The sequence below is a fragment of the Sturnus vulgaris genome, chromosome Z, assembly GCF_052056855.1.
Source record: "Sturnus vulgaris isolate bStuVul1 chromosome Z, bStuVul1.hap1, whole genome shotgun sequence".
Lineage (NCBI taxonomy): Eukaryota > Metazoa > Chordata > Aves > Passeriformes > Sturnidae > Sturnus > Sturnus vulgaris.
In genome coordinates, this window is record NC_142283.1 from 4,069,628 (window position 1) to 4,295,875 (window position 226,248).

The window sequence follows — 226,248 nt, forward strand, 5'->3', positions numbered from 1 at the left end:
CGAGATGGATGCTTGCCAAGAGACTGTTTGCAGGTGTGTTGTGTTCACTGCACTGTGCTGTCATGGTACCAGCTGAAGCCTGCATGTACTGCACGTACGCACCTGTCTCTTGGAGCTCCTCACAATGGTCCATAAATCTTCCCAGCTCTCAGCCAGAAGCCACTCGCTTTGACCCTCTGGAGAAGACCCTTGAGTATTCCCCACGGATGAAGGTCTATTGGCTGAGGATCACGAGGACGTCCATCTGATCTGTTGGTAGCTATTTCCCCATTCTCCTCTTTCTCTCTCTCTCTAGACTCTGTTTCCTATATCTCTCCCCTCTATCACAACTGAGTTGTTAGCATTCCATAAAAACGCATTGCTCTGAATAAACTGATTTGTCCCCCGCTATTTGCCTGCTTGCACCTCTGAGATCAAACGAACAATCATGACCTCCATGCTGTGTTGGCAGATCATGACAGGAACACGGCGATATTTTGGGCTCTCTGCTAAGGTGGGCAGGGATCCCTCATGAGGTGTGCAGCAGGGTTAAACGAGACGTGTTTTTTCAGGCTTCTCAGCACAGCAAAGGGACACTCAGGGTCGAGGTTGTGCAAAGTTTGCTGGAAGCCTCCTGCAAAGCCTTGGGCCCGGCCTGCGGGCCCAGCGGGCGGGCAGAGCCCATCCCTTGGGGCCGGGCGGGGCCTCTGGAGCTGCCGCGCCCTGGTCGGGCCGGGTCCCGCGGCCGGGCCGGGCCGGGTCAGGGCCCCGGCAGGGAAGAGCCGCGGCCCCGGGCTCTGATGGCGCTGCCGAGCAGTGCCGGAGGCACAACAAGGGCCTCGCTATGCCCTGGCCCTGTGCTGCAGCCAAAGACACATTTACAGCCACGGCTGTTCCTGGGCCACAGCAGGCACCTGGGGTTACAACTGAGGCGGTGGCTTCTCACACTGAGGACTTCCCTGCAGTTGCCTCAAGCAGATGGGGAATGCAGCACAGCATGAAAACGGTTCTGATGGGTTCTGGTCTGTGCTCCCGTCTAGATCAAGAGATGGATTGACTGGAAGTCCTGGTTGGTCACAGTGGGAAGATCATAGTGCATGCTAGAGGCAATTTCTGAATGTCCCTTTCCTGACAGAAGAATCCCTGATTGTTAACCCTGCCCAAGAGTAGCCCCAGGAGCAGTGGGCAGAGGCAAAGCAAGGTGGGGAGGAGAAAGAGCAGGGTCTAGATTGCCTTTGAAAGGCAGATGAGCTGTGGGGCCTGCTCGTGGCCAGGGACCCTGCCCAGAGCCATCCCCTGCTGGCCGGGGCCTTGAGGGGCAGCTGTCCAGCTGGGCCAAGGTGTGCCAGCAGCTCCAGCCGTGCTGGGGAGCCTTGCCAGCTCTGGGCCCAGCTGTGCAGGAGGGTCCCTGTCCACCAGCAGCAGCTGGGGCCTCAGACACTCCTCTCTCCACAGGAGCGCCCCTGCAGCTTCACGAGAGCAGCAAACGACTTCAGTCTGGACGAACTGGATCTGTCATCTTGCATCTCCATGCACGTGTCCGTTTTCCCTCCCCCAAATGCATGACCAGGTAATTCCTGTGCATATGCTGCCACCAGGATGCAGAAAAGGACCCTCTGTCCCCAAAGGGACTGTCCTTCCTCTCCAGCCAGGACAAGAGTTGGGGCCCTCTGGCCAAGGCAGAGCCTGAGTCCAGAAAAACCTTTGGGCTTCAACTCTGGTGTCTGGGTGGTGTCACCAGCACTGGCAGAGCTCCTTGTCTGGGCACAGCCAGGGCTGGGCAGGCAGCGGCCAGCTGCTCCTGAGATCAGCAGCTGCTATATTTATTTTTCAGTTGGCTAGATTTAGGAAAAATTTCCACCGAAACAAATCCTCAAATATTTCTTCCCTTTTCCCCTAGTAGTTTAGGATTTTTCAAGTCGTTTTAGAATTCTGAAAAGCTTAGAACATTTTTACACTTGTAGAATAAAAAAGAAAACTTCATTTAGTTGGTACTCTTTACTCTAGCACAAACTAAAACAGCCCAAGACACCCAGCCTGTCAGAGTCGTTCCATCAGCTGCCAGGGCCGGAGGGGGGCGGGTCCCAGACAAAGGCACCAGCACTCCTGCTTCTTGTAACAACACCTAAGCCTCGCCCTGCTCTTTGGGGCTACATCTTCAGAGCTGTATTCTCATTTCTGGCTGTCAGTGAATACATCTGAATGTTACTGGTAGTTCCTTAGCCGCCTGCAGTGCTGCACTTGGGAACTGCACATTGAGAGAGATGTGCAAGGAGTCCCTAAAAGCCCCAAGCCCTGCTTAGAGCCCAGGATGTATCCAGAGAGTACCAAGGCACAGATGACTTCTGAATCCCAGACAGAGCAGCAGAGAGTGTGGGCAGAGCTTTGTGGGTGACAGTAAAGACATCTTTGTTATCAACTGGACAAGGCAGAACATCAATGGTCATGTGTCCTGTAACTGGCCCCCAAGGGAGCAGAGAAATGGGCTGTTGGAATGTCAGTTCCTAATTACTCCAATGTCTAATCACAAGGCATTTTGGCTCAGCTCAGCTGTGTCATTGTATTACTCACTCCATGTGCTCTGTGGTTTTCTGCCACCAGCTTCTGAAGTTACTGATTTTCAATGTCATTTTAGGTGGCCATAAAGAAAAATCTTCAGGGACTGACAAGTAAAGAAATAACCATCAATGAACTCATGGTCATGAAGAAGAATAGGAATCCCAACCTGGTCACCTCCTTAGACAGGTGAGTTGTTGTGCTTTTGTCCCATGACTGTTTGTTTACATACTGCAAGCACGCAAGGTAAAAACCCACTTTGGTCACTGGCATAAAATTGAGCTGTTAATTATTAGTACATTATTATTGTTCTGCTCATCATCAATGGATGGGAAGAGAGTGCATCTTGTCTGCATGAGTCTTCCCTGGCACGTGTAGTTTGCAAATTGTTCAAAACCCTGGATCAACCATATCTTAGTAAATCAATAGCTTGTATGTTCATCTCCTTCATGTTGTTTTGGGGCTTCTTTTATTTCAAGTGTTTTCTTAAATGTTGATAAACTACCAAGGATTTCCCTTGGATTGTGTCCACTCTTTTCCATTGCTGTGCATGCCAGGGGCACTAGGTGCTTTTTTTCCAGAAACACACAGTGTGACAGGTTTTTTATCTGTTACTGAACTACCATTTTCATTTTCTGGCCATCTAACACATCTCTTTTTCACAGATGTGTCATTCTCCTCGAGACAGCACAGACTGCAAACACTGCACAGCCTAGAGGGAATGTCTATTCCTTTCATTGTGTCCTCATCACAAAGAGACCTGGGAACAACAATGACGCTTGTCTTTTCCAAACAGCAACACAGCCATGCACGTTCATATCCACAGCCTTGTTTCCTTCTTTCAGCTACCTTGTGGATAAGCAATTCTGGCTGGTGATGGAGTACATGGATGGAGGCACTCTGAGAGATGCCATCAGCAAGATGTACCTGTCTGAAGATGAGATGGCAGCTGTCAGTCGGGAGGTCAGGGATTCCACTGTGCTTCCAAGGGCTTGGTCAGGATTGTTTGGGAAACTGGGGCTCAGAACTGCAGAGATTTCATGTGCCAAGCTTTGTTTCTGTGTTGCTGGTATGCTATGGGGAAGTAAAAGCATCTCAAGTGAATTATGTGCCAGTGCCCCAGAAATCACTGTCCTCTATTCCTGTACTCTTCTCTCCTGCTCTTGTATTCTCACTCTGTCTCTTGTATTTGTATTTGTTGTTCTCCACCCTGCCTCTCTAAATGTTTACCTCGAGCCCGTCTGCACTGCATTCCTTGTGTGTAAAAACAAAGGTGCTGGTGGCAGGATTTGAAATGAATAGTAAAGAAAAACCAGCGACTCATTTCTCACAGGTCTCAAAAAGGATAGTAGTGCACCCAAAATGCTGTTTGCTTCTGAAATGTGACTGATGTGATGCTTCCAAATTTGTGCTGAGGCCAACAATAATCCTTTGTCATGCAGCTTGCCACCCAAAGTAATCCACTTCACACCAAGGGGAGGGACGTTTTCTTTTTTGGCAAAATTGTTTGTCCCCTGCATGGAGAGCACATCCACTGCAGCAGCAGTCATTCTGGCTGGTTTGCAGGGCACAGTCTACAACAGCAGTTGCTGCTGCTCTTCCAAAAGCTGACATGACTTTCCTTAGAAAGGTCCTGCTCTGCTGGTGTTGGAGCAGCAAGCTCTTCCTCTCGCTGGCACTGTGTTCTGCCATTAGTTCCCATTCCCTGGAAAGGGAATAATTTAGAGTTGTTTCCTTTCTTGTATGATGACCTCACATCACTAATGTTTGCCCTCCTGTTTCTGTTTTCCTTCCCAGTGCCTTCAAGGACTGGATTTTCTTCATGTAAATGACGTGATCCATCAAAATGTGAAGAGCTGCAACATCCTTCTCAGAATTGATGGCTCTGTCAAGCTGGGTCAGTATATTCTTGGTCAGGGGCAGTGTTCTAGGGATGTGGGGTGTGGGGTTGCTTTGAGTGACTGCCAGCTCCCCAAAAATGCTGCTGGTGGGAGTTCAGGGGCCCCTGCTTTAAGCTGAAGGCACAGCTGCAACATGCACAGAGGTATGATAGGGAAGCACAAGCAGTCAAGAGTGGCATTGGTCTGTGTGTGTCACTTCCAGAGGGAGGGAGATACAATGTAAACCTTCAGGGGAATAAAGGCCACTGCTCTGAGCAGCGTTTAAAATTCTGAGTTTTCTTGGAAGTGGCCAATTCCCTACTACCTTGGCTAAAGCCCTAAGGAAACTGAGCATGGGCAGTTCTCCAGGAGATTCATCAACAGCTCATTCTTAGAGTGAGAGTGGGGAATTCTTTGGCTTGGTTTCCTAATTAGAGCTGGCTTTCATGGTGTGTTGTTTTCTCCACAGCTGATTTTGGCCTCTTTGCTCAGCTCACCCCTGAGCAGAGTAGACAGAACTCAGTGGCCGGCGCTTCTGGGTGGATGGCACCTGAAATCATGACAGGTCAACCATATGGCCCCAAAGTGGATATTTGGTCCTTTGGAATTGTGGGAATTGAAATGGTGGAACGAGAAGTTCCTTGCCAGAGCCAAACTCCTGTCTGGGTAAGGTGCAAATACTTATTGATCCCACTGTCTTTCTCACCTGTCCCATGTCCTGGGAGCCACTGGACAAAATCCCATTGCCATCTGCTGGCACCACTTCCACCCAGGTCCTTTTCTAAAAATATCCCTGCAGCTCATCAGTATCTGCTGTACTTTTGGTGGCCTCAGAAGGGAAGTGGCAGGTAACCAGTTCTGCAACGTGCCATTTCTGCCTCCAGCCATGCCTGACATTTCTCATTTGCTTTTTGAACACTGTTGGAGCTCCGTTCCTGAAGGAAACCAAGCTTTTCGTGAAATGGTTAGATATATGATAAATACCCATCAAAATGGAGGTTGAATCTTCTGAGGTTCAGTTTTATAGACAAATTAAGAAAAAAAGAAAAAAAATAGGTAAAAACAAAGCACCAAAGCAGTGCCCAAGCAGTTCTGCTTGCCTTTTCCTTTTTTAACCACAGCACATCAATTTCCCTGCATACTGTAGCATATTTTTCAAATCCTGTGTGTCTTTGAAACTTTCAGGCTTTCAAAAAACCTGTACATTGTTCTGTCATGTCTCTGGATGGCCTGGCTAAGTTCAGGATGTGTTTTTCTCTGGCTGCAGTTAGAATTGCACACCAAACCCTTGGCTGTTTCTTGGTACTTTAACAAGTTGAAGAGCTGCAGTCAGGTGCCTGTGGCTGGGATCCAAGGTGTTTGGTTGTTTGGTTGATGCCGGTGCTGTGTTCCTTTACTGCAGGAGCAGGGCCATCCCTGGTTTGCACAGTTCTAATGACAGTGAGGACATCAGCTCCCCATCATGTCCAGTGGCTGGGCTCAGCTGCAGGGGGACAGGATAAAACCCCTTTTGTCACCTCTGGTGGTATGGGAAAATGAAAGAAAGCTGCCATAATTATTTTTATCAAGGAGAGTGCATTTGCTGTTTTAGGTTTGGAAGTTTTCCTCTGGGTTGAAGAGGATAATAACAAAGTCTCTATGGTCACCATCTATTTCAGTGCCACCAGCACCGAGCTGTTAGTATTGTGCTGGACATTTTTATGGAGACCAGGCCAGGGGCTGGTGTCATGGAGAGCCTGCCAAAACCTCCCATTCTTGCCTGGCACTTTCTGCAATGGCACACCATTAATGCATTGACTAGAGTATCCAAATGAGCAGAGGGTTACCATAGGGATAGCACTTCTCCTTCTTCTGATTTGCCCATGAAAAGGTTTCCTTTTGCCACATAAAGAAGCTGAAACTTGCAGACTGCTGAGAAACAGAGCTGCAGGCGTTTCCTCTTTGTGTGCCCAAACAGGCATTTTCATCCCAATACATTTGTGCATGCATCTTTATGTGTCTGTATTGAATATGAAATTCCAAATGTTTGTTTTCTTACCTGAGGATTACCTTTCCACCTTACCTGGTGGATTTCCTTTCTTCCAATTACCATTGTTTTCTAGAACAGGAGAAAAAGATGGATGAATTTTGGTTTATGGCAGCTGTGCTTAAGGGACTAACAAGCACTGCAGAGGTGCCTTTCATGTAATAATTCTTGGAAACAGAATTAGTTAATGTAGCAAAGTCCCTCTACCAAATAGCCTGTCAAGCTGGTGGAATCCTCAAGGAAGCAAACGTTTTTGCTGATGTAGTTTTCACTACCTAGGTCAGTCAATGAGATCAGCTGCCAAGGTGAGATCCCCTGCATGTTGGAAAAGCTGTGGCTGCTTTGGGCTTTCAGTGTTTTGTTGGTACAGCAAAGTCATCTCAGCCTCTCTGCCAGGGCAGAAACTGCCAGTGCAGAGTGCAGGTTAAACAATGGCATCTGGGAGAGCAGTGATAGATGTGAAAGGAGCAGGCTGAGCCTCGTGTTTCCTTTTTCTCCAGCCTCAACTCCTGATAGCCACAGGAGGGAGACCAAAGCTGGGGCAGCCCAACCTCTTCTCGCCTTTGCTGCGGGACTTCCTGAGCTGCTGCCTGCAGACAGACGAGGCTCGGCGCTGGTCTGCCAAGGAGCTCCTGCAGGTAAAATGCAAAGGGGCTGCAGGTGAAAGAGTGTCCGTGGGATGGGCTCCTCCTCCACTGGAGGCCAAGGCATCAGATCAGCCCCCTCCTCCTCACCTCCAATCTTGTGCTTTTCAAATGAAAATGGTGAGGAATCCTAGACTGGGCTGGGCTGGCAGGGAGATGCAAAGGTCATCTGGTCCAAGTGGCCTGCAATGAGCAGGGACATCTTGAAGGAGATCAGGTTGGTCAGAGCCCCTTCCCATCAGAGCTGGAATGGTTCCTTGGATGGAGCACCTATCAGGTTGTGGGGTAACCTGTACCAGTGTTGCATCATGGTCCTTAGAAATACTCTGACTCAATCCCCTTTTCACTTAAAAATATTACCCCTACCTTTAAAACACCAGGTTTGGGAAGTCATGGTTCATTGCTCTTTTGTTTTTTTCTCCTTTTGTGCAGCATCAATTTGTAACATCAGCCAAGCCTGCATCCAGCCTGGTGCCACTGATCCTGTCACTGAAGCAGTGGAAGGAGGAGGAGAGTGGCAATCCATTCAGGACCATTTTCTGCAATACCAGCCTAGAGCAGGATTATAGAGTAGGATTGTAGAATAGGATTGTAGAGTAGGATTTTACAGGAGGATTGTAGAGTAGGAATATAGAGTAGGATTGAAAAGAAATAAAGTTTCTGAAACCTCAACTCATTTGGAAGATACCCCTTCTTCTGAGCCTGTGAGAAAGTTCAACATTTCTTTCTGAATTATCAGTTGTTTCTTCATGCTGCAAAGTGACATTTCTGGCTTTCTTGGTGTGCTTCAAAACTGGGGAAGGCTCTTCTTTATTCATCCTCTCCGGACCACAGTGCCATTGGAATATGGCCTAATGGCCAGGTTTTGCCCAGCCCTGGTGCTTCTTTTTGAGACAGAAGGGGAAATGGAACTTGCAGGCAAAACCAAAGGAGTGGTGCAGCCAAATCACCCTGTGCAGGTGCAGGCCTTCAGTCGTGAGTGGGCAGAGGCAGGCTGGAAGGAGGCCCTTGGAGCTGCAAGAGGCAGCAGCCCGGCCCTGGGTGCCTCCTCCTGGCACCGGGCGAATCCTCTGCTCTCAGAGCCAAGCTGGCAGCTGGCTGGGCCCCAGGGGAAGCGCAGCCGTGCTGGGCACAGCACAGACTGGTGGCATTGGCCCCCTGGAGTGTGGCCAGCAGGAGAGAAAGGCAAAGAGCAGCCCAGGGCTGGTGCCCTGGCTGAGCATTGCCCCTCTTGGGCCGGCTGCCCTGTAACTCCTGGGCAAGGTCAGCAGTGTGTGCAGCACTCTGGGCACAGGGGCAGGGAGCCGGGCTGCTCCGCAGGCTCCAGCACAGGGCAGCGTCCTTCAGGCACGGCACTTGTGCCAGGGGAACCGAGGCCAGCGGGAGGCAGGGACAGCTTGTCAGGTCACAGCTGCAGGAGACAGTGCCTCACACAGCCCTGCGAGGAAGCGCCTGCAATCCTGGACTTGTGCACGGAGCCACAGCAAAGGTGTGAAATGCAGAGTGCTTTGCAGAAATATTCAGGGGCACCAGGCCAGCCTGCTTTGTGCTCTCTGCAGCACAGCAAGCACTGTGCAATGCAGCTCTGAGCTGCTGGGAGAGAGGGAATATGGGGATGTGCCTGAGGGTTGGGCTTGAATAGTCAACTGATTTGGAAAGGAGCAGAATAATTTCAGTAGTCAATCTGTGTGGACACACACATTTAGAGAGCTAGGGAATTACAGCTTGAAAATTCTTTCCCAGGCTTGGATTTTCCTGCCTCTCAGGTCCATTCCCAGACTGATAAGCTGGTTGTAGCTTCAGTTAGGGAGGAATTCTCCCAGGATGATAATATGTCAAAACAGAATGGAATCTGGTGAAAAACAAAATGGAATTCATTGAAGATTAACACCTGGTGTTTTTCCCGTGGGACACATCCTGAAGTATGGTCTCATGGATGTTTTTCCGAGTTATCCAATGAGCTACTGTCCTGTCTTAGCTCCTCCTAATATGCTTTAAATACGGGCTGTCCGTTCAATAAAGTTGGCTTTTTTTCCCTAAAGAGGTCCATGTGTGTTGCTGTTCTTGCTGTCTCTCTCTCTCTCCAGGGCAGTAACTACAAATCTGTGCTTTCTTTATTCCTTTTTGGAAGACAGATATAATGTAGCTTCATTCAGCAAAAGTCTTTTTTTGGTTTTATTTTAGAACGACTACTCAGGCAAGACCTTCAAAACAGCAACTGAAGCAATTCCCACCCGGTGAACAAAAAAGCCCAAACCCCCTACATCTTTCTACTGTAGATCTTGACTTTTTGGGCTAGTCCTGCAAAGGGCTTAGCTCCCTTTAAGGTGGGAAACACCTTCTTGTCTTGTCAGCCAGGACAAAGGATGCTTGGCCTGTTCTAGAATCAGGCCATGAGCTTGTTTGTTTTGCTTTTTGTTTTGTTGCAGCCCCTCTGTGGCAAATGTTCATAACCTTGCAAGCTGACCAAGCTTTGCTCACTCTGTCCATCCCAGTGCTTCTGGCAGAGGCAACAGATGGAAGCCTCTTCGGCTGGGAAGGGAACCTATTTGGAATGATGTAGTGATCCCAAAGTCCAACAACACTGCACCAAAAGATTAGACCCCTCACTCTTCAGTACATTCTAACTGGTCCTGCCTAAGATGGTTCTAGTGAATCTCTGCCAGGGCTCACACCTTTATTGCAGGGCTGTTCTTCCTCTCAGTAATAATGGCTCAGCTGTGTCTTGATGACAGGCTGCTAACCCAAGGCCAGTCTCATCCATATCCCTTAAAGAAGGACTTTACCTTAGATCCTGAAATGTTGCGTACATGCGTGTAAGAAAGCCAACAGAAACCTTTAGCAAAATCAAGGTGCAAAAGCAGATTCCATTAATCAAACCCAGAGCAACTGCATTAAAATGCAGGTCTATAAGCCTTTCTTCAGAATTGTCTTAATCGTGGCTCCAGAGTAATTTTTGAGAGATAACTAGGCTGCCCCTAACAAGTCTAGATTACTTATCAAGCAGTAATTAGTTATCCAGAAAGCTTTCCAGCTGTTGTGTGGCATTTTATGCAGATAACTGGTCCCTGGACATTGCAACCAGCTTCTGACTTATATCTCTGCATTTCTTTTCCATGTTCTCAGCCCAGAGCATCCTAACACATTCCACAGTGACTCCTCACTCCGATCCCATGTATTCTCCCGTGGAAGATTCCTTGCTCTGTTTTCCTTGCCACCAATGGGGATCTGCAGTCCCTGCCCGGCACTGCTCCTTGTGGGTTCTCCAGCCAGAGGCGATGCTGTGGCGCACCTGGCGCAGGTGAGCCTTGGGCCCGAGGAGGGACCGACGCTCTGAGCTGCCGCGGATACGGCGGCGAACCCGAGCGGTGCCATCGCCTCGTTGGGAACCCGAGCGGTGCCCAGGGCGCTGCCTCCCCGGGCAGGGCTGTGCTCTCACGGCCGCCGGGGCTGCCGAGCAGTCGCTTTCCACGTGTCTCCGGCTCCGGGGCCGCCCCCGCAGCCGCGCTCTCCCAAAGGCGCTGAGCCGCGCCCATTCCCGGCCCGGCTGCACGACTCCCTGTGTCTGTTAATCAGGCTTTTTCTACTGGCCCAGTTTCTGCTTTGTAACCACGACTATTCCAGAGATTTGTTTTGCTCTCAGCAAATCTGCTGACAGACAGCAAATCACACCTGTGTTCACTTGCGATGTTCAAGAGCTCCTGGGAATACCTTACAATGGCAATCTATGTCATTCACAGCACTCTCTGATACTTCAGTGACAAATCAAGTGATACTGGTTCAATACTGCGAGCTGTAGCAATGTGTTTATCTTTTGAATCTGTGGGTTGAGGCGAAAATAATCAGCATTAATTAGTCAGGAACATAAAAAAGTGATGAGTTTCAATCACTAGAAATCTAATCCGTAGAAAACACATTTTAAGTATAACTAAGATGAGCTAGATAAGCTATCGTTATCAAATGATTTTTTCATCTTCAGGATCAGTGTCTCTTAGCTCCATCATTTATGAGATCTTCACGTTAACTGCTATACACAATATCCTACAGATACTTTGTGCAGCCCTTCTGTTAATGATGTCTAATGTTTACTACAGATGATGCATCAATTTTGTTTTTCTTCAGTGATAATTAAAATCATTTTTTGTACAATCCTAAATCAAACTTCATCGAGTTTGTCAATATTCTAGCCAATTAATTTTTGAAAGAACAGTAGCGTTTCTCTTGCTGATTTTACTTAGAAAGAACAAAACATGAGACTAGCAAAAAATGTCGATGAGAACTTGTTTATGTAGATCATTTATTCAGCTGATACTTCATATCTGTACAAATATACATTATTTTTAGATAATAGTGTATTTAAGCAAGGGTTTACAAAGTGATGTAAAATAACTATCAGGTCACTGCTTTAAATGATTTGCTCTCTTCCCTTCGTTTATCCTTTCTGTTCCTGAGAACCATGGGGAGTTGTAAATGACAAAGAAGTTCCAAGGTATCCATTAGTCCAGTGGATTATTGACATTAAAATCAAAATCAAAAGCACACACATGCCATGTTTACTAGGAAAAAGAGAAGAAAAAATAAATCTAGATTTTTACTCCATTTTAATCAGATTTAATGGAAATATTGCACAGAATGAAACAGAATTTAGATTAAATTTTAAACCAGCCCTGCAATTCTCACCCTTAATCGTTTTAGCAAAGTGTCTTTTTACTATAGGTACCTTAGAAAATAATTTAAAATAAAGTTCTATGGAAACATGCTGTTGCAAAACAACCACCCTTTCTTAAATTTACCCTTTCTTCAGGGAGATCAATGGATGTTCTATAAATCTGCTAAAGGAGAGAATGCATGGTTCTAAATGCTGAGCACTACCTTTCGAAACACAGAGGGTACTTAATGCAGAGACAGTCTAAGAGATCTAAAAACCAGTTTTAAGCAATGGGGCAACAAGTTCTGAAGTCTTATAATTGATAATATTGATAATCAGGTCTCCTCTCTGCAGTGGGTTTGAGCTCCAAAAGCCAAGCAGAGGCTGCGGGACAGGGAGCTGAGCTGTAATTGCAGTACAGGAGGGGTCCCGTTGTTGGCTCAGGAACAGCTCCCCTGTCCATCAGCAATGTGCCCGCTCCTCCTGCCTACTGCCAGTGCTTCCCTGCAGTGCCAGCAGGAGCTGCTCCCTGCCGCCGCCCAGCTCCTCTGCCTGCCGTCCCTCCCAGTGCTGGCACTACAGCTCCCTCCTGCCTTGAGCCAAATGCCTGCTGCACCTTGTGCTGGCTGTGCCAGGTCTCTTTCTCCAAGCCTTTGACTGCCGGGCTTCTGCCCCAGCCCAGGGACATTGGTTATTTCCATCACCAGGGAGTTTTACACAATGAACCATTTTGGTTTTACCTAAGAGGTGAATCATTAAGATTGTGGTGCTTTCTTGTACCCAATGTCCTGTTAAGACCAACAACGAGCTCTTCCTACAGCTTAGTTTGAGGCTATTCCTACACCATTTTATTCCACACTGCATGCCTAAAGAAAATATATCCTTTTCCTTACTAAGTTTGGGCTGCAGCTTAGTGCAAATACGTGTGAGAAGAGAATAAATGTCATAATCCCCTGACATTTTTCTCCTCCCCTCTCCAGCCAGGGTGCTGCCTGAGGGGGTTCTAGAGATGGACCACAACTCACAGACAAATAACCTCAGACAGGTTCTATTACCCACAGATGGACAGACTTGGGAGGAATTGGGTGCCACAGGCTGTCATACACTCACCAAAGCTTAAGGATCAGTTAAGAAATAGGGGCAAACATTGATGTGGTCACTCATCATAGAAACAAGAAGTGCTCCAAAGCCAATGTCAGTTTCAAAGGGAAATTTATTACAGATTGCTACAACTGCGATGCTTATATACGATGACCAATTTCAGTTCTGTTGGGCGTTGAATTTTCCCCTTTTCTTTCTGTGAAATTGCGGGCGATGGTGAGGGAAGGCATGCAGACAAGCAATATGATTGATAAAGCAAGCTCCGTTTTATTCTCTGTTACAATGGCTTTTTATACACTTAGCAAGCAACAAATACGGCTGTCACATTTTGATTGGTTGCATACAGATTCCTACCTTGCTGCTTCTTCTTGCCAGGATTCTTCCTTGTTCTCATGACAAACTTCTCTAAAGTTGCATAGAACAGGATGACAAGATTACAGTGCTGTGACAATTGATAAAAGATTCGTGTTAATCACAAAAGCATTAGGGTTTGTATAAACCAGAATATTAAGCTCTAAAGTGAAGCATGGACGCTAGATAAAGGAAATTATATGATTAAATAATTCTTTTTAAAATCACCTTGTTATGTTATATTATGTTGTATTATGTTACATTATAATATGTTATGTTATGTTTTTCAAATAAGTTGTATCGGCTACCAGCTTGGAAAATTGGACTTCCCAAAAAGCCCTTCCTGCCTTTGTCTGATCAATACTGCCTATCCCAAAAACCAGACTCCCAGACTTCTCTGGTGCTTATCTACAAAGACCAGACCTCCAGAACTTCCCTGGTGGTCATCTCCAAGGACCGGATGGCTATCTGTGACTGATTATCACCCAAAGGCTTTGTGAATTTGTGAACAACGAGAACCCACAGTATAAGAAGAGGCTGCAAACCAAAGTTCAGTGGAGCGTGGAATGGGCAGTGACCCCTCACGTTCCCCAGCGCGCTGCTTGCTCTTTCTATATCAAATAAAGCAATCTAAATTTTGCTGAATATCGAGACTTTTGTCTCTCATTTATAACAGTGCCCTTGTCACATTACTACATAATGCAATACTTGTGAAATGATGTACAGCCTGTCTTACTCTGATCAACAAGGGGATTTTTCGAACAATGCTTCCAAAGACCCATGACCCTGAGCAGCAAGCCATTCCTCAACATGAAATTTTTCCCATTGTTATGCCAAGTATTTGGAGCTACACCCAGAAGCTCAGATAGCTCAGTTAACAGTTTCTCTCAAAGGGGGAGGAGAGGGGCAATACTGGAAAAATGAAGAGGTGGGGTAGGGGCCTGCTCTCTGGGGCTCTGGCTCTCTCGCTCGTTTGGCTCGGAGAAGGACGGTTGCTACAAACTCCGCTCTGCCATCCTGACGCCGGGAGCTGCCTCCCTTGGCTCTGGGATCCTGCAACCTCCCTGCTCGGACGCTCTCTCTCTCCTGCATCTCCTGCCTACTTCAGCACATCCTCTTGGAGCATTGGGATCCGTGAGCATCGTCTCCCTTCCGCCCTTCCCATCTGGGACACAGACGCCATTCACCGCAGGGCCCCTCCAGACACGTGGGATCATCGCATCTCCTCCCTGCTCAGCGAGAGCTGGCAGGCAGCGCCAGAACGGAGACTGCACCGCAGAGGAAAGGTGTCCACAACCGAGAGAACTGTTCACTGGGTTTGCTGCTCTGTTGCTCTTGATCTCGCAGTTATTGTTGTTTCTCTTGTTACCTATATATATATATCAGTAAAGAACTGTTATTCTTTCCCCCATATGTTCGCCTGAGAGCCCTTTAATTTATATAAATCCTAGTAGAGTGAAGGGAGGGGGGAGGTTATACTCTCCTTTTAAAAAGGAAAAAAACAAGAGGCCCCTGTCTCTTTTGGCAGATACCTGTATTTCCAACCAAGACAAGTTCAAAGATGGCTACAGAACGGTACAACTCTGCTGACTCCATAGATAAAGATAGAAATATCCATTTCAGTTCCCACAATCAAGTATGTTCCAGGTCACTAAGTACTGCCTACATATATATATATACACACACACACACACACATATATATATATACATATTTAATGTATGTATGTATATGTATGCATGTGTATAAAGAACCAAAGATCAATTGAGTGATCTGAAAATCCACAGAGCAGGAGTTCTACGCTCAGTGGAGTCCCAGAGTTTTTTCAGCAGGCTTTGCAGAGAATTCTTAGCAAACGTGTGGCTCTGCTGCCATCCCAAATCTGAGCTTTCCTCGTCCAACCTGAGTGCATGTGGGGCCTGTGCTGGGCATGGCTGGAGATTTCCATGGCCAAAATCCTCCAGCATCATCACCTGTACATCTGCTCATTGCTTTGGATAGCACAAACCACACAACACCCATCTCAGCTGACAAATGTAATTTCCTGCAGATTGCTACAGCCACACTGCTGATCGACAAATACACGAGACTCGATTTCAGTTGAAAAATGTCATTTATTACAAATTGCTACACCCGCGCTGACAATACAGAACTGTACAAATCTCAGTTAAGGTTCAAAAAAGGAATTTATTACATTAATAAAACAGTGATATGTATATATATACAAATACCACCTTCTGTTAACAAAAACTTGATTTATTGCCAACCTCTACAACAACTCGGTTTACATAAAGATCATTTAGGTGTTTAACAAATTAATTTATTACATATTACTACAAGCGTACAGCCCATATACAAATACAAAAATACATATTCTCTCTCTAAATAGACAGAAGTATACAGCTACACAACTCCATACACGTTTAAATAGAAGTAAAAAAATACATATATACACATATATAAATACATAAAAAACTATAAGGAGATACAGATGTAAATATAGATTAAATATTACATATTATATACAATATAAACAGATCTATAAAACAAACCTATCTATAAATATAAAACTATCACTGTGCCAAGCTAAATATCCATATAACTTCATCAATACAAATACACAGCTATACAATTGGATACATATGTCAATAGAATGACATATAGAAATAGATTAATATATAAGAGAACATATATACCTATGTAAATATGAATATACGTATTTAAAGAGCCATTTATCTATAATTGCATCAATAGAAGAAATAGATAGCAACACAACTGTATACATAGGAACTAGAACTAAAAACAGAACAACATACATGTATACTTAGATACATATATAGATATATATAATTACAAACATATATGTTTGTAATCCATAATTATAACACATCCATAAATATAACAACAGACATATAAAAATATTGATATACAAAACAAAACCCACATATGTAGATATCCATAGAATTATCCCTCTCCATGTGCAAGTCCATTTATCTTGAAAGGGAACGCTGAGCAGAGGGATTCCAGCAGCCCCATCTTCAAAGCCTCTCCCTCGGTCTCTTCCTCCCACGCAGAGCAGCTCTCCTGGACAGCGACAGCAGACGGGACATCTGGGAAGCAAAGGGAACACGGAGTCAGGATCAGGGCCTTTCCCTCGGCAGCACCTGCACTTCCATCAGGGAAGAGAAAATCTCAGCGCCTCCCCAGGAGGGCTGCAAAGGAAAAGCGGCCGAGCGGGCCAGGGTGTGGTGAGCGCAGCCGCGGCGGGACCGTCCCGCAGCCCCCGGCAGCCCGGCACAGCCGGCACAGCTCCCGGGCCCTGCCGGCACAGCTGCCTTGCCCAAGGACAGCCCCTGTGCCGGCCGGGGCAGCTGCGCTGAGCAGCCCCAGCACGGGCAGGGCCCGCTCCTGCCCCGCCGGGCAGTGCCCACGGCCACAGCCCACGGCACCCTCACCCCCAGCCGGCCTCACCCAGGCTCCCTGCTCACTGCTCTTGCTCTGGCCTTCAGCTCCTCCCTGCTGGCTCCTGTCAGTCCTCCTGCTGTCTTCAAGGTCTTCTCTGCAGCTGTGCCAAAACCGGAGGATCAGGAATTGGTTCCAAGGCCTGGCAGAGCTGCAGTCCCGCACCCCTCTGTGCTCCCTGCTGGCTCCCTCCATCCCCTCAGCCCCGCCATGCTCTCGGCAAACCCCGAGTCCCCTTCAGTTTCTTCAGAGTCCCGCAGTCCTCTCATCACCCCCCTCAGTCCCTTCTGACCCATCCCATCCCCTTAGACCCCGCCACCCCCCTCAGCCTGTGCCACTTCCCTGTCCCCTCAGTGCCACCATCGCCCTGTGCTGCCCCACACCCCCAGCCCCACCAGCACCTCAAGGTCACCGTCCCTTCAGTGTCACCACCTCCTCAGCGCCCTCAGTCTCACCGTCCCTCAGCAGCTCCTCAGGGGACAGTGCCTGGGGCCACCGGCAGCTCCCAGCGCTCCAGGGACACCCGGGGCTGGAACTGCTGCTCTGCTCCAGCCGCCAGCTCGGACACAGCACAGGGAGAGGGGACAGAGGGGGAAAACAAGCAGTGAAAAAGGCATCCGAGGGAGAAAAGAGGTTAAAAAAAGGCCTGGATGTATACAGGTATCAATCTATGTAACTAAACTCCCAGATAGAAATACAACTATGCCTAATTATAAACGTAACTATATAGATATATAAATAGAACTGTACATATCTATGAATACGACTTTAGCAGAGGGATTTTACCTGCCTGATGGTCACAGGCCCTCCCTCTGTCTCTCCCTGCCACACAGGGCAGCCCTCTTGGAGAGGTCCATCAGAATGGATCTGGGAAGCAAAGGGAACACTGAGTCAATATTGGCTCTTGTGCGTGTTTCCCTTGGGCACCAATTGCCCTTCTATCAGGGACTGTTCAAGATGGTCTGAAAGGCAGACTCTCACTTGGAATTTGAAGCCTGCTCTTTTGAGAAAAGGGATCCTTCCACATTTTCAAAACTGTGTAAAGCACTGCAGTACCTCGATAAAGTCTCAGCACTCACAGTGCAAATAGCACCCACGAGAGCTTGAAACATAGACAGTCCCAGCTCCCACAAAGAAGCCCAGCCTTGTTCTTTCTCTGTGCTGACAGAGAGACCTCAGTCCCCACTGAAATGGCTGAAGCTGAAGGGTGCTGTGAGCTGAGTTATGAAACCAAATTGGGACACCCGACTTGGTAACACAACTCCCACGAGGTCAGTTTATTCCCTGCTCTCTTGCCACAGCAGAGGACTCCATGTGAGAGCCTCTGGAGGGCAGGGCTCAGGGAGGTTGTGTCTGTGCAGGATTTGAACTAAAGGCATCGGGAAGCACCAACCCTGCAGACAAGAGCTCAACTCTACTCATCTCCCTTCCTGTGAGAGGCAGGCTCAGAGCAGCCGTCTCACACCTCTCTAAACCAATGTGGGCTCTCTCCTTACCAGGCTCCTCAGGCTCTGGGGAACTGTTCCTGCAGCTCTCGGTGCCAGATGAAGCTTCCTCTGCTGCAGCCCTGTTCAGAGCTTCCTTCCCTGAGGACTCAGGGGCAACATTAACATTCCCCTTGAAAGAGAAACAGAAAGAAAGAAACCCAAAGATCACTCACTATTTTCTTGGAATCACATCAGGGATACAGGAACTCTCCTTCTCCACTCCCAGAGGACATGGAGCAAAAGGGGCAACACTGCCCACACGGTTCCCATGACAAGCATTTTAAACTCAGGATTTGGGTGGCCAAGGTGAAACTGAAGCTCTTACAAAATGATCTTTGAGGCAAAACATGAACACAGAAAATGAGAAGACAACAAGCGAGGAGACACGCCCTCACATCCTGACCCTGGCTCATCCCACGAGCTGTAAGAAATCAGCCAGCAGAAAGCCAGGGGCCCTCCTTGTTGACAACACGGCTGGCAGCAAGGGCAGAGCTCGCTCCCAGCACTGCCCAGGGCTGTGTGCTGCAAACACACACCAAAAGCACACATCTCATTTCTGGCTGCGAGTGTCACCGCCCCAACCCAACCACTCAGACAATCCATCACCAGGTGGTGCTTTTTGGAGCCCTTTACTGCTGCCCCATATGGATGACATTTATGGACCAGGGTATTTCCAGGATCAAATTTTCCAGTGGCTAAAATCTGTAAATGTGGAGGGTAAAAAACCAAACCAACCCATCTCTTTTGAAATAGCTCATCCATCAAAATCCTAAAGAGTCTAAAGAGGGTTGAGAGCCTGTAATGTTTCCTGTTAGTATGGAATAAAATGCTTTTGAAAACTGCTATGTGTGAGTTTACAGAAGACAAAACACATCCCACTTGACAATAAAATATTAGTAAATCCAAAATATCCCACTCCCCGCTCTGAGTCTGCCCTTCCTCAATCATACATGTACTGCAGCCAGTGGGGTCAGAACATCAATAGAAAGAGAGGCATTCTTTGGCCAACACAGATAATAACTGCAGAAAGGCCTTGGCAACACTCCAGGCAAGTCTGGGAAGAGTTAAGAGAAATGAAATTCCTAATCCAAAGACTGAATCTGTCAAACAAAAGGACACAAAGCTGCAGCTCCAGCCCATCCCCAAACACAGCTCTAGGAGCACCTACATGCATGGCAGGGCTCACACAGCAGCAGCAGCTGCAGCCCAGCCCTTGCTTTGCCTTGGCCTTCCAACACAAAAGAGGCAGAGCCCACATCTGCTGCTGGAACTGAGGCACCTCTCACATGCCCCTCCCTGTCAGGACACTTTGCCTTCAGTGGCATTTTCCAAACACTCTTCTTTCTCAAACATAGCCTGATAGAACCTACAAAGCATCACCACAAATGTCCCTGCACGAGGCATTCTTCCCAGGAAAAGGAGCAACCAAGCGTGGCCAACACAGGCTCACACCTCTCATCGTCACTAAGGTGGGGAGACTTTTTCATCCTCCTTCTTTTAGAAATCCTACTTTCCCAAGAATAATTAGATAACTATAGAATAATGAAACAAATTAACTTCAAGAAGCCTTTGCTTCTCAGCCACGTAACAAGGTTCCAAAGCTCTCAGTTCAGCCTCTTTTATTCCCATCCAATGGGGTTACCTGAGCAGAGGGTGACCTTTGAGGCAGGGATCTCCTGATCTCCCGAATCATTTTTTCTATTTCAAGGCCTAGATCTGCTGCTGGGGATTCATCTTCCACAGGTGCATTCCGTGCTGAGCTGGAGGCCGTCGATGCTGCACAACCAGCACTACCAGGTGGAGCACTGGGGGCTGAAGTGCCTGGTGTGGCTGCAGGAATCCAAACACATTAGTCAGGCTCCACAATGTGGCTTTGCGAAACAGACCTCTATTGCTGCCTGGGATCAAACATCCCAGGAAGCACAAGGGAAAACCAGGCAAAGGATCTTTTGGCCTTCTAGGTCCCCCTTCCTAATGGCTTGACAATTTCTGTCCCACAATGACAGAGCAGTGCGGAAAAATACTTTAAGAGGTCACTTCTCATGACCTCTTGGAAAAGCAAGGCTGGAATTCTTTTCCTACCTGGCAGGTGGGAGGCTGGGGGCTGCTGCTCCCTGTGGAGCTGCTGGAAGCTGCAGGGCTCTATCCCGAGCACCTCCCGGTCGGCCGGAGGCAGCTGCTCCCCGCAGAGCTCCTGGAAGCGGCTGGGGGGCCCCTCCCGCCCGAGCTGCAGCGGCCGCTCCCCGTGGAGCCCGAGGAAGTGGCAGGGCGGCACCCGGAGCAGCTCCCGCTCGGCGGGCAGCGGCCGCTCCCCGTGGAGCTCCTGGAAGCGGCTCGGCCCCTCCCGCCGGGCCGGCAGCGGCCGCTCCCTGTGCAGCAGGTGGAAGCCGCTGGGCGGCCGCGCCCTGGGCAGCGGCTTGAAGCGACTGCGCCCGTCCGGCCCGTCCGGCCCGTCCGGCAGTGGCCGTGCCCTGGGGAGCTGCTGGGAGCCGCGGGGTGGGAGCCTGCGCCCCTCCCGCCCCGCCGCCAGCCGCTGCCTGTTGGCCGCGCTCCGGCGGCGCTGGATGCGGAGCAGGAGGTCGGGCCGGTCGCGGCGAAAACTGGGATTCGTGTAGTGGAGCCAGGCCCCGGCATCGCCCGGCACAGCTGAACCAAGCCAGCCCGGCACCTTGCGGAAGCCGTAGCGGTAGAGCTGGCGCACGAAGCTGCGGAACTGCGTGGCCCTGAAGGTGTGCGGGGCCGGAGCCTGGGCACTGGCCGGGCTGAGCAGCTCCCGCTCGAAGAGGGAGCGGTCGATGAGCAGCCCCTGGCCCCGGCTGTCCCAGCGCACGGAGCGGACGCGGGGGCTGTCCACCAGGCGCCAGAGCTTGGCGGGGAAGGTGCTGGCGTTGAGGCCGGCGGGCAGCGGCCGCTCCGCCATGGCGCCGATCGCCGAGTGTCGCCACAACGGCCGCGGCTGCGCCGGCGGCGCGCGGCCTGAGGGGGGCGCTGCGCTCGGCCCCGCTCGCGGCCCCGCGCGGGCCGGACTTGGCGGGGCCGAGCGCGGCAGAGCCGGGGCTGCGGGCCCAGCGCGGGCCGGGCGGCTCCCGGGGCCGGCCGGGCACCGCAGGGCACCGAGGCGCCAGCTGCAAACCCTTTCTCTCTGTCTTTCCCTGCCTGCAGCCATCCTTCTGCCTTCGCAAACCGTCAAGACAAGCGCAGGATCTTTCAGAAACGGGTCCGAATTGAGGAATCCCGTGGGAAACTCTTCCTCTTTGTCCAGTGAAAGCAAAATCGCTCTGTGTTCAGCATAGCTGAAGGGAGGAAAAAGATGTTAGATTGAGTGGCTTCACTATTTTGGTTGGGGGGGGGGTTGCAAAGAATTCCCAACTTGAAAGCAGACAAGGTCAAATGGGAGAAGGGGAAATTATTGGGGGTTGAATTGTTCCCTTTTCTTTCTGTGGAATTTTTCCCATTGTTACGGTAAGCATTTGCAGCTACACCTTAGTAGCAATAGTTTTCTCTTGCAGAGGGGTGGGGGATAGGGGGACACCAGAAAAGGAAAGGTGGGACAGGGGTCTGGGGCGGGCTCTGGCTCTCTCGCTTGGCTCGTGGAGTGGGAGGAGGACGCCCTGTGCTCCGATCTGGCATCTTCCCCTCCATCCCAGCACCGAGAGCCACGTTCCCTGCCCTCGAACACCGCTCTACTCCTCTCCCACCTCACCCTACTACCTCCAGGCACTCTGCCGAGCACCACGACCGACACCGTGAGGGGGGAGTCTCTCCCCCACCCCTCTCACCCCTGGGCCGCCGCCATCACTGCAGCCCCTCTTCAACTGCGCGGGACCTGCCCTGCCCCCAGCACCGGGAACTGAGCGCAGGGAGACGGCCTGCGGCCAAAAGGGACTGGAGCTGAGCTACACTGCTCTGTTCTGTTGTCAATTTTTATAGCTGTTGTTTTTTCTGCCTTGTTAGATACCAGTAAAGAACTGTTTTTCCTATCCCCATATCTCCTGCCTGAAGGCCTCTGATTTGAAACTATAATAATTAGAAGGGAGGGGGTTGCACTCTGCATCTCAGGAAAGGGGTTGTCGCCTTTCCTTAGCTAAAATACCTGTCTTTCAAACTGAGACAAAGAATTGGTGTGTAAGTGAGGAAACAAGGTCAAATGTTCACTGAAATAGAAATATAGTTTAAGTCATTACAAATAAATTACATGCCACTACCATTCATTCAGGCATTTGTGGATTAATAGTCAATTGGATTAGAAGCATTTCAGCATGAAAATTAAAATAATTTGCTTAGTCAAAGTTAGGATATGTTAGGATAATCTTCTTAGACGTTCATGTTACTACAACAGCTTTTTTTAATGAACTCTTATTCTCTTTGGACACTCTACAGCCAGCTGAGGAGGGGGAATTAAATGTTGGGGATTCATGTTTAAAGAGCAGTGACAGTGCAGGGTGACATGTGAGGCTGTGTTGGCCATGGGGAGCATGGGGAGGCACAAACCCTTCCTGAAAATGAGGGACGAGCAGGGCTCCTGGTGCTGTGTCACAGCTGAGCCACTCTGCTCTTGAGGCCTTGAGCAAGTGCCAGCCTTTATTCTAAACCTCAGCTCTGGCTCTCAGAGTGGGCAGAGGCTGGCTGAGCACACCCAGCCTGGGTGGCTGCAGCTGGAGGGGACAGCAGGACCCCTGAGGTGCAGTTTGTCCAGCAGCTGACCTCATGTGAAACTGCTCCATTTGGGTTCTTCTTCCAAAATGGGCAGGGTGTTGCTGCTGCTGGGCAAGCAGTGTGTGTTCCCTGAAGTGCCTCTTTCTTTAGGCTGACTCCAGATGGGTCAACATTATTAGCTACTTTATATTCTGTATGGTATTATTAAAGTATTAATTTTCTTTTTCTCACAGTCATCTCTTGGGAAAGATGATTCTTCATTTCAACTCCTTTTCTGGCTTCCCTGTCATACTCCTGTACCACTGGATGGGGTCAGCTGTGTCCTTGAATCTGTGTAGCCACTGGGAAAGGTAATACTTCCCTTTTGGAAGAATAAGTGACATAAATTCCAGTGTAATAATTTTGCTTTGCTTTACTTGGCGTGCTTCAAATTATTGAAGGCTTTTAGCTGAGTTTAAAAACAAGGGAAAAAAATCACTTTACTGCATGGGCAGGTGAGTTAATGGATAAGTAAAGAGATCATTTAACAGTGGGCTGTGTGATGGGTTGACTTAGGAAGAAGAAACTCAGAGAGAAGTTCTATCTAAGGCAATTTCCTCTGTGGGGCTTGGGACACCTGCAACAGCCAATGAGAGAAAGTTAGTTCTCTCTGTGAACACACATTTTGAAGGAGGTAATCTGGAACTGAGTCTCTTTGTCTTTCCTGTAGCTGAGCAGGTGACACCAACCCGAGCTTCCCTCCCCCATGCGGGGGGGAGGCTCAGGGGGCCACTTGGGCCTCGTTTGCCAATGAGGGGGACCCGATGGCCAGGAGGAGAAAAAGTTGTGTGATGAGACCTTCACAGCTTCCTCCTCCACGGGCCTGTGGCTCTGGCATGGGGGGGAGGCGACTCTTGCTGCTGCCGGCCGGGCCGGGCCTGCCCGGGTGGCCATGGGCAGGGTGGGGCTGCAGCCCAGCCCCAGAAAGGCTGAGTGACACCTCAGCCACCCTCACCCAGCACGGCCTGGGCCTGGCCCAACTCTTGGAGTTGTGTTAAACTTTAACTCTTTACTGCTCAGATAAGATTTGCGAAACCTCTGGCCTTCCTTTGAATATGAAAGGGAATAAGAAGATTTCTGAAGTCAGTAACGTAAGAGCTAAGTTTTTTTAGATGGAAGAAGAATGAGAAGATGCTGAAATGGCTGAAAATCTTTTTGTAAATTGTAGGGATGAACTGATGTACTGAATATTCCTATAAACCATGGAGAAAGACATGGGGGGATGGAGATGTTCCATCTGATAGATTATTTGACCAAAAAGTACCTGTGTTAAGAATCTTTTCCCTCGAGGAAAGAAGGGGATCTCGGTTTTCTGAGGATGAAGCATGAACAGAAAGAAAAGAGATAAAGAAAACCTTTGCTATGGAACATTTCATTCTTAAAAGTAATACCCCATGAAATAAACATGGCCCACATCTACAGCTTTGGGAAGGCTGTGGAGTTGGGAGGAGCGTCACGATTGCAGGTCAGGGTGGATGCAAATCATGAAAATGAAACCACGAGAGGACTGTTTTCTTCCTTCTTGTGGAAAAATCCCTACAGCTTTCATCAAAAAGAGGCTTCTCTCTCCGGAAGTGAATTGAAAAAGACTAAATTAGGGACTGACCAAAATCCTTGCTATATGTTTTTTTTGTTGTTATGAAGGTTTGGAAAGGGAAGGAAGCAGTAGTCTGAAGAAAATCTTATTCTAAATTTGGGGTTTTTTTTCCTTCTCTTTGTTTGTGTAGTTAATAAATTTCTTTTTTATACTCTCTTAAGTTTTAGGCCTGCCTTGCTCTTTTGCTCCTGGTTCCATCCCACAACAGAAAAATGAGTTTATTTAGATTAGCAAATCAAAACGAAGACACTGCTTTTTCAGATGAGCAAGACTCTCATCCAGGCAAACAGATTGCACTTAGTAATAAGTAATCATTTGGCAGGAACTCTGTTGATTTCTAGTAACAGCTGGAGGCCTTCATCACCACAGGATGTTTTGGCTTTCCCATACTTTATTGGGTTTTGGCAGCAAATACCATTGCCCTTGCCATCTTATCTAGAAGTACCATGGCTGGGCAAAAACTGTCTAGTGGCCCATATTCCAAAGGCAGTTTGGTCTGGAGTTTGTGAATGAAGGAGACCCTTATCCAATTCCAAACCACATTAAAAAAATCATGAAAGAGAACTTCTCATATTTAACAAACAACTGACAATATGGAAGTGAATGTAGAGCTTATTCACACAGTGAAAAGGAAGGGAATCTTCCAAGGGGGTTGTGGTTAATAGAGTTTTTATTCTGGCTCCCACTCATAGCTGGCACTGGAGAAAGCCATGTCCTGGAAGTGTCAGTATCTTCTGTCTGCCATAAATTATTTTGCTGCAACAATCAGAGGCATCAGGCTACACAGAGGCTCAACTGATGTTAGGAACAGGAGCTGCTCCAAGGAGAAAAGAAGAAATGCACTTTTACTTCCCAAACCCATCTCCCCACAGACTCAAGCAGGATTCCTCTGAAATATGCAGAAATAGGGCTGAGAAGACCATTTACAGAGCTCCAAACTCCAGGGGGTACAAGGCCCCAGTGCTATCTTGGTTCTTCCTGGGGACCAAGGTTGAGAAAATTCTTTGAGGAACCTTTTCCTGGACAAAGCCAGTGCTGAAAGGGGGGACTCCAGAGAAGGAACTTGACCTGGGGGGGAATTGCATAACCACTTGTCCTCCTAACAGGTGCTTTTTATCAATTATGCTAATTTCCTATAACCTATAATATGTACTCATCCCTGGAGGGAGTGGGCTTTAGTGGACATCTTTATGTAACTGCTCATGAAAACTTTCAAATAAAAATCCACTTTTATATTACCTCCTTACTATTAGTATCTCAACTTTGGTTTTCACATTGGGAAAAAGAAACATAGCCATCACAGGCAAACGTGGCCCATAATGCCACTAACCCATTCGTCAAGGTGTCTTCAGTTTGCTGGGACTTCCACTCTGCTAGTTTTGTGGGAATGCTGCTGGCTGTCCAAGAGCTTTGTTCTTTTCAGGAAACTCTAGATACTTGCTTAGGTTCCTCTTTCCTGCAGACACAGCCTATTGTAGCTGTTGAAAAAGATGAGGGGCACAAACCATTCCTCAGGAAACGCCAACAAGTCTAAGAAATGCTGATTCCAGTAGGGCTTTGGCCCTTGTTCTGCCAATTGACAGGGCCCTTGGCAGGAGTGCTTTGCTCAGGGCCCAGCAATCAGTGCACACGCATCTCTCCTTGCCCTTCACCTTCCAGTTACAACAGTGCTGTTGCCTGAGCCTGTGAGGCAGAAACTGGCTCCACCTGCACATCCTCACAGAAGAGAGTGAAGTGTTGGGAAGGATGAATTAGGGAAATCTTATAAATAATGAAGCTGTTGGAGATTGTTTTTTTACACTTCAAGGACAGAAGTCTAGCCTGTTAGGGACTACATGTAGTTATTCTGTGAGCTGTGGCTTTAATGGTTTTGTAAGGATGGAGTCTGTAGTATATGAAAGTAGAACAGATAGATTTAACTCACTCTTCCATAGGAGAATAGGTAGTCCCAGTTTTCATTATAAGACTTGTTTATTAGCATTTCTTCCAGAGGCCCTTTAGTGTTGTCAGTGTGTCACTATTCTGAAGGTACCCTTAGTTTAGGGAATTGAAACACCCGACTGTAGTTGCTTGCATGCTTTTCAGTAATATTTGATTATCTGTATTTGAAAAATTAATAAAAGGTGAAAAATTTCTCAAATTGCCTGAAATGTGTCATTCTTTGTATTTAACCCTCTGCATCTTAGAGGATGTCCTTCCTATACCCCTACCTGAAATAATGACTTCTTGCAAACTAAGATGTTGCATATATTAAGAATACTGTGTCTCAAGCATGCCCATAGAAATGCTTGAAGCTTCATGTGAAAATGCCCTAAAGTGCCTGAAATGTTGCAGCAGAGTACTCCTGAATTTTTTAGGAATCTTTGGAAAAGTTTTCTTTACATAGTCACTTTTATAGGCTCCTGGGGAATAATTCAACAAGATGAAGAGACACATCCCTAACTGCAAGTCATGTGCTTTAATACATAGTTGTTTTTTGGCTCCTCATAACTAAGGTTTTGACACAAAATTGTGATAAGAGAAAGTCATGCTTTCTCTATTCCTGGTTATCTGTCTCCTTCTGGAGAGGCCCTGCTGTTCTAGGAATATTACCTTTTCCACCAGGCCTAATAATATTGTATAGCATTGAGAGCCACTTTGCATGCACAGCTTTGTCCATGGTGAGATGCAGCTAAACAAAATAGAATTTACTTCTTGAAGGACACAGTAGAGATTGGTAGTAGTTTGGAAGTATTTATTCTCTTTGCCTTTGGACCAATACATCTGAGATCAACTGGTCAATTTTATACTCCAATATCTTAGGAACTGCATAAATTGCTGCAGTCATGCTATCAATGCTATTCTTTATCTCAGAAGTTTGGTTGAGAATTTCTAAAATGCTCACACAAATCTTCATGTGCATTCTCCAACATGAAAAAGGACTTGCTCCTACCTAAAGAAAAGTGATGCGGGCTTTGTTCTTTGCTGTATATCAAAATTCTACAGCCTTTAATTTCAGAGTCCTTTAAAAGTGCAATTAGGTGTAACTGTTTGGAAGTGGTTGAGATTTTCCCTTTCCGCTAATTTAGGTGTGGCTTGAAATTAAAAAAACTCTGTAACTAGTTGCAAAGGGAATTCTGAGTCTCCACCAGGTTGCTTCAACATTGATGCATTCTTACACCATGCTGGAGTTGAGTAATGGTCAGCACACATGTGACTTGATGCTAAGAATTCTAACTATGTTTTATACATGCAAATACGTATTATCAGAACAGAAGGACAGTTTTGCTTTTGAAGGCTTTTTGCTGTGGGTCTGCTGCTGGAGGTTTTTAAGGAAGCAGTTACACTGTCGTAAGACAAGTCCACTGAGATACTCTGCTAAATGAACAAAACCTGATCACTTTTCCAGCTTCTACCACTCAGCAGCAAAATATTAACTCAGAAGGGGAGTTAGCTGCATGCTTATTTAATCACCAGGCTGGAAAAAAACTAATTTTAAGGAAAACAGCAAGCAGAGAGATTATAAATCCGAATGCTGACCATGTACTCAGCAAGGACCATCCCTGTAACTAACTTTGTTACTGTGCCTTGTGAGAATGCTGGTTCTGTGTAAGCCGAGCTACAAGGATGCAGTGATTCAAATTGACAGCTTGCTCTAAGCTTGAAAATCACTGGGCAATGTGCTTTTCACAGTAAATTTTTCCAGTGTCATATCCTTGGTGATAGTAAATATGTGTCACTGTGATGGGAAGTTTCAGCGCATAAGATTGGATTGTGTTGTTTTATGGAGTGAGAACAATGATTCAATTGGCTGCAATTTAATCAATCCTCTGTTAATGTTTACTTGTGAAGTTGAATTAGGTCATGTCCCACTTATAATCTTATCAACGGTCATGCTTAGAGTCTTATTTCCAATCTGTTTTCAGCAATAAATGACTGACCAAACCTGATTGTTCACCACTTTGCAGCTTGTGTTATCATCTGCCTCAGTAAGGAGTATGCAGTGTTGTCATTTCAATCTGGAATGCTGTGGTGCATTATTTCATTGTTGTTAGATGGTTTGTTCCATTGTTTGTACTCCCCATTTTTATAGTTCAGTTGCCCTAATTCCTGCCTTTCCCTGATCAGTCAACCCTAGTCCCAACCCACCTTCCAGACTGTTCCCTGTCCTTCTCCCTAATCCCCTCCCAGGCCTATGCCAATCCCTCCTAGCCCCTCCTATCCTTCTAGTATTTTCTATATCAGTCACCCCCTTCTTGGTATATGATTTGATGTTACATATGTCTCCCTGCCTATGTTTCCCCCTCTTGGTTGTATGTAGAATTAGTCCCACCCTAAGTTACACCCATGGTTTATTCGGATTGGCTGCTGTATTGTGCCCTCCCCTGGGGGAGGGCCCCTATTTAAGTTGCTGCAAACCCATTCTCCTTGCCTTTGGGTTCCCTTCCCTTGTGTTTAGTCACCTCCCTGCTCCCTCCCAATAAACCCTGTTCAGGAATCCAGAAACGTGTCCTCCTCATCCTTTCCCTTCTCTCCAACGCAGTGAGCGGCCAAAGGGGGCTGAGTGCCCTAGCTGTACTCTGAGTTCTGGGTATCTCACAGACAGCCCACTCTTGACAATGGCAGCTCGTGACTAGCTTGGAGAGTCTGCTTGTGGAAGAACTGATTTACGTGTTTAGTTTCTTTTCCTCAAAGTAATGACTACCCAGCAAGACTTAACTCTCTCTGGGCTCTATTCTATAAGTTGTTTGTATCTTCATCCAGAATTGTCTCTACAGAGTATTCACTACGCAGAATGTTACAGAATTTTGATTTTACAGCCCTTCAGCTTTTTTTGCAGCTGCCGTGGATTTACATAGCTTGGTTTTATTTCAAGAGAAAATCCATCAGTTACAGAAGTGGTTCTCTGTGAGGACTGCTGGCAGCTTCCTCCAGATCCAATGAAGGTCAGTGAAGAAGTCAAGTCCCAGATGGGAGGAGATTGAGGAGATGCCTTAGCCTTGGGCTGAAATTCTTTTGTAGGCCATTGTGATGGACTATGATACACTGTAATATCCCTGTAAAGCATTGAAAAGCATGAGAGATAGAGTATTCACATTGTAGACATGAGTGAAGGCATCCATGCTGAAGCAAGCAGATGTTGAAGTAGTTGTGACTCCATGAGAATTTTGTACAGATAGCGTGATGAAGACTCTGCCCCCAGCAGAGAAGACCTCTGTTCTCAGACATTAAGATAATCTCCTTCCTCCAGGAGATATCTCCTGTTAATGGGCCATTGAGTCACACTGCATGACTGATAAACTTACATCATCCCATTGGGAGCTGCTCCAGCCAGGGGGAGGAGCCAAAACTTTCCTACCTAGATAAAAACTGAGATCTGGAACACCAAAGCAGCGTTTTTCCACTGGATTCCAGAGCAAAAACCAGACCTTTCCACATCATCACTGGACCTTTGGAGGAAAACTGGTTTTTTTCTTTCTTTTTTTTTTTCCTTTTTTTTCACAGGGTGGGTAGTTTTTCATGGAGAAGAGTTTCTCATGGGGAGTATATTCATTATGCCAACATGACATAGAGTTTACAGCTCAGTCTGGCTTTGTTCTTTGGAAACTGCAGTTGGGACTGTCATATGGGAATTTACCCATACCAATGAGCCTAAGATTCTGAGTTATGGAGTACATGTTTCACAAAGTCTTAAGACATTTTGATTCTCTGAAAGCTGCAATTTTATTTCATACCTTCCCTCAAACACCAATATGATGAATATCTAGTACGTAGAATGAAACAAGAGAAGAAAGCTGGCCTTCTCTTCCTGCATCAAACAGGTGTTTCAAATCTGTATTTTGATCTAAATGCTTTTATCATCTCTTATTCTTTCAAAATAGCAAGGGAGCAATTGCTTTCTTCACAGGCTGATTGAGTGTGTGAGTGTTTTGAGACATGCTGATCAGCTGATGTCCTTCAGTGCTGGTAGGGACACACCCTAACACCCTACTGCTGCTCCATGCACCACTAACAGAGCACTTTGGGGTGTCCAGTACCAGACGCTCCATGATGGAGAAGTGCTGAAGCACATGCACAGCATCTCTATCAATACAGCCTGTGACCTCTCCATGAACAGGTTCTCCCTTTCCCTGATCCCCACTGGCCCCAGTTTGCTGCATTGTTCTGCCCCTGTTACCCTCTTGGTTTCCCCAGTCCTTTATCCTGCCTATGCACCACTTTCCCATTTCCATTGGTCTCTTATCCCATGCACTGCCACTGTTCTCCCATATTTAAACCCCTTCCTTGCTCCTGGTCTTTTGTCCCTGGACCCCTTCCATGTGTGGCTGCTAATAAACCCCATCAGAACTGCACACAGAAGACCCTCATATCCTTTCCTTGGTCGGCCTTCTCGTCATCGTAGCGAGCTTGTATGTATGTGCTTGTGTCCCTGTGTGCCGGTTTGCCTGCTGGATCACCTCTGCTGGGGACGCTTTCAGGAAGGGAGCGGCAACTCAGCATCACTGCACGCTGCTACAGCCCTCGAATTGTCTTGTATTTACAGTTTCCAAGAGTTTGGGACATAGGATACTAATGTTTGTGTCTCTATTCTCATCACAAGTGACTTGATAGTAGACTGACTATTAGTCATAGAATTGAATTTTATTTATTTTAAACAATAAAAATCTGTGTAGGAAAATCTCCTGTGGATGTCTAATTTTTCTGAGCAAAAACTTAAGAGACATTTGAAATCATGTTAACCTACCCAGCTCTGCCCTGGGAGGTTTTAAAATTATCATGATCAGGCTACATTTGTCAAAGTTCAAAAGAAAGTAACAAAGAAATCCTAACAGAACACAAAAAATGTCCTATGAGGAATGTTTGACTTCAGCTTCCTTATCTCCTGTTCTGTTGTGGTTTGTCGTATTTCCTCGTTATGGCCTTGTTTCCCCTTTTGCTAAAATGGTTCATCCCAATGTTGTACCTCCCTGTTTGGTTTGTTCCAGGTTGCCCTTCTTCCCACCAAGACCCCGTCAATCACCCCTAAGTTCCTCTCCTTCTTCCAGACCCTTCCCTGCCCCTCACTTCAAACCCAGCCCTCCAAGTTGCCAACCCCCCTGGCTACACCTGTTATTCTAGAAAGTTCATTGCCAGTTAACTGTAAGTTATATGTTATGTGATTGGACCTTGTATGTTGAACCCCTCCTACCTTCCCCCTCATTGGTTTGCTGTGATTGTAGTCCCTCCCTATGTCACTCCCCTAAGTTTCCTCAATTGGTTTCTGTACTGTACGCTCCCATGGGGGAGGGCCCTTATTTAAGTTCATGTACAGCTGTTCTCCTTGCCTTTCTTGGTATCCCTTTCCCGACTCCGGTTTTCCCCCTACCTGCTCCTCTAATAAACCTTGAAAGGAACCTTGAAAAGACTTTCTCTGACTCTTTGCCTTTCCCCGGACGCTGACAACTGCTAGAAAGGCTCTGAGCCTTACCCTCATTCCGGGCTCTGAGAGACTCTGGAAGAGGGCCACTCTTGGCATCTCCCACACCTCAAGAGCTATCTGCGTGGGTTGAGACTGAGTGGACAGAGGCAGACAGCATCACTGTTCCTAACACCGCTGTCACCTCAGCAGCAGTGGAATCATGGCCATGAGTCTGAGAGGTGGCAGCTCACTGGCCCACACAGTGCTGCAGGCAGAGCTGGCTGCTGCCTACTCAAGGCTCGTGTAGGCACCTGAGCTGCCCTGCTGCACGGCCAAAGCCAGCTCAATGCTGCAGTGCAGCCCAGAGGTGCCGCTCAGCTGCAGGACTTGCCGGAGGGCAGCGCTGTCAGCTGGAAGTGCCGCGACTGCGGCAGAAGCTGCCAAGCCAATGCCACCAACATCTGGACCCACTGGGTGACTTCCTTTGGATCCAAGCAGGAGCCTGTGCAGAGGGTGTCCAGCAGGTACCACTTCTGATCCTGGGGCAGTTGGCCATCAGAGGTGTGGAGGAAGCACGTCTGCCCCAGCAGCTGCTCCCTGGAGCACAGGCACTCCAGTGCCACACGGATGTGCCTGCCTGGCGGCCGCTCTGTGCTGTCCAGGTGGAAGGAGTAGCCAGGGGGTGGCCTCAGGATGACCCGAGGGTGGTAGGCACTGCTGTTCTCCTGGATGCTGCAGCATTCAGAGCTGGTGTCACAGCAGCACCCAGGGGCTGGGTGCAACTCTGGCATGAAGTTCCTATGGGAAAGCACTCGGTAGGCACTGAGGAGCACAGCCACCAACTCCTTCAGCACCTTTACAGGCCCTGCTGTAGAATCACAGAGCAGTTGGGCTTGGCAGTGACCTTGAAAGGTCGTCCAGTGAGAGCAATGAGCAGGGACAGTCTCAACTAGATCAGGTTGCTGACAGCCCGCTCCAGCCTTATCCTAGATGTGCCCATTGGTGATGGCGTGGGCACAGACAAAGTGCTGCCACCCCTGTCCGCATCCTTGAGCTCCTCCTTGAGCTCACCGACCTTCTCCTCACTGCCAGTTTTCTCATTGCTGCTACACTTCCCCTTGCTGCCAACCTTCACTTGGCTTCCCCTGATCTTCCCCTTCTCCTTGCTATGGACCTTCTCATGGCCAAATTTCTCACTGCTCACCTTCTTGCTCCTGACAGCCTTCCTTCTCTTGGCTCCCTCCTGCTCCCTGCACCTGGCAGAGCCACACGTCCTTCTCCTGCCCAGCCAGCAGCCCATAGCAACCAGACCTAGAAGCAGGGCTGCTCCACTGGCCCAAAGCTGTGGAGGCAGAGAGCCCCACGGCAAAAGAGCCTGCCTCTCTCCCCTGCAGGGAAAGCCCTTAAGGCCCTCCTTCATTATGTGAAGCGTCACTTTGCTCCCAGCATGCCTTTCTGTTATTGTTAATTTACTGTTCCCTGTTGGCCCTTCCCCCCTTGTACGCCCCTGAACCCTCAGACCATTTGCTGTTGCTCTACCCTGGCCCTCTGGCTATCCTATATCTACCCTGCTCACTCATACCCTGTGAGCCAGTTTGTCCCTGGACCCTTCAAGGAAGAAGAACAAACCCTTCGCCTTGGAACCCCATACGCAGCTCCTGTCTCTTCCCTTCTCATGCCAGCTGAAGTGGGATTCACTAAAAGAGCTGAAATCACTCCCCGCCCAGGAACGAACCGGAGGATGAGCCTGTGCCTCTGGAACATCCTCTAAGGGCACTTCTCCGGAAGGTCGTGGCACTCCACCATTGCCCTAGAGCTTGCCGTGACACAAAGCAGCCACTGCTGTTGCAGTGCTAAAGAGAGCAGGGCTTCCATGGTGCCACTGCTGCCCTCCATCTCCTTCAGTCATCTCCTGATGCAGATAGTCCTCGTGCTCCTGCATCCTCTGCACTTCATCCTTCTCAACATTTAGATTCACCTTCAGCCCACCATGAGTGGCTAACAGGCCCAGGAATGAGGCCAGTGTTGGAGACATGGCCTGGTGGGAGAAAGGGGGCTCAACATGTCTGGGTCTGTGAGGGGTCATCGCCCACTCCACGCTCCACCGAACCTTGTTTGCAGCCTCTTCTTATACTGTGGCTTCTCATTGTAATCAACAATTGTTGGTTTTTTGTTGTCATAAGCAGTGGTGGTTGAATAAACATCCTTACACAAATTCACAAAGCCTTCGGGTGATAATCAGTCACAGATAGCCATCTGGTCCTTGTAGATAACCACCAGAGAAGTTCTGGAAGTCTGGTCCTTGAGATAAGCAGTATTGCTCAGACAAAGGCAGGAAGGGCTTTTGGGAAATCTGATTTTGCAAGCTGGTAGCCGATACAACTTATTTGGAGAACAGAACATAATATGACATAATATAATGTAACATAATACTACATAATCTAACATAACAAGGTGATTTTACACAGAATGATTTTCTCATCTAATTTTCTTTATCTAGTGTCCATGCTTCACTTCAGAGCTTAGTATTCTAGTTTATACAAACCCCAATGCTTTTGTGATTAACACTAATCTTTTCTCAATTATCACAGCCTGGAGAGGAGCAGAGTCCTACCTGAGGTGGCCAGGGGCTGGATTCTTTTGAGGGGCACACAGGGATATTTTGGGCTCTCTGCTAAGGTGGGCAGGGATCCCTCATGAGGTGTGCAGCAGGGTTAAACGAGACGTGTTTTTTCAGGCTTCTCAGCACAGCAAAGGGACACTCTCGCTCGAGCTTGTGCAAAGTTTGCTGGAAGCCTCCTGCAAAGCCTTGGGCCCGGCCTGCGGGCCCAGCGGGCGGGCAGAGCCCATCCCTTGGGGCCGGGCGGGGCCTCTGGAGCTGCCGCGCCCTGGTCGGGCCGGGTCCCGCGGCCGGGCCGGGCCGGGTCAGGGCCCCGGCAGGGAAGAGCCGCGGCCCCGGGCTCTGATGGCGCTGCCGAGCAGTGCCGGAGGCACAACAAGGGCCTCGCTATGCCCTGGCCCTGTGCTGCAGCCAAAGACACATTTACAGCCACAGCTGTTCCTGGGCCACAGCAGGCACCTGGGGTTACAACTGAGGTGGTGGCTTCTCACACTGAGGACTTCCATGCAGTTGCCTCAAGCAGATGGGGAATGCAGCACAGCATGAAAACGGTTCTGATGGGTTCTGGTCTGTGCTCCCGTCTAGATCAAGAGATGGATTGACTGGAAGTCCTGGCTGGTCACAGTGGGAAGGTCATAGTGCATGCTGGAGGCAATTTCTGAATGTCCCTTTCCTGACAGAAGAATCCCTGATTATTAACCCTGCCCAAGAGTAGCCCCAGGAGCAGTGGGCAGAGGCAAAGCAAGGTGGGGAGGAGAAAGAGCAGGGTCTAGATTGCCTTTGAAAGGCAGATGAGCTGTGGGGCCTGCTCGTGGCCAGGGACCCTGCCCAGAGCCATCCCCTGCTGGCCGGGGCCTTGAGGGGCAGCTGTCCAGCTGGGCCAAGGTGTGCCAGCAGCTCCAGCCGTGCTGGGGAGCCTTGCCAGCTCTGGGCCCAGCTGTGCAGGAGGGTCCCTGTCCACCACCAGCAGCTGGGGCCTCAGACACTCCTCTCTCCACAGGAGCGCCCCTGCAGCTTCACGAGAGCAGCAAACGACTTCAGTCTGGATGAACTGGATCTGTCATCTTGCATCTCCATGCACGTGTCCGTTTTCCCTTCCCCCAAATGCATGACCAGGTAATTCCTGTGCATATGCTGCCACCAGGATGCAGAAAAGGACCCTCTGTCCCCAAAGGGACTGTCCTTCCTCTCCAGCCAGGACAAGAGTTGGGGCCCTCTGGCCAAGGCAGAGCCTGAGTCCAGAAAAACCTTTGGGCTTCAACTCTGGTGTCTGGGTGGTGTCACCAGCACTGGCAGAGCTCCTTGTCTGGGCACAGCCAGGGCTGGGCAGGCAGCGGCCAGCTGCTCCTGAGATCAGCAGCTGCTATGTTTATTTTTCAATTGGCTAGATTTAGGAAAAATTTTCACTGAAACAATTCCCCAAATATTTCTTCCCTTTTCCCCTAGTAGTTTAGGATTTTTCAAGTCGTTTTAGAATTCTGAAAAACGTAGAACATTTTTACACTTCTAGAATAAAAAAGAAAACTTCATTTAGTTGGTACTCTTTACTCTAACACGAACTAAAACAGCCCAAGACACCCAGCCTGTCAGAGTCGTTCCATCAGCTGCCAGGGGCGGAGGGGGGCGGGTCCCAGACAAAGGCACCAGCACTCCTGCTTCTTGTAACAACACCTAAGCCTCGCCCTGCTCTTTGGGGCTGCAGCTTCAGAGCTGTATTCTCATTTCTGGCTGTCAGTGAATACATCAGAATGTTACTGGTAGTTCCTTAGCCACCTGCAGTGCTGCACTTGGAAACTGCACATTGAGAGAGATGTGCAAGGAGTCCCTAAAGGCCCCAAGCCCTGCTTAGAGCCCAAGATGTATCCAGAGAGTACCAAGGCACAGATGACTTCTGAATCCCAGACAGAGCAGTAGAGAGTGTGGGCAGAGCTTTGTTACTTTGTGTGGTCAGAAATCTTTGTTACCAAATGGACAAGGCAAAACAGCAATGGCCATGTGTCCTGTAACTGGCCCCCAAGGGAGCAGAGAAATGGGCTGTTGGAATGTCAGTTCCTAATTATTCCAATGACTAATCACAAGGCACTTTGAATCAGCTCAGCTGTGCCATTGCAAAATCACTCACTCCATGTGCTTTCTGGTCTTATGCCACCAACTTCTCAAGTTACTGATTTTCAATGTCATTTTAGATGGCCATAAAGAAAATAAATCTTCAAGGACTGACAAGTAAAGAAATAACCATCAATGAACTCATGGTCATGAAGAAGATTAGGAATACCAACCTGGTCAACTATTTAGACAGGTGAGTTGTTGTGCTTTTGTCCCATGACTGTTTGTTTACATACTGCAAACACACAAGGTAAAAACCCACTTTGGTCCCTGGCAGAAAATAGAGCTGTTAATTATTAGTACATTATTATTGTTTTGCTCATCCTCAATGGATGGGAAGAGAGTGCATCTTGTCTGCATGAGTCTTCCCTGGCACGTGTTGTTTGAAAAACATTCAATAACCTGGATCAACCATATCTTACTAAATCAATATCCCGTAAGTTCACTGCCTTCATGTTGTTATGGGGCGTCTTTTATTTCAAATGTGTTCTTACACGCATATAAACTACCAAGGATTTCCCTTGGATTGTGTCCCCTCTTTTCCATTGCTGTGCATGCCAGGGGCACTAGGTGCTTTTTTTCCAGAAACACACAGTGTGACAGGTTTTTTATCTGTTACTGAACTACCCTTTTCATTTGCTGGCCATCTAACACATCTCTTTTTCACAGATGTGTCATTCTCCTTGAGTCTGCACAGATTGGAAACACTGCACAGCCTAGAGGGAATGTCCATTCCTTTCATTGTGTCCTCATCACAAAGAGACCCGGGAACAACAGTGACGCTTGTCTTTTCCAAACAGCAACACAGCCATGCACGTTCATATCCACAGCCTTGTTTCCTTCTTTCAGCTACCTTGTGGATAAGCAATTCTGGCTGGTGATGGAGTACATGGATGGAGGCACTCTGAGAGATGCCATCAGCAAGATGTACCTGTCTGAGGATGAGATGGCAGCTGTCAGTCGGGAGGTCAGGGATCCCACCTGTGCTTCCGAGGGCTTGGGCAGGATTGTTTGGGAAACTGGGGCTCAGAACTGCAGAGATTTCATGTGCCAAGCTTTGTTTCTGTGTTGCTGGTATGCTATGGGGAAGTAAAAGCATCTCAAGTGAACTGTGTGCCAGTGCCCCAGAACTCACTGTCCTCTATTCCTGTACTCTGATCTCCTGCTGTTGCATTCTCACTATGCCTCTTGTATTTGTATTGCTGTTAGTCAGCCTGCCTCTCTAAATGTTTACCTCGAGCCTGTCTGCACTGCATTCCTTGTCTGTAAAAACAAAGGTGCTGGTGGCAGGATTTGAAGCAAACAGCAAAGAAAAAAGAGAGACTCATTTCTCACAGTCCTCAGCTGAAGAGGATAGTAGTACACCCAAAATGCTGTTGACTTCTGAGCACATCCACTGCAGCAGCAATCATTCTGGCTGGTTTGCAGGGCACAGTCTACAACAGCAGTTTCTGTTGCTCTTCCAAAAGCTGACATGCCTTTCCTTAGAAAGGTCCTGCTCTGCTGGTGTTGGAGCAGCAAGCTCTTCCTCTCACTGGCACTGTGTTCTGCCGTTAGTCCCCATTCCCCTGGAAAGGGAACCATTTAGAGCTGTTTCCTTTCTTGTATGATGAACTCACATGACTAATTTTTGCCCTCCTATTTCTGTTTTCCTTCCCAGTGTCTGCAAGGACTGGATTTTCTTCATGTAAATGACGTGATCCATCAAAATGTGAAGAGCTGCAACATCCTTCTGAGAACCGATGGCTCTGTCAAGCTGGGTCAGTATATTCTTGGTCAGGGGCAGTGTTCTGGTCATATGTTGTGTGGGGTTGCTTTGCTTTTATTTCTGCCAGCTCCCCAAAAATGGTGCTGGTGGGAGTTCAGGGGCCCCTGCTTTGAGCTGAAGGCACAGTTGCAACATGCACAGAGGTATGATAGGGAAGCACAAGCAGCCAAGGGTGGCATTGGTCTGTGTGTGTCTCTTCCAGAGGGAGGGAGATACAATGTAAACCTTCAGGGGAATCAAGGCCACTGCTGTAAGCAGCATTTAAAATCCTGGGTTTTCTTGGAACTGGCCAATTCCCTACTCCTTGGCTAAAGCCCCAAGGAAAGTGAGCATGGCCTTCTGAGTTCTCCAGAAGATTCATCAACTGCCCATTCTTAGACTGAGAGTGCAGAATTCTTTTGCTTGATTTCCTAATTTGAGCTGGCTTTCATGGTGTGTTGTTTTCTCCACAGCTGATTTTGGCCTCTTTGCTCAGCTCACCCCTGAGCAGAGTAGACAGAACTCAGTGGCCGGCGCTTCTGGGTGGATGGCACCTGAAATCATGACAGGTCAACCATATGGCCCCAAAGTGGATATTTGGTCTTTTGGAATTGTGGGAATTGAAATGGTGGAACAAGAAGTTCCTTGCCAGAGCCCAACTCCTGTCTGGGTAAGGTGCAAATACTTACTGATCCCACTGTCTTTCCCACCTGTCCCATGTTCTCTGTGCCACTGGACGAAATCCCATTGCCATCTGCTGGCACCACTTCCATCAAGGTCCTTTTCTAAAAATGTCCCTGCATCACATCATCATCTCCTATACTTTTGGTTGTCTCAGAAGGGAAGTGGCAGGTAATCAGTTCAGCAACGTGCCATTTTTGCCTCCAGCCATGTCTGACATCTCATTTGCTTTTTGAACAGTGTTGGAGCTGTATTTCTGAAGGAAAGAAATTTTTCAATGAAATGGTTAGATATGTGATAAATATCCTTCAAATTGGAGGTTGACTCTTCCTAGTTTCAAATTTAAGGAAAAAGTAAAAAACTAGAAAAAAAAAAAGAAAGTAGGGGGGAAAAAAGAACAAAAAAAACCCAAAAAACAAAACCAAGAAACAAAAATATCCCCCCGTAAAAAAAAAAAAAAAAAAACAAAAAAGAAACAAACAAAAATTAAGCAAAAAAAAAAAAAAAGAAAAAGAAAAAAGGTAAAAAGGAAAAAGGAAATGGAAAAAGGAAAAAAGAAAAAAGAAAAGGAAGTGGAAAAAGAAAAGGAAAATTAAAAGGAAAAAGGAGACATAAAGAACAATCACCAAAATTATTCTGAAGCAGTTCTGCTTGCTTTTTCCTTTTTTTACCAAGAAGAGGAAAAAAAGCTTGATGAGTTTTGTTTTATGGCAGCTCTGCTTAAGGGACCAACAAGCACTGCAGACATGCCTTTTATGTAATTACCCTTGGAAATTGTGGAGTTAGTTAATATAGCAAACTCCCTCTTCCAAAATGCCTGTTAAGCTCGTGTGAATCCTCAGACAAGCAAACGTACTTTTGGTGATGTAGTTCCCACTAACTAGGTGAGTCAATGAGATCAGCTGCCAAGGTGAGATCCCCTGCATGTTGGAAAAGCTGTGGCTGCTTTGGGCTTTCAGTGTTTTGTTGGTACAGCAAAGTCATCTCAGCCTCTCTGCCAGGGCAGAAACTGCCAGTGCAGAGTGCAGGTTAAACAATGGCATCTGGGAGAGCAGTGACAGATGTGAAAGGAGCAGGCTGAGCCTCGTGTTTCCTTTTTCTCCAGCCTCAACTCCTGATAGCCACAGGAGGGAGACCAAAGCTGCGGCAGCCCAACCTCTTCTCGCCTTTGCTGCGGGACTTCCTGAGCTGCTGCCTGCAGACAGACGAGGCTCGGCGCTGGTCTGCCAAGGAGCTCCTGCAGGTAAAATGCAAAGGGGCTGCAGGTGAAAGAGTGTCCGTGGGATGGGCTCCTCCTCCACTGGAGGCCAAGGCATCAGATCAGCCCCCTCCTCCTCACCTCCAATCTTGTGCTTTTCAAATGAAAATGGTGAGGAATCCTAGACTGGGCTGGGCTGGCAGGGAGCTGTGAAGGTCATCTGGTCCAAGTGGCCTGCAATGAGCAGGGACATCTTGAAGGAGATCAGGTTGCTCAGAGCCCTGTCCCACCTGATCTGGGATGGTTCCAGGCATGGGGCACCTACCAGCTCTCAAGGCAATTTGTGCCCATGTTGCACTATGCTCCCAGTAAACAAATTCTTTCTTAGACATACTCTGACTCGATCTCCTTTTTGTTTAAAAATGTTAGCCCATATCCTACTGTAACTGGACATAATTAAAAAAGATGTCCCTCACTCCCTCAGAAGCCCCACTGAAGTTCTGGCAAGTGTCAATAAAGTCTCCCTGGGGCCTATTCTTCCCCAGGCTGAATAACTCCAGGTCTCTCAGTCTGTCCTCAGAAGAGAAGTGCTCTCTCCTCTGACGGTTTCTGTCGCCCTGTTTTGTAATTTGGTGGTGGTCAGTTTTATCTAATGGCACAAGAGTTGAAGTAGAGCAATGCTGGATCCAGAGGCGTGAAATGTTGATAGAAGAACCCAAGGAAGCCAGTCCTGGCTGAGCACTCAGAGATTTGGCTGGGGGAAGGAGGGGCTGTGGCAGGCTCACTGTGAGCCTCTGAGGGGCCCTGGTTTGTGCCCCCACCCCACTCTTAGAGGTTTCTGCCACGCAAACAGGGACAGCTGAGAGGGACTTGTCCCAGCCCCCTCTGCTGCCTGGCATGGTCAAGCAGACAGGACCTGCCCCAGGGTTACTGCCAGCTTGTGTGGCAGAGAGGGAACTGCAGGACCCAGTGCCACTCGGCTGTCCCTGCTGGCAAGGAAGGAAGGAAGGTGCCATCCAGCACAGGAGGGGCAGGGCATGGAAAGGTAGACACTGCTGTGTCTCCCTGTGGAAATTAGCGTGAGGCCTGTCTTTCAAGGAGAGGCACTCATGTGAGTCTTTGGAGTTTCCTGAAAGGAAGAAACCCCAAGGACAGAAAGCACCATTTCCAGAGCCGTGGCAGGGCAAAAACCCCAGCAAGATGAAGACACCAGAATAAAGAGATGAGTGGGATTCTGGGCCAGGTTTGTCTGTGATGGCAAGGTCCTGCACATGATGGTTCAGGTGAATATTGGTCCTTTTTCTGCATCTTTCTGTGAACTAGAGCAATCTGGATTGAGCTTGTGAAGCACTGAGCTTGAAAAGCCATGCATCATTGTTTCTTGTTGGTTTTTGTGTTTTTCTATTTTCCGGTGGGCAGCATCCATTTGTAGCATCAGCCAATCCTACTTCCTGCCTGGTGCCCCTGATCGTGTTACTGATTGTCAAGAAGAGGAACGTGGAGATACAACTGTCATAATCACATCTGGCCATCTGCTCCACAACGAGTTTAAGATTGCAGAGTAGGACTGCAGAGTAGGATTGTAGAGTAGAATTGCAGATTAAGATTGTGGAATAGGATTGTAGGGAAGATTATAGAGTAGGATTGTAAATAAATACAATTTCTGAAACCTCAACTCATCTGGAAAATGGCTTTCTCTCACACCGTGTGTCAGAGACTGAAATATTACAATTTTTGACTTCAGAATTTTCTTGAAGGACGTTTAGAACTGAATTACAACAGCTGCACAGAATACCACCATATCCTGCATAGGCCTTTGGAGTGGGGCCCTGAACTGTTCCCTGATGAAGATAAGATAAAACTCAGGAACTGGGGACATTCATAAAGCCAAGCTTAGCACCATTGGGGAGGAGACAAGAGCCACAAGGCTGTCAGCTGCCAGGCTGGCACAGAGCCTCTCACCAACGGGTGGGCAGAGAGAAGCTTTGGGTGTGTGTTGGAAAGCCTCTGGTGAGAGGCTCAGTGACCGCCCATTCTCTGATGTGCAGACCAGCCCTGCTCTGGGGTCCTTCACCCGGGGGAAAGCTTATCCACAACAGAGGGGGTGACATAGCCCATGTCACCAGCTGACATGAAGTTGGTGCATCAAGGATCTCCATGGATTGCTTGCTTCTAATTATTCCCCTTTCCAATTTGGGCTTGCTTTGTTTATTGTTTTATTTTGAATTTCACCATTTGAGTAAAATTTGTCTGCAGTGATCTTGTCTTTGTTTTAGGCTGTAGTACATCTGAGTCAGTGTCATCAGAATTGAATTGTTCTTGTGAGCAGTGGTGTAAAAATGCTTAAACTATTGTAGCAGTTTCAGTTCGAACCAGGCAGAAACTCCAATTTCATGCACTGGTTTTAATTTGCCAATTAGAAATTTCCTGGCCAATGTGCCAATTGATGTGGTGGGTCTCGTGTTGCCCAAATCACCAGTGCACCCTCTAGAATTATTTACTAATTTCCTGCTGTGAGATAGGGTTAGGAGGGAAGGCAAAGCAGGCTCAGACCTTAAAGAATATAGAGAAAACTTTATTAACAGAAACTAAAGGAAATAATAAGAAGAATCAGAATAAAACCTTCTGAACGCTTCTCCTCCCCTCTCCCATAGTCTCTTTTCTTTCCCACTGACAATGTACAGAAACAATTTGGTCAGTTTGTCACCTCTAGAATAGTCTTTCTTCAGATCACTTGGAGAGATGAGTCTCTCTTGTCGATCTGTGGAGACTTCTCCATAAGAAAATAGTTTTCTTGTGGCTTCAAGTTCCACAAATAGCAGCCATTCAGGAAATCTGGAATCGTGAAGTCCCATCTTTTCACATCTTCCCCACAGCTGAATTTATGAGCCATGTCAAACTTATGGGGTACTATTTTTAAGGATGAAACTCTTTGAGTAAATGTTCTCTTCATCTAACTGTGCGATTATCTCCATCTCTTGGAACAGAGGCCTTCTTCTTCTTCCCGGGGGCAAAGGGTCTTCATCACCTTTCTCTCTCTATTCAAAATTCTAATGGGTTCAGAGCTACTTCAACATCTGCTTACTTCAGCACGGGTGCTTCTGCTCATGACTGTGCTTAGAATGCTTCATTCCACCAAAATGCATTCCATGAGTTACAGAGGGAAAAGTGTCTGATATATCAATCATATCTTCTCTATTACTTACAAGAGAATTTCAGTCCAAGAGTGAGGCATCTCTTCAATCCCTCCCACCTTGGAAATTCTACTTCACTCACCTTAGTGTCCTCATGTTTTTTCTGTGTGTCGTCACTCTGCCACTTTTCTGTCACTCAAGAGAGAATTAAAGTTCTGCAAGTCTCATCTGTGCACTGAAAGAGTTCATATTTTTCCCGAGGCCTGCAGAGGGCCCTGTGATCCCTGCCAGTCCCGGCCGGAGCTGTTTACGATGGAGGATTCTTGGTGGGCCGCGCTGGGGGCAGGCGAGGATCTCAGCAGCCAGGCCAGCACACTGCGGCAGCATCCGCGGGTCGATGGCTGCCCCTGCCCCTGCCCGGCGGCTTCTGCTGAAACTCAGCAGCAGCAGCAGCAGCAGCAGCAGCAGCAGCAGCAGCAGCAGCAGCATTCCAGCCGAGCCACGGGCCCGGTGTGGCCGTGCTGAGGGGAGGGGGAGCCGGCTCTGGCGGGACGGGGCCCGGCGAGCTTCCCGAGAAGGGGCCCGGCCCCGCGGCAGAGCCCGCCCGGCCTGGCCCGACCCAGGCCCGCAGAGGGGCAGAGCCCGCCCGGCCGGCCTGGGACCTGTGCTCAGGCCCCAAGGGAAAGAGAGCTTCCCGGCCTTTGTTCGTCCTTACATGGTGCTCACAGAGGAGCAGCTGACATTTCCATTGGCGTGACAGTGTGTCAACATTAAAAATCAGCCACTGATTGGGTTTTGTCTGGCCTAAAGGAAGCTGCCAAGGTCCTACCAGGGAATTATTTACATAACAGTTTCATTTCCTACCTTAAAAATAAAAGAAAAAAAATAATACAAACCAGCACCTTAGTTTATGTGGGTCTGTGCAAGAGCAATCTCGTAAAAATCCCAGTACAATAGAGTGCTGGTTTACTGTGTCCTGTGAAAAACAAATTTGAGATGTCTTTCAAGAGATGCTCATCAACAAGAGAATTGTGGTCTGTACAAGATCTGTAGAGTTTTTTGGCAAGTGGTTAAATGGTGTTCTGCTGGTGAATCACAGGCATCCTTTACACACCATCAGTGTGCCATGAGCCTGCTGGATCAACACCTGCCTCAGATGCAATGCTCATTGAGTTGTTGGCATTTTGCAGTAGTTTTCCCTATGTCACATTAAAATATCTCTGCAGAGGCTTGACAGCTGGCCTTTAAGCCAAACTGAGTTAGTAGAAGAAGCAGTAATTGATGAATTCTGAACCTATCTGTAGCAAGGAAGAAGACAAGGCTTTTAGCATGGAAACTGGTTTCAAAAGATACATGAAGGATTTTTTTAGTTAAAAATGTTCATAAGGAAATGTTTATGCATGCCTTATAAAATTTGCAAAACTTGTGCCAAATACATTGACACTAGTTGCTCTGCAGCAATGAATATAATAAGATATTGTGATGTAGTCAATGACTTAAGGTCATGCTTTGTTAAGAGTATATAAACTGTGACAACTGCCCCACCTGGTTTTAACAGATGAATATAAAATACATACTTTTGGCTACATCTTGCATTGCAATGCAAGACTCTCGTTAATTTAAGATCTTTGCTTTTAGTGTTTGAATGTATAGAAATTTGGACAACCCCCTCCCCAAATCCCCTTGTTTTGGAGGGTTACAGAGGAATGCATGTGGGCTGCTCCAAGATGTCAGCTGAAGCACTTCCCAGGACTGCTTGTAGAACTTGATTTCACCTTGTCAATGAGCCAAGGAATATCCAGATCTTGGCAAGTGTTTTGTAAAACACATTTACAAGTGTTGGAGACAAGGTGCTTCAGTGGGTTTGAAAGAGAACTTGGATGAAGGTATCCACATGGAAACCTTGTTTTGTGGTTCTCTCAAAAATACTCTGTCACAACCTTCTAGAGAGACATGGATGTTGATTCCTGCACAGACCTATGGGGACGTTGCAGTCCAGTCCTTTTCCTAAGTTTCCTGTTGTTAATATATTCAGCTGACAGGGTAGAGGTGTGGCCAGCAATGCCATAACCTTCTTCTGGGGAAGGATAGAAAAATGGCTGAGGGAGGACAATATTTGGATAGACTTAAGTGGGGCTTTGAATGCCCCTTTCTTCTTTGGAGAGTGTTTTAGGACTTCCTCAATTGTCTCCATGCCAACATTTTTAAGCCCCTATACCTGAGACATCCTGGAGTGTTTTGTGATTGAACACCTGAGCTGTTGCTGCCCTTCTGTTCTCCTTCAAGTGAAGGCGAAGAAAATGTCACCTCTTAAACCCTGAGACTTGGCTCCTTTGTAGCCTGGCACAGGGGATGCTCCTACAGCTCTGCAGTGCAGCAGCACAAGGAACTCTGCTGTGGGGACCATGGGGTGAATTCTGCTGGGCTGCCTGCCCTTGGCCTGGTGACTGCTGCAGCTTGGCAGAGCGTGCAAGAGTGTTGCTGTTGGGAGTGGGCTGAAACTGAGGATTTTTCATGGTTACCCCTTCATGACTTTTCTTTCCTTTCATGGAAATTCTTCTAACTAATTCTACACAGCATAAAGAAGTCATATTTTCATGCTTTTACAAGTCTAAGCTTCAAATTCTCAGTTGACTCTATTTTTCCCTCTCATATCTTTTGCATTGGGGCTGGCTCCTCTCTGGGGAGTTGGGTCAGTTCTTTTGTCTTTGACTCTAATTTGTCTCAGCTTTGCCGCTGCTGTAAGAACTCCATGGGCTAAGTATGTCCCGTGTAACTGGGAATGTTTTGCATGGATTTTGGACAGTTTCATCTATGAAATGTGAATATCTTTATCTGATGACATTGCAAACGGGATCCCTAACCTGAGTATTATTTCTTATATTATTACTTGAGATACTTCTTTAGCTTTCATGATATGAAACGGAGAAGCTTCTGGCCACACAGAAAATAGGTCTACGAAACCTAATATGAACTTTGTGTTGAGGTAACTCTGAAAAATCTACTTGGCATTAATCTCCTGCATTATTTCCTTTGTTTGTGATCTCGAATGGCAGTCTTTTGTAAAATTCTGCATTGCTCTGTAAGCAGATTTTCCATTTTGCTTGTCCCTGTCAGCCTAACACTAAGTAGCAGCCTTTCCAAATTGTCTACCAAATCTTCAACACCCCAATGAGTTTCTTCATGTTTGTCTTCTATACCTTGTCTCATCATTGCTTGAGGCGCTCTAACTTGATGATTTGCTGTTAGCCACCACCCTTCACAACTAAATCAGACATTAAGGATTTTGCTAATTGAATGTTTTCATCATGGTGTGCTCTTAGTGATTTGGAAAGGTTCACAACTTTGGAAAGAACTGGCAACAAGATGCTTTGTCCTGCCACCTCTCTAGCAGTTTTGGCTGCTACTTGGTTTGTGATGTTGCCAGGTGTTTGTCTGTTCTGGTGAGCTTTGCAGTGCATTATTGCTGCTTTAGCAGGGAACTGGACACTCCCAAAGATGTCCATACTTGCTTGAAGATCCTGATCTCTTGTAGAAGGAAGGAGGAACATAGAGTTCAAGGCAGTAGCTTTATTTAGCACCGAATCTTTCCTTCTAGGAGTACCACCTGTTACTTTAGGATTCTGCTCAGGGATAACCAGTGACCTCCATTTTGCTCTAAACCAGATATAACCATGTGTGGCACAGAAACTGTCATATTTTTTCCCATTCATTGTCAATTCTATTCTATCAATGAGGACCATGCTGGCTCCTGCTCTCAGGTGAATTGGCCATCCCTCGTGTACATAGTTTAGTTGCTTTTTGAGAAAGATACTCTTTTCCACTGGGTTCTTTCCTACATTCCCAGTCTTGGAACTAAATATGGAGCTACTGTGCAAGGGGAAGGCACTCATGGATGAACAGTGGAAAGGGTTCAGTTAAATGTGGTAACTCCAGAGCAGTAGTTGTCATCAATGTCTTTTTAAAATCTTAAAAGCCTGTGTCTTGGTTTGAAAGAGAGATATTTGCTAAAAGAGACAGAGGCCTCTTTCTTTTTGTAAAGGGGAATATAAACCCCCCTCTCTTCACTCGACTATGATTTTGAAATTAAAGGGCTCTCATGAATCATAGTTTTAAAGAGTTAAGATTTTTGCTAAGCATAGAAGTAGTTTCCACGACCAAGATGTAAGTTAGGTAGGTAAATGGTAGGTTAATAATTACTAGATGCTTAGGCTAGTGCTAATTGGTGTAATTATCTGCTATTATGAACTCTCATAGAGAAGAACATAAAACAATAAAACCGTTAATCACGAAGCAAGAGGCCTCGGATCGTGCCAGGGGGTGACCAAGACCTGATGAAGACTCTCCTGACTTCATCCTTCGAGACCACTGACCCAATTCAAGAGAAGACCTGCACACATGTGGAGGACTAATGGGCTCATTTTAATATTGGACGGGAATGGGAGGTGCTGGGGTTATGCATATGTGTTGTATGTAAGAACTTGGGGAATAAACAGATGGCAAAGGACCTTGTTTGGGGCGGTCACGCCTTTCAGAGGTGACTCCTGTGCCACCCGCCGGTGGATAAACATAGCACTTTGTAACTTTAATTAGTTAGAGGTTCATTGTCCGTGATTATACCGGCTTTTAACGATTCGCTCAGACGAAGATATGGAGGAAGGAATAACAGTTTTTACTGATATGTGTATATATATATATATATGTATGTAACAAGGGAAATAAAACACAACAACAATAACTGCGAGATCAAGAGCAACAGAGCAGCAAACCCAGTGAACAGTTCTCTCGGTTGTGGACACCTTTCCTCTGCGGTGCAGTCTCCGTTCTGGCGCTGCCTGCCAGCTCTCGCTGAGCAGGGAGGAGATGCGATGATCCCACGAGTCTGGAGGGGCCCTGCGGTGAATGGCGTCTGTGTCCCAGATGGGAAGGGCGGAAGGGAGACGATGCTCACGGATCCCAATGCTCCAAGAGGATGTGCTGAAGTAGGCAGGAGATGCAGGAGAGAGAGAGCGTCCGAGCAGGGAGGTTGCAGGATCCCACAGCCAAGGGAGGCAGCTGCCGGCGTCAGGATGGCAGAGCGGAGTTTGTAGCAACCGTCCTTCTCCGAGCCAAACGAGCGAGAGAGCCAGAGCCCCAGAGAGCAGGCCCCTACCCCACCTCTCCTTTTCCGAGGTTCCCCCTCTCCCCACCTCCTGCAAGAGAAACTTACTAGCTATCTGAGCTTGGGTATAGCCCAAAATACTTAGCATAACAGTGGGGAAAATTCCACAGAAAGAAAAGGGAAAAATTCACCCCCCAACAGCCTGTTGGACATTCTGTAGTGCAGTGTAATACCTCTTTGGATTCCTTTGATGGTTCATTCAAAGGCTTTTCCAATAGTCCATAATTGGGGATCCATAATCAACACCATCCAGTCATTCCCAAACAACGTCATAGTTCTCTTATAGATCTGGGCTCTAATATTTGACAAATTGTTTCCTTCCTTTCTATTCCAAAAAACTACACTGTCTTGAGTGTGTGGCAGCCAGGAGACCAGACATGGGTAGATATGGACATAATCTTGAAGACAAAGACAAGATTTTGTGACATGGAAAAATGAGCTTTGGATGGACATATCCAACATATTTTCAATGACATGATTTATTCTCTCTCCCTGTAATGACTGAACAAGAGTATTATTGGTGTCAGCTAACTGCAATCAGGAGTATTCTTGGGAATGGAGAAAATGGAAGTAAAACCATCAGAAGTTGACTATAAAATATTTTTCCAGATGTGTCAATAACTTCAGTGGCCACCTGCAGTCAGCACAACTATCAGCCTGTAATTGTTTTCAGGGTCAGCTCTGGCTCTTCCATGTCATCTCCTCCTGCAGAGCCCATGGGGGCCTGGGCATTTTCCTGGCTTGCTTCCTTTTAGTAGACTGGGATGAGGAAAGTTCCGGGTGGCGTTTGTCAAAGAGATGATGTTTGAGTGAGCATGTACGTGCTGGAAGCCTCACAGACTCAGCAGCCCATGGCAGGAAGGAGCAGTGCTGGGAGGGCTGCACCTTGCTGCCCTAGTGAGAGGTGTTAAGCTGCACCTTCACCTCAGAGACAGCCAAGTACAGCACTTTTGTGCAGAAACACTTAATTAACCCTGGTTTGCACAGCTGCAGACACAGGGGTGGCCGGAGTGCCCCTTTCTGCACTTGGAAATGAGCTGAGTCAGTAGTGGGACAGGGCAGGGCTCTCCCACATGTGCCCATTGGGAATTCCCTCTGCCCTGGGTGTGTCCCGTCCAGCTCCTCAGTGACATCCCACCCAGCCTGGAACATGGAACTCCCCGTTTCCAAGGACCCTTGGCCATTGTCACCAGCACAGGGCAGGAGCAGTCAGACCCTTCCGTGGCTGCAGAGAGAGCGGAGGTGTCAGAGCCTTTAGCGAGTGCTGCTCCACATTGGTTGGATCTTGCACTCGTTGCTCCAGAGGCTGATCCACGCACTGAGTGGAGGTAAATATTTACAGTTCTGTGCTGAAAAGGGGAGGCTCAGTGGTCAATTCACAAAGTCAGCACCACAAGCCCCAGAACGTTTTAGTCTTTATACATTTTAGCCAGCAAAGTTATTTGTGTTCATTGACTGCCAGTTACCCTGTTCTCTTCATAATTAGTATTCTGTCTGCTGTTGGGTAATGATCTCGCTTTTCATCTTAATTAGCTTGACTCTTAGTCTTTCTCTTCTTCTTACTTGAGTAGGTGGCCATGGCCTGCCTCTGCTGGAATGACTTTTTACCCAGCCAGAGCTGGTTCAGCACAGTGGCTGCGTTGGCTTTATTAGTTTGTGCCTTGTCTTTAGGGTTCTGCCAAATGTCCACGTGCCCATCAATTCTGCATTCTTTGTGTCCATCGTCCCAGGTGCCTTCATCTTCCCAAGCCTTGCTAACCTTGCCTAGGTCTGAGGTCACTGAAACCTACCAAGCCCTACACATTAATAAAGCAATTCAGCCACAAGTAACCTGCCTTTGCAAGGCCTGGCCATCACTTAGAGCTTGTTGGCTACTGCTTGTTTCATGGAAGAATCTCTGTTTTTGTTGAAGAGCCTTGAAAGCCAGAAAGGCCAAACCACAAGGAAGCCATTTTCCTAACAACTATTGTACGTTTTCCAGATTTTGCTCCAGGATCAGTGTCTGTGTGGAGCAGGAACACCCGAGGCAGAGCGGGATGGCGGAGCTGCGGGGCTGGGCACGATGCACTGTGTTCCGCAGGGCCCCAAACCGCACTGCATCCCGCAGGGCCCCCAAGGCCGCTGCGATGCCCGTCAGGGTGACCCAGAGGCGCCAGGACCAAGAGGTGAGGGGCGGGTGTCGGGCTCTGTGGGTTGACACTGGCTGGGGGCTTGGCCATGGTGTTGGTGTCAGGTGCTGCTGACCCTGCGGGACCAGTTGGGCAGGGCTGGGGCCCCACTGGTGCTCCAGGGGCCCCTTTGAGGCAGCCGCCCCGGGGGAAGCGACTCCCAGGGATGACACTGAGGAGCTGCCAGGGGAAGGCAGAGGTTCCCCAGTCTGTGACATTCAGTCAATTCATGCTCTGGAAATGGCTCTTGGTCAAAATGCCTGGACTTGTCATTGTTCCAAGTTTATATCAAGATTATCAAAACTGTAAGGATAAATGAAACCCTCAAACAGTAATATTTTTTTAGTGTTAGGAATAGGCATTACTTTATTCCTGGCTCTGGTGCATAGTTGAGAACTCCAGCCACATACATGCCGCTTTGAAAGCTCTTCCCCTTACTGATACATTTTTAATAAACCTAGAAATTCCTGTCTCTTAGTTCTAAAAGACATCATTCTCTTCTCTAATTATTTAGTATTCTCTCTTGTATTGGATATTGACGTCTCCCTTCTCATGCTAATTTGTCCACATTTTTCAGTCTGTTTATTATCTTTTCCCCAGACAAGTTGTTTTGAGCTCTGAAGCCGAAATGTCTTTATGAGTTACTTCTTTATCTTCTGGTCACTCCAACATGTTCTTGCAGGGCTATGAAATCTAGATTCCAGGTGTCCAGCCTTTTACACCCTCAGGCTTTGTTCATTGAAGGTTATCAGGATTAGTTGAGCAAAACAAAAAGTTTTGGTGATCTAACAATCCAACTCTGACAGTGCATTGTCAAAAGACACCTAGCTACCTACTTTCTAATCTGGAAAATTACGATGCTTAAGATGAATACACTGTTCATGATTAATATACTGCTTACAATTAATTAAACAATGAATGACAAAGTTAATTAAATTCATTATGAGGAGATAACGTAGGCTAATCAAGGAATGAAAAGCTGCATAAGTAATCCAAGCTGATGGGTTTGGCTCTTTATGTGATTTGTCCCCATTCGTCTATCAAATGCATGGATGCTCTTAGAGCCAAATCATTCATTAAGCTGACATAAAAGGATGTGAAGTTCAGGTGACTCCCTGTTCCCCTTCATGTACAGTCCCTGTCCTAAGCTCTACCAGGACTGATGATTGAAAGAGAAATATTAGTAGAATTGTGTTGAGGCAGCATTTTGTCCAAATGACAGTGACATGGATGAAGGATGAACAGTCTCACAAGCAAAATATTGTGGGATTTCTAAAAGGCTGTTGCATATTGCTTTCGCAAATCTTTGCAAGTGAGTCTCCTCTTTCAAGAAAAGTTCAGGCAAATTTCAGATGAACGGCTTTTAGCTTCAATGTCAGACAATTTTGCCATCAGAATGAAGCAGTTAGGTGGCAGTAGGTTGTTTTTGTTAAAAAACATGCTTATGCTGATAGACATTGTAGTAATTTTCTGAGCTCCAATGGAAAGTGGCTTGTTCAGTACTAAATGATGAATTTAGCCGAGCAACCCAAGTTTTGTTACATGTAAGTAACCTGGGATAAACTGTTTCCATTTCATAAGTATGCAAATAATTGCATGGAGAGCTGAGGAAAAGACAATGGGTTTTGGTGCCTGTTAAAGTCAAAGTTCACATTTGCTGTTGAAATTCTTCTTGGAGCTCACTCCAGCATGTGCTTCCTTAGTACCAAATAAATCCCAGTGTTCGATGCTGACCCGAATTTGTGATCCGTTTGGGAACCACTCTCTCCTGGTTTGTCAGCTGAGCTCTGGCCACTTCAATTGTACTCAGGCACTTGATTTCAAGGGCAGCCCGTGCCTATAAATTCCAGCAATTGGGAAAGGATGACTTGCTCCTTGAACACTTGGCTGCATTGGAGGCTAAGTGATGGTCACTGTCTCAGGGCAGTTTTGTATCTGGCTGCTGTCAGAGGGACAATTGTGTCAGAGTAGGTGTTTTTAGTGATGGGATAGCAAAACTTTTCAAATTGAGGTCTGGTTTAAAATTAAGGGCCTGGTGAATCAGCAGGAATGGAGTGTTGGCTGAAGGTTTTACAGAACATTTCTTTTCTCCTTTTAGCCAAATGCCAGTGAGGCATCACACGTTGGAGGTGTGCAGGTTGCCAAATTGCATAACCCACTTGGAGGTATGGTTGCTTTTCATATTTTGCTCAATGTCTGTAAGATTTTCAGCTAGGTAATTCATTTTTGCAGCACATTCTTGGGACAGGGGTTGTATTCAGAGATTTCAGCTGTAGGTGGTTTGCCCTCAGGTCAGCCTTGCAATCTCTTGTCACTGCACTCAGCCATTGGCCTGTTTTCCTCTGAGGAAACCTGCCTGTCCTTCCTTGTATCCGTAGTGCTTGGCAGGTTTGAATTTTGAGCATTGAGGTCCTGGTTTGGAGCACCCACTGCACCAAAGTTTGCTGCCTTGGTAGCTAATGTGTTGGTTTTGCAACTGGATTTGGAGAACCTAGGCACTGTGCTTATCCTTTAAACTTAATTGGAAAGTGACCAATAATGACTGTGAGGAAGTCCCACACAGAATTTCATAAGGTCAATATGGAAAACATTGCTTGAGTATATTTTTTGTCTTCGTCATTAATAAGTAACTGTTGACACAATTACAGTTTGGGCTCTTTTCAAAGAAACTGAAAGGAAAGTAATGATCTTCCCCATGGATTCCATGATTGTCCACAAAGCACAATGTTCTTAGGTGATGCCATTTGTTATTAACTTGTTCTGAGTACTGTTTCCCCAAGGAGCCTGGCTCCAGGCACACAGGAGGTGGAGATTCCCCTTACAGGCACTCAGTGCTGCTGCCTGCAGCAGTGAGCTGAACTAGGCACAGCCAGCTGCCCTGAGGAAAACGGGCTCTCACCTGGCTGTGGCTGCAGTCACCTGCCTGCAGGGACATCCCTGCCCCTGAAAGTGCAGCTCTTGCTCTGCCTTAGCTTAGTGCAGAGCATGTTGAGGCAGCAGCATCGAGGCTTTTTGGAGAGACAAAACTAAACTCACAAATTTCTCATTGGGGATTATCTGTTTCACATGTGAATGATGATTTGTGTTATTCTTGGTGATAGTTTACATAGATCCTAAGGAAATATTTAACATTCAGTATCTGTGATGAAAGTCTGGCCATAGTGAGACTACTAATGCTGGAACTTGGGACCATTTTGGCTTTGGGCTGGCACTGAGAATCCCAGGTGAGACAGGTCTGGTTGCTGGCAGGGTACAGGGTGCCCTTGCAACATGCTCCATGCAGTACCAGCTGGGGATTGGGCTTTGCCATAGAATCAGAGAATATGCTGAGTTGGAAGGGATTCACAAGCATATGCAAGTTCAGCTCTCTCCCCAAGAATTCCATCATCATTCTCAATCAACTTGCTTGCCTTCTCCCAACCTCCCCTATGATATTTCTTTTTCTGTTTTCCTTTCCTTTGGGAAAACAAGCAGACATCAAAAAGGCCCAACCAAGCTCTTCACATCCTGCACCTGAGAAGAAGAAAAGAACGCCCATGAAGCCTGCAGACAGTGAAGGGAATCCTTGCACTGCTGTTTATGGCCGACCCTACAGGGACAGGGTGATTCATTTACTTGCTCTGAGGACGTACAAGAAGCCAGAGTTACTTGCCCGCTTGCAGAGAGATGGAGTCAGGCAAAAGGACAAGGGTACCCTTGGAAAGATCCTCCAGCAGGTCAGATTGTTCCGTTTGTTCCAGCAATTTTTCCCTTTTTAAATATTCCCTGTTTCTCATGGCTGTTGCTGAATGATGCAAACATTAATATATCACTTCAGAATATTTCCTCTTTAGCTATGAACAATATCCAGGGAAGATAATTCAAATGGATACAGTTTTGGATGCTCAGATTTTTTTATCAAATGGATTCACAGACTTGCTTCCCTTCCAACACAACCTTAGTTCTGCTTTTAAGCATGAATTCCTAATTCTGGGTTACTTTGTTACTTCTACCATGGTTTTTTTAAGCTGTGGGGAGACAGACATCAGCAAAGACCATGCTTTCAAAGAAAGAAAAAGGCCAAATTTTAAGAGATGGTGATGGTGTGTTGATGAGTTATTCAATGTGTTGTAAGGGTCAAATTGATGGAGATTTTTCCTGTGGGCTCTTCTATGGAACTCTGAGCAGGTGTCAGGTGATGAAATTGTAAACCACCACTTTAAATATTGCTGGTTTTGAGGTTTTCCTGCCTCCTTTTAGCTTTTTGAGTAGATTTTGTATTTGACTGGAGGAAGATACAAACCTCATTTATTGTCAAAGGAATAGAGCAAGCCATGTGCACTGCCTTCTCAGGACAGGACTTTGCTGGAATGAACCCTGGCTCTGCCACATGAAGAGGGAGGGACGCTGGCCCTGACCACCTCTCCTTACACATTGTAGTTCTAAATGTTGTTTTCAAAGAAACACTTGGGAGATATGAATAGAGATACTCAGTTCTTTCCAATTGGTGAAACTTTGATATGTCTTATACCTCATGTGATAGAGGAATAATTGATCTCTGTACCAAAGGACATTGTTTAGTTTGAGTTGGGTGCTCACAAAGAGCTCTTTAGCAACAACTGGATTTCTGTAGTTTGCATCTAGCAACCATAATGAAGGTTTATTTTCTTCAATGTCTGCCTGTAGGTAGCCAACCTGAATCTAAAGGATAATTCCTTCAGTCTGAAGGAACATCTCTTTCCAACCCTTCAGACTGATTGGCCTGGCTACAGTGAAATCGATAGGGAGAATTTGAAGTTAATACTTGCTAGGTAAGTTCAGTCTTTAGAGGAAAGAAAAGAGACTTTTCAGGAAAAACACCTTGGGAAATGAAGCCTAGATTGTTAGAATATGCTGAGTAATGGAGTCCAACTCCTGGCCCTGCACAGGACACCACAAGAATCACACCCTGTGCCCAAGGGCATTGTCCAAATGCTTCTTGAAGCCCTGCTGCATTGCCCACTGGCCAGGAGAGCTGTACCTGTGCTCCAGCCCCCTCTGGGGCAAGAACATTTTCCTGATATCCAGTCTATAGCTCTCTGAACTCAGCTTCATGCAGTTTCCTTGAGACTTGACACTAAAGTTCTGTATTGTCTGCAAGGAAAGAGCTATGACAGTTGATATTTAGGTCTTGTAAACTGAAATGTTTGACCATCCTCACAGAAAATTAGCTCCATCTCAGAACTCCATCAGCACCATCCAGATGACATCTCCAGGGCCTTCTGAGAGAGATGCTCCAGCAAGACCTGCTCAGGTATTTGGTGCATTTTTAGCATTCTCTATTGTGTATTAAGGTTCAGCCCTCTGCTGATGGTGTAAAAGCTGTGATGTGAATGTGCAGGACCAGGCCAAAGCAGGCTCTGCCTCAGGCACTGTGACTGCTTTGACAGGAAGGTTGTGATCAGAAGAGAGGCTCCTGCAGGGCTGGAGCAGCACTGTCCTGAGCCAACTTTCTGCTCTGCCTGGACACTTGAGCTCAGTCCCCACTCTCAACTCATTCCCTGCAGAAGGGCTCAAAGGGCTGGCTCTGCATGCATGACAAAACTGTGTCAAAAGACTCCTGGACATAAGAGGCTGCACCAGGGTGGGGCAGATGGGGCCCTCTCTCTCTCTTTTCCCTCTCTCCTGCTTTCATTCTCATTGTTTACTCCAGATCCACACTGTCCATGTGGCAGGACCAGCACAGGATCTACAGAACTGTGATATTCCCTCACTCCCTTCTCTGCCTTGATTTGTCTCCTGCTTTGCTCTGCCTGGGAACAGCATGGCTGTCCTGTTCTACTCCATCCTCAGTCCTGAAGTTTGCTGTGGGCGTGGGGAGCTTGTGGCTGTGTGCTGTGGCTTGTGAGCCAGCACCTTTGAGAAGGTCCTTGGGAGGAGCTGAGCAATGATTGAAGGGCACCGAGGAAAAAGGAAGGGCTCATAAGTCACCACTTGTGAAACTCTCTTGTACAAATTTAAGGTTTTTTTAGCCAGCAGCTTTTGAGTCTGAAGAGTGGAGTGGCTGCTGGAGTGAAGGCAACTGTGCCTAAAAGCACAAGACTTTGCTGACATGTGACTGATGTCTTTGTTCATCCTGAGGTGAATTCACAACCAACCATCACACCCTGTACTCCTGGGTTGTGTCAGTGAAGCACTGATTGTGTCTTTAATGGGTAAAAGCCTCAACCAGCCAAGTGCCTCTTTAGTGAATCATGAAGGTGTGTGACAGCAAGAGCTGAGACTTTCCCTGGTGTGTACAAGCAGGAATTGGGAGCTAGAAAAAACCAACTGGACCTCCTCATTTTGGGCAAGCCTTTGATAGAGCTGCTGAAAGAAATGTCTTTCTCTCAAAGCCTTTTAGCTACAAAGTCTTAAAATGAGAAAATAGGAATCAGATAAAGCATGTATTTACCTGCACTACATCCTTGTTTGAATGATCTTTTTAGTTGAGAAAGATGTGTTTTCAAGCATTGTCACTTTAGAAATGCTGGGTTTTTAGAATAGGAGCAAATCCTGATCCTGATCATAGATTAATGAATGAATGATTTTGTTGTTGTTGCAGAAACGGCCTCTGGCTTCTGACTTTACCAGTCCTGTGATGAGCAAGAAGAGGCGAATTGGTCACCAGCAATTCACCAGCCATGTCCAGCCAGCAGCTGGAGGCCTCTCTTCTTCCTGGGTGCTCCCTTCCACATCCCTTTGGACTTTGAACATGTCTCCAAGTGTCAGCTCCATTTCCCCCTGCACCCCCGAGGTGCACCAGAAAGAAAAGTTCCAGAGTTCTACTGTCCCAGAGCCTGCCATGGTGCAGAAGGAGATCCCCGATTCAAACGGGAAGAAAAATGAATTGGGAAGGCTGAAGCAGTCACATCCTTTGGATTTCGATGAAGGTATGAATATGCTGCTTTTCCTAACTCCTCTCTGGAAAACTATGATGTAAAGATTTAATTATTAAGAGAAGCTTCTGCCCAAATTAAGCTGCAAGTGAGATTCTTTTCAATTGTCCAGACGTCATTAATAGTAAATGCAAACTAGGGAGATAGAAAGGAATAAGAGAATGGATGCTTTCTTTCCCTTTAATTTCCAGTAAACTGACAGTTGAGTGAGGCAACACTTTTTCCATCAGCAGGTTTTCAAATCTGCATGTTGAAGATAGAAACCCAACACATCTTCGTTTCAGGCTTGTTTCCTGAAATATGTAGATCAAATCTCAAGAATTTCATCATTGTTCATTGAACTCAGCCTTTTCATGGGAACTCCAAAAGCTACAAAACCTGGGCTGGGGTTTCCTGGAGTTCTAGTTTGAACTGTGCCATGAGCTCCTCTGCATCTTAGCTGCAGAATTTCTTTCTTCAAAAGCTTTACAAGTAGCTCCCTCTGAAAACAACATTGAAAAGCTAAACAGAAAGGCACCAAGATTTCTGATCACAGGGACATAGCCAGCAGGGCAGAGTTCAGTTGCTTTCTTTGTGTGTTGTCTCTTTTGGAGGTTGAAGTTGCAAATTACTAGCTGGGTTTAGCCTGGAGGCATGTTTAGAGTGTGCAGATGCTTCTTGCAAGTGGGGGTGTGCTTGTAGAGACAGGTGCTTTCAGATGGTCTTTCCACATTTCTTCTGGACATACACACAGTACCAGCAAACCTTGGGATGACGTTGGAAGGATTCCTGCTTGAATCTATAAATATGTGAGCATCATTCTTCAGGAGCCAGTTACAGAATTCTGAGCAGCTGGTGAAGGAAAAATCTGGACTGTGTTTTAAGTTGGAGCTTAGGCTGAAGCTTTTGAGTGGACTGAGCCACGAGAGCAAATGCATTTTAGGGAATGAAATGTTTGCAGCAAAACACTTCTTACAAGTTGTATTGAACATACATGTGACTTTCCTGCTAATAAGAGTGCAGAAACTTTGCATGAAAACTTTGTTTCATCTAAACTTTGGGCCTTTGGAATGGGCAAGGAAATGGTGATAAAAACACGGCATAAGAAGAAGTCCAGCTTTTTTCTCTAGTTCTTGTTAGAATCTCGATGTCAGTGTCTCTCTCTCGCCCTCTGTCTGTCTCAAGCTGTTGTGTTTTGTGAAGCTGCATCTGTTGCTGCAAGACTTGAATGGCTGTGCAGATGCCACCTCATGCCTTCAAAAAAGAAAAGCTGAACTGGGCTTTATAATGTGGCAGTGCAGAACCTGTAGAATAAAGTGGCCATGCCTTCTTTCTAAGGCCCAGAAAAGGCTATTGTAGAGAATGTTGTGTGTACCCCATTATTAATATTTTTTACCTTTTTCCAAGTAATTTACTGTGAGAACAAAGCTCTGAAGGTCATTTTCAAGGCCATCCAGTGAGTATTTTCTGGCTTTTGAAAGATCTCCTGATGAAAGGTGTCAAAACTCTGCTTTTCTGCAGGAGAAAGAAAAGATACTTCCATTGTCTCCACATGCTCTGCAACAACCAACCAAGCAGACTACTTGAGGTGAGTAGAATAGCAATTAAGCCTTGCCATTCACAGTGGGGTGCCATGAGAAACTCTTTCCAGTTCTGAAAGGATGACTCTGAGAAGTTTTGCAGGAGCTCCAAGGCTAATAAGAGCTGAGCTGAGCCCCGAGGTGGGTTGGGCCCAGACGGGCCCTCCCTTCCTGCAGTGCAGTTGCACAGGGGCAGCTGCAGCACTGCTGTTGCATCCCCCCCTCGTCTTTGCAGGGCAGGAGGGGACAGAGAAGTGTGTGTGTGTGTGTGTGTGTGTGTGTGTGTGTGTGTGTGTGGTATCAAAGGCTGGGAATTGGTGCCAGCTCCTGTCAGAGCAGTGATGTTGGCAAGGGCAGTCAGGCCTCCTGCAGCCCTTGGGCTCTGGGGCAGCTGTGGCCTTTGGAGCAGGCGCGGCAGGGCCCTGGCTCACATTGGATACAGCCAGGGATGCTCCGTGGCAAGGCTGAGGGCAAGTCTGGCCCTGCAGGGCAGCAGCTGAGTGAGGCCTGTGCTGGGGCTCTTGCTAGGAAATGCCACTGGGCACAAGCCACTAGTCCAGGCTATTTCTTCTCTGGCACCACCCAGAATGTTGAAAGACATCTGTAGTTTTCTTTTCAGAGCACACCAGCACACCAGTCAGGTACGTCTGGCCTGGGATGCATCCCTGGCACAAGCTGTTGTCTGTCTTGGTACTGAATTTCAACGTGTTGAAAATTTACTGCTTGTAACAATTAATCTCGGGATCCTTTGAAGGATTCATTGCCATGTGGAGGGAGTTTTTGTCATTCAAAAGAACCAGGTGTTCAGGCCTGGAGGAGCAGAAGCATTGGTGTGTCAGTGTTGAGAAGTGGTGTCTATTATTCTCATTGCCACTTCATCTTGGATTTATATCATGTGCTTTATAAACCTCACTCATGTTGATTTGAGGGAGAAGGGAATGAAGAAAATTTTTGTCCCATCAGTGGCTTTAGGCATTAATGAGTTTTGGCTTTAGGCATTGATGAGTTTTGCCCTCCTTAGGAGCTGATGTGGTTTGGGTTATTGTAGTTAGAATTTCAGATTTGTACAGAGATTTTTTGTGGCTATATTACAAATGCCTCAGTTCAAAGCTTCGTTTTGTAACTGCTGCTCACTAGAAGAATCAAAAATTATCATTAGCTGTGTATTGCTGTTAGACAGGAAGACATCAATGTAGCTCAAAAGTCCAACTTTGTGTAACCAACTCCACAAATGCAGTCCCTGGCAAATATGTATTGCAGATGGATTTTCAAAAGTAAATGTAAATTTTAAAGATTTTCCTATCAAGATGGAGAATAGAATTTAGTCATGTTTCTTCTCTTCCTGAGGCTGTGGTCTCTGTCAGTCCTTTGATATTTGAAATGAGTGCCAATATTTTCTAAACGTGCTCCACTTTCTAATGAAGAAAACCTCTACAATGTAAAGTATTAGTAATTAAGTGTCATAGAAAGGTGGCAGACTTCTGGAGTAACCTGACTACATTCTCTTAAAGCACATGAACACATCGGAATGTTCTCTTAGAGTTCATTCATAGAAAAATGATCAAATTCTTTCCATTAGCAAATACATAGCCATAGTCTCCTTGGAGCAACGCCAGCACTACAAGGATGACTTCAATGCAGAGTATGAGGAATACAGGAATTTACATTTGAAGATTGACAAGATCAACAAGAATTTCAGGCAGTTTCTTGAGCAGTGGAAGTCTCTGATTCCAGGCTCTGAAGCCTATCAGGTAAAGAAGGATAAAACTGTGAAAACTGTGCTTCATCCCAGCGGTGCTTTGAATTCCCTGGAGGAGCTCAGTGAGACAAAGGGAAACTGCAGAATTGGCATATATGCTCAGACACTGCTTGGGCTGGGTCTGATTTTTGCAAGACCCTGCCCAAAAGCTCTTGTTTGAGCTGTCTGTGAAGAAAGAGTAAGGTGAGATGTGTCCCAAGCAGAGTCTTAGAGCATGTGCTCCTTCTGTTCCCTATGAGAGGCTTAATTGCAGATCTTGGGTGATGCTGGGAGTTGGGGATTTGTTTTTGCAAACCTCCTAGAAGAGTGTTGGCTCAGAGAGAAGAAAATCTCAAGAGTCAAACAGGGGTATTTTTAGTATTTTACCTAGGTTTGCATTTTCTAGTGATAGTGAAGCATTCTTCATAGTTTTTTTTTTTTTTTTGAAGATGCTGCTTCATCGAATCCTAGCAGATTATCAGCAATTACAACAGGTATGTGTGACACCAGACCTGCAGGGCCAAGATTACTGCTAAGTCTGGCTCAAGGCTTTTTTAAAGCAAAGGAGATCAGATTCTAAACTCTGTAGAAATGTTTGCATGCCCGAATTTTCTTTTGTTTTGTCCCTCACAGGGTAATCCCAGCTACTCTGAAATGAAGAGCAGGTGCCAATACCTCCACAAAAAGCTGTCCCATATTCAGAGGCGAATATCTGAATTTGACAAGCAATAAGTGGAGTCCTGGCACCGCACATCTGCTTCAGCCTTATAAATCAGTGAACTCTGGATTTTTATTTCAAATAGAAGATTAGGCTTTTAGGATTACTTAAGTTAGTATTGAACAGTTAGGTTATGTTTGCACATAGCACTGAGGAGATGATTATTTCTTAAAAATATAGGATTAGTTCAAAGACCTTCATGAGTTGTAGAAGTTGAAAGAAGTAAGTTTTGAACTTTAACAATAAAGATATTTTACTATTAATAACTCTATCTGTCGTTGTTTATATAGCATTTGGAGTGGCGTTCTTCTAGTCAATTCTTTTCTTCAAGCCTTAGGTTTGTCCATAGAAATAAACTTGATCTGTAGATGGTGGAAGCCCAGTACCTCTACTATGAAGTTGTACACAATTTAAGAACGTATTGTGGCAAATGGAAAGTCTTCATGATAAGTATAGGGGTGTTTTTCGAACTTTCTTGTTTAAATTAACAATCCTCTGCCTTATGCTGTCAAAGGCGTAGAGGTTTTGACAACCCCATCCCCAAATCCACTTGTTACAGAGGTTACAGGGTTACAGAGGAATGCACGGGGTCTGCTCCAAGAAATCATCTTCAGCATCTCCCAGGACTGCTGGTAGACCTTGGTTTCACCTTGTCAGTGAGCCAAGGAGAATCCAGATCTTGGCAAGTGTTTTGTAAAACACATTTACAAGTGTTGGAGACAAGGTGCTTCAGTGGGTTTGAAAGAGAACTTGGGTGAATGTATCCATATGGAAACCTTGTTTTGTAGTTCTCTTAAAAATACTCTGTCACAACCTAATAGAGACATGGATGTTGATTCATGCACAGACCTATGGGGACGTTGCAGTCCAGTTTTTTTCCTAAGTTTCCTGTTGTTAATATATTCAGCTGACAGGGTAGAGGTGTGGCCAGCAATGCCATAACCTTCTTCTGGGGAAGGATAGAAAAATTACTGAGGGAGGACAATATTTGGATAGACTTAAGTGGGGCTGTGAATGCCCCTTTTTTCTTTGGAGAGTATTTTAGAACTGGCAACCCCAGAATGAAAGCAGAGATAGATTCCCAAGATCCTCAGTGTTCCTTCCTGTTTCAGCTGACTTTTCCTTATGCCAGCTCTTCTTCCTATCATAATTCTTCAAGATTTCTTTGAAAAGATGGATTTGAGTTGATGTGTGCAGAGCTTCCAAAATGCCTTTGAAAAGAGCCAAAGAGCAATTCACAAGCGCAGAGCTCTTCCCAACACCATCTTGTCATTTGAATGAGGAGCACTAGACTTTGTGAGCTGGTTATTGGAGCCAGTAACCCCTATAGAATGGAACTGGCTTTCCTTCTGACCAGAGTGCAGAAACTCCTCCAAACTTTGGGCCTCTGGATTCAGACTTGATGAGCCCAGTGATGAGCAAGTGGGCTGACTTTATGATGCTTGTATCCCCAATTGTTTGTTCTGTTTGGGTTGGCTATTGAGTTCTGCAGCTTTAAGACTGGTTCCAAGACTGGAGGGGGAGAGAAGAGGTGCAGAGTTTGTTATCAGAGACTGCACTTGCTTCCCCACATTCCTTCATACACACTGTGCTGTCTGCAGTGGACAGCAGGAGAGAGTTCTCCTTTGCTTTTATTTAGCTTTTGACTAGCTGAGGGACAGTAGTTCCATGGACTATGTTTTTTTCCTTTTTTTGGAATTCTTGGAACCTGTTCTGGAATGAAAACCCCGAGGAGCAGTGGGAGCTGGCACCTGTGTCACAGCAGGCCTGGCCTGGGCCGTGGCATTTCCCAGGGATGGAAGGACTGAGAACAGCCTGAGTGAGCCGAGCTGCAACCCACGGAAGGGACTCTTCTGAATTTGTCATCTCGTCAGAGCGGTGAGAGGTTCTGTTGTTTTGTATTGTTCATTTTTGTGCTGGGGAGTGCTTTGCCTGTTAAATAAAAAGTTTTTTTTCCACTTCTCTCTAAGGAAATCTTTTCCCAAAGCAGTTGGGGGAGGGGCTGCTGGAGTCTGTTTCCTAGAGGGACCCCATTCAGAGGTTTCCTCCCAAATTTGCCCTCAACCAGGACAGCAAGAAGCAGAGGATTGACCAGCAGCCCTGTCAAGTCCATCCAGCAGCTGCTTTCTTGCTTCTGCCTTCCAGATGCCGTTTCACTTCCATCCCTGTCTCCATTTCACCCTGCACCCGTGAGGTGCCACAAAAAGACAAATTTTGGAGTTCTGTAATCCCAGCACTTGCCATGGTGCAGTAGAGGACCCAAAAGTCCAAGAGGAAATAAAAAGGACTGGAGAGGCTGAAGCAGTGGCGTCCTTTGGATGCTGATGAAGGTATTATTGTGCTGTGTTTCCTAGGTCCTGAGAGGAATGTCAGATTTGTCTTTACAAGCAAGCTGTGGATCTGCTGGTAGATAAGACTAGCACTGAGAGATAAAAGAAACAATGGGATGGATTCCACTGATTGATGAATGGAAAAAAATAGTTGCCTTTGCAAACAACCTGTAAGTTTGCTGAGAAATGAAATTGGATGTTGAAAGATGAAAGAAGCAATGGGGAAAAACTATGAATTCTATAAAAATTAAAAATTAAAAGGGAGGGTTATACATTAGAGGGGAATCTCAGGGATCAGGTGTTCTGGGAAGTCTGTACCTGTCAAGTACCTCAGCCAATGGGGAAAGAGAGAGGGAAATGCGGGTCGAAAAAGAGGATAAAAAGGAGGCTGTGTATTCCAAAAGCTCGAGAGATCCCAGGGGAATGCCCCATGGCCTCTCCCTTTATCCGAATAATGTAAAAAGGACTCCTCTGTCTCCTTTCTGGACATAAATCTCTGGTGCTTGGAGATTAATTTTCCTGACGGGGTCATAAAAGTTGTACACATCAGTGCAAACAGACTTCTGAACTCTCACCTTTCCTGTGGCTGTCCAATAATCTGATTTTCATCATTCTTCCAAGTGACATGGGATTGTTTGCCACTTGCTGAAAGGATGTGCTGCCAGGTCTGACACATCTCCAGAAGGTTTTGCTTCAGGCAAAGGAAAATAAAGAGTCTTTATTCTTTGGCACTGCAGCTGCACATGGAACAGCCAGCCCCAGGTGCATTCCCCATCACTGCTTTCATGATACACCTTCTCATGATGCAGCCATGCAAACTGCTGGAATAACTTAAAATAGCAGATGAGCTAAGGAACTTGGGCAAGTGCTGAGAGGCTTCTTTGTGAGCTGCACACTTGAGCAATAGCAGTGCTCCAACTGAGAGTTTTGGGCAGTCTTTTTCTACTTCCGTTTGAGTCACTGTGACTAATTCTGCAGCCCTGGGTGTAAGTGACCTAATTATGGAGAGATCATGTATTTTCTGCAAACTTGCTGAAGGTAAACTGCTCCTCCAGCCTGGCTGTTAATGAAGACATTCAAGATTATCTGCCCCAGTATCAGCACCTGGGGGTCAGAGCACTAAGGACTTGCCTCCAGCTCTATTTTGTGCCCCAGATCATTCATGGAGGCAAGGCTGACTGACCTGTACTTGCCTGTCTCCTCCTTCTTACTCTCTTTGAAAACATCACTCTCTTAGAGCAATTCTGGCTATTTCTTGTACTTAATTCCAGCAAAAATAACCAGTAAGAAAAATGAAGGTCTAAATGCAGTCTCTCAAAATCTTCTTTCTGCCACCGTTGTATGTCACAAGAAAGATCTTGCTTTCTTTCCACTACTAGACAACTGATTAAAAAAAAAAAATACAAAATCTCTTTTAATAGAATATAGCTATGCCTGTTTTTCAGCAGACATGCAACTTAGATTTTCTTTCAGGATTAGAGACGAAAGGACTTGAGAGCTTCCAGAATTTGATATTTTTCCTGTCTCCAACTGTTTGGGAAACTGCTAGAACACAGTAATGATGCAATGCTTTTGAAAATCCCCTTCTGAAGTTTTGTAGGCTTCTATTACATACAAAAGTACCTACACGAATTTTAGGAAACCTGTAGCACAGATTCCTCACTTTCAAAATAACGAAATGCCAGAATTAATTTGAACTTTTTTTTTTAATGTTGTGTTTCTGATTCCCACATTTTTTTATATATATATATATATACACACACATATATATGTATATATATGTTTATATGTATATGTATATATTTTAATATCATGGACACATATTTGATCCCAAAATAATTAGTGTTCAGAACTGCCAATGAACAATTAATCAATATTCTTTTTCATCTCTTGTATTTAATAATAAACTCAGACTCCACTGATCTTTCAGGAATCCAGAACAATACTTGTATGCCAAATTTGCAGGGAAGATTGAACTATCAAGCCCTGTGAATTTTCTTTTCTGTCCTTTTCCTTTCCCCTTTTCCCTCATCTCTTGCCTGACCTCAGAGCCCTTTCCCCTCCTCTCAGGTGCTGTTTGTTGCAGTGAAGCTCTCACCTGCGGGTTCCCCAGCGTGTGGCAGCACAAGTATTGAAAGAGCAAACCCAACCCTGGCTAAGAGCACAGACACTCCCTCGAGCAGCTGGGCTTTCAGCTGCCAGGGCAGCATGCACAGAGGGAAGGGGGTGCAAGAGAGGCCTGAGGACACTGCCAGAGCAGCACTTGGGCAATCCAGGGTGAGAGTGGCTTCAGCTGCTGTTGAATCCCACTGTAGGTGACACAGGAGGCTGCTCTGCCATAGATCAGGGCCGTGCCACCAATCCATACAGAAAGGCAGTGGAAGCAGGCTCTTCTGCAGGGGATAGTAGGCTCCATCCACACCTAAACTTTGTCAGTCTTGCTGAAATCTCTCTCTGTCCTTCTGTCTTAACATCGACAGCAGTTTGGGTAACAGAATGGAGAGGACATGAGACAATTTATTATAACCTGTAAACAAATTTCCATGGGTTTTTATTAGCCTTTTTTTTTCAGTTAGTTGTAGTGTTTTATTTTGGTTTGGGGTTTTTTGCATGTATGCGAGGCTGAAATGTGTCCTAAATTTCTTGTGCATTCAGGAGGCTGTACAGTGCCCTCCATGGGGATTTGCTTGGCTAGACACAAGCTCAGAGATGTGGCAACTCCGTCTGAGCAGAAAGGAAGCACAGGATGAGTCTGCAAGGTGCTCTGTGACAATAGGCACTTTTAGCTGTTATCCAGTGTGTAAGAACTACACACCCTCTGCTTCAGATTCTCCTCATAATGCACACTGTTCTTGTTTTGTATGATGCAGCTCTCTTCAATTCTGTTACACTATGTCTGCTCAAGAACTCACATGATGCTTGCTAAAAAATTCTTCTGCAGCTAAAATCACAGGATATGCTATATCCTGAGCAATAGCAGTAGATAAATAGACATACACAGACTTCAGGAGCAGAAGCAGCATTAAATCTGTGACAATATGTAGGTGTGAAAATACAGAAATCCATGAATACTTGCAGAGCCCACACATCTCCACTGGGTTCTGCAGAATGGCATCAAATAATGCACAGGTATGGAGATGATGAACTGGTGCTGTGCTTATTTGTCAGTGGGCAGAGCTGTGGGAGGCAGAAATTAAAGGTGATTTTGCAACATGAAGAAGAAAGGAAAAACAACTTCCAGCTGAAGACAGAATGGCACTGCTCTGCTGACCCAAGCAGAACAGGGAACAAGCTGCAGATTACTAGGAAAAAAGAGTTTTGTAGGAGGAAATCATTCTATCTAGGCATTAGTGTTCTTTCCACAGGACTCAGAGTTTAAAGCATGAATATACATTAGATTTAAATATCCCTGCAAAGTGTTAGAAAAAATCCTTTACCTATGGTTATTTCCACAAATGCACCCATGAATGAATAAAAAACCCTGCACAACTGTATGTATCATTAAGTAGGATACTCTGTAGATTCTCACATTAACGCTTGCATAATTATCTATGATACCTCCAAACATTTAAGGACTTTTTTCTCCATTTGCTTCTTCAAAACTTAAAAAAATGTAATGGAATTCTCTTTTTAAACTGCCAACTGCTGCAGACTTGCCTAAGCAAGCCGTTATTTGCTTGCTCAGCCCATCTTTTCCTCAGTAGAGTTACTGATGCATTAATTGTTGAACCAAACTTGAAAGAGTTGATGAGTCACTCTGAAGATAAAAATTATTGAGCCAATTTCAATGGAATTCATGTCCTCTGCCTCTTAAAGCTGAAAGACTGTATTTATTACATGTCAGAATTAGGTCTTGATAGCTAATAAATGGGAAAAGATGAAATAGACTGACTAGATCACCATCTTTCAAGGGATCATTGCATTTTAGTCTTATTTGACCATATTAGTGATCCAAGAGAGAATTGGTCAATTATAACAGAGGAAGTAGGTGAAAAACATGACTAGGTGTGGTGCAGATGGAGTCAAAAATTAAGTATGTGGGTTTTGAAATTGGGAAGTGCATCTATCATCATTCTGGTGATGATTTTAACACAACATTACTAAATGCACGATCTTCAAACAAACACATTGGCAACAAATATCATGACATAAGAAATGTTGCTTTCCTTATATTGAAGGACAGAAGGGGAGAAGGAAGGCATGGAGTTTTCAGGAGTATCCAAATCAAGCACTTTATTCTGGATCACTATGGAATTTCCTTTAAGCAAAAACACTAAGTGGAAGGCTCTTCATCCATTTAAATTTTTACTAACATTTAGTGAAAGATACTATTTTGGAGTGTAAAAACCTTCATGTTGAAAACAGGAGTGTGCTGAGAGATTTTTAAGTCTGGGCCAAAGACAATCCACTGTTGAAAATCCAAGTCCAAAACTTTTCAAATTAAATGACCCTGGATGAAGTAGGAAACACAAGTCCTTCCCTTGAACCTTGACTTGCTTGTTCTAGCTCAGTCTTGAAAATGGGAGGCAAAGAAGATCCCACAGAAATCAAAGGAGCAGCAGGGTATATCCATAAAAGGCAGCTGTAGATCTGAAATAACCTGGGAATTAGAGAGACATCAGTGAACCCCTTTTGAGTCAAACTGTTAGTGAAGAACGCTGCTCCAGAGAAATGACAGCTTTTCTCAAGGAAGTTGAGCAGCAGGATATTATGGCTCATGTAGCTGGAAGATATCAGGTAGACAAAGTGGGACATTTGTAGAAATTAAGCCTGTGATTCAGTGATCACAGCAGGATGAAGAACTCGTTTTATCAGACCCTGGGTCTTAGTAAGAAATGAAGAGGCCTCTGTTTATTCTATTAGGCCAAGTTGTTCATTGTCAGGTCGTAGCAGCTGCTTAGCAAAAGGCCCTGCTTTAACTTTAGCTCGTCACATCTGGAGGCAGCCCTAGAACACCTCAGCTGGTGCCAGAGCACAGGGACACCCGGACACCCTCTTTTTAGACCTGTGTGTGCCATAAACTAAAGGCATCTCCCCAAACCAAGCTCTCCAGTCCAGCACTTAGCACAGAATATGTCACTGCCAGGGAAGTCTGCATGTAAGAGTACAGAGTAAAATACAATTACGAAACCTACTGGGGATTCGATAGAATACAGGAGAAATTCAAATTTTGGTACTTACTGTCGTGAATGAGAATCTATACTAGCTGTTTTCCCTAAAGTGTAGTTAAATAGTGTGCACTTTCCATAGCAGTAAAATTCTCAACTTCTTACATTCACAGCTAGCAGAGCTCTCACACAACTTGTTTTTTCTCTTTAGTGTAAGGAAGGACTTAGTTCAAATGAATCGTGCTGCTTCCTCTGAAAGATACAAATTTGTGGAAATAATATATGCAAAGTCAGAGGTTCTTTAAGGCAGGCCACTGCTATCTAAAATAAGGATTGTTTACCTTTGACATCATGTGCACATAAAATAACTATCAAACCATTTTCTTATGTTTGGGAAAAATATTTTTTGTGCTCCCAGAAATTGCACAGTCAAATAAAGCTGAACTCAGACACAAATGTGCTCCCGCCATAAAAATGACCAAAGAAAGAATAGCTGCCAGTGATACTTTTCCTACCATCCTGTTGGCCCCAGGGATGGATAAAATCGGCATCTGACCTGCTCAGATCATTCTGGCCTGTTGATCCGAGCCTGTCCCAGAGCATCACGAACAAGGGCATGGAAGTTCAGCAGCCCATGCTCAATGCCGTGTGCTCTGCTCAGGGCTCCTGAGAGCTCCTCCAGGGATGGGATAAACCCCCAGCAGTGGGGACCAGCTCCTGCTGTGTCAGCCAGGCAGCCTCGGGTGGTGTTGGGGCAGCAGCCCATGCAGGGCTCGCTCAGCGCCAGCCCCGGGCACTGTGGGCAGTGATGAATTCTCAGCAAAGCTCTGCTGCAGGCTTTGCAGAAGTGCGGGTGATCTGTTGGATTGATCCCTGCGATCCCCAAATTCAGAGCCCGCAGGAAAGTCCGGCTGGGTGACAGTGATCTTCCCATTTGTCCCGTGGCCTTTTTGGGAACGCTGCCAAGGAGCCTGATGTCTCTTCTCCCCACCTGGAGGCATCCACACGTGGCAGGGAACTGTGGGTGAACCAGGGTTAATCACAGGTCATAGACTACTGCAAACAGGGAGTCAAAACATCCATTTGCTAATTCCTCTGTGCTATTGCCCGTGCCGAATAGGAAGAGTCCAACATCTGTGAAAAGCTCCTGCACATTCCCAGCAGCCTCAGTTACTGTGTTTGTACATGCATGGCAGAAAAGTGTGCTTGTGAATTCTCAGCCAGTCTGAGAAGCATTTCAAGGGTTTCTGCAATCAATCGATATTTTTAAGGTTTAAAGAAAATAAATTAGAGTAAGAATTAGAAACAGTTACATTACGACATCTTACATATATCCCCATGAATTTTTGCATTAGAATTGTTGAGGAGACAGACGCCTGACAAATCAGGACAGCTGTCTTTTCTCTATAGAGAAACACCTTACAAGCAATGTTACAACACAATCCATATTTCATGTTTTCTTTGCAGATTACATGATATTACAAATATACATAACAGGAAATCATTGTAAGCAGAGTTCTTAAGTTACAAACTGCAGGAAAGGCCTGTTGTGCCTGTCTATGTCGCTCTCTTACCTCATGACTCATTCTGCAGGTTGCAATAAACAGCTGAATGCTCTCAGGAACTCCAAGTCGTTCCTCTTACCATCCTGAATGGATGGGGAGAAGTAGCATTGAACAATATAAACAACTCTTCAATTCTATCAAAACTTAACCCTTAAAGTTTTCGTTTTGTGTCTTCTAGGGGAAGCAGATGTACCAAACACACAGGAGAACGTGATTTTAGACGGTTCTGTTTGGTCTGGTATGGTGAAGAACTGCTTTCCTCAGAAACTGATGGATAATCCCTCTCTTAGTCTCAATGTTATAAATTTACTCACTACAATCGGGTACATCAATCAATAAGGCAATTTATTAATTCATTGATAAGGAACGGGCAAGCAGCGCTGGGGCTGCGGGGAGTCTGCGCTCCACCAACACGTCCGTGCTACCCCTGGTCACTGCCCCTTTTATTGGCAGCTTCTGGGGCCGTGTCGTGCTCACTGTGCTGGGGTACAAGCCCGGGCAAGCCCAAACACGTTGGCTACCATTGAAGCAGCAGTAGGTGCCCACCAGGTCTGGACAAGGCTCGAACACGTTGTCAGGTCACACTCCTAGCAAGCAGGTAACAACAGTAACAAGTCTGTTCATGTCCACACAAGCCCAGGTTATCTTGTACAAAAAAGTGGATACAATTCATAATTATAGTGACAAAATAATAAAAAATAGATAAAAACAAAAATTTACAGCAAAGTGATTTAAACAAATACAATGAAATAATTCAATTTTTCTGTGTCTCCTGTCCATGCTTTACTTTGGATTCAGTATTCTTGTTTATATTGATACCATGGTGTATGTTCATAGTGATATGAATTTGCTATGCAACATCTTGTTCTGGGTTACAATGTAAAGATGTGCCCAGAAGTATGTATTCTATCACCATCTCTTAAAAACCAGGTGGGGCAGAGTTCTTTATCTCTTCCACAACCCATCCTTCCTCCAAGAGGATATTGTCTCTTAATGGGCCATTGAGTCCCACTGTATGACTGATAAAATTACAACATCCCATTGTGGGATGCTCCAGCCAGGAGGAGGAGCCAAGCCTTTCCTATCTAGATAAAAACTGAGATTTAGAACATCAGAGCAGCCTTTTTCCACTGGATCCTAGAGGAAAATCGGGCCGTTCCACATTATCACTGGACCTTCAGAGGAAAACTGCACCCTTCTACAGGAGCACTGCTTCAACTGAACCACATCTGTCGTCCAGGACGACTGCAGCCACCATTAATGGGACTGCTACCACCACCCTCACTAGCGGGGTGTCAGGTTGTATTCTGACTCTCTCAGTGATTTTCTTTTGTACTATCACTTCTATTTATTTTTTATCTCTTTTCCTAATAATTTGTGTTTCTGACTTGGAGTTTCCCAATGGTTTTGCTTTCAAACCAGTACATTTTTGGTGCCCAACAAGGGGCAAAAAAGTACTGAAAAAAGTCAGCATTCCAATTTTGTATTGTAGAAGCCACCTATTCACCATGATTCTCAACATGCTTACATGGGTCTTCTATCTAGCTCTCTATATTTTTCCACACATGGGGAACTATCTGCCAGTTGTAAGGCTCCTATATAGACCAGGGTATGGTATAAAAATTGCTTTATTGGTCTATTATGTCTATTGTATGATAACCTCCAAGGCAATGAACATCATTCAGAATATATACTCAACTTTGTTTGCTTGTCCTAGTCTAGGCTGCTACATCTGGGGCCTCAACAATCACACCCAGCCCCTGGGGGGAGAGATAAAGAATGATTTTTTTCCAACCTTTCAGGCCTGACACAGCAGTTTTTGGAAATATTGAGTTCTCTCTGGAAGCCAAGGACAGCATATTGTTGTTGTTAGTTCTGCTTTGTCTCCTCTGCACAGCCTGCAACATGCTTAGAAATAAAACACTACATAGTGTAGTGCAGCATCTTCTTGAGGAAGAAGAAAAAAGAAGCAAATCAGCTGCGTCCATGTCTGCACAGAATGTCACAAAGGAGAAAAGAACCAACCGCAAAGCAACAGTGTCCGTGTCTATGCAGTCTGCCACAGAGGAGAAAGGAACCAAAAGCACCATCAGCATCTCCACACAAACCATCGCTGAACCAGAGCAGCCTAGACCAGTAGCAGTTGCCCCCGTTCAGAAGAAGAAATCAAAGAGCAAATCAGTTCACATAGTGACTGATGAGGACATGGCAGGACCTTCACACCCAAGAGAAGAGACAGAGCCAGAAATCATCACTCGCTCTCGATCCCTGGGTGAGCTGCATGACCTGCGGAGGGAATTCATCTGCCAGATGAATGAGTCCATCCTGACCTGGTTGCTCCACATCTGGGACGCTGCAGCCAATGACACCATTCTGGATAGAAGTGATGCCAGGCAACTGGGATCTCTGTCCCGGGATGTGGTCATCGACCAGGGGATCGGGAGAACCCAAGAAACTCTCAGCCTCTGGCGGCGACTGCTGACAAGTGTGAAGGACAGATACCTTTGTAAAGAAGATCTCCAGGTGCACCAAGGAAAATGGAACACAACAGAACAAGGTATCTGATGCCTGAGGGAACTGGCCGTGCTGGAGATCATTTTCTCAGAAGATGAGAGATTTCCTAAGAGCCCAGACTGTGTCAGGTGCACGTCACAGATGTGGTTGAGATTCGCGCAGCTCGGACCAGGGATGTATTCCCGTTACCTGGGAATGCTGCAGTGGAGGGAAGGTGAGGACATGGTAGGCCTCTTGGCCAATAAACTAACAATTTGCAAGGACACTGTCACCACCCCATTTCTTACCCATATCTTGTCCATGGAAACAAGGCTGATTGAGCAAGTCTGGAGTTTGATTGAAGAGGGCCATCAGAAACTAAAAAAGGAACATAAAGAAGAAAACTACCACATCTTGCCAGAATCAACAAGAGTCTCTGCCATTAGGAGCCGGTGTTCCCCAGCCAGGGAGAGAGGACACACTCCACGAGGTAACCTCTGGTTTTTCCTTCAGGAGCATGGAGAAGACATGAGGAAATGGGATGGAAAACCCACCTCCTCCTTAGCAGCCCGGGTATGTGAGCTAAAAAGAGGGACACCTAACACAAGAAGCTCATCTAGAGTCAAAGCTGCTCCAGTCTCTTGTGCACAGAACTCCAGACAGTATCAGAATGATGATATGACTGATCCTCTTGAAGGGACCACAAGAACCTATTTACTGGCAGAGAGGAACCTGTACCAAGATCAGGAATAGAGGGGTCCTGCCTCTAGCCAGGTAGAGGACTGGGACAATTGAGTCTATTGGACTGTGTGGATCTGATGGCCTGGCACATCCAACTCACAAAAATATACAGCTTTGGTTGACACCAAATGTGCCCAATGTACCCAGATGCCAACAAGATATGTAGGAGCTGAATGTATTTCTATTTCTGGGGCAACAGGAAGATCCTGTTGTGTTGTGTTGTTTAATGTTAATCTTTCTCATATGTTAATAGTTTGTCCCAGTTTCGTTCCCCTAAATTACATATATAATGGTTTAGCCCTTACCCGCCTATCCCCCGTCCTTCAACCCTAAACCACTCCCAGTTTCCAGATTCTTCCCTGTCCTTCACCTTAATCCCTGCCCCTAGCTCTGTCAATCTTCCCCAGACCCTGCCCCAAGTACTAGAAAGTTCTCCCTACTCTGTTAGACAATTGGTGGTTGTACCCCAGTTGACGCCCATGTATCTCCCTACTGGTTTAATGTATCCCTTTCCCCACCTTCGGTACCTCCCCTAGTTCGCTACAATTGGCCAAAGTTATTCACCCTCCCCTTGCACCTCCCCTGTATTTCAGCTTGTGCAGACCCTGTCAAACCGCCTTTTGCGGTTCCCTCTCCCAGACCTCAGACCTTCGTTATGTCCCTCCAATAAACTCCTCTCCTTGGAACCGCTTCTCTTTATCTCTCCCAGACGGATTGCCCCGTTACAGCAGATGCTATACCTCTTCTGTGGCTCCCAGAGTGGTGCCGGGGAGAGGCCACTCCTTGATGCGGGCTTCTTGGAGACAGCCGGTAGCCCAGGTGGAGTGGGCACTTTGGGGAAGATGCGTCAAGATCCCAGCAGTTGACTATATTGGAGGCCAAAGTGAATTTAACTGGGAATGGGTGGCAGAAACACCCCATCATCACTGGCCCAGAGACCCCATGCATCCTCGGCATAGACTATCTCAGAAATGGATATTTCAAAGACCCAAGGGGATATTGTCGGGCTTTCGGGATAGCTGCTGTAGACAAAAGACATCAGAAAGCTGAATACCTCGCCTGCTCTCTCAGACAACCCTTCTGCTGTGGGACCACTGAGAGTTGAAGAACAACAGGTACCAATCACCACAGCAACAGTACATAGTCAGCAATTCCATACCGACAGAAACTAGTTAATTCCCATCAATGAGATGATTTGTAAACTGAAGAGCCAAGGGGTGGTCAGCAAAACCCCTCACCCTTCAACAGCCCCATCTGGCCTGTGCACAGGTCTGATGGAGAATGGAGATTGACAGTGGATTATCGTGCATTGAATGAAGTGACTCCACCACTGAGCGCTGCCGTGCCGGACATGCTGGAACTCCACTACGAGCTGGAGTGCAAGGCAGCAAAGTGGTACACCACCACTGACCTTGCCAGTGCATTCTTCTCCATTCCTCTGGTAGCAGAGTGCAGGCCTCAGTTTGCTTTCACCTGGAGGGGCAGGCAGTACACCTGGAACTGACTGCCCCAGCGGTGGAAACACAGCCCCACCATCTGCCATGGACTGATCCAGGCTGCACTGGAAAAGGGCGAGGCTCTGGAACATCTACAGTATATCAATGACATCATTGCATGGGGGAGCACAGTAGGGGAAGTCTTGGAGAAAGGAGAGATTATCCAGATTCTGCTGAAAGCTGGTTTTGCCATTAAGCGAAGTAAGGTTAAGGGACTGGCTCAGGAAATTCAGTTTCTAGGAGTCAAGTGGCAAAACAGACGTCATCAAATCCCAACAGAAGTAATTAACAAGATCACCGCTGTGTCTCCATCAACCAGGAAGAAGGAAACACAAACTTTCCTAGGGTGCCATAGGTTTTTGGAAGATGCACATTCCTGAGTACAGCCACATTGTGAGCCCTCTCTACCTGGTCACCTGTTATGGCTTTTTCTCTGTTATGGCTTTTTCTCGGCCTATAACAGAGTCTTTCACCTTCCACCGGTCTAGCTCAGGTGTTGGGATGATATTCCTCTGGGCCTTAGCCACAAAGACGTAGATAAGATATCAAAAGAGGCTCTTTCCCCTGATAAAGTTACAGGTTTATTTCTTGTGGGTAGTGAGTGAAAAGGGAAGAGAAAAGAGCGGGGGAAGAGAGAGAAAAGAGGGGGAAGAACAGGGTAAAAGCGTGGGGGGGGAAAAGAGAACGGGGGAAGAGAAAAAAGGGGAAAAAAGAAAGAGCGGGATAAGAGATCTGGGGAAAAAGGAGATGCGGGAAAAGAGTGGGGGGGAAAAATGCGGGAAAGAGAGCGAGGTCAGCGGGTCCTGACCTTTTCTAGGGTCTGGAAAGGGGGGGCGGGGAGAAATTGGATCCCAGCCAGCTCTGTGTGGCCAGGAAGGGAGAGGGACCAAGATACAGGGCACAGCAGGGGTCACGGGATGTACCATTTACAATGTATCTAGGGAACGCAACAGTCACCCACAAGAAGAACAATTTCCACTGGGGCCCTGTAGGCACTAATAACATAACAAGTTGCAAAAGCTACCGAGGAAGAAGGTGGACCAAGTCAAGTCGCAGAGCTTAAAGCCCTTCAGCTGGCTTTGGATATTGCTGAACAAGAGAAGTGGCCGAGGCTCATCTCTACACCGACTCATGGATGGTAGCTAATGCTCTGTGGGGATGGCTGGATCACTGGAAAAAGGCCAACTGGCAGCGCAGAGGGAAACCCATCTGGGCCGCTGAGATTTGGCAGGACATTGCCACCCGAGCAGAGAGACTGACCATGAAGGTTCAACACGTGGATGTGCACGTACCCAAAATTCAAGCTAATAAAAAATATCACAACAACGAGCAGGTAGACAGAGCTGCCAAAGTGAAAGTATCACAGGTAGATCGAGACTGGCAGCACAAGGGAGAATCATTCCTAGCTCGTTGGGCCCATGATGCCTCTGGTCATCAGGGGAGAAATGCAACATAGCCATGGGCCCGTGACCGAGGGGTGGACCTTACCATGGACAGCATCTCACAGGTCATCCACAACTGTGAGACCCATGCTGCAATCAAACAGGCCAAGCAGGTAAAGCCTCTGTGGTACGGTGGATGATGGTTGAAGTACAGGTATGGGGAAGTGTGGTTACTGCACTAAAAAGAGAGAGAAAGGACAGTAACACACATGGGCTTCTTTAGGGAAAAAGGTCAACTTTATTGTATGGACAGCACATATTTAAAGCATGTTACGTGGAGCTAGGACAGGACAGTAGCTCATTGGACAATTGGGAAAAACATTGATGGGATAGTACTTCAGGATGTATCCCACGGGAAAGACACCAGGTGTTAATCTTTATTATGAATTCCACTCTGATTTTTACTGTATTATCACCTTGGGAGACTTCCTCCCTAACTGAAGCTATAGTCAGCTTATTAGCCTGGGAATGGACCTGAGAGTCAGGAGAAATTCAGGCCTGAAAAAGAATTTCCAAGCTGTAATTCCCTAGCTCTCTAATGTGCGTGTCTACAGGGAAGCCTGGCAAATTGATGGCATCACCCTTCCCCAAACCTGCCAAGGCAAGGGCTATGTACCCACCATGGTGAAAGCAACCACAGGATGGTTGGAAACCTACCCTGTGCCTCATGCTACTGCCCAGAACACCATCTTGGGCCTAGAAAAGCAAGTCCTGTTCAGACATGGCACTCCTGAGAGAACTGAGTCGGACAACGGAACCCATTTCAAGAAGGGCCTTATCAATACCTGGGCCAGAGAACATGGCATTGAATGGATATATAATATCCCTTACCACGTGCCAGCTGCTGGGAAAGTTGAATGGTGTTATGGACTCCTTAAGACTACCCTCAAGGTGCTTGGTGGGAGAACCTTCAGAAATTGGAAAATGAATTTAGCAAAAGCCACATGGATGGTCAACACCCAAGGGTCCATCAATCAAGCTGGTCCTGCCCAGTCTGAACCCCTGCACACAATGGATGGAGACAAAGTCCCTGTGGTAGACATGAAATGTATTTTAGGAAAGACTGCTTGGATTAATCCCACTGTAGGCAAAGGCAAACCCATCTGTGGGATTGTTTTTGCTCAAGGGCCTGGTTACACTTGGTGGGTAATGCAGTAAGATGGGGAAACCCATTGTTTACTAAAAGGAGAACTAATTTGAAGTGTGAACTGTGTGTAAGGTTTCATTCTGTATTTATAAATATATATATCTGTAAGAGGGTATTGGTTGGGGTATGATGTAGATGGTAACAGAATAAGGGGTGGATTATGTCCTAGGTAACAGTGTAAAGATGTGCCCAAAAGTATGTATTCTATCAACATCTGTTGAAACCAGGTGGGTAGTGATCCTTATATCTGTGGAAAATATCCTCTGCTAATGGGCCATCTCTTAAGAACCAGGTGGGGCAGTGTCCTTTATCTTTTCCACAACCCATCCTTCCTCCAGGGAGGGATCTTCTGTTAATGAGCCATTGAGTCCCACTGTATGACTGACAAAATTACATCATCCCATTGTGGGATGCTCCAACCAGGGGGAGGAGCCAAGCCTTTCCTACCTAGATAAAAACGGAGGTTTGGAACACCAAGGCAGCCCCTTGGTGTTCCCAAACACCCCTGGTTCCCACTGAAACCCACTGGTTTCCAGAGGACAAGAGCTACCAGAGCTTTCTACAGGATCACTACTTCAACAAGACCACTTCATCTGGACTGCGACCACCATCATAACTAGCGGGGTGTCAGGTTGTATTCTGACTCTGTCACTAGTTTTCTTTTGTACTATTGCATGTATTTTATCTTTTCTCTTTTTTCTTATTCAATTGTATTTCTGACTTGGAGTCTCTTACCGGTTTTGCTTTCAAAGCAGCATAAGACTTATGTCTTGTTTTTTTTTTATTCAGCTGCCTAATACTGGAAAGAAAGCAAGATCTTTCTTGTGACATACAATGGTGGCAGAAAGAAGATTTGAGTGATTGTATTTAGAGCTTCATTTTTCTTACTGGTTATTTTTGCTGGAATTAAGTAGCAAGAAACAGCCAGAATTGCTCTACGAGAGTGATGTCTTCAAAGAGAGTAAGAAGGAGGAGACAGGCAAGTACAGGTCAGTCAGCCTTGCCTCCATGAATGATCTGGGGCACAAAATAGAGCTGGAGGCAAGTCCTTAGTGCTCTGACCCCCAGGTGCTGATACTGGGGCAGATACTCTTGAATGTCTTCATTAACAGCCAGGCTGGAGGAGCAGTTTACCTTCAGCAAGTTTGCAGAAAATACATGATCTCTCCATAATTAGGTCACTTACAACCAGGGCTGCAGAATTAGTCACAGTGACTCAAATGGAAGTAGAAAAAAGACTGCCCAAAACTCTCAGTTGGAGCACTGCTATTGCTCAAGTGTGTAGCTCACAAAGAAGCCCCTCAGCACTTGCCCAAGTTCCTTAGCTCATCTGCTATTTTAAGTTATTCCAGCAGTTTGCATGGCTGCATCATGAGAAGGTGTATCATGAAAGCAGTGATGAGGAATGCACCTGGGGCTGGCTGTTCCATGTGCAGCTGCAGTGCCAAAGAATAAAGACTATTTTCCTTTGCCTGAAGCAAAACCTTCTGGACATGTGTCAGACCTGGCAGCACATCCTTCCAGCAAGTGGCAAACAATCCCATGTCACAGACCCATGTCAACTATGTAAGTATGGGACTTAGAACTGCAAACAATGCAGCTCTTTGTGTCAGGGACTGCCCTTAAGCATTTTCACACCACCATTCACAACGACAATTCAGTCCTGATGGCAGTGACTCAGATCTACTACAGCCTAAAACATAAAGACAAGATCACTGCAGATGGATTTTACTCAAATGTTGAGATTCAACAGCAACAGCACTGCTATCATAAAAATGCAACCCCAAATTGGAAACAGGAATAATTAGAAGCAAGCAATAAACAGAGATCCTTGATGCACCAACTCCAAGACTCAGAAAGTCTTCTTAATAATAGGTGTCTATACACCTACAAAATTTCATTCTTAATGTTTTAGTTACTGAAATAACTGAATATATCTATATCTATATCTAATATCTATATCTATTATCTATAAATGTATAGACAGAAGTGACCGACTACATCCTTAAATACATTTTATCATCACTACAAGAAAAACTCCAGCTTCCATTATTGCATGGAATCTTTTCTACCTTCAAGTACCACCATGGGTATTCTCCTATTCAAAACTCTATGCTAGCTATTCATAAACTATTGGGAAAGAAAAGTCCCAAAACAAAACCAAACCCCAGCGCATAGAATTTATTAACCCAAACAACATTTGGAAAGCCACTACTACCTGGCATCAAAAAAATGTTCGATGTCTCTGTAATAATTCCTTCTAGAACATTACTCAAAATGATTCATGTTCAGCAACTACTCCAGCAGCAAATAAAACCACCAGTCCATCAGAGACGAATCAAAATATGACTGAACCTCCACGGAAAATGTAGCTGTTTTCTAAGAACTGCAGAGAAAAATGTCTCCAAGTTTTCTTTACTTAAAAGCCTGGTGTAAATCCAGGCTCCCACTCATGATATCCAAGAATTTACCGCCAGGGTGAACACGTCAAGCGCTGACATACAGGGACACAGGGACACAGGAACACAGACCCAGACTGCTGGATGCACACACATCCCTCGCACCCACACTTGGAACCATCTTCCTGCTGAGCTGAGGACAAGAAGCGACCGGAACAGCCCGGGCACTCCGCTTCCCTGCAAGGCACCCGACAGCCTTGAAGCTCCAAAGGGAGCCCAGGTCGGAGCTCGTACTGTCCGGAGCGAGCCCGGAGGAGCCCCCCCATCCCTCAGCCCTCCCCAGGCCCAGCTCCTGGCGCAGCCGGGGCCGCTCCTCCTGCGCTGTCGCGGCTCCTCCCGCGGGCGGGGCTGAGGCGGCCCCGCTGCGGCCCCGCTGCGCTCCGAGCTCCGAGCTGCGCTCCGGGCCGGGGCTGGGCCGGGCCGGGAACGGACGGACATGCCGGGAGAGGGGAGAGAGGCCTGGGACAGAGGGGAGATCCTGGAAGAGGGAGGAGTGATCGGGAGAGGGGGAGATGCCGGGAGACGAAGAGAAGCACTGGCTACAGCCCGGGAAAGGGGGGAGCCTGGGACAAGGGGTAGCTTGGGACGGGAGAAACCCGAGAGAGGGGGGAGAGCCCGGGAGACGGGGGAGAACCTGGGAACGGGGAGAGATGCCGAGAGAGCTGGGAGCCGGGTAGAGCGGAGAGAGTCCGGGAAAGGCCTGGGAGAGCAGAGGCCAGCGGCGGGAGGCCGGGAGCGGGGGCTGGTGCAGGCGGAGCGGGAACGGGGGAGCCCGGGAGCAGGGAGTCGTGCAGCCGGTCCGGGAATGGGCGCGGGTCAGCGCCTTTGGGAGAGCGCGGCTGCGGGGGCGGCCCCGGAGCCGGAGACACGTGGAAAGCGACTGCTCGGCAGCCCCGGCGGCCGTGAGAGCACAGCCCTGCCCGGGGAGGCAGCGCCCTGGGCACCGCTCGGGTTCCCAACGAGGCGATGGCACCGCTCGGGTTCGCCGCCGTATCCGCGGCAGCTCAGAGCGTCGGTCTCTCCTCGGGCCCAAGGCTCACCTGCGCCAGGTGCGCCACAGCATCGCCTCTGGCTGGAGAACCCACAAGGAGCAGTGCCGGGCAGGGACTGCAGATCCCCATCGGTGGCAAGGAAAACAGAGCAAGGAATCTTCCACGGGAGAATACATGGGATCGGAGTGAGGAGTCACTGTGGAATGTGTTAGGATGTCCTCACATGGATATTACTGCTCTTGGCTTGGAACGTGGAAAAGAAGTGCAGAGACATAAATTAGAAGCTGTTTGCAGTGACCTGTTATCTGCATAAAATGCTACACAACAGCTGGAAAGCTTTCTGGATGACTAATTACCACTTGCCAGGTAATCTGGACTTGATAGGGGCAGCTTAGTTATTGCTCCAAAATGACTCAGGAGCCACGATTAAGAAAATTCTGAAGCAAGGTGCATAGACTCACATTTTAAAGCAGTTACTGTGTGTTTGATCAATGGAATCTGCTTTTATGCCATGATTCTCCTGAAGGTTTGTATTGTGGATTCTTTTTCATGCAGGCATACATGCAAAATTTGGGGATCTAAGGTAAAGTCCTTTTATAAGGGATATTGGAAGAGACTGGCCTTGGTTAAGCAATATGTCAGCGAGAGACAGTGAAGCCATTATTACTGAGAGGAAGAACAGCCCTGCAATAGAGGTGTGAGCCTTGGCAGATATTCACTAGAACCACCTTCGGCAGAAACAGTTAGAAGGTAGAGTGAAGGGATTAATCACTGGTGCAGTATTCTATGGACTTTGGGATCACTACACTATTCCAAATGGTCTCCCTTCAGTCAGAAGAGGCTTCCATCTCCTCCAAGAATTGCCTACTCATACTCTTCTACTCCCTTCCAAATCAGTTCACCCTCAATCACAAACCTCGGGCACATTCCTATATTCCCTCTGTCCCAGCAGCTCAGAGCTGCATTGCACAGTCTTTGCTGTGCTGCAGAGAGCACAAAGCAGGCTGGCCTGGTGCCCCTGAATATTTCTGCAAAGCACTCTGCATTTCACACCTTTGCTGTGGCTCCGTGCACAAGTCCAGGATTGCAGGCGCTTCCTCGCAGGGCTGTGTGAGGCACTGTCTCCTGCAGCTGTGACCTGACAAGCTGTCCCTGCCTCCCGCTGGCCTCGGTTCCCCTGGCACAAGTGCTGTGCCTGAAGGACGCTGCCCTGTGCTGGAGCCTGTGGAGCAGCCCGGCTCCCTGCCCCTGTGCCCAGAGTGCTGCACACACTGCTGACCTTGCCCAGGAGTTACAGGGCAGCCGGCCCAAGAGGGGCAATGCTCAGCCAGGGCACCAGCCCTGGGCTGCTCTTTGCCTTTCTCTCCTGCTGGCCACACTCCAGGGGGCCAATGCCACCAGTCTGTGCTGTGCCCAGCACGGCTGCGCTTCCCCTGGGGCCCAGCCAGCTGCCAGCTTGGCTCTGAGAGCAGAGGATTCGCCCGGTGCCAGGAGGAGGCACCCAGGGCCGGGCTGCTGCCTCTTGCAGCTCCAAGGGCCTCCTTCCAGCCTGCCTCTGCCCAGGCTCAGGCTGCTCCGGGCTCTGCCAGGGCTCTGCTGGGGCTCCACCCTGGGCAAGGCTGGGCTCACTCTCCCCTCACAGTCACTGACAGCTCTGCACCACATCCTGGAGACCTTTCAGAGCAGCCTCACTGATCTTTCTGCTTTCTCAGTTGAGCCAAACTCTCCTCCAGCCAAAGAGATTGCACTTAGGGATGCAAATCCAAGTGGCAGGAATCCAAATGCTCTTGAGTCACAGCTGAAGGCTGTCACCGTTGAGATTTAAAAGATACGACACTCCGTAGTTCACACAGCAACAGCCAATATTACCGAGTGCAGTTCCTTTTTAGAAGATGTTAAAAACCCTCCGTGGCTGGTCTCCTAATTGGCTGAATTTGGTTACCACCCAGCTCATTGGCCAGTAGCTCCCTGTGTCCATGCTTGCCAGGGATTGCTGGCATTGTTTGAATTTAAATGTCCCAGCTTTCAAATGCCTTCCTCCTAGGGATGTTGACCTCTTTTCCCTAATGGCATAGACTGGTGGAATTCTAATGAGGGTGTCTATGACTGTGAAGCCTCCAGGCCAGATTTTAGCCGTCATAGAAGGTCTGCATCTGCATGGGATGGCTTGGCTGCCCCCTCCTCTGGTTTTGCCTGCAAATGCCATTGCCTTTTCTGCCTCAAATAGAAGCACCGTGGCTGGGCAAAAACAAGCCAGTGGGCCATATTCCAAAGGCAGTGTGATCTGGAGAGGATAAACGAAGAAGAGCCTTCCCTACTCAGAAACCATGCCAAAGAAGCCGTAAGTGTGACTTAGCAGCATTAAAAACAACTGGCAATCCAGAAAGAAATGTTGTATTTTCTGAAAGAATCAGAAGGAGGGGAATCTTACAAATGAGTTGCACTTGAGAAATTTTATTTATTTATTATCTTATTCTGTAATCTTACTGTATGATCCTAATCTACAGTTCTCCTCAACAGTCTTATTCTATGCTGGTTGCACAGGTAATGTTTCAATGTGATATTTAAATTCTTGTCTCCTTCTTCTTCTTCTTCCTCTTCACTGAAATGATGAGTGGTGTCAGGGTTGACACTGGCTTGGCTGATGTTACAAATGGATGCTGTCCACAGGGAAAAAAAAAAAACCAAACCAAACAATGAATCATGACTTTCAAGGCTCAGTGCTTCACAGGCTCAGTCAGGATTGCTCTGGTTCACAGAAAGATGCAGAAAGAGAACCAACAGGGCCATCTGCACCTCAACCTTCCTGTGCAAGACCTTGCCATCACAGGCAAACCTGGCCCAGAATCCCACTCATCTCTTTATTCTGGTGTCTTCATCTTGCTGGGGACTTTGTCCTGCCAGGGCTCTGGAAATGGTGCTTTTCTGTCCTTGGGGTTTTTTCCTTTCAGGAAACTCCAAAGACTCACATGGGTGCCTCTCTTTGAAAGACAGGCATCATGCTAATTTCCACAGGGGGACACAGCAGTGTCTACCTTTCCATGCCCTGCCCCTCCTGTGCTGGATGGCACCTTCCTTCCTTCCTTGCCAGCAGGGACAGCCGAGTGGCACTGGGTCCTGCAGTTCCCTCTCTGCCACACAAGCTGGCAGTAACCCTGGGGCAGGTCCTGTCTGCTTGACCATGCCAGGCAGCAGATGGGGCTGGGACAAGTCCCTCTCAGCTGTCCCTGTTTGTGTGGCAGAAACCTCTAAGAGTGGGGTGGGGGCACAAACCAGGGCCCCTCAGAGGCTCACAGTGAGCCTGCCACAGCCCCTCCTTCCCACAGCCAAACCTCTGAGTGCTCAGCCAGGACTGGCTTCCTCGGGTTCTTCCATCACCATTTCACACCTCTGGATCCAGCATTGCTCTACTTCAATTCTTGTGCCATTACATAAAACTGACCACACCATCAAATTACAAAACAGGGCAAAAGAAACAGTCAGAGGAGAGAGCACCTCTCTTCTGAGGACAGGCTGAGAGACCTGGAGTGATTTAGCTTGGCGAAAAATAGCTCCCAGGGAGACTTTATTGACACTTGCCAAAACTTCAGTGGGGCTTCTGAGGGAGTGTGGGACACCTTTTTAATTATGTCCAGTTGCAATAGGATGTGGGCTAACATTTTTAAACAAAAAGAGGATTGAGTCAGAGTAGATCTAAGAAAGAACTTATTTACTAGGAGCACGGTGCAACGGTGGCACAAGTTGCCCTGAGAGCTGGTAGGTGCCCCTGCCTGGAACCATCCCAGATCAGGTGGGACAGGGCTCTGAGCAACCTGATCTCCTTCAAGATGTCCCTGCTCATTGCAGGCCACAGGACCAGATGACCTTTGCACCTCCCTGCCAGCCCAGCCCAGTCTAGGATTCCTCACCATTTTCATTTGAAAAAGCACAAGATTGGAGGTGAGGAGGAAAGGGGGGCTGATCTGATGCCTTGGCCTCCAGTGGAGGAGGAGCCCATCCCACGGACACTCTTTCACCTGCAGCCCCTTTGCATTTTACCTGCAGGAGCTTCTTGGCAGACCAGCGCTGAGTCTCATCTGTCTGCAAGCAGCAGCTCAGGAAGTCCCGCAGCAAAGGCGAGAAGAGGTTGGGCTGCTGCAGCTTTGGTCTCCCTCCTGTGGCTGTCGGGAGTTGAGGCTGGAGAAAAAGGAAACACGAGGCTCAGCCTGCTCCTTTCACATCTGTCACTGCTCTCCCAGATGCCATTGTTTAACCTGCACTCTGCACTGGCAGTTTCTGCCCTGGCTGAGAGGCTGAGATGACTTTGCTGTACCAACAAATCACCCAAACCCCAAAGCAGCCACAGCTTTTCCAACATGCAGGGGATCTCACCTTGGCAGCTGATCTCATTACTGACCTAGGTAGTGGGAACTACATCAGCAAAACCATGTTTGCTTCCTTGAGGATTCCACCAGCTTGACAGGCTATTTGGAAGAGGGATTTTTCTGTATTAACTAACTCTTTATTTCCAAGAATTATTACATGAAAGGCATCACTGAAGTGCTTGCTGGTCCCTTAAGCACAGCTGCCATAAACCAAAACTCATCAAGCTTTTTGTCCTGTTCTTGAAAAGAATGGTAATTGGAAGAAAAGAAAGGAAATCCACCAGGTATTCCTCAGGTAAGAAAACAAACATTTGGAATGTCATATTCGACACAGACACATAAAGATGCATGCACCAGGTATTGGGATGAAAATGCCTGTTTGGGCACACAAAGAGGAAACGCCTGCAGCTCTGTTTCTCAGCAGTCTGCAAGTTTCAGCTTCTTTATGTGGCAAAAGGAAACCTTTTCATGGGTGTGATGGGTTGACTTGGGAAGAAGAAACTCAGAAGTTCTCTCTGAGGGAGCTTCCTCTGTGGGGGTTAGGACACCTTCAACAGCCCATGGGAGAAAGTTAGTTCACTCCTTGAAAACACATTTCAAAGGAGGTAATCCGGAACTTGGTTTTTTGTCTTTCCTGTAGCTGAGCAGGTGACACCAACCCGAGCTTCCCCCCTGCCCCCCATGCCGGGGGGAGGCTCGGGAGGCCGCTTGGGCCCCGTTTGCAAACGAGGGGAGCCGATGGCCGGGAGGAGGAGAGGCTCCTTGATGAGACCTTCACGGCTTCCTCCTCCACGGGCCCGCGGCTCTGAGGGGGGCCCGGCTCCTGCTGCTGGCTCGGAGCAGTTTCTGAAGGGCCAGGCCTGCCCAGCCCCGCACGGCCTGGGGGAGGCAGCCGGGCCTGTCTGGGAGCAGGGGTGGCCATGGGCAGGGTGGGGCTGCAGCCCAGCCCCAGAAAGGCTGAGTGACACCTCAGCCACCCTCACCCAGCACGGCCTGGGCCTGGCCCGACTCTTGGAGTTGTGTTAAACTTTAACTCTTTACTGCTCAGATAAGATTTGCAAAACCTCCGGCCTTCCTTTGGATATGAAAGGGAATAAGATTTCTGAAGTCAGTGAAGCAAGAGCTAAGGTTTTTTAAATAGAAGGAGAATGAGGAGATGCTGTCAAGATGGCTGAAAATCCTTTTGTAAGATTATAGGGATGAACCGATGTACTGAATATTCCTATAAACCATGGAAAAAGACATGGGGGGATGGAGATGTTCCATTTGATAGATGATTTGACCAAAAAGCACCTGTGTTGAGAATCTTTGCCCTGAGGAAAGAAGGGGATCTCAGTTTTATGAGGATGAAGCCTGAACAGAGAGAAAAGAGATTAAGAGAACCTTTGCTATGGAACATTTCATTCTTAAAAGTAAAACCCCATGAGGAAGACATGGTCCACATCTACAGCTTTGGGAAGGCTGTGGAGTTGGGAGGAGCGTCACGATTGCAGGTCAGGGTGGATGCAAATCGTGAAAATGAAACCACGAGAGGACTGTTTTCTTCCTTCTTGTGGAAAAATCCCTACAGCTTTCATCAAAAAGAGGCTTCTCTCTCCGGAAGTGAATTGAAAAAACTAAATTAGGGACTGACCAAAATATTTGCTATATGTTTGTTTTGTTGTTATGAAGGTTGGGAAAGGGAAGGAAGGAGTAGTCTGAAGAAAATCTTATTCTGAATTTGTTTCCCCCCCCTTTGTTTGTGTAGTTAATAAATTTCTATTTTTTTAATAATCTCCTAAGTTTTAGGCCTGCCTTGCTTTTTTTCTCCTGGTTCTGTCTCACAACAGGAAAATGAGTGTATTTAAATTGGAAAATCAAAACTAAGACAATGGGCAAATCAGAAGGAGAAGTGCTATCCCTATGGCAACCCTCTGCTCATTTGGATACTCTACTCAATGCATCAATGGTGTGCCATTGCAGAAAGTGCCAGGCAAGAATGGGAGGTTTTGGCAGGCTCTCCATGACACCAGCCCCTGGCCTGGTCTCCATAAAAATGTCCAGCACAATACTAACAGCTCGGTGCTGGTGGCACTGAAATAGATGGTGACCAAAGAGACTTTGTTATTATCCTCTTCAACCCAGAGGAAAACTTCCAAACCTAAAACAGCAAATACACTCTCCTTGAGTAAAAATAATGATGGCAGCTTTCTTTCCCACACCACCAGAGGTGACAAAAGGGGTTTTATCCTGTCCCCCTGCAGCTGAGCTCAGCCACTGGACATGATGGGGAGCTGATGTCCTCACTGTCATTAGAACTGTGCAACCCAGGGATGGCCCTGCTCCTGCAGTAAAGGAACACAGCACCGGCATCAACCAAACAACCAAACACCTTGGATCCCAGCCACAGGCACCTGACTGCAGCTCATCAACTTGTTAAAGTACCAAGAAACAGCCAAGGGTTTGGTGTGCAATTCTAACTGCAGCCAGAGAAAAACACATCCTGAACTTAGCCAGGCCATCCAGAGACATGACAGAACAATGTACAGGTTAGTTGAAAGCCTGAAAGTTTCAAAGACACCGGATTTGGAAAATATGCTACAATATGCAGGGAAATTGATGTACTGTGTTTAAAAAGAAAAAAGCAAGCAGAACTGCTTGGGCACTACTTTGGTGGTTGGTTTTTATCTATTTTTCTTTTTCTTTTTTCTTGCTTTTTCTATAAAATTGAACCTCAGAAGATTCAACCTCCATTTTGATGGGTATTTATCACCTATCTAACCATTTCACCAAAAATTTTCTTTCCTTCAGGAACAGAGCTCCAAAAGTGTTCAAAAAGCAAATGAGAAATGTCAGGCATGGCTGGAGGCAAAAATGGCACGTTGCTGAACTGGTTACCTGCCACTTCTCAGGCCACCAAAAGTACAGAAGATGCTGATGTGCTGCAGCAACATGTTTAGAAAAGGACCTTGGTATAAGTAGTGCCAGCAGATGGCAATGGGATTTTGTCCAGTGGCACACAGAACATGGGACAGATGGGAAAGACAGTGGGATCAGTAAGTATTTGCACCTTACCCAGACAGGAGTTTGGCAAGGAACTTCTCGTTCCACCATTTCAATTCCCACAATTCCAAAGGACCAAATATCCACTTTGGGGCCATATGGTTGACCTGTCATGATTTCAGGTGCCATCCACCCAGAAGCGCCGGCCACTGAGCTCCATCTACTCTGCTCAGGGGTGGACTGAGCAAAGAGGCCAAAATCAGCTATGGAGAAAACAACACACCATGAAAGCCAGCTCTAAATAGGAAACCAAGCCAAAGAATTCCCCACTCTCACTCTAAGAATGAGCTGTTGATGAATCTCCTGGAGAACTGGCCATGCTCAGTTTCCTTAGGGCTTTAGCCAAGGTAGTAGGGAATTGGCCACTTCCAAAAAAACCCAGGATTTTAAATGCTGCTCAGAACAGTGGCCTTTATTCTCCTGAAGGTTTACATTGTATCTCCCTCCTTCTGGAAGGGACACACACAGACCAATGCCACTCTTGACTGCTTGTGCTTCCCTATCATACCTCTGTGCATGTTGCAGCTGTGCCTTCAGCTCAAAGCAGGGGCCCCTGCACTCCCACCAGCAGCATTTTTGGGGAGCTGGCAGTCACTCAAAACAGCCCCACACCCCACATCCCTAGAACACTGCCCCTGACCAAGAATATACTGACCCAGCTTGACAGAGCCATCGGTTCTGAAAAGGATGTTGCAGCTCTTCACATTTTGATGGATTATGCCGTTTAGATGAAGAAAATCCAGTCCTTGCAGGCACTGGGAAGGAAAACAAACAGGAGGGCAAAAATTAGTGATGTGAGTTCACAAGAAAGCAAAAAACTCGAAATGGTTCCCTTTCCAGGGGAATGGGGACTAATGGCAGAACACAGTGCCAGTGAGAGGAAGAGCTTGCTGCTCCAACACCAGCAGAGCAGGACCTTTCTAAGGAAAGTCATGTCAGCTTTTGGAAGAGCAGCAGCAACTGCTGTTGTAGACTGTGCCCTGCAAACCAGACAGAATGACTGCTGCTGCAGTGGATGTGCTCTCCATGCAGGGGACAAACGATTTTGCCAAGAAAGAAAACGTCCCTCCCCTTGTTGTGAAGTGGATTACTTTGGGTGGCAAGCTGCATGACAAAGGTTTATTGTTGGCCTCAGCACAGATTTGGAAGCATCACATCAGTCACCTTTTAGAAGCAAACAGCATTTTGGGTGCACTACTTTCCTTTTTGAGACCTGTGAGAAACAAGTCTCTCTTTTTTCTTTGGTATTCATTTCAAATCCTGCCACCAGCACCTTTGTTTTTACAGACAAGGAATGCAGTGCAGACGGGCTCGAGGTAAACATTTAGAGAGGCAGGGTGAATAACAACAAATACAAATACAAGAGACAGAGTGAGAATACAAGAGCAGGAGAGAAGAGTACAGGAATAGAGGACAGTGAGTTCTGGGGCACTGGCACACAATTCACTTGAGATGCTTTTACTTCCCCATAGCATACCAGCAACACAGAAACAAAGCTTGGCACATGAAATCTCTCCAGTTCTGAGCCCCAGTTCCCCAGACAATCCTGCCCAAGCCCTCGTAAGCACAGGTGGGTTCTGATCCCTGACCTCCCGACTGACAGCTGCCATCTCATCTTCTAACAGGTACATCTTGCTGATGACATCTCTCAGAGTGCCTCCATCCATGTACTCCATCACCAGCCAGAATTGCTTATCCACAAGGTAGCTGAAAGAAGGAAACAAGGCTGTGGATATGAACGTGCATGGCTGTGTTGCTGTTTGGAAAAGACAAGCGTCATTGTTGTTCCTGGGTCTCTTTGTGATGAGGACACAATGAAAGGAATAGACATTCCCTCTAGGCTGTGCAGTGTTTCCAATCTGTGCAGACTCAAGGAGAAATGTACTGGTGTAAAAAAGAGATGTGTTAGATGGCCAGCAAGTGAAAAATGCAGTTTAATAACAGATAAAAAACCTGTCACACTGTGTTTCCAGAAAAAAGGCACCTAGTATTTCTGGCATGCATAGCAATGGAAAAGATGGGACACAATCCAAGGGAAATCTGAGTTATTTCATGCACATGTAAGAAGACACTTGGAAAAAATCAAGTCCCAAAACGACAGGGTGGCAGTAAACTCACGGGCTATTGATTTAGTAAGATAGGGTTGATTCAGGGTTTTGAACAATTTTCAAACTACATGTGCCAGGGAAGACTCGTGCAGACAAGATGCACTCTCGTCCCATCCACTGATGATGAGCAGAACAATAATAATTTGCTAATAATTAACAGCTCTATTTTCTGCCAGTGACCAAAGTGGGTTTTTACATTGCGTGTTTGCAGTATGTAAACAAACAGTCATGGGACAAAAGCACAACAACTCACCTGTCTAAATAGTTGATCAGGTTGGGATTCCTATACTTCTTAATGACCATAAGTTCCTTGACCTTTAGTTCCTTCTTCCTCATTCCGTGGAGATTTATTTTCTTTATGGCCACCTAAAATGACATGGAAAATCAGTAACTTGAGAAGTTGGTGGCATAAGACCAGAAAGCACATGGAGTGAGTGATTTTGCAATGACACAGCTGAGCTGAGCCAAAATGCCTTGTGATTAGACATTGGAGTAATTAGGAACTGACATTCCAACAACCCATTTCTCTGCTCCCTTGGGGGCCAGTTACAGAACACATGGCCATTGCTGTTTTGCCTTGTCCACTTGATAACAAAGATGTCTTTACTGTCACCCACAAAGCTCTGCCCACACTCTCTGCTGCTCTGTCTGGGATTCAGAAGTAATCTGTGCCTTGGTACTCTCTGGATACATCCTGGGCTCTAAGCAGGGCTTGGGGCTTTTAGGGACGCCTTGCAGATCTCTCTCAATGTGCAGTTCCCAAGTGCAGCACTGCAGGTGGCTAAGGAACTACCAGTAACATGCAGATGCATTTGCTGGCAGCCAGAAATGAGAATACAGCTCTGAAGCTGTAGCCCCAAAGAGCAGGGAGATGCTCTAAGGCACCACCTTTGTTTTAGCAATTGAGAGCGAGTGAGCACGTCCTTCTCTGAAAGGAACCGCTGCCCTCCTCGCCTTCCTTCTGGCAGCTGAGAAGGACAAAGACTGTCCCAAAGGCAATTTCCAGGCTGGCACCAGTCTGTGCTTCTTGTGCCTTTACTGCACAGCTCTACCCAAAGCTCCAGCCAGAGCTCACACCAGAGGGGAAAGCCCTCAAGGGCTGAGAGTCTGCAGGGGCTGTTGACATTTACCTCTTCTCCTGTGGCCGTGTTGAGTGCCCTACAAACCTCTCCAAAAGTCCTAGAAACAAGACAAAGCAAAGAAAGAGAAGCCATTTAGAGCCTAGAGTGAAAGCCAGGCCAGATAGGAGATCTGTGCTGTCAGTGCCTAAAACCTGGAGGATGCAGGAGGGGTTTGCCAGAAGGCAGCTCTTGCATTTCCCTCTCCAGTGCATGAGCACTGGGCCTGTTCCTGGAGTGTTGGGTTTTACTGCCTCAGCTCAAAAGAGAGATTATTCTTTCATCTCAAGTTTCAGTTTCTAAACGGTGCAGTTCTTATGCTGACCACAGAGTATTTCCTTCAGCAAACTCTTGGAAAGAAATGTTCCTGAGAACTGTTATCTCACAGCTATCATAGGGGGTAAGTTGCTCTTTCAGGCAAGCAGGATCCTTCTGCTTTCATTAGTGTGGCTGTAGGATTTGGAGATATTCAGAAATGCTAATGAAATTAACACAGAGCTGTCCCACACTTGAGAGACAAGGAGATCTTCCAGGTCCTGCTCCTTCCTGCTGGCAAGGCCATGCCAGCATGGAGATGTCTTTGGCATTGCCTTCTGACCACGTTCACAAATTCTGACCAGTAATGAGAGATGGGACAATCTAACCCCAGTGTCTGAATATGTTTGCAGCTTGCTTGATTTCACACTTGATAGACATTCTACCAGCAAATCACCTGGCCCATGTTTATGTAAAAGTAACTGAGGTTGGACTCACCCGCTGCCAATATTTTCCAGTTCAGTGTATTTTGTCACAGGATTTTCCATGGTCACTATTTTCCCTGAGGGAAACAAAATGCAAGATGCTCACTTGAAAGCAGAGATCCCAACTTCCAGAAGATCAAAAAGGCAGCCCCCTGTGTGGGTCTCTGAACCCTTTGTGCTTGGCTGGGTAACAAAAACAACAACCAGACAGACAGCTCTGCAGCACAGATGGCCAGCACAGAGAGTGATTTTTCCACAGCAGTTCCTATAAGGATTCCTAAATGTCCCTGTGACACCAGGCTCAGGAGGAATATTTGGTACAGCTATGCTGACACATGCACACAAGACACTGTCCCTCAAATACACAGGACGTACTCAGTAGCTGCAGGTACTTCTCCTCAGTCTCCTGTTGCTGAGCAGCAGCTGTGTCAGTGCTGGAGATGAACGATGTGCCCAGGCTCCACTTCTCAGGCTGGGGAACAAAGGCTCCTTTAGACAACGCTGCTGCTGCAGCAGGTTCAGTAACAGAGCCTGTGTAGATCTGAGATGAGAAATGAGTTTATGTCAGAAAGGTGACTGGCAGAGATTACTTCGAGATCCCTTTTCAAATGCAAGCCCTCAGGAAGAAGTTTTCAGCCACATGCATGGCTCTTAAAATGGATTATTTGCATGTTCACTTCTCCAACTGGATGGGTCAAAACCAAAGGCTGGTTTTACTCGAGTTCATGGCCAGATTCATGTTCCATTTTCATGAATTTTCTGAAGGATAACTGCCACAAGACCATTCCACTTCCTCCCCAAGGATTCCTTTCCCCCTCCAAGGGCTGCAGATGCCCTTGTTCAAATGTTCTACCTCCTTCCACTGAGATCTCTTTTCCTCCACCATCTTTGGGACGTGCCCAACCTGCAGCATCTCCGGCTGGGACAGCTCCTGTGCCTCACACCGACCACGGGGCTTTTTGTTTCCAGTCCTTTGCTGGAAGTCTTTGCAGGCTGGCAGGTGAGATGTCAACACTTCCACCTCAAGTTAAACAGAACAAAGCAGTCAGAGACTACAGCTTGTCCCTGTCAGCCAAGAGTCATTGACTGTGAGGAAAGGGAGAGAAGAGGGCTACAGACAGCTTGTTTCAATCCTCCATCTGGGTCACCATGTCCCACTGTAAAAATACCTCAAGAACAAGGAACACAGTAACCCTACAGAAGGATTGCACCCAGAGGCATCACCCCACCCCCTGCTACTCTACAGTGGAAAGGCAAGAAGGGCAGAAACCACCAGTTTGGTGACTGCACTGGCTATTGCTGTTTCACTCACTTGATTTTGTACAGCCTGAAGAAGGGGATTATGCTTCTCTTTGATAATTTTTATTTCTTCCTCCAGCGTCTTCTCCTTTGCCTTCATCCTAGCCTCAGTTTCCTGCAGCTCTGCATACATCTGATCCTTGAGGTTCCGTAAAAAACAAGAGAAATAGTTCTTGAATGGAGGGTCTGCCACTCTTGCAGTCTCCGGGTTTTGTTGATCTCCTCTCTGCTGATGGAGATTCATCTCCTCCTGGATGCTTCTCTTGTCCTCCTCGTTCCTCCTCTTCACTGCCATGGTGGCAATCTGAGCTTCGGACAGCTCTCCTTGTGGCTCTGCCTTGATGTCCTGTACACACAAATGCAGAGCAAATCACAGGGTTCAACTTTTTCCTCTTTCAGCCTCAAAATCAAATTCATTCTGCCACTTCTTTCTGTTTTCATACCCACCTCTGCTTCCATTGTAACCCTCCCATCCCTGATCTCTGCAGATTACAAGGCTCTGTGCTTCCAGTGCCTGTGGCACTCCTGGCCTCCTCAGTCCCAAGAGCTCTGTTTTATGTCCCTGTTCCTGCCCTTCACTCTGTCACCTGCTTGAGCCAGGCTTACCTGGACATTCTCCTCTAGCTCTTCCACCTGCTGCCTGAGCTGCTCTTCCTGCTCTCGGGCTGGGCACAGCTCTCCCTGAGTCTGCCCTGGCACCTCTGATAAAGCAATCTGCTCATGCTCTTGCTCCAGAAGGGCCTGCACAGAAAGCAAGAGGAGATGGGTTTCAACTTCCCATACAACATTTGTGGGCCAAGTCTCTGAGACTGATGGGCTCACACGTTCCCAAAGCACTGTGCTGCTGCTCCCCTGGCTCATTCTCTGCCCATGGGGAGGCACAGATTCCAAAGTGACACTGGCAGTACAGTCAGGGTCCATCTGGGACTGAAGCTCCAACAGCCTCTCAGGCAGCTGACAGGGAAGGTGTGGCATTTCTCAAGGCTCTGCTGAGGGCCTCCCTCCACTTCTGCTCTGTCCCCTTTGTCTTTCCATGGTGACTAACACCCAGCCCCGTCCTGATACCGAAATAATGAGAAAAAGGACTAATGTAGATATAGTAGTAGTCATGCTAAGGCTTAGAAAACTGCAGTTCTCGAACAGGCCCTGGGAACCAGCCCTGGGAATGAGCTGGGGACTGTGGAAACAATAATTAAAGATAATTAAAGAATTTAGTGGAGCATATAAGAACATCTAGAAACTTTCAGGATAAGGCTAAAGTATAATAATAAATAAAGGGTTCTGGTGATGGGAAAACATGCAAGGGGGAATTAAAGGGGGGGTAGCCTATAGTTTTGAATAGACAAGCATGCAAAATTTATAACTTTTAGGAATGATATCTACAAGATTTATGTATCTGTATTGTCTTGAAGAATGTGTACCTCTGCACGTGGACTACTTTGTAAAAAGGTATAAAAAACTTGACGAAAAAGGGAACTGTGGGACCCTGACTTTGGACGCTAGTCCGCAGGTTCCCCGGGCCCTGAATAAAGCACCGCATAAACTGACACTCTGTTAGTTTGTGTTCTGTTTGGGGCATCGGGCAGCAGTTTTCTGGCGACCCAGATGGGACTCCGGAGGCGGCAGGGGCGGTTCGCGAGCTGATCCACTCCACGCCGGCACCAGGTGATTTCTGGGGAGGACATCAACCCGTGCCCGACCCCGCGCCTGACGGACGACCAGGAGGTAAGCCCGAAGGTGCTTTATTCCTTTTATCGAGGGAAAGGGGGGCCTGCCGATTAAGTCGGAACGGCGTTTCCGCACGGGGGTCACAGACGTCTTTAAGGTTGTGGAAAAAGCCTAGGCGCTGACCGTCAGACGCAGCAGTGACTGCGCAGGTTCAGCACTTGCCACTCGCAGAGACGAGAAAGGCAAGATTTGTGGAAAGGGTGTGAGTGTAAAGGGTGTGAGTGTTGTGTGTGGTGTGTATTGGAAAGGGTGTGAGTGCTGTGTGTGGTGTGTATTGTGTTAAAAAAAAAAAAAAAAAAAAAAAGAAAAAAAAAAAAGAAAAAAAAGAAAAAAGTGTAATGATGCCTTTAAAAACGTTTAAGACTCTAGCAAGTTCTGGGATGGAAATCCCGGACGATTCACCATTGGGCTGTTTATTACAACACTGGAATGTGGGGAACTTTGGTCAAGAATTAAGTAAAAGGAAATTGATTGATTTCTGTAATCATGTATGGCCTTTATATGAACCCGATGGTATGCAATGGCCTAGGAACGGTACACTGAATCCTGACATTATTACACCTTTGATGCATTTCCTGCAAAGTAATGAAAAATGGGATGAAATACCGTACCTAGACCTCTTTTATTATTTGAAAGATAAACCAGAGTGGCAAAAGGAGTGTGGGATCATGGTTTTGAAAACATTAAACCTGAATTGTGAAGGATGTAAGGGGTGGCAGAAAGAGAAGGAATGCTCAGTTAAGTTTTTGGAACCTGAAGAGGATGTTTCTTTGCTGATAGCCCCTAGTGCTCCTCCGATGGAAGAACGTAGAGAAAGTATGTTAGAGGCAGAAAGGGAGGATAAAGAAACAAAAATAGGAACCACAGATATACCACGAACCCCCTTATGTGAAAGAACTCGGAGAGGGAGGTGGGAGGTAGAAAGGAAGAAAAAGGGAGGAGGTGCTCATTTAATGGTTCCGCTGCGTGAAGCAGTCGGGCCGCAGGGGGAACGGGTCATAGTGAAAGTTCCCTTTTCTCCGAATGATTTGCTAATTTGGAAACAATCAGCGGGGGCGTATCGGGAGGATCCTGAACGAACTGCGCGGGTGGTAAAAATGGTAATTAAGACTCAGAACCCAGATTGGAATGATTTACAAGTTCTGTTAGACACAATAATGGATTCTACTGAAAAGGAAATGGTGTTTAAAGCCATGACAGAGAAAGCACGGGAAATGATTAGGTTGCAGCTTGCGGATGGTACAGTAAATGACTTGGTGCCTAGGGAAGATCCGGAGTGGGATCCCAACTCGACGGGCGGGTCTCGGAGACTTAAAGCTTATCAGGATTTGTTAACAGAAGGAATACGGAATGGAATACCAAAAACTTTGAATTGGTCTAAGTTATATTCGGTCAGACAGGAAAAGAATGAGTCTCCATCAACCTTTTTAGAGCGGCTTAAGGAGACAGCTCGTAGATACACTAATTTAGAAGTTGAGGGAGAATCGGGAAAATTACAGCTAGCATTAATTTTTATGGGGCAGTCCCAGGAAGATATTAGAAAGAAATTACAAAAATTGGAGGGAGAAGATACTCGGAATTTAGATAAACTATTGGAAGTTGCGTGGAAGGTATATAATAACAGGGAAAAAGAAACGGCCAGGAAACAACAGGCTACTATGTTAGCGGTGTTACAGCAAGTGGCTGGAAATAATATGAGAGGAGGGAGTCGTGGACGTGGACGAGGAAGGGGTAGAGGAATAGCAAAGGCGGAAATGCCAATGGGGGCGGGAGGACTCATGGGACAATTGAATATGGGAAGAGGAAGAATGCAGCTGGGGATAGATCAATGTGCTCTATGTAAAAATAGAGGACATTGGAAAAATGAGTGCCCTCTCAACCAAGGAATGGGTTTTGGGGGAGGAATTATAGCCAGTGGGGATGGAAATCAGGGACTGATGAATAATACAGGTGCTTTCCCGGGAAATCCACAAGGTGCCGCCCAGGCCTTTATGATGGGGAATTACCAGAATCAGAGCTGACTAGACCAGGATTTAAAGGTAATAATGGAAGTAGATGGGGAACCGTTAGAATTTAGAGTAGATACTGGGGCATCATTTTCAGCTGTCAACACTAAGATAGGACCTTTGAGTGATTCTACTATTCAAGTAGTGGGAGTTACGGGACAAGTTGAGGAACGAACATTTTTGCGGCCATTAGATATAAAATTTGGGGGGAAGGAATTTGACCATCGATTTTTATATATGCCAAATAGCCCAGAATCACTATTTGGGAGGGATTTATTGTCAATGTTAGAAGCAAAGATAATATTTGAAAAAGGTAGAGTAAGATTGGAATTTCCCGAGGAGAATATTGCTAAGCTGTTTGTAGTGAAAGAAGTAGAAGCAGTAGAAATACCACAAGAAATAGAGCAAGCTGTAGTACCATGGGTATGGGAAACAGGAGTACCTGGAAAATCAAAAGCGGCACAACCGGTTGTAATAGAACTAAAAGAAGGAGCTTCCCCAGTAAGGGTAAAACAATATCCTTTGAAATTGGAAGCACGAATAGGAATAGCACCTATGATTGAACAATTTCTTAGCTTAGGAATTTTACAGGAATGTGAGTCAGAATTCAATACTCCGATATTCCCAGTTAGAAAGCCAAATGGTAAGTATAGATTAGTTCAAGATTTAAGAGCAATTAATAATATCACTAAAGATATACACCCAGTAGTAGCTAATCCGTATACATTGTTGACAGCTGTGTCGAAAAAGTTTAAGTGGTTCACAGTGATTGATTTGAAAGATGCATTTTTCTGTATCCCCTTGGCACTTGAAAGTAGGAAATACTTTGCTTTTGAGTGGGAGAACCCAGACACGGGACGCAAGAAGCAGCTCACCTGGACGCGTCTACCACAAGGATTCAAAAACTCACCAACTATTTTTGGAAATCAATTGGCTCGAGAGTTAGAAGAATGGAAGATGACTCAGGTAAAAGAATCACCTTTTTTATATGTTCTCCTACAATATGTTGATGATATCTTTATAGCCTCCGCAGAAAAGGATGTTTGCCTTAGACTCACCATTGAATTACTTAATATGCTGGGACAAGCTGGATACCGAGTATCGAGAGAAAAAGCTCAGCTGGTAAGAACCCAAGTGATTTACTTAGGCTGCGAAATTTCACAAGGGGTGCGAAAGTTAGGAATCAATCGAGTACAAGCAATTTGCACCATACCCACACCACGAAATCCACAAGAGTTAAGATCCTTTTTGGGCATGATAGGGTGGTGCCGCTTGTGGATTCCGGAATTTGGACTGAAAGCAAAACCCTTGTATGAAGCAGCCAAAAGCCCTGTGTTTCAGTGGGGACAAACACAAGAAAAGGCATTTCAGAGTCTGAAACAAGCTTTAAAGGAAGCCCCAGCACTAGGATTGCCAGATCTCACAAAACCTTTTCAACTATACGTAAATGAAAGACAGAGACTGGCAATAGGGGTTCTCACCCAAAAATTGGGCTCATGGAAACGCCCGGTGGGGTACTTCTCAAAGCAGCTAGACTCTGTAAGTGCCGGATGGCCCAGTTGTCTTAGGGCTGTGGCAGCAACAGTGCTCCTAATTCGAGAAGCCAGAAAATTGACTTTGGGAAAAAGGATGGAAGTATTTGTTCCCCATATGGTCATTGCAGTTTTGGAACAAAAAGGGGGGCATTGGCTCTCGTCGAGTCGCATGTTACAATATCAGGCACTCCTCCGAGAACAGGATGACATTGAATTAAAAATAACCAATCATCTTAATCCAGCAGAATTTCTTAGGAGCAGCAGCCAGGAAGAAGGAGGCGAATTGACACATGATTGCGTAGAAATCATTGAACAGGTATATGCCAGCCGGAAGGACCTGAAAGATGAGCCTTTGGAAAATCCGGAATGGGAACTGTTTACAGATGGATCCAGCTTTGTGGAAAACGGAATCAGGTATGCGGGATACGCAGTAGTGACTTTGACACAAATAATAGAAGCTCGAGCTTTAACCCCGGGAACTTCAGCCCAGAAAGCCGAGATACAAGCTCTGGTAAGAGCCTTAGAATTGAGTCAGGGGAAAAGAGTAAACATTTGGACTGATTCAAAATATGCCTTTGGAGTAATACATGTACATGGAGCACTGTGGAAAGAAAGAGGACTGTTGAATTCTCAAGGATCAGAAATTAAGCACAAAGAACAAATATTAGCACTATTGGAAGCAGTGCATAAACCTCAGGCAGTAGCAGTGATGCATGTAAAAGGACATCAAAAGGAAGAGGGAAAAGCGTTCCAAGGAAACCAGCTGGCTGACAGAGTTGCCAAACAGGTTGCTCGAGAGGTATGGACACAATTAGCTTTATTGCCAGTGCGAATTAACCCTGCCACTTCTTTTCTTGAGCAGAAACCATGGTATACACATGAAGATGAGAAGCTTGCTCAATTTGTTCAGGCCCAGAAGAATGAAAAAGGATGGTATGTCACAGCTGAAGGTCAGGTTGTATTGCCAACAAAAGTAATGAAAACAATTTTAGAAATCGAACATAACAAGTGCCATTGGGGAGCAGACGCATTGGTACAGTTTTTAAAACGTGAGATAATTTCCAATCGGATGTTAACAATGGCAAAACGGATTAACGCCATGTGTCCAGTCTGTATTAAAAATAACCCAGTGACACGAAGGCAGATACAATTAGGAAAGTTACAAGTGGGGCCGCAACCAGGAGACTATTGGCAAATAGATTTCTCAGAGCTACCAAAAGCACAAGGGTACCGTTATTTACTGGTGTATGTGTGTACCTTTTCAGGGTGGCCAGAAGCCTTCCCATGCAGGACTAACCAAGCAAAGGAAGTAATTAAAACTTTACTACGGGAAATCATCCCTAGATTTGGAATCCCATTAGGAATGTCCTCAGATAGAGGACCTCACTTTGTAGCTAGAGTAGTCCAAGAGGTAGCCAGAGTGTTAGGGATAGTTTGGAATCTCCATACGCCCTGGAGACCACAATCTAGTGGCCAAGTGGAACGGATGAATCAGACATTAAAAGGGCAAATTAAGAAAATTTGTCAGGAAGCGAAGATACAGTGGTCTCAGGCACTACCTCTAGCCCTGCTAAGAATCAGGATTAAACCCAGAGAAAGGATAGGAGTAAGTCCATACGAAATTTTGTATGGCAAACCATATCATGCTACAACCTACAAAGGGGACCCTCACTTAGTAGGAGATCAAGTATTGTTGAGTTACATTTTGTCTTTAAATAAAGTCCTTACAGCGCTGCGAGGAGCATTGCAGTGGAACCGGCCTCTGCCCTTGGAGAATCCTGTCCATGACATACAGCCAGGAGATCAAGTATATGTGAAAAACTGGAATACGGAACCCTTGAAAGAAGTATGGGACGGTCCTCACCAGGTGATCATGACTACCTACACGGCAGTGAAAGTCCAAGGGATCGAAAACTGGATTCACTACACTCGAATCAAGAAGGTCCCGTCAAGATGGGAAGTACAGCCTTTGTCAGCAACAAAGCTGGTGTTCAGGGCAAGGCCTTAGTTCTTTTAACATTAGTCTGTATAATGCAGGTGGGAGAAGCGTTTGTTAAAATTACAGTTCCGGAGCCAGATGTAATGGTGCCTGAGGGTGCGGGAGTAAATTTAACCTGTTTGTTTTCTGACAACCAGAGAACTGGATTAAAAGAAGTACATGCAGCCTGGAGACAAATCACCACAGACGAGGTATTTACAGAAGGAATTGTGACACTTTGGGATATGGAACAGCAAAGAGGTAACACCACATTGACAATATCTCATATGCAAGCTGATCAGGTAGGACAATTCTCATGCATTGTGCGGATTAGAGAAAGTTTTGATTATGGGAACATAAATGTAGGTATTCTAAAAGAGAATGGGAGAACATGGCAGGTGACAGAAGCTGGAAAAACACAACAAGAATTGGGACAAGAAAATTTAATAGTGGGATTAGTTAGGGATTTTGGACAAGTACAAAATACTACGTCCATCACTGCATGTTTACCTTTACCTAAAGCGGCGGGAGATCCAATACCATGGGGCATCATTCCCGTTGGGGAAATGCCTCCAGTAACTATAAATGGGACAAAAAGATGTAATAAAGAAGTACGGAATCATACTAAGATGATAGAGGAAACCTATACAGTTCGAGAGAAATGGTCAACACCGGGACAAAAGAGTGAGTGCCTAAAATTACTAAATCCAGTTTTTACAAGAATTGGACGGTTCAAGAATGTAGGATGGTGTACTTATGACATAAGACAAAAAAGACAAAAACCAGTCACAGAATTTTCTTATGAGATAGTATGTCAAGAAGGGAAGGAAGAATGGGAACATTGAAAAACGATTTGGGGTCCTAGTTTGTTAGAACCTTACAGTTACATAGGACCAGTACATTGGTGTGTCGAATGGTCAGGCCAGAGAGAGCAAGGACATCTAGGAGTGTTAGGAACTGAAACAGTAAGACGGGATCGAGTGACCCTCACACCTAGCTGGAATTGTAGCAAAATCATCACCTGTGATACCCCTGAATCCCAAATTGGTTTAGTGCCAGTACGGATACTATTAAAATGGGGCTGTGAATGTCAAAGGTATAATCATACAATAACAGGTGAAATAAAAGGGGCATGGAAAGATTGTCAGACGACTACCATCAGGAGTCCAGGGCATTCAGTGTGGGTAATGGGGCACGGACAGTGGACTACTCATATGCCTATTAATGGCCCGGTCACACAGATTACTTTAGGAGTCCCTACACTTTGCCCTTTTTGGAAACAGTCTAAATTAACGCAGAAAGAGATGCAGTCACGAACAAAGAGAGAAACAAATGAAGTGGCAGAAGAACTAGGATTGGGAAATGAAGATGAATGGCATGAACCCTCATCAGGAGTTAAATTTGGATGGGTATTGGAGTCCTTGTTTGCACCAATTTCTACATATAGAAACCGGGAGATGCTGTACAAATTAGTAGGACAAACTAAGAGGCTAGCCGCAGTTACAAAGAAAGGATTTAGGGATCTAAACTTACAGTTGCAGGCAACGACAAGAATGACAATTCAAAATAGAATGGCATTAGATTTGCTTTTATTAAAAGAACATGGAGTCTGTGGGTACCTCCAAGGAAAGGTTGACCATTGCTGCGTACATATCCCAAATGTCACAGAAGAAGTAGAAAAAGACATAAGTCAATTAGAACAAATTGAAACAAAAGTGCATGAAGTCCAGGAGGAAGCTGAACATAACTGGGTAGGAGCACTGTTTAGCTCCCTAGGAATCCAAGTCTCTGGTTGGATATCATCAATTGTACAATATGTAATAATGATTGTATTGATTATTGTAGTATGCATGATTATGTACAGATGTCTTTTAGGAATGATTGCCAGAGAAGGAACTCATACTCGACGTGTTATGAGAGCACTGACCCGGAAAGAAGTAATCCTGCCAACTCGAAAAGAAGACTCACCATCCTACTTAGAAACCATAACTTGAAGAATTGAGCATCCTTGCAGAAAATCTGAAGAATGCTCAAAAGGGGGGAGTTGATACCGAAATAATGAGAAAAAGGACTAATGTAGATATAGTAGTAGTCATGCTAAGGCTTAGAAAACTGCAGTTCTCGAACAGGCCCTGGGAACCAGCCCTGGGAATGAGCTGGGGACTGTGGAAACAATAATTAAAGATAATTAAAGAATTTAGTGGAGCATATAAGAACATCTAGAAACTTTCAGGATAAGGCTAAAGTATAATAATAAATAAAGGGTTCTGGTGATGGGAAAACATGCAAGGGGGAATTAAAGGGGGGGTAGCCTATAGTTTTGAATAGACAAGCATGCAAAATTTATAACTTTTAGGAATGATATCTACAAGATTTATGTATCTGTATTGTCTTGAAGAATGTGTACCTCTGCACGTGGACTACTTTGTAAAAAGGTATAAAAAACTTGACGAAAAAGGGAACTGTGGGACCCTGACTTTGGACGCTAGTCCGCAGGTTCCCCGGGCCCTGAATAAAGCACCGCATAAACTGACACTCTGTTAGTTTGTGTTCTGTTTGGGGCATCGGGCAGCAGTCCCACAGCTCCATCCTGGCTCTGCAGGTGGTTTCCAGTGTGGGCTCACTCCTTGTGACAGACACTTCTGGAGTTCATGTTCTCTTCAGGCCTGCACCACCAATCCTGCCTTTCTGACATCTACTCTCTTGTTAGAAATCCTGCTCAATCAGGAGAGAAGGATGCATGCACAGATCCTCTGATGGAGGTCAGAGAGCTTCCACAGCCACCTCAGTATATGGAGGAGGATCAAGGTGTTTATTCTTCCTCTCTTGTCAACTGCGAATTCAGACCAGTACTAAAAGAGACCTTCTTAAGGCCCCATCAGCAAATGAACTTAGACACCCTTAGGGATGTCAGTGAAGAAAATCATGTGTCATGTACTGCATGTATGACCAGAGTCACCAAACACCCCCAAAACCATGGAATTTTTCCATGTCACTAGGACAGGGAGAATTTAAAGAATAAACTGGGATTTCAGGGCTGAAGAGGCTGGAGGAGGAAAACTTTGCTGAGGAGAAAAAAACAACCATTTCTGGAGGGGAAACATCTCTGCCTGCTCGGGATCAGTTGACACAACATATCTGTCCTCTTCTCCTGAAGGGATGCCTTTAGGTGAGATTTGCACCTCCAGCTGCCTCTGACCAGAGCCAGGAAGAATCAATTATGGAAATGTTACATAGAGAGATAGATAGAGAGATAGATAGATAGATAGATAGATAGATAGATAGATAGATAGATAGATAGACAGAGAAGATCTCATTTCTATAATTTCTCTTACTATACTTTCTGTTACTGCACCCATCTACAATTGGCAGCCAGAGCTCCAGTCAGCAGCAATCCTGAACTGGCTCTCCTGTTACATCGATAATCTCTAACCTTGCAGAATCTGGAACATGTAGGGACTTAGGGAATGAGATCAGTCCCAGAGCACTGCACTGGGAAGTGCACTGTTTGTGCATCTCTGCGGCGGCAAGTTCTTCTCTTGCTCACAACCACATGGACAGTGCTAAAATGGTTGTAATCAAAAATTAAACCAAACCCCTTCCAGCTCCTCTGATCTCTGAGGACAACCTAGAATGCAAGTGTGTGGAATTCCTTCTAAATTCCTACATACAATCTTCCTATATTTTTGAAAAATTACTGATCCCCAAGGTTGCCAAATGGAAAGGGACGTATTAAAACAGAAGTGAGGTACAAGACCTTAATTCTTGATCTGGCATAACAAAAGACAACTCACCACCAAAAAAAGTGCCCCAAAATACATCTGCCTATGAAGAAAAACCTTGAGCACAAACATAATATATTAATAGAGGAGGAAAATAAATGAGCCTTATTTCCAAAAATCAAATAACCCAAAAAACCAAATAATCAAAGAGTCACCTACTCGAGTCTGAAGCATCTAAATGCAGTAAACGAATTATACAAGTACAAAGGGCCGTTAAGGGGACCACTAACTTCTCTGCAATCATGGAAGTGTAACTGGCAGAACCCACTTAAGCCTCCCTATCTCCTAGCTCCCTACTAGCTGCTGACCACTCTGCCTGAAGAGGCAAAAGAACAAGCTGGCAACAAAGGCACCAAATCTCTGACTGCCACCTGCCACTCCACAATGTGTCTCTGAAATACTGCCACATAAGCAGAGCCAAGAAGCTCGTGGTGACAAAGCACCCCAAAGAGCCTATGAGGTCAGATCAAGCATTTCTCTGCCTTTAGCTCCTTGGCCTCCCTGTGGAGTGGCAACACAGCTCTCTCCAGACCGCCGTGTCCCCTACGTATCCAACGTGGCTGAGCTCAGTGCCTTGGACATGCTCCCTCCTCTGGGGCTGGGGAGCCTTCATGCTTCACGCTGGCCCCTAGCAGAATCCCAGCAAGCTGGGGCCTAAAGACGACACAGCAAAGCCCATTCTCCAGCTCTCACTGCTTTGCAGGGCAATTCCTAACTCCCCACAGGACTGCAGCACTCAGCAACCTGAGCCACCAAAGGCAGGTCCTGGCTGGACAGAAGCTTGCAGCTCTGTCTTGCACTAAAGACAGCAGCAGCCACAACTGGCACTTACCGGCTCGCCATAATCATCTTCTGCAGTGACCACAGTTGCAGGCTTGTGGCCATTCTGCTCCTCTTTGGCCTCGTCTCCAGTGGCTGAGAGAGTCAGAGGAGACTCGGCTCTTGGCTCAGGGATCTGTGCAGAGAGAGAAGCATGAGGGACGCGTCATTGCCAGTCCTTTCTAACCTTCTTTCTATTCAGCTCTACAACCTGCTCTACTAAGGCAAAATCATCAACTGTCAGAGCAATGGCATTCCAACTCCCTCCGACTACATTAACATGAGCAGATCCAACACAACTGCATATGGCTCTGAATCCAAGATTCCACAACGCCTACTATCAGCAAGCAACGCTCTCTCTGAAAACTGACCTCGCACGTGCTTAAAGCTCTGAAAGAGGAAATTAGGAAATAGCCACCTGTTGCTGCTGCATACGTGGAGAGCTAGAACACTCTCACAATATTCTCCAGTGCTGCAATAGGGCAGGAAATCTTGAGCAAAAGCACCTTTGCTTGCTGCATAAACAGAAAATCAGCACGGCTTCTCCTCCTGGCAAACCGACAACCCAACAAACCAAACCATCAAAGGGTGGCCTGCTCCAGTGTCTGAAGCACCCGGATGGATGCACCGAGGGGATTCTTCTCACGGAAACGGCCCTTGTGGGGAGCACTGTCACGTAGGCATTCATGGAAGTGTGCCTAGAAGGTCCCTCATGAGTCTCCCTTTCCCCAGGCTATAGCTCCCTCAGCACCTCCTCATTGGGCTTGTGCTCCCACCCCTCCCCAGCTCCTGTGCCCTTCTGCGCACACGCTCCAGCCCCTCAAGCTCTTTCTGCTTCACAGCTGCCCACATGTGGACACAGCACTCCAGCTGCCGCTGCAGCCCTGCCCAGCACAGGCCACAGCTCACTGCCCTGCTCCTGCTGCCCCTCTATTGCTGACACAGGCTAGCATGGCCTTGGCCTTCTTGGCCACCTGGGCACACGCTGCCTCATCTTCAGCTGCTCTTGACAGGCACTCGTGCCTCCTTTTCTCCACCTTCCACTTTTCACTTGATATACAGCATCCGCAATTTCAAGACACCTCTCCGCTTCTTAGCAACACAGGACAGCAGTCCAAGTCTTTCAGCTATTGCCCCTCTGCAGGCTCCAATGGCATTTTCAAATGCAGTTATCAAGAACAGAATAGACCACACAATAGAAAGTATCAACAGACGCATGTAGCCTCTGGCTTTTGCCCCAGCAATGGGTCCACAGCTATGCAGTTTATGTCTTTTGCCGCACGGGACATGTGCAGGCCCATAAGGATCCATGGACAACACAATCATCTCTTTGCAGCTTCTCTAAACCAAGCCAACTCTCACTGCACTCTGCTACTGACCACTCTGCCTGAAGAGGCAAAAGAACGACCTGGCAACAAAGGCACGAAATCTCTGACTGCCACCTGCCACTCCACAACGTGTCTCTGAAATACTGCCACATAAGCAGAGCCAAGAAGCTCGTGGCGACAAAGCACCCCAAAGAGCCTATGAGGTCAGATCAAGCATTTCTCTGCCTTTAGCTCCTTGGCCTCCCTGTGGAGTGGCAACACAGCTCTCTCCAGACCGCCGTGTCCCCTACGTATCCAACGTGGCTGAGCTCAGTGCCTTGGACATGCTCCCTCCTCTGGGGCTGGGGAGCCTTCATGCTTCACGCCGGCCCCTAGCAGAATCCCAGCAAGCTGGGGCCTAAAGACGACACAGCAAAGCCCATTCTCCAGCTCTCACTGCTTTGCAGGGCAATTCCTAACTCCCCACAGGACTGCAGCACTCAGCAACCTGAGCCACCAAAGGCAGGTCCTGGCTGGACAGAAGCTTGCAGCTCTGTCTTGCACTAAAGACAGCAGCAGCCACAACTGGCACTTACCGGCTCGCCATAATCATCTTCTGCAGTGACCACAGTTGCAGGCTTGTGGCCATTCTGCTCCTCTTTGGCCTCGTCTCCAGTGGCTGAGAGAGTCAGAGGAGACTCGGCTCTTGGCTCAGGGATCTGTGCAGAGAGAGAAGCATGAGGGACGCGTCATTGCCAGTCCTTTCTAACCTTCTTTCTATTCAGCTCTACAACCTGCTCTACTAAGGCAAAATCATCAACTGTCAGAGCAATGGCATTCCAACTCCCTCCGACTACATTAACATGAGCAGATCCAACACAACTGCATATGGCTCTGAATCCAAGATTCCACAACGCCTACTATCAGCAAGCAACGCTCTCTCTGAAAACTGACCTCGCACGTGCTTAAAGCTCTGAAAGAGGAAATTAGGAAATAGCCACCTGTTGCTGCTGCATACGTGGAGAGCTAGAACACTCTCACAATATTCTCCAGTGCTGCAATAGGGCAGGAAATCTTGAGCAAAAGCACCTTTGCTTGCTGCATAAACAGAAAATCAGCACGGCTTCTCCTCCTGGCAAACCAACAACCCAACAAACCAAACCATCAAAGGGTGGCCTGCTCCAGTGTCTGAAGCACCCGGATGGATGCACCGAGGGGATTCTTCTCACGCAAACGGCCCTTGTGGGGAGCACTGTCACGTAGGCATTCATGGAAGTGTGCCTAGAAGGTCCCTCATGAGTCTCCCTTTCCCCAGGCTATAGCTCCCTCAGCACTTCCTCATTGGGCTTGTGCTCCCACCCCTCCCCAGCTCCTGTGCCCTTCTGCGCACACGCTCCAGCCCCTCAAGCTCTTTCTGCTTCACAGCTGCCCACATGTGGACACAGCACTCCAGCTGCCGCTGCAGCCCTGCCCAGCACAGGCCACAGCTCACTGCCCTGCTCCTGCTGCCCCTCTATTGCTGACACAGGCCAGCATGGCCTTGGCCTTCCTGGCCACCTGGGCACACGCTGCCTCATCTTCAGCTGCTCTTGACAGGCACTCGTGCCTCCTTTTCTCCACCTTCCACTTTTCACTTGATATACAGCATCCGCAATTTCAAGACACCTCTCCGCTTCTTAGCAACACAGGACAGCAGTCCAAGTCTTTCAGCTATTGCCCCTCTGCAGGCTCCAATGGCATTTTCAAATGCAGTTATCAAGAACAGAATAGACCACACAATAGAAAGTATCAACAGACGCATGTAGCCTCTGGCTTTTGCCCCAGCAATGGGTCCACAGCTATGCAGTTTATGTCTTTTGCCGCACGGGACATGTGCAGGCCCATAAGGATCCATGGACAACACAATCATCTCTTTGCAGCTTCTCTAAACCAAGCCAACTCTCACTGCACTCTGCTACTGACCACTCTGCCTGAAGAGGCAAAAGAACGACCTGGCAACAAAGGCACCAAATCTCTGACTGCCACCTGCCACTCCACAACGTGTCTCTGAAATACTGCCACATAAGCAGAGCCAAGAAGCTCGTGGCGACAAAGCACCCCAAAGAGCCTATGAGGTCAGATCAAGCATTTCTCTGCCTTTAGCTCCTTGGCCTCCCTGTGGAGTGGCAACACAGCTCTCTCCAGACCGCCGTGTCCCCTACGTATCCAACGTGGCTGAGCTCAGTGCCTTGGACATGCTCCCTCCTCTGGGGCTGGGGAGCCTTCATGCTTCACGCCGGCCCCTAGCAGAATCCCAGCAAGCTGGGGCCTAAAGACGACACAGCAAAGCCCATTCTCCAGCTCTCACTGCTTTGCAGGGCAATTCCTAACTCCCCACAGGACTGCAGCACTCAGCAACCTGAGCCACCAAAGGCAGGTCCTGGCTGGACAGAAGCTTGCAGCTCTGTCTTGCACTAAAGACAGCAGCAGCCACAACTGGCACTTACCGGCTCGCCATAATCATCTTCTGCAGTGACCACAGTTGCAGGCTTGTGGCCATTCTGCTCCTCTTTGGCCTCGTCTCCAGTGGCTGAGAGAGTCAGAGGAGACTCGGCTCTTGGCTCAGGGATCTGTGCAGAGAGAGAAGCATGAGGGACGCGTCATTGCCAGTCCTTTCTAACCTTCTTTCTATTCAGCTCTACAACCTGCTCTACTAAGGCAAAATCATCAACTGTCAGAGCAATGGCATTCCAACTCCCTCCGACTACATTAACATGAGCAGATCCAACACAACTGCATATGGCTCTGAATCCAAGATTCCACAACGCCTACTATCAGCAAGCAACGCTCTCTCTGAAAACTGACCTCGCACGTGCTTAAAGCTCTGAAAGAGGAAATTAGGAAATAGCCACCTGTTGCTGCTGCATACGTGGAGAGCTAGAACACTCTCACAATATTCTCCAGTGCTGCAATAGGGCAGGAAATCTTGAGCAAAAGCACCTTTGCTTGCTGCATAAACAGAAAATCAGCACGGCTTCTCCTCCTGGCAAACCAACAACCCAACAAACCAAACCATCAAAGGGTGGCCTGCTCCAGTGTCTGAAGCACCCGGATGGATGCACCGAGGGGATTCTTCTCACGCAAACGGCCCTTGTGGGGAGCACTGTCACGTAGGCATTCATGGAAGTGTGCCTAGAAGGTCCCTCATGAGTCTCCCTTTCCTCAGGCTATAGCTCCCTCAGCACCTCCTCATTGGGCTTGTGCTCCCACCCCTCCCCAGCTCCTGTGCCCTTCTGCGCACACGCTCCAGCCCCTCAAGCTCTTTCTGCTTCACAGCTGCCCACATGTGGACACAGCACTCCAGCTGCCGCTGCAGCCCTGCCCAGCACAGGCCACAGCTCACTGCCCTGCTCCTGCTGCCCCTCTATTGCTGACACAGGCCAGCATGGCCTTGGCCTTCTTGGCCACCTGGGCACACGCTGCCTCATCTTCAGCTGCTCTTGACAGGCACTCGTGCCTCCTTTTCTCCACCTTCCACTTTTCACTTGATATACAGCATCCGCAATTTCAAGACACCTCTCCGCTTCTTAGCAACACAGGACAGCAGTCCAAGTCTTTCAGCTATTGCCCCTCTGCAGGCTCCAATGGCATTTTCAAATGCAGTTATCAAGAACAGAATAGACCACACAATAGAAAGTATCAACAGACGCATGTAGCCTCTGGCTTTTGCCCCAGCAATGGGTCCACAGCTATGCAGTTTATGTCTTTTGCCGCACGGGACATGTGCAGGCCCATAAGGATCCATGGACAACACAATCATCTCTTTGCAGCTTCTCTAAACCAAGCCAACTCTCACTGCACTCTGCTACTGACCACTCTGCCTGAAGAGGCAAAAGAACGACCTGGCAACAAAGGCACCAAATCTCTGACTGCCACCTGCCACTCCACAACGTGTCTCTGAAATACTGCCACATAAGCAGAGCCAAGAAGCTCGTGGCGACAAAGCACCCCAAAGAGCCTATGAGGTCAGATCAAGCATTTCTCTGCCTTTAGCTCCTTGGCCTCCCTGTGGAGTGGCAACACAGCTCTCTCCAGACCGCCGTGTCCCCTACGTATCCAACGTGGCTGAGCTCAGTGCCTTGGACATGCTCCCTCCTCTGGGGCTGGGGAGCCTTCATGCTTCACGCCGGCCCCTAGCAGAATCCCAGCAAGCTGGGGCCTAAAGACGACACAGCAAAGCCCATTCTCCAGCTCTCACTGCTTTGCAGGGCAATTCCTAACTCCCCACAGGACTGCAGCACTCAGCAACCTGAGCCACCAAAGGCAGGTCCTGGCTGGACAGAAGCTTGCAGCTCTGTCTTGCACTAAAGACAGCAGCAGCCACAACTGGCACTTACCGGCTCGCCATAATCATCTTCTGCAGTGACCACAGTTGCAGGCTTGTGGCCATTCTGCTCCTCTTTGGCCTCGTCTCCAGTGGCTGAGAGAGTCAGAGGAGACTCGGCTCTTGGCTCAGGGATCTGTGCAGAGAGAGAAGCATGAGGGACGCGTCATTGCCAGTCCTTTCTAACCTTCTTTCTATTCAGCTCTACAACCTGCTCTACTAAGGCAAAATCATCAACTGTCAGAGCAATGGCATTCCAACTCCCTCCGACTACATTAACATGAGCAGATCCAACACAACTGCATATGGCTCTGAATCCAAGATTCCACAACGCCTACTATCAGCAAGCAACGCTCTCTCTGAAAACTGACCTCGCACGTGCTTAAAGCTCTGAAAGAGGAAATTAGGAAATAGCCACCTGTTGCTGCTGCATACGTGGAGAGCTAGAACACTCTCACAATATTCTCCAGTGCTGCAATAGGGCAGGAAATCTTGAGCAAAAGCACCTTTGCTTGCTGCATAAACAGAAAATCAGCACGGCTTCTCCTCCTGGCAAACCGACAACCCAACAAACCAAACCATCAAAGGGTGGCCTGCTCCAGTGTCTGAAGCACCCGGATGGATGCACCGAGGGGATTCTTCTCACGCAAACGGCCCTTGTGGGGAGCACTGTCACGTAGGCATTCATGGAAGTGTGCCTAAGAAGGTCCCTCATGAGTCTCCCTTTCCCCAGGCTATAGCTCCCTCAGCACCTCCTCATTGGGCTTGTGCTCCCACCCCTCCCCAGCTCCTGTGCCCTTCTGCGCACACGCTCCAGCCCCTCAAGCTCTTTCTGCTTCACAGCTGCCCACATGTGGACACAGCACTCCAGCTGCCGCTGCAGCCCTGCCCAGCACAGGCCACAGCTCACTGCCCTGCTCCTGCTGCCCCTCTATTGCTGACACAGGCCAGCATGGCCTTGGCCTTCTTGGCCACCTGGGCACACGCTGCCTCATCTTCAGCTGCTCTTGACAGGCACTCGTGCCTCCTTTTCTCCACCTTCCACTTTTCACTTGATATACAGCATCCGCAATTTCAAGACACCTCTCCGCTTCTTAGCAACACAGGACAGCAGTCCAAGTCTTTCAGCTATTGCCCCTCTGCAGGCTCCAATGGCATTTTCAAATGCAGTTATCAAGAACAGAATAGACCACACAATAGAAAGTATCAACAGACGCATGTAGCCTCTGGCTTTTGCCCCAGCAATGGGTCCACAGCTATGCAGTTTATGTCTTTTGCCGCACGGGACATGTGCAGGCCCATAAGGATCCATGGACAACACAATCATCTCTTTGCAGCTTCTCTAAACCAAGCCAACTCTCACTGCACTCTGCTACTGACCACTCTGCCTGAAGAGGCAAAAGAACGACCTGGCAACAAAGGCACCAAATCTCTGACTGCCACCTGCCACTCCACAACGTGTCTCTGAAATACTGCCACATAAGCAGAGCCAAGAAGCTCGTGGCGACAAAGCACCCCAAAGAGCCTATGAGGTCAGATCAAGCATTTCTCTGCCTTTAGCTCCTTGGCCTCCCTGTGGAGTGGCAACACAGCTCTCTCCAGACCGCCGTGTCCCCTACGTATCCAACGTGGCTGAGCTCAGTGCCTTGGACATGCTCCCTCCTCTGGGGCTGGGGAGCCTTCATGCTTCACGCCGGCCCCTAGCAGAATCCCAGCAAGCTGGGGCCTAAAGACGACACAGCAAAGCCCATTCTCCAGCTCTCACTGCTTTGCAGGGCAATTCCTAACTCCCCACAGGACTGCAGCACTCAGCAACCTGAGCCACCAAAGGCAGGTCCTGGCTGGACAGAAGCTTGCAGCTCTGTCTTGCACTAAAGACAGCAGCAGCCACAACTGGCACTTACCGGCTCGCCATAATCATCTTCTGCAGTGACCACAGTTGCAGGCTTGTGGCCATTCTGCTCCTCTTTGGCCTCGTCTCCAGTGGCTGAGAGAGTCAGAGGAGACTCGGCTCTTGGCTCAGGGATCTGTGCAGAGAGAGAAGCATGAGGGACGCGTCATTGCCAGTCCTTTCTAACCTTCTTTCTATTCAGCTCTACAACCTGCTCTACTAAGGCAAAATCATCAACTGTCAGAGCAATGGCATTCCAACTCCCTCCGACTACATTAACATGAGCAGATCCAACACAACTGCATATGGCTCTGAATCCAAGATTCCACAACGCCTACTATCAGCAAGCAACGCTCTCTCTGAAAACTGACCTCGCACGTGCTTAAAGCTCTGAAAGAGGAAATTAGGAAATAGCCACCTGTTGCTGCTGCATACGTGGAGAGCTAGAACACTCTCACAATATTCTCCAGTGCTGCAATAGGGCAGGAAATCTTGAGCAAAAGCACCTTTGCTTGCTGCATAAACAGAAAATCAGCACGGCTTCTCCTCCTGGCAAACCGACAACCCAACAAACCAAACCATCAAAGGGTGGCCTGCTCCAGTGTCTGAAGCACCCGGATGGATGCACCGAGGGGATTCTTCTCACGCAAACGGCCCTTGTGGGGAGCACTGTCACGTAGGCATTCATGGAAGTGTGCCTAAGAAGGTCCCTCATGAGTCTCCCTTTCCCCAGGCTATAGCTCCCTCAGCACCTCCTCATTGGGCTTGTGCTCCCACCCCTCCCCAGCTCCTGTGCCCTTCTGCGCACACGCTCCAGCCCCTCAAGCTCTTTCTGCTTCACAGCTGCCCACATGTGGACACAGCACTCCAGCTGCCGCTGCAGCCCTGCCCAGCACAGGCCACAGCTCACTGCCCTGCTCCTGCTGCCCCTCTATTGCTGACACAGGCCAGCATGGCCTTGGCCTTCTTGGCCACCTGGGCACACGCTGCCTCATCTTCAGCTGCTCTTGACAGGCACTCGTGCCTCCTTTTCTCCACCTTCCACTTTTCACTTGATATACAGCATCCGCAATTTCAAGACACCTCTCCGCTTCTTAGCAACACAGGACAGCAGTCCAAGTCTTTCAGCTATTGCCCCTCTGCAGGCTCCAATGGCATTTTCAAATGCAGTTATCAAGAACAGAATAGACCACACAATAGAAAGTATCAACAGACGCATGTAGCCTCTGGCTTTTGCCCCAGCAATGGGTCCACAGCTATGCAGTTTATGTCTTTTGCCGCACGGGACATGTGCAGGCCCATAAGGATCCATGGACAACACAATCATCTCTTTGCAGCTTCTCTAAACCAAGCCAACTCTCACTGCACTCTGCTACTGACCACTCTGCCTGAAGAGGCAAAAGAACGACCTGGCAACAAAGGCACCAAATCTCTGACTGCCACCTGCCACTCCACAACGTGTCTCTGAAATACTGCCACATAAGCAGAGCCAAGAAGCTCGTGGCGACAAAGCACCCCAAAGAGCCTATGAGGTCAGATCAAGCATTTCTCTGCCTTTAGCTCCTTGGCCTCCCTGTGGAGTGGCAACACAGCTCTCTCCAGACCGCCGTGTCCCCTACGTATCCAACGTGGCTGAGCTCAGTGCCTTGGACATGCTCCCTCCTCTGGGGCTGGGGAGCCTTCATGCTTCACGCCGGCCCCTAGCAGAATCCCAGCAAGCTGGGGCCTAAAGACGACACAGCAAAGCCCATTCTCCAGCTCTCACTGCTTTGCAGGGCAATTCCTAACTCCCCACAGGACTGCAGCACTCAGCAACCTGAGCCACCAAAGGCAGGTCCTGGCTGGACAGAAGCTTGCAGCTCTGTCTTGCACTAAAGACAGCAGCAGCCACAACTGGCACTTACCGGCTCGCCATAATCATCTTCTGCAGTGACCACAGTTGCAGGCTTGTGGCCATTCTGCTCCTCTTTGGCCTCGTCTCCAGTGGCTGAGAGAGTCAGAGGAGACTCGGCTCTTGGCTCAGGGATCTGTGCAGAGAGAGAAGCATGAGGGACGCGTCATTGCCAGTCCTTTCTAACCTTCTTTCTATTCAGCTCTACAACCTGCTCTACTAAGGCAAAATCATCAACTGTCAGAGCAATGGCATTCCAACTCCCTCCGACTACATTAACATGAGCAGATCCAACACAACTGCATATGGCTCTGAATCCAAGATTCCACAAGGCCTACTATCAGCAAGCAACGCTCTCTCTGAAAACTGACCTCGCACGTGCTTAAAGCTCTGAAAGAGGAAATTAGGAAATAGCCACCTGTTGCTGCTGCATACGTGGAGAGCTAGAACACTCTCACAATATTCTCCAGTGCTGCAATAGGGCAGGAAATCTTGAGCAAAAGCACCTTTGCTTGCTGCATAAACAGAAAATCAGCACGGCTTCTCCTCCTGGCAAACCGACAACCCAACAAACCAAACCATCAAAGGGTGGCCTGCTCCAGTGTCTGAAGCACCCGGATGGATGCACCGAGGGGATTCTTCTCACGGAAACGGCCCTTGTGGGGAGCACTGTCACGTAGGCATTCATGGAAGTGTGCCTAAGAAGGTCCCTCATGAGTCTCCCTTTCCCCAGGCTATAGCTCCCTCAGCACCTCCTCATTGGGCTTGTGCTCCCACCCCTCCCCAGCTCCTGTGCCCTTCTGCGCACACGCTCCAGCCCCTCAAGCTCTTTCTGCTTCACAGCTGCCCACATGTGGACACAGCACTCCAGCTGCCGCTGCAGCCCTGCCCAGCACAGGCCACAGCTCACTGCCCTGCTCCTGCTGCCCCTCTATTGCTGACACAGGCCAGCATGGCCTTGGCCTTCTTGGCCACCTGGGCACACGCTGCCTCATCTTCAGCTGCTCTTGACAGGCACTCGTGCCTCCTTTTCTCCACCTTCCACTTTTCACTTGATATACAGCATCCGCAATTTCAAGACACCTCTCCGCTTCTTAGCAACACAGGACAGCAGTCCAAGTCTTTCAGCTATTGCCCCTCTGCAGGCTCCAATGGCATTTTCAAATGCAGTTATCAAGAACAGAATAGACCACACAATAGAAAGTATCAACAGACGCATGTAGCCTCTGGCTTTTGCCCCAGCAATGGGTCCACAGCTATGCAGTTTATGTCTTTTGCCGCACGGGACATGTGCAGGCCCATAAGGATCCATGGACAACACAATCATCTCTTTGCAGCTTCTCTAAACCAAGCCAACTCTCACTGCACTCTGCTACTGACCACTCTGCCTGAAGAGGCAAAAGAACGACCTGGCAACAAAGGCACCAAATCTCTGACTGCCACCTGCCACTCCACAACGTGTCTCTGAAATACTGCCACATAAGCAGAGCCAAGAAGCTCGTGGCGACAAAGCACCCCAAAGAGCCTATGAGGTCAGATCAAGCATTTCTCTGCCTTTAGCTCCTTGGCCTCCCTGTGGAGTGGCAACACAGCTCTCTCCAGACCGCCGTGTCCCCTACGTATCCAACGTGGCTGAGCTCAGTGCCTTGGACATGCTCCCTCCTCTGGGGCTGGGGAGCCTTCATGCTTCACGCCGGCCCCTAGCAGAATCCCAGCAAGCTGGGGCCTAAAGACGACACAGCAAAGCCCATTCTCCAGCTCTCACTGCTTTGCAGGGCAATTCCTAACTCCCCACAGGACTGCAGCACTCAGCAACCTGAGCCACCAAAGGCAGGTCCTGGCTGGACAGAAGCTCGCAGCTCTGTCTTGCACTAAAGACAGCAGCAGCCACAACTGGCACTTACCGGCTCGCCATAATCATCTTCTGCAGTGACCACAGTTGCAGGCTTGTGGCCATTCTGCTCCTCTTTGGCCTCGTCTCCAGTGGCTGAGAGAGTCAGAGGAGACTCGGCTCTTGGCTCAGGGATCTGTGCAGAGAGAGAAGCATGAGGGACGCGTCATTGCCAGTCCTTTCTAACCTTCTTTCTATTCAGCTCTACAACCTGCTCTACTAAGGCAAAATCATCAACTGTCAGAGCAATGGCATTCCAACTCCCTCCGACTACATTAACATGAGCAGATCCAACACAACTGCATATGGCTCTGAATCCAAGATTCCACAACGCCTACTATCAGCAAGCAACGCTCTCTCTGAAAACTGACCTCGCACGTGCTTAAAGCTCTGAAAGAGGAAATTAGGAAATAGCCACCTGTTGCTGCTGCATACGTGGAGAGCTAGAACACTCTCACAATATTCTCCAGTGCTGCAATAGGGCAGGAAATCTTGAGCAAAAGCACCTTTGCTTGCTGCATAAACAGAAAATCAGCACGGCTTCTCCTCCTGGCAAACCGACAACCCAACAAACCAAACCATCAAAGGGTGGCCTGCTCCAGTGTCTGAAGCACCCGGATGGATGCACCGAGGGGATTCTTCTCACGCAAACGGCCCTTGTGGGGAGCACTGTCACGTAGGCATTCATGGAAGTGTGCCTAAGAAGGTCCCTCATGAGTCTCCCTTTCCCCAGGCTATAGCTCCCTCAGCACCTCCTCATTGGGCTTGTGCTCCCACCCCTCCCCAGCTCCTGTGCCCTTCTGCGCACACGCTCCAGCCCCTCAAGCTCTTTCTGCTTCACAGCTGCCCACATGTGGACACAGCACTCCAGCTGCCGCTGCAGCCCTGCCCAGCACAGGCCACAGCTCACTGCCCTGCTCCTGCTGCCCCTCTATTGCTGACACAGGCCAGCATGGCCTTGGCCTTCTTGGCCACCTGGGCACACGCTGCCTCATCTTCAGCTGCTCTTGACAGGCACTCGTGCCTCCTTTTCTCCACCTTCCACTTTTCACTTGATATACAGCATCCGCAATTTCAAGACACCTCTCCGCTTCTTAGCAACACAGGACAGCAGTCCAAGTCTTTCAGCTATTGCCCCTCTGCAGGCTCCAATGGCATTTTCAAATGCAGTTATCAAGAACAGAATAGACCACACAATAGAAAGTATCAACAGACGCATGTAGCCTCTGGCTTTTGCCCCAGCAATGGGTCCACAGCTATGCAGTTTATGTCTTTTGCCGCACGGGACATGTGCAGGCCCATAAGGATCCATGGACAACACAATCATCTCTTTGCAGCTTCTCTAAACCAAGCCAACTCTCACTGCACTCTGCTACTGACCACTCTGCCTGAAGAGGCAAAAGAACGACCTGGCAACAAAGGCACCAAATCTCTGACTGCCACCTGCCACTCCACAACGTGTCTCTGAAATACTGCCACATAAGCAGAGCCAAGAAGCTCGTGGCGACAAAGCACCCCAAAGAGCCTATGAGGTCAGATCAAGCATTTCTCTGCCTTTAGCTCCTTGGCCTCCCTGTGGAGTGGCAACACAGCTCTCTCCAGACCGCCGTGTCCCCTACGTATCCAACGTGGCTGAGCTCAGTGCCTTGGACATGCTCCCTCCTCTGGGGCTGGGGAGCCTTCATGCTTCACGCCGGCCCCTAGCAGAATCCCAGCAAGCTGGGGCCTAAAGACGACACAGCAAAGCCCATTCTCCAGCTCTCACTGCTTTGCAGGGCAATTCCTAACTCCCCACAGGACTGCAGCACTCAGCAACCTGAGCCACCAAAGGCAGGTCCTGGCTGGACAGAAGCTTGCAGCTCTGTCTTGCACTAAAGACAGCAGCAGCCACAACTGGCACTTACCGGCTCGCCATAATCATCTTCTGCAGTGACCACAGTTGCAGGCTTGTGGCCATTCTGCTCCTCTTTGGCCTCGTCTCCAGTGGCTGAGAGAGTCAGAGGAGACTCGGCTCTTGGCTCAGGGATCTGTGCAGAGAGAGAAGCATGAGGGACGCGTCATTGCCAGTCCTTTCTAACCTTCTTTCTATTCAGCTCTACAACCTGCTCTACTAAGGCAAAATCATCAACTGTCAGAGCAATGGCATTCCAACTCCCTCCGACTACATTAACATGAGCAGATCCAACACAACTGCATATGGCTCTGAATCCAAGATTCCACAACGCCTACTATCAGCAAGCAACGCTCTCTCTGAAAACTGACCTCGCACGTGCTTAAAGCTCTGAAAGAGGAAATTAGGAAATAGCCACCTGTTGCTGCTGCATACGTGGAGAGCTAGAACACTCTCACAATATTCTCCAGTGCTGCAATAGGGCAGGAAATCTTGAGCAAAAGCACCTTTGCTTGCTGCATAAACAGAAAATCAGCACGGCTTCTCCTCCTGGCAAACCGACAACCCAACAAACCAAACCATCAAAGGGTGGCCTGCTCCAGTGTCTGAAGCACCCGGATGGATGCACCGAGGGGATTCTTCTCACGCAAACGGCCCTTGTGGGGAGCACTGTCACGTAGGCATTCATGGAAGTGTGCCTAAGAAGGTCCCTCATGAGTCTCCCTTTCCCCAGGCTATAGCTCCCTCAGCACCTCCTCATTGGGCTTGTGCTCCCACCCCTCCCCAGCTCCTGTGCCCTTCTGCGCACACGCTCCAGCCCCTCAAGCTCTTTCTGCTTCACAGCTGCCCACATGTGGACACAGCACTCCAGCTGCCGCTGCAGCCCTGCCCAGCACAGGCCACAGCTCACTGCCCTGCTCCTGCTGCCCCTCTATTGCTGACACAGGCCAGCATGGCCTTGGCCTTCTTGGCCACCTGGGCACACGCTGCCTCATCTTCAGCTGCTCTTGACAGGCACTCGTGCCTCCTTTTCTCCACCTTCCACTTTTCACTTGATATACAGCATCCGCAATTTCAAGACACCTCTCCGCTTCTTAGCAACACAGGACAGCAGTCCAAGTCTTTCAGCTATTGCCCCTCTGCAGGCTCCAATGGCATTTTCAAATGCAGTTATCAAGAACAGAATAGACCACACAATAGAAAGTATCAACAGACGCATGTAGCCTCTGGCTTTTGCCCCAGCAATGGGTCCACAGCTATGCAGTTTATGTCTTTTGCCGCACGGGACATGTGCAGGCCCATAAGGATCCATGGACAACACAATCATCTCTTTGCAGCTTCTCTAAACCAAGCCAACTCTCACTGCACTCTGCTACTGACCACTCTGCCTGAAGAGGCAAAAGAACGACCTGGCAACAAAGGCACCAAATCTCTGACTGCCACCTGCCACTCCACAACGTGTCTCTGAAATACTGCCACATAAGCAGAGCCAAGAAGCTCGTGGCGACAAAGCACCCCAAAGAGCCTATGAGGTCAGATCAAGCATTTCTCTGCCTTTAGCTCCTTGGCCTCCCTGTGGAGTGGCAACACAGCTCTCTCCAGACCGCCGTGTCCCCTACGTATCCAACGTGGCTGAGCTCAGTGCCTTGGACATGCTCCCTCCTCTGGGGCTGGGGAGCCTTCATGCTTCACGCCGGCCCCTAGCAGAATCCCAGCAAGCTGGGGCCTAAAGACGACACAGCAAAGCCCATTCTCCAGCTCTCACTGCTTTGCAGGGCAATTCCTAACTCCCCACAGGACTGCAGCACTCAGCAACCTGAGCCACCAAAGGCAGGTCCTGGCTGGACAGAAGCTTGCAGCTCTGTCTTGCACTAAAGACAGCAGCAGCCACAACTGGCACTTACCGGCTCGCCATAATCATCTTCTGCAGTGACCACAGTTGCAGGCTTGTGGCCATTCTGCTCCTCTTTGGCCTCGTCTCCAGTGGCTGAGAGAGTCAGAGGAGACTCGGCTCTTGGCTCAGGGATCTGTGCAGAGAGAGAAGCATGAGGGACGCGTCATTGCCAGTCCTTTCTAACCTTCTTTCTATTCAGCTCTACAACCTGCTCTACTAAGGCAAAATCATCAACTGTCAGAGCAATGGCATTCCAACTCCCTCCGACTACATTAACATGAGCAGATCCAACACAACTGCATATGGCTCTGAATCCAAGATTCCACAACGCCTACTATCAGCAAGCAACGCTCTCTCTGAAAACTGACCTCGCACGTGCTTAAAGCTCTGAAAGAGGAAATTAGGAAATAGCCACCTGTTGCTGCTGCATACGTGGAGAGCTAGAACACTCTCACAATATTCTCCAGTGCTGCAATAGGGCAGGAAATCTTGAGCAAAAGCACCTTTGCTTGCTGCATAAACAGAAAATCAGCACGGCTTCTCCTCCTGGCAAACCGACAACCCAACAAACCAAACCATCAAAGGGTGGCCTGCTCCAGTGTCTGAAGCACCCGGATGGATGCACCGAGGGGATTCTTCTCACGCAAACGGCCCTTGTGGGGAGCACTGTCACGTAGGCATTCATGGAAGTGTGCCTAAGAAGGTCCCTCATGAGTCTCCCTTTCCCCAGGCTATAGCTCCCTCAGCACCTCCTCATTGGGCTTGTGCTCCCACCCCTCCCCAGCTCCTGTGCCCTTCTGCGCACACGCTCCAGCCCCTCAAGCTCTTTCTGCTTCACAGCTGCCCACATGTGGACACAGCACTCCAGCTGCCGCTGCAGCCCTGCCCAGCACAGGCCACAGCTCACTGCCCTGCTCCTGCTGCCCCTCTATTGCTGACACAGGCCAGCATGGCCTTGGCCTTCTTGGCCACCTGGGCACACGCTGCCTCATCTTCAGCTGCTCTTGACAGGCACTCGTGCCTCCTTTTCTCCACCTTCCACTTTTCACTTGATATACAGCATCCGCAATTTCAAGACACCTCTCCGCTTCTTAGCAACACAGGACAGCAGTCCAAGTCTTTCAGCTATTGCCCCTCTGCAGGCTCCAATGGCATTTTCAAATGCAGTTATCAAGAACAGAATAGACCACACAATAGAAAGTATCAACAGACGCATGTAGCCTCTGGCTTTTGCCCCAGCAATGGGTCCACAGCTATGCAGTTTATGTCTTTTGCCGCACGGGACATGTGCAGGCCCATAAGGATCCATGGACAACACAATCATCTCTTTGCAGCTTCTCTAAACCAAGCCAACTCTCACTGCACTCTGCTACTGACCACTCTGCCTGAAGAGGCAAAAGAACGACCTGGCAACAAAGGCACCAAATCTCTGACTGCCACCTGCCACTCCACAACGTGTCTCTGAAATACTGCCACATAAGCAGAGCCAAGAAGCTCGTGGCGACAAAGCACCCCAAAGAGCCTATGAGGTCAGATCAAGCATTTCTCTGCCTTTAGCTCCTTGGCCTCCCTGTGGAGTGGCAACACAGCTCTCTCCAGACCGCCGTGTCCCCTACGTATCCAACGTGGCTGAGCTCAGTGCCTTGGACATGCTCCCTCCTCTGGGGCTGGGGAGCCTTCATGCTTCACGCCGGCCCCTAGCAGAATCCCAGCAAGCTGGGGCCTAAAGACGACACAGCAAAGCCCATTCTCCAGCTCTCACTGCTTTGCAGGGCAATTCCTAACTCCCCACAGGACTGCAGCACTCAGCAACCTGAGCCACCAAAGGCAGGTCCTGGCTGGACAGAAGCTTGCAGCTCTGTCTTGCACTAAAGACAGCAGCAGCCACAACTGGCACTTACCGGCTCGCCATAATCATCTTCTGCAGTGACCACAGTTGCAGGCTTGTGGCCATTCTGCTCCTCTTTGGCCTCGTCTCCAGTGGCTGAGAGAGTCAGAGGAGACTCGGCTCTTGGCTCAGGGATCTGTGCAGAGAGAGAAGCATGAGGGACGCGTCATTGCCAGTCCTTTCTAACCTTCTTTCTATTCAGCTCTACAACCTGCTCTACTAAGGCAAAATCATCAACTGTCAGAGCAATGGCATTCCAACTCCCTCCGACTACATTAACATGAGCAGATCCAACACAACTGCATATGGCTCTGAATCCAAGATTCCACAACGCCTACTATCAGCAAGCAACGCTCTCTCTGAAAACTGACCTCGCACGTGCTTAAAGCTCTGAAAGAGGAAATTAGGAAATAGCCACCTGTTGCTGCTGCATACGTGGAGAGCTAGAACACTCTCACAATATTCTCCAGTGCTGCAATAGGGCAGGAAATCTTGAGCAAAAGCACCTTTGCTTGCTGCATAAACAGAAAATCAGCACGGCTTCTCCTCCTGGCAAACCGACAACCCAACAAACCAAACCATCAAAGGGTGGCCTGCTCCAGTGTCTGAAGCACCCGGATGGATGCACCGAGGGGATTCTTCTCACGCAAACGGCCCTTGTGGGGAGCACTGTCACGTAGGCATTCATGGAAGTGTGCCTAAGAAGGTCCCTCATGAGTCTCCCTTTCCCCAGGCTATAGCTCCCTCAGCACCTCCTCATTGGGCTTGTGCTCCCACCCCTCCCCAGCTCCTGTGCCCTTCTGCGCACACGCTCCAGCCCCTCAAGCTCTTTCTGCTTCACAGCTGCCCACATGTGGACACAGCACTCCAGCTGCCGCTGCAGCCCTGCCCAGCACAGGCCACAGCTCACTGCCCTGCTCCTGCTGCCCCTCTATTGCTGACACAGGCCAGCATGGCCTTGGCCTTCTTGGCCACCTGGGCACACGCTGCCTCATCTTCAGCTGCTCTTGACAGGCACTCGTGCCTCCTTTTCTCCACCTTCCACTTTTCACTTGATATACAGCATCCGCAATTTCAAGACACCTCTCCGCTTCTTAGCAACACAGGACAGCAGTCCAAGTCTTTCAGCTATTGCCCCTCTGCAGGCTCCAATGGCATTTTCAAATGCAGTTATCAAGAACAGAATAGACCACACAATAGAAAGTATCAACAGACGCATGTAGCCTCTGGCTTTTGCCCCAGCAATGGGTCCACAGCTATGCAGTTTATGTCTTTTGCCGCACGGGACATGTGCAGGCCCATAAGGATCCATGGACAACACAATCATCTCTTTGCAGCTTCTCTAAACCAAGCCAACTCTCACTGCACTCTGCTACTGACCACTCTGCCTGAAGAGGCAAAAGAACGACCTGGCAACAAAGGCACCAAATCTCTGACTGCCACCTGCCACTCCACAACGTGTCTCTGAAATACTGCCACATAAGCAGAGCCAAGAAGCTCGTGGCGACAAAGCACCCCAAAGAGCCTATGAGGTCAGATCAAGCATTTCTCTGCCTTTAGCTCCTTGGCCTCCCTGTGGAGTGGCAACACAGCTCTCTCCAGACCGCCGTGTCCCCTACGTATCCAACGTGGCTGAGCTCAGTGCCTTGGACATGCTCCCTCCTCTGGGGCTGGGGAGCCTTCATGCTTCACGCCGGCCCCTAGCAGAATCCCAGCAAGCTGGGGCCTAAAGACGACACAGCAAAGCCCATTCTCCAGCTCTCACTGCTTTGCAGGGCAATTCCTAACTCCCCACAGGACTGCAGCACTCAGCAACCTGAGCCACCAAAGGCAGGTCCTGGCTGGACAGAAGCTTGCAGCTCTGTCTTGCACTAAAGACAGCAGCAGCCACAACTGGCACTTACCGGCTCGCCATAATCATCTTCTGCAGTGACCACAGTTGCAGGCTTGTGGCCATTCTGCTCCTCTTTGGCCTCGTCTCCAGTGGCTGAGAGAGTCAGAGGAGACTCGGCTCTTGGCTCAGGGATCTGTGCAGAGAGAGAAGCATGAGGGACGCGTCATTGCCAGTCCTTTCTAACCTTCTTTCTATTCAGCTCTACAACCTGCTCTACTAAGGCAAAATCATCAACTGTCAGAGCAATGGCATTCCAACTCCCTCCGACTACATTAACATGAGCAGATCCAACACAACTGCATATGGCTCTGAATCCAAGATTCCACAACGCCTACTATCAGCAAGCAACGCTCTCTCTGAAAACTGACCTCGCACGTGCTTAAAGCTCTGAAAGAGGAAATTAGGAAATAGCCACCTGTTGCTGCTGCATACGTGGAGAGCTAGAACACTCTCACAATATTCTCCAGTGCTGCAATAGGGCAGGAAATCTTGAGCAAAAGCACCTTTGCTTGCTGCATAAACAGAAAATCAGCACGGCTTCTCCTCCTGGCAAACCGACAACCCAACAAACCAAACCATCAAAGGGTGGCCTGCTCCAGTGTCTGAAGCACCCGGATGGATGCACCGAGGGGATTCTTCTCACGCAAACGGCCCTTGTGGGGAGCACTGTCACGTAGGCATTCATGGAAGTGTGCCTAAGAAGGTCCCTCATGAGTCTCCCTTTCCCCAGGCTATAGCTCCCTCAGCACCTCCTCATTGGGCTTGTGCTCCCACCCCTCCCCAGCTCCTGTGCCCTTCTGCGCACACGCTCCAGCCCCTCAAGCTCTTTCTGCTTCACAGCTGCCCACATGTGGACACAGCACTCCAGCTGCCGCTGCAGCCCTGCCCAGCACAGGCCACAGCTCACTGCCCTGCTCCTGCTGCCCCTCTATTGCTGACACAGGCCAGCATGGCCTTGGCCTTCTTGGCCACCTGGGCACACGCTGCCTCATCTTCAGCTGCTCTTGACAGGCACTCGTGCCTCCTTTTCTCCACCTTCCACTTTTCACTTGATATACAGCATCCGCAATTTCAAGACACCTCTCCGCTTCTTAGCAACACAGGACAGCAGTCCAAGTCTTTCAGCTATTGCCCCTCTGCAGGCTCCAATGGCATTTTCAAATGCAGTTATCAAGAACAGAATAGACCACACAATAGAAAGTATCAACAGACGCATGTAGCCTCTGGCTTTTGCCCCAGCAATGGGTCCACAGCTATGCAGTTTATGTCTTTTGCCGCACGGGACATGTGCAGGCCCATAAGGATCCATGGACAACACAATCATCTCTTTGCAGCTTCTCTAAACCAAGCCAACTCTCACTGCACTCTGCTACTGACCACTCTGCCTGAAGAGGCAAAAGAACGACCTGGCAACAAAGGCACCAAATCTCTGACTGCCACCTGCCACTCCACAACGTGTCTCTGAAATACTGCCACATAAGCAGAGCCAAGAAGCTCGTGGCGACAAAGCACCCCAAAGAGCCTATGAGGTCAGATCAAGCATTTCTCTGCCTTTAGCTCCTTGGCCTCCCTGTGGAGTGGCAACACAGCTCTCTCCAGACCGCCGTGTCCCCTACGTATCCAACGTGGCTGAGCTCAGTGCCTTGGACATGCTCCCTCCTCTGGGGCTGGGGAGCCTTCATGCTTCACGCCGGCCCCTAGCAGAATCCCAGCAAGCTGGGGCCTAAAGACGACACAGCAAAGCCCATTCTCCAGCTCTCACTGCTTTGCAGGGCAATTCCTAACTCCCCACAGGACTGCAGCACTCAGCAACCTGAGCCACCAAAGGCAGGTCCTGGCTGGACAGAAGCTTGCAGCTCTGTCTTGCACTAAAGACAGCAGCAGCCACAACTGGCACTTACCGGCTCGCCATAATCATCTTCTGCAGTGACCACAGTTGCAGGCTTGTGGCCATTCTGCTCCTCTTTGGCCTCGTCTCCAGTGGCTGAGAGAGTCAGAGGAGACTCGGCTCTTGGCTCAGGGATCTGTGCAGAGAGAGAAGCATGAGGGACGCGTCATTGCCAGTCCTTTCTAACCTTCTTTCTATTCAGCTCTACAACCTGCTCTACTAAGGCAAAATCATCAACTGTCAGAGCAATGGCATTCCAACTCCCTCCGACTACATTAACATGAGCAGATCCAACACAACTGCATATGGCTCTGAATCCAAGATTCCACAACGCCTACTATCAGCAAGCAACGCTCTCTCTGAAAACTGACCTCGCACGTGCTTAAAGCTCTGAAAGAGGAAATTAGGAAATAGCCACCTGTTGCTGCTGCATACGTGGAGAGCTAGAACACTCTCACAATATTCTCCAGTGCTGCAATAGGGCAGGAAATCTTGAGCAAAAGCACCTTTGCTTGCTGCATAAACAGAAAATCAGCACGGCTTCTCCTCCTGGCAAACCGACAACCCAACAAACCAAACCATCAAAGGGTGGCCTGCTCCAGTGTCTGAAGCACCCGGATGGATGCACCGAGGGGATTCTTCTCACGCAAACGGCCCTTGTGGGGAGCACTGTCACGTAGGCATTCATGGAAGTGTGCCTAAGAAGGTCCCTCATGAGTCTCCCTTTCCCCAGGCTATAGCTCCCTCAGCACCTCCTCATTGGGCTTGTGCTCCCACCCCTCCCCAGCTCCTGTGCCCTTCTGCGCACACGCTCCAGCCCCTCAAGCTCTTTCTGCTTCACAGCTGCCCACATGTGGACACAGCACTCCAGCTGCCGCTGCAGCCCTGCCCAGCACAGGCCACAGCTCACTGCCCTGCTCCTGCTGCCCCTCTATTGCTGACACAGGCCAGCATGGCCTTGGCCTTCTTGGCCACCTGGGCACACGCTGCCTCATCTTCAGCTGCTCTTGACAGGCACTCGTGCCTCCTTTTCTCCACCTTCCACTTTTCACTTGATATACAGCATCCGCAATTTCAAGACACCTCTCCGCTTCTTAGCAACACAGGACAGCAGTCCAAGTCTTTCAGCTATTGCCCCTCTGCAGGCTCCAATGGCATTTTCAAATGCAGTTATCAAGAACAGAATAGACCACACAATAGAAAGTATCAACAGACGCATGTAGCCTCTGGCTTTTGCCCCAGCAATGGGTCCACAGCTATGCAGTTTATGTCTTTTGCCGCACGGGACATGTGCAGGCCCATAAGGATCCATGGACAACACAATCATCTCTTTGCAGCTTCTCTAAACCAAGCCAACTCTCACTGCACTCTGCTACTGACCACTCTGCCTGAAGAGGCAAAAGAACGACCTGGCAACAAAGGCACCAAATCTCTGACTGCCACCTGCCACTCCACAACGTGTCTCTGAAATACTGCCACATAAGCAGAGCCAAGAAGCTCGTGGCGACAAAGCACCCCAAAGAGCCTATGAGGTCAGATCAAGCATTTCTCTGCCTTTAGCTCCTTGGCCTCCCTGTGGAGTGGCAACACAGCTCTCTCCAGACCGCCGTGTCCCCTACGTATCCAACGTGGCTGAGCTCAGTGCCTTGGACATGCTCCCTCCTCTGGGGCTGGGGAGCCTTCATGCTTCACGCCGGCCCCTAGCAGAATCCCAGCAAGCTGGGGCCTAAAGACGACACAGCAAAGCCCATTCTCCAGCTCTCACTGCTTTGCAGGGCAATTCCTAACTCCCCACAGGACTGCAGCACTCAGCAACCTGAGCCACCAAAGGCAGGTCCTGGCTGGACAGAAGCTTGCAGCTCTGTCTTGCACTAAAGACAGCAGCAGCCACAACTGGCACTTACCGGCTCGCCATAATCATCTTCTGCAGTGACCACAGTTGCAGGCTTGTGGCCATTCTGCTCCTCTTTGGCCTCGTCTCCAGTGGCTGAGAGAGTCAGAGGAGACTCGGCTCTTGGCTCAGGGATCTGTGCAGAGAGAGAAGCATGAGGGACGCGTCATTGCCAGTCCTTTCTAACCTTCTTTCTATTCAGCTCTACAACCTGCTCTACTAAGGCAAAATCATCAACTGTCAGAGCAATGGCATTCCAACTCCCTCCGACTACATTAACATGAGCAGATCCAACACAACTGCATATGGCTCTGAATCCAAGATTCCACAACGCCTACTATCAGCAAGCAACGCTCTCTCTGAAAACTGACCTCGCACGTGCTTAAAGCTCTGAAAGAGGAAATTAGGAAATAGCCACCTGTTGCTGCTGCATACGTGGGGAGCTAGAACACTCTCACAATATTCTCCAGTGCTGCAATAGGGCAGGAAATCTTGAGCAAAAGCACCTTTGCTTGCTGCATAAACAGAAAATCAGCACGGCTTCTCCTCCTGGCAAACCGACAACCCAACAAACCAAACCATCAAAGGGTGGCCTGCTCCAGTGTCTGAAGCACCCGGATGGATGCACCGAGGGGATTCTTCTCACGGAAACGGCCCTTGTGGGGAGCACTGTCACGTAGGCATTCATGGAAGTGTGCCTAGAAGGTCCCTCATGAGTCTCCCTTTCCCCAGGCTATAGCTCCCTCAGCACCTCCTCATTGGGCTTGTGCTCCCACCCCTCCCCAGCTCCTGTGCCCTTCTGCGCACACGCTCCAGCCCCTCAAGCTCTTTCTGCTTCACAGCTGCCCACATGTGGACACAGCACTCCAGCTGCCGCTGCAGCCCTGCCCAGCACAGGCCACAGCTCACTGCCCTGCTCCTGCTGCCCCTCTATTGCTGACACAGGCCAGCATGGCCTTGGCCTTCTTGGCCACCTGGGCACACGCTGCCTCATCTTCAGCTGCTCTTGACAGGCACTCGTGCCTCCTTTTCTCCACCTTCCACTTTTCACTTGATATACAGCATCCGCAATTTCAAGACACCTCTCCGCTTCTTAGCAACACAGGACAGCAGTCCAAGTCTTTCAGCTATTGCCCCTCTGCAGGCTCCAATGGCATTTTCAAATGCAGTTATCAAGAACAGAATAGACCACACAATAGAAAGTATCAACAGACGCATGTAGCCTCTGGCTTTTGCCCCAGCAATGGGTCCACAGCTATGCAGTTTATGTCTTTTGCCGCACGGGACATGTGCAGGCCCATAAGGATCCATGGACAACACAATCATCTCTTTGCAGCTTCTCTAAACCAAGCCAACTCTCACTGCACTCTGCTACTGACCACTCTGCCTGAAGAGGCAAAAGAACGACCTGGCAACAAAGGCACCAAATCTCTGACTGCCACCTGCCACTCCACAACGTGTCTCTGAAATACTGCCACATAAGCAGAGCCAAGAAGCTCGTGGCGACAAAGCACCCCAAAGAGCCTATGAGGTCAGATCAAGCATTTCTCTGCCTTTAGCTCCTTGGCCTCCCTGTGGAGTGGCAACACAGCTCTCTCCAGACCGCCGTGTCCCCTACGTATCCAACGTGGCTGAGCTCAGTGCCTTGGACATGCTCCCTCCTCTGGGGCTGGGGAGCCTTCATGCTTCACGCCGGCCCCTAGCAGAATCCCAGCAAGCTGGGGCCTAAAGACGACACAGCAAAGCCCATTCTCCAGCTCTCACTGCTTTGCAGGGCAATTCCTAACTCCCCACAGGACTGCAGCACTCAGCAACCTGAGCCACCAAAGGCAGGTCCTGGCTGGACAGAAGCTTGCAGCTCTGTCTTGCACTAAAGACAGCAGCAGCCACAACTGGCACTTACCGGCTCGCCATAATCATCTTCTGCAGTGACCACAGTTGCAGGCTTGTGGCCATTCTGCTCCTCTTTGGCCTCGTCTCCAGTGGCTGAGAGAGTCAGAGGAGACTCGGCTCTTGGCTCAGGGATCTGTGCAGAGAGAGAAGCATGAGGGACGCGTCATTGCCAGTCCTTTCTAACCTTCTTTCTATTCAGCTCTACAACCTGCTCTACTAAGGCAAAATCATCAACTGTCAGAGCAATGGCATTCCAACTCCCTCCGACTACATTAACATGAGCAGATCCAACACAACTGCATATGGCTCTGAATCCAAGATTCCACAACGCCTACTATCAGCAAGCAACGCTCTCTCTGAAAACTGACCTCGCACGTGCTTAAAGCTCTGAAAGAGGAAATTAGGAAATAGCCACCTGTTGCTGCTGCATACGTGGAGAGCTAGAACACTCTCACAATATTCTCCAGTGCTGCAATAGGGCAGGAAATCTTGAGCAAAAGCACCTTTGCTTGCTGCATAAACAGAAAATCAGCACGGCTTCTCCTCCTGGCAAACCGACAACCCAACAAACCAAACCATCAAAGGGTGGCCTGCTCCAGTGTCTGAAGCACCCGGATGGATGCACCGAGGGGATTCTTCTCACGGAAACGGCCCTTGTGGGGAGCACTGTCACGTAGGCATTCATGGAAGTGTGCCTAAGAAGGTCCCTCATGAGTCTCCCTTTCCCCAGGCTATAGCTCCCTCAGCACCTCCTCATTGGGCTTGTGCTCCCACCCCTCCCCAGCTCCTGTGCCCTTCTGCGCACACGCTCCAGCCCCTCAAGCTCTTTCTGCTTCACAGCTGCCCACATGTGGACACAGCACTCCAGCTGCCGCTGCAGCCCTGCCCAGCACAGGCCACAGCTCACTGCCCTGCTCCTGCTGCCCCTCTATTGCTGACACAGGCCAGCATGGCCTTGGCCTTCTTGGCCACCTGGGCACACGCTGCCTCATCTTCAGCTGCTCTTGACAGGCACTCGTGCCTCCTTTTCTCCACCTTCCACTTTTCACTTGATATACAGCATCCGCAATTTCAAGACACCTCTCCGCTTCTTAGCAACACAGGACAGCAGTCCAAGTCTTTCAGCTATTGCCCCTCTGCAGGCTCCAATGGCATTTTCAAATGCAGTTATCAAGAACAGAATAGACCACACAATAGAAAGTATCAACAGACGCATGTAGCCTCTGGCTTTTGCCCCAGCAATGGGTCCACAGCTATGCAGTTTATGTCTTTTGCCGCACGGGACATGTGCAGGCCCATAAGGATCCATGGACAACACAATCATCTCTTTGCAGCTTCTCTAAACCAAGCCAACTCTCACTGCACTCTGCTACTGACCACTCTGCCTGAAGAGGCAAAAGAACGACCTGGCAACAAAGGCACCAAATCTCTGACTGCCACCTGCCACTCCACAACGTGTCTCTGAAATACTGCCACATAAGCAGAGCCAAGAAGCTCGTGGCGACAAAGCACCCCAAAGAGCCTATGAGGTCAGATCAAGCATTTCTCTGCCTTTAGCTCCTTGGCCTCCCTGTGGAGTGGCAACACAGCTCTCTCCAGACCGCCGTGTCCCCTACGTATCCAACGTGGCTGAGCTCAGTGCCTTGGACATGCTCCCTCCTCTGGGGCTGGGGAGCCTTCATGCTTCACGCCGGCCCCTAGCAGAATCCCAGCAAGCTGGGGCCTAAAGACGACACAGCAAAGCCCATTCTCCAGCTCTCACTGCTTTGCAGGGCAATTCCTAACTCCCCACAGGACTGCAGCACTCAGCAACCTGAGCCACCAAAGGCAGGTCCTGGCTGGACAGAAGCTTGCAGCTCTGTCTTGCACTAAAGACAGCAGCAGCCACAACTGGCACTTACCGGCTCGCCATAATCATCTTCTGCAGTGACCACAGTTGCAGGCTTGTGGCCATTCTGCTCCTCTTTGGCCTCGTCTCCAGTGGCTGAGAGAGTCAGAGGAGACTCGGCTCTTGGCTCAGGGATCTGTGCAGAGAGAGAAGCATGAGGGACGCGTCATTGCCAGTCCTTTCTAACCTTCTTTCTATTCAGCTCTACAACCTGCTCTACTAAGGCAAAATCATCAACTGTCAGAGCAATGGCATTCCAACTCCCTCCGACTACATTAACATGAGCAGATCCAACACAACTGCATTTGGCTCTGAATCCAAGATTCCACAACGCCTACTATCAGCAAGCAACGCTCTCTCTGAAAACTGACCTCGCACGTGCTTAAAGCTCTGAAAGAGGAAATTAGGAAATAGCCACCTGTTGCTGCTGCATACGTGGAGAGCTAGAACACTCTCACAATATTCTCCAGTGCTGCAATAGGGCAGGAAATCTTGAGCAAAAGCACCTTTGCTTGCTGCATAAACAGAAAATCAGCACGGCTTCTCCTCCTGGCAAACCGACAACCCAACAAACCAAACCATCAAAGGGTGGCCTGCTCCAGTGTCTGAAGCACCCGGATGGATGCACCGAGGGGATTCTTCTCACGCAAACGGCCCTTGTGGGGAGCACTGTCACGTAGGCATTCATGGAAGTGTGCCTAAGAAGGTCCCTCATGAGTCTCCCTTTCCCCAGGCTATAGCTCCCTCAGCACCTCCTCATTGGGCTTGTGCTCCCACCCCTCCCCAGCTCCTGTGCCCTTCTGCGCACACGCTCCAGCCCCTCAAGCTCTTTCTGCTTCACAGCTGCCCACATGTGGACACAGCACTCCAGCTGCCGCTGCAGCCCTGCCCAGCACAGGCCACAGCTCACTGCCCTGCTCCTGCTGCCCCTCTATTGCTGACACAGGCCAGCATGGCCTTGGCCTTCTTGGCCACCTGGGCACACGCTGCCTCATCTTCAGCTGCTCTTGACAGGCACTCGTGCCTCCTTTTCTCCACCTTCCACTTTTCACTTGATATACAGCATCCGCAATTTCAAGACACCTCTCCGCTTCTTAGCAACACAGGACAGCAGTCCAAGTCTTTCAGCTATTGCCCCTCTGCAGGCTCCAATGGCATTTTCAAATGCAGTTATCAAGAACAGAATAGACCACACAATAGAAAGTATCAACAGACGCATGTAGCCTCTGGCTTTTGCCCCAGCAATGGGTCCACAGCTATGCAGTTTATGTCTTTTGCCGCACGGGACATGTGCAGGCCCATAAGGATCCATGGACAACACAATCATCTCTTTGCAGCTTCTCTAAACCAAGCCAACTCTCACTGCACTCTGCTACTGACCACTCTGCCTGAAGAGGCAAAAGAACGACCTGGCAACAAAGGCACCAAATCTCTGACTGCCACCTGCCACTCCACAACGTGTCTCTGAAATACTGCCACATAAGCAGAGCCAAGAAGCTCGTGGCGACAAAGCACCCCAAAGAGCCTATGAGGTCAGATCAAGCATTTCTCTGCCTTTAGCTCCTTGGCCTCCCTGTGGAGTGGCAACACAGCTCTCTCCAGACCGCCGTGTCCCCTACGTATCCAACGTGGCTGAGCTCAGTGCCTTGGACATGCTCCCTCCTCTGGGGCTGGGGAGCCTTCATGCTTCACGCCGGCCCCTAGCAGAATCCCAGCAAGCTGGGGCCTAAAGACGACACAGCAAAGCCCATTCTCCAGCTCTCACTGCTTTGCAGGGCAATTCCTAACTCCCCACAGGACTGCAGCACTCAGCAACCTGAGCCACCAAAGGCAGGTCCTGGCTGGACAGAAGCTTGCAGCTCTGTCTTGCACTAAAGACAGCAGCAGCCACAACTGGCACTTACCGGCTCGCCATAATCATCTTCTGCAGTGACCACAGTTGCAGGCTTGTGGCCATTCTGCTCCTCTTTGGCCTCGTCTCCAGTGGCTGAGAGAGTCAGAGGAGACTCGGCTCTTGGCTCAGGGATCTGTGCAGAGAGAGAAGCATGAGGGACGCGTCATTGCCAGTCCTTTCTAACCTTCTTTCTATTCAGCTCTACAACCTGCTCTACTAAGGCAAAATCATCAACTGTCAGAGCAATGGCATTCCAACTCCCTCCGACTACATTAACATGAGCAGATCCAACACAACTGCATATGGCTCTGAATCCAAGATTCCACAACGCCTACTATCAGCAAGCAACGCTCTCTCTGAAAACTGACCTCGCACGTGCTTAAAGCTCTGAAAGAGGAAATTAGGAAATAGCCACCTGTTGCTGCTGCATACGTGGAGAGCTAGAACACTCTCACAATATTCTCCAGTGCTGCAATAGGGCAGGAAATCTTGAGCAAAAGCACCTTTGCTTGCTGCATAAACAGAAAATCAGCACGGCTTCTCCTCCTGGCAAACCGACAACCCAACAAACCAAACCATCAAAGGGTGGCCTGCTCCAGTGTCTGAAGCACCCGGATGGATGCACCGAGGGGATTCTTCTCACGCAAACGGCCCTTGTGGGGAGCACTGTCACGTAGGCATTCATGGAAGTGTGCCTAAGAAGGTCCCTCATGAGTCTCCCTTTCCCCAGGCTATAGCTCCCTCAGCACCTCCTCATTGGGCTTGTGCTCCCACCCCTCCCCAGCTCCTGTGCCCTTCTGCGCACACGCTCCAGCCCCTCAAGCTCTTTCTGCTTCACAGCTGCCCACATGTGGACACAGCACTCCAGCTGCCGCTGCAGCCCTGCCCAGCACAGGCCACAGCTCACTGCCCTGCTCCTGCTGCCCCTCTATTGCTGACACAGGCCAGCATGGCCTTGGCCTTCTTGGCCACCTGGGCACACGCTGCCTCATCTTCAGCTGCTCTTGACAGGCACTCGTGCCTCCTTTTCTCCACCTTCCACTTTTCACTTGATATACAGCATCCGCAATTTCAAGACACCTCTCCGCTTCTTAGCAACACAGGACAGCAGTCCAAGTCTTTCAGCTATTGCCCCTCTGCAGGCTCCAATGGCATTTTCAAATGCAGTTATCAAGAACAGAATAGACCACACAATAGAAAGTATCAACAGACGCATGTAGCCTCTGGCTTTTGCCCCAGCAATGGGTCCACAGCTATGCAGTTTATGTCTTTTGCCGCACGGGACATGTGCAGGCCCATAAGGATCCATGGACAACACAATCATCTCTTTGCAGCTTCTCTAAACCAAGCCAACTCTCACTGCACTCTGCTACTGACCACTCTGCCTGAAGAGGCAAAAGAACGACCTGGCAACAAAGGCACCAAATCTCTGACTGCCACCTGCCACTCCACAACGTGTCTCTGAAATACTGCCACATAAGCAGAGCCAAGAAGCTCGTGGCGACAAAGCACCCCAAAGAGCCTATGAGGTCAGATCAAGCATTTCTCTGCCTTTAGCTCCTTGGCCTCCCTGTGGAGTGGCAACACAGCTCTCTCCAGACCGCCGTGTCCCCTACGTATCCAACGTGGCTGAGCTCAGTGCCTTGGACATGCTCCCTCCTCTGGGGCTGGGGAGCCTTCATGCTTCACGCCGGCCCCTAGCAGAATCCCAGCAAGCTGGGGCCTAAAGACGACACAGCAAAGCCCATTCTCCAGCTCTCACTGCTTTGCAGGGCAATTCCTAACTCCCCACAGGACTGCAGCACTCAGCAACCTGAGCCACCAAAGGCAGGTCCTGGCTGGACAGAAGCTTGCAGCTCTGTCTTGCACTAAAGACAGCAGCAGCCACAACTGGCACTTACCGGCTCGCCATAATCATCTTCTGCAGTGACCACAGTTGCAGGCTTGTGGCCATTCTGCTCCTCTTTGGCCTCGTCTCCAGTGGCTGAGAGAGTCAGAGGAGACTCGGCTCTTGGCTCAGGGATCTGTGCAGAGAGAGAAGCATGAGGGACGCGTCATTGCCAGTCCTTTCTAACCTTCTTTCTATTCAGCTCTACAACCTGCTCTACTAAGGCAAAATCATCAACTGTCAGAGCAATGGCATTCCAACTCCCTCCGACTACATTAACATGAGCAGATCCAACACAACTGCATATGGCTCTGAATCCAAGATTCCACAACGCCTACTATCAGCAAGCAACGCTCTCTCTGAAAACTGACCTCGCACGTGCTTAAAGCTCTGAAAGAGGAAATTAGGAAATAGCCACCTGTTGCTGCTGCATACGTGGAGAGCTAGAACACTCTCACAATATTCTCCAGTGCTGCAATAGGGCAGGAAATCTTGAGCAAAAGCACCTTTGCTTGCTGCATAAACAGAAAATCAGCACGGCTTCTCCTCCTGGCAAACCGACAACCCAACAAACCAAACCATCAAAGGGTGGCCTGCTCCAGTGTCTGAAGCACCCGGATGGATGCACCGAGGGGATTCTTCTCACGCAAACGGCCCTTGTGGGGAGCACTGTCACGTAGGCATTCATGGAAGTGTGCCTAAGAAGGTCCCTCATGAGTCTCCCTTTCCCCAGGCTATAGCTCCCTCAGCACCTCCTCATTGGGCTTGTGCTCCCACCCCTCCCCAGCTCCTGTGCCCTTCTGCGCACACGCTCCAGCCCCTCAAGCTCTTTCTGCTTCACAGCTGCCCACATGTGGACACAGCACTCCAGCTGCCGCTGCAGCCCTGCCCAGCACAGGCCACAGCTCACTGCCCTGCTCCTGCTGCCCCTCTATTGCTGACACAGGCCAGCATGGCCTTGGCCTTCTTGGCCACCTGGGCACACGCTGCCTCATCTTCAGCTGCTCTTGACAGGCACTCGTGCCTCCTTTTCTCCACCTTCCACTTTTCACTTGATATACAGCATCCGCAATTTCAAGACACCTCTCCGCTTCTTAGCAACACAGGACAGCAGTCCAAGTCTTTCAGCTATTGCCCCTCTGCAGGCTCCAATGGCATTTTCAAATGCAGTTATCAAGAACAGAATAGACCACACAATAGAAAGTATCAACAGACGCATGTAGCCTCTGGCTTTTGCCCCAGCAATGGGTCCACAGCTATGCAGTTTATGTCTTTTGCCGCACGGGACATGTGCAGGCCCATAAGGATCCATGGACAACACAATCATCTCTTTGCAGCTTCTCTAAACCAAGCCAACTCTCACTGCACTCTGCTACTGACCACTCTGCCTGAAGAGGCAAAAGAACGACCTGGCAACAAAGGCACCAAATCTCTGACTGCCACCTGCCACTCCACAACGTGTCTCTGAAATACTGCCACATAAGCAGAGCCAAGAAGCTCGTGGCGACAAAGCACCCCAAAGAGCCTATGAGGTCAGATCAAGCATTTCTCTGCCTTTAGCTCCTTGGCCTCCCTGTGGAGTGGCAACACAGCTCTCTCCAGACCGCCGTGTCCCCTACGTATCCAACGTGGCTGAGCTCAGTGCCTTGGACATGCTCCCTCCTCTGGGGCTGGGGAGCCTTCATGCTTCACGCCGGCCCCTAGCAGAATCCCAGCAAGCTGGGGCCTAAAGACGACACAGCAAAGCCCATTCTCCAGCTCTCACTGCTTTGCAGGGCAATTCCTAACTCCCCACAGGACTGCAGCACTCAGCAACCTGAGCCACCAAAGGCAGGTCCTGGCTGGACAGAAGCTTGCAGCTCTGTCTTGCACTAAAGACAGCAGCAGCCACAACTGGCACTTACCGGCTCGCCATAATCATCTTCTGCAGTGACCACAGTTGCAGGCTTGTGGCCATTCTGCTCCTCTTTGGCCTCGTCTCCAGTGGCTGAGAGAGTCAGAGGAGACTCGGCTCTTGGCTCAGGGATCTGTGCAGAGAGAGAAGCATGAGGGACGCGTCATTGCCAGTCCTTTCTAACCTTCTTTCTATTCAGCTCTACAACCTGCTCTACTAAGGCAAAATCATCAACTGTCAGAGCAATGGCATTCCAACTCCCTCCGACTACATTAACATGAGCAGATCCAACACAACTGCATATGGCTCTGAATCCAAGATTCCACAACGCCTACTATCAGCAAGCAACGCTCTCTCTGAAAACTGACCTCGCACGTGCTTAAAGCTCTGAAAGAGGAAATTAGGAAATAGCCACCTGTTGCTGCTGCATACGTGGAGAGCTAGAACACTCTCACAATATTCTCCAGTGCTGCAATAGGGCAGGAAATCTTGAGCAAAAGCACCTTTGCTTGCTGCATAAACAGAAAATCAGCACGGCTTCTCCTCCTGGCAAACCGACAACCCAACAAACCAAACCATCAAAGGGTGGCCTGCTCCAGTGTCTGAAGCACCCGGATGGATGCACCGAGGGGATTCTTCTCACGCAAACGGCCCTTGTGGGGAGCACTGTCACGTAGGCATTCATGGAAGTGTGCCTAAGAAGGTCCCTCATGAGTCTCCCTTTCCCCAGGCTATAGCTCCCTCAGCACCTCCTCATTGGGCTTGTGCTCCCACCCCTCCCCAGCTCCTGTGCCCTTCTGCGCACACGCTCCAGCCCCTCAAGCTCTTTCTGCTTCACAGCTGCCCACATGTGGACACAGCACTCCAGCTGCCGCTGCAGCCCTGCCCAGCACAGGCCACAGCTCACTGCCCTGCTCCTGCTGCCCCTCTATTGCTGACACAGGCCAGCATGGCCTTGGCCTTCTTGGCCACCTGGGCACACGCTGCCTCATCTTCAGCTGCTCTTGACAGGCACTCGTGCCTCCTTTTCTCCACCTTCCACTTTTCACTTGATATACAGCATCCGCAATTTCAAGACACCTCTCCGCTTCTTAGCAACACAGGACAGCAGTCCAAGTCTTTCAGCTATTGCCCCTCTGCAGGCTCCAATGGCATTTTCAAATGCAGTTATCAAGAACAGAATAGACCACACAATAGAAAGTATCAACAGACGCATGTAGCCTCTGGCTTTTGCCCCAGCAATGGGTCCACAGCTATGCAGTTTATGTCTTTTGCCGCACGGGACATGTGCAGGCCCATAAGGATCCATGGACAACACAATCATCTCTTTGCAGCTTCTCTAAACCAAGCCAACTCTCACTGCACTCTGCTACTGACCACTCTGCCTGAAGAGGCAAAAGAACGACCTGGCAACAAAGGCACCAAATCTCTGACTGCCACCTGCCACTCCACAACGTGTCTCTGAAATACTGCCACATAAGCAGAGCCAAGAAGCTCGTGGCGACAAAGCACCCCAAAGAGCCTATGAGGTCAGATCAAGCATTTCTCTGCCTTTAGCTCCTTGGCCTCCCTGTGGAGTGGCAACACAGCTCTCTCCAGACCGCCGTGTCCCCTACGTATCCAACGTGGCTGAGCTCAGTGCCTTGGACATGCTCCCTCCTCTGGGGCTGGGGAGCCTTCATGCTTCACGCCGGCCCCTAGCAGAATCCCAGCAAGCTGGGGCCTAAAGACGACACAGCAAAGCCCATTCTCCAGCTCTCACTGCTTTGCAGGGCAATTCCTAACTCCCCACAGGACTGCAGCACTCAGCAACCTGAGCCACCAAAGGCAGGTCCTGGCTGGACAGAAGCTTGCAGCTCTGTCTTGCACTAAAGACAGCAGCAGCCACAACTGGCACTTACCGGCTCGCCATAATCATCTTCTGCAGTGACCACAGTTGCAGGCTTGTGGCCATTCTGCTCCTCTTTGGCCTCGTCTCCAGTGGCTGAGAGAGTCAGAGGAGACTCGGCTCTTGGCTCAGGGATCTGTGCAGAGAGAGAAGCATGAGGGACGCGTCATTGCCAGTCCTTTCTAACCTTCTTTCTATTCAGCTCTACAACCTGCTCTACTAAGGCAAAATCATCAACTGTCAGAGCAATGGCATTCCAACTCCCTCCGACTACATTAACATGAGCAGATCCAACACAACTGCATATGGCTCTGAATCCAAGATTCCACAACGCCTACTATCAGCAAGCAACGCTCTCTCTGAAAACTGACCTCGCACGTGCTTAAAGCTCTGAAAGAGGAAATTAGGAAATAGCCACCTGTTGCTGCTGCATACGTGGAGAGCTAGAACACTCTCACAATATTCTCCAGTGCTGCAATAGGGCAGGAAATCTTGAGCAAAAGCACCTTTGCTTGCTGCATAAACAGAAAATCAGCACGGCTTCTCCTCCTGGCAAACCGACAACCCAACAAACCAAACCATCAAAGGGTGGCCTGCTCCAGTGTCTGAAGCACCCGGATGGATGCACCGAGGGGATTCTTCTCACGGAAACGGCCCTTGTGGGGAGCACTGTCACGTAGGCATTCATGGAAGTGTGCCTAGAAGGTCCCTCATGAGTCTCCCTTTCCCCAGGCTATAGCTCCCTCAGCACCTCCTCATTGGGCTTGTGCTCCCACCCCTCCCCAGCTCCTGTGCCCTTCTGCACACACGCTCCAGCCCCTCAAGCTCTTTCTGCTTCACAGCTGCCCACATGTGGACACAGCACTCCAGCTGCCGCTGCAGCCCTGCCCAGCACAGGCCACAGCTCACTGCCCTGCTCCTGCTGCCCCTCTATTGCTGACACAGGCTAGCATGGCCTTGGCCTTCTTGGCCACCTGGGCACACGCTGCCTCATCTTCAGCTGCTCTTGACAGGCACTCGTGCCTCCTTTTCTCCACCTTCCACTTTTCACTTGATATACAGCATCCGCAATTTCAAGACACCTCTCCGCTTCTTAGCAACACAGGACAGCAGTCCAAGTCTTTCAGCTATTGCCCCTCTGCAGGCTCCAATGGCATTTTCAAATGCAGTTATCAAGAACAGAATAGACCACACAATAGAAAGTATCAACAGACGCATGTAGCCTCTGGCTTTTGCCCCAGCAATGGGTCCACAGCTATGCAGTTTATGTCTTTTGCCGCACGGGACATGTGCAGGCCCATAAGGATCCATGGACAACACAATCATCTCTTTGCAGCTTCTCTAAACCAAGCCAACTCTCACTGCACTCTGCTACTGACCACTCTGCCTGAAGAGGCAAAAGAACGACCTGGCAACAAAGGCACCAAATCTCTGACTGCCACCTGCCACTCCACAACGTGTCTCTGAAATACTGCCACATAAGCAGAGCCAAGAAGCTCGTGGCGACAAAGCACCCCAAAGAGCCTATGAGGTCAGATCAAGCATTTCTCTGCCTTTAGCTCCTTGGCCTCCCTGTGGAGTGGCAACACAGCTCTCTCCAGACCGCCGTGTCCCCTACGTATCCAACGTGGCTGAGCTCAGTGCCTTGGACATGCTCCCTCCTCTGGGGCTGGGGAGCCTTCATGCTTCACGCCGGCCCCTAGCAGAATCCCAGCAAGCTGGGGCCTAAAGACGACACAGCAAAGCCCATTCTCCAGCTCTCACTGCTTTGCAGGGCAATTCCTAACTCCCCACAGGACTGCAGCACTCAGCAACCTGAGCCACCAAAGGCAGGTCCTGGCTGGACAGAAGCTTGCAGCTCTGTCTTGCACTAAAGACAGCAGCAGCCACAACTGGCACTTACCGGCTCGCCATAATCATCTTCTGCAGTGACCACAGTTGCAGGCTTGTGGCCATTCTGCTCCTCTTTGGCCTCGTCTCCAGTGGCTGAGAGAGTCAGAGGAGACTCGGCTCTTGGCTCAGGGATCTGTGCAGAGAGAGAAGCATGAGGGACGCGTCATTGCCAGTCCTTTCTAACCTTCTTTCTATTCAGCTCTACAACCTGCTCTACTAAGGCAAAATCATCAACTGTCAGAGCAATGGCATTCCAACTCCCTCCGACTACATTAACATGAGCAGATCCAACACAACTGCATATGGCTCTGAATCCAAGATTCCACAACGCCTACTATCAGCAAGCAACGCTCTCTCTGAAAACTGACCTCGCACGTGCTTAAAGCTCTGAAAGAGGAAATTAGGAAATAGCCACCTGTTGCTGCTGCATACGTGGAGAGCTAGAACACTCTCACAATATTCTCCAGTGCTGCAATAGGGCAGGAAATCTTGAGCAAAAGCACCTTTGCTTGCTGCATAAACAGAAAATCAGCACGGCTTCTCCTCCTGGCAAACCGACAACCCAACAAACCAAACCATCAAAGGGTGGCCTGCTCCAGTGTCTGAAGCACCCGGATGGATGCACCGAGGGGATTCTTCTCACGCAAACGGCCCTTGTGGGGAGCACTGTCACGTAGGCATTCATGGAAGTGTGCCTAAGAAGGTCCCTCATGAGTCTCCCTTTCCCCAGGCTATAGCTCCCTCAGCACCTCCTCATTGGGCTTGTGCTCCCACCCCTCCCCAGCTCCTGTGCCCTTCTGCGCACACGCTCCAGCCCCTCAAGCTCTTTCTGCTTCACAGCTGCCCACATGTGGACACAGCACTCCAGCTGCCGCTGCAGCCCTGCCCAGCACAGGCCACAGCTCACTGCCCTGCTCCTGCTGCCCCTCTATTGCTGACACAGGCCAGCATGGCCTTGGCCTTCTTGGCCACCTGGGCACACGCTGCCTCATCTTCAGCTGCTCTTGACAGGCACTCGTGCCTCCTTTTCTCCACCTTCCACTTTTCACTTGATATACAGCATCCGCAATTTCAAGACACCTCTCCGCTTCTTAGCAACACAGGACAGCAGTCCAAGTCTTTCAGCTATTGCCCCTCTGCAGGCTCCAATGGCATTTTCAAATGCAGTTATCAAGAACAGAATAGACCACACAATAGAAAGTATCAACAGACGCATGTAGCCTCTGGCTTTTGCCCCAGCAATGGGTCCACAGCTATGCAGTTTATGTCTTTTGCCGCACGGGACATGTGCAGGCCCATAAGGATCCATGGACAACACAATCATCTCTTTGCAGCTTCTCTAAACCAAGCCAACTCTCACTGCACTCTGCTACTGACCACTCTGCCTGAAGAGGCAAAAGAACGACCTGGCAACAAAGGCACCAAATCTCTGACTGCCACCTGCCACTCCACAACGTGTCTCTGAAATACTGCCACATAAGCAGAGCCAAGAAGCTCGTGGCGACAAAGCACCCCAAAGAGCCTATGAGGTCAGATCAAGCATTTCTCTGCCTTTAGCTCCTTGGCCTCCCTGTGGAGTGGCAACACAGCTCTCTCCAGACCGCCGTGTCCCCTACGTATCCAACGTGGCTGAGCTCAGTGCCTTGGACATGCTCCCTCCTCTGGGGCTGGGGAGCCTTCATGCTTCACGCCGGCCCCTAGCAGAATCCCAGCAAGCTGGGGCCTAAAGACGACACAGCAAAGCCCATTCTCCAGCTCTCACTGCTTTGCAGGGCAATTCCTAACTCCCCACAGGACTGCAGCACTCAGCAACCTGAGCCACCAAAGGCAGGTCCTGGCTGGACAGAAGCTTGCAGCTCTGTCTTGCACTAAAGACAGCAGCAGCCACAACTGGCACTTACCGGCTCGCCATAATCATCTTCTGCAGTGACCACAGTTGCAGGCTTGTGGCCATTCTGCTCCTCTTTGGCCTCGTCTCCAGTGGCTGAGAGAGTCAGAGGAGACTCGGCTCTTGGCTCAGGGATCTGTGCAGAGAGAGAAGCATGAGGGACGCGTCATTGCCAGTCCTTTCTAACCTTCTTTCTATTCAGCTCTACAACCTGCTCTACTAAGGCAAAATCATCAACTGTCAGAGCAATGGCATTCCAACTCCCTCCGACTACATTAACATGAGCAGATCCAACACAACTGCATATGGCTCTGAATCCAAGATTCCACAACGCCTACTATCAGCAAGCAACGCTCTCTCTGAAAACTGACCTCGCACGTGCTTAAAGCTCTGAAAGAGGAAATTAGGAAATAGCCACCTGTTGCTGCTGCATACGTGGAGAGCTAGAACACTCTCACAATATTCTCCAGTGCTGCAATAGGGCAGGAAATCTTGAGCAAAAGCACCTTTGCTTGCTGCATAAACAGAAAATCAGCACGGCTTCTCCTCCTGGCAAACCGACAACCCAACAAACCAAACCATCAAAGGGTGGCCTGCTCCAGTGTCTGAAGCACCCGGATGGATGCACCGAGGGGATTCTTCTCACGGAAACGGCCCTTGTGGGGAGCACTGTCACGTAGGCATTCATGGAAGTGTGCCTAGAAGGTCCCTCATGAGTCTCCCTTTCCCCAGGCTATAGCTCCCTCAGCACCTCCTCATTGGGCTTGTGCTCCCACCCCTCCCCAGCTCCTGTGCCCTTCTGCACACACGCTCCAGCCCCTCAAGCTCTTTCTGCTTCACAGCTGCCCACATGTGGACACAGCACTCCAGCTGCCGCTGCAGCCCTGCCCAGCACAGGCCACAGCTCACTGCCCTGCTCCTGCTGCCCCTCTATTGCTGACACAGGCTAGCATGGCCTTGGCCTTCTTGGCCACCTGGGCACACGCTGCCTCATCTTCAGCTGCTCTTGACAGGCACTCGTGCCTCCTTTTCTCCACCTTCCACTTTTCACTTGATATACAGCATCCGCAATTTCAAGACACCTCTCCGCTTCTTAGCAACACAGGACAGCAGTCCAAGTCTTTCAGCTATTGCCCCTCTGCAGGCTCCAATGGCATTTTCAAATGCAGTTATCAAGAACAGAATAGACCACACAATAGAAAGTATCAACAGACGCATGTAGCCTCTGGCTTTTGCCCCAGCAATGGGTCCACAGCTATGCAGTTTATGTCTTTTGCCGCACGGGACATGTGCAGGCCCATAAGGATCCATGGACAACACAATCATCTCTTTGCAGCTTCTCTAAACCAAGCCAACTCTCACTGCACTCTGCTACTGACCACTCTGCCTGAAGAGGCAAAAGAACGACCTGGCAACAAAGGCACCAAATCTGTGACTGCCACCTGCCACTCCACAACGTGTCTCTGAAATACTGCCACATAAGCAGAGCCAAGAAGCTCGTGGCGACAAAGCACCCCAAAGAGCCTATGAGGTCAGATCAAGCATTTCTCTGCCTTTAGCTCCTTGGCCTCCCTGTGGAGTGGCAACACAGCTCTCTCCAGACCGCCGTGTCCCCTACGTATCCAACGTGGCTGAGCTCAGTGCCTTGGACATGCTCCCTCCTCTGGGGCTGGGGAGCCTTCATGCTTCACGCCGGCCCCTAGCAGAATCCCAGCAAGCTGGGGCCTAAAGACGACACAGCAAAGCCCATTCTCCAGCTCTCACTGCTTTGCAGGGCAATTCCTAACTCCCCACAGGACTGCAGCACTCAGCAACCTGAGCCACCAAAGGCAGGTCCTGGCTGGACAGAAGCTTGCAGCTCTGTCTTGCACTAAAGACAGCAGCAGCCACAACTGGCACTTACCGGCTCGCCATAATCATCTTCTGCAGTGACCACAGTTGCAGGCTTGTGGCCATTCTGCTCCTCTTTGGCCTCGTCTCCAGTGGCTGAGAGAGTCAGAGGAGACTCGGCTCTTGGCTCAGGGATCTGTGCAGAGAGAGAAGCATGAGGGACGCGTCATTGCCAGTCCTTTCTAACCTTCTTTCTATTCAGCTCTACAACCTGCTCTACTAAGGCAAAATCATCAACTGTCAGAGCAATGGCATTCCAACTCCCTCCGACTACATTAACATGAGCAGATCCAACACAACTGCATATGGCTCTGAATCCAAGATTCCACAACGCCTACTATCAGCAAGCAACGCTCTCTCTGAAAACTGACCTCGCACGTGCTTAAAGCTCTGAAAGAGGAAATTAGGAAATAGCCACCTGTTGCTGCTGCATACGTGGAGAGCTAGAACACTCTCACAATATTCTCCAGTGCTGCAATAGGGCAGGAAATCTTGAGCAAAAGCACCTTTGCTTGCTGCATAAACAGAAAATCAGCACGGCTTCTCCTCCTGGCAAACCGACAACCCAACAAACCAAACCATCAAAGGGTGGCCTGCTCCAGTGTCTGAAGCACCCGGATGGATGCACCGAGGGGATTCTTCTCACGCAAACGGCCCTTGTGGGGAGCACTGTCACGTAGGCATTCATGGAAGTGTGCCTAAGAAGGTCCCTCATGAGTCTCCCTTTCCCCAGGCTATAGCTCCCTCAGCACCTCCTCATTGGGCTTGTGCTCCCACCCCTCCCCAGCTCCTGTGCCCTTCTGCGCACACGCTCCAGCCCCTCAAGCTCTTTCTGCTTCACAGCTGCCCACATGTGGACACAGCACTCCAGCTGCCGCTGCAGCCCTGCCCAGCACAGGCCACAGCTCACTGCCCTGCTCCTGCTGCCCCTCTATTGCTGACACAGGCCAGCATGGCCTTGGCCTTCTTGGCCACCTGGGCACACGCTGCCTCATCTTCAGCTGCTCTTGACAGGCACTCGTGCCTCCTTTTCTCCACCTTCCACTTTTCACTTGATATACAGCATCCGCAATTTCAAGACACCTCTCCGCTTCTTAGCAACACAGGACAGCAGTCCAAGTCTTTCAGCTATTGCCCCTCTGCAGGCTCCAATGGCATTTTCAAATGCAGTTATCAAGAACAGAATAGACCACACAATAGAAAGTATCAACAGACGCATGTAGCCTCTGGCTTTTGCCCCAGCAATGGGTCCACAGCTATGCAGTTTATGTCTTTTGCCGCACGGGACATGTGCAGGCCCATAAGGATCCATGGACAACACAATCATCTCTTTGCAGCTTCTCTAAACCAAGCCAACTCTCACTGCACTCTGCTACTGACCACTCTGCCTGAAGAGGCAAAAGAACGACCTGGCAACAAAGGCACCAAATCTCTGACTGCCACCTGCCACTCCACAACGTGTCTCTGAAATACTGCCACATAAGCAGAGCCAAGAAGCTCGTGGCGACAAAGCACCCCAAAGAGCCTATGAGGTCAGATCAAGCATTTCTCTGCCTTTAGCTCCTTGGCCTCCCTGTGGAGTGGCAACACAGCTCTCTCCAGACCGCCGTGTCCCCTACGTATCCAACGTGGCTGAGCTCAGTGCCTTGGACATGCTCCCTCCTCTGGGGCTGGGGAGCCTTCATGCTTCACGCCGGCCCCTAGCAGAATCCCAGCAAGCTGGGGCCTAAAGACGACACAGCAAAGCCCATTCTCCAGCTCTCACTGCTTTGCAGGGCAATTCCTAACTCCCCACAGGACTGCAGCACTCAGCAACCTGAGCCACCAAAGGCAGGTCCTGGCTGGACAGAAGCTTGCAGCTCTGTCTTGCACTAAAGACAGCAGCAGCCACAACTGGCACTTACCGGCTCGCCATAATCATCTTCTGCAGTGACCACAGTTGCAGGCTTGTGGCCATTCTGCTCCTCTTTGGCCTCGTCTCCAGTGGCTGAGAGAGTCAGAGGAGACTCGGCTCTTGGCTCAGGGATCTGTGCAGAGAGAGAAGCATGAGGGACGCGTCATTGCCAGTCCTTTCTAACCTTCTTTCTATTCAGCTCTACAACCTGCTCTACTAAGGCAAAATCATCAACTGTCAGAGCAATGGCATTCCAACTCCCTCCGACTACATTAACATGAGCAGATCCAACACAACTGCATTTGGCTCTGAATCCAAGATTCCACAACGCCTACTATCAGCAAGCAACGCTCTCTCTGAAAACTGACCTCGCACGTGCTTAAAGCTCTGAAAGAGGAAATTAGGAAATAGCCACCTGTTGCTGCTGCATACGTGGAGAGCTAGAACACTCTCACAATATTCTCCAGTGCTGCAATAGGGCAGGAAATCTTGAGCAAAAGCACCTTTGCTTGCTGCATAAACAGAAAATCAGCACGGCTTCTCCTCCTGGCAAACCGACAACCCAACAAACCAAACCATCAAAGGGTGGCCTGCTCCAGTGTCTGAAGCACCCGGATGGATGCACCGAGGGGATTCTTCTCACGCAAACGGCCCTTGTGGGGAGCACTGTCACGTAGGCATTCATGGAAGTGTGCCTAAGAAGGTCCCTCATGAGTCTCCCTTTCCCCAGGCTATAGCTCCCTCAGCACCTCCTCATTGGGCTTGTGCTCCCACCCCTCCCCAGCTCCTGTGCCCTTCTGCGCACACGCTCCAGCCCCTCAAGCTCTTTCTGCTTCACAGCTGCCCACATGTGGACACAGCACTCCAGCTGCCGCTGCAGCCCTGCCCAGCACAGGCCACAGCTCACTGCCCTGCTCCTGCTGCCCCTCTATTGCTGACACAGGCCAGCATGGCCTTGGCCTTCTTGGCCACCTGGGCACACGCTGCCTCATCTTCAGCTGCTCTTGACAGGCACTCGTGCCTCCTTTTCTCCACCTTCCACTTTTCACTTGATATACAGCATCCGCAATTTCAAGACACCTCTCCGCTTCTTAGCAACACAGGACAGCAGTCCAAGTCTTTCAGCTATTGCCCCTCTGCAGGCTCCAATGGCATTTTCAAATGCAGTTATCAAGAACAGAATAGACCACACAATAGAAAGTATCAACAGACGCATGTAGCCTCTGGCTTTTGCCCCAGCAATGGGTCCACAGCTATGCAGTTTATGTCTTTTGCCGCACGGGACATGTGCAGGCCCATAAGGATCCATGGACAACACAATCATCTCTTTGCAGCTTCTCTAAACCAAGCCAACTCTCACTGCACTCTGCTACTGACCACTCTGCCTGAAGAGGCAAAAGAACGACCTGGCAACAAAGGCACCAAATCTCTGACTGCCACCTGCCACTCCACAACGTGTCTCTGAAATACTGCCACATAAGCAGAGCCAAGAAGCTCGTGGCGACAAAGCACCCCAAAGAGCCTATGAGGTCAGATCAAGCATTTCTCTGCCTTTAGCTCCTTGGCCTCCCTGTGGAGTGGCAACACAGCTCTCTCCAGACCGCCGTGTCCCCTACGTATCCAACGTGGCTGAGCTCAGTGCCTTGGACATGCTCCCTCCTCTGGGGCTGGGGAGCCTTCATGCTTCACGCCGGCCCCTAGCAGAATCCCAGCAAGCTGGGGCCTAAAGACGACACAGCAAAGCCCATTCTCCAGCTCTCACTGCTTTGCAGGGCAATTCCTAACTCCCCACAGGACTGCAGCACTCAGCAACCTGAGCCACCAAAGGCAGGTCCTGGCTGGACAGAAGCTTGCAGCTCTGTCTTGCACTAAAGACAGCAGCAGCCACAACTGGCACTTACCGGCTCGCCATAATCATCTTCTGCAGTGACCACAGTTGCAGGCTTGTGGCCATTCTGCTCCTCTTTGGCCTCGTCTCCAGTGGCTGAGAGAGTCAGAGGAGACTCGGCTCTTGGCTCAGGGATCTGTGCAGAGAGAGAAGCATGAGGGACGCGTCATTGCCAGTCCTTTCTAACCTTCTTTCTATTCAGCTCTACAACCTGCTCTACTAAGGCAAAATCATCAACTGTCAGAGCAATGGCATTCCAACTCCCTCCGACTACATTAACATGAGCAGATCCAACACAACTGCATATGGCTCTGAATCCAAGATTCCACAACGCCTACTATCAGCAAGCAACGCTCTCTCTGAAAACTGACCTCGCACGTGCTTAAAGCTCTGAAAGAGGAAATTAGGAAATAGCCACCTGTTGCTGCTGCATACGTGGAGAGCTAGAACACTCTCACAATATTCTCCAGTGCTGCAATAGGGCAGGAAATCTTGAGCAAAAGCACCTTTGCTTGCTGCATAAACAGAAAATCAGCACGGCTTCTCCTCCTGGCAAACCGACAACCCAACAAACCAAACCATCAAAGGGTGGCCTGCTCCAGTGTCTGAAGCACCCGGATGGATGCACCGAGGGGATTCTTCTCACGGAAACGGCCCTTGTGGGGAGCACTGTCACGTAGGCATTCATGGAAGTGTGCCTAGAAGGTCCCTCATGAGTCTCCCTTTCCCCAGGCTATAGCTCCCTCAGCACCTCCTCATTGGGCTTGTGCTCCCACCCCTCCCCAGCTCCTGTGCCCTTCTGCACACACGCTCCAGCCCCTCAAGCTCTTTCTGCTTCACAGCTGCCCACATGTGGACACAGCACTCCAGCTGCCGCTGCAGCCCTGCCCAGCACAGGCCACAGCTCACTGCCCTGCTCCTGCTGCCCCTCTATTGCTGACACAGGCTAGCATGGCCTTGGCCTTCTTGGCCACCTGGGCACACGCTGCCTCATCTTCAGCTGCTCTTGACAGGCACTCGTGCCTCCTTTTCTCCACCTTCCACTTTTCACTTGATATACAGCATCCGCAATTTCAAGACACCTCTCCGCTTCTTAGCAACACAGGACAGCAGTCCAAGTCTTTCAGCTATTGCCCCTCTGCAGGCTCCAATGGCATTTTCAAATGCAGTTATCAAGAACAGAATAGACCACACAATAGAAAGTATCAACAGACGCATGTAGCCTCTGGCTTTTGCCCCAGCAATGGGTCCACAGCTATGCAGTTTATGTCTTTTGCCGCACGGGACATGTGCAGGCCCATAAGGATCCATGGACAACACAATCATCTCTTTGCAGCTTCTCTAAACCAAGCCAACTCTCACTGCACTCTGCTACTGACCACTCTGCCTGAAGAGGCAAAAGAACGACCTGGCAACAAAGGCACCAAATCTCTGACTGCCACCTGCCACTCCACAACGTGTCTCTGAAATACTGCCACATAAGCAGAGCCAAGAAGCTCGTGGCGACAAAGCACCCCAAAGAGCCTATGAGGTCAGATCAAGCATTTCTCTGCCTTTAGCTCCTTGGCCTCCCTGTGGAGTGGCAACACAGCTCTCTCCAGACCGCCGTGTCCCCTACGTATCCAACGTGGCTGAGCTCAGTGCCTTGGACATGCTCCCTCCTCTGGGGCTGGGGAGCCTTCATGCTTCACGCCGGCCCCTAGCAGAATCCCAGCAAGCTGGGGCCTAAAGACGACACAGCAAAGCCCATTCTCCAGCTCTCACTGCTTTGCAGGGCAATTCCTAACTCCCCACAGGACTGCAGCACTCAGCAACCTGAGCCACCAAAGGCAGGTCCTGGCTGGACAGAAGCTTGCAGCTCTGTCTTGCACTAAAGACAGCAGCAGCCACAACTGGCACTTACCGGCTCGCCATAATCATCTTCTGCAGTGACCACAGTTGCAGGCTTGTGGCCATTCTGCTCCTCTTTGGCCTCGTCTCCAGTGGCTGAGAGAGTCAGAGGAGACTCGGCTCTTGGCTCAGGGATCTGTGCAGAGAGAGAAGCATGAGGGACGCGTCATTGCCAGTCCTTTCTAACCTTCTTTCTATTCAGCTCTACAACCTGCTCTACTAAGGCAAAATCATCAACTGTCAGAGCAATGGCATTCCAACTCCCTCCGACTACATTAACATGAGCAGATCCAACACAACTGCATATGGCTCTGAATCCAAGATTCCACAACGCCTACTATCAGCAAGCAACGCTCTCTCTGAAAACTGACCTCGCACGTGCTTAAAGCTCTGAAAGAGGAAATTAGGAAATAGCCACCTGTTGCTGCTGCATACGTGGAGAGCTAGAACACTCTCACAATATTCTCCAGTGCTGCAATAGGGCAGGAAATCTTGAGCAAAAGCACCTTTGCTTGCTGCATAAACAGAAAATCAGCACGGCTTCTCCTCCTGGCAAACCGACAACCCAACAAACCAAACCATCAAAGGGTGGCCTGCTCCAGTGTCTGAAGCACCCGGATGGATGCACCGAGGGGATTCTTCTCACGGAAACGGCCCTTGTGGGGAGCACTGTCACGTAGGCATTCATGGAAGTGTGCCTAGAAGGTCCCTCATGAGTCTCCCTTTCCCCAGGCTATAGCTCCCTCAGCACCTCCTCATTGGGCTTGTGCTCCCACCCCTCCCCAGCTCCTGTGCCCTTCTGCGCACACGCTCCAGCCCCTCAAGCTCTTTCTGCTTCACAGCTGCCCACATGTGGACACAGCACTCCAGCTGCCGCTGCAGCCCTGCCCAGCACAGGCCACAGCTCACTGCCCTGCTCCTGCTGCCCCTCTATTGCTGACACAGGCCAGCATGGCCTTGGCCTTCTTGGCCACCTGGGCACACGCTGCCTCATCTTCAGCTGCTCTTGACGGGCACTCGTGCCTCCTTTTCTCCACCTTCCACTTTTCACTTGATATACAGCATCCGCAATTTCAAGACACCTCTCCGCTTCTTAGCAACACAGGACAGCAGTCCAAGTCTTTCAGCTATTGCCCCTCTGCAGGCTCCAATGGCATTTTCAAATGCAGTTATCAAGAACAGAATAGACCACACAATAGAAAGTATCAACAGACGCATGTAGCCTCTGGCTTTTGCCCCAGCAATGGGTCCACAGCTATGCAGTTTATGTCTTTTGCCGCACGGGACATGTGCAGGCCCATAAGGATCCATGGACAACACAATCATCTCTTTGCAGCTTCTCTAAACCAAGCCAACTCTCACTGCACTCTGCTACTGACCACTCTGCCTGAAGAGGCAAAAGAACGACCTGGCAACAAAGGCACCAAATCTCTGACTGCCACCTGCCACTCCACAACGTGTCTCTGAAATACTGCCACATAAGCAGAGCCAAGAAGCTCGTGGCGACAAAGCACCCCAAAGAGCCTATGAGGTCAGATCAAGCATTTCTCTGCCTTTAGCTCCTTGGCCTCCCTGTGGAGTGGCAACACAGCTCTCTCCAGACCGCCGTGTCCCCTACGTATCCAACGTGGCTGAGCTCAGTGCCTTGGACATGCTCCCTCCTCTGGGGCTGGGGAGCCTTCATGCTTCACGCCGGCCCCTAGCAGAATCCCAGCAAGCTGGGGCCTAAAGACGACACAGCAAAGCCCATTCTCCAGCTCTCACTGCTTTGCAGGGCAATTCCTAACTCCCCACAGGACTGCAGCACTCAGCAACCTGAGCCACCAAAGGCAGGTCCTGGCTGGACAGAAGCTTGCAGCTCTGTCTTGCACTAAAGACAGCAGCAGCCACAACTGGCACTTACCGGCTCGCCATAATCATCTTCTGCAGTGACCACAGTTGCAGGCTTGTGGCCATTCTGCTCCTCTTTGGCCTCGTCTCCAGTGGCTGAGAGAGTCAGAGGAGACTCGGCTCTTGGCTCAGGGATCTGTGCAGAGAGAGAAGCATGAGGGACGCGTCATTGCCAGTCCTTTCTAACCTTCTTTCTATTCAGCTCTACAACCTGCTCTACTAAGGCAAAATCATCAACTGTCAGAGCAATGGCATTCCAACTCCCTCCGACTACATTAACATGAGCAGATCCAACACAACTGCATATGGCTCTGAATCCAAGATTCCACAACGCCTACTATCAGCAAGCAACGCTCTCTCTGAAAACTGACCTCGCACGTGCTTAAAGCTCTGAAAGAGGAAATTAGGAAATAGCCACCTGTTGCTGCTGCATACGTGGAGAGCTAGAACACTCTCACAATATTCTCCAGTGCTGCAATAGGGCAGGAAATCTTGAGCAAAAGCACCTTTGCTTGCTGCATAAACAGAAAATCAGCACGGCTTCTCCTCCTGGCAAACCGACAACCCAACAAACCAAACCATCAAAGGGTGGCCTGCTCCAGTGTCTGAAGCACCCGGATGGATGCACCGAGGGGATTCTTCTCACGCAAACGGCCCTTGTGGGGAGCACTGTCACGTAGGCATTCATGGAAGTGTGCCTAAGAAGGTCCCTCATGAGTCTCCCTTTCCCCAGGCTATAGCTCCCTCAGCACCTCCTCATTGGGCTTGTGCTCCCACCCCTCCCCAGCTCCTGTGCCCTTCTGCGCACACGCTCCAGCCCCTCAAGCTCTTTCTGCTTCACAGCTGCCCACATGTGGACACAGCACTCCAGCTGCCGCTGCAGCCCTGCCCAGCACAGGCCACAGCTCACTGCCCTGCTCCTGCTGCCCCTCTATTGCTGACACAGGCCAGCATGGCCTTGGCCTTCTTGGCCACCTGGGCACACGCTGCCTCATCTTCAGCTGCTCTTGACAGGCACTCGTGCCTCCTTTTCTCCACCTTCCACTTTTCACTTGATATACAGCATCCGCAATTTCAAGACACCTCTCCGCTTCTTAGCAACACAGGACAGCAGTCCAAGTCTTTCAGCTATTGCCCCTCTGCAGGCTCCAATGGCATTTTCAAATGCAGTTATCAAGAACAGAATAGACCACACAATAGAAAGTATCAACAGACGCATGTAGCCTCTGGCTTTTGCCCCAGCAATGGGTCCACAGCTATGCAGTTTATGTCTTTTGCCGCACGGGACATGTGCAGGCCCATAAGGATCCATGGACAACACAATCATCTCTTTGCAGCTTCTCTAAACCAAGCCAACTCTCACTGCACTCTGCTACTGACCACTCTGCCTGAAGAGGCAAAAGAACGACCTGGCAACAAAGGCACCAAATCTGTGACTGCCACCTGCCACTCCACAACGTGTCTCTGAAATACTGCCACATAAGCAGAGCCAAGAAGCTCGTGGCGACAAAGCACCCCAAAGAGCCTATGAGGTCAGATCAAGCATTTCTCTGCCTTTAGCTCCTTGGCCTCCCTGTGGAGTGGCAACACAGCTCTCTCCAGACCGCCGTGTCCCCTACGTATCCAACGTGGCTGAGCTCAGTGCCTTGGACATGCTCCCTCCTCTGGGGCTGGGGAGCCTTCATGCTTCACGCCGGCCCCTAGCAGAATCCCAGCAAGCTGGGGCCTAAAGACGACACAGCAAAGCCCATTCTCCAGCTCTCACTGCTTTGCAGGGCAATTCCTAACTCCCCACAGGACTGCAGCACTCAGCAACCTGAGCCACCAAAGGCAGGTCCTGGCTGGACAGAAGCTTGCAGCTCTGTCTTGCACTAAAGACAGCAGCAGCCACAACTGGCACTTACCGGCTCGCCATAATCATCTTCTGCAGTGACCACAGTTGCAGGCTTGTGGCCATTCTGCTCCTCTTTGGCCTCGTCTCCAGTGGCTGAGAGAGTCAGAGGAGACTCGGCTCTTGGCTCAGGGATCTGTGCAGAGAGAGAAGCATGAGGGACGCGTCATTGCCAGTCCTTTCTAACCTTCTTTCTATTCAGCTCTACAACCTGCTCTACTAAGGCAAAATCATCAACTGTCAGAGCAATGGCATTCCAACTCCCTCCGACTACATTAACATGAGCAGATCCAACACAACTGCATTTGGCTCTGAATCCAAGATTCCACAACGCCTACTATCAGCAAGCAACGCTCTCTCTGAAAACTGACCTCGCACGTGCTTAAAGCTCTGAAAGAGGAAATTAGGAAATAGCCACCTGTTGCTGCTGCATACGTGGAGAGCTAGAACACTCTCACAATATTCTCCAGTGCTGCAATAGGGCAGGAAATCTTGAGCAAAAGCACCTTTGCTTGCTGCATAAACAGAAAATCAGCACGGCTTCTCCTCCTGGCAAACCGACAACCCAACAAACCAAACCATCAAAGGGTGGCCTGCTCCAGTGTCTGAAGCACCCGGATGGATGCACCGAGGGGATTCTTCTCACGCAAACGGCCCTTGTGGGGAGCACTGTCACGTAGGCATTCATGGAAGTGTGCCTAAGAAGGTCCCTCATGAGTCTCCCTTTCCCCAGGCTATAGCTCCCTCAGCACCTCCTCATTGGGCTTGTGCTCCCACCCCTCCCCAGCTCCTGTGCCCTTCTGCGCACACGCTCCAGCCCCTCAAGCTCTTTCTGCTTCACAGCTGCCCACATGTGGACACAGCACTCCAGCTGCCGCTGCAGCCCTGCCCAGCACAGGCCACAGCTCACTGCCCTGCTCCTGCTGCCCCTCTATTGCTGACACAGGCCAGCATGGCCTTGGCCTTCTTGGCCACCTGGGCACACGCTGCCTCATCTTCAGCTGCTCTTGACAGGCACTCGTGCCTCCTTTTCTCCACCTTCCACTTTTCACTTGATATACAGCATCCGCAATTTCAAGACACCTCTCCGCTTCTTAGCAACACAGGACAGCAGTCCAAGTCTTTCAGCTATTGCCCCTCTGCAGGCTCCAATGGCATTTTCAAATGCAGTTATCAAGAACAGAATAGACCACACAATAGAAAGTATCAACAGACGCATGTAGCCTCTGGCTTTTGCCCCAGCAATGGGTCCACAGCTATGCAGTTTATGTCTTTTGCCGCACGGGACATGTGCAGGCCCATAAGGATCCATGGACAACACAATCATCTCTTTGCAGCTTCTCTAAACCAAGCCAACTCTCACTGCACTCTGCTACTGACCACTCTGCCTGAAGAGGCAAAAGAACGACCTGGCAACAAAGGCACCAAATCTCTGACTGCCACCTGCCACTCCACAACGTGTCTCTGAAATACTGCCACATAAGCAGAGCCAAGAAGCTCGTGGCGACAAAGCACCCCAAAGAGCCTATGAGGTCAGATCAAGCATTTCTCTGCCTTTAGCTCCTTGGCCTCCCTGTGGAGTGGCAACACAGCTCTCTCCAGACCGCCGTGTCCCCTACGTATCCAACGTGGCTGAGCTCAGTGCCTTGGACATGCTCCCTCCTCTGGGGCTGGGGAGCCTTCATGCTTCACGCCGGCCCCTAGCAGAATCCCAGCAAGCTGGGGCCTAAAGACGACACAGCAAAGCCCATTCTCCAGCTCTCACTGCTTTGCAGGGCAATTCCTAACTCCCCACAGGACTGCAGCACTCAGCAACCTGAGCCACCAAAGGCAGGTCCTGGCTGGACAGAAGCTTGCAGCTCTGTCTTGCACTAAAGACAGCAGCAGCCACAACTGGCACTTACCGGCTCGCCATAATCATCTTCTGCAGTGACCACAGTTGCAGGCTTGTGGCCATTCTGCTCCTCTTTGGCCTCGTCTCCAGTGGCTGAGAGAGTCAGAGGAGACTCGGCTCTTGGCTCAGGGATCTGTGCAGAGAGAGAAGCATGAGGGACGCGTCATTGCCAGTCCTTTCTAACCTTCTTTCTATTCAGCTCTACAACCTGCTCTACTAAGGCAAAATCATCAACTGTCAGAGCAATGGCATTCCAACTCCCTCCGACTACATTAACATGAGCAGATCCAACACAACTGCATATGGCTCTGAATCCAAGATTCCACAACGCCTACTATCAGCAAGCAACGCTCTCTCTGAAAACTGACCTCGCACGTGCTTAAAGCTCTGAAAGAGGAAATTAGGAAATAGCCACCTGTTGCTGCTGCATACGTGGAGAGCTAGAACACTCTCACAATATTCTCCAGTGCTGCAATAGGGCAGGAAATCTTGAGCAAAAGCACCTTTGCTTGCTGCATAAACAGAAAATCAGCACGGCTTCTCCTCCTGGCAAACCGACAACCCAACAAACCAAACCATCAAAGGGTGGCCTGCTCCAGTGTCTGAAGCACCCGGATGGATGCACCGAGGGGATTCTTCTCACGGAAACGGCCCTTGTGGGGAGCACTGTCACGTAGGCATTCATGGAAGTGTGCCTAGAAGGTCCCTCATGAGTCTCCCTTTCCCCAGGCTATAGCTCCCTCAGCACCTCCTCATTGGGCTTGTGCTCCCACCCCTCCCCAGCTCCTGTGCCCTTCTGCACACACGCTCCAGCCCCTCAAGCTCTTTCTGCTTCACAGCTGCCCACATGTGGACACAGCACTCCAGCTGCCGCTGCAGCCCTGCCCAGCACAGGCCACAGCTCACTGCCCTGCTCCTGCTGCCCCTCTATTGCTGACACAGGCTAGCATGGCCTTGGCCTTCTTGGCCACCTGGGCACACGCTGCCTCATCTTCAGCTGCTCTTGACAGGCACTCGTGCCTCCTTTTCTCCACCTTCCACTTTTCACTTGATATACAGCATCCGCAATTTCAAGACACCTCTCCGCTTCTTAGCAACACAGGACAGCAGTCCAAGTCTTTCAGCTATTGCCCCTCTGCAGGCTCCAATGGCATTTTCAAATGCAGTTATCAAGAACAGAATAGACCACACAATAGAAAGTATCAACAGACGCATGTAGCCTCTGGCTTTTGCCCCAGCAATGGGTCCACAGCTATGCAGTTTATGTCTTTTGCCGCACGGGACATGTGCAGGCCCATAAGGATCCATGGACAACACAATCATCTCTTTGCAGCTTCTCTAAACCAAGCCAACTCTCACTGCACTCTGCTACTGACCACTCTGCCTGAAGAGGCAAAAGAACGACCTGGCAACAAAGGCACCAAATCTCTGACTGCCACCTGCCACTCCACAACGTGTCTCTGAAATACTGCCACATAAGCAGAGCCAAGAAGCTCGTGGCGACAAAGCACCCCAAAGAGCCTATGAGGTCAGATCAAGCATTTCTCTGCCTTTAGCTCCTTGGCCTCCCTGTGGAGTGGCAACACAGCTCTCTCCAGACCGCCGTGTCCCCTACGTATCCAACGTGGCTGAGCTCAGTGCCTTGGACATGCTCCCTCCTCTGGGGCTGGGGAGCCTTCATGCTTCACGCCGGCCCCTAGCAGAATCCCAGCAAGCTGGGGCCTAAAGACGACACAGCAAAGCCCATTCTCCAGCTCTCACTGCTTTGCAGGGCAATTCCTAACTCCCCACAGGACTGCAGCACTCAGCAACCTGAGCCACCAAAGGCAGGTCCTGGCTGGACAGAAGCTTGCAGCTCTGTCTTGCACTAAAGACAGCAGCAGCCACAACTGGCACTTACCGGCTCGCCATAATCATCTTCTGCAGTGACCACAGTTGCAGGCTTGTGGCCATTCTGCTCCTCTTTGGCCTCGTCTCCAGTGGCTGAGAGAGTCAGAGGAGACTCGGCTCTTGGCTCAGGGATCTGTGCAGAGAGAGAAGCATGAGGGACGCGTCATTGCCAGTCCTTTCTAACCTTCTTTCTATTCAGCTCTACAACCTGCTCTACTAAGGCAAAATCATCAACTGTCAGAGCAATGGCATTCCAACTCCCTCCGACTACATTAACATGAGCAGATCCAACACAACTGCATATGGCTCTGAATCCAAGATTCCACAACGCCTACTATCAGCAAGCAACGCTCTCTCTGAAAACTGACCTCGCACGTGCTTAAAGCTCTGAAAGAGGAAATTAGGAAATAGCCACCTGTTGCTGCTGCATACGTGGAGAGCTAGAACACTCTCACAATATTCTCCAGTGCTGCAATAGGGCAGGAAATCTTGAGCAAAAGCACCTTTGCTTGCTGCATAAACAGAAAATCAGCACGGCTTCTCCTCCTGGCAAACCGACAACCCAACAAACCAAACCATCAAAGGGTGGCCTGCTCCAGTGTCTGAAGCACCCGGATGGATGCACCGAGGGGATTCTTCTCACGGAAACGGCCCTTGTGGGGAGCACTGTCACGTAGGCATTCATGGAAGTGTGCCTAGAAGGTCCCTCATGAGTCTCCCTTTCCCCAGGCTATAGCTCCCTCAGCACCTCCTCATTGGGCTTGTGCTCCCACCCCTCCCCAGCTCCTGTGCCCTTCTGCGCACACGCTCCAGCCCCTCAAGCTCTTTCTGCTTCACAGCTGCCCACATGTGGACACAGCACTCCAGCTGCCGCTGCAGCCCTGCCCAGCACAGGCCACAGCTCACTGCCCTGCTCCTGCTGCCCCTCTATTGCTGACACAGGCCAGCATGGCCTTGGCCTTCTTGGCCACCTGGGCACACGCTGCCTCATCTTCAGCTGCTCTTGACGGGCACTCGTGCCTCCTTTTCTCCACCTTCCACTTTTCACTTGATATACAGCATCCGCAATTTCAAGACACCTCTCCGCTTCTTAGCAACACAGGACAGCAGTCCAAGTCTTTCAGCTATTGCCCCTCTGCAGGCTCCAATGGCATTTTCAAATGCAGTTATCAAGAACAGAATAGACCACACAATAGAAAGTATCAACAGACGCATGTAGCCTCTGGCTTTTGCCCCAGCAATGGGTCCACAGCTATGCAGTTTATGTCTTTTGCCGCACGGGACATGTGCAGGCCCATAAGGATCCATGGACAACACAATCATCTCTTTGCAGCTTCTCTAAACCAAGCCAACTCTCACTGCACTCTGCTACTGACCACTCTGCCTGAAGAGGCAAAAGAACGACCTGGCAACAAAGGCACGAAATCTCTGACTGCCACCTGCCACTCCACAACGTGTCTCTGAAATACTGCCACATAAGCAGAGCCAAGAAGCTCGTGGCGACAAAGCACCCCAAAGAGCCTATGAGGTCAGATCAAGCATTTCTCTGCCTTTAGCTCCTTGGCCTCCCTGTGGAGTGGCAACACAGCTCTCTCCAGACCGCCGTGTCCCCTACGTATCCAACGTGGCTGAGCTCAGTGCCTTGGACATGCTCCCTCCTCTGGGGCTGGGGAGCCTTCATGCTTCACGCCGGCCCCTAGCAGAATCCCAGCAAGCTGGGGCCTAAAGACGACACAGCAAAGCCCATTCTCCAGCTCTCACTGCTTTGCAGGGCAATTCCTAACTCCCCACAGGACTGCAGCACTCAGCAACCTGAGCCACCAAAGGCAGGTCCTGGCTGGACAGAAGCTTGCAGCTCTGTCTTGCACTAAAGACAGCAGCAGCCACAACTGGCACTTACCGGCTCGCCATAATCATCTTCTGCAGTGACCACAGTTGCAGGCTTGTGGCCATTCTGCTCCTCTTTGGCCTCGTCTCCAGTGGCTGAGAGAGTCAGAGGAGACTCGGCTCTTGGCTCAGGGATCTGTGCAGAGAGAGAAGCATGAGGGACGCGTCATTGCCAGTCCTTTCTAACCTTCTTTCTATTCAGCTCTACAACCTGCTCTACTAAGGCAAAATCATCAACTGTCAGAGCAATGGCATTCCAACTCCCTCCGACTACATTAACATGAGCAGATCCAACACAACTGCATATGGCTCTGAATCCAAGATTCCACAACGCCTACTATCAGCAAGCAACGCTCTCTCTGAAAACTGACCTCGCACGTGCTTAAAGCTCTGAAAGAGGAAATTAGGAAATAGCCACCTGTTGCTGCTGCATACGTGGAGAGCTAGAACACTCTCACAATATTCTCCAGTGCTGCAATAGGGCAGGAAATCTTGAGCAAAAGCACCTTTGCTTGCTGCATAAACAGAAAATCAGCACGGCTTCTCCTCCTGGCAAACCGACAACCCAACAAACCAAACCATCAAAGGGTGGCCTGCTCCAGTGTCTGAAGCACCCGGATGGATGCACCGAGGGGATTCTTCTCACGCAAACGGCCCTTGTGGGGAGCACTGTCACGTAGGCATTCATGGAAGTGTGCCTAAGAAGGTCCCTCATGAGTCTCCCTTTCCCCAGGCTATAGCTCCCTCAGCACCTCCTCATTGGGCTTGTGCTCCCACCCCTCCCCAGCTCCTGTGCCCTTCTGCGCACACGCTCCAGCCCCTCAAGCTCTTTCTGCTTCACAGCTGCCCACATGTGGACACAGCACTCCAGCTGCCGCTGCAGCCCTGCCCAGCACAGGCCACAGCTCACTGCCCTGCTCCTGCTGCCCCTCTATTGCTGACACAGGCCAGCATGGCCTTGGCCTTCTTGGCCACCTGGGCACACGCTGCCTCATCTTCAGCTGCTCTTGACGGGCACTCGTGCCTCCTTTTCTCCACCTTCCACTTTTCACTTGATATACAGCATCCGCAATTTCAAGACACCTCTCCGCTTCTTAGCAACACAGGACAGCAGTCCAAGTCTTTCAGCTATTGCCCCTCTGCAGGCTCCAATGGCATTTTCAAATGCAGTTATCAAGAACAGAATAGACCACACAATAGAAAGTATCAACAGACGCATGTAGCCTCTGGCTTTTGCCCCAGCAATGGGTCCACAGCTATGCAGTTTATGTCTTTTGCCGCACGGGACATGTGCAGGCCCATAAGGATCCATGGACAACACAATCATCTCTTTGCAGCTTCTCTAAACCAAGCCAACTCTCACTGCACTCTGCTACTGACCACTCTGCCTGAAGAGGCAAAAGAACGACCTGGCAACAAAGGCACGAAATCTCTGACTGCCACCTGCCACTCCACAACGTGTCTCTGAAATACTGCCACATAAGCAGAGCCAAGAAGCTCGTGGCGACAAAGCACCCCAAAGAGCCTATGAGGTCAGATCAAGCATTTCTCTGCCTTTAGCTCCTTGGCCTCCCTGTGGAGTGGCAACACAGCTCTCTCCAGACCGCCGTGTCCCCTACGTATCCAACGTGGCTGAGCTCAGTGCCTTGGACATGCTCCCTCCTCTGGGGCTGGGGAGCCTTCATGCTTCACGCCGGCCCCTAGCAGAATCCCAGCAAGCTGGGGCCTAAAGACGACACAGCAAAGCCCATTCTCCAGCTCTCACTGCTTTGCAGGGCAATTCCTAACTCCCCACAGGACTGCAGCACTCAGCAACCTGAGCCACCAAAGGCAGGTCCTGGCTGGACAGAAGCTTGCAGCTCTGTCTTGCACTAAAGACAGCAGCAGCCACAACTGGCACTTACCGGCTCGCCATAATCATCTTCTGCAGTGACCACAGTTGCAGGCTTGTGGCCATTCTGCTCCTCTTTGGCCTCGTCTCCAGTGGCTGAGAGAGTCAGAGGAGACTCGGCTCTTGGCTCAGGGATCTGTGCAGAGAGAGAAGCATGAGGGACGCGTCATTGCCAGTCCTTTCTAACCTTCTTTCTATTCAGCTCTACAACCTGCTCTACTAAGGCAAAATCATCAACTGTCAGAGCAATGGCATTCCAACTCCCTCCGACTACATTAACATGAGCAGATCCAACACAACTGCATATGGCTCTGAATCCAAGATTCCACAACGCCTACTATCAGCAAGCAACGCTCTCTCTGAAAACTGACCTCGCACGTGCTTAAAGCTCTGAAAGAGGAAATTAGGAAATAGCCACCTGTTGCTGCTGCATACGTGGAGAGCTAGAACACTCTCACAATATTCTCCAGTGCTGCAATAGGGCAGGAAATCTTGAGCAAAAGCACCTTTGCTTGCTGCATAAACAGAAAATCAGCACGGCTTCTCCTCCTGGCAAACCGACAACCCAACAAACCAAACCATCAAAGGGTGGCCTGCTCCAGTGTCTGAAGCACCCGGATGGATGCACCGAGGGGATTCTTCTCACGCAAACGGCCCTTGTGGGGAGCACTGTCACGTAGGCATTCATGGAAGTGTGCCTAAGAAGGTCCCTCATGAGTCTCCCTTTCCCCAGGCTATAGCTCCCTCAGCACCTCCTCATTGGGCTTGTGCTCCCACCCCTCCCCAGCTCCTGTGCCCTTCTGCGCACACGCTCCAGCCCCTCAAGCTCTTTCTGCTTCACAGCTGCCCACATGTGGACACAGCACTCCAGCTGCCGCTGCAGCCCTGCCCAGCACAGGCCACAGCTCACTGCCCTGCTCCTGCTGCCCCTCTATTGCTGACACAGGCCAGCATGGCCTTGGCCTTCTTGGCCACCTGGGCACACGCTGCCTCATCTTCAGCTGCTCTTGACAGGCACTCGTGCCTCCTTTTCTCCACCTTCCACTTTTCACTTGATATACAGCATCCGCAATTTCAAGACACCTCTCCGCTTCTTAGCAACACAGGACAGCAGTCCAAGTCTTTCAGCTATTGCCCCTCTGCAGGCTCCAATGGCATTTTCAAATGCAGTTATCAAGAACAGAATAGACCACACAATAGAAAGTATCAACAGACGCATGTAGCCTCTGGCTTTTGCCCCAGCAATGGGTCCACAGCTATGCAGTTTATGTCTTTTGCCGCACGGGACATGTGCAGGCCCATAAGGATCCATGGACAACACAATCATCTCTTTGCAGCTTCTCTAAACCAAGCCAACTCTCACTGCACTCTGCTACTGACCACTCTGCCTGAAGAGGCAAAAGAACGACCTGGCAACAAAGGCACCAAATCTCTGACTGCCACCTGCCACTCCACAACGTGTCTCTGAAATACTGCCACATAAGCAGAGCCAAGAAGCTCGTGGCGACAAAGCACCCCAAAGAGCCTATGAGGTCAGATCAAGCATTTCTCTGCCTTTAGCTCCTTGGCCTCCCTGTGGAGTGGCAACACAGCTCTCTCCAGACCGCCGTGTCCCCTACGTATCCAACGTGGCTGAGCTCAGTGCCTTGGACATGCTCCCTCCTCTGGGGCTGGGGAGCCTTCATGCTTCACGCCGGCCCCTAGCAGAATCCCAGCAAGCTGGGGCCTAAAGACGACACAGCAAAGCCCATTCTCCAGCTCTCACTGCTTTGCAGGGCAATTCCTAACTCCCCACAGGACTGCAGCACTCAGCAACCTGAGCCACCAAAGGCAGGTCCTGGCTGGACAGAAGCTTGCAGCTCTGTCTTGCACTAAAGACAGCAGCAGCCACAACTGGCACTTACCGGCTCGCCATAATCATCTTCTGCAGTGACCACAGTTGCAGGCTTGTGGCCATTCTGCTCCTCTTTGGCCTCGTCTCCAGTGGCTGAGAGAGTCAGAGGAGACTCGGCTCTTGGCTCAGGGATCTGTGCAGAGAGAGAAGCATGAGGGACGCGTCATTGCCAGTCCTTTCTAACCTTCTTTCTATTCAGCTCTACAACCTGCTCTACTAAGGCAAAATCATCAACTGTCAGAGCAATGGCATTCCAACTCCCTCCGACTACATTAACATGAGCAGATCCAACACAACTGCATATGGCTCTGAATCCAAGATTCCACAACGCCTACTATCAGCAAGCAACGCTCTCTCTGAAAACTGACCTCGCACGTGCTTAAAGCTCTGAAAGAGGAAATTAGGAAATAGCCACCTGTTGCTGCTGCATACGTGGAGAGCTAGAACACTCTCACAATATTCTCCAGTGCTGCAATAGGGCAGGAAATCTTGAGCAAAAGCACCTTTGCTTGCTGCATAAACAGAAAATCAGCACGGCTTCTCCTCCTGGCAAACCGACAACCCAACAAACCAAACCATCAAAGGGTGGCCTGCTCCAGTGTCTGAAGCACCCGGATGGATGCACCGAGGGGATTCTTCTCACGGAAACGGCCCTTGTGGGGAGCACTGTCACGTAGGCATTCATGGAAGTGTGCCTAGAAGGTCCCTCATGAGTCTCCCTTTCCCCAGGCTATAGCTCCCTCAGCACCTCCTCATTGGGCTTGTGCTCCCACCCCTCCCCAGCTCCTGTGCCCTTCTGCACACACGCTCCAGCCCCTCAAGCTCTTTCTGCTTCACAGCTGCCCACATGTGGACACAGCACTCCAGCTGCCGCTGCAGCCCTGCCCAGCACAGGCCACAGCTCACTGCCCTGCTCCTGCTGCCCCTCTATTGCTGACACAGGCTAGCATGGCCTTGGCCTTCTTGGCCACCTGGGCACACGCTGCCTCATCTTCAGCTGCTCTTGACGGGCACTCGTGCCTCCTTTTCTCCACCTTCCACTTTTCACTTGATATACAGCATCCGCAATTTCAAGACACCTCTCCGCTTCTTAGCAACACAGGACAGCAGTCCAAGTCTTTCAGCTATTGCCCCTCTGCAGGCTCCAATGGCATTTTCAAATGCAGTTATCAAGAACAGAATAGACCACACAATAGAAAGTATCAACAGACGCATGTAGCCTCTGGCTTTTGCCCCAGCAATGGGTCCACAGCTATGCAGTTTATGTCTTTTGCCGCACGGGACATGTGCAGGCCCATAAGGATCCATGGACAACACAATCATCTCTTTGCAGCTTCTCTAAACCAAGCCAACTCTCACTGCACTCTGCTACTGACCACTCTGCCTGAAGAGGCAAAAGAACGACCTGGCAACAAAGGCACGAAATCTCTGACTGCCACCTGCCACTCCACAACGTGTCTCTGAAATACTGCCACATAAGCAGAGCCAAGAAGCTCGTGGCGACAAAGCACCCCAAAGAGCCTATGAGGTCAGATCAAGCATTTCTCTGCCTTTAGCTCCTTGGCCTCCCTGTGGAGTGGCAACACAGCTCTCTCCAGACCGCCGTGTCCCCTACGTATCCAACGTGGCTGAGCTCAGTGCCTTGGACATGCTCCCTCCTCTGGGGCTGGGGAGCCTTCATGCTTCACGCCGGCCCCTAGCAGAATCCCAGCAAGCTGGGGCCTAAAGACGACACAGCAAAGCCCATTCTCCAGCTCTCACTGCTTTGCAGGGCAATTCCTAACTCCCCACAGGACTGCAGCACTCAGCAACCTGAGCCACCAAAGGCAGGTCCTGGCTGGACAGAAGCTTGCAGCTCTGTCTTGCACTAAAGACAGCAGCAGCCACAACTGGCACTTACCGGCTCGCCATAATCATCTTCTGCAGTGACCACAGTTGCAGGCTTGTGGCCATTCTGCTCCTCTTTGGCCTCGTCTCCAGTGGCTGAGAGAGTCAGAGGAGACTCGGCTCTTGGCTCAGGGATCTGTGCAGAGAGAGAAGCATGAGGGACGCGTCATTGCCAGTCCTTTCTAACCTTCTTTCTATTCAGCTCTACAACCTGCTCTACTAAGGCAAAATCATCAACTGTCAGAGCAATGGCATTCCAACTCCCTCCGACTACATTAACATGAGCAGATCCAACACAACTGCATATGGCTCTGAATCCAAGATTCCACAACGCCTACTATCAGCAAGCAACGCTCTCTCTGAAAACTGACCTCGCACGTGCTTAAAGCTCTGAAAGAGGAAATTAGGAAATAGCCACCTGTTGCTGCTGCATACGTGGAGAGCTAGAACACTCTCACAATATTCTCCAGTGCTGCAATAGGGCAGGAAATCTTGAGCAAAAGCACCTTTGCTTGCTGCATAAACAGAAAATCAGCACGGCTTCTCCTCCTGGCAAACCGACAACCCAACAAACCAAACCATCAAAGGGTGGCCTGCTCCAGTGTCTGAAGCACCCGGATGGATGCACCGAGGGGATTCTTCTCACGCAAACGGCCCTTGTGGGGAGCACTGTCACGTAGGCATTCATGGAAGTGTGCCTAAGAAGGTCCCTCATGAGTCTCCCTTTCCCCAGGCTATAGCTCCCTCAGCACCTCCTCATTGGGCTTGTGCTCCCACCCCTCCCCAGCTCCTGTGCCCTTCTGCGCACACGCTCCAGCCCCTCAAGCTCTTTCTGCTTCACAGCTGCCCACATGTGGACACAGCACTCCAGCTGCCGCTGCAGCCCTGCCCAGCACAGGCCACAGCTCACTGCCCTGCTCCTGCTGCCCCTCTATTGCTGACACAGGCCAGCATGGCCTTGGCCTTCTTGGCCACCTGGGCACACGCTGCCTCATCTTCAGCTGCTCTTGACAGGCACTCGTGCCTCCTTTTCTCCACCTTCCACTTTTCACTTGATATACAGCATCCGCAATTTCAAGACACCTCTCCGCTTCTTAGCAACACAGGACAGCAGTCCAAGTCTTTCAGCTATTGCCCCTCTGCAGGCTCCAATGGCATTTTCAAATGCAGTTATCAAGAACAGAATAGACCACACAATAGAAAGTATCAACAGACGCATGTAGCCTCTGGCTTTTGCCCCAGCAATGGGTCCACAGCTATGCAGTTTATGTCTTTTGCCGCACGGGACATGTGCAGGCCCATAAGGATCCATGGACAACACAATCATCTCTTTGCAGCTTCTCTAAACCAAGCCAACTCTCACTGCACTCTGCTACTGACCACTCTGCCTGAAGAGGCAAAAGAACGACCTGGCAACAAAGGCACCAAATCTCTGACTGCCACCTGCCACTCCACAACGTGTCTCTGAAATACTGCCACATAAGCAGAGCCAAGAAGCTCGTGGCGACAAAGCACCCCAAAGAGCCTATGAGGTCAGATCAAGCATTTCTCTGCCTTTAGCTCCTTGGCCTCCCTGTGGAGTGGCAACACAGCTCTCTCCAGACCGCCGTGTCCCCTACGTATCCAACGTGGCTGAGCTCAGTGCCTTGGACATGCTCCCTCCTCTGGGGCTGGGGAGCCTTCATGCTTCACGCCGGCCCCTAGCAGAATCCCAGCAAGCTGGGGCCTAAAGACGACACAGCAAAGCCCATTCTCCAGCTCTCACTGCTTTGCAGGGCAATTCCTAACTCCCCACAGGACTGCAGCACTCAGCAACCTGAGCCACCAAAGGCAGGTCCTGGCTGGACAGAAGCTTGCAGCTCTGTCTTGCACTAAAGACAGCAGCAGCCACAACTGGCACTTACCGGCTCGCCATAATCATCTTCTGCAGTGACCACAGTTGCAGGCTTGTGGCCATTCTGCTCCTCTTTGGCCTCGTCTCCAGTGGCTGAGAGAGTCAGAGGAGACTCGGCTCTTGGCTCAGGGATCTGTGCAGAGAGAGAAGCATGAGGGACGCGTCATTGCCAGTCCTTTCTAACCTTCTTTCTATTCAGCTCTACAACCTGCTCTACTAAGGCAAAATCATCAACTGTCAGAGCAATGGCATTCCAACTCCCTCCGACTACATTAACATGAGCAGATCCAACACAACTGCATATGGCTCTGAATCCAAGATTCCACAACGCCTACTATCAGCAAGCAACGCTCTCTCTGAAAACTGACCTCGCACGTGCTTAAAGCTCTGAAAGAGGAAATTAGGAAATAGCCACCTGTTGCTGCTGCATACGTGGAGAGCTAGAACACTCTCACAATATTCTCCAGTGCTGCAATAGGGCAGGAAATCTTGAGCAAAAGCACCTTTGCTTGCTGCATAAACAGAAAATCAGCACGGCTTCTCCTCCTGGCAAACCGACAACCCAACAAACCAAACCATCAAAGGGTGGCCTGCTCCAGTGTCTGAAGCACCCGGATGGATGCACCGAGGGGATTCTTCTCACGCAAACGGCCCTTGTGGGGAGCACTGTCACGTAGGCATTCATGGAAGTGTGCCTAGAAGGTCCCTCATGAGTCTCCCTTTCCCCAGGCTATAGCTCCCTCAGCACCTCCTCATTGGGCTTGTGCTCCCACCCCTCCCCAGCTCCTGTGCCCTTCTGCACACACGCTCCAGCCCCTCAAGCTCTTTCTGCTTCACAGCTGCCCACATGTGGACACAGCACTCCAGCTGCCGCTGCAGCCCTGCCCAGCACAGGCCACAGCTCACTGCCCTGCTCCTGCTGCCCCTCTATTGCTGACACAGGCTAGCATGGCCTTGGCCTTCTTGGCCACCTGGGCACACGCTGCCTCATCTTCAGCTGCTCTTGACAGGCACTCGTGCCTCCTTTTCTCCACCTTCCACTTTTCACTTGATATACAGCATCCGCAATTTCAAGACACCTCTCCGCTTCTTAGCAACACAGGACAGCAGTCCAAGTCTTTCAGCTATTGCCCCTCTGCAGGCTCCAATGGCATTTTCAAATGCAGTTATCAAGAACAGAATAGACCACACAATAGAAAGTATCAACAGACGCATGTAGCCTCTGGCTTTTGCCCCAGCAATGGGTCCACAGCTATGCAGTTTATGTCTTTTGCCGCACGGGACATGTGCAGGCCCATAAGGATCCATGGACAACACAATCATCTCTTTGCAGCTTCTCTAAACCAAGCCAACTCTCACTGCACTCTGCTACTGACCACTCTGCCTGAAGAGGCAAAAGAACGACCTGGCAACAAAGGCACCAAATCTCTGACTGCCACCTGCCACTCCACAACGTGTCTCTGAAATACTGCCACATAAGCAGAGCCAAGAAGCTCGTGGCGACAAAGCACCCCAAAGAGCCTATGAGGTCAGATCAAGCATTTCTCTGCCTTTAGCTCCTTGGCCTCCCTGTGGAGTGGCAACACAGCTCTCTCCAGACCGCCGTGTCCCCTACGTATCCAACGTGGCTGAGCTCAGTGCCTTGGACATGCTCCCTCCTCTGGGGCTGGGGAGCCTTCATGCTTCACGCCGGCCCCTAGCAGAATCCCAGCAAGCTGGGGCCTAAAGACGACACAGCAAAGCCCATTCTCCAGCTCTCACTGCTTTGCAGGGCAATTCCTAACTCCCCACAGGACTGCAGCACTCAGCAACCTGAGCCACCAAAGGCAGGTCCTGGCTGGACAGAAGCTTGCAGCTCTGTCTTGCACTAAAGACAGCAGCAGCCACAACTGGCACTTACCGGCTCGCCATAATCATCTTCTGCAGTGACCACAGTTGCAGGCTTGTGGCCATTCTGCTCCTCTTTGGCCTCGTCTCCAGTGGCTGAGAGAGTCAGAGGAGACTCGGCTCTTGGCTCAGGGATCTGTGCAGAGAGAGAAGCATGAGGGACGCGTCATTGCCAGTCCTTTCTAACCTTCTTTCTATTCAGCTCTACAACCTGCTCTACTAAGGCAAAATCATCAACTGTCAGAGCAATGGCATTCCAACTCCCTCCGACTACATTAACATGAGCAGATCCAACACAACTGCATATGGCTCTGAATCCAAGATTCCACAACGCCTACTATCAGCAAGCAACGCTCTCTCTGAAAACTGACCTCGCACGTGCTTAAAGCTCTGAAAGAGGAAATTAGGAAATAGCCACCTGTTGCTGCTGCATACGTGGAGAGCTAGAACACTCTCACAATATTCTCCAGTGCTGCAATAGGGCAGGAAATCTTGAGCAAAAGCACCTTTGCTTGCTGCATAAACAGAAAATCAGCACGGCTTCTCCTCCTGGCAAACCGACAACCCAACAAACCAAACCATCAAAGGGTGGCCTGCTCCAGTGTCTGAAGCACCCGGATGGATGCACCGAGGGGATTCTTCTCACGGAAACGGCCCTTGTGGGGAGCACTGTCACGTAGGCATTCATGGAAGTGTGCCTAGAAGGTCCCTCATGAGTCTCCCTTTCCCCAGGCTATAGCTCCCTCAGCACCTCCTCATTGGGCTTGTGCTCCCACCCCTCCCCAGCTCCTGTGCCCTTCTGCGCACACGCTCCAGCCCCTCAAGCTCTTTCTGCTTCACAGCTGCCCACATGTGGACACAGCACTCCAGCTGCCGCTGCAGCCCTGCCCAGCACAGGCCACAGCTCACTGCCCTGCTCCTGCTGCCCCTCTATTGCTGACACAGGCCAGCATGGCCTTGGCCTTCTTGGCCACCTGGGCACACGCTGCCTCATCTTCAGCTGCTCTTGACGGGCACTCGTGCCTCCTTTTCTCCACCTTCCACTTTTCACTTGATATACAGCATCCGCAATTTCAAGACACCTCTCCGCTTCTTAGCAACACAGGACAGCAGTCCAAGTCTTTCAGCTATTGCCCCTCTGCAGGCTCCAATGGCATTTTCAAATGCAGTTATCAAGAACAGAATAGACCACACAATAGAAAGTATCAACAGACGCATGTAGCCTCTGGCTTTTGCCCCAGCAATGGGTCCACAGCTATGCAGTTTATGTCTTTTGCCGCACGGGACATGTGCAGGCCCATAAGGATCCATGGACAACACAATCATCTCTTTGCAGCTTCTCTAAACCAAGCCAACTCTCACTGCACTCTGCTACTGACCACTCTGCCTGAAGAGGCAAAAGAACGACCTGGCAACAAAGGCACCAAATCTCTGACTGCCACCTGCCACTCCACAACGTGTCTCTGAAATACTGCCACATAAGCAGAGCCAAGAAGCTCGTGGCGACAAAGCACCCCAAAGAGCCTATGAGGTCAGATCAAGCATTTCTCTGCCTTTAGCTCCTTGGCCTCCCTGTGGAGTGGCAACACAGCTCTCTCCAGACCGCCGTGTCCCCTACGTATCCAACGTGGCTGAGCTCAGTGCCTTGGACATGCTCCCTCCTCTGGGGCTGGGGAGCCTTCATGCTTCACGCCGGCCCCTAGCAGAATCCCAGCAAGCTGGGGCCTAAAGACGACACAGCAAAGCCCATTCTCCAGCTCTCACTGCTTTGCAGGGCAATTCCTAACTCCCCACAGGACTGCAGCACTCAGCAACCTGAGCCACCAAAGGCAGGTCCTGGCTGGACAGAAGCTTGCAGCTCTGTCTTGCACTAAAGACAGCAGCAGCCACAACTGGCACTTACCGGCTCGCCATAATCATCTTCTGCAGTGACCACAGTTGCAGGCTTGTGGCCATTCTGCTCCTCTTTGGCCTCGTCTCCAGTGGCTGAGAGAGTCAGAGGAGACTCGGCTCTTGGCTCAGGGATCTGTGCAGAGAGAGAAGCATGAGGGACGCGTCATTGCCAGTCCTTTCTAACCTTCTTTCTATTCAGCTCTACAACCTGCTCTACTAAGGCAAAATCATCAACTGTCAGAGCAATGGCATTCCAACTCCCTCCGACTACATTAACATGAGCAGATCCAACACAACTGCATATGGCTCTGAATCCAAGATTCCACAACGCCTACTATCAGCAAGCAACGCTCTCTCTGAAAACTGACCTCGCACGTGCTTAAAGCTCTGAAAGAGGAAATTAGGAAATAGCCACCTGTTGCTGCTGCATACGTGGAGAGCTAGAACACTCTCACAATATTCTCCAGTGCTGCAATAGGGCAGGAAATCTTGAGCAAAAGCACCTTTGCTTGCTGCATAAACAGAAAATCAGCACGGCTTCTCCTCCTGGCAAACCGACAACCCAACAAACCAAACCATCAAAGGGTGGCCTGCTCCAGTGTCTGAAGCACCCGGATGGATGCACCGAGGGGATTCTTCTCACGCAAACGGCCCTTGTGGGGAGCACTGTCACGTAGGCATTCATGGAAGTGTGCCTAAGAAGGTCCCTCATGAGTCTCCCTTTCCCCAGGCTATAGCTCCCTCAGCACCTCCTCATTGGGCTTGTGCTCCCACCCCTCCCCAGCTCCTGTGCCCTTCTGCGCACACGCTCCAGCCCCTCAAGCTCTTTCTGCTTCACAGCTGCCCACATGTGGACACAGCACTCCAGCTGCCGCTGCAGCCCTGCCCAGCACAGGCCACAGCTCACTGCCCTGCTCCTGCTGCCCCTCTATTGCTGACACAGGCCAGCATGGCCTTGGCCTTCTTGGCCACCTGGGCACACGCTGCCTCATCTTCAGCTGCTCTTGACAGGCACTCGTGCCTCCTTTTCTCCACCTTCCACTTTTCACTTGATATACAGCATCCGCAATTTCAAGACACCTCTCCGCTTCTTAGCAACACAGGACAGCAGTCCAAGTCTTTCAGCTATTGCCCCTCTGCAGGCTCCAATGGCATTTTCAAATGCAGTTATCAAGAACAGAATAGACCACACAATAGAAAGTATCAACAGACGCATGTAGCCTCTGGCTTTTGCCCCAGCAATGGGTCCACAGCTATGCAGTTTATGTCTTTTGCCGCACGGGACATGTGCAGGCCCATAAGGATCCATGGACAACACAATCATCTCTTTGCAGCTTCTCTAAACCAAGCCAACTCTCACTGCACTCTGCTACTGACCACTCTGCCTGAAGAGGCAAAAGAACGACCTGGCAACAAAGGCACCAAATCTCTGACTGCCACCTGCCACTCCACAACGTGTCTCTGAAATACTGCCACATAAGCAGAGCCAAGAAGCTCGTGGCGACAAAGCACCCCAAAGAGCCTATGAGGTCAGATCAAGCATTTCTCTGCCTTTAGCTCCTTGGCCTCCCTGTGGAGTGGCAACACAGCTCTCTCCAGACCGCCGTGTCCCCTACGTATCCAACGTGGCTGAGCTCAGTGCCTTGGACATGCTCCCTCCTCTGGGGCTGGGGAGCCTTCATGCTTCACGCCGGCCCCTAGCAGAATCCCAGCAAGCTGGGGCCTAAAGACGACACAGCAAAGCCCATTCTCCAGCTCTCACTGCTTTGCAGGGCAATTCCTAACTCCCCACAGGACTGCAGCACTCAGCAACCTGAGCCACCAAAGGCAGGTTCTGGCTGGACAGAAGCTTGCAGCTCTGTCTTGCACTAAAGACAGCAGCAGCCACAACTGGCACTTACCGGCTCGCCATAATCATCTTCTGCAGTGACCACAGTTGCAGGCTTGTGGCCATTCTGCTCCTCTTTGGCCTCGTCTCCAGTGGCTGAGAGAGTCAGAGGAGACTCGGCTCTTGGCTCAGGGATCTGTGCAGAGAGAGAAGCATGAGGGACGCGTCATTGCCAGTCCTTTCTAACCTTCTTTCTATTCAGCTCTACAACCTGCTCTACTAAGGCAAAATCATCAACTGTCAGAGCAATGGCATTCCAACTCCCTCCGACTACATTAACATGAGCAGATCCAACACAACTGCATATGGCTCTGAATCCAAGATTCCACAACGCCTACTATCAGCAAGCAACGCTCTCTCTGAAAACTGACCTCGCACGTGCTTAAAGCTCTGAAAGAGGAAATTAGGAAATAGCCACCTGTTGCTGCTGCATACGTGGAGAGCTAGAACACTCTCACAATATTCTCCAGTGCTGCAATAGGGCAGGAAATCTTGAGCAAAAGCACCTTTGCTTGCTGCATAAACAGAAAATCAGCACGGCTTCTCCTCCTGGCAAACCGACAACCCAACAAACCAAACCATCAAAGGGTGGCCTGCTCCAGTGTCTGAAGCACCCGGATGGATGCACCGAGGGGATTCTTCTCACGGAAACGGCCCTTGTGGGGAGCACTGTCACGTAGGCATTCATGGAAGTGTGCCTAAGAAGGTCCCTCATGAGTCTCCCTTTCCCCAGGCTATAGCTCCCTCAGCACCTCCTCATTGGGCTTGTGCTCCCACCCCTCCCCAGCTCCTGTGCCCTTCTGCGCACACGCTCCAGCCCCTCAAGCTCTTTCTGCTTCACAGCTGCCCACATGTGGACACAGCACTCCAGCTGCCGCTGCAGCCCTGCCCAGCACAGGCCAGCTCACTGCCCTGCTCCTGCTGCCCCTCTATTGCTGACACAGGCCAGCATGGCCTTGGCCTTCTTGGCCACCTGGGCACACGCTGCCTCATCTTCAGCTGCTCTTGACAGGCACTCGTGCCTCCTTTTCTCCACCTTCCACTTTTCACTTGATATACAGCATCCGCAATTTCAAGACACCTCTCCGCTTCTTAGCAACACAGGACAGCAGTCCAAGTCTTTCAGCTATTGCCCCTCTGCAGGCTCCAATGGCATTTTCAAATGCAGTTATCAAGAACAGAATAGACCACACAATAGAAAGTATCAACAGACGCATGTAGCCTCTGGCTTTTGCCCCAGCAATGGGTCCACAGCTATGCAGTTTATGTCTTTTGCCGCACGGGACATGTGCAGGCCCATAAGGATCCATGGACAACACAATCATCTCTTTGCAGCTTCTCTAAACCAAGCCAACTCTCACTGCACTCTGCTACTGACCACTCTGCCTGAAGAGGCAAAAGAACGACCTGGCAACAAAGGCACCAAATCTCTGACTGCCACCTGCCACTCCACAACGTGTCTCTGAAATACTGCCACATAAGCAGAGCCAAGAAGCTCGTGGCGACAAAGCACCCCAAAGAGCCTATGAGGTCAGATCAAGCATTTCTCTGCCTTTAGCTCCTTGGCCTCCCTGTGGAGTGGCAACACAGCTCTCTCCAGACCGCCGTGTCCCCTACGTATCCAACGTGGCTGAGCTCAGTGCCTTGGACATGCTCCCTCCTCTGGGGCTGGGGAGCCTTCATGCTTCACGCCGGCCCCTAGCAGAATCCCAGCAAGCTGGGGCCTAAAGACGACACAGCAAAGCCCATTCTCCAGCTCTCACTGCTTTGCAGGGCAATTCCTAACTCCCCACAGGACTGCAGCACTCAGCAACCTGAGCCACCAAAGGCAGGTCCTGGCTGGACAGAAGCTTGCAGCTCTGTCTTGCACTAAAGACAGCAGCAGCCACAACTGGCACTTACCGGCTCGCCATAATCATCTTCTGCAGTGACCACAGTTGCAGGCTTGTGGCCATTCTGCTCCTCTTTGGCCTCGTCTCCAGTGGCTGAGAGAGTCAGAGGAGACTCGGCTCTTGGCTCAGGGATCTGTGCAGAGAGAGAAGCATGAGGGACGCGTCATTGCCAGTCCTTTCTAACCTTCTTTCTATTCAGCTCTACAACCTGCTCTACTAAGGCAAAATCATCAACTGTCAGAGCAATGGCATTCCAACTCCCTCCGACTACATTAACATGAGCAGATCCAACACAACTGCATATGGCTCTGAATCCAAGATTCCACAACGCCTACTATCAGCAAGCAACGCTCTCTCTGAAAACTGACCTCGCACGTGCTTAAAGCTCTGAAAGAGGAAATTAGGAAATAGCCACCTGTTGCTGCTGCATACGTGGAGAGCTAGAACACTCTCACAATATTCTCCAGTGCTGCAATAGGGCAGGAAATCTTGAGCAAAAGCACCTTTGCTTGCTGCATAAACAGAAAATCAGCACGGCTTCTCCTCCTGGCAAACCGACAACCCAACAAACCAAACCATCAAAGGGTGGCCTGCTCCAGTGTCTGAAGCACCCGGATGAATGCACCGAGGGGATTCTTCTCATGCAAACGGCCCTTGTGGGGAGCACTGTCACGTAGGCATTCATGGAAGTGTGCCTAAGAAGGTCCCTCAAGAGTCTCCCTTTCCCCAGGCTATAGCTCCCTCAGCACCTCCTCATTGGGCTTGTGCTCCCACCCCTCCCCAGCTCCTGTGCCCTTCTGCGCACACGCTCCAGCCCCTCAAGCTCTTTCTGCTTCACAGCTGCCCACATGTGGACACAGCACTCCAGCTGCCGCTGCAGCCCTGCCCAGCACAGGCCACAGCTCACTGCCCTGCTCCTGCTGCCCCTCTATTGCTGACACAGGCCAGCATGGCCTTGGCCTTCTTGGCCACCTGGGCACACGCTGCCTCATCTTCAGCTGCTCTTGACAGGCACTCGTGCCTCCTTTTCTCCACCTTCCACTTTTCACTTGATATACAGCATCCGCAATTTCAAGACACCTCTCTGCTTCTTGGCAACACAGGACAGCAGTCCAAGTCTTTCAGCTATTGCCCCTCTGCAGGCTCCAATGGCATTTTCAAATGCAGTTATCAAGAACAGAATAGACCACACAATAGAAAGTATCAACAGACGCATGTAGCCTCTGGCTTTTGCCCCAGCAATGGGTCCACAGCTATGCAGTTTATGTCTTTTGCCACACGGGACATGTGCAGGCCCATAAGGATCCATGGACAACACAATCATCTCTTTGCAGCTTCTCTAAACCAAGCCAACTCTCACTGCACTCTGCTACTGACCACTCTGCCTGAAGAGGCAAAAGAACGACCTGGCAACAAAGGCACCAAATCTCTGACTGCCACCTGCCACTCCACAACGTGTCTCTGAAATACTGCCACATAAGCAGAGCCAAGAAGCTCGTGGCGACAAAGCACCCCAAAGAGCCTATGAGGTCAGATCAAGCATTTCTCTGCCTTTAGCTCCTTGGCCTCCCTGTGGAGTGGCAACACAGCTCTCTCCAGACCGCCGTGTCCCCTACGTATCCAACGTGGCTGAGCTCAGTGCCTTGGACATGCTCCCTCCTCTGGGGCTGGGGAGCCTTCATGCTTCACGCCGGCCCCTAGCAGAATCCCAGCAAGCTGGGGCCTAAAGACGACACAGCAAAGCCCATTCTCCAGCTCTCACTGCTTTGCAGGGCAATTCCTAACTCCCCACAGGACTGCAGCACTCAGCAACCTGAGCCACCAAAGGCAGGTCCTGGCTGGACAGAAGCTTGCAGCTCTGTCTTGCACTAAAGACAGCAGCAGCCACAACTGGCACTTACCAGCTCGGAAGTTGCAGGCTTTTTTGTAACCACATTTAGATGCTTCCCGTCCCTTTGCTTCACTCTGTCTGTTTCTCCCTGAGCTGAGAGATTCAGTGGTGAGTCTTCTGTTGTTTTCATGGTCTTTGGAGAGAGAGATGCATGAGAGATGGGCCATTAAGTACCATTTACATCCCCCTCTGTATTTGGGTCTAAAATCTGCACTAGGCTGAGACGAAGACATAAATTATCAGAGCAATGATATTGGTAGTCATTGCGACTACATTAAAATGGGCTGATTTAACAGAACTGATTATGGCTCTGAATCCAATATTCCACTGTGGCTACAATCAGCAAGCAACTTTTTCCCAAACACTGACCTCTGACTTCTTTAAAGCTCTGAAAGAGGAAATTAGGAAATAGCCACCATTTGCGGCTACAGATATGGAAAATTAAATCATAATCAGTATCACATCCAATCGTGTAAAATGGCAGGAAATCTTGGGCCAAAGCGCCTTTGCTTGTTGCATAGAGACAAAAGGAGCAGGGCTTCTCCTCCTGGCAAACCAACAACCCAACAAACCAAACCATCACAGAGTCACCTATTCCACTCTCTAAGGTATCTGCATGTACTAAGGGCATTCTTGTCACGGAAATGGCCCTTCTGTGGCACACTGTCAAGTAGACATTCATGGAAGTGTGCCTAGAAGGTCCCTCATGAGTCTCCCTTTCCCCAGGCTATAGCTCCCTCAGCACCTCCTCATTGGGCTTGTGCTCTCACCCCTCCCCAGCTCCTGTGCCCTTCTGCGCACACGCTCCAGCCCCTCAAGCTCTTTCTGCTTCACAGCTGCCCACATGTGGACACAGCACTCCAGCTGCCGCTGCAGCCCTGCCCAGCACAGGCCACAGCTCACTGCCCTGCTCCTGCTGCCCCTCTATTGCTGACACAGGCCAGCACGGCCTTGGCCTTCTTGGCCACCTGGACACATGCTACCTCATCTTCAGCTGCTCTTGACAGGCTCTCCTGGCTCCTTTAGTCCCAGGCAGCTCTTTAGAGGCAAAGTTGCACTTTTAACTAAAGTTACATTATCCGGATCTTTAGGCTGTCGATCCTGTTCTGAGCAATAAAATATAGCAGTCCAAGTCTTTCAATTTTTACCCCCTCATCCGACTTCAATAACACTTTCAAATTCAGTTATGAAGGCAAACTATACAATAGAAAGTATCAACAGACACATGTAGCCTCTGGCTTTTGCCCCAGCAATGGGTCCACAGCTATGCAGTTTATGTCTTTTGCCACACGGGACATGTGCAGGCCCATAAGGATCCATGGACAACACAATCATCTCTTTGCAGCTTCTCTAAACCAAGCCAACTCTCACTGCACTCTGCTACTGACCACTCTGCCTGAAGAGGCAAAAGAACGACCTGGCAACAAAGGCACGAAATCTCTGACTGCCACCTGCCACTCCACAACGTGTCTCTGAAATACTGCCACATAAGCAGAGCCAAGAAGCTCGTGGCGACAAAGCACCCCAAAGAGCCTATGAGGTCAGATCAAGCATTTCTCTGCCTTTAGCTCCTTGGCCTCCCTGTGGAGTGGCAACACAGCTCTCTCCAGACCGCCGTGTCCCCTACGTATCCAACGTGGCTGAGCTCAGTGCCTTGGACATGCTCCCTCCTCTGGGGCTGGGGAGCCTTCATGCTTCACGCTGGCCCCTAGCAGAATCCCAGCATGCTGGGTTTGAAACATGACTTATCAAATGCCATTTTACTGGTCTAGGTGTCTGGCAAGGGAATTGTTAATGCCTTACAGGCCTCCAGAACTCAGCTTTCTCAGCTGCGCAGAGCAAGTTCTGGCTGGTTAAAAACTTCATGTCTGTCTCACACCTTGACAGCCCGTGCCACTGAATCATAGTTTTTAAAATTTAAGATTGTTGCTAAGGGTAGAAGTAGTTTCCATGACCAAGATTAACTTAAGTAGGTGAATGGTTGGTTAATACTTACTAGATGCTTAGGCTAGAGCTAATTGGTATAATTATGTGCTATTATAATTGTACGTACAGATGAATGTAAAATAAGTAAACCGTTAATCATAAAGCACAGGGCCTTGGATCGTGCCAGAGGGTCAACGAGACCTGATGAAGACTCTCCTGACTTCATCTGTCAAGACCACTGACCCATTTTGAGACCACCGACCCAATTCAAAGGAAGAGCTGCGCACGTTTGAATGACTAATGGGCTCATTTTAATATGGGATGGGGATGGGAGGTGCTGGGGTTATGCATATGTGTTGTATGTAAGATCTTGGGGAATAAATAGATGGCAAAGAACCTTGTTTGGGGCGGTCACGCCTTTCAGAGGTGACTCCCCTGCCGCCCGCTGGTGAATAAACATAGCACTTTGTAACTTTAATTAGTTAGAGGGTCTTTGTTCGTGATTATACCGTTTTTTTTAAACGATTCATTTGGCGAGCCTGGCCAGGAGGAGGCTCTGCTCGGCTGTGAGACCAGCCGGGGTAGTGGACCCCTCGGGGCACCCCTGGGATATTCCTGGAAGAGAGAACTCCGCTGCCCAAACTGTTCATCCAGCAGCAGACAAGGACTCCTGAGTTCCAAAACTCCAGACAAAAGGGTATGTTTAGAAATTGAAACAATTTAAGTTGTGACCTGTAAAGAGCGCCCATGGTCAGGAAAGGCTGTTGGTAAGTCGTGGGAGACATCCCATGCACAACTTGTGCCTCTGTGTGCTTGCAAGACTTGTTTGGTATTTGGTTGTACTTGGTTGCCAGCAGAGAATCTTGTTATACCGAGCCGAAAGGGCTCTGTCTGTAGTTGCTGGCAGTAGATTTTGCCATTTGTTATGCCGTAGAGGGCTTTGTTTGCTAGCATTGTGGGGCTAGCACTTGTAAAGGCAAAATTCTGGTGTATGGTTGTTGAATTGTGTGAGTGTGTCCTGACTGTGGGAGTGATTGGGAAAGAGAGCTTGTTGAGATGTGCTTTTAGCACGAAGTGAGTGGGAGTTTGGACCCACGGTTCCGTTCTTGGGCGACTGAAACAGCCGGGGAAAAACGAAGCAAGTGGGGTGCATGAAATCCTTAAAAAACTCCCTCCCTACTGTGACTGTGGTGTGTGTGTTCTGGTTACCAAAGACAGTATTCACTATAACTGTATTTCTGAGGCAATAATGCCTTCTGACTTGTGCAAAAAGTTATAAGGGAAGCACAGCCTGAGTGAAAGAGTTTATCAGGAAATGAGGCATGAATACTCGTGAAGTAAATTGAGGACAAAAGATAGGACCAGTTTGGGAAGGAAAAGTCCTTGACAAGAGTTTAGTTATGATTTTAAGTACAGAGGCTGTTTGTTGAAATCAGAATAAGAGCAGCGTCAGTTTAAGGATTCAATCTAACCAGATGAATAGAAGGAATTTCTTTACCTCAGTGGTTTGGGCTTGACCCATAAGAGTTTGTGAATTCAGTAAACTAGTGGACAGACAGAAGAAATAAGAAAACATATTTTAAAATTTAACATCGGACATCTGCTGGAGGACTTGTGGCTTTGGATTGGGAGCAACAAGCTGTGGAAAATTTAGAAAGTTAAGAAAGAGTGGATGAAATAGCTTGCATTTGTAGGGATTTTCCTGCAGTTTTTGGTGCATCTAGAGGTTGGCCTTGTGCCTGGGTGCTATTACTATTGTTCTTCTGCTAACCACCACAGTAAATGTAAACAACAGCTCCTTGATCAAGCTGATAAGTGGAAAGTTACATTTAGTACCTGAGCTATGGGCTGTAAGAAAAAGTCTAGGAAAGGACTGTAAGGATCTTGTCTTGCTGAGTGAAAAGCAGGACAAGAAGCAAACAACAAGATAATAAGAATTAAAGCAGAGGTACCAGTTTTGTTAAGGAGGGATGATGGGAACTAACCAGAGTAAAGAGATCCCTAAAACCAGTCCTTTGGGGTGCGTTTTGGCACATTGGAAGGAGCTAGTGGGGTATGGAGGCTCAAAGAACCAAAAGACCCTTGTAGAGTTTTGTACACAATGGCGGCCACTTTATAAACTTGAGGGGGGAGCCAGGTGGCCCTCAGTTGGATATTTACATTATGAAACCTTGTTAGAGCTTATGTTATTTTTGAGACACAGAAATGGGAGGAGGTGACTTATGCTGACTGTTTTGGGTTTTTTTGGTTTTTTTCTCTCCTGAATCACCCTGAGTGGCAGAAAGATTGTGGACTCAGAGCCCCTCTGACCCCTTGGTATTGGTCTTAGAAAAAGACAACGAGGCTAAGTTAAAATATGTTGTAGTACATGCTCCATAAACCGTTGCATACAACCTGATAAGGTGTATCCAGCTAACGCTCTGGAATAAGAATTGGGGAATTTGTTTGAACCACCCGCTAAAAGGCAAAGGGGGGTGAGAGGGGAAGCAAATTTAAGACGGTTATTAACCTCAACTCCCGCTTTACCTTCTACTTCTGAAAAAAAGCCAGCTCGAGTTACTTCAGCTCCTATTCCCTTATTCCACCTCCAGAAATTTCTATCCAGACTCCAGCCTATGTTCCATCCCCCACTCTAGTTAAAGCAATTGCTAATTCAACTCTAGTATGCAGAAGGAAGAAAAGGTGATGATGAAAGGAGATTGAAAAGAGGAATGGAGAAGAGGATCTTACCCTAGGAGACCCTCTGGTTATAATAAAAGTAGAGAACAAAGAAGAAAAAAAAATTTGATAAACACAGGAGCAACATATTTGATGTTAAATAAAGCCTTAATACCAATAACAGATAATTATGTCATGGTAAAGAGGGCAACTGGCCAATCTGAAAGGGCTTATTTTTTCATTGAAATATAAACTTGGGAAACAATGGGGTATTCACAGGTTTTTATATATGCCCAATGCTCCATTAGCACTTTTGGGTAGATATCTATTGGAACTATTAAAAGCAAGAATAATATTCAAAAATGGGGAAATTAGTTTGGAGGTAAATGATCAGCAATACGTGGAACTGTTAAACTTAATGCTAATAACCAAAGATACTGCGGCTGAAAACAAAGAAGAAATTATTAAGAAAATAATGGCTCAGGTGTTCCCTGGGGTGTGGGCCTCCAATATACCAGGGAGAGCAAAAATGCCTTACCGTTACAAATCTGGCCTAAAGAAGGAAAACAACCAGTTAAAATTAGAAAATACCCCTTAAAAAAGGAAAGTAGAGAAGGGATTAGTCCAGTAATTAAGAACTTTTTGCAAATAGGACTACTAAAAAATGCCAATCTGATTTTAATACTCCTACTTTGCCTGTAAAAAATCCTGATGGATCATACAGGTTAGTACAAGATTTAAGAGCTGTTAATAAGATAACTGAAGATTTATACCCAGTGTTAGCCAACCCCTACACCTTGTTAACTCATTTAACATCCAAACTAACCTGGTTTACTGTTTTAGATTTGAAGGATGCTTTCTTTTGCCTTCCTCTCCATGAAACCAGCCAGAAAATTTTTGCATTTGAATGGGAGAATCCCAAAACTGGAAGTAAAACTCAGCTCACATGGTGTGTACTACCCCAAGGGTTCAAGAACTCCCCTACCATATTTGGAGAACAGGTGGCAAAAGATCTAGAATCCTGGGAAGCTCCATCAAGAGAAGGACAACTGTTACAGTATGTGGATGACCTCCTGATAGCTACTAAGACTCAAGAAGCATGTATGGAGTGGACAGTAAGCCTCCTAAATTTCTTGGGTCTGCAGGGGTATCGAGTATCCCAGAAGAAAGCCCAGATGGTGAGATGAACAGTTGTCTATTTGGGCTATGAGATTAGTGCTGGACAAAGAACCTTGGGACAAAATCACATATATGCCAGACCCCAAAACCCCAAACAGTGAAAGAACTGAGAACCTTCTTGGGCATGACAGGGTGGTGCAGACTATGCATTTACAATTATGGGCTGTTAGTCAAACCCCTATATGCCTTGATTAGGGAAGGAAGCAGAGATCTCCAATGGACAAAAGAAGCAACACGAGCCTTTGACCAACTAAGAAGACCCTCATGTCAGCTCCAGCCCTGGGACTTCCAGATGTGAATAAATCATTCTTTCTGTTTTCTCATGAAAAGCAGGGGATTGCTCTGGGAATACCAGCACAAGACCTGGGCCCGTATTTGGAGGGCAGTTGCCTGCCTCTCCAAACAGCTGGACACGGCAGCCAAGGGGTGGCCAGGGGGCCTCAGAGCTGTTGCAGCAATAGCACTGAACATCCAAGAGGCACACAAATTCACCCTAGGCCAGAAGATGACTGTGCTAGTATCCCACACAGTGTCTGCAGTCCTGGAGGCAAAAGGGGGGCATTAGCTTTCCCCACAGAGATTCCTGAAGTACCAGGCTATACTAGTAGAGCAAGATGATGTTGAAATTGTGGTAACTAACATTGTGACTCCAGCTTCTTTCCTCAGCAGGAGTATGGGAGAACCAGTGATCCATGACTGCCTGGAGACCATTGAAGCCACCTACTGCAGTCACCTGGATCTGCAGGACACCCCTCTCGAGGATGCTGAGACCTGGTTCACTGATGGGAGCAGCTACATCATCAGTGGAAAAAGACATGCTGGGTCTGCAGTTACCACAAACAGGGAGGTAATAGAGTCTGGACCATTGCCAACAAACACCTCTGCACAAAAGGCTGAAATAATTGCCTTAACCCGGACCCTAGAGCTGGCAAAAGGAAAAGAAATCAACATATATACAGACTCAAGGTATGCATTTGGAGTGCTTCATGCACATAGAGCTATTTGGAAAAAAGAGGACTGCTGAACTCACAAGGGAAAAATATTAAACATGCACATAAAGTATACTAAGACTATTAGATGCAGTCCAGCTACCTGAAAAGGTAGCTATTATGCACATCAAGGTACACCAAAAAGTGAGCTCTGAATTGGAAGAAGGAAATGAGCTGGTGAACAGAAAGGCAAAAGAAGCAGCCAAAGGCAAGGTAATTATTAAAACAATTGAGGCAGCTTTAATTCTAGACGGGCAAATTTCTATGGAAGGTAAGCCAAGATACAATCAAAGGGACAAAAAACTCATTAGAGAAGAAAACAGGAGTTGTAACCAAGAGTGGTGGGCTATTAGAGACAGAAGAAGGGAAGGCTTGTGATCTCCTCTTACATGTCACGGTTATTAGTGAAAAAGGAACATGAGAAAACACATTGTGGAATTGATGCTCTGTACAATTATTTGAAAGATTGAATCATGGCCAGAAACTTGCAAGGTGCAGTAATTCAGGTGACTCGCCAATGTAGCATTGCCTCCAAACTAATCCCAAGAATATTCCTAAACCAAAGCCTGGACAAATTGAAAAAGGCTATGGGCCTGGGCAACAATGGCAAATTGATTTTTCAGAACTACCCAGGAGAGGAGGATACCAATACCTATTGGTATTAATAGGTACCTTTTTAGGGTGGGCAAAAACTTTCCCTACCAAAACCGTCAAAGTATGAAAAGTAACCAAAGCACTGTTAATAGTAAAAGAATTTACTAACTTTGAAGAAGGAGTGGGGAATGTATTACGGTTTTAAAAAGTTAAGATTTTTGCTAAGGGTAGAAGTAGTTTCCATGACCAAGATTAAAATAAGTAGATAAATGGTAGGTTAATAATTACTAGATTCTTAGGCTAGAGCTAATTGGTATAATTATCTGCTATTATAAATGTACGTACAGAAGAATGTAAAATAAGTAAACCGTTAACCATGAAGCACAGGGCCTTGGATCATGCCAGAGGGTCACTGAGACCTGATGAAGACTCTCCTGACTTCATCCTTCAAGACCACTGACCCATTTCGAGACCACCGACCCAATTAAAGAGAAGAACTGTGCACGTGTGAAGGACTAATGGGCTCATTTTAATATGGGGTGGGGATGGGAGGTGCTGGGGTTATGCATATGTATTGTATGAAAGATCTTAGGGAATAAATAGATGGCAAAGGACCTTGTTCGGGGCTGTCACGCCTTTCGGAGGGGACTCCTGTGCCACCCGCTGGTGGATAAACATAGCACTTTGTAACTTTAATTAGTTAGAGGGTCTTTGTCCATGATTATATTGTTTTCTTTTAACGAGTCACCACAACAGGAACTTACCTGTTTAAAATATTCAAGTTGTGCTGTGACAACTTTTAGAGCCTTCAAGTCATTTTGCTCCTTTTTGACCATGTCTCTCGGAGCTGAGAGACTCTGCGGACAGTCGATTTTTGGATTCAGCCTCTGTGGAGATAGAGATCGTTGAGGATTGGGCCAATACCTGTAATTTCTAAAATCATGTCTACTCGACTCTACATTCTGCTCTATATAAAGGAGAAATCATAAATTGTCAGATCAATGGGATTTTAAGTCATTCCAACTAAGTAAACGTGGGCTGATTCAACACAACTGCATATGGCTCTGAATCCAAGATTCCACAACGCCTACTATCAGCAAGCAACGTTCTCTCTGAAAACTGACCTCGCACGTGCTTAAAGCTCTGAAAGAGGAAATTAGGAAATAGCCACCTGTTGCTGCTGCATACGTGGAGAGCTAGAACACTCTCACAATATTCTCCAGTGCTGCAATAGGGCAGGAAATCTTGAGCAAAAGCACCTTTGCTTGCTGCATAAACAGAAAATCAGCACGGCTTCTCCTCCTGGCAAACCGACAACCCAACAAACCAAACCATCAAAGGGTGGCCTGCTCCAGTGTCTGAAGCACCCGGATGGATGCACCGAGGGGATTCTTCTCACGCAAACGGCCCTTGTAGGGAGCACTGTCACGTAGGCATTCATGGAAGTGTGCCTAGAAGGTCCCTCATGAGTCTCCCTTTCCCCAGGCTATAGCTCCCTCAGCACCTCCTCATTGGGCTTGTGCTCCCACCCCTCCCCAGCTCCCGTGCCCTTCTGCGCACACGCTCCAGCCCCTCAAGCTCTTTCTGCTTCACAGCTGCCCACATGTGGACACAGCACTCCAGCTGCCGCTGCAGCCCTGCCCAGCACAGGCCACAGCTCACTGCCCTGCTCCTGCTGCCCCTCTATTGCTGACACAGGCCAGCATGGCCTTGGCCTTCTTGGCCACCTGGGCACACGCTGCCTCATCTTCAGCTGCTCTTGACAGGCACTCGTGCCTCCTTTTCTCCACCTTCCACTTTTCACTTGATATACAGCATCCGCAATTTCAAGACACCTCTCCGCTTCTTAGCAACACAGGACAGCAGTCCAAGTGTTTCAGCTATTGCCCCTCTGCAGGCTCCAATGGCATTTTCAAATGCAGTTATCAAGAACAGAATAGACCACACAATAGAAAGTATCAACAGACGCATGTAGCCTCTGGCTTTTGCCCCAGCAATGGGTCCACAGCTATGCAGTTTATGTCTTTTGCCGCACGGGATATGTGCAGGCCCATAAGGATCCACGGACAACACAATCATCTCTTTGCAGCTTCTCTAAACCAAGCCAACTCTCACTGCACTCTGCTACTGACCACTCTGCCTGAAGAGGCAAAAGAACAACCTGGCAATAAAGGCACCAAATCTCTGACTGCCACCTGCCACTCCACAATGTGTCTCTGAAATACTGCCACATAAGCAGAGCCAAGAAGCTCGTGGCGACAAAGCACCCCAAAGAGCCTATGAGGTCAGATCAAGCATTTCTCTGCCTTTAGCTCCTCGGCCACCCTGTGGAGTGGCACAGCTCTCTCCAGACCGCCGTGTCCCCTACGTATCCAACGTGGCTGAGCTCAGTGCCTTGGACATGCTCCCTCCTCTGGGGCTGGGGAGCCTTCATGCTTCACGCTGGCCCCTAGCAGAATCCCAGCATGCTGGGGCCTAAAGACGACACAGCAAAGCCCATTCTCCAGCTCTCACTGCTTTGCAGGGCAATTCCTAACTCCCCACAGGACTGCAGCACTCAGCAACCTGAGCCACCAAAGGCAGGTCCTGGCTGGACAGAAGCTTGCAGCTCTGTCTTGCACTAAAGACAGCAGCAGCCACAACTGGCACTTACTGGCTCTGGGTATCCAGCTTCTGCTGTAACCACACTTGGAGGATTGTGGCCATTCTGCTCCTCTTTGGCCTCATCTCCAGTGGCTGAGAGAGGCAGAGGAGACTCGGCTCTTGGCTCAGGGATCTGGGGAGAGAGAGAAGCATGAGGGGCGGGTCACTGACAGTCCTTTCTAACCTTCTTTCTATTCAGCTCTACAACCTGCTCTACACTAAATCAAAATCATAAATTATCAGAGCAATAGGATTCCAAGTTCGTCCTAGTAAAATAATACTGGCTGATTCTACAGAACTGCATATGGTGCTGAATTCAATATTCCCCTATGAATACTATCAGCAAGGAACATTCTCTCTGAAAAATGAGCATTGCCTTCTTTAAAGCTCTGAAACAGAAAAACAGGAAATAGGGAGCTGTTGTTGCTGTATAGAAAATTAAAGTACTATCAGCATCTCACTCACTGCTAAAAAATGGTAGGAAATCTTGAGCAAAATCACCTTTGAATCCTGCTGAAATCAAAATGAGCAGGGCTTCTCCTCCTGGCAAAACAACAACTCAACAAACCGAACAATCCAAGGGTCACTTACTCCAGTGCCTAAAGCACCCGGATGGATGCACTGAGGGGATTCTTCTCACGCAAACGGCCCTTGTGGGGAGCACTGTCACGTAGGCATTCATGGAAGTGTGCCTAGAAGGTCCCTCAAGAGTCTCCCTTTCCCCAGGCTATAGCTCCCTCAGCACCTCCTCATTGGGCTTGTGCTCCCACCCCTCCCCAGCTCCCGTGCCCTTCTGCGCACACGCTCCAGCCCCTCAAGCTCTTTCTGCTTCACAGCTGCCCACATGTGGACACAGCACTCCAGCTGCCGCTGCAGCCCTGCCCAGCACAGGCCACAGCTCACTGCCCTGCTCCTGCTGCCCCACGATTGCTGACACAGGCCAGCACGGCCTTGGCCTTCTTGGCCACCTGGGCACACACTGCCTCATCTTCAGATGCTCTTGGCAGGCACTCGTGGCTCCTTTGGTCCCAGGCAGCTCTCCAACCACAAAATTTCAATTTTGACTTAAGATTCGTCATCCAGAACTTCAGAATGTCGTTCCTGATCTGAGCAACTCTAGATAACACTCCACGTCATTCAACTTATCACGCCCTCCCGACTTCAATGGCATTTTCTAATGGAGTTAGCAAGGCAGCTCACAAAATAGAAATTACAAAAAAACCCATGTATCCATCTCTCTGCAACTTATCAAACACAGGTGCACTCACATTTGTCTCTCCTACTGACCACTCTGCCTGAAGAGGCAAAAGAACAACCTGGCAATAAAGGCACCAAATCTCTGACTGCCACCTGCCACTCCACAATGTGTCTCTGAAATACTGCCACATAAGCAGAGCCAAGAAGCTCGTGGCGACAAAGCACCCCAAAGAGCCTATGAGGTCAGATCAAGCATTTCTCTGCCTTTAGCTCCTTGGCCACCCTGTGGAGTGGCAACACAGCTCTCTCCAGACCGCCGTGTCCCCTACGTATCCAACGTGGCTGAGCTCAGTGCCTTGGACATGCTCCCTCCTCTGGGGCTGGGGAGCCTTCATGCTTCACGCCGGCCCCTAGCAGAATCCCAGCAAGCTGGGGCCTAAAGACGACACAGCAAAGCCCATTCTCCAGCTCTCACTGCTTTGCAGGGCAATTCCTAACTCCCCACAGGACTGCAGCACTCAGCAACCTGAGCCACCAAAGGCAGGTCCTGGCTGGACAGAAGCTTGCAGCTCTGTCTTGCACTAAAGACAGCAGCAGCCACAACTGGCACTTACCGGCTCGCCATAATCATCTTCTGCAGTGACCACAGTTGCAGGCTTGTGGCCATTCTGCTCCTCTTTGGCCTCGTCTCCAGTGGCTGAGAGAGTCAGAGGAGACTCGGCTCTTGGCTCAGGGATCTGTGCAGAGAGAGAAGCATGAGGGACGCGTCATTGCCAGTCCTTTCTAACCTTCTTTCTATTCAGCTCTACAACCTGCTCTACTAAGGCAAAATCATCAACTGTCAGAGCAATGGCATTCCAACTCCCTCCGACTACATTAACATGAGCAGATCCAACACAACTGCATATGGCTCTGAATCCAAGATTCCACAACGCCTACTATCAGCAAGCAACGCTCTCTCTGAAAACTGACCTCGCACGTGCTTAAAGCTCTGAAAGAGGAAATTAGGAAATAGCCACCTGTTGCTGCTGCATACGTGGAGAGCTAGAACACTCTCACAATATTCTCCAGTGCTGCAATAGGGCAGGAAATCTTGAGCAAAAGCACCTTTGCTTGCTGCATAAACAGAAAATCAGCACGGCTTCTCCTCCTGGCAAACCAACAACCCAACAAACCAAACCATCAAAGGGTGGCCTGCTCCAGTGTCTGAAGCACCCGGATGGATGCACCGAGGGGATTCTTCTCACGCAAACGGCCCTTGTAGGGAGCACTGTCACGTAGGCATTCATGGAAGTGTGCCTAGAAGGTCCCTCATGAGTCTCCCTTTCCCCAGGCTATAGCTCCCTCAGCACCTCCTCATTGGGCTTGTGCTCCCACCCCTCCCCAGCTCCCGTGCCCTTCTGCGCACACGCTCCAGCCCCTCAAGCTCTTTCTGCTTCACAGCTGCCCACATGTGGACACAGCACTCCAGCTGCCGCTGCAGCCCTGCCCAGCACAGGCCACAGCTCACTGCCCTGCTCCTGCTGCCCCTCTATTGCTGACACAGGCCAGCATGGCCTTGGCCTTCTTGGCCACCTGGGCACACGCTGCCTCATCTTCAGCTGCTCTTGACAGGCACTCGTGCCTCCTTTTCTCCACCTTCCACTTTTCACTTGATATACAGCATCCGCAATTTCAAGACACCTCTCCGCTTCTTAGCAACACAGGACAGCAGTCCAAGTGTTTCAGCTATTGCCCCTCTGCAGGCTCCAATGGCATTTTCAAATGCAGTTATCAAGAACAGAATAGACCACACAATAGAAAGTATCAACAGACGCATGTAGCCTCTGGCTTTTGCCCCAGCAATGGGTCCACAGCTATGCAGTTTATGTCTTTTGCCGCACGGGATATGTGCAGGCCCATAAGGATCCACGGACAACACAATCATCTCTTTGCAGCTTCTCTAAACCAAGCCAACTCTCACTGCACTCTGCTACTGACCACTCTGCCTGAAGAGGCAAAAGAACAACCTGGCAATAAAGGCACCAAATCTCTGACTGCCACCTGCCACTCCACAATGTGTCTCTGAAATACTGCCACATAAGCAGAGCCAAGAAGCTCGTGGCGACAAAGCACCCCAAAGAGCCTATGAGGTCAGATCAAGCATTTCTCTGCCTTTAGCTCCTTGGCCACCCTGTGGAGTGGCACAGCTCTCTCCAGACCGCCGTGTCCCCTACGTATCCAACGTGGCTGAGCTCAGTGCCTTGGACATGCTCCCTCCTCTGGGGCTGGGGAGCCTTCATGCTTCACGCTGGCCCCTAGCAGAATCCCAGCATGCTGGGGCCTAAAGACGACACAGCAAAGCCCATTCTCCAGCTCTCACTGCTTTGCAGGGCAATTCCTAACTCCCCACAGGACTGCAGCACTCAGCAACCTGAGCCACCAAAGGCAGGTCCTGGCTGGACAGAAGCTTGCAGCTCTGTCTTGCACTAAAGACAGCAGCAGCCACAACTGGCACTTACTGGCTCTGGGTATCCAGCTTCTGCTGTAACCACACTTGGAGGATTGTGGCCATTCTGCTCCTCTTTGGCCTCATCTCCAGTGGCTGAGAGAGGCAGAGGAGACTCGGCTCTTGGCTCAGGGATCTGGGGAGAGAGAGAAGCATGAGGGGCGGGTCACTGACAGTCCTTTCTAACCTTCTTTCTATTCAGCTCTACAACCTGCTCTACACTAAATCAAAATCATAAATTATCAGAGCAATAGGATTCCAAGTTCGTCCTAGTAAAATAATACTGGCTGATTCTACAGAACTGCATATGGTGCTGAATTCAATATTCCCCTATGAATACTATCAGCAAGGAACATTCTCTCTGAAAAATGAGCATTGCCTTCTTTAAAGCTCTGAAACAGAAAAACAGGAAATAGGGAGCTGTTGTTGCTGTATAGAAAATTAAAGTACTATCAGCATCTCACTCACTGCTAAAAAATGGTAGGAAATCTTGAGCAAAATCACCTTTGAATCCTGCTGAAATCAAAATGAGCAGGGCTTCTCCTCCTGGCAAAACAACAACTCAACAAACCGAACAATCCAAGGGTCACTTACTCCAGTGCCTAAAGCACCCGGATGGATGCACTGAGGGGATTCTTCTCACGCAAACGGCCCTTGTGGGGAGCACTGTCACGTAGGCATTCATGGAAGTGTGCCTAGAAGGTCCCTCAAGAGTCTCCCTTTCCCCAGGCTATAGCTCCCTCAGCACCTCCTCATTGGGCTTGTGCTCCCACCCCTCCCCAGCTCCCGTGCCCTTCTGCGCACACGCTCCAGCCCCTCAAGCTCTTTCTGCTTCACAGCTGCCCACATGTGGACACAGCACTCCAGCTGCCGCTGCAGCCCTGCCCAGCACAGGCCACAGCTCACTGCCCTGCTCCTGCTGCCCCACGATTGCTGACACAGGCCAGCACGGCCTTGGCCTTCTTGGCCACCTGGGCACACACTGCCTCAGCTTCAGCTGCTCTTGACAGGCACTCGTGGCTCCTTTGGTCCCAGGCAGCTCTCCAACCACAAAATTTCAATTTTGACTTAAGATACGTCATCCAGAACTTCAGAGTGTCGTTCCTGATCTGAGCAACTCTAGATAACACTCCACATCATTCAACTTATCACGCCCTCCAGACTTCAATGGCATTTTCTAATGGAGTTAGCAAGGCAGCTCACAAAATAGAAATTACCAATAAAACCATTTATCCATCTCTCTGCAACTTATCAAACACAGGTGCACTCACATTTGTCTCTCCTACTGACCACTCTGCCTGAAGAGGCAAAAGAACAACCTGGCAATAAAGGCACCAAATCTCTGACTGCCACCTGCCACTCCACAATGTGTCTCTGAAATACTGCCACATAAGCAGAGCCAAGAAGCTCGTGGCGACAAAGCACCCCAAAGAGCCTATGAGGTCAGATCAAGCATTTCTCTGTCTTTAGCTCCTTGGCCTCCCTGTGGAGTGGCAACACAGCTCTCTCCAGACCGCCGTGTCCCCTACGTATCCAACGTGGCTGAGCTCAGTGCCTTGGACATGCTCCCTCCTCTGGGGCTGGGGAGCCTTCATGCTTCACGCCGGCCCCTAGCAGAATCCCAGCAAGCTGGGGCCTAAAGACGACACAGCAAAGCCCATTCTCCAGCTCTCACTGCTTTGCAGGGCAATTCCTAACTCCCCACAGGACTGCAGCACTCAGCAACCTGAGACACCAACAGCAAATCCTAGGTGGACAGAAGCTTGCAGCTCTGTCTTGCACTAAAGACAGCAGCAGCCACAACTGGCACTTACTGGCTCTGGATATTCAGCTTGTGCTGTGACCAGAGTTGGAGGCTTGTGGCCATTTTGGTCCTCTTTGGCCTCGTCTCCATTGGCTGAGAGAGTCCGAGTAGAGCCTGCTCTTGGCTCACGGCTCTGTGCAAGGAGAGAATCATGAGGGACATTGCCAATCATTTCTAACCATATCCATATTCAGGTCTACAACCTGCTCTACACTACGTCGAAATCATAAATTATTAGAGCAATGTCATTCCAAGTTTATCCTACTAATGTTATGTTTCAACATAACTGCATCTGGCTCTTAATTTCATATTCCACAATAATTACTACCAGAAAACAATATTTTCTCTTAAAACTGAACATTGATTTTTTTAAAGCTCTGCAATTAAGTATTAGGATACAGCCAGGTTTGCCTTTGCTCTTGCTGCTTCATATAGGAATGTGGATTTTCTTTTAGGCCACCCAGCTGTCCCTCCACCCTCTACTTCCACAGGGAAGCTCACTGCTTTCTCTGCATTTCTTACGCAGCAGGAACATCAAATGGTCTTTTCTGATTCACCTTAGGTTTGGGAACTCCAAGTACTTCTCTCACGTGACCTGTTGTGGGCAAGGAAAATGAAACAGATACTTTGAGAGAACTGGCTGTGCTGATCAAGCCCTCAGAATAAGTCGACCCAAACAATGAGCATTTTCTGTTTCACAGCAATTGTCCAGGAGACATAGCTGTTTGACACTGCCATCAAGAGAATAGGGTGATATTTCTGGCTGTGTCTATGCTTTGCCCTGTTTTTCCAGTAAATAAATATAAATTTGATCACTATCATGCAAATAGTTCTTTAACACTCAATGTTTCTTGTCTGCCCTTAACATAAAGCAGCCTTTTTTTATCTCTCCTTCTGGTACTGTTTTTTTTTTTTAAATTAATTTCATGCACTAATTCTCATTAACTTGCTGGAAAGAGTTGCCTAGAAAAGGTTCCCCAAAATCACTCTGAGCTGTGGAAGTTCCAGTGGCAGTGAAACAGCACAGCAGCAGCTCCAGGGGTCAGGAGCAGACACTCACTGCTTTGCAGTTTGCACTTCATTGAAAAGGGAATCACTATTTTAGCCCTTATGAAAGGGTCAAGTTAGGCAGGCAAATCTTTTCATGACCAAATTTAGAAAAAGGAAACTTTCTCTGAATTCTTGGAAGAACTTCAGAAATTTTAGAAGGCCTTCTTTTTTGCATTTTCAAAGTTGTCCTGCTTGACCCAGCAAACTGAGGAAACGTCAGACTCTGCTGTCACAGACTCTTTCGCAACTCTCTCTGCAGGTTCCCTTGCAAATGCTGCCCACAGACCCCTGGCTACAGACACCCTGTTTTTAGCTGAACGTGTTGACAGGAGCTTTCCCAAAGCAGTGGCATCCTAATGCTCCTTCTGTTTCAAAATCAACCCAATCACTAAGAAAGAGCAGGAACACATACAAACTACAGGTTTGGTTACACCCAAGAAAAATCTCTACTTACATGCCAGGTGTGTCAGGTAATATCCAGAATAAATAAGTCCATAAACTGTGCAAACTGCCTCGATCAGATCCTCAATCATTGTAGCATTGCTGTGCAACTTTGGAACACAAGAGAAAACAAGTCTCTTGTCATTGCGCAGTTGCCCTCAGATGAACAGGAGGATGCTCCTGCGCTGAGCACACCCAAGGGCGGCTCTGACACTGAGGCCTTCCGTGCCCCAAGGCAACCTTCTGATGTCACCACAACAACGTGGCAACCATGCCCTGACATCACAAAGCAAACGTTCTGCATTAGTCTGTGAATGTATGCAAAGCAGCCCAACATTCCTTACAGCGAACACAAAATAGTCACAAAGTAGCACAAACTCCCCTGGTGGGCCAAACCCTGTTGTTCAAGGGATCCAAGAGTAACTCCAAGAGTGCCCCAAGCACCTACAGCCTGTACCCCAACTCAGCACTCAGGTGGGACTAAAGCAAAGGAAAGCAGACCAAGAAAATGGCCCTAAGCACTGCACAGAACTAGGAGAGAAGGCACTGTTGGCATAACAACTGAAATAAATCCTAACAAATGTCTCCACATATTTGCACATTTATTGGACATGCCCAGGGCTCCTGCGTATATACATCTCTGCCTTTATTCCAGTTTGGAAGCAGTCAGACTGGCAGGATCTGCCAGGTAGGCAGTGTACTTTCAGGACATATTCTGGATCAAACTGATGTGTATCTCATCCTCCTCACCCCTCCACCCCTGAACCAGGCCTTTTATCTCTTGCTCAGGACTGGAATTTTCCCAGTTACAGCAGCAGCTCACACACAACCATCACATGGGATGAGGCCTCGATGGTTCATGATACTGACTCCATGACAACAATGGCTCCATCATGCATTGCTCCTTTTTCAAAGGTGAACTGCTCACTGATTCACCAATACATTGTTTCTCTTTCAAGGGTCAAGTTCCCACCTCTTAAACAATACAGTTTTTTCATTGTCTTGTTGACCTGCTCAAACATGGATCAAATATAGCAGGGCCTCAGACATGACTCTGGCCCCTGACACAGTCTTTTGGGGAACATCCCATTCCTCAAATTCTCCTTTGGTGGTCAAGAGCCCCCTAAAACCACTTTGAATGCATTCCAGCTACCTTCTTAACAGGACCGCTCTATTCTCAAGGCAAAGACAGCCACTTGCACACTTTAATCACTGCAATGGGGGAATACAGGATTAAGCACTGTCTGTTAAAGCTTAAGGAATGCACAAGTTGTTACAGTCAAACATTTTTCCAACATTTTCCACTGCAGTCTATTGCCAGCAGACATCCCCACCCTGTTCTATTCCCCTTGCAGAACCCTGTACCTACTATCCATGGGCACCAGGCAAGGAGCAGCAGTTGTAGAGGAGATGCACCTGCTGTGCTGGGCAGGAACCAAAACGCTCTTGAGTCACAGCTGCAGACCTGTATCTGCACAGGATGCTCTGGCTGCCCCACTCCTCATGGGCTTTTGACATTTGGAAATGCAATTGCACTTTCTGCCTCATGTAGAAGTACCACGGTTGTGCAAAAATTGGGCAATGGAACGTATTCCAAAGGCACTGCAGTGTGGAGGAAGAGATGCTCTAATGACTGAGAAACCAAACAACACACTTTCAAGACAATATTAATATAGGAGGTAATATCAATGCTGGTCTCTAACTGGAGGCCTCCAGCGGCAGATATGGAAAAATGACCACCCCACATAGGGTGAATGTGGTTTTATAAGTTTGGAAAATTAGCATAATTGACAAGAATTCCCAATTAGAAGCACAATAATGAGGAAATTTCCCCCTTTTCATTCCACCTCTTCTGGAGCTCCTCTTTCTCTCTCCTAGCTGTACTGGCTGTACAGGCTATACCTAGTTCATGAGAAAGTATCTTGAGAATGTGTTTTAACCTTGGTTCCCAGAGGACCTAAGATAGGCTAGGAGACTTTGGAATGTGTTTTTTCTTTCTGCCTATCAAGGGAGGAAAAGTACTGAAGTTACCTAGGACCTACGTAACCATACAACAATAGTCTATGCATCTATGAATATATATGAAGGAAATAAAAAAACAAAAATAATTTTGGCATCAGAAAGAGACCCTTCTCCAATTCCCAACCATACCAAAACCACCATAAATGAGAAAGTTAATGTAGAGCTTATTCACAGGATGACAAGGAAGGTAACCTTCCAATGGAGTTGAGTTTTGATAGTTTTTATTCTGAGTCCCACTCACGGCTTGAACTGGAGAGAGCCATCCTGAAATGGTCATCACTACCTCCTGAACTCCCTCCATTGATTCACTGCAATGAGCAGAGATGCCAGTCTGGAGAGAGGCTCAGCTGGCTTCAAATAGGGATGCTGCCCAAAGGGAAGACAACAACAGCAGAGGAACCACTACTTTGCAAACTCAGTGCCTCACAAGTTCAAGAGAGATTCCTTGGTTTCCAGAAATATGCAGAAATAGGACTGACAGGACCATCGGCACCTCTGCCTTCATGACCTTGCTATCACAGGCCAATATGGCCCATAATCCCACTAGTCCATTCATCAAGGTGTCTTCAGCAGCAGTGCAGCTCAAGTTCCCATTCCCTGTGTGGGCATGGCTGTGGGGCCAGGACTGCCAGGGCCAGGGCAGGTGGAGAGCACGGGCAGCATTGATCCCGACGAGCCACTGCTCTGGCACTGCCAGCGGGACCCCACTGAGACGAGGGTCAGGAGGTGCCACTGAGCACGGAGATGGTTTTTGCAGTGCAGCAAGGCAGCTCAGGTGCCTACCTGAGCCTTGAGTAGGCAGCAGCCAGCTCTGCCAGCATATGGCCAGAGAGCTGCTGTGTTTCAGACTCACAGCAAAGGCCACCCAGCAGGACAATTTCCATGTCAGAGCTGCAGAGAGCTTTCCTCTTACCTTGGTGGATCTCAGGGAAAAATTCTGGACGCCATGAAAGAGAATCTGCTCATCCAAGAGACTGATGACTCCACTCAAAAGGAGCTCAGCACAACCAAAGCTTGAGCGATCCCTGTGGCACCAGCTGAGGATTCCATTGCAGCTGAGGGAACGGGATCACTGCCTGTAAAAGGACAATTCCAGTGAAGTACTAAAGCCTGAACACCAAGCCCTAAGCCAAAGCTGACCTCCAGATGAACCTTCCAACCAAGCATTATATTTATATTCACTCATTAAAAAAATAGGCACAATCATTACTAGTATATTTATGAATCCACCTGTTAGTGAAACAGTTTACCTTTCCACATCTAGAAGCCACAAAAAGAGCCACAGAATCAGATATCCCTATCTGGTTTTGTTGAAAGTTATATGGTCAAAGTAAACCCCCTTGGTTCCTCCCTGAGCCCTGGCCAAGAGGAGGATGAAACCAGATGTTCCCACACTAGAAGTTATGGCGCCTTGTTTATTCAACAGTATAAAATCTGGGCCCTCTCACAGCAAAGTTGGCGGCCTCACCTGTGGGTGGGCAAACTGCATAGGAATTCCCAGTTACTGGGAGTGACTGTTGTAACTCACTAGATATATTGGAAATGGTAGATTCTGTGACCCCTGCAATGTCCTGTGGCCTGGTCCCTCTCCCCTCTGGCCATGCCTAGTTGGCCAAGATCCAATTTCTTCCCGGCCCCTCACAGATCCTAGAAAAGACCTATGCCCTCTGACCTCGCTCTTTTTTCGTCCTGGAGGACGACAGGAAATAAACCTCAGATTCCCCCCAGGGGGAAAGAGCCTCTTTTGTTATCTTTTATTCACGTCCATGTGGCAGATCCCTGAGGCTTCATCCTAACATCTGAGCTAGTCAGGAACAAGGGTGAAAGTCTTAGCAGGTCAAGCCACAACTCTCCAATCCTTTGCTGTGACAGAGGCTCCCCAGGTGATGTGTATGTCAGGACAATGGTCAAGTATTAGGGTAAGTGGTGATGTATCTTTCTTAGTCCCTACAGGTAATCTTTAGTAGCAATAATCCAGTGCACTACTTACCTTATCCTTTTGTATTTCTTTGCTGCTTTGCACTTCAGTAAATGACACTTATTTGATAAGTTGGTGGTGATGTCTTGGTGCTGACCCTACCTGCTGGCAAAAGAGCAACACATTCCCTTCAGAGTTGGACTCGCTGACGGCACAAGATTGTGGTCAGGGCCGAGGCAGCCACACAAGATGGCGGCCAGAGCTGAGGCAGCCACACACAAGATGGCGGCCAGCGCTGAGGCAGCCACACACAAGATGGCGGCAAGAGCTGAGGCAGCCACACACAAGATGGCGGCCAGAGCTGACACAGCCACACACAAGATGGCGACCGGGGCTGAGGCAGCCACACACAAGACGGCGACCGGGGCTGAGGCAGCCACACACAAGATGGTGGCCGGGGCTGAGGCTGTGCCTCCCGGCGTGCTCTCCAGCCCCTGCCGGCCCAGCCCCGGCCCCGCAGCAGCGCGGGGCTGGCAGAGCTCCCCCTTTCAGTCCTCTGCTTAAATGGACATTAACAGACACCCGGGGGACAGACACAGTGTGGCACCTTTGGTTTGTGCACACAAACATACATCAGCAAGATTGTAATGTCAGATGGCAGTATTTTGAGGTCAAGGCAATTCAAATAGGTGAAAATAGGAAGAAACTCAAGAGTTTAAATGTTTTTAATTTTTTATTTTTTCCCCCAAGAGAGGGTCAAAAGCATTTCCTGTGCAGATGGGCTTCATTTGGCATAAAGAGGCGTCACAGCCTGTTTTCTCCATGCTGGAGTCACAGTGACTGTGAGGTGATGAAGACGGAGATGGGATCTACTTGAAGCAGACTGTGCAGAGGGTGCTCACCTGGAATGTGTATCCCTCAGGGTACCGATTAATTTAGAACTCTATGAAGACTATGTAGAATTGAAATACAAACCAAAACTGCAGCAGGAAGTCCACTGTGGTTTAGGTTGTTCTTAATGGATTCTTCAGGTTGAGCACAGACTTTCTGTTCAGCAGACGCACAGGCAGCGGCTTCTTGGACCACTGCTCTGGCACCCATTATTTTGAGTAGGGGATTTCAGGAATAAGAGAAGTCCATCCACTACTGAAGAGAAACAGTCACTGACAGGAACCAATGAGTGAAGAAATGTGAGGGGGGGGAAAAGGCAGAAAATGTGAAGTGACAAGTGTGAGAAATGTGAGTGGAAGTAGGAGAGAAGTGTGAGAGAAAAAAGAGTAGGAAACGTGAGTGGAAAAGGGTGAGAAACATAGGGGGGAAATTGAGAGAAATGTGAGAATGAGAAACTTTACTGGCAAAGAGAGTGAAACAGGCAGAAAATGTGAGGGAAACATTGTGAGAATCCCGAGGGGGAAAGAGTGAGAAACTGAGAACAGAAAAAGGCAGAAAACCTGGGTGAAAAAAGGGCACAAAATGTGAGAGAGAAACTGTAAGGAACATGAGAGGAAAGCATGATAAATGTGAAGGGGAAAATATGAGAAATGTGAGAGGAAAAGGGTGGGAAACATGAGGGGGAAAGTGAGAAATGTGAGGAGAAAATTTTGAGAAACATGAGAAAAGGAGAGAAACATGAAGGCACAAAAGGGCAGGGTATGTGAGAGAAAAATTGTGAGAAACATGAGGGGAGAAAAACAACAGGAAACGAGTGGGATGGTGTGGAAATGTGAGACAAAAAGTGTGAGGAGAGTGACCTAAAAAGGGTGGAGGAAATAAGTAAAATTTGGGAGGGAAACATGACCGGAAAACTGTGAGAATTGTGAGTGGGAACAGGTGAAAACGTGGGAGGGAAAAGGAAAGGAAATGTGAAGAGAGAAAAGGGCAGGAGAGCAGTCAGTATTGGCACAACAGCTGTAATAATTCCTAACACATTCCCCCATACATTCGCCTATTTGGACAAGCCCAGGGCTTCTCTCTATCTGTGTCTCTGCCTCTGCCTTTATTCCTATTTGGAAGCAGTCGAACAGGCAGGATTTGCCTGCCTGCAGGAGCTGCTCCAAGCTGGGCATGTGGCTGGCGGTGCTGATTTCCAGAGGCTTGTGTCTCCCCGGTGAAGCCAAGGCGGGAGCGGGTTGAAAGGTGCTGGCGCTGCTGCTGCTCTGTGCCAGAGAGCCCCGGCTGGGCAGGGCACGGCGCCCACTGCGCTGCGGGCTCTTTCACCTGCCACAGCTGGGCACACCTGGGAACACGTTATGACGACTTGGGGGAAAACCCAGGTGTTATGAATGATGTTCTATTTTTCTCAATTTATCAAGCAACAAGATTAAATTTAATAGTAAGTTTTTAATAGTAACAAAATGAATACAATCAAAGTATTGGAGATGACAATTAAAGTATTGGAGATGAAACAATCAAAGTGCATATATTTAAGAATATACAAAATTTGGCAGTAAGTAATTTAGTATAATTGAGGTTCGTATAAAGCATAAGCAAAACCGACCCGGGAGGGGCCCCCCTCCGACCGGGGATATGGGGAGTGGCTCCCATTCCTCACGTATCAAAGCATCCAGGCTAACAATCCCACTTATATACTGTAGGCTACAGAAGTTTCTAGAAAGCTCCTCCTAGTTTCTATTCCTAAGATCTACGTAACTATACTGCACGGCGCATACTCTACTAATGGCTTAGGGGGTCTCTCATCCTTTTGAGGGTCTTATTTCCGGTGAAGGCTCATCATCTTCATCAGTGACCGAGGTGTGACCTGCAGGTAGCGCAGGCGCCCTGTGTGACTGAGCAGATGTTTTCCATAACATGACTTTAATTAAGTCCCATGCTTGTGATCATTCCATTTTTGACAGCTTCAAGGTTGAAGCTGTATTTCTAGATGCCGCTTATCAGACCTTCGTCCTTCGACTATTCTTATCTGACTTTCTTCCAACCTCCTTCTTCGACTCCCAACATCTGGGAGATGTCTTTTATCCTGTCTCACCCATCTCCCCCTTCTCACTCTGTAACAATTGTCTTCTATTGATCTAAATACAATTTTGTTAATATAGTTACAACTTAATTAGCACGAATCACATTTATCACAATTCCCCCATTTCTCTTTTTGATTATATTGATTCGTGCTCTAAAAAGTTGCTATTTCGTATTGTCTATGTTTCTTTATACTAGCTTTTAATTTTTTTAACATTTTTCATGTGGCATCTAGCTCTTCACACTTTTTCTCAAATTTGGTTAACATTTCTCATGCCAGGGTATTCTCTTTGCATTCAGTTACTATTTTCTGGATTTTTCTTCTTCGAGTGCAAGTGGATTGTGCTTTCAGTACCATCAAGGAGTTTATTTTTCCTTTTGTTGTTAATTCTGGATCTATAGGTATGGCTGTAAGTTGCATTCCTTGAATTACTGAGTGTATTAGTCTGATTAGACATGGTATCATGCAAGGCAGAAACAATAGACCTAAAACAGAACACAATAGCATGAATCCTAATTTTTTCCACCACACACCCCCAAAAAGATTATTCCACCAGTCAGCTTTCAGGATAGAATTCCATTTTTGAACTGGTACATGTGCCACTTTTTCGCCAGCAAGTTTGGTGATGGTTTCCCCGTGGTCATCCATTTCCACACAGCACTCAGATTCATTAAACCTCCCACAAACTCCTCCTTCTTCTGCCAACAGATAGTCTAGGGCAATTCTGTTTTGATATACAAATGCTCGCATTTGTGAATGCTGTTTGGCCAACAACTTTAAAGCGTCTGCTGTGTGGTTTGAGACGACTTCTACTACGGCCTGGAGCCTTATCAACCGGTTTAATAGGTAAATTGGAGTTCTATATCCCCAAGACCCATCCTGAGCCCAAGTAGCAGGTTCATAGTATGCTATAATTCTTTCTGCAGGCCATTCTTCATCTTTCCATTTTTGGTTTCCTCCCGCCATTGGAAAGTCGAGATTTAATTCTCTTTTTTTTTTTCTTTCTAAGGTTTCATAAAGTAGTGTTCCTAGTACATCGCCCTTAGACCTTGGTATGACAAAGAAGGAGGGTCGTATAATCCTAAGGTACAAGTTCCCTCCCATTTTCGGGGTAGTTCACTGTATGCTCGTTGCCCACAAATCCAATATATTCCATCAGGGGCTTTCCATCTTTCTTTTGTATTTTCTGGTTGTTCCCAATAAGATTTCAAGTCTTTTATGGATTGGTAGGGGTTAGCTCCAGAACTGTTATGCCAGCACAAATTAGTTTGATTATTCCACTCGCAATTCATTTCTTTTGCTATTCCCCAATATCCAGTAGGACTCTTGGGTCGCCAGGTCTTTGTGTTATTATCTGAATTTACTACTAAAGTAGATAGGCAAGGAGTATATCCTACCACTTCAGTGTATTTTCTCCCTTCCCGAGTTATACAAACTGTTCCAATGACTTGATGACTCAGGACCCAGCCTTCAGGCCATCTTAGGGTCTTAGAAATTTGTGTATGATTCCATTTTAAAAATTGTTCTGGAGCCAAACCCTCACCTCTCCATGGCCATCTTTCAGCCATCCTAAGTCCTCCACAAACAAAACATTTAGATAACCCTAATTCGGTGGCAATTTCTTGCATCAGATCTACAAACAAATTTTAGTTTGAAGTTGGCAAATCCCAGTCGCTATAGTGCTGTTTTAATTGTTTATACAGCTCATCCAGTTCTTCTAACTCTTTCCTTTTGATTATTTCCCTATCCTTCATTGTTTCTTTTTGTTTTCCAATTAGTTTTTTCTTTGGCCCTTTTCCTTTTTCATCCTTTTCAAAACACAAAAAATGTTCGTATCTAGGACCGAGTTGATTATCATTAGGGTAAGGAGCTCGTCCCCTGAATCCCAAATTCTTTCTTACCCAATACAATTTTGAACTTTTTACACAAATTTCTAAGAAGCTGTTATGATCATAACAAGCTGCACTAATATATGGGTGTGCCACAAATATTGATTCCATCTTATTCTTGACCCACATGGATTGATTGCATTTGTCACAGGGATCAGGAAGGGTTCGTGTCTTTATTCCTGCTTCTTGAGTGGTTTGTCGTCTTGTAATTTGTTCCTGCATGGCCTGTTCTTTTCCATTCCATGCAGTCTTACGGTTCTGGCCAGCTGCTAGGGGTATTATTGTAAGCACCATGAAAAGAATCCTCAGGAATTTTAACTTTCTACCTGTCTCAAGGCCCCTTGGGTTGCAGCCAAGGGCTGAGATGTCCATCTTCTCGGTAGCAAAGCTTTTATCCTGGGATTTGTTTCTCTTTGGTACCCTTGGCCTCATAAGGTTCGCACGATCTATTTTAACTTTTTCTGTTCCAAAGATGGCACAAAATATTTATAGTTCTGCAGCACTGCCTTATCTCTTTCCCTAGATTGATTAGCTAATAATTTTTATTTTTTTTTTCCCCAATTTAGTAAAGCTCCGGAGATATGCCAACCACAACAAAATTATGCTATTTCAATTAAATAATTCTTCTTTTTGGTTTTCTGAACCTTCTTTTCCACCAATAGATATACTCGCGATGCCAATTTGCTGGTGAGACGTATTTACTACGTGGCACATAGACTTCTTCTCCACAGCAATTGCCAGTTATGATACTCTGATTTATAATATTTTGGATTGCTTGTTCTTTAGCCTGCACAAAAGTTAATATGGCAAGGAGTAGTTGGTCCTGATTCTCTATTAGTTGAATTGCGGCATAAAAGGTCCCGTTTTCATGTCTTAATGGTTTCCCATAGAAGTCACTAAAAATTTTTTCTGTTGTTAGCTGATCATGCATACGCTCTGAACAACTGAAACAAAGCAATTGTCTCTCTTTTTCTTTTGCCCTAGTTACTCTCCACCATGAATTAAAAACAGCAAGTGCAAAGAATACAAATCCATGGGCGGCATTCTAAGCCATGAGTACGACATTGCCAATATTCTAATTGTTTTTGGGCCTCCTCAATAATAGGTGTTACCAGTCTCTTTCTCTTGAGTGGTAGTTCTTCAAATAAATCAGTTAATGTTGACTGTTGGAGGCTTTTGGAGAAATTTTTCAATCCTCCTGGGCTGTTTTCATTGATCAACTAGGTATCTGATTCTTTCCCATCAGCGCTGTTCTGCCTTCAGGTTCAATGAGGTTGCAGCAGGCAGTTAATTCAGGATGTCCAGACTTTGATAATGCACCTTTTAAAACAACTTTAAACTGGTATTTCAAACAGCAGTAAAATAATATTTTTTTTCACTGCACATACAAAAATCACATTCTCCCTTGGTCCCAAAGTACAGTGGTTCTATGCTAACTCTATATGGACTGTAGCTTTTGGCACCCAGTACTCTCCTTAGTTTCATTTGATTTATTACAATTTTTTTTGAGTAATTTGTTTTTTGTTTTTTTTTTTTAATAAAATTTTACAAAAATGGTCACAAAGTGCTCTCGTGCCCCAGTGAATCCCCCCATGTGAGCTGTCTGGGATCTGTTGGGCCAAAAGTCCTGGCACCGCTCTTTTACTATTGGGCAGAAAAATTCATCCTTTTTTCAGGGTTACCCCCAGCTTTTTCACAGCCTCCACTTCTGCCAAGGAAAAGCATGTTGCCCCACCCTGTGCTTTTACTTCCCGAAAAGCCACACTCACACTGCCGTTTTTTCCTAGGGCTCCCCCCTGCTTTATTATCAGCCAAATTGTTTCTTTTTATTTTATGATGCTTGAAATAGTCTGTTCAGTTGGTGTTGAATATTGAATTCTGCAGCTTTAAGACTGATTCCAGGAGTGAAAGAGGAGAGAAAAAGTGCAGAATTAGTTATCAGAAACTACACTGACTCCCCCGCATTCCTGCTCACAGACCTAGTTGTCTGCAGTGGACGGCGGGAGAGAACTCTCTTTTGCTTTTTGGTTAGGTTTTTTTTTTTTTTTTTTTTTTTTCTTAACCAATTAAAGTAAAAAATTCCCTGGAGTGTGTTTTTCTTCTTTTTTTTCTTGAATTATTTAATTTTGCTCTGGACTGAAAACCCAAGAAAGCACTGGAAGCTCACACCGTAGCCCACCTAGCCTGGCCTGGGCCAAGGCATTTCCCAGCACTGAAGGAACTGATACCAGACTAAGTAAGTTAAGCTGCAACTTACAAAAAAACCTTCTTTTGAATCTGTCATCTTTTTGAAACAATAAGAAGTTTTGTTGTTTAATATTGTTCATTTTTATACTGAAAAGTGTTTTGCCTGTTAAATAAATAGTTATTTTTCCCACTTCTCTCTGAGGAAATTTTTTTTTTCTAACTAATTAAAAAAAGATTGCTTAAATTTGTTTCCCAGAAAAATTCTATTCAAAAGTTTTTTTCTAAATTTACTTTAAACTAAAACAAAGTCCTTGTGTCTACTAAAAATATGATTTCTTCATTTTGAGAATCTACTTTCAGCTTTATCAAGGGGTCTTCTGGTATTTTGGTTCATATTAAATAAATGAGCTCCTGACCCCCCCTTAGTTTTTTTGAATTAATATTTTTTTTCCTGATAAATTCTTTGTGTTTGTGGCTGTTTGTATTTCTTGGATTGCTGTTATTAGAATCCTGGCTTTAATTTTCTTTTCCTCATCTCTCCGAACATAGGCTTCTTGTGCTTCCTTTAACAACTTCTGAAGCTCCTATCCTGCTAATCTTCCAATTTTTCTAACTTTTTCCTGATGTTCCCCCCCTAAGGCTTAGCTACAAATTGTGTTTTCAAAAGGACCTGCCCTGCTGGTGTATCGGGGTCTATGCTTGAGTATAACTGCAAATCCTTTTTTTTTTTTTTTTAGTCTCTTTAACCATTCTGCCAGGCATTCATTTTTCCCTTGGTGCTGACTCAGAGATTTCCCTATATTTTGTCCTCTGGGCATTGCTTCCTGAATACCTTGGATTATCATTTACCTGAAATCTCTCATATTTTGCCTATGTTCTACCTCCTGATTATTACAATTTGAATCTGCCATAGGCCATTTCTGATCTCTTTGGTTTGGCTTCTAATGATCTCTATTCTAAGCCTGTATTCCTGACTATCTAATCATTTCTCTCTTGCACTGTAAACAAGATTTCTAAAATAGACTGCAATTCCGCTCAGGTGTAAATATTCAGTCCTAATTCTTTGCTACCTCAATATGATCTTCTGGCATCCTGCTCATTTCTTTCTTAAATTTCTTAAAGTTCCTAGTATTCAGGGGAACACTCACGTAACCAATAGGTCCCTGTCCTGGGGCCAGATTTGCCATTGGAACCTCTCTAAGAGGGTATAATCTATCTTCCCTTCCTGCTTCCTCACTCTCTTTGTCACTTTCTTCCTCTTGTTCCCTTCTGCCTCTAGTTCTGTGTGCTACTGGCTCGACTTGAATAGGGGGTGCATCGGGGACCAAGGGCTGGACAGGCTGGCCAGGCTGTCTGTATGGGGGTGGGAGGTGATTTAACGAGTCCCATGGCTTTAGCCAGTCCCTTCTTGCTGCCCGTCCTTTAGTTTGCAAAGGGTATAACGAATAACCTTCTTTTTCTTGCCTTTGAACTATAAATTTACCCCCTACACACTTTTTGGAAGCCACAAAGCAGCATATTCACTTTTTTTCCTAATTAAAACGTTGTTTTGAACTCATATATAGATTTAAAACCTGACAAATCTAATCTTCAAATGATTTAAACTCTGGCCAGTACAAATTATTTGCACAAATCTTTTCTTTTCTCCACTCAAACATACAGTACTGTATAATTTTCTGCTTACTTTTTCTCTTTGGGATTCCCTTATACTTTAGTATTGTAACACTATCCTCAGGGGGCTGTCCTGAGGAATCTCGCTCCCCTTCTGGGAACCCCCTCTTGGTTCCCAGGCACACTGGGTTCTTGTGAATTTTTCTCACACTTCACAACCCCTGGGTCAGAGATTTTACTTTTCCTCTGACCCATCTCTGGCGGCAACATTTCCCTTGCTCTCTCTCATTCGTTCTGCAGTTCAACTCCTTCGCTTAATATACCAATCTCACTTCTTTTGCCAAACACTTGTTTCCTACCTAATTCCTTCTTTTCCTTTTATTCTCTCCCCAACCTCTCTTTCTGGCCATTCTCCACAATCCTTTCTTAATCACATACTGAAACTTCCATCTATTATCCTCCCAACAGATAGTTGAACCTGGTTCATTTACTCCCTTCTTAAATCACTTCTTCCGAGCATCAGCTCCCTTCTCAAAGACTTTTCTCGTGAGTTCTCGGGCTGGGACTTTCCCTCCCAGTCCCTCCCGGGGTATTCACTCGCTCTCCCCTTTCAGACATTCCTCACTCACACACAAGCACACAGCCGCCCCCTTTACCCAACCCCATGGTACTCACACAGCCCATTTTCGCACAGGGTTCTTGTGCACAAGACGTTTTACGGGCACCTTTCCCTTTCTGCCGGCGTTCTCACGGGAGCCTTCTTCTTCTGGCGCGCCTCCTTGTAGCTAGCTTCTTTTGCTTATGCTTTATTTTAATTTGGAACTCCTTTTCCAAGAGAGCCTGGTCTAGCCTTGGGACCACCTTAACAATTGGTGGGGAGCTCCTTCCCAAAACTAGCCACTCTTCACTTGGACTGGAGTTCCCGGGTTTCGGCACCAAATTGTTATGAATGATGTTCTATTTTTCTCAATTTATCAAGCAACAAGATTAAATTTAATAGTAAGTTTTTAATAGTAACAAAATGAATACAATCAAAGTATTGGAGATGACAATTAAAGTATTGGAGATGAAACAATCAAAGTGCATATATTTAAGAATATACAAAATTTGGCAGTAAGTAATTTAGTATAATTGAGGTTCGTATAAAGCATAAGCAAAACCGACCGGGGAGGGGCCCCCCTCCGACCGGGGGTACGGGGAGTGGCTCCCATTCCTCACGTATCAAAGCATCCAGGCTAACAATCCCACTTATATACTGTAGGCTACAGAAGTTTCTAGAAAGCTCCTCCTAGTTTCTATTCCTAAGATCTACGTAACTATACTGCACGGCGCATGCTCTACTAATGGGTTAGGGGGTCTCTTATCCTTTTAAGGGTCTTATTTCCGGTGAAGGCCCATCATCATCATCAGTGACCGAGGTGTGACCTGCAGGTAGCGCAGGCGCCCTGTGTGACTGAGCAGATGTTTTCCATAACATGACTTTAATTAAGTCCCATGCTTGTGATCATTCCATTTTTGACAGCTTCAAGGTTGAAGCTGTATTTCTAGATGCCGCTTATCAGACCTTCGTCCTTCGACTATTCTTATCTGACTTTCTTCCAACCTCCTTCTTCGACTCCCAACATCTGGGAGATGTCTTTTATCCTGTCTCACCCATCTCCCCCTTCTCACTCTGTAACAATTGTCTTCTATTGATCTAAATACAATTTTGTTAATATAGTTACAACTTAATTAGCACGAATCACATTTATCACACAGGGCTTTGTGGGGACTGCATTGCTCTGCACACACCCAGGCCACCTGTGGCACAGAGCTTTGGCCCCTAAAAAAGGGAAACGAGAGGGAACGGCTGGGAAAGGTTTAATTTTCACCTTTCAGTAGAAGTGACTACAATGGAGGTTACCCAGCAGGGCCCCATCCCCAGTGCCAGCTCAGCGTGAGAAAGGAGGCATGACTTTATTTCAGTGCTGGGTGCGTGGGGGATCACTTTTCTAACACCTGCTCCCTCAGAAATCTCACCTACTAGTTTGCAAACATGGAACTAAGTAACACTTTGCTGAAACTCACAGGCTAAACATTCCCTCAAATTACTTGGCATATTTAAATCACTTCTCAGAAGTTACTGACAGGAGAGTAGGGGTTTCTTGAGGGTCTCTGGTGGTCATTTGGGGAACATCCCATTCTTCAAATTCTCCTCTGATGGCCAAGAGCCTCCTCAAGCCACTTTCTTCCCCTTGAATGCATTCCAACTACCTTCTTAGGAGGACCACGCTCTTTATTCTCAAGGCTAAGATAGCCACTTGCACACATTAGTCACTGCACTGAAGGAATAGAGGGCTCAACACTGTCTGTTAAAGGAATTCATCATTAAACATCTTCAAAACACCTTCCTTCTCTGGCAATTGCACACGAGCATTTTGTCAAGGCACCTTGAAAATGCTTCTACAGACTAAAACCATTTTGCTTACTTCCTTCAGAAATTAATAATGAAAATACAAATTCAACCCTTCTGCAACACTTCTGCTCCATTCTAAATCACTTCACTACTCAAGCACAAGCCTCAGACTCATCCCCAATTCCCTCTGTGAGATATGAGGTAATATTTTGCTGCAGCTGAAAGGTTGTTAGAAAAAAGAATGAGAGCCGTTGGTTCTAGGTGTTGTTATTTCTGGTTTGGATTTGTTCTAGTTAATTTCTTGGGTGTTGCTGTGAGCTGAGAGTGAGGCGGGGTTGAACACCAAACCAAAAAGAAAGTAGGATAAGAGGGCAGGGGACAGACAGAAAAGTAGGTGGTCAGGAGAGAATGTAAGTTCCCTGGTGTGCAGCCAATGGGAAAGGGGACAGTGACCGCCCCCAGCCGGGAGCGGCAATAAAAAGCAGCATTTTGTAGGAGTGTGTGTGTGTTCGGCTTTTGGGGGAGGGACACACACACTCAGCTCAGCTGAATCCATACTAAGAAACAGTTCTCTTTTGCTTTGATGAGTTTGTCCCATTTAATTGTATCTAAGAGTTGGTTCATTTCTAACTTGTCTGTCCCAGCAGCTCAGAGCTGCATTGCACAGTGCTTGCTGTGCTGCAGAGAGCACAAAGCAGGCTGGCCTGGTGCCCCTGAATATTTCTGCAAAGCACTCTGCATTTCACACCTTTGCTGTGGCTCCGTGCACAAGTCCAGGATTGCAGGCGCTTCCTCGCAGGGCTGTGTGAGGCACTGTCTCCTGCAGCTGTGACCTGACAAGCTGTCCCTGCCTCCCGCTGGCCTCGGTTCCCCTGGCACAAGTGCCGTGCCTGAAGGACGCTGCCCTGTGCTGGAGCCTGCGGAGCAGCCCGGCTCCCTGCCCCTGTGCCCAGAGTGCTGCACACACTGCTGACCTTGCCCAGGAGTTACAGGGCAGCCGGCCCAAGAGGGGCAATGCTCAGCCAGGGCACCAGCCCTGGGCTGCTCTTTGCCTTTCTCTCCTGCTGGCCACACTCCAGGGGGCCAATGCCACCAGTCTGTGCTGTGCCCAGCACGGCTGCGCTTCCCCTGGGGCCCAGCCAGCTGCCAGCTTGGCTCTGAGAGCAGAGGATTCGCCCGGTGCCAGGAGGAGGCACCCAGGGCCGGGCTGCTGCCTCTTGCAGCTCCAAGGGCCTCCTTCCAGCCTGCCTCTGCCCACTCACGACTGAAGGCCTGCACCTGCACAGGGAGATTTGGCTGCACCACTCCTTTGGTTTTGCCTGCAAGTTCCATTTCCCTTTCTGTCTCAAAAAGAAGCACCAGGGCTGGGCAAAACCTGGCCATTAGGCCATATTCCAAAGGCACTGTGGTCCGGAGAGGATGAATAAAGAAGAGCCTTCCCCACTTTTGAAGCACACCAAGGAAGCCAGAAATGTCACTTTGCAGCATGAAGAAACAACTGACAATTCAGAAGGAAATGTTGAACTTTCTCACAGGCTCAGAAGGAGGGGTATCTTCCAAATGAGTTGAGGTTTCAGAAAATTTATTTATTTATAATCCTACTCTATATTCCTACTCTACATTCCTACTCTAGGCTCGTATTGGAGAAAATGGTCCTGAATGGATTGCCACTCTCCTCCTCCTTCCACTGCTTCAGTGACAGGATCAGTGGCACCAGGCTGGATGCAGGCTTGGCCGATGTTACAAATTGATGCTGTAAAAAGGGAAAAAGAAAAAGAGCAATGGACTATGACTTTCCAAACTTGGTGTTTTAAAGGTAGGGGTAATATTTTTAAGTGAAAAGGGGATTGAGTATTTCTAAGGACCATGATGCAACACTGCTCATTGCAGGTCACTCACTTGGACCAGATGATCTTTGCACCTCCCTCCCAGCCCAGCCCAGTCTAGGATTCCTCACCATTTTCATTTGAAAAGCACAAGATTGGAGGTGAGGAGGTGGGGGCTGATCTGATGCCTTGGCCTCCAGTGGAGGAGGAGCCCATCCCACGGACACTCTTTCACCTGCAGCCCCTTTGCATTTTACCTGCAGGAGCTCCTTGGCAGACCAGCGCCGAGCCTCGTCTGTCTGCAGGCAGCAGCTCAGGAAGTCCCGCAGCAAAGGCGAGAAGAGGTTGGGCTGCCGCAGCTTTGGTCTCCCTCCTGTGGCTGTCGGGAGTTGAGGCTGGAGAAAAAGGAAACACGAGGCTCAGCCTGCTCCTTTCACATCTGTCACTGCTCTCCCAGATGCCATTGTTTAACCTGCACTCTGCACTGGCAGTTTCTGCCCTGGCAGAGAGGCTGAGGTGACTTTGCTGTACCAACAAAACACTGAAAGCCCAAAGCAGCCACAGCTTTTCCAACATGCAGGGGATCTCACCTTGGCAGCTGATCTCATTGGCTAACCTTGTTAGTGGGAACTACATCAGCAAAAGCACGTTTAGTTCTGTGAATATTCACACCAGTTTGACAGGCTATTTGGAACAGGGACTTTTCTTTAACTGTTTTCAAGTATTATATAAAAGGGAGTTATTGCTCAGATAAGGAACCAACGATTGGAATCTCAAATTCAACACAGATACATTAAGATGCATGCACAAATGTACTAGGATGAAAATGCCTCTTTGGGCACATAGGATCCACCTGCAGCTCTGTCTCTCAGCAGTCTGAAAATTTCAGCTTCCAGTATGCAGAAAAGAAAAGCTTTCCATGTTCTAAACAGCAGAAGTGCCATCCCTTTGGTAATCCTCTGCTCATTTGGATATTCATTTGAATGCATTAATGGTATGCCCATCCCAGAAAGTGCCAGGAAACAAATGAGAGGTTTGGCAGGCTCTCCCCATCACCATGCTCTGGCTTGATGTGGAGAATGTGGCTTGGGCTATGAAAGAAATATGGTCATTAAGGGTTTCAGCAACACTGCATGAGAAGCAGAAGAGACTCTATGGCCTTTATTCCCTCATGCCCAGGTTTCAGGCAACGTTCCCATGACAAGAACGTACACAGGGTATGCACTTAATCTCTAAAAAACCACTGTTTTAGAAACTTTGTTTAATTTGAGTTTCTTTCCTTCATTTCTGCAGAGATAACACCAGCTCTGAGACTCATGTTTTGTGATATTAGGTCCATCTGCACAGACAAAAGAGCTGGAATGACTTGAAACTCAAAGCAGAGTGTTGCCTGAAAAGAGCTGGGGAGTGTTTGTGTGTGGTAAGGCTTGAGTTCCTCAACTGAATTGAATCAATTACCAACCACTGAACCAATGAACCAAACTACAGCACATGCTGATGTGCTGCATGGACATTTTTAGAAGGTGACCTTGGTGGAAGTGGTGCCAGCAGATGGCAATGGGATTTTGTCCAGTGGCACACAGAACATGGGACAGGGGAGAAAGACAGTGGGATCAGTGAGTATTTGCACCTTACCCAGACAGGAGTTTGGTTCCAGTCAGGAACTTTTTGTTCCACCATTTCAACTCCCACAATTCCAAAAGACCAAATATCCACTTTGGGGCCATATGGTTGACCTGTCACAACTTCAGGCGCCATCCACCCAGAAGTCCCAGTCACCGAGCACCTTTGATTCCGCTCAGGGATGAGCTGAGCAGAAAGGCCAAAATCAGCTGGGGAGAACAAGAAATACTGTGCAATTAGAAAACCAAGCAAAAGAACTCTCCACTGTAAGCCTGAGAGTGCACTGTGCAGACTCCCTTCCCTGCTAAAATCTGTCCCTGCTCTGTTTTCTCAGGGCTTTAGCCAAGGAAATATGGAATTGGCCATTTCAAAAATCCCCAAGTTTTTTACACTGCCCCAAGCAGTGGATTTTATACCCCTGAAGCTTTAGATTACAACTCCATCCCTCTGGAAGGGACACACCCACAAAGCAGTGCCTTTCTGGACAGCTTGTTCCTTGTGATGCCTCTGTGCACGTTGCAACTGTGCCTTCATTTGCAGCAGGGGCCCCTGCACTCCCACCAGCACCACTCTGGGGGAACTAGCAGTCACTCAAAAGCAGCTCCACACTCCATATCCTCAGAACTCTGCACCTGACAAAGAATGTACTGACCCAATTTGACAGAGCCATCGGTTCTGAGAAGGATGTTGCTGCTCTTCACATCTCGGTGGATCACGAGATTTGAGTGAAGAAAATCCAGTCCTTGCAGGCACTGAGAGAGAAAACAGAAACAGGAGGGTGTCACATTACTCACTTTTCAGAAGCAAATGCCATTTGGGGTGAACTATTATCTTTTTCAGCTGAGCTCTGAGAGAAATGAGTATTTTTCTTTGCCATTGCTTTCAAATTCTGCCACCAGTACCTTTGCTTTTACAGGCAAGGAATGCAGTCCAGACAGGCTCGAGGTAAACACATAGAGAGGCAAAGTGGAGAACAGCAAATACAAATACAAGAGACAGAGCAAGAATTTAACAGCAGGAGATCAAAGTAGAAGAACAGAGTACAATGAATGCAGGCACACTGCCACGCAATTCACTTGAAATGCTCTTGCTTGCACATAGCATTCTAGTAACACAGAAACAAAGCTTGGCACATGAAATCTCTGAAGTTCTGAGCCCCAGTTTCCCAAACAATCCTGACCAAGCCCTCGAAAGCACAGGTGGGATCCCTGACCTCCCGACTGACAGCTGCCATCTCATCCTCAGACAGGTACATCTTGCTGATGACATCTCTCAGAGTGCCTCCATCCATGTACTCCATCACCAGCCAGAATTGCTTATCCACAAGGTAGCTGAAAGAAGGAAACAAGGCTGTGGATATGAACGTGCATGGCTGTGTTGCTGTTTGGAAAAGACAAGCTTCATGGTTGTTCCTGGGTCTCTTTGTGATGAGGACACAGTGAAAGGAATAGACATTCCTTCTAGGCTGTGCAGTGTTTGCAGTCTGTGCTGTCTCGAGGAGAATGACACATCTGTGAAAAAGAGATGTGTTAGATGGCCAGCAAGTGAAAAGTGCAGTTTAGTAACAGCCCAGATAAAAACCCTGTCACACATGGTATTTCTGGAAAAAAAACACCTAGTGTCCCTGGCAGGCACAGCAATGGAAAAGAGGGGACACAATCCAAGGGAAATCCTCTCTAGGATGATTCATCAGCATGTAGGAGACTTGAAAAAAAATCAAGCCCAACACCATGGAGGCAGTGAACTTACAGGCTACTGACTTACTACAATAGAGCGGATCCAGGTTTTGAACAATTTTTAAACTATCTGTGCTGGGGAAGACTCATGCAAACAAGATGCACTCTCTTCCCAGCCACTGGAGATGAGCAGAGAAATAATGATGATGCAATAATTAACAGTTCTATTTTCTGCCAGGGACCAATGCGGGTTTTTGATCTCTCATGTTTGTGGTACATAAATGAACATTCATGGAGTAAGACCATAACCACTCACCTGTCTAAATAGTTGACCAGGTTGGAATTCCGATTCTTCGTCATGACCATGAGTTCATTGATGGTTACTTCCTTACTTGTCAGTCCTTGAAGATTTATTTTCTTTATGGCCACCTAAAATGACATGGAAAATCAGTAACTTCAGAAGCTGGTGGCACAAAACCACAGAGCACACGGAGTGAGTGATTTTGCAATGACACAGCTGAGCTGAGCCAAAGTGCCTTGTGATTAGACATTGGAGTAATTAGGAACTGACATTCCAACAGCCCATTTCTCTGCTCTCTTGGGGGCCAGTTACAGGACACATGGCCATTGATGTTTTGCCCTGTCCACTTGGTAACAAAGATGTCTTTACTGTCACCCACAAAGCTCTGCCCACACTCTCTGCTGCTCTGTCTGGGATTCAGAAGTCATCTGTGCCTTGGTACTCTCTGGATACATCCTGGGCTCTAAGCAGGGCTTGGGGCTTTTAAGGACTCCTTGCAGATCTCTCCCTATGTGCAGTTCCCAAGTGCAGCACTGCAGGTGGCTAAGGAACTACCAGTAACATTCAGATGCATTTGCTGGCAGCCAGAAATGAGAATACAGCTCTGAAGCTGTAGCCCCGAAGAGCAGGGAGATGCTCTAAGGCACCACCTTTGTTTTAGCAATTGAGAGCGAGTGAGCGCGTCCTTCTCTGAAAGGAACCGCTGCCCTCCTCGCCTTCCTTCTGGCAGCTGAGAAGGACAAAGACTGTCCCAAAGGCAATTTCCAGGCTGGCACCAGTCTGTGCTTCTTGTGCCTTTGCTGCACAGCTCTACCCAAAGCTCCAGCCAGAGCTCACACCAGAGGGGAAAGCCCTCAAGAGCTGCAGCAGAGTCTGCAGGGGCTGTTGACATTTACCTCTTCTCCTGTGGCAGTGTCAAATGCTCTACAAACCTCTCCAAAAGTCCTAGAAACAAAACAAAGCAAAGAAAGAGAAGCCATTTAGAGCCTAGAGTGAAAGCCAGGCCAGACAGGAGATCTGTGCTGTCAGTGCCTAAAACCTGCAGGATGCAGGAGGGCTCTGCCAGAAGGCAGCTCTTGCATTTTCCTCTCAAGTGCATGAGCACTGGGTCTGTTCCTGGAGTGTTGGTGTTTACTGCCTCAGCTCAAAAAGAGAGATTATTCTTCCATCTGGGGTTTCAGTTTCTAAACTGTGCAGTTCTTATCCTGACCATGGAGTATTTCCTTCAGCAAACTCTTGGAAAGAAATGTTCCTGAGAACTGCTTTTTGACAGCTATGATAGGGGCATAGGAGTAGGTTGCTCTTTCTGATAATGAAGATAGAAGTATCTTTGACCATACCTTCTGACCACACTTAAAAATTCTGACTGGCACTCAGAAGTGGAGCAGTCTAACCCAACTGTCTAAATGAATATATGATTGCAGCTCGCCTGACTTCACACTCGATACACATTCTACCAGCAAATCACCTGGCCCACGTGCATGTAGAAGTAACTGTGTTTGGACTCACCCGCTGCCAATATTTTCCAGTTCAGTGTATTTCATCACAGGATTTCCCATATTCACCATTTTCCCTGAAGGAAACAAAATGCAAGATGCTCACTTGAAAGCAGAGATCCCAGTTTCCAGGAAATACAAAAGGCAGCCCCACTGTCGAGGTCTCTGAGCCCTTTGTGGTCAGCTAGGTGACAACAATGACAACAGCAACAACAATAACAACAGCAACAAGACAGGCAGCTCTGCAGCACAGATGGCCAGCACAGAGACTGATTTTGGACAGTCCTTTGAAGAGCTCTCTTGCTAGGAAGCAATGCACAGGGAGATACAGGAGAAAAGGGCATTTTCTGCACCTTGCAGCAGTTTGCCAGAAGAATGCCTTTCTGTTTGTAAACCAGAGCAGCTCATGCTATAGGTAATCACAACGGGGCTTTCAGCATCAGGATCCTCACCCTTTATGAGCAGGCTAAACTCAAGGATGCCCTAGCCCGTGCCCCATGCGAAGAACCACACTGCTTGTCTTCACCCTGGCAGCGTGGATCAGTCACTCCCGTTGGGCTCGCCCTCTCAGCACTGCACATGTCCCCATCTTCCCAGCGCGGCAGAGTGGGCAAGGACAGCAGTGCTCCTCAGGCGCCGGTGTGACACCGACAGTTGCCCAGAGGAGATGGTGACCCTCTGGTGAGTCCAGGCCCTGCCATGCAGAAGCCAGCCCAGACAAGGGGCTGCTGCCTCGGGGCAGCTCTGCTCTGCAGCAGCCAGGTAGCAGCGGGACTCTCCCAGCTAAGGAAGGCTCCGGCCTCTGCAGTCACACCAGCCATCAGGGGCAGGGCAGCTACAACAACAAGGCTGGCAAAGCCCAAGTAGGAGCACTGACAAGCAATGGGAAGAAGGCACAGTCAGCTTGAGCCCCTTACAATCTGCTGCCCCCATTCAGGACACAACAGGATTGGCTTGGAGATCAGACACACTGAGGTGCAGATCAATGCCCTTCTTGTCCCAACAGGTGATGGTAGACACAGAATCAACTGGGCTCTGTTCTCAGCCCTACCAGGTCTTATGTGAGAGCACAGAGCTGGCAGCTGTTATGGTCGAGAAGCAGATTAACTGAGTTATGCTTCAGAATCACAAAAGGCTTGATGTGTTTTCCTAGAGACTGATCTGAGTTGGGCCAACGGGCAGGATTTTAACAGACATGGGAATGACTGGGAATCAGGTATGAAAAAGAGCCATGGGTCTGAGGAATATATAGCAGAGGGGCTGGAGGCTCACTCCTGAGAAATGCCTACAGTGCAGTTTTATCTGATCACACCACATAGCTGTTTCTCTTGGACATATCCTTATAAACATAAAACTAGGATATTAAATACAGATCGTTATACAGGTATCTTGTTTCTCTTTGAGGGCACAGTAAAAACGCATCTGGCTCTCTATTTGTGCTGTCACTTGATGTTCTTCCAAAGGAGTTCTCCTTTGAGGAGGACAAAAATGTAGTATTCTCATAAAAACAAACTGTAGATGTAGTAGTAGTATTTATAACAGTCCATGACACCAGTAACACACCTGCAGCAGGAGAGCTCCTTTGGGATGGGGGACAATAAAAACCAACCCCACAAAAAGAAAATCACACCCAAAAAACTTCCAAAAGCAAATTTTAAAAACCCCAAGCCAGTCTGAGCTGCCCTCAGAGGCAGCAGGAACACCCAGGACGCTCTTTTGCTGCCTCAGAGCACAGCAGTTCCTCTGGGGAGTCCAACACCAAACTCAGGAGGAACATTTGGTACAGCTATGCTGACACATGCACACAACACACTGTCCCTCAGACAAGAAATACACCAGACTTACTCAGTAGCTCCAGGTACTTCTCCTCAAGCTCCTGTTTCTGAGCAGCTGCAGCCACACTGGACCTAAACGAGCTGAAAAGGCTCCACTTCTCAGGCTGGGGACTGGGAGTGTCATTAAACAACATTGCTGCTGCAGCAGGTTCCATGTCAGAGCTTGTGTAGATCTGGGAGAAGAAACGAGTTTATGTCAGAAAGGCGGCTGGCAGAAATTAGCCTGAGATCCCATTTCAAATGCAAGCCTTTAGGAAGGTGCTGTAAGCCACATCCAGGGCAGCAGCTGAGATTCAGCAGCCCAGGAAGTCCTTCAGAGCAGCTGTGATAGAGACCAAAGCAGGATGGCACTCAGAGGCATCACCCAACCCTCTGCTGCTCTGTAGAGGAAAAGAAAGAAGGGCAGAAACCACCAGTTTGGTGACTGCAGTGGTTATCACTCTTTCACTCACTGTCTTTTCTAGAGCCTCTTGTTCTTGAAGGAGGAGATTAATTTTCTCTTTGACGATTTTCATTTCTTCCTCTAGCCTCTTCTCCCTTGCCTTGAGCATAGCCTGAGTTTCCTGCAGCTCTCTGTGCAGCTTCTCACTGAAGTTCTGTAAACGGCAAGAAAGTTTCTTGCGTGGAATGACACCCACTCTTACCCTTACCTGGTTTTGTAGATCACCCCTCTGACGATGGAGATTCCAGTGATCTTGTATTCTTCTCATGTCTTCCTTGTTCCTCCTCTTCACTGCCATGGTGGCAATCTGAGGTTTGGGCACCTCTCCTTGTGGCTCTGTCTTGATGTTCTGTACACACAAATGCAGAGCAAATCACAGGGAGCTGCCACCAGGCTCAGCTTTTTCCTCTTTCAGCCTCAAAATCAAATTCATTCCGCCACTTCTTTCTGTTTTCATACCCACCTCTGCTTCCATTGTAACCCTCCCGTCCCTGATCTGTGCAGATTACAAGGCTCTGTGCTTCCAGTGCCTGTGGCACTCCTGGCCTCCTCAGTCCCAAGAGCTCTGTTTTATGTCCCTGTTCCTGCCCTTCACTCTGTCACCTGCTTGAGCCAGGCTTACCTGGACATTCTCCTCTAGCTCTTCCACCTGCTGCCTGAGCTGCTCTTCCTGCTCTCGGGCTGGGCACAGCTCTCCCTGAGTCTGCCACGGCACCTCTGATAAAGCAATCTGCTCATGCTCTTGCTCCAGAAGGGCCTGCACAGAAAGCAAGAGGAGATGGGTTTCAACTTCCCATACAACATTTGTGGACCAAGTCTCTGAAACTGACGGGCTCACACGTTCCCAAAGCACTGTGCTGCTGCTCCCCTGGCTCATTCCCTGCCCATGGGGAGGCACAGATTCCAAAGTGACACTGGCAGTACAGTCAGGGTCCATCTGGGACTGAAGCTCCAACAGCCTCTCAGGCAGCTGTCAGGGGAGGTGTGGCATTTCTCAAGGCTCTGCTGAGGGCCTCCCTCCACTTCTGCTCTGTCCCCTTTGTCTTTCCATGGTGACTAACACCCAGCCCCGTCCCACAGCTCCATCCTGGCTCTGCAGGTGGTTTCCAGTGTGGGCTCACTCTTTGTGACAGACACTTCTGGAGTTCATGTTCTCTTCAGGCCTGCACCACCATTCCTGCCTTTCTGACATCTACTCTCTTGTTAGAAATCCTGCTCAATCAGGAGAGAAGGATGCATGCACAGATCCTCTGATGGAGGTCAGAGAGCCTCCACAGCCACCTTAGTGTATTATATGGAGGAGGACCAAGGTGTTTATTCTCCTTACTTTGTCAACTGAGGATTATCTCACGTACGTATGACCAAAGTCACTAAAATCACCTGGAACATAAGATTATTCCACCTCTCTAGGAAAGGCAGAAACTTCCAGGATAAACAGTGGGTTTCAGGGCAGGAGAGGCTGGAGGAGGAGAAGGCCTCTGAGGGGAAAAAACCAACCATTTCTGGAGAGGGAAACTTCTGCCTACTAAGACTTTGTGGACAAAATGTGTCTCTTCTCCTCTCCCACTGAAGGAATTCCTTTAGGTAAGCTTTGCACACCCAACTGTCTAGGTGCACAGCTGGGAAGATTCAGATAGATAGACAGATAGGTAGATAGATAGATAGATAGATAGATAGATAGATAGATAGATAGATAGATAGATCTATTATAATCTCTCTCTTACTATACTTTCTGGTGCTGCACACATCTACACTTAGTACCCAGTGGCCTTCTTGGCCACCTGGGCACACGCTGCCTCATCTTCAGCTGCTGTTGACAGGCACCCCTGGCTCCTTTTGTCCAAGTCGCACATTTGACCTAAGATACAGCATCCGGAATTTCAAGACCTCTTTCTTGTTCTCAGCAGCACAAGACAGCAGTCAAGGACTTACAGCTTTACCCGACTCTTTCAAAACTGCAGACGTCACCACAAAATATATCAACAGAATCTTGCCTCTCCTAGTTTTTGCCTCAGAAGAAGGGTTCAGAAGTGTTTCTTTTGTTTCTTTTGCCACAAGGGACAAGAATGCCCCCCACAGCTTCGTGGACAACACAATCATCTCTTTACAGTTTATCAAAAGCCAAAAGACAGGTGGGCCAAAAGACTCAGTAGAAGTGAAGAATTACTCAAGAAAACTGCAGACCAGTTCCACAGGTGCCAAACACAGGTTTCCAGAAAGGGAAAACAAACAAACAAAACCTTGTGATCTCCAGCACTACCACATGTGCCTTTGGCCATAGCACTGCAGAAGCCAAGAGACAGAGCTTAACTGGGGCAAGGAGCCAGATGCTCACCTAGAGGCACCAGCTCCTTGGTGGCTCAACAAGACAGATCAAAGCCCATTTCCCAGCTCTTGCTGCCTGGCAGGGGAATTGCTAGGTCCTGGCAGGACGCCAGCACTTAGCATCCTCAGCCACCAACAGCAAGTGCTGGCTGGTCAGAAACTTGCAGCTCTGTCTTGCACTAAAAACAGCAGCAGCCACAACTGGCACTTACTCTCTCGGGATATTCAGCTTCTGCTGTGACCACAGTTGGAGGCTTGTGATCATTTTCCTCATCCTTGGTCTCATCTTTGTCCTCTTCTCCAGGAGCAGCAGGAGCCAGAGGGGAGTCTGCTGTGGGTTCTGTGCTCTGTGGAGAGAGAGAAGCATGAGGGACAGGCCATTACCTATCATTTATAATCTTATTTTTGTTCACTCTAGAACCAGGTCTACTAAGGATAAACCATAGCAATGGGATTCTAAGTCACTCTGACTAAATTAAAATGGACTGATTCAACAGCACTGAAAATTGCTCTGAATTAGATATTTCACCCTGGTTACTATCAGCAAGCGATGTTCTCTCTGCAAAACCAGGGTTTCAGCTAAAATTAAGAAAATTAGGAAATTGCCAGCAATGCCTTTGTTATTGCTGCTGCACACATGGAAATGGATTTTTTTTTTAGCCTATCCAACTAGCCCTCCTCACCCTAATGCCACAGGCCAAGCTCACAGCTTCCTTCACAATTCTTAAACACTAGAAACATCAAAGGTTCCTTTCTCACTCACCTCAGGATCGGCACCTCTGAATACATGTGTCAGGTGACCTGTAGTGGGCAAGTAAAATGAAGCAGATTCTTTGAGAAAATTAGAGAGAAAAATAACATTTTTAGAAGGCTTTCTGAGATAGCCTCCCAGTTTGCATTTTCAAAGTTGTCCTGCTTGACCCCGCAAACTGAGGAAATGTCAGACTCTGCTGCCACAGACTTTTCCATGGAGGGAATGCAACCCCTGCTGGTTCCCTTGGAAATGCTGCCCACAGACCCCTGGCTACAGACATCCCATTTTTAGCTGAATATGTTGGCAGGAGCTTTCCCAAATCAGTGGCATCCCAATGCTCTTTCTGTTTCAAAATCAACCCAATCACTAAGAAAGAGCAGGAACACATACAAAAGCCAGGTTAGGTTACACCCAAGGAAAATCTCTACTTACATGCCAGGTGTGTCAGGTAATATCCAGAATAAATAAGTCCATAAACTGTGCAAACTGCCTCAATCAGATCCTCAATCATTGTAACATTGCTGTGCAAGTTTGGAACACAAGAGAAAACAAGTCTCTTGTCATTGCGCAGTTGCCCTCAGATGAACAGGAGGATGCTCCTGCGCTGAGCACGCCCAAGGGCGGCTCTGACACTGAGGCCTTCCGTGCCCCAAGGCAACCTTCTGATGTCACCACTACAACGTGGCAACCATGCGCTGACATCACAAAGCAAACGTTCTGCATTAGTCTGTGAACGTATGCAAAGCAGCCCAACATTCCTTACAGCAAACACAAATTAGCCGGGGAAGTTCTCCTCTGTCACAAAGTAGCACAAACTCGCCTGGTGGGCCAAACCCTGTTGTTCAAGGGATCCAAGAATAACTTGGAGACAGAAAACAAAGAGAATTTGTAAGAAGAGTGCAAAGAAAGCTATTCAGTGAAGACATAATGGATGTAACAAAGTTTCTAAAATGCAACAAGTAGCAGAAGCACAGTAGTTTGCAGAAATTGTTATACAAGCACTTGTCTTAGGGAAAAAAAACTTGATGTTGCTAATAGGGAATCAATCATGTATATTATTGGTTAGCAGACATCTGAACATTTATGTTATTGGCCATCCAGGCTCACGCTATTCTATCCAGATAGTGAAAATATTACACAAGCTGTATACTCTTCTAATAAATATTTCTGGATATGCCATGTCTGGGGACTGTGTATCGTTCATACATTGCCCCAAGCACCTACAGCCTGTACTGCAACTGACCACTGAGATGGGACTAAACCAAAGGAAATCAGACCTGTGGCCACTGATGCTTCTGACTAAATCCAAGAATGCCTGTTCCTGTACCAAACCTGCTGCACACAGCTCAGCCTGCTGCTTCACTGCTAGGGCATCTCAAAAAAACATGTGGGGCCTGTGCCTCACCCCTGGAGCTCCTCTGGGCACATCTGTGAGCCACAGAGATGGGGTTGGGATAAGGAAAGAGAAGGAGAAAGTTACGAAAGAATGTGGGAAGATGTAGAAGGTGGCAGGAGGAGGAAGCCAGTGGGGCCAAGTAAGTAACTTCCATCAAAATTGGGAGCTCCAAGGCAGGACCCCACAAATGTGGTATAGAGACTCATCACCTGTGACTTCTTTCTCAGTTAAAAAGAATAGATAAATATCTGGCCTTTAGCTGTGTGTCTAGGTATGAAGCCATGTTAGATTTTTAAATGTCTCCACACAAGTTTGTCAAGTTTTCTCCAAGCTTCCAAGTTCCCCAGCCCCAGGAGCACTAGTGTCCAGTTTTGTTGGTTTTGCAGGGGTTAGTTTATGGTGAGGGGGGGGAAGTAGCTAGCCATGGAAGTGATATTTCTGTGAGGAGCTGTTAAAATCTTTCTCCCTGCCTGGTAACACCAATCACTGCCTTGCTCTGAGAATAGGCAGACTGCTAAGCCACTTAGAAAAGCTGGTAAAAAAAAGCTGGTGAAAGCTTGTGCCATGCCTGTGGTGATGATGTGACCAACAGCCAGAAGCATGACGAGTGATTCCCCGATGTGGAGCCTGGACAAGATCAACCTTACAGTTCTGCAGAAATCTTTAAAAGCTGTTTCAATTGATAGAACTTGAGAACAAATGAACTTACGAACACCAATTCTCTCCTGAAAAAAGGAAATTCTTTCCTGAGAAAAGGAAAAGGTGGAAACACGTGAAAAGAGCAACATGGTAACACTAAGGTCAGTGCAAAAGAGGGCGGGGAAGAGAAGGCGCTCTGAGCGTCCGAGCTGAAATTCTCCCGCAAGCCGTGGTGAGGAATATAATACAACAAACAATTTCTCTGTAATTCATTAGGTGGGGGAGGGGATGCAGAATTCACCTGCAGCCCATGAGAAAAAGGTTCTCATGCTGGAGTGTGTGGATGCTGAGAAGCTGTGATCTGGTGAGAGGCTTGAACAGAGAGAGAGAACCCTTGCTTCCAGAGATAGGAGAAAAAGACCCTTGCCAAGCCATGGGGACAGAGTGGAGCTGCCCCATCTGCCAGGACACTCAGAATGACATGGCTTCTGCTGTGTGACCACCAGTTCTGCCTGGGCTGCATCCAGAGAAATCCCTCGTGCCCACTCTGCAGCAATCCACTAGAGCGTGTCAGGTTTTCTGAGCGGGGTGGACAGGATTACATACAATTTCCCATCAGCTCCCCATGCAGAGTCACCAGAGACCAACAGCCAGGCAGGGAGAGCTCCCCTCCACCTTGCAGAAAATAGCCCCCATGGCCCTGTCATGTCTCCTCCATCTTCTCCACAGGGAACACTGTCCCCAGCTGAGCAGGGGGATGCAGGATCAGAGCCTGTGGCCGGCCTGCTGCCCGAGGTGTGGGCAAGACTGTTCCAACAACAGCAGCACCTCCTGGATCCTGTGCGGCCCTGGCTGTGCCAGAGGCTGGCAGAAATCTATGGGTGGAGGGCAGAGGCTGCAGAGGCCTCCATCCTGCACAGCCTTTGTGCCCGTGGTCCGCATGCAGAGGCCTTGGTGGAGGCGCTGCAGCCTCTCCTCAGCCTGGTGCACGGCACCGTCAGCGCCATTGCGCGAGTAGGCCCCGAGCCTGCTGCACTTCCATCACGGCAGAGGACAACGGGCCTGTGGCCAGCACCAGCTCCAGCATCTCCAGCTGCTCTAGCTGCCAGGAGAGGACTCCTGCCACTGGCCCTGCAAGCTTCAACATGGAGCAGGAAGCTGGAATGTCACAGCCGGCCTCCAAGGGAGTCACAGCTGTCCCCAGCCCATACCTGACCCTGCAGAGTGGGACAAGCCCCACTCTGAGAGGAGCCAGAGCAGGCAGCAGTGGCAGATCCGTCTGCCCAGGGCAGCATCTGCAGCCCCTCTGCTCCTGGCCAGGGCAGGGACCACTGTCTCAGGGATTCCCAGCACGCCCAAATGAGGAGAGCCCCCAGATCCCAGGATTCTCTTTAGCCCAGCAAGAGCCCACCCTGATGGTGGCACGAGTGAGACTCCAGGAACCCTTTAGCCAAGAAAAAGTAAATTCTCTTTCTCTGAAAAAGTCCCTAGGTTCTGCTTTCTCCCCTTTCTAATGTCTTTGCTTGATGCCCACAGCCCACCACTGAGGGACCCTGGAGCCCCAGGACCATTTTGGCAGCATTTCCTCACACAGGAAATCCTGCTGCAGCCGTGATGGTGGAAGAGCTTCTGGGAAAGTGGGTGCTGTGCACCGCATGGTTATCCTGGAAGATGTGTCCAAGCTGCCTGCTGACTTACCTGGAATCCTGTAAGGCTTTTGACACAGCTGCCTGTGCAAGGTCCCTCCCCTCAATGAGAGAGAGATGGATTAGGACAAAGCAGAAATCAAACGGAGTGAGGATCAGCAGATCAGAAACCCTGCCTAAAATAAGAAATCAAAATTAATTCTGAGAAGCAGGAGCAGCCATAGCCGTGGAGACAGACCTGGAAGGGTCACCAGAGGCCACCAACTAGACAGGAACAGCTGGCAATGCTCTGAAAACAGCTTCAGATATCTCCGTGTCTTCAGTTCGGCTATTTGTGGGTTCTTTGCTTGCTTGATTGGTTGGTTGGTTATTTGGTTATGTCTTGACTGGCTTATTTCAGATGATTTCCATTTTTATTAGCATCTGTTAGCTGCTGACATTCTGCTTCAGATGTCTAAGATAAACAATTACATAAATAATTTCCTCAAAACAGTCATTTTTATCTTCCTTCTAATTGAATGTCTCAATGTTCATTTTAAGAGATATAATCTCTCAGCTACTGTTGAAGAGAGCAGGATTTTTTCCCACTGGAAAACAGCTGATGACACCGTCCCTGGTGAATAACTTCAAAATGTTATGTACACTCACAGCAAAGA

General features: G+C 48.7%; 4 protein-coding genes and 2 long non-coding RNA genes across 6 annotated transcripts; 1 reads left to right on the forward strand and 5 right to left on the reverse strand.

Annotated features, from left to right (window-relative positions):
* The first annotated feature begins 2,674 nt into the window (after positions 1 to 2,674).
* LOC148219582 (serine/threonine-protein kinase PAK 3-like) lies at positions 2,675 to 5,267 on the forward strand. The gene is made up of 4 exons (XM_088156349.1): positions 2,675 to 2,724; positions 3,381 to 3,498; positions 4,333 to 4,432; positions 4,885 to 5,267. Exons 1-4 carry the CDS (start codon positions 2,675 to 2,677, stop codon positions 5,265 to 5,267), a joined length of 651 nt encoding a protein of 216 aa, XP_088012475.1.
* A 10,216-nt stretch (positions 5,268 to 15,483) lies between these two features.
* Positions 15,484 to 17,514, reverse strand: LOC148219583 (uncharacterized). Its single transcript, XR_015799472.1, has 3 exons — positions 17,103 to 17,514; positions 16,657 to 16,750; positions 15,484 to 16,295 (listed from the first exon to the last, which is right to left on the reverse strand). It is a non-coding gene; the product is annotated as an uncharacterized LOC148219583 (long non-coding RNA).
* A 471-nt stretch (positions 17,515 to 17,985) lies between these two features.
* On the reverse strand, positions 17,986 to 21,054 carry LOC148219584 (uncharacterized). Its single transcript, XM_088156350.1, has 3 exons — positions 20,217 to 21,054; positions 19,777 to 19,964; positions 17,986 to 18,264 (listed from the first exon to the last, which is right to left on the reverse strand). Exons 1-3 carry the CDS (start codon positions 21,052 to 21,054, stop codon positions 17,986 to 17,988), a joined length of 1,305 nt encoding a protein of 434 aa, XP_088012476.1.
* A 62,692-nt stretch (positions 21,055 to 83,746) lies between these two features.
* LOC148219585 (serine/threonine-protein kinase PAK 3-like) lies at positions 83,747 to 194,729 on the reverse strand. Its single transcript, XM_088156351.1, has 14 exons — positions 194,651 to 194,729; positions 193,737 to 193,741; positions 193,157 to 193,279; positions 93,988 to 94,320; positions 93,529 to 93,696; positions 93,051 to 93,216; positions 92,689 to 92,752; positions 91,948 to 91,996; positions 91,071 to 91,183; positions 90,299 to 90,416; positions 89,365 to 89,464; positions 88,722 to 88,912; positions 85,342 to 85,479; positions 83,747 to 83,963 (listed from the first exon to the last, which is right to left on the reverse strand). Exons 1-14 carry the CDS (start codon positions 194,727 to 194,729, stop codon positions 83,868 to 83,870), a joined length of 1,743 nt encoding a protein of 580 aa, XP_088012477.1. The 3' UTR covers positions 83,747 to 83,867.
* A 16,987-nt stretch (positions 194,730 to 211,716) lies between these two features.
* LOC148219586 (uncharacterized) lies at positions 211,717 to 213,836 on the reverse strand. Its single transcript, XR_015799289.1, has 3 exons — positions 213,735 to 213,836; positions 213,095 to 213,291; positions 211,717 to 211,854 (listed from the first exon to the last, which is right to left on the reverse strand). It is a non-coding gene; the product is annotated as an uncharacterized LOC148219586 (long non-coding RNA).
* Positions 213,837 to 215,010: 1,174 nt separating this feature from the next.
* On the reverse strand, positions 215,011 to 224,953 carry LOC148219587 (uncharacterized). The gene is made up of 8 exons (XM_088156352.1): positions 224,942 to 224,953; positions 221,370 to 221,504; positions 219,455 to 219,589; positions 218,843 to 219,181; positions 218,401 to 218,563; positions 216,569 to 216,632; positions 215,956 to 216,004; positions 215,011 to 215,187 (listed from the first exon to the last, which is right to left on the reverse strand). Exons 1-8 carry the CDS (start codon positions 224,951 to 224,953, stop codon positions 215,071 to 215,073), a joined length of 1,014 nt encoding a protein of 337 aa, XP_088012478.1. The 3' UTR covers positions 215,011 to 215,070.
* Positions 224,954 to 226,248: the final 1,295 nt, after the last annotated feature.

Coding starts and splice junctions, on each gene's coding strand:
- LOC148219582 (XM_088156349.1), top strand. CDS start 2,675: ATGGTCATGAAGAAGAATAGGAATCCCAACCTGGTCACCTCCTTAGAC. Junction 3,499..4,332: donor TGGCAGCTGTCAGTCGGGAG/GTCAGGGATTCC, acceptor TTTCCTTCCCAG/TGCCTTCAAGGACTGGATTT. Junction 4,433..4,884: donor TGATGGCTCTGTCAAGCTGG/GTCAGTATATTC, acceptor TTTTCTCCACAG/CTGATTTTGGCCTCTTTGCT.
- LOC148219584 (XM_088156350.1), bottom strand. CDS start 21,054: ATGGCGGAGCGGCCGCTGCCCGCCGGCCTCAACGCCAGCACCTTCCCC. Junction 19,965..20,216: donor CCCAGCCTCCCACCTGCCAG/GTAGGAAAAGAA, acceptor GGATTCCTGCAG/CCACACCAGGCACTTCAGCC. Junction 18,265..19,776: donor AAAGGTCACCCTCTGCTCAG/GTAACCCCATTG, acceptor TTCTCTTTCAAG/GGGAATGTTAATGTTGCCCC.
- LOC148219585 (XM_088156351.1), bottom strand. CDS start 194,729: ATGATTGAGGATCTGATCGAGGCAGTTTGCACAGTTTATGGACTTATT. Junction 93,217..93,528: donor AGAGATCTCAGTGGAAGGAG/GTAGAACATTTG, acceptor TTCTCATCTCAG/ATCTACACAGGCTCTGTTAC. Junction 92,753..93,050: donor GAAGTACCTGCAGCTACTGA/GTACGTCCTGTG, acceptor TGTTTCCCTCAG/GGAAAATAGTGACCATGGAA.
- LOC148219587 (XM_088156352.1), bottom strand. Junction 219,182..219,454: donor AGCTAGAGGAGAATGTCCAG/GTAAGCCTGGCT, acceptor TTGTGTGTACAG/AACATCAAGACAGAGCCACA. Junction 218,564..218,842: donor AAGAGGCTCTAGAAAAGACA/GTGAGTGAAAGA, acceptor TTCTTCTCCCAG/ATCTACACAAGCTCTGACAT.